Genomic DNA, 243,793 nt, shown 5'->3' on the forward strand with positions numbered 1-243,793 from the left:
AGAATTTTGACACGGATGTTCAACCTTATGATAATGCTACTTTTCAGTTAATATCTGTAAACAGGTTTAAAGCTTTTCACAGCAGAGAAACCATAAAAAACTGGTTTGCTGTGTGTGAATGGGGAAACTGAGGCACACTGTCTCATGGCCTTAATGGCTGGATGCCAAGAGAACTATAACACAAACTGCCTTCAAACTAGTCAGTGATTAACCTTCTTGCAGTAAACTAAGAGGGGAGATGTGATGCTCTGTACTTCAGGGGAACACACAGCACACCCATGTTCATCCTTATAATATGATTGTGTGGTATACAATGCAAAGTTTGACATGTTGGGTGTCTTCGGAAGGCTCATGATGCACTGAGCATTGTTGTTATAGTAAGGTTATAGGTTATAATTTCATGTATGTAGTTATGAGGCTGAACATGTGTCCTCATGGCTTAAAATGAGCCCAGACAAAAACTCTCCAAGACCTGAGAGGCAGTTCACACTTCATCAGGGCATGTATGGGACAAACACAGCCCAGCCTCACAGGAACAAAGGACACTGGCCTAGACAGCAACAAAAGAATCTGTTGGACTCTTGAGGGGGCCACCCCACTTGGTCAGTTCTGAACTGCAATGAGGTAATGCTCACCTGACTCTGAAGTGGGGGGGGGGGAGGGGTAAAGCCAAGAGGGAAGAAAGGACATGATAAAAGGGAGAGAGGTTTGCCATGCTCTTCCTCTCTCTTCCACCTACACCTACAGACACCACACCAAACGACTGAAGCGCTGATCAAAGGGGAGAGCCTGGCTGAAGGGCTACCAGCCAGCCTGTGGTAAGAAGCATCTAAGTTTGTGAGGGCACTGGAAGTGTTAAGATCAGCTTAGAATGCATTTTGCGTTTATTTCATTTGACTAAATTTGACTTGTTACGCTTAGATTTTAAGTGATTATAAGTCAATCTTTATAGTTAATACTTCTGTTTGTTTATTCTTCCTGAAGCAGTGTGTTTGGTTTGAAGCATGTCAGAAACTCTCCTTGGGATAACAAGCCTGGTACATATCAATTTTTTGTTAAACTGATTAACTCATATAAGCTTGACGCATCCAGCGGGCATAACTGGACACTGCAAGATGGAGGTTCCTAGGGTTGTGTCTGGGACCGGAGATATTGGCTAGTGTCATTCAGTTGCAAATAGCTGGGAGCGGCTTACATGCCAGATGCTGTGCGTGAACAGGCGTGGGCGTTCTCGTAGCAGAGCAGGGTAAGGCTGGCTCCCAGAGTCAAGGATTGGAGTGACCTAGAGGATCACAGGTGTACATAACACCAGAGGGAACTTCACAATCGTGTTCCTGCCTGGCCACCACATGACTACGAAAGGCTGATGCCCCTGCTTTGCCTAGAGGAGACCAACTGCCTCCTAGGCTGTCCCAGCCTAACCAGCTGAGTGCCTGGAGGAAGTCCAACAGCCAGCATGCATTGCTGACTAGAGACCACGTCACCTGGTCCCTGGCACTGCAGCCCTGAATCTGATGCTCCAAAGACCACACAAGTCGAAGAGCAAATCTCTCTTTAGTAAGTAACCTGTTCCTGCTTTTCCTGTCTTGTGATTGGTTGGGGAGGGATGCCTGCCCCCAGCAGCAGCATTTTTCTCTAGCCCATTGTAAGGGGTGAATGAGTGTGTGTATACAGTTATATTAAGTAGGTGCCATTCATAATTTCCCAACTCAAATTCTAACCTAATCCTACCTTAAATCACTTTGTCAACCCGGGTTGTAAAAATGTGTGAGCGTAAACCATTCTGCCATAAAAGAGGAATTAAAGTTGCTGAACAGTTACTGCTATATCAAAGGGAAGGGATATTAGCCATAGGAGGAGCCCACTGTATAAGCCACTTACTAAACAGTGATTTTGAAGGAGTCCAGATACTGTTTCAAAGGACTGAGAAGTTGGAAATGGCTGGTTAAAATGCTGGGATTAATATGTGTAAGAACTGCCCGTGTGTTACGTTTTGAATATTGGCTCTGCTCATTTGATCAACTAGTGGTTCCTTTCCCTATCATTGTTAATTCACTGATTTACTGAGAGAATTCCACCTGTAGCCTTGATCTGATAACTGTATTGTCTATATTGTATCATTTAATAAGGCAGTATTGGTAATCAGTCTTTTAGTGAGAATTGTAACTAATTTTAAGTTTGGCTTGGTTTTTAGTTTGTACAAAAGCATACAGAGCTGGTTTCCTTTTTAAACCTACAACTTGGGTCAAGGGCAAAGGTAATTCAGTAGAGTATTTCAGAGCTATTTGGCTATGTCTCCAAACCGATACTCATCTCTTTCACACCCCCCTTTCTGTATGGATGCAGCTGAAACTTTTGCATGCAGATAATAAAGTTAAACTTGTCCCAGCTGACTGGATCGATTCTCTCATTTGCTATCCCACGCCATGGTCTGCCGCTTTTTGCAGTTCTTGGAGGGCCGATAGCTGCTTCTTTGCTGCAGGTGCTCTTATGGTATTTGGATGTGACATAAAAACCAAGGTCCTGGTCACTTGTGCACGTTACAGAACTCTTTTCGCCCAGCCTGTTCTGGGTAATTTCCATTTAGATCCTGACTTCCTACATTTTCCCTGCAGTTTACCAAGGACGTGGTAGTCTTTTTTACTTCCTGTCTTAAATTTTTGGATAAAATTGCTGTGCAATTAAACAATTGCCATATAGGTATCCCGGAGGTGACTGCATTTCTGTGGTGGACAAAGGGATCCAGATAGATAGCTAGGGCTTGACACATCCTACCCCTATGTGGCAATATAAGAAGGGTACAAGGTGTAAGAAGGTCTTTCCCAGTTGCATGCTTATTGGAGAGAGTTATTGGAGATGCTAATTGGAGAGAGTCCAGCGAAGGGCAACAAAAATGATTAGGGGTCTGGAACACATGAGTTATGAGGAGAGGCTGAGGGAGCTGGGATTGTTTAGCCTGCAGAAGAGAAGAATGAGGGGGGATTTGATAGCTGCTTTCAACTACCTGAAAGGGGGTTCCAAAGAGGATGGCTCTAGACTGTTCTCAATGGTAGCAGATGACAGAACGAGGAGTAATGGTCTCAAGCTGCAGTGGGGGAGGTTTAGATTGGATATTAGGAAAAACTTTTTCACTAAGAGGGTGGTGAAACACTGGAATGCGTTACCTAGGGAGGTGGTAGAATCTCCTTCCTTAGAGGTTTTTAAGGTCAGGCTTGACAAAGCCCTGGCTGGGATGATTTAACTGGGAATTGGTCCTGCTTCGAGCAGGGGGTTGGACTAGATGACCTTCTGGGGTCCCTTCCAACCCTTATATTCTATGATTCTATGATTCTATGATTATACAAGGAGAAGCTACAGTCTTAATCCTTGTGGTTCCAGCACAGAAAATCTGCTATCTACTACCTCCAGCAGAGTTAGACATCCCCACAGGATCATTGTTACCCAAGAACCTCTTAAGCCAACCAACAAGGGAGCGCAGAGAGGTAAAGGCATCTCCTGATTCTGGTATTTACTTTCTGGTTCAAAGAATGGCATGAACTCTCAAATGAATGCTGGTATCACACTGGTAAGCAATAGCAATTATGAAAGGTAGGTATGGGTTCTATGGAAGGGGTTATGAAGCCATACCAGAAAATTACATTAAGCATAAGGTAAAAGCAGGTCAGCAAAATGTGACATGCCTTAGACCAGTTCGTCCTGACAGGAGGTAAGAAATGTCTCTCTTTTGGATGGGATGTAAATTAAGCATCTTAAGCTAAGACAATGGATGGCTATTTACATACAGAGTCAAATGTGACTGAAGGGATGTGTAATCAATGGGAAAGGAGCACATAGGAAATAACAAGCCACGAGGAGTTATCCTATCTGTGAGTAAAGTCAATTAACTTTGGGGGTATTTCTAGAAGCCAAGGAACATACACTAGCATCCTGAATGTAGGAAGCAAACAGATAACACGTTGGCATTCATCAAAGGCAGGGTCTCAGCCAGCCTTGGTTGAAAATGCTGAAGAAGACTTTATCTCACTCAAACAGGAGGTTAATGTTGTTAGTTAAGTTTATTCTCTAGAAAGCATGTTATTGTGACATTATCTGATAAAATATGACCATGTACATCATTGTTGCTACCACTGTTATATAATTGCAACAAATCTTGTACAAAGTATGTCAAGTAAGGTGTCTATGAAAAGGTTATGATTTGCTGAATATGATTATGCTATTTGTATGCATGTATCATTTTTGTATTTGAAGTTATGAGTATTAGCTCTATACCTGTATTTCAAATATGTTTGCTCCTGTGGTAACGCCCACAAGGTATTTAGCCTGCAGATCTTGAAGGGATTATTCAAGTTAAATGGCTCATCAAGGAATACTTAACTTACAATGCACCATGGGAGATGCCTATCTAAACTTAATGGACTTTCCTGTGATGGTCTCTGCTATGAGAAGAAATGAGGGGGGGATTTGATAGCTGCTTTCAACTACCTGAAAGGGGGTTCCAAAGAGGATGGATCTTGATTGTTCTCAGTGGTAGCCGATGACAGAACAAGGAGTAATGGTCTCAAGGTTCAGTGGGGGAGGTTTAGGTTGGATATTAGGAAAAACTTTTTCATTAGGAGGGTGGTGAAGCACTGGAACGGGTTACCTAGGGAGGTGGTGGAATCTCCTTCCTTAGAAGATTTTAAGGTCAGGCCTGACGAAACCCTGGCTGAGATGATTTAGTTGGTGATTGATCCTGCTTTGAGCAGGGGGTTGGACTAGATGACCTCCTGAGGACCCTTCCAACCCGGATATTCTATGATTCTGTGACTAAGCGAAATCATGCATGGACATGTGACTTGCCCATGTGACTCCAAACACCATCTTGTTCTTACTGTGGAAAATTACAGAAAACAATGGGTTTCCCTTCACTTGGCAGAAGCTATAAAAGGTCCTGGAAACATCTCCATTTTGCCTCTTTTCTGCTCAAACCTTGGTGCTATGAACTTATACTAAAAGGAGCATTCTAACCAAGAGACTGAGCAATCAGAGTCTTAACAAGCCAGAAGTTTATTCCATCACTGCTACAAGCCTGATCCAAACACTTTTGCAATTATTGTATGTATTTGATTCCTTTAGCCAATTTTAACTCTCACCTTTCCTTCTTTCCATTTATAAATAAAACTTTAGATTTTAGATACCAAAGGATTGGCAACAGCATGATTATTAGGTAAGATCTGAGTTGTATATTGACCTGGGTATGTGGCTGGTCCTCTGGAATCAGAAGAACCCTTTTGTTTGATGAAATTGGTTTTAAATAACCACTCATCGTTAAGTCTAGTGTCTGGATGTTGAATCCAGGATTGGAATGGCTAAGGAGACTGCTTTTCTGACTTCTTGTTAGCCAGTGTGGTGAAACAGAAGTTTCCTTTTCTTGATGGTTTGGTATATCTTATAGGAGAATAACCACCAGCTTTGGGGTGTGTCTGCTCTATTTCTCAGCAATTTGTCCTGAATTTGGTATTCTCAGTTGTGACCCACAGAGGCACTGTGACAGTTATGATTTAGTTTTATATGTAACCATTTGTTTTCAATATTCTTATTCACTATATCCTGAATCTCTAGTCCAGAAGTGGCCAGACTTACTGATCTTCTGAGCTGCTGTGACATTCTGTACCTCATGGGAACACCCTACACCCCATGTTCATCCCTATAATATGATTGTGTGGTATCTAATGCAAGATTTGTCATGTCGGGTGTCTTTGGAAGGCTCATGATGTACTGAGCATTATTGTTATGGTAATGTTATAGTAATAATTGTTATAGTAATGCTATAGGTTGCATGTATATAGTTATGAGACTGAAAATGTGACCTCACGGCTTAAAACAAGCAGAGGCAAAAACTCCAAGAGCAGAGGGGCAGTTCACACCTCATCAGGGCATGTATGGGACAAACCCAGCCCAGCCTCACAGGAAAAAAGGACACTGGCCTAGGCAACAACAAAGGATCTGCTGGACTCTCGAGTGACTCACCCCCCTTCCTTTGGTCAGTTTGGGACTGTGATGAGGTAATGCTCACCTGACTCTGAAGGGGGAGGGGTCAAAGTCAGAGGGAAGAAAGAACATGATAAAAGGGAGAGACATTTGCCATACTCTTCCTCTCTCTTCCACCTATATCTACAGACTCCACACCAAGCGACAGAAGCGCTAATCAAAAGGGAGAGCCTGGCTGAAGAGCAACCAGCCAGCCTGTAGTGAGAAGCATTTAAGTTGTTAGTGCATTAAAAGTGTTAAGATCAGCTTAGAATGAGTTTTGCTTTTATTTCATTTGACCAAATCTAACTTGTTATGTTTTGACTTATAATCACTTAAAATTTATCTTTGTAGTTAATAAATCTGTTTGTTTATGCTACCTGAAGCAGGGCATTTGGTTTGAAGCGTGTCAGAGACGCCCCTTGGGATAACAAGCCTGGTACATATAAATTTCTTTATTAAGCTGACAAACCCATATAAGTTTGCAGCATCCAGCAGGCATAACTGAACACTGCAAGATGGAGGTTTCTAGGGTTGTGTCTGGGAATGGAGATCTTGGCTAGTGTCATTCGGTTGCACAATCCAAGGAGCAGCTTACATGCCAGAGGCTGTGCGTGAACAGCCCAGGAGTGGGGGTTCTCACAGCAGAGCAGGGTAAGGCTGACTACCAGAGTCAAAGATTGGAGTGACCTAGTAGATCACTGATCCAGCTACCACCAGAGGAACGTCCCAGCTGCACTGAATGATCTTCAGAAGTTTGAGAATCATAGCATCATAGAATTATAGAAGATTAGGATTGGAAGGGACCTCAGGAGGTCATCTAGTCCAAGCCCCTGCTCAAAGCAGGACCAACACCAACTAAATCATCCCAGCCAGGGCTTTGTCAAGCCGGGCCTTAAAAACCTCTAAGGATGGAGAGTCCACCGCCTCCCTAGGTAACCCATTCCAGTGCTTCACTACCCTCCGAGTGAAATAGTGTTTCCTACTATCCAACCTAGACCTCCCACATTGCAACTTGAGACTATTGCTCCTTATTCTGTCATCTGCCATCACTGAGAACGGCCGAGCTCCATCCTGTTTGGTACCCCCCTTCAGGTAGTTGAAGGCTGCTATCAAATGCCCCCTCACTCTTCTCTTCTGCAGACTAAACAATCCCAGTTCCCTCAGCTTCTCCTTATAAGTCATGTGCCCCAGCCCCTTGATAATTTTCGTTGCCCTCCACAGGACTCTCTCCAATTGTCCACATCCTTTCTGTAGTGGTGGGCCCAAAACTGGACACAATACTCCAGATGTGGCCTCACCAGTGCCGAATAGAGCGGAATAATCACTTCCCTCGATCTGTTGGTAATGCTTCTACTAATGCAGCTCAATATGCCATTAGCCTTCTTGGCAACAAGGGCACACTGCTGACTCATATCCACCTTCTCATCCATTGTAATCCCCAGGTCCTTTTCTGCAGAACTGCTGCTTAGCCAGTCAGTCCCCAGCCCGTAGCAGTGCATGGGATTCTTCCGTTCTAAGTGCAGGACTCTGCACTTGTCCTTGTTGAACCTCATCAGATTTCTTTTGGCCCAATCCTCCAATTTTTCTAGGTTACTCTGAACCCTATCTCTACCCTCCAGCATATCTACCTGACCCCCCAGCTTAGTGTCATCTGTAAACCTGCTGAGGGTGCAATCAATCCCATCATCCAGATCATTAATAAAGATGTTGAATGAAACCGGCCTCAGGACCAAATCCTGGGGCACTCTGATTGATACCGGCTGCCAACTAGACATTGAGCAGTTGATCACTACCTGTTAAGCCCGAGGATCTATCCACCTTTCTATCCACCTTATAGTCCATTCATCCAATCCATACTTTTTTAAGCTGCTGGCAAGAATACTGTGGAAGACTGTATCAAAAGCTTTGCTAAAGTCAAGATATATCACATCCACTGCTTTCCCCATATCCACAGAGCCAGTTATCTTATCATAGAAAGCAATCAGGTTGATCAGGCATGACTTGCCCTTGGTGAATCTATGTTGACTGTTCCTGATCACCTTCCTCTCCTCCAAGTGTTTCAAAATGGTTTCCTTGAGGACCTGCTCCATGATTTTTTCAGGGACTGAGGTGAGTCTGACTGGTGTGTAGTTCCCCGGGTTCTTCTTCTTCCCTTTTTAAAAGATGGGCACTATATTTGCCTTTTTCCAATCATCTGGGACCTCCCCCGATCGCCATGAGTTTTCAAAGATAATAGCCAATGGCTCTGCAATCACATCAGCCAATTCCCTCAGCACCCTTGGATGCATTAGATCTGGACCCATGGACTTATGCATGTCCAGCTTTTCCAAATAGTCCTTAACCTGCTCTTTCACCACTACTCACCTCCTCCTCATACTGTACTGCCCAGTGCAGCAGTGTGAGAGCCGCAAGACATGCACAACATGCCGTTTGGGATGGCACCTGCCGGGGTACAGGGCTAAAGCCCCAAGACCCTCCTCCCTGCATGGCAGAAGCCCCTAGTTCCACCACCCCACTTCAGGGGAGAAGCCCTGAGCTCCCCACAGCCCAGTCTGGTAGGCGAGGAATGGGGGGAGTGTGTGGGAGGCTCAGTGAGCCACAGTTTGGCCACACCTGCTCTAGTCTTTAATCAGAAATTTATTCTTGTTTTCACTATAAATATATCTCAGCTGTGGGTCTAGCAAAGTGCTGGTCCTGAGTTGAATCTTACAACCTGGTGTGGTCTGTTCCTTTGGCAATGGCAGGCCTGGTAATTCTGTACATCTTTATTGGGTAAGGGGCTGGACACTACAGGAAACGCTCTCAGGACTCAGGGTTGGTGTGTGTCTGTTGCTACCCACACAAGGAGAGCAAGGCCTGTGGATGTTGCTGGTGCTGCCAGAGGCTGGGGGTTTAGGGAGCTGATCCACATCAGAGAGACAAGACTCTGTCAGGCTAAGGACAGGTGGTGGTTGGAGGTGCCTCAAAACCCTGGGTACTGTCTGGATGAATGTCACAGGCATGGCTGCAATCCTGGCCCCACCATCTTCAGCACCAGTAAGTGGGAGCACACACTGCTGCCTTTGAGAGGCCATTAGAGTTCCCTCTCCAAATCTGGTGTAACTCTATTAACTTCCCTGGAGTCATGGAGGTGTGAGAGGAGAACTGGGATCTTGCTCTAAGACAGATAAGGGTTATCCTTCTGAGTGATTAGTGCTCATGCAGTGCAGAGGGGCAGCCTGCAGCGTGTATATAAAACAGGAAGACACTTTTCGGTTTCCCCAAGAAGCTGCTGTGAAATATAAAGACAATTGGGAAAGCACTGCTCCAGTTAGGAGAAACAAACATACAGCGCTTTCACTGCAACAGAGAGCTAACGCTCATCAAATTACATGCGTCCTTCAGTGGGTAAATCCAGGATCAAGTCAGAATCAGGCCCCTCTCCGCTCCTAAAATCTTCCACAACAGCTTGGGCAAACTTGCTGTCATGGGCCCTATATGTGGACGGCTGGTGGCAGGAGGCAGGCTGTTTCCAGTGGAGCTCCTTAGCCTCTGGAATTCATTCTCCCACTGTTCTGACAGGGCTTTGATCTGGTGTTTCTCAAGGCACAAAGGAAGGTCTGTCTTTATTGAGTTGTGCCTGAATGGGTGACTGTGCTGTATGGTAGGTGTTTATAGGTCTATTTTCAACAGGTCTCCACTTTGTGGCCAGAGGTCCTTCTGAGCAGCCAATTTTGAGGGCTTGGTAAACTGGGATTTTCAAGCGGTCCTGGATGGATGGGTTTCCAAGCAAATCCCATTGCACCAGTTTTCAGTAGGGGTCTGCATCAGTGCAGCTTCCTTGGTGGATAAAGTCTCATGGTAGACAAGGCTGAGGATAGGAGTAAAGAAGTAGGGTGCGTCTGAGCTGTATTACTGAATGAAGGGAAGCCAGTGGCTTGTGCATCCATCTCTCTCCCATCCATAGAAATAACATGTATACATTGAAAAAGAGGCATCTGTGTGGGCTTTCTTTGGATGTGCATGGGAGAGACTCTACAGTAGGGTCTTACCACAAGCTTTGGGAGGAAATCATGAAAAGAACCTTCCAGCTACAGAGAATAATGCCGCATTTGCAGAAATAAGACATTCTGTTTAAACCCAGAGCAGGAGAGGATCTACCTGTCACTGACAAAGTCAACAGATAGTTTCTGGCCAGGCATGATGATACGGAGAGGTCAGTTTGTCTGTGTCATACAAGAAATTAACAGACCTAAGAGTTACAATTAAGCAAGATCCCCAGTTATCTACATTGCAGGAAACCTATTAGTTGGGCAAAAGATGAATGACTGAGTGTGCCACAAATGACAGAGCTCTGGCCACTCTGGGAGGAAATAACAGTTATGAACAATCTAACTTTGAAAAGTGGAGGACTTGTGGTACCACAACCCCTGGGACTGGAAATGTCAAAGGTCACTTATTTGGGACACATGGAAGAGAAATGTGAGTGCCAGGGCAGGAATTTGCTGTTTGGATCCTGAATCTGAATGTGCAAATTGAGGGAGAGATTAGAAAAATGTGCAATTTGCTTATAACATCACACATCAAAGTCTAAGGAGCCCGTGATCTCTGCTGCCATGCCATCTCACCCATGGCAAAAGGTGGCAACAGGTCTCTTCACACTGGGTAATGAAAGCTGGGTGCTTAGAGTCATTATTTGGAGCTGGAGAGCCTGAAAGAACACACAAATTTCCATAGTGATGGTGGAACTCCGGTTATTTTGGCCCACTATGCAATACCTGAGGTGCTGGCCTCAGACAAGGGTCTAGCCGTATTCACAAGAATTCCAGCAGTTTGTCTATATCTTGTTCTAGCTGGATGGAAATGGGAAAGTTGTTGTTTCTATTCACCAAGTTCAAAAAAAGCGTTTCCATGTTTTGCCAAAGTTTCTGCAATATTCTTTGCCAAAATCATTTTTGAAAAAATTTCAGTTACAACCCCCCTGTTTTCACTAGATCTTGGTATCATTTTTGTCAAAAAACTACTGCTGAAAATTCTACATAAAAAGTGGAAAGTGTTGATAAGGGCAACATTTTTTCATTAAAATGTTCATTTTTGAAAAGCAAGGGTATTTTTGGATGAAAATACTTTCATGCAAAATAGCAAGAGTGGCTTTACTAGCTATGGTTTTCCTCATGGTACATCTACCAGTGCTAGTGCCCTGCTATCCAGTCAAGTGGGCAATCAGAGAACACAGCATAGAGTGGAAATCACCACTAGTAAAAACCAAGACTAGTAAAGGAGAGCCATACCTGGTTATGCTGGATCACAGAAATTCCCCACTGTTGAGATGGGATCCCCTGCTCAACTATCAATCAGCCTTTGTTTCCATTTGATTTTGGATGCCATAACTCTCCAGCAATGGCCAAAAGTCATCAGTCTTGCTACAGATCAGGAAAAGCTTAAGGATAAACAGATCGATCAGTCCAGAGCTTACAACCGAAACTTTACTTCTCCAGAATGTTCATATCAGTGGCAGCCTGGTACTGTCACACTTAACAACACCCCCTCGCCCCCGAGCAAATGCGTGATGGAGAACTGGGAAAGTGCAATTGAAGGTACTTCCTTAAATGCCAAGAAATCAATCCAGATGGTTTTGATTATGACTCAAAGAGGTCTTTTCACAGACCACAAGATAGCTTGATTCACACGAAGGGCACCTGTCATTACACCTAAAGCCTTGTTGACAGAACACAAAGAGAAGCCAAAAGAAATGAGCAATCATTAAATTACCCATTCTGAGAGCTAGTGTCACCTAAGAGATTGAGTGCGTTGCTGCAAAATGACTATGTTCTACAGTTTGAAGTTCAATAGCAATGTTCTGGAATATTTGATTGGCACTAAATAGTGATTTATATTGGTGGTGGGGGAGTTAAACTATATACTAGGTATTTTGTAAATTTCAAGCCTGTTTATAGTAAACTTGGTGAGTTCCCTTGTTCTTCTCTAAGAAGGGGAGTAATATTGTCACCAGATGGCACTAGAACAAGTTCTGTTTAAGGCCCCAGCTGAGCAAAGAACTTAAACGTATGCTTAACTTTAAGCATGATCTTATGTGTTTTGCTAAATAAATATACAGGCAGTTAGATCCTGAAGAACTACTGTGTTATTTACTAATGGCGTAGTTCCTTTTGGAAGCTGAACATACACAAGTAAAGTTAGTTTAACTCTTTGGAGACAGTCGAGCACTTCTGCTTCCTCAATAGCCAACTTTCTCAAAATGCAAAAGTCGGCAAAGTCTGTCCCTCGATGGTGATTTGTGATGGGTCATGTGCAAGGTCTGAAGCAGGCTGATGGAGCACTTTAGTCTTCTCAATATTGAGTGAGAGTCCTAGGCTTCATTAAGCTTGTGCAAAAAAAAAAAATCCAGTGTGGACCGAAGGTCATTTTCAGTGTGTATAAGGATGACACAATCATCAGCATACTGAAGATCAGTAATGGACGCCCTGAGGGCTTTAGACTTTGAGTGGAGACGTCAAAGATTAAAAAGCCGCCCATCGATTCTGTGTTGAATGTCAACTCCATTGTGGAGGTGCTCTTTAATGAAGACCAAACTGCCTGCTAAATAGATGGAGAGCAGGGTTGGGGCAATAACACATCCTTGCTTAACCCCAGTTTTGATGATGAAAGGGTCTGTCTCCAGGCCATTACCAAGAACGGTGGCAATCATCGGATCATGGAGAAGCCTTAGGACCTAAATAAATTTTGGAGGGCTGCCAAATCTAGCCAGCACCTTCCACAGGGCTTCACAATTGACAGAGTCAAAAGCCTTTGTCAAATCGATGAAGGCCATGTACAGGTCTTGATTTTGCTCCTGTGACTTTTCCTGGATTTGACAGTCAACAAAAATCATGTCAGTTGTCCTGTGGGACGGTCTAAAACCACACTGAGATTCTGGCAATATTTCCTTAGCAAGGGAAAGTAATCAGTTTAAGAGGATACGGGCAAGAATTTTCCCTGCTGTAGATAGGAAGGTAATGCCTCCATAATTTCCACACTCTGATTTATCTCCTTTCTTAAAGGATATACCCACACAAGCAAAAACAACACTCATCACATTGTGGAAAACAGGACAGCTCCCGCTGAAGTTAGGATTGGGTCCATAAACTCTATGTTTAATATTCTGGGCCTGGATGACAAATACACAAGCCTCTAACCAACAAGAAAGTGTAAATCCCCAACGTACAGGCCACAAGTCAGGAGGAGCCGAGTCCAGCATAGTCTGCGTTGTCGTCACTACACCTTCTTCTGATATCTCAGCAGGAAATCCTGGCCCCACTGAAGGCAATGGCAAAACTCTTAATGACTTCAATGGGCATTTCACTGCACTGTGTGCACACAAATTCAAGCCGAGTTAACACTAAAGAGTCAGGTCAACACAGCTAGGTCGCTCAGGGGTGTGGCATAGTTACAACCCTGAGTCACATAGTTAAACTGACCTACCCCTGGGTGTAGACAGCAGTAGGTTAATGGAAGAATTCTTCCATTGACTCTGCTCCCACCTCTCGGGGAAGTGCATTCTCCACAGCAATATGAGAACTCCTCCCATCACTGTACTGAGTGTCTACGCAGTGCAGTGTTCCTAGTGCAGATGTAACCTTAGACTCACCAAACCCTGGTCTACACTGAGGGAGGCGGGGGGAAAAATCGATCTAAGTGACCCAACTTCAGCTACGTAAATAACGTAGCTGAAGTCGACGTACTTAGATCGACTTACCATGGTGTCTCCACCGCGGTGAGTCGACTGCTGCCGCTCCCCCGTTGTCTCTGTCTGTGCCTCTTGCGGCGCTGGAGTACAGGAGTCGACAGGAGAGTGTTCGGGGAGTCCATTGATCACGTCTAGTCTAGACGTGATCAATCGACCCCCACTGGATCGATCGCTGCCCGACAATCCGGCGGGTAGTGTAGACATACCCTTAGGAGCCATTAGTGGCCTATAACTTCAGTCTCCTCACACACCTCACCTGAATTTGAAGATGACTGACAAATGAAATCCCCCAACTGTGTGTTGCACTTGATCTTTGCCTGTCATCCATCTGACTTTTCCACAGGTGTTTTCTACAGTCACAAGGCATGTGGCTTCAATAGGGCACTCGCGTTTGGGGGCCGAGCCACTCTCTGCTCTCCAAATATGCTCCATCCCTAGTTTTATACAGCTGATATCTTCAGGAAAGGTGCCATTCAGAGCCAGCCATTGTGCTCTACAGGTAACCTGAAATATAAGTGAGTTGTCACCTTACAGGAACATGGCACTTTTGCAGAGATTTCCGTCTTGTAATCTCCAAAAGCTGCACAAACCTGAATGAGTTAACCCCACTGCAATCTATGGGAGCATCATTATCCCCATGTCACAGATGCACGAAGGCACATGGAAATTTAAATCCAAATTGCTCCCCTTGCAGAGTGTCTGTGCATGTTGCAGCCTTGTTTATTGGTTTCAGACCTGCTGAATACCCAGATGCATAAATCAGTATCCACATGGGAAGAGAGTTTACAATATCCCACAAGGGAGTCCTCTCCTCATGCCACTAACATGGACAGTGAGGGGCAATTTTTCACAGATGGCCTCTAAGTCTGAAGCTACATCAACCTGTTTGCACATGTGCATGGCATCTGGGCGTACAAATCCAGTAATTAAACATCCAGCTACCTGTGAGGGCTGGTATGTAGGTGGCCAGGCCTATTGGTTAGCATATGGCGGGGGCAGGGAGCAGGTCTTCACACCAGCTGGAGTTCAGAACCAGGAAGTCAGGAGCTGAGGTCTGGAACACAGAGTCAGATACCAGGAATCGGGAGGCCAGGTAAATCTGGATAAGCAGTCTAAAGCAGGGCAGAGCCCAGTTGGGCAAACAACTTCCTGTTCTGCCTTCTGACTTATATGGAGAGAGCGGGCCCACCAATCGGGGCTCAACAATGGAGCCTTCTCTTTGAGCTGGGTTTCAAGGAGTCCCAATTCTAGCACATACCAGTAAGCTACTGGGTGGAAGGTTGCAGCACGATGATACCCAGGCACCCAGTGGATCCAAGTTTGAGACCCGCAGGTCATGTTGCTCTTCCTCCTCGCATGCTCAACTACTATTTGGCCAAGCAAATGCTAACTAGTGTGTGGTGGCACACAACTTATGAACTGGGAATGCATTCAGAGCCAGCCTTTGTTCTTAATTATAACGAGAATGACTTCTATGGCCCCTTTCCTCTAAGGGCCCTAGGCCATATTGTGAGCAACCCTGTGAGGATGGCCAGAATATTACAGATGGATAAATTGAGGCACTAGGTGTTGATACAATTCACCTATTGCCACACAGCAGGTCAGCGGCAGACAGGGGATCAAACCTATAAGCTGGGACCTCCAGACCACTGCTCCAATCAGTACAGAGCAATTTATTTTCTTTTAAATGAGGACTAAAGAGAAGGAATTCAGAGAACAGCAACGAGCAGGGCGGTGAAGGAAAGAAAGATTAACAGAATTAAGAATGTAAAGAAATCCTCCCTCTTACCAAAGTGCATTGGGGTTCTCAGGGAACGCAGTGAGTGCCTGGCGCGCCCGCAGAGCTTGCCACCAAGTGCATGGAGTACTCAGCATCCTACCAGCCCCATCAGCACTGGCACACTGCAGCACGGCCAGCCCCAGCCTGCCATGGGTTGGGCCTGCTAGGGGGATTGGCACAAGAGGAGGGGGAGGGTGGTGCTCTGGGATGGGGGAGATGCGCCTGGCATAGGGGCCACATGGAAGAACATGAAGGTGGGAGCAGAGGAAGGAATCGTGCACTGAACCAGAAAGAATTTAGTCTGCGTGTATCAGAGCCTGAGTCCAGGTGGGTTCCAGGAGGAGCAGCAGTTACTCCAGGGGTTGCAAGAGGAGTCGGCAGCCCTTTCTGCTGGTGAACCACGTGTGGCAGTAACACACTTGCCGTTATTCCTGATCCCCCATTTTCAAAAGACCATGCCTTTGTTTCCCTTGACAGCACTCATCAGCACTTAGCTTTGACTTTCTCCTTTCTCTGTGCCAATCCCATACCCACTCCCTGCCCCCACCTCCACCCAACTGTGAGCTCCCTTGTCTTTGTTTGTGAGCTGGCTGCCTGTTTTGCTGTCCTCAGCTTATTGCATCTGTTTTGATTTGCCATCTTTGCATTCAGCTTTTATCGTGCGTTTCTAAGCGCCAGCTCCGGGTGGCCGTCTTCGACTCCTTTCACTCAAGCCCATGCACCAGCTGCATATTAATTGTCCTCCTTTCTCCTGTCACTCGCTCTCTCCCTGGTTTGCTGCATGACATTTTCGGTTTGCAAACTTTTGCAAACACGTTGCAAACCAAACAGCCATTCTGTGTGCAGAGGTCTAAAAATGACTCTTACGCTGATTCACAGTCATCTAGGGCCAGACTCATTGCTGGAGGAATGGGGGGTTACACCAACAGAGAGTTTGGCCCATATAATAGCTCAGCTTCTTAGACTACTTATCCCATCTGCTGCCAATGTAGGATTATTCCCTATGGTATACTGACGGATCTCTTTGTCCAGTTTAGTTCAAGTGACCCTGTCCAATTTCGTTGCAATGTCCCAAGCAACAGGGCTTCCACTACTTCTCTCGGGTGATTCCTCCACAGCCGAGTGGCAATCCATGGCAGGATGTTTTCTCTACCTCCATGTCAGGGTCTCACCCCCTTACACCAACCAGAACAATTTATCTCCTTCATGAAAAATGATGACGTTAAGAAAAGAAAGTTAAAATATATGTAAAATGCCTCCTTCCTTTTGGTCTCACTTCTCTTCTCCAGGATTGAAGTGCTAGCTCAAAGTACGGCTCTTGGCTGCCCAGCAAAGCGCCCTTTTGTCGTATCAAAACTCAGCACTTCACCCTCTGGTGTTGGACGGGTCTGGGGTGAATCAGTCCAGTGCCAGAGGTTTAATTCATAATGTTGACCCAGGGTTGGTCTGAGAGGCTCAGTTAAACAAAACAAAAACATCTTCCCTAACTTGCACTGGAGTACTGCCTCGTCATATGCTGGGCACCGATCACCAGCCACCCGCTCTGGCCCCAGCTACACTGGGAACCAAGGCCCCTCTCCCCACATGGAAATCTTGTGTTTATTTCTCTGAGAACGACAGATCCTTATGTTGGGAAAGCCTTTCCCCCTTGCTGCACCCAGCCTTCTGCAACCTGCTTCTCAGCCCTCCTCTCCCCTCTCTTTCTGGAAGAGGGTTTTAAAGGTCACAGACTGCCCTTGGACTCAGACATCCATAATTAAGCTGAGGTAACCGCTTTCAGATCATGGGAGCAAGGGCTTAACCACACTGAGACCAACAGACCTGGCTTCAGCCCCCTTTTAGAACTCTCAGGGCTGACTGCATCACCCCGGCACTGAAATATTGCCGGTCCTTCACGAATAAAGAGAATGTCTTCCCATGCCTCTGCACTGCCCTCTTGCCTGTAGACCGTAGCCCTGTCTCTTTCCTCATCAGCTAGCACAGGCTCCCTACCAGCCACAGGGCCTGGGCCCAGCTTTCTAGTCCCCAAACTGTCCCAGCCTGCCCTCTGCAGCCAATTCCCAGGCTCCTTCCGCTGGCCAGCTGCCCCTGCTCACATACAGTTCCTGGCTCCCCCATGAGCCTGATCCTCTGGAAGTACTTCCCTTTCCTGAGCTGCAGGGAGCCCACTGCTGGCTGGATGTCGCACTGGGCATTAATACAGTGCCGGGTAATGAGTCAGCTTGGAAGGATTCGATTTTGGTCAGTCAACATCGATTTCACCGTACATACAAAGCAATGAAAAAATAGTTCCATTGATAAGAATCAAAACGTACAGCTAAAGTAAGGAAAATGCTTCTTGAGAACCTATCAGGGGTTGATTTAAGGATAGTTACATTGTATGTTTTGACATGATGCTGACAAGGTGTGTGTTAAAGATTATAAAGCTTTTGCTTTTCAAAGCTCAACACCTGTCATTAGATAATTGTCTGACCCCTTCCCAATGATTCCCTGCAACCGTAGCAATTTAAAAATCGATAACAATGAATAAGAATGCTTAAAACTAGCCATTGATATTATCTGTCAGATGTATATAAAAAAAATAAAACTCAAATGTCGCCCAGCCCAGTAATGAGCATATGAATATTCCACAAAACGGCCCTTTCCCCTGTGGGACATGGTGCTCCCTCATGGATGCCGCAGGAATAGGGCAGGAAACAGGCTATGGAGAGACATGAAGACAGAGTTTGGGGTTCTCCAAGTCAGACTCTGAATCCGCTATCACTCATCATGTTGCATAAGAGCACACTGCTGAACCCAAGAGCCCTTACTTCCTTGAAAATAGGACAGCTGGGTCCAATGCTGTGCCTAATCTTTCTGCTGCTGTCTCCTAGACTGGAAGCTCTCTCAGGCAGGAATCCATAGATTATAAAGCAAGACGGGACGGCTGTGATAATCTATCTAGTCTGACCTGCAGAATCTGACCAACTATAGGTCTTCCCCGAATTAATTCCTATTTGAACTAGAGAAGATCTTTTAGAAAAACATCTTATCTTGGTTTTAAAAGTTGTAGTGATGAAGAATTCACCACAGCCCATGATAAGATGCTCCAATGATTAATTACTCTCACAGTTAAAAAATTGCATCTTGTTTCCAGTCAGAATTTGCCTAGCTTCAACTTCCAGCCATTGGATCTTGTCAGACTGATGTCTGCTAGACTGAAGAGCCATGGCTGGTGTTAAAGAAATAAGAAATGAATAATAGTAATAGAGACCCTGGCCTACAATACTTAAACCCCCACATGTGAAAAATGCAGCCAGGGTCTGTGCAGGGCTGTGATGGTGGATATGAGCCGTCCTCTTCCCCTTGGTGGGTGCGGAAGGAACCAATGTGTTCCCCTGCAGATGCATTCTGGAGGCTATTGCCTGGCCCGTGACTATAGTTTTTCTATGCATTTTTCTGTTAGTTTGCCCCTGGTTTGCAGTGTGTCGTGTTGCTGACACTAGCAATGTTATTGCAGACACACTTCAGGGTTGCCAGCTCTGGCGATTCTCCCTGCAGTGACTGGATTTCAGCCCTGCTGGAGTGAGTTTCCCCATAAGTGTCAGAAGTGTTGAAAATTGCAGTTCTGTCTGGGGGGAACCCCACCCCACTCACACACACTGGCTGCCTTCCTCCCTGCCCTCCTCCTGGGGACGAGCAGCCAAGCCAAGCTTTTGTAGGAGGCAGACAGCATTTCCCCCTGCCAGGAGCAGAGGGGGGGAGGTTGGGTTTAGCGGGAAAAGAAGGAGCAGAAAGAGCAGCTCTCCTCATGTGAGCAATGGGTTAGTCTGCTCCGTCCTCCTCCCCCAACCCCCTGCCACACCTGGAAAGGAGGAGGGGGCTTCCTCCCAAGCGTTTAGCCCCTGTTAACGAGGCTAGAAGGTGTGGCCAGTTTCCAGGGGCCTGTCCTAGCCAGTGGTTTAGGCCCAATCCCTTATCCCCTGATTGGGGCTGGAGTGGCAGGAGCTGATTAGGGCTTCCTCTGTCACCCCTGCCACAGGGAGCCTTCACTTCTCCCAAGACACGGCCCGCTTAGGCAATGTAGTTTCAGCTCCCGAGTTTATCACAGGTAACTTGTATATAGCAAGACTGCCTCAATACTGCTGTAATAATGCATTCAACAGCCAGTCAATCACATCAGTGATGACTATGATGCTGCACACATCAGCAGATGCTTTAGCAGGAGAGCTAGACACTACGGTACCCAGACCCCACCAACCATGCAATAATAAAGAGGCTTAGACAACAGCAGAGCAAGAGTCTCAGCCTGATCCCAAATCACACTCCCTTTTCTTCCAACTGATAGTGCCTTTTTCACCTGTGCTTGGGGAGCCAGCCCCTTCCAATGCACCAGGGTTGCTTGCTCTCCTGTCAGTCCCTTTCCAGGAGCCATCTTTGTCACCTCGCTTTCCATCCGCACACTATCCATCCCCTCTTCCAGCCTCTGGCTCTCCTTATGCACATGAGAATTTAGATACAACGCTGAGAGGCGCGATGTAGAAATCCAAGATGGGGAGACGAGAGAGAGACATAACACTGATTTGCTAAATCACATTATTTTTGCTGGACTCTCACCCCTCCTTCCCCTCCCACTTAGTATCTTCACATCCTGAGAGCTGACTCACCCACAGTTAAAAAAAATCGTAAGTCAGCCTCCCCCCGCAAAAAAATCACAAGTTTAAAGTGTTGGGTTCTTTGAGCCATTAGGAGTCAGGTTTTCAAGCTCTGTCTGCAAGCACAAGGACTAGCGGCTTGTTTTTTCTTTCAAATGAAAGCTGAGATTCTCACATAATCACAGGACTCCAGCTGCTGAGGCTTAAAGAAAAATACCACATATTGTGATAATTGTGCTGTAATCCCAAGAACTGGCAGCACTGTGGGGAGCTAAATTGGGCTAACGCTGGGTGCCTTTGAAGATTCACCTGTTAATGTACATCTCTGATGAAAGCTTTCTAGACACAAGAAGGGTGATCAAACAGAACACCATTGAAGTCCATGGCAAAATTCCCATGGACTTCAATGGGGCCAGGATTTCTCCCCAGAAGTTCACAGAAGAAGCTTGCTCTCAAAAAAGGCCTACATTTTTGACAAGGACAAGTTGCCAAGGGAAGCATTCTCCAACTCCCAATGTTTTCACAAGAAGACTGGCTGCCTCTTTGGAAGATATGCTTTATCCAAATACAAGTTACTTGGCTCGATATGGGAGTAACTGGCCTGTGTTATACAGGAGGTCAGACGAGATGATCTCATGTTCCCTTCTGGCCCTATAATCTATTAATCAAAACTATGCTAAATCCACTGACTGAACCAACAAAGACCTTGTTATGGATTTGGCAAAAAGAAGTCTGAACTTACCTTCATGTCAGGGCCAGTGCAGGGGCAGCTTGTCCCAGGGGTTAGCAACAGGTACAGGCTGAGGGTCCTGAAGCCAATTACTAGGGTGGGCTGGAACACCAGGAGATCAGAATCAAGAGAAACAGGAGGGCAGGGATCAAAAGTCAGGGAGAGTCAGGAGGCCAGGACCAGAAGGCAGGAAGAGGTAAAAACCAGACCAACAGTTATGGCAGGCCAAAGCTTAGTTGTACAGACATCTTCCAATTTCCTCCTCTGGCTTAAATAGGCCCAATCAGAAGCCTTGGAGCCCTTCCAATTAGAGCATAGGGGCAGGGTTTATGCCCCAACTGGGCTTCATGAACACTGATCCCAGCTGCTGTCTGTGAGCTGGCAGGTGGAAGATTAGAGTGTGAGGACTCCCCTGATTCCTTCCTCCATGGACCCAGGTTTGAAGCCTGCTGGTCCTTACACAATCAACTGACACCACTGCTCTAGATCAGCAATGCTGAAGAAAGCGTTTATGAATAACAGGACTGTATGTAATAAGCTATGTAGCACACATGTAATATCTCTGGACTTTACTAAATGACAAATGATTGATTAGCGTTTTGAGATACCCGAGTTACATTCAAATCAACCTGTTGGTCAAAATATTGTTTAGATTGATGATGGATGTGAGGGAAAGATTTTTAAAATTACTGTGTTAAAATCATATTAATTTGTAAAAAGGAAGGTGAAGCTAAACCATCAAATGTATCAATTATCTTATCATGGAATAGAAATTTCCTTACCCTTTTGTTATTCAGTTTAACATGCAGAAGTCTTTGATTCCCAAGTACCTGTCCCTTTTATCTTGAACGCAACAGAATTAAAAACCTGGTTTACAATTCATCCAGCACTGTAATGTTGGGGTGGGGTTTTCAAATCTTTACGCTTTACCCATCTGGGCAGTCCCTGGCCAGAATCCAAAGGTGCAAAAACATTTCTTTGTATAGAAATTCCATTTGGAGACATATTGTGTGAGTGTGGAGGGGGGAGAGGAGGCTGATTGTGTTTTAGAACCTTTGCTAGGGGGCAGTTATATCAAAATATAAAGAGCTGGATAGAGGTGAGCACATGTAGATACTTAATATAAAGAGCTCCACCTGCTGGTACATAAGCATATAACAGTGTTCCTAAGTTTGTAGGACTAATAAAGTTGTTGTTATTGCTCTGCACATGGTTTGCACGTCTCTTAACGTTAGTCACTATCCCAGTCCTTGTGATCCTGGAGCTGAAGGACTGGGGAGAAGGGGTCGGACCCTGGCTTGGTCACTGCTCCTCAGCAGTCAGCAGAACAGGGCAGCATCCCATGGGGCAGAGAAGAGACAAGACATGGTGGCAATGGTTGCAAAGGGATCATTGCTGGCTGAGACAGAGATTCCCAGCCTACCCTGCCTCCCTGTAAAGAGTATGTCTAAAACCTGGCCCAGATCAAGTCGTTATGGAATGGATTGCTGACTTCACCACAGGGGGAAGCAAATGCCTTTGAAAGTGGATCACAGGGGCTGCTCTAGTTTGGGCCTTCCCTGAGCTGTGGTAGTCACTGAACCCAACTCTCACCCAGCATAGCCAGGACTCAGCACTGCCCCCTAATGTGCACACTGGCTTAAAGCCACAATCCAGCCCTTTCTTTCTCTTTTTTTTTTTCTAGTTGTTTTTGTTTTCTTTCTATGGAGCATTTTCTCAGTCATCCATGTCTCTACACATCATATATCATCCATGTGTGTCCGGGGGCGTGGGGTGGGGGAATAGCAGGCCTGTAATGGATGGAACTATCCTATTCACTACCAGCTGACAGCTTGTGAGAACAACAGCTTGAATTACTGGAAGAACTTTTCCCACTGAGTTAATCTGCAATAGATGTAGGTGACCTTCTAAAGAAAGCTATTAATCAAACGAGTGGTGGCCATTCTCCGCGGTAGGCTGAGCCCTTGGGGGGGAGGGGAATACTAATTTCATGACAAGATAAATCATAATTTGACAATAATCATCTGCCCTAATCACTCCACTTCTTCCGTTTAATTATTTGTATACACAGCCCTTCCTGAATGGAAAACACAAAGGACAATATGAAATGGGGAGTCTGTATTATCAATAGGGAAATACTAAAGCCCCTTTTCCACGCTCTTAAATCATTCTTCACAGCACAGAGTGCATCATGTAATGCAGCCGGGACATGGGCCTGAAAGGAGGTTGGAACGACTGTGGCTGATTTGGCGCTGCATGAAATGGCCTTTCCACAAGAAGCTGCCATGTCTCGGGGGCTGATAATGGGAATCAGAGCCCTCCTCCTCAGGACACTGGGATGAATCCCTCTCCGCTGCCACCAGGTCTGGCATGATGGGGAGTCTGTCCCATCTGACAGCAGGTTAAGCAGGGGCATGTCAGGCAGGATCTTAGACCCTCCCGAGTCCCAGGCTCCTGTTGTTGAAATTCTACAACGACTTTGAATGGAAAGCAAGGGTAATTTCCCTGCCTCTGGTGGAGCCAGCCCCACTTTGGGTACTGCTAAGCAGCCCAGTCGGAGAGTTGATCCATAGGGAGCCGAAGAACAAATTGTGCAGTGGAACTGGCCATAAGCCACCAACATCCCCACCCGAAACACACACCCTTGTCACTAGTTTGGGACAGGGCAATGGGATAATCCCTGCTCTCTGGTGAGCACAGAGTTAACCTTGCCCACTGTGACCCCCGCCCTTGCACAGGGCTGCAGAGAAGGAAGAACACTGTTGGGACCCAGGCATTATACCGTTGGGCTCAGCCTATTTCGTTACACGCATACTCCCGTGAGGGAAGGGCCTTGCTGCCCACGCCACTTCTTTCTGCTGAGTCCTTTCACCATCTTGCACCAGGTCTTTCAGAGAAGCCGTGTAAGTGAGGGCGTGGCTCCACCAGGTCTGTGCTCCAACGCCTCCATCCTGTCCATCCCTTGCATTCTATACCAGTTGGATGCTGTCCTATGGTCAATAGGCTCCATTTGGTTTCCAGAAACAACGTGCCAAAAATGGAAGCAAACTGCCTCTTAGCTGTGAATCCGAGGGCATGGCTGTGATATGGCCTCCACACCTGCACCAGGGAGAGCGAGAGCCCCCCTGGATGAGCTGCCCAGCTCTTGGGTCCGGATGCTAAAGGTTATATTTGAAAAATAATTAATCGCATGATTATATTTGAAATATTTCAAATAAAATATATTTAAAATGTAGAAAACATTTAAAAATATTTAATATTTAAATATTGATTTAACTTACAACACAGAATACAAAGTGTACCGTGCTCACTTTATATTTATTTTTATTACAAATATTTGCACTGTAAAAAACAAAACAATATTTTTCAATTCATCTAATACAAGTACATTAATGCAATCTCTTTATCATGAATGTTGAACTTACAAATGTAGAATTATGTACAAAAAAACCCCTGCATTCAAACATAAAACAATGTAAAACTTTAGAGCCTACAAGTCCACTCAGACCTACTTCTTGTTCAGCTAATCGCTCAGACAAACAAGTTTGTTTACATTTGCAGGAGATAATGCTGCTTGCTTCTTGTTTACAATGTCACCTGAAAGTGAGAACAGGCGTTCGCATGGCACTGTTGTAGCCAGCGTCGCAAGATATGTATGTGCCAGATGCACTAAAGATTCATATATCTCTTCATGCTTCAACCACCATTCGAGAGGACAGACGGCCATGCTGATAACAGGTTCTCCTCGACAACCATCCAAAGCAGTGTGGACTGATGCATGTTCATTTTCATCATATAAGTAAGTCAGATGCCACCAGCAGAAGGTTGATTTTCTTTTTTAGTGGTTCGGGTTCTGTAGTTTCCTCATTGGAGTGTTGCTCTTTTAAGACTTCTGAAAGCACACTCTACACTTCGTCCCTCTCAGATTTTGGAAGGCACTTCAGATTCTTAAACCTTGGGTCGAGTGATGTAGCTATCTTTAGAAAGCTCACATTGGTACCTTCTTTCCATTTTGTCAAATCTGCAGTGAAAGTGTTCTTAAAATGTACAATACGTGCTGGGTCATCATCCAAGACTGCTATCACATGAAATATATGGCAGAATGAGGGTAAAACAGAGTAGGAGACATTGTTTTTTCAATGAGCATCATCAGCATGGAAGCATGTCCTCTAGAACGGTGGGCAAAGCATGAAAGGGCATACGAATGTTTAGCATATCTGGTACGTAAAGACCTTGCAATGCCGGCTACAAAAGTGCCATGTGAACGTCTGTTCTCACTTTAGGTGACATTGTAAACAAGAAGTGGGCAGCATTATCTCCCGTAAACATAAACAAACCTGTTTGTCTGAGCAATTGGCTGAACAAGAAGTAGGACTGAGTGGACTTGTAGGCTCTAAAGTTTTAAATAGTTTTGTTTTTGAGTGCAGGTATGTAACAAAAAAAATCTACATCTTTAAGTTGCACTTTTATGATAAAGAGATTGCACTTCAGTACTTTTATGAGGTGAATTGAAAAATACTATTTCTTTTGTTTGCCATTTTTACAGTGCAAATATTTGTAATAAAAAACAACAATACAAAGTGAGCATTGTCTACTTTGTATACTGTGTTGTAATTGAAATCAATATAATTGAAAACGTAGAAAAACATCCAAAAATATTTAATACATTTCAAATGGTATTCTATTGTTTAACAGTGCAATTAAAACTCTGATTAATCACAATTAATTTTTTTAATCTCGATTAATTTTTTGAGTTAATCGTGTGAGTTAATTGCAATTAATTGACAGCCCTATGAAAACCTAAACATATAAAGCTCTTAAGTCAGCATTTCTCAAACTGGGGGTTCCTGACCCAAAAGGGGATTGCAAGGCTATTGTAGGCGGTATTGCCACCCTTACTTCTGCACTGCCTTCAGAGCTGGACCGCTGGAGAGCAGTGGCTGCTGGCTGGGCACACAACCCTAAAGGCAGTGCCACCACCAGCAGTAGCACAGAAGTAAGGGTGGCAATATCATACCATGCCTTCAACCCTAAAGGCACTGCCTTCAGAACTGGGCACCTGGCCGGCACCTGGCCAGCAGCTGCCATTCTCCAGCCGCCCAACTCTGAAGGAAGTGCAGAAATAAGGTTGGCAATACTGTAGTCCCCCTACAATAGCCTTGCAACACCCTTTTGGGTCTTGACCCCGAGTTTGAGTATAGGGTAAAAGTACACAAAAGTACATATTTCACGGGGGAGACCAGATTTCACAGTCTGTGACAGATTTTTCACGGCTGTGAATTTGGTAGGGCCCTACACATAGCAGACAGGGTATTGGATGACTTCGGAGAACTAATGAACAGACTCCTCGGTCGCCTCCCCACCTGCTTGGAGCACAGGCACTTAGGGTTTATCACAGACGAAGGAGGGACTTTATGAAATCGAAATGAGAACATTCCTGAGTTTAGGATCCCAGATGAGTTTTTCCTTAGAAGGCATACATCGCGTGGCCACATACTAAGGGCCTAATCTGGACCACCTCCTTCATGCTGACCAGCACCTGGCTCCGGGAGTCATCCCAGTCACTGCTGGGCGGGAGTTTTTTGACAAAACTCTTTTTGTTGTTTGGAAAATTCTAATTCTTCAAAACCAAACCAGTTTGGGAAAGCGGGCAACTACATTTCCAACTGAATCTGGTTTGGGTTTCAGACAGAATATGTCAGTATTCAGATTTGTGCCAAAAAGAGTCAACATTTTCTTCAGGACCCTGCCCCCTTTAATTCACCTTTTGCCATGGTTCTCCCACAGTGTAAGACACCAACAACTAAAGTATCTGCATTCGTTTCTTAACAACTCTGCCTATCAGTCAGCAGCACAGACCTGTTGCATTCTGGCCCCTATAAACGTCAGCATATCCGTTTGATTTCTTGAAGCGACTTTGTGACTTCTGGCCCATGAATCGCAGTAGCCAAACCTGGGACTCTGCTTTGGGGGTGTGCCGGGATGGGTGTGTGACTGTTGTTCATGCTTTTAATATCAAGGGTACTTTATCAAATAGTTTCTAAAGGCTTAATAAATGATTGATCAAGGCTATAAACATGTTTCACACATGAGCAGTATGTGTGATAGAGAATTATAAGCATAACCCGCTGGTCAGCTCTACAGAGGATATGAGACTGTTACAGCCTTCTCGTTTACAGCCTAGCTCTTCAGTTCACGCTGTCAGGTCCTTTTAGGCCCTGGTTCAATCCTGCTGGTAGCCATCACATGCACATCAGCAGAAGGTGTTACAGATGGTTAAAAGGACCCTGATCAGCTGTCAGACTCTATAGCAATTGACTCACCATTTATGTCTATTAAGCATTCATTAGCCCTTTATAAACTATTAGTGTATCCTACATATAAAGTGTGACTGAGCTGGTGAGTAAATTCAGTTTTCTGAAGTTTCCTGGTGTAACACATCCCCACCCTGGGACCTAGCCTCAGGCCCAGAGCTCCCACAAGCTAGGCAGAAGCTACAGCCCAAGGAATATTTATTACAGTTAGCGTTGGGGGCCAAAGCCCAAAGTTTGGGTCCTGACATTTGGATGCTCATATCTTCAGAGAACAGCAGCAACTATTTGGTCTTGTCATATTTGGGGTCAAAGGAAATATCTCCTGCAAGTGTTTTCTTTCCTACCTTCCCACTGGTCCAAAGCCTATTCTCCATGTTGGGATGCCATGGCATCAAAGTTGTGTCTAAGGGCATCCCTGAGCTCGCCACCTTTCATGAGGAGGCTTGCACGACTTCAAATGGGAGTGGGAAAACTCCTCTCAGCTCAACGCAGCACCCTTCCCCGTGAGAGGAGAGATCAGGCACCAACCTGGACTTCCACTGCTGCGGGATGACAATGGATGACAGCTCCTGGCTGGTGACTTGCAATCTCATGTATCTCAGAGAGGAAGGGCTTGTCCAGTGCCCTGTCACCGGTCCCACAGAGACCTGCTCCTGGGCTGTAGCTCAGGTCCCAGCACTCCCACTATCCAAACTTCATATTCTCCTCCCCATTCTGACTCACTCCTTACAATGTTGGCCCCAGGCAGCTTGGCACTTCCCAGGCTTCTGCCCGTGTTAATGAGGTTCTACCTCTACCACTGGTGATGCTATTCCCCATGCCTCCTCTTGCCCTTGTCCACTTGGTTCTCCCCTCTTCTCTTCCGCCTTTGCTCTCCTTCCTCTCTGCTCCTTCTCTGCTTTCCTCTCCCTCCGCGTTTGCTGAAGGAACAACTCCTCATTATGATGGTTACATCAGAGAGAAACTAGCCAATCATCCTCCTTCCCCAGTCCGCTCCTCACTGATGGAATTGTGACATTAGTGCTGAGTAATCTTTTCAGCAGCAACTTCCTCTGCCCTGCTCCCCTTTCCTGTATCCTCCCCACTTCTCCATCATCCCCGTTTTCTCCCAAGTTCATTTGCTTGCTGCAACCCTATTGGTTAAAATTCCCTTGAATTTTAAATATTATTAAAAAACAAGGGTTGATCCATTTTTGATGGCTGGCACTGAGAAAGGAGGGGAGGAAAGATCAGAGAAGAATGGAATGGGGAAGATAGGGAAAGGATTGAGAACTAAGGGGCACCACACCCTGAAAGGCAACATATTTAAAACTGAACAAAGGAAATAGTTTTGTTTACTCACTACCCAATTAACCTGCAGAACTCACCCCCACGAGAGATCACTGATGGGAAAAACTTACCAGCCACAAAAAGGGTTAGACATTTACCCAGATAACAAGAATGTCCACAATTACATTATTCTTACCAAACATGTTTAAAGGATACAAACCCACATGCTCAGGGCATAGGTCAACCACTAAATGCCTGGCGTTAGGAACGAATTTCCCATATAAGCATACGACTGTATATTCTCCATCACGGGGGATTGTATACCTTCCTGTGAATAATCTGCACTCTCCACTATCAGATACCGGATAGTATTCATACAAGCTGTTTTGGCTTTGGCAAGCCAGCTTTTGGATAGTGCCACAGTAAAAAGACATTACCAGAATGACACATTTCATAATCAGGGGAGCTGTATCAGTTTAGGACAGTGGTGCCCAAACTTTTCCTGTCATGCCCCCATCCAGTAATGGATGTCTGCACCCCCATCCATTACTGCACAGTTGGCTCATCCACCAAGCTTGGGCTGAAGGTGCAGCTGGGGGCAGAACTGGGGATGGGAGAGCAGCTGGGGCTAGAGGCAGAGCTGGTCTGGTGGTGGAGAGGGAATGAGAGAGAGCTGGGCTGTGGCTGGGGCCAGGAGTGGAACCACAGCCAGGAGTCAGGGCCGGGAGTGGAGCCAGGGCCAGAGCTGCAGATGTGGCTGGGGGCAGGGCAGGGCTGGGGCAGGGCCAGAGTGGAGCTGTGGGCAGAGTAGGGCTGGGTGGTGCTCCTTCCCCACCCCCTGTGGGGGCTGGCCTGTGCCCCGCCACACCCTCCCAAAAGTTTCTCCACACCCCTCTAGGGGCGCACGCCCCACACTATGGGGACCACTGATTTAGGAGGACTATATGGGCTAAAGTTATCATCCAACATTAGGTTTGGAGTTTGGTTTGCAGAGCCCTCAGCTTGCTTAGCACCATGGCAAACACATCGCTGAAATCCTTTTAACCTTTAGTAAAGATAAAAAGAAGGAAAAACAGCTCAGGCATTTTCAGTGTAAATTATTAGTTAAAGGCTTTCCTTTTAACAACATCCCCGGTTCCCTTTCCCTTTAGCTGGAGATGGGGGATGGAACAATTTTTATAGTGGGGGTGCTGAAAGCCATTGAACCAAACAGTAAATCCTGTATGTGATGGGTTTGGGCCCTTTGAGGTGTCACCTGATGTGCTGGGATGCCACTGAGTCAGCCTATTCTGCCAGCCTGAGTCCACTTTCCCTGGCCTTGATGGGCTAGGCTCACAAGCCTCTTCCAGCCAAGCGCACAGGCAGGGCCACAGCCAGCTGCACAGAGAGACAGAGATCCGCTCTGGAAAGATTCAGCCTTAGGGGCTCACCCCAACACTCTGGTGCCCACTCCCTTTAAGGGGTACAAACTGAAAGGTTTTATGAAATTTGCCCCTTCTCTCAACGTGGAGGGAGATATACACAACTTCTCTCCCCCCACATTCGAAATTACATAAACTGGGTTATATTATAAACAAGCAATAAGTTTATTAACTACAAAAGGTGAACTTTAAGTGAATATAAGAGATAGACGGAACAAAGCAGATTACTGACCAAATAAAGGAAAATACGCAAGCTAAGCGCAGTATACTTAAGAAACAGGTTACAAATGTAAATTCTCACCCTAAATGTTATTTTAGGCAGGTTGCAAATTTTCTGTGGTTCAGAGTTCCAGTTATATTCCTTTTCAGTCTGGACTCCCCCTTTGCCTTCCCTTCAAGTGGCTTTAGCAGTCTCTCTTCTTGGGCAGACTGGCCATGGAGAGGAGGAGTCCCGTTTGCCTTCCTCCCCACCCTTAAATAGGATTTACATAAGGCGGGAATCCTTTGTTTCCCAAACTTGACCCCCCGCTTCCGTTCCAGTGGAAAGTTACAAGAAGTCCCCGGTGATTGTTTAGTATCAGGTGACAAGACTACCTGACTCTGTAGTATCACAGCGTCCATGAGTCAGTGGTATACAGCGTTCACAGGAAGGCCAAGCCTTTTCACAGTCCATTGTCCTCGATCCGCCCTGTCCGGCTTTTCCATTGTTGTACCTGAAGTGTTAGCAGTGGGCGTCACCCAAAGCAGCATAGCTGAAATACAGATACATAGTCAATATTCCTAACTTCAGATACAGAAATGATGCAGGCATACAAATTGGATAATCACATTCAGTAAATTATAACCTTTCCAATTATATCTTACAAGACCCATCTTGCATAAAGTACATCTGTTATGTCATATTCATATCATAAGCATATTTTAAAAAACAATATGGAGTGAAAAGTCACACTGTATATAATGGAAACCACTTCAAGGCAGGGGGTGCTGCAGCACCCCCCGCACCCTTAGTTCCAGCACCTATGTCTGGAGAAAGTTTTTAAAAGGAAGCCCCCCTCCCTCTTGCCTGAGAGTCTTGTAGATGGTATTGAAGCTAGTAACTACTGTCTTTATGGAGAAAGGAGAAGTTAGTTGAGACTGGCTAGAGCTGTGGTTGTTGTTACAGTCTGATTCCATTTCATCCCAGGCGGTGGTTGGGATTCAGCTGGAGCCAGTAGAGGTGACAATGTCCTTTGGGTCTCTCTCTCTGGCCCGGTCTGGTCAGGACATCCCAGGATCAGGATGATGAAGGGCTGGGGTCCCAGGAGATGCTGATTGTGAAGCTTGCTCCAGTAGCTTATTTTTCTCTCCAAAGTCTCTTTCTTTTAGGGACCCAAAAGGAACTCTGGGTGGAAAAGCCCCTCCCCTCCATTATTTTGTCTGCCATTTAGCCCTAATTTCCAACACACCAGTTTTGGTTCACTGATTTCAGGTCCCACACTGCTTGTTTACCAGGCCTGCTGTTTCCATGGTCCTTGAGTTACATCAGGAGGCCTTTTTGTTTGGACCAGTTCAGTCTGTATCACCTGTGCACCTTTTCTCATCAATGTTTGTCATTATAAGGTACTGGCACCTCTTTTGAGCTTTCACTCACTTTATACAGCTGAGTTCACAGTTGGGGTAAATCTGGAGGTCCGATTAGCACTACAGAGCCTGTAACTTCTCTGGGGCTTCCTAGCAGACAGAGGACTGCTGAAAGTTCATGCTCTCCTACATGAATTAGGGGTGCAGAGCTTGTAACTTCCATGAGAGCCTCTCGCATGTTACTCTAAACAATGGCTTGTGGTGGTGGGGCGGGACTGCAGTTAACCAACGGCTATGTAGATTTTCCTCCAGGGTAGCAGGATAAGTGGTCCACACTGGAAGGGTTGTCCTGGATCTCTCTCTAGAGTGTATGTTCCAATCCAGCCACAAGGTATGGGCTCCATGTAGGAATCACTGAGAGAAGTTCTCTGGCCTGTATTATGCAGGAAGTCAAATGAGAAGGTCCTAATGGTGCTTTCTGAGCTGAACATCTGTGAAGCTGTGGGGCAGGGTTACAGGTGGTGGTGGAATGTCAATAATGTCCTGACTTTTCAGCATTTATTATTGTTTTATTCTACCATTCTACAGATGTTGTGTTTTTAGGGGAAATATAATTCTTTCCTCAAGACAGATCTCTGTCTGGGAGCAGAGTCACAATGCACCTTACAACCTGAATGTGGCTAAAACACCTTGCCAACTGTGACACTGTGCCTACACACCCTTCCTCACGGGAGCTCTGGGCACTCACCCAAGCAGTCTCGTTGATGTACATGGGAGCAGTGAGCACTCTCACATAATTCAGGCTTTCCCAGACAGAGCTCTAAGTAAGAGGTGGGGAACAGGATTCTAGCCCTGCCAATAGCCCTGGTGGAAGCACAGCTGAGATACGGAGCAGAGTTCCTGTCCCTGCCATTTAAGAAGAATGCAGACACACTAAACAAAAGGCGAAAGACCAGCAGAGATGACACAGCAGTCAGCAAATGCAGCCTACGAGGAGGGACTGAGAGCGCAATGTATATAGTCCAGAAGAGAGAATATGCGGTGGGACATGATCACGAGCTAGAAATACCTCCCAGGTAACAACATAAATGAAGGGAGTGAATTAATTGCGGTCTCAGAACTTGGCAGGACAAGGGGCAGTGAGCTGAATCTAGGGAAGGGGAAGTTTAGGCAAGGGGAGAAGTTCCAAACAGGGAGATCCACTGGCTTCCTGAGGAGCATGGCTGAGCACCCTGCCAGATGGTGGCAGGGGGTGGGACGTAGCCAATAGCTGCCGACAGCCAGGCCCTTGTGAGCCTGGTGAAGCCGATGGGGTTACACAGATGCATCGGAGAGCAGAAGGTGCCCTGTAGAGAGTAATGCAGGGGTTAGATCAGATGGCCAAAGACGACTGTTCTGCATATGCTGTATGGGCTAGATTGGTGCAGGCCATTGCGCAAGACAAGAGCCTAGCTGGGGGGAGCCTTCCACCTTCTTAGGCGACATGCACAGGGCCAGAGATCATTGCAGCTGAGCTCCCTGCCTGCCCACAAGTGCGCCGCTGGCCTGGAAAGAGGCTAACGCGCAGGTGGACTACACCTGCAGGATACATCCTCTGCAGCAGCCCACAGAGCTGGGAAGCACAGTAAGCTGCCCCAAGGGGAGGGGCAGCATGGGAGCGCAGGAAGGGACTGTGCCTCCCGTGGCAGGATCTCCTGCAGCCCCCTCCCCCTCAGGGCTGGGGTTAAATGTCCCGTGTGGCTGCTATCACCTGCAGCGCGAGTGACACCTTGAAAAAGAACCGCAGATGTGGCCTGAGCTCTTTTCCTAGCAAAGAGGAGCTAGGCCAGCAGTGAGACAGTATGGCCGAATGGGTGGGGCACTCGCTGGAGATCAGGGATCTGTTCCTTACCCCACCCTGTGGCCTGGGCCAAGTCTCAGTCTCCTCTAGTTACAGTGTAAGCTCCTTGACAGGGACGGTCTCTCGCTGTGAGTTTGCACAGGGCTGGTAGGAGTGTCTGAAATACAAATAGTGACACTGTATTCATTGTAAGCCAAGGAGGGTGTGTTATGTACAGTGCATGTATACACATGTGCACAGAGACTGACCTACCAGGGGTACAATGCAAAAATCTGTCTGTGGAGAAGGTTTCTGGTGAAAAGCTGAGGGATGTGACTTATACACTAGCAGAATTCTTTGGACACATTATCATGCATTTGGGAGTGGGTCTCTGGCAGGGCTGGGGCAGAATGAGAAAAGCGAAGAGACATCCGTGGATATATTCACATCCCCATTAACTGACAGGAACTGGGACACAGAGAGGTGAACTGAATTGCTCCAAATTACACAGTTAGCCAGCAGCAGGACCCACAATTCCTGACTCCTAGTCTTGTGCTCTTCCCACTAGACCACCCATGGCTCCAGCCTAGTTATTCTAGACCTACATCAATCTGCAGGTGTTCAGTTAGCCACCAGGTTTCATGGGTGCAACAGAAAGTGAAATTTACAGAGAAAAATTCCCTGTAAAATATTGTGCGTGAGGCCCACATGTTCAACCAGCTCATGTTCTTGTGCTGGGGCACTGTCATGAAGATCGCACTTCAGTCATTGCGTTGCTGCCTTCACACAAGTTAGCTGGAAAGGAAGAAGATCATTTTGTGTTTGTGACAGCTGCCATGTTGGATAAGTCACTGGGACTTGAACCAGGGACGTCCAGAACTAAAAGCAAAAGCTAAAGAGCCAGACTTTGTAAGCAAAGGGGCTGTAACAGAGTGATGTCCTCCGTAGATCAGGCACAGACGGAAACAGCACACACTGACCAGTGGGTTTCATATACATTCCTCCATAACCAGGGAGCCACTCAAAAGAAAGCTTTGCCGTACAGGATGTTAGAGTGATCAGGCCTGGGCAATAACATTCATGCTTGGTATAGTCTGGAAAATACCCTAGCTTCCCTGTCAAATTTGCTAATGGATAGATTGCAATGGGATGGCGTGATCTTTGTTTCTCTTTCACATCTATTCCCGGAGCTGAGTGAGGTCCTACAGCTGGCTAATTGAGCACCTGGGCAAGATTCTTCCCTCTTCATTAAGGCTCTGGTGTTTGCTGGGTAAGGGGACTTAACATTGGTGATGGTGCTTATAGAGATTCATAGATTTCAAGGCTGGAAGGGAGCATTATGATCAGCTAGTCTGACCCACCGTGTGACACAGTCCAGAGACCAGCCTCACAATAATTCCAAGAGTCGATCTTCTAGAAAAACATCCAATCTCGATCTAAAAATGGTCAGGATCTACCCATGACCCTCGGTAAATTTTTCCAATGGTTAATTACTCTCCCTGTTAAAAACGTACACTTTATTCCCACTCTGAATTTGTCTAGCTTCAACTTCCAGCCATTGGACTGTGTTGGATCTTTCTCTGTTAGATTGAAAAGCACATTATTAAAATATTTGTTCCCCAGGTTTGTCTTGGTTGTTTATAAGTAAGGCAGCAGAGAAGCTGGGTTTGTAACCATGGTGCAGCTCTTAGTCTAGGGGATGGCCAATTTCAGCAAAGCTTGAGGTCAAGTAAAAAGAATGAAACAGGTGCTATTTTCAGGCCCATTGACCCTGACAGTGCACCTATATTAACAGCAATTTATACTAATCAGTAGGAAAATCAGCCCCCAAGCCCAGACTGTGTGAGATTCGATGTGAGACTCTGGTGGATGCCAGGGAATCCACTTTGATCTCCAGCCCTTATATCACATTGCAAATGATTTTTCCCTTACCCCTTGCAATCTTATTTGTAAGGCAGCATGAGCACCCTCTGGTGGCCAATTTAACATCTAGACCTTCCTGTTATATTTTTAACCAAGGCCTCCAGGAATACCCGATACAGTCACTCCTCTCAGTGGCTTGGCATTTACTTTACAAATGCCTCTCCGATTTGTGGAGAACTCTGCAGGTACATACTCCCATCACCATGAAAACAGAGCCTGCTGGTACAGAAGGGGACTGACTAGGCACAGGAGACTATGGATTAAATCCATACCAAAGGCGTGCTTTTATTGAGGTCTCCCTGGATAGTGCATGACCCCGTCACCCCCACCTGAGGCAATACCCCACAGGGATCAGGCCTGGAAGGTGGACCGTTCCTTGGGTTCTTCCTCAGCCACTGTGCCAGGGGGGTTGCCTCCAACACAGATTGGGCAGGAGTCTGACCCCAGCCACCCCAGAGGATCCTGAGCCTGCCACGGTAGGCGTGGAAATGCTTGCATTTGCTCCCAGGCTCCCTGTAGGTCCACCAGAGCTACAGCTTTCCCCAGCCAACTCAGCCTCCACCATGCCTGTGGAACAAGGGTTTCCCCAGCATGGAGCAGGGCAAACGCATTTCTCCCCCACAGCTACAGGGCTTGGAAAGATATACTATCCTCGTAAGTCCTCTACATCCACAGCTCCTTGACCTCACCAAGGGAGCTCTACAAACCCCACTGCACTATCCTTCTGGCAGTGGGTGCCTCTTCTTTCCCCTGCATTGGAAACTGGGTACCCTCTGCACCTTGCTTTTGGTTAATGCTCCAGCCCTGTGTTATGATGGGAGTACTGCGCCCACTTACAATGTGGATAGGGTAATTACAAGTGGGTCTGCGTGTTCTGAGGGGGCATGGACCGGGGGTCCTTTCACCATGCTCATACCACCTTCTCTCCATCCAAACTCACTCGGTGCAGCTATGAACCTCTCTAAGCTTGTTTCCCTAGCTCTGTGATCAGTATCTCTGTGGAATGCAATACCTATGACCAGGAAAAGCATTCTGGGTACTTCTATGCAAACAAGCACATCAATGCCCTTCGTATGGGCAACCAGCATTTGATACTGACGGGTTCGTTGTATCAAACATTTGCTATATGCAAACCCAGGGTTAGGACACTATACCAACAACAGGAAACTTACATCAGAAAGAGAGATGCTATTTTGTGTCCTGAACCTGCAACTTTTACTGGAATAGGCCTACCTCTCCCCCAAATAAGGGGTGTCCAGTGGTATGCAGATGGACACTGCCAAAGTGTCTGTATAACACAATACTACAAATTATATTACAGTAGCTCCCAGCTGGGCTCAGTCCAGATATTTATGGAGACATAGTCCTGCCCTGGAGAGCTTATGGTCCAGACAACAGATGCTGGGTGGGAAGGGGTATGACACACAGGCAAGGTGATCAGAGCGATGAGTGGTATGTGGCTGGAGTATGCAAAAAGGCTCAGAGATCTGGGCCATAAATGTCAAATGCACTGGGACTGATTCTGATCTCCTTTGATGCTGGTAAAAAGAAAAGGAGTACTTGTGGCACCTTAGAGACTAACCACAAGTACTCCTTTTCTTTTTGCGAATACAGACTAACACGGCTGTTCCTCTGAAACCTGTCTTTGATGCTGGTGTGACTCAGGAGTAACCCTACTGAGGTCAGTGGAATCACACTGGTGGAAAGGTGTGAGGAGCTCAGAAAACAGCCCTCCAGCGTTCGGAGGCCTTTGATCTCTTTTCCCTCCGTCTCATCCTTTTCCATCCCACGGCAGGGTAGCTCTTCCTCCTCGCGGCTGGTGTTTCTGGCCAGCTGAAGTGCTTCTCATTTTTGTCTGCATTAGCAGGTTGATCTCAATGAGTTTTATAGCTGGATACGTCACATCACAGCCATTAAAGCATTACGCAGATGGCCCAATAATTCCGTGTGGTTTAACGCAGAGGAGAGGGCAGCTCATGCCGAGACAGAGACACTTCCAGCCGTTGCATTAGGTGACAGAGATGAGCAGGGCAGGTTTCACTCTGTGTCATTAATACCAGCACGGTGCCACTTGCCTTTTAATCCACATAGTGACAGTCTGCCTGCGTGCAAAGTGCAACATCCTTAGAGTTTGATCATAGATTCAGCGATCCCAAGGCCAGAAGGAACCATTATGGTTATGTAGTCTGATATTCTGCATAAACACAGGCCAGAGAACTACCCCCCAATGTTATTCCACTCATGATTTGGTCCCTTGTGGACAGAGATCCTACAGACCAAAGGCAGGAATCTCTCCCCCCACCTGCACTCCCCTCTCTCAGCTGCTCCATGGATCCTGGTTGCACACTTTGCACTTGTTCTTAAAGCTAGAATTTCTACCTATCCTGGGATAAGAGACACAGAGCCAGCTCCTCGGCATCACTCCATGAAAGACACTGATGTCCCCCAGTGAAGGATCTTGCAGAGGCGAGAGGAGAATTCTGTCCTGCCCCACTGGTGGTGCACACTGGCATGTGTGTTCATTTGGACCATTTACCATCAGTCTCAGTGACGGCGAGCAGAAAAGTCTCGCACAGGACTAACAACCTTGCCACCTTCCTTCCCTGATTCAGCCCAATAGAAAGACGTCAAAGGAAGTTTAAGCTAATAAAATAACAGAGCTTTGGCACATTAGGCTACTTGAGATCACTGGGCTGGATTCAGCTGGAGACAAGAAATATGCCCAGGCTTACGGGAAGCTGTAACTAATGCAAGGGCCTGGAAAAGGGACCAAACTGGGAGATGATTTGCTGTTAAAAAAAAAAATCTTCTCTCTCTGCCCCCCCGCACACTTCCCAGAGACACTTGCATCCCCTTCTGGAGTGGGAGCAGCAAAGTGTGTTTCTGAGCCCCAGCCTCCAGACAGCCTGGCACCAAACAGCCGCCTCAGCCAGCGCCGCTCAGCAATCATTAGCCCCGGTGATTTAAAGGGCCGGAACGTGCCTGGCATGGGGATGCCAGGGCCCACCTGCAGTGCAGCAAGGCAGATGGACCGACAGGGCTGCGAGAGGATAATTGTAGTGGGGAGGACACAAGCAGCAGCCAGTGACCCCGGAACTCTCGCCACCTATTTATGACTCAAGAATTATTCCTTCCCCAAGTTCTGGGATAATTAGTAAACGGAGCTGAAACCTTCTGGTCCCCATCGATCTTATCTTTAAAACCTGCACACAACAATTCCTCAATCAATATTTCATTTAATTGCTGCCAGCAGGCTGACAGCTGGGGGTTTGACTTCCCAGACCTGGTGGTCACATGGCGAGCAGCCAAGGCCTCTCGCTAAAGCCAAACCCAGTTATCCTCAAACAATCTCTCTCCACTGGACCCCCTCTCCTCCCCACTGGAGCCCCAACAGAAAGGGCTCTGGGATGGGTAGGATTGAAACCCCCCCGTTCCACACTGATATCTTTTTATGCCGTTAATATAGGGCAACTGTGGGTATGTCTGGGAGATCCCAATCCCTTTCCTGCACAATGAGCATAGATGCAATAGCTACCACAACAACTCCATGCCCACCAGTAAGAACTACCAGGCTGTCACTCTGCTGCCTGCCATGCCCACCCAGAACTTCACATCCGCAGGGAGAGAACCCACAACCTTGAGCCTGGATGTGAGCTGAAGCAGCATACGGCCTATACAGAGGTTCTCAAACTTCATTGCACCGCAACCTTCTTCTGAAAACACAAATTACTACATAACACCAGGAGGGGGAGCGAAGCCCGAGCCCTGCTGCCCCAGGCTGGGAGGCCAAAGCCCAAGCCCAAGAGCTTCAGCCCCAGGTGGAGGGCCTGTAACCTGAGCCATGCCACCCAGGGCTGAAGCCCTCAGCCCCAGGCAGTAGGGCTCGGGCTTCGGTCCTGGGCCCCGGCAGTGAGGCTCAAGCTTCAGCCCTGGACCCCAGCAAGTCTAATGCCAGCCCTGGTGACCCCATTAAAATGAGGTTGTGACCCACTTTGGGTCTCGACCCACAGTTTGAGAACCGCTGGCCTATATGACACAAGTACAGTCCACAGAAACCTGTTGTGCCAGCAGAGTGACCAAGGATGAAGGTGGCAGGTCGTGAAGTTCCCAAATCTGGCTCAATCCTATGAAGCCATGAATCTCTGAGGCAGCGCCACGGGCAGCCCCAGGTAGTGCACCCCTTTGCACGTCGATGCAAAATTTGTGAGCACGGTGTGCTGGGGTGTTTTTGTCCATCCTGATGACATGGCCAAAGAGCCTGCAATGCTGCTTTTGGATATGACGAGCGACCGAAGGGAGGCCAGATCTCTGCGAGATTGTGACATTTTGCACAAAATCAAACCACTTTACTCTCAGGATTTGATGCCGACAGTGCATATGGAACGCCTCTAGCCACTCCAAGGCTGCCTGGAGAAGGGTCAGGGTTTCTCACTCAGAGCCATACAGGTAGTTGTAGTCCATTGGGGGAGTGGCTCCTCCCCCTCCAGGTCTGTGGGCGGCCAATCCACCCCACTACGTCTCTGGGGGTCACCTGACGTGGGGAATCAGCAAGGTGATGGGAGATGTGAGCTCGGGCCTGTGATCAGGGCTGAACAACAAACACAGTTACGGAGCCCTAGCCCCTGGTCTGGGCCAGGCAGCAAAGAGTCTCAGGCTCAGGCCGGCACTCAGGCTGAGCAGCAGTGGGGCCTCTTAGCTCTGGCAGAGAGCCGACAAGCACAAGCTTCTTGCTTAAGAGAGGGGGAGACTGCCACCCACAGATTGGGGTGGCAGGGGGTGGAGGGGAATGCAGGCCCACCCACTCCACTGTGTCCCAGCCCAGGGCCCTAGCAGTGGCAGAGCGGTCTGCCACTGGGTCAGCGGGGATCCCGTCCACAACATGCTAGCTTGCTTGCGGTCAGCGTTGCAGCCAGACAGGGGTTGGCTACTCCGGGCCACTTCCCAACTCCCCCTCAGGGTGTACCTGGCTCTGTAGAGGGTCATCCTGGTTGTCGGGGAAGAAGGCCTCTGTCAGCGCTTGCAGCTCTTCCATGCTCAGGTCTGTAAATGACCCTGGCGGTCCTGGCCAGTCCTCTGGGTCTGCAGCAGCCTCCCAGCTTGGGAGCACACAGGAGGCATCTGGCTCCTCCGGCAGCTGCCTCCCCACTGAGTTCTCTGTCCCACTTTTTGTACTTCCAGTCCCGCCCACTAACTTCCGGTGGGAGGGTTGAGCGTAGGTGTGGCTCCACCCACCAGGGTTCAATGAGAGGCTCCCCCCCCTCCGGGTCTGTGGGCAGCCAATCCGCCCCACTACAGTAGTACACAAGTTTGATTGAGCCTGAACTTTGTCTCAACACAAAAAAGTTTTTGCATCCACAAGCAAGACATGCACTTCATGCAGGAGACAGCACGACCTATTTGCCAAAGAACATCTGGTTTGCTGCGATTTAACTGTCTTTAGCGTTGGTAGATGAACTCATCATTGCCTGATCCCATCTGCAGCGAGGGTTCTGGTGGCCCAGCTCCAATGTTCTGGACCTTGGTCTTCTGCCATGAGATATTCAACCCCGTAGTGCAGGTGGCATTTTGGAGACCTTGGAGGGCAGGGCTGAAATTCTCTGACTTCTCCACAAGTAAAGCAGCATCACTGGCATAGCCTTGGTTGGTGAACACCTTCTTGACCAAACCTGAATCCAGTGTGTGGAGTGACAAGTCATAATATTCAGCTGATAGCTCTACAGAATAGTTCTGGGGTGAGGTGGTATCTCTGCTGCACACCTAAGGTTGTGTGGAAACGCAGTGAAAGCCATCAACCAATGCACACTCTTGCACCAGCACAAGCATGAAGATCGAGCACCAGATTTAGCAAAACATGACATGCAGTGGAATAATTTGGATTATATCTTGTAGAAGGCCACACTGTATGTCCTCATGAGGCAGTTCGTTACAATGGGGCAGTGGTTCTCAGACTGATCTGACTATCTCCAGTGGCTTGGCGAAGAGGTCTTGCCGCTGGTCTGCAGAGTGCTCGCTGCTCATGTGGGACTGGTGGTTCTCTGTTTTCCAGCTGTTCATGAAGGTTCTTTCACTGCTAGGAAGCCAGAAGGCATCCAGAGGAGGCTGAAAACAAGGAAGAACCAGCCCAGCTGCCTCTTCCAGGGGCCACTGCTCCACAAGAGGAGGGAAAACAGGAGCAGCCCTCAAGAAACAGTCACCCCGAGGACTTCAGCTGCTAGCAGAAGAGGAATGGTTGGGGGTGAGGGGTGTGAAGAAGAGAACCACCTGGCTGGGCAGCATGTACAGGGGAGCAAAGTGATGGAGGGGGAGATGGAAAGTGGAAGGAGTGAGTGTGATTAACTTGTCTGAAAGGTTTTAAAGACAGCTACAAACACCTGTGTTGGGCTTTCCAGGTGCACAGCTGCCACAGGCATCATGATGGCAAATGGGAGGGGAGTTGCCCAAGAGACAGTCTCTCTGACAAAGCATGGTCCATACTATGAAAACCCCTGGAATGGGATATTGCCATTAGCAATGGGTGAAGGTCCACAGGTTTGGTTCAGATGTTTACCTGAGGCTCATCCAAGCTTATGTGGGCCCCCAACCTCTAGACAGAAGGCTGGGAATTGCACGAGATGAGGCTTCTGTGTCACTTTGGGGATCATTGAGACCCTTAAGGGGTTCTTTCACCACCTGTCTTGTAACTTTGGGGGCCTTAATGCTAGGCTGCTATGGCTCACAGCTCTGACACTAGTTGCCAGCCTATGAGTGTAAAGGTCTCACCCTGGCTTCCACCAGCCGAATAACTCCCTGCAAGGTGACCCCAATGGCGCTTCTGCTCCCAAATTCATCTCCCCAAGTTCTTAGCTACCAGACAGTTGGATTTTCCCTTCTGGCTTGTCTCCCCTGGAGGAGCAAAACACACCCCCAGTTATCAGTTCCCTTTGTCCACACAACAGAGACCTGCTTGGGGTAAAAATAAATAAAATGTATGTAATAGAAAAATCACAGATTGTGATTGTGAGGAAAAACAACACAGACAAGTTCCACAAGAACTAAACATGAAGACACAATCTCAGGCTCTACACATCTGTAGTAGCTAAATTCCCTTTTCTCCTACAATTTACTTATTACCTACTCTGAACAGTTTCTCAGCATGGTGTCTGTGCTAGAGGAGATCCAGTGTTCCATGGACAGTGCCCGCTTTGATGCTGGCCCTTTTTCTGGGTAGTCATCATTTCAAACCTTTGTCCCTTTTAATGGTTTTTTTCCCCCTTCTCTCTCAGACTGTGCATATTCATGGTTACACAAAGTGAGGGTGTGACAGGACTCCACTCACCATGCTGGCACCTCCGGCTGGCCAGCTTGGGGATTAGCTCCTCAGGTCAATACATCCTTCTCAATGGTGCCTCACTCACCACTGTGTCTGCTCTCTGACCTGCCTCAGTCCTGGGACCGCAGCGCCCTCTTCACAACACAGCCCTCAGCCATGTCACCATCTATGCTCCCCCTTTCTGGGGTTTAGTACTGCAGTCCAACTGCCCACCCACTCCCCCACTGGCAAGTCAGGGGGACCCAGGTCCTCCCACCACTCTGGGTCCCGACCCAAGGACCCTGTAGAAGGCAGCCATGTGCTGTGTCCCCTCCAACTTCCGAGTACATTTCCGTTGGCCACTTCCCCACGACCCCAGCATCTTCTTCACCCTCTCCTCAGACTGCCAGACCTAGCAGCAAGCTAGGAGCTCCCTCTCACCCCACCAGTCCCTGCCAGCAACTGCTCTGTCCATGGTGCTAGCCTCCATCCACCTGCTAGGAACCCAGCCCTCCCTCCTTGAGCTCCAGGCAGAGACTGACCCTGCTCTGCCCGGTGGCTCTTCTTATCTGAGCCTGCTGGGCCTCAGTTGGCTGTTTCTCACAGGTGCTCTCCTATTGGCCACTTCCCGCACAGCCTCCCTAGGGCACTATTAACATCATACATGCCCGTGGGGGGTGGATGCCCCATCACAGGGGGAAAACACCTTCCTCCCTTGTATTCCAAGGCTGGGGTTTTCCTTTCAGTTTCAATGTCTTTCGATTAACTTTAATGACCCATCATTGTCACTCCCTGGGTTGCACAATGCTAGGTGCTTCCAGTTAGTTTCATGTAAACAACTAGCCAGGGAGGTGACCTTCCCTGCCCAATTATTTCACCCTCTGTTGTGAGGGGATGCTGCAGTTGCATCCTGGTTACAATTACAATGTTCTACACACAGACATATGCCTACATTCATAACTATAGCCTGTACCCAGATCTCCATGCTACACTATTCTGCCATGTACACATTTTTGTCTTGCTTACATCAATTTTTAACTCACTCTACGCCACCACTTGCATCCCTGAAGAAATTTGGCCCAGCATAAGAGTCAGATTCTGCTCTCCGTGTAAATCCGCAAGGTCATTTGAGTTATTCCTGATTTACACCTGAATAAAAGAGATCAGAAACTGCCACTCCAGTCTATAAAGCACTCTCCGAGCCCTTGGGGATGGAAATTAGCATTGACTATAAATACCAGGTAATGCTTTAGCTGCTGGGCTCAATCAGCTGCCAGGCTGTGAAGAATATGAGCTGTCAGGGCTCGTAGTGGAGGAGAAACGCCCAGGCAGCCCTGAAGAAGGAAGAATAGGGAGAGCAGAAATAGGATGACAGCTCCATAACAAGAACGGGTGGAAGCTCTTCAATTGATCTGTGAACTAGGCCCAGGGAGGCTCCCCTCAGATGTTGACAGGGTGGGGGCACACGTGTTATCAGCCTGCAGAAGGTGTTTGCACTGGACTCTGCTCCTGTTCAGAGCCTGGTACGTGAAGGATTGTTATGTGCCTCTGCTCATGCTGACAGGGGCTGCTGTGGCCTGCCGCGAGGTTTGTAAGCCATGTGGGGATGGACTGGAGCAAAGCCTGGAGTCCCAGGAAGCAGAGAGGTGTGTGTGGGGGGAGTGTAGTACAATGTAACAGACCCCCCCGCTATGGAGCTGGCACCAGAGCGCTGAGGGTGGTAGGCAGAACAATATACAGACAGGACCACCAACCACAACCCCCCACTCCTAGGGTTACCAAGTTCCCAAATAGAGGACGCTGCTGGCGAGGGGGTATTTGGGAAGGTGCAGGAGCAAGTATTTGGGGTGGTGTTGGTGGGGTGTGTGTGTGCTGGGAGGGGGCATTTGGGAGTGCTGGAGGACGTACCTGCAGCCTCACACTCAAGGTAGTGGGCCATGTTGCTCCCTGTCACAGTGGCAGAACAGCTGGCACAGGCCTGGGACTCAGGGCCAGCCTGTCAGTTAGCACCTTTGCACGGGCCTCTCCCCCTCCCCAGGGCAGAGAGCTGGGATCTGGCCCTGTCACGCATCCTGGCCGGACTCTGAGGCCCCGCAGTGGGGCAAGCGGCCTAGCCAAGAGTTGCTTGGTGGCTTCACTTACCTGGCGGGCTAGGCTAGGGTAGGCAGGATCCGGCAGCTGTGGCTGCAGCAGAGGGACCCATCAGGGTGCAGACACAGCTCTTTCTGAGCTGCAATGTCTGCGCTACAGAAATCCTGGACATTTTCTCTTATTTGAAAAATCCGCCCGGACAGAGGATCAGAAAAGAGGTCGTGTTCTGGAAAACCCAGATGTATGGTAACCCCACCCCCACCTCCCCACCACTCCAAAATGTCTGTCCTATTTCATACCACGGCCTCCTCCACCCCCACCATCTCCAGCCAAGAATGGTGGCTCTGGCACACACCTTCCCACCCCGCATAGTCTCAGCCTCTGACACTGGTGGCCGGGAGAAAAGGCTCCTCTGGGTGGGTGGCCAGCTGCCTATCCGTCTGTATGCGCTGGCTGCATGGCTGGCTGCCGCAGGGACTGCCAGGAGGGTGTGCGGGGGATGAAGCAGCCAGACAATGCCTTCCGAGAATACTTGTCCTTCAAGAGCTAAGTGCTTCCAGGAAAATCAGAACCAGTTCTTACCTAAAGCAGAGAAACAAACCGCCTGCCCTTAGAACCGCCTGATTATAGCCTCAGCCACCACAGGCCAGCCATTCAGAGCCTCGGCGCAGCGGGTGACGGCTCAGACCAGACTAGCTGGCAGACAGCGGCAAGTATGGGTCTGTGTTAGTTACTCTTGAACAATTCATTGTAAGGACTCCAGTGACGGGGACATTAGCACTGCCCTGTGCAATGGGGCAGTGCAGACACTGCTTGCCCATTGCCTGCCCACATGGAGGAAGTGGGAAAGGAGCCCAAAGCCCAGGGAGCCCCTGTAGGAGGCAAGGAGGGTTCTTACTCCCTTGGGACTTGGGCAATGCAACAGCACAGAGCAGCCTTGAATGTCATCTGCTCCAGCTACTCGCTGGGGTTGGCTGCGGTGCCAACCATACGAGGCTTGGCACAGGAGGTGCAGGGCAGCAAAGGTGGCTTCACAACCCCCACTTCACCAAGCGTAAGTTAGGGCAACCTCAGGGGAGCTCTAACTTACATTTGGCTACCGGTGGCCACACCCTGTTCTCCCTGGCCATGACCCTTATCCCTAATCTCTCCATGCTGAGGGCTACAAGGGAAGACAGCATGGAGCCATCACACCAGGTTTACGTCATCCAGGGAGCCCCCTGCACGCTTTGGAGTGAGGGGAATTCCTTGGGGTGGCCATATCTGCCAGCCTCACAGCTTCTTTACTCCATCAGGCTTGTGTAAAGAGCCACAGGACGGTGGTTACTCAGCCTTTCCATGGGGACCACCTGCCCTGCCTAATATAGGCTTGATTCTTTGCAGAGACTGACGTAGTTCCATTGTCCCCTGCAGTGAGCTGAGAATCCAGCCCCGAGAGCATACAGTTGCAAACCACTACCTTTGCACAGGTTTCAGAGGAACAGCCGTGTTAGTCTGTATTCGCAAAAAGAAAAGGAGTACTTGTGGCACCTTAGAGACTAACCAATTTATTTGAGCATGAGCTTTCGTGAGCCACAGCTCACTTCATCAGATGTTTACCGTGGAAACTGCAGCAGACTTTATATACACACAGAAATCATGAAACAATACCTCCTCCCACCCCACTGTCCTGCTGGTAATAGCTTATCTAAAGTGATCAACAGGTGGGCCATTTCCAGCACAAATCCAGGTTTTCTCACCCTCCACCCCCCCACACAAATTCACTCTCACCAGCAGGAGAGTGAATTTGTGTGGGGGGGTGGAGGGTGAGAAAACCTGGATTTGTGCTGGAAATGGCCCACCTGTTGATCACTTTAGATAAGCTATTACCAGCAGGACAGTGGGGTGGGAGGAGGTATTGTTTCATGATTTCTGTGTGTATATAAAGTCTGCTGCAGTTTCCACGGTAAACATCTGATGAAGTGAGCTGTGGCTCACGAAAGCTCATGCTCAAATAAATTGGTTAGTCTCTAAGGTGCCACAAGTACTCCTTTTCTTTTTACCTTTGCACAGTTTACTCATTTAATTTGGGAAGATGAATTCATACACTAAAGTGCTGACAGACTGACTGTCTGGACACAGAAATAGGTAGATGGCCCCATTTACATTTAAAGCATGTCAAGGTGGAGGAGAAGAGAAGAGATTACAAGAACAACACAGTTTCTCTCTGCCACTTGCCAAAAACCATCAAAGTGCTGTTGACTGCGTGCTTCCTGGATGGAAGGTAACTTTAGAGAGACTTATTAAGCCCCGGTTCAAATGCTCTGTCAGCGATGTATGGCTTTTATGTTGCCCACAGAAGCACAGTTTGCAATTTGAATGTGTATGTCCTGCAGCTTTAGCACCTGAGGCTAGGATCTTGTCAGGCAGCACACGCTAAGCAGTGGAGGCTTGGGCAGTATTTGGATGAAAAGAATTCTGAAGCAGCATCATAGGCTGCTGGAAATGGGGTCAAGGATCCACTGCAGCCCTGCCATTGCAACATCGTACCTTGTCCTGCTGGAATGAAGCACCCTTCTTCGCAGGAACTCAGTCTTATTCAGTAAAAAGAAAAGGAGTACTTGTGGCACCTTAGAGACTAACCAATTTATCTGAGCATAAGCTTTCGTGAGCCACGAAAGCTTATGCTTAAATAAATTGGTTAGTCTCTAAGGTGCCACAAGTACTCCTTTTCTTTTTGCAAATACAGACTAACACGGCTGTTACTCTGAAACCAGTCTTATTCAGTGGGATCCACCCTGCCGGGCAGGTAGAATTTTAAAACTCCCAGCCTGTCGGTGGTACTCTTCATGTTTCATGGGCTAACGTTTCCCTGAGGTGCATGGCAAGGGAGAATCAGGCACAGATTGTTACCGTGGTTTATAGCTGGTAATGTTACCATTGCATGTTAGGCCCTGTCCACACTGCAAGTGCATCCATGGTTTGGCAGCCAGTTTGGGACTCATCTAAGCAGGTCACAACAAGCCTGGCTGAGCGACATCCACACAGATCTAGCAGCTCTGGCTAGATCTCCTTTGTTCCAGCTGTGCCACAGCAGGAAGTGAGGGCATGGAAGAAATGCCCTTACCCCAGCTCTGTTGCCCTTCACACAGGGAAGCCTCATGGCTACAGCAGGGTGAAAAATGGAAAAAGGTGTGTAATCAATATTTTTTCGTTCAAAATTCAGCATTTTTCAAATCAGCTGCACAGCCAGGCAGGATACACCAGCTCCACAGCCAAGCTTCACCTACAGGGCCAGACCCTTGATCCCCGCTCTGCCTGCTTCATATTGCCTCAGCAGCAAGAAAGGTACCCCAAAGGGGCAGCCAAGGGCTCCCGCCAGTGCAGAGGAATCTTTGGGTGGCAGAGTCCATCACAGTCAGCTGTGCATAGGGGACACTCAGAGAGAACTGAGATCAATACCTATAGGACCACTCTAGATGGTGTACCTTGGAGAAGTTCTTAGGCTTGTGCTTGGGGCTGCTCCAGCTCTTGGTGGCCCCAGGATCAGAGAAGTGGAATCTCTTTCCCCATCGCTTCCTCAACAGAACCAAGAATTGAGCCCATGGTTTGTCATAAAGCTTCTGCACTGCATCCGAGAACCTGACTGTGTGTAGAGCTGGCCTTGTCAGTGACTCAGTGGCTGGAAACTCACACTCTAAATAGAGTTAAGTGCTTTGAGATCTGATGAAAAGGGAGCTAGATATTATTCATACAAGCAATATCTTCAGAGCAGGAGACAACAAGGCAGGTGGTGATTTCATTTACAAACACATAAATCTGGAGCAGCTTCATTGACTTCAGTGGAGATTCTAGATTTATACTGAGGCAAATGATCCAAAAAGTAAGGTCCCCATGCCAAAATTTTACAAAAGATAGGCTATTCAGATTCAGCTAGTCAGGTTACTCACACAGAACAGTGTTTCCAAAACCCAGTTAAAACCAGTACAAGTCCTACTGCAGTTTGCTCTGATTTGGGGATTATTTCCAATTTATCTGCCTGGGAGGTAAGGGGGAAAAAGCCAGAAGAGATTCCTTTCTGCAAAATTCAGTAAAATGCCAAAGAAGGGTATTGGCCCCAAACCAGGCGATGAGCAAATGACTGTTCAGTGTGAATGTCTTTGCAAAGGAAACAATGAACAACTATATTAGAACAGGTTTCAGAGGAACAGCCGTGTTAGTCTGTATTCGCAAAAAGAAAAGGAGTACTTGTGGCACCTTAGAGACTAACGAATTTATTTGAGCATGAGCTTTCGTGAGCTACAGCTCACTTCATCAGATGTTTACCGTGGAGAGTAGCAGCTGTGTTAGTCTGTATTCACAAAAAGAAAAGGAGTACTTGTGGCACCTTAGAGACTAACAAATTTATTTGAGCATAAGCTTTCATGAGCTACAGCTCACTTCATCGGATGCATTCAGTGGAAAATACAGTGGGGAGATTTATATACATAGAGAACATGAAACAATGGGTGTTATCACTACAAAAGGTCCCCCCCCCCCCGGCTCTCCTGCTGGTAATAGCTCATCTTAAGTGATCACTCTCGTTACAGTGTGTATGGTAACACCCATTGTTTCATGTTCTCTATGTATATAAATCTCCCCACTGTATTTTCCACTGAATGCATCCGATGAAGTGAGCTGTAGCTCATGAAAGCTTATGCTCAAATAAATTTGTTAGTCTCTAAGGTGCCACAAGTACTCCTTATATTAGAACACAGAGCTCAGGTCAGAAACAAAGGCAGTGCCGAAGAGCTGAGCATTTCCCACTTCTAGTCATTACAGTACTGCTATATTCCACAGGGTGTCAGACTTTGACATGCAACTGTGCAGTGGAGACAGGAAAATCAAGTCTCTCACATTCATTTCTTGCTCCAGATTTTCTAGATGAGCTGCTGGTGACATCAAAAATTCCAGGAAATATCAGATTGTACACTCAGACTTTAAGGCTAGATGGGACTATCATGATCATCTAGTCCAGTGGTTCTCACCTATTTACCATTGTGGGCAGCAGCCAATACTACCTCCATGGCCCTGAGGATGTTGACTGGGCCGCAGGTTGAGAAGCACTGGTCTAGTCTGAACTCCTGCACATCGCAGGCCACAGAACCTTACCCATTCTCTCCTGTAATAAGCCCATAACCATAGCTGAGTTACTGAAGTCCTCAGAACTTGCTTTATAGATTTCAAGTTACAGAGAATCCACCATTTACTTTAGTTCAAACCAGGAAGTGACCCGTACCCAACGCCACAGAGGAAGCCAAACCCCCTCCCACAGGGTCTCTACCAACCTGACCTGGGGAAAAATTCCTTCCTGATCCCAAATATGGTGATCAGATGTGGACAAGACCTGCCAACCAGACACTTGGGAAAGAATTCGCTGTAGGAGCTCAGAGCCCTCCCCTCCTCCTGTTTATCTCCAGCCATTGGAGAGATTTGCTAATAGCAGTCACGGATGGGCCATTTGCCATTATAGGCAGTCTCATCATACCTCCCCTCCATTAACTTATCAAGCTCAGACTTGAAACCAGTTAGGTTTTTTGCCCCCACGGTTCTCTTTGGAAGGCTGTTCCAGATTAATGGATTTTAAGGCTAGAAGGGACCTTGATGATAGATTGAGAACAACTGGACTAGACTATTTACCATTGTGGGCCGCATATACAGCTCCCTATGTGTTGTGTGGCTGCAGCCACACAATATATATACTACCTGTATGGTCCTGAGCCGCAGCTGTGTGCTGATTGGGCTGCAGGTTAATAACCACTGACCTGGTGCATACAATGATCCCTGCTGCATTTAACACAATCACTCTGACCAAACTAGAGCATACTGATGAGTAACGGAAAGAAAACCCCTCCTCTTGGTAATTTGTTTCAACGGTTAATCACCCCCCTGTATTAAATAGTTGCACTCTCTGCAAATTACATAATTTCACTGTTGCCGACTTTCATGCTGGTTGGTGTTTTCCTTAAAGCCTTAGCTCCTGGAGTCCTGCAATTATGTGACATTCTCAGTTTGCATTTAAAAAAACAAAGCAAGTTTCTAACACTCATGTTTCTGGAGAAAAGCCTGAATACGTGACCCCTAAAGGCTCAAAATCCAGAAGGCAAATAGAAAGATGCTACACACTGTTATTTTGTAAAATTTAGTGATTTTTAAATCATTCTCATGAAATTTGGGGGGCTAGCTTCGGATTTCTGAACACTTGGGTTTGGCAGTACTGTAATTTGCATATAATGCCATGCCTGGAGCTACACTACATTATAAAACATGTTTCATTGTACCCATCTTATTGAGTGGGGCAGATCACTCTGTGTCAATGGCTTCTCCTCAGCATTATTTATCATTCCACCAGCCTTTGTCACCTGCAAACTTCAGCAGCACAGACTTTATATTTTCTTCTAGATCACTGATAAAAAATGTTGACTAGCGTTGGGCGATCACAGCAGGACCCCCCCACAAACACACAACACACCCCAGCTGAGAAGTCCCATTCTACCTCCATTGACAATTACATTTTGAGATCCTTGAGGATGCCTGTCCAAATTCCATCTTCCCTGCTGTGAATGCCCAGCTACATCATGTCACCATTCCTGTAACTTAGAGACACTTAAGCTGCGGCATTTTTGAGCGCCTACAAAGGAACTTAATGCCTGACTCAAAGCCAAATCAAGCCAATGGGCAGAACTTATGCTGATTTCATTGGGCTTTGGATCAGCTCCACAAAGAGGGTCCTTTTAAACTCCTTCCTTCCATCGCCTACTCCCTCACTCGGAGTCATTCCCTAACCTTCACTCAGTCTCTGCCCCTTCCTTATAAAATAAATAAATGAAAATATAACTAGCAGAGTGAACCAATCACCACCATGATCACTGACTTGTAAGTTCTACCTCCATATTTGTATAGCGCCTAGCACAAAGGGTGTGGTTGTGGTGCACACTCACCCTCACACTAGGATGCAGTATTTTAGGGATTTTTCTACCTTAGCACACCCTGTTGTCTGGCATTTTAGACTTATCTCAGCCAGCGGTTTCTGTGTCCTGGCCCTCTGGCCAGTTCACCTTTGAAACCTAGTCCTTTTCCATGGTAAGATAAGGACAAGGCTCAGGGTATATCTACATTGCAATTAGACACTCACGGCTGGCCTGTGCCAGCTGACTTGGGCTCACAGGAATCAGGGTCAGGGACTCTTTAATTGCAGTATAGATGTTCAGGCTCAGGCTGCAGCCAAGTTCGAGGACCCTCCCACCTCCCAGGATCCTAGAGCCGCTTAGCCCAAGCCCCAGTCAGCTGGCAGGGCCAGCCGCAGGTTTTTAATTGCAAGTAGACATACTCCCAGAGTCCACAGGCCTTTGCGTCAAGTCCTCAGCTCCCTTCTGAGACTTTGTCAGAATTTGCCTTTCTCAGTCCTGAGGCTTCAACTGTCTCCTCCTGCTGAGGGCTGGTTGGGTAACACAGGCGCACCCCCTGCTTTGGGTTCCAGCCAGGGGCCCCGCGGTAGGCGTGACTACTCCTTCCAATCCCTCACCACCTCTCTGGGTTGTTCCTACATTTCCTTGTTCATCAGCGTCTCTCCCTGGACTGCCGAGTCCATGGCACCTGCTCTGTGGTTTGGCCATCTCATGTCAGTCCTTCTCAGCCAGCTACTGAGGAGCTTCTGCAAGTCCACTCCCAGCCTTGTTGGCAGCGGGGTTGTGCTGCATGGTGCTCCCCCACCTCTCCTTAGCACTGGAGCTCCTCCAGAGCTGGGCTCTCCTTCTGACCTGCTGCAGGCCCTGAAACAGTGTCTTCTCCAGCTGGCCTCTTTTCCACAATCATCCCTTCACCTTTAGGCTTGAAGAATGTAGCAAACCACCCTTCTGCAGCTGCTGTAGATCCTCACCGTGGGAGATCAGGCAGCACATATGAGAAAAGGCTTAGAAAACCTGGCTGATGAGGAAAGGTTAAAAAAACTGGGCCTGTTCAGTCTTGAGCAAAGAAGACAGAGGGGGGTCCTGATAACAGTCTTCAAATGTGTTCAGGGCTGCTCTAAAGAGGACGGTGATCAATGGCTCTCCATGTCCACTGAAGGTAGGGCAAGCAGTAACGGGCTTAATCTGCAGCAAGGCATATTTAGGTCAGATAGTAGGAAAAGTTTTCTAAGGGGAGTGAAGCTCTGGAACAGGCTTCCAAGGGAGGCTGTGGAAACCCCGTCATTGGAGGTTTTTAAGAACAGGTTGGACAAACATCTATCCAGAATGGTTTAGTGTTATCTGGTCCCGCCTCAGTGCAGGGGGCGGGGCTTGATGGCCTCTCGAGGTGCCTTCCAACCCTACATTTCCATGATTCTGTGCTGGTCCCCTTCCCCAGTTCATCCCCATTTGGTTGGGTGAGTGGGGAGTTTTGCCCCACCCAATCTGCAAGGCTCCAGGTTCTATGCCCTTAAAGGAACAGTAATAGGTTTCTCTCCCAAACACTACTTACCCCCAGGACTACTTCTTCTCTACCCACATCTCCTATTTCCCAGACTCTTGCCGACATCAGACCTCCAACTCTTAAAGGGCCATGACAATGGGACAGGGCTGAGCTGACCTCTCGGCCTTACTACCCTTGAAGATTAGCCCACCCTCATCACAGGGCCACAGGCCAGACAGGACCTTTGGGCACATGAACGTATACATAGTTAATACTAGTATTCAGTGTTATAGGAGATACAGTCATGTTGTTGGGCTGAAGTTAACAATAAAAGGTCTCCTGTGAGCTGTGTAGCTGCTCACGACATTTCAATAAGCTCTCCAGGGCAGAGAATGTCTTTGTACAGTGCCTAACTCTCCCTCTGTGGAGATAGAGGTGGTTAGGGACTATTTAGAAAAGCTGGACGTGCACAAGTCCATGGGGCCGGACGAGTTGCATCCGAGAGTGCTGAAGGAATTGGCGGCTGTGATTGCAGAGCCATTGGCCATTATCTTTGAAAACTCGTGGCGAACGGGGGAAGTCCCGGATGACTGGAAAAAGGCTAATGTAGTGCCAATCTTTAAAAAAGGGAAGAAGGAGGATCCTGGGAACTACAGGCCAGTCAGCCTCACCTCAGTCCCTGGAAAAATCATGGAGCAGGTCCTCAAAGAATCAATCCTGAAGCACTTGCATGAGAGGAAAGTGATCAGGAACAGCCAGCATGGATTCACCAAGGGAAGGTCATGCCTGACTAATCTAATCGCCTTTTATGATGAGATTACTGGTTCTGTGGATGAAGGGAAAGCAGTGGATGTATTGTTTCTTGACTTTAGCAAAGCTTTTGACACGGTCTCCCACAGTATTCTTGTCAGCAAGTTAAGGAAGTATGGGCTGGAAGAATGCACTATAAGGTGGGTAGAAAGCTGGCTAGATTGTCGGGCTCAACGGGTAGTTATCAATGGCTCCATGTCTAGTTGGCAGCCGGTATCAAGTGGAGTGCCCCAAGGGTCGGTCCTGGGGCCGGTTTTGTTCAATATCTTCATAAATGATCTGGAGGATGGTGTGGATTGCACTCTCAGCAAATTTGCGGATGATACTAAACTGGGAGGAGTGGTAGATACGCTGGAGGGGAGGGATAGGATACAGAAGGACCTAGACAAATTGGAGGATTGGGCCAAAAGAAATCTGATGAGGTTCAATAAGGATAAGTGCAGGGTCCTGCACTTAGGACGGAAGAACCCAATGCACAGCTACAGACTAGGGACCGAATGGCTAGGCAGCAGTTCTGCGGAAAAGGATCTAGGGGTGACAGTGGACGAGAAGCTGGATATGAGTCAGCAGTGTGCCCTTGTTGCCAAGAAGGCCAATGGCATTTTGGGATGTATAAGTAGGGGCATAGCGAGCAGATCGAGGGACGTGATCGTTCCCCTCTATTCGACATTGGTGAGGCCTCATCTGGAGTACTGTGTCCAGTTTTGGGCCCCACACTTCAAGAAGGATGTTGATAAATTGGAGAGAGTCCAGCGAAGGGCAACAAAAATGATTAGGGGACTGGAACACATGAGTTATGAGGAGAGGCTGAGGGAGCTGGGATTGTTTAGCCTGCAGAAGAGAAGAATGAGGGGGGATTTGATAGCTGCTTTCAACTACCTGAAAGGGGGTTCCAAAGAGGATGGCTCTAGACTGTTCTCAATGGTAGCAGATGACAGAACGAGGAGTAATGGTCTCAAGCTGCAGTGGGGGAGGTTTAGATTGGATATTAGGAAAAACTTTTTCACTAAGAGGGTGGTGAAACACTGGAATGCGTTACGTAGGGAGGTGGTAGAATCTCCTTCCTTAGAGGTTTTTAAGGTCAGGCTTGACAAAGCCCTGGCTGGGATGATTTAACTGGGAATTGGTCCTGCTTCGAGCAGGGGGTTGGACTAGATGACCTTCTGGGGTCCCTTCCAACCCTTATATTCTATGATTCTATGATTCTAACACAATGGGGGCCCTGGTCTGTGACTGGGGCTGCTAATACCGTAATACACACAATAAATAAATAATAAGCATCAGGTGGGAATACACTTCCGGGACAGGTAAATAGCTACCCGAATGTTTGAAAGATTGCTACGGATTTGCTAGTTAATTCTCCCGTGTACTATTAATAAGCCTGCTCTCAGGACGCACACACCAGCCCTCCTCACCTGCTGCCAACCTGCTATTGCAATCAGCCTGAGAAAGCACGACACAGTGCTGGCCCCTTTGAGGGCCTGTCTCAGAACAAAGTGACATCAGAAGAGTACCCGACCACCCGTGTTCTGTTGCCCTCCCTTAAGCAACGAGGGGGATGGACTGTGGACATCCCCTCCTCCACCTGGCCCCCCTGACTAACCTAATTCACTCTTCTGTGATTTACTGTTGCTTGCACAGGGAGGGAGGAACTCAGCTATCTGCTCCTCTTTTTCCCCTCTCCAATGATTCATAGATTTCAAGGCCAGAAAGGACCATTGTGACCATCTAGTCTGACCCCCTGCATAGCACAGGCCAGGGAACTGCTCCCCAAATAATCTCTAGAGAATTGCTTTTACAAAAACATCCAATCTTGATTTTAAAATTGCCAGTGATGGAGAATCTGCCTTGACTGTTGGTAAATTGTCCAATGGTTAATTATCCTTCCAGTTAACAATGTATGCCTATTTCCAGCCTGAACATGTCAAGCTTCAGCTTCCAGCCACTGGATCATGTTAGACCTTTCTCTGCTTGATTGACGAGCCCATTATTAAATATTTGTTCCCCACGTAAGCACTTACCTAAGTACAAGTCACCTCTTAACCACATCTTCGTTAAGATAAATAGATTGAGCTACCGGAGTCTGACACTGTAAGGCAGGTTTTCTAATCCGCTAATCATTCTCATGGCTCTTCTCTGAACCCTCTCCAATCTATCAACATCCTTTTAGAACTGTGGGCACCAGAACTGGACATGGGATTCCAGCAGCGGTCACAGCAGTTCCAAATACAGAGGTACAATAACTTCTCTACTGTGATGTAAGAGTCCTCTGTTTATGGATCTAAGCATCACATTATCCCTTTTCATAGAATCATAGAATTGTGGGACTGGAAAGGACCTCGAGAGGTCTTCTAGTCCAGTCCCCTGCACAGTGGCCACAGTGTCACATTGGGAGCACACATTCAGCTGGTTATCCACGCCCACCTACATTTTTTCAGAATCACTCCTTCCCAGGATAGAGTCCCCTGTTCTGTAAGGATGACCTACATTCTTTGTCCCTAGATGTATACGTTGACATTTAGCCATATTACAATACATATTGTTTGCTTGTGTCCAGTTTACAAAGCAATCCAGATTGCTCTGAACCAGTGGCCTGTCCTCTTCATTATTTTCCACTCCCTCAATTTTTGTGTCACCTGCAAACTTTATCAGGTCATTAATAAAAATGTTAAAAAGCATAAGGCCAAGAACTGATCTCTGTGGGACCACACTAGAAACACATCCACTCAATGATGATTCACTGTTTACAGTTCCATTTTGAGATCTATCAGTTAGCCAGCTTTTAATCTATTTAATGTGTGCCCTGTTAATTTTATATCATTCTAGTGTTTTAATCAAAGTGTCATGCAATATCAAGTCAAATGCCTTACAGGAGTCTATTACAACTACGCTATTGTCTTCACCAATCAAAACTTGTAATCTCATTAAAAAAAACAAGTTAATTGGACAAGATCTATTTTCCATGAACGCATGTTGATTTGCATTAATTATATTAGCCTACTTTAATACTTTATTAATCTAGTCCCATATCAGCTGATCCATTATTTTTCCCAGCATCAATGTCAGACTGATCGGTCTATAATTACCCTTTTTAAAAATTGGCACAATATTAGCTTTCTTCTAGTCTTTTGGAGCTTCCCCAGAGCCCCAAGACATATTAAAAATCAACATTAATGGTCCAATGAGTACCACGGGCAGCTCTTTTAAAACTCTTGGATGCAAGTTATCTGGACTATAATAATGAATAATGAATGCCTACGCCTAAGGGTTGGATTTCCAAAGGAACCTGGAGGAGCTGAGCACTCACATCCTATGGAGGTGGGTACCCAAGTCCCACAGATGTTTTTGAAAATCGCAGCCAAAGACAAGAGGTCCAATTGAGTACCATAACACAAAGCCAGGAAGCTCTACTGTGTTGCAGTGCTCCCCATGCCATAACTCAATGGGAGGTCAAGTGCACCTCCGTGGGATGTGGTTCCTCCTTGGAATGGCCTTTGCTCCACAGAGCACACCTACTGCTCCTTGGGAGTACTGAGCCGGCTGGGAAAGGAAATTACTTCAGATCTGACATACTGTAATGAGAGGGAGATATTTAAATTCAAATCCTTGTTTAAATCCCTCCTGAAGATCAGCCTCCTCCATGGTGCCTGTAAGACTCAAGCTAAGTCCCCATCTTATCTATTCCATTTATTTATTTTCTGCCTGAGCCACTTATATATACAAAGGGAGGGCATTTGGTGCAGGGCGGGAGGGGTGCAAGAGCAGTGGAGTTTAAGCTGCAAACTGGCAGGGGAGAGGAGGACAGGGTTGAACTGGAGACTGAGGATGGAGATGGGGACTGGAGACTGTCCATGGGATTAACAAGCCATACCCCTTTCCTTCCCCCCAGTCGCTTTGTGACTCCCCTTCTCCAATTGCCTGTCTTTGTTCTTTAGACAGTATGGCCTTCAGAGCAGAGACTGTGTCTTCCTCTGTGTTTGGAAAGTGCCCACTGTGGGTGCTATTGCAATCTAAATAATAAACATTAATATATTACATGGCATTACATTCTCTCCCTCTCTTGATGTAAATCAACAGATTGGGTAAAAAGAAAAGGAGTACTTGTGGCACCTTAGAGACTAACCAATTTATTTGAGCATAAGCTTTCGTGAGCTACAGCTCACTTCATTGGATGCCGTACTCCTTTTCTTTTTGCGAATACAGACTAATACGGCTGCTACTCTGAAACCTGTCAATAGATTGGGTGTATTTCTGGGAAGACCAACTGTGCTTCTAAGGATCCTGAATGTTCATGTACATCTATGTTAAGGAAATGGGACATGGGGAATTTATGTGTAAGTTCAAACAAAGGCCATGTCATAATGGAAACAGAGAGAGATGAGTGCTGGCAGTGAATGACAGGGACAGACTGGCTCTATAGGTAGGGTGACCAGATGTCCTGATTTTATAGGGACTATCCCGATATTTGGGGCTTTGTTGTATATAGGTGCCTATTACCCCTCGCCACCTGTCCCGATTTTTCACACTTGCTATCTGGTCCCCCTATCTATATGGGACAGATGTCCCTACAGACAAACATGACCACCAGAGCTAGGGCTGGCATGGAGAAAGGGAGAATCAATCACTCTCTCTTTTCAGCATCTGCCCTGTAATATGTAGAGTCTGCAGGACCTTCTCAAATCCCTTTGAAATAGTACAAGCAGGCATTCAGCTATTAATCCCATGACTCCCCTGAGATCATGACATAGGACCCGATCTGGCAAAGCATGTAAGCATGAGAGACGTCCTTTTGGTTTTAATGGCACTATGTTGGGTAGGGGCAGAATGAAATTGGTGTGCCCCTGTAGTTCCTTCCCTGGGGACTGCCCCTCTCTGAGTAGGGAATCCTGTATCTGAAAGACGCATACAGGGAAATGCTCCCCTGCTGCCAGTCCAGTGACATCGGAACAGGAAAGAGCTCTGAGGTCTGAACTCTGCATTCAGCAGAACATAGCCACGGTTTTCACTGGGAGGACCTGACTGGGAACAACCTCCCTATGACATAATGGGTGTAACAGGACCCCAGTGTGTGTTGTGGGGGTGGGGGTGGGTTCCCTTGCTAGCCACTAGAAAGCTGGCATGTAGCCCCTGAGACAGGAATAAGGAGATTGGAACCTCTGAGAAAAGTTGAACAGATCTCTGCCCAGAACTGAGGGTGCTACCAGATGGAGGGATTGGCCTCCCCCCCCCTCCCGTTGGACTTTCTGTTACCCCAGAAGGGCGGGGGACAACGGTGTGACCTAGCCGGAGAATCGCATTGTAAGAAGAGCTGGACCACTGGGCAACTGGAGCACTGTCAGCAGGGGGGGTGACACCGGAAGGAACTACAATGCCACGACAAGCCAGAACAACAACAATTCTCTCTCTCATCCTTCCCTGGTGACAAGAGACAGGCTTAGGGCTAGGTTGGTTTTCTTAAGCCGTTAAGAGTTCTTAAGCCATTAAGTTGGTGTCTCTTATTGTGAGACAGCTTGCATTTAGCTCTGTGAGGTTAGCAGCTGTTGACATTTCATCTAGCAGGGAGTTCCACATACTCCCAGCATGGTTAGGAATATCCCCATTTTGCAGCAATCAATCTATACTTCAGCCCCCATAGTGATGTGTCTCCTATTCTCAGCCTGTCACCTTAAATTCTCAACCCCCTGCCAGGAAGGTATCTCACATCCAGGAGAAGCCTGGGAGGACAAACCACCTTTGCAACACCTCCAGTGACCTCAGATGCCATGGTATGACATGAGGAGAGAGAAGTTCTGAGGTGACCAAGACTTTCAGGGCTCCTGGAATTGTCCAGTCTAGTTTTAACTTTGGCCCAAGTGATGGAGCTTCCTCTGATTCCTTGGGACCCCAGGAGATGGAAGATCTCATTGCTGTCTTGCTATTCAGGCTAAACTTCCCCGTGCCCAGTTGGAGTTTTATGCCTTCACTCCTCATTATCCCCATCCTTAGCAATGCCACTTCCTCTGTAGGCTTTGATGTCCCGGGGCGAGGGTTCCTTGTGGCATTCCAGGATCTGTGCACCTTAAACTATTGGGAGGTTTGCAGCTTTTGCAAGACTAGTTTAATCTCATGAGCCTCCATTCCAGAGATTTCGCCTGGGCTTTGGTTTCCCCAAGGGAGAATCCAGTTTTTAAAGATGCTGGGTAAAGGGATGTCTGTGCTATGCATTAGGCACAGAAGAACCCACCTTTCTCCCAAAAGACAGACTGAACTGGTCCTGTATACACTGTAAAGATTGTATTGATTTTCTCCTGGGGACATATATCTTTGCCTGCTCTCTGCTCCTTTTGTCACAACTTCTCCTAAGCAGCCTGTGAACCCAGGAATGTTCACTTTCCAGCTGAATACTTGACCTAGTGGTGACCAAGTGGGGTTGAAATGAGGCAAATCGAGTTCCCCAAGTGCTATTCAGTCCTATCCAATCCCCTGGCTGGCATTTGAGACCAGAGTTTCCAGAGTGGAGTGTGATGGGGCATGTACCCCACACAGCCCCTGCCTGGGTTAATGAGGACCCGAGAAGTGTTATCTGGTGCCAACTGGAGGGGGAGGAGAAGCCAGGCTCAATTAGAGATGAAGCCTATCTAGGGAAGGGCTGGGTGGTGATTCTAAAGGCAGGAAGCTTAAAGCAGAAAGGGGGGCTGCAGAGACAGTCTGCAGTTGCTCTCTGGGATTGTGGAGGAGAAAGCCCAGGGAGAGAATTGGCTCCTTTCCTGACTAGGGAAGTCTGGCAAGAAGCCTGGGAAGGAATAAAGGAGCCACTGGAAGTGGAGCAGCTCATGTTGTCCCCCTGTTAAAAGGGCAGACTTTGGACTACCAGGGAGAGAGACGTGGGAGGTGCTCAGAGGAGGAACAGAGCAGCAGAGAAGGAGAAGTGGTCAAGCCCCAGGAGGGCAGAAGTTGTTTGGAGTTCATATACTGCAAGTTTGGGATTTCGTTAATGGATCCCGGGGAGAGTCCTGAAGGTTCTGGCCCCTGAGATGGGGGGATAAAGAGAGTGGAAAGTCCCCAGAGAACTTTGAGGAACAGAGGGCGAAGAGTGGAGGCCGAAGACCTTGTGTGAGAACATCTGGACTCATAGAATCATAGAATAACAGAGTTGGAAGGGACCTCTGGAGGCCATCTAGTCCAACCCCCTGCCCAGAGCAGGACCAATCCCAACTAAATATTCCCAGCCAGGGCTTTGTCAAGCAAACTTGCTGAGGGTGCAGTCCACGCCATCCTCAAGATCATTAATGAAGATATTGAACAAAACCAGCCCCAGGACCGACCCTTGGGGCACTCCGCTAGATACTGGCTGCCAACTAGACATGGAGGCATTGATCACTACCCGTTGAGACCGACAATCTAGCCAACTTTCTACCCACCTTGTAGTGCATCCATCCAGCCCATACTTCTTTAACTTGCTGACAAGAATACTGTGGGAGACCGTGTCAAAAGCTTTGCTAAAGTCGAGGAATAACACGTCCACTGCTTTCCCTTCATCCACAGAACCAGTTATCTCATCATAGAAGGCAATTAGATTAGTCAGGCATGACTTTCCCTTGGTGAATCCATGCTGACTGTTCCTGATCACTTTCCTCTCGTCTAAGTGCTTCAGAATTGATTCCTTGAGGACATGCTCCATGATTTTTCCGGGGACTAAGGTGAGGCTGACCGGCCTGTAGTTCCCAGGATCATCCTTCTTCCCTTTTTTAAAGATGGGCACTACATTAGCCTTTTTCCAATCTTCCGGGACTTCCCCCGATCGCCATGAGTTTTCAAAGATAATGGCCAATGGCTCTGCAATCACATCCGCCAATTCCTTTAGCACTCTCGGATGCAATGCATCTGGCCCCATGGACTTGTGCACGTCCAGTTTTTCTAAATAGTCCTGAACCACTTCTTCCTTCACAGAGGGCTGGCCACCTCCTCCCCATGCTGAGCTGCCCAGTGCAGTAGTCTGGGAGCTGACCTTGTTCGTGAAGACAGAGGCAAAAAAGCATTGAGTACGTTAGCTTTTTCCACATCCTCTGTCACTAGGTTTCCTCCCTCATTTAGTAAGGGGCCCATACTTTCCTTGGCTTTCTTCTTATTGCCAACATACTGTTTGTGGTTGGTCTGTCTGTTACCCTAGAAGGGGGTGGACTAAATTGTGATCTGGCCAGAGGGTCGAGTTACAGGAGGAGAGCCCACTGCAATACCAGAATGACCACTGGCGGGGAGCACCTGATGGGAAGAGAGCCACCACACCACACCTGGCCACAAGGGGGTGCTCTGGCAGTGAGTCACCTTCTTCACAGGGGAAGCCCATATTTAGACACCTCAATAGGACACACCTCAATGGGAGGATGGTGACTTTAGAGATGCTGACCTCTTCCCCATACACACACTTCCCCAGTGCCCATTGAATTCACTGGGATCTGCTGCGTGCTGAGCACTTTCTAAAATCAAGCTGCTTATCGAGGTGTCTAAATATGGATGTAGGAGCCAAACTTTAACATCTCCCCTCCATTTGAAATTCTTTTCCTTTACCAAGCAAAGCACCTTTGGCTATTTTAATCTTTCTTTAATCTCTACTCAGCTAGGCAAAACATTTCTGGGTAATACAGTAAAACCTGTTTCAGAGGAACAGCCGTGTTAGTCTGTATTCGCAAAAAGAAAAGGAGTACTTGTGGCACCTTAGAGACTAATCAATTTATTTGAGCATGAGCTTTCGTGAGCTACAGCTCACTTCATCAGATGTATACCGTGGAAACTGCAGCAGACTTTATATACACACAGAGAATATGAAACAATACCTCCTCCCACCCCACTGTCCTGCTGGTAAGAGCTTATCTAAAGTGATCAACAGGTGGGCCATTTCCAGCACAAAGCCAGGTTTTCTCACCCTCCACCCCCCCCCACAAATTCACTCTCCTGCTGGTGCTAGCCCATCCAAAGTGACAACTCTTTACATAATCAAGTCGGGCTATTTCCTGCATAGATCCAGGTTTTCTCACATCCCCCCCACCCCCATACACACACAAACTCACTCTCCTGCTGGTAATAGCTCATCTAAACTGACCACTCTCCAAGTTTAAATCCAAGTTAAACCAGAACATCTGGGGGGGGGGTAGGAAAAAACAAGAGGAAACAGGCTACCTTGCATAATGACTTAGCCACTCCCAGTCTCTATTTAAGCCTAAATTAATAGTATCCAATTTGCAAATGAATTCCAATTCAGCAGTTTCTCGCTGGAGTCTGGATTTTAAGTTTTTTTGTTTTAAGATAGCGACCTTCATGTCTGTGATTGCGTGACCAGAGAGATTGAAGTGTTCTCCGACTGGTTTATGAATGTTATAATTCTTGACATCTGATTTGTGTCCATTTATTCTTTTACGTAGAGACTGTCCAGTTTGACCAATGTACATGGCAGAGGGGCATTGCTGGCACATGATGGCATATATCACATTGGTGGATGTGCAGGTGAACGAGCCTCTGATAGTGTGGCTGATGTTATTAGGCCCTGTGATGGTGTCCCCTGAATAGATATGTGGGCACAATTGGCAACGGGCTTTGTTGCAAGGATAAGTTCCTGGGTTAGTGGTTCTGTTGTGTGGTATGTGGTTGTTGGTGAGTATTTGCTTCAGGTTGCGGGGCTGTCTGTAGGCAAGGACTGGCCTGTCTCCCAAGACTTGTGAGAGTGTTGGGTCATCCTTTAGGATAGGTTGTAGATCCTTAATAATGCGTTGGAGGGGTTTTAGTTGGGGGCTGAAGGTGACTGCTAGTGGCGTTCTGTTATTTTCTTTGTTAGGCCTGTCCTGTAGTAGGTAACTTCTGGGAACTCTTCTGGCTCTATCAATCTGTTTCTTTACTTCTGCAGGTGGGTATTGTAGTTGTAAGAAAGCTTGACAGAGATCTTGTAGGTGTTTGTCTCTGTCTGAGGGGTTGGAGCAAATGCGGTTGTATCGCAGAGCTTGGCTGTAGACGATGGATCGTGTGGTGTGGTCAGGGTGAAAGCTGGAGGCATGCAGGTAGGAATAGCGGTCAGTAGGTTTCCGGTATAGGGTGGTGTTTATGTGGCCATTGTTTATTAGCACTGTAGTGTCCAGGAAGTGGATCTCTTGTGTGGACTGGACCAGGCTGAGGTTGGTGGTGGGATGGAAATTGTTGAAATCATGGTGGAATTCCTCAAGGGCTTCTTTTCCATGGGTCCAGATGATGAAGATGTCATCAATATAGCGCAAGTAGAGTAGGGGCTTTAGGGGACGAGAGCTGAGGAAGCGTTGTTCTAAATCAGCCATAAAAATGTTGGCATACTGTGGGGCCATGCGGGTACCCATAGCAGTGCCGCTGATCTGAAGGTATACATTGTCCCCAAATGTGAAATAGTTATGGGTAAGGACAAAGTCACAAAGTTCAGCCACCAGGTTAGCCGTGACATTATCGGGGATAGTGTTCTTGACGGCTTGTAGTCCATCTTTGTGTGGAATGTTGGTGTAGAGGGCTTCTACATCCATAGTAGCCAGGATGGTGTTATCAGGAAGATCACCGATGGATTGAAGTTTCCTCAGGAAGTCAGTGGTGTCTCGAAGGTAGCTGGGAGTGCTGGTAGCGTAGGGCCTGAGGAGGGAGTCTACATAGCCAGACAATCCTGCTGTCAGGGTGCCAATGCCTGAGATGATGGGGCGCCCAGGATTTCCAGGTTTATGGATCTTGGGTAGTAGATAGAATATCCCAGGTCGGGGTTCCAGGGGTGTGTCTGTGCGGATTTGATCTTGTGCTTTTTCAGGAAGTTTCTTGAGCAAATGCTGTAGTTGCTTTTGGTAACTCTCAGTGGGATCACAGGGTAATGGCTTGTAGAAACTCGTGTTGGAGAGCTGCCGAGCAGCCTCTTGTTCATATTCCGACCTATTCATGATGACAACAGCACCTCCTTTGTCAGCCTTTTTGATTATGATGTCAGAGTTGTTTCTGAGGCTGTGGATGGCATTGCGTTCCGCATGGCTGAGGTTATGGGGCAAGTGATGCTGCTTTTCCACAATTTCAGCCCGTGCACGTCGGCGGAAGCACTCTAGGTAGAAGTCTATGTAGAAACCTGTCGCAAGCGACCACTTGCAGAGGCCATAGAACACCACCACTCTCTGGTGTGTAAACCTTTGATGAGAGATCATCTTTTACAAGCAACCATTTTTGCTAACTGACATCAGCAGTCACTCTTGGCAGGTTTTACTGTAGTTTATTCACTGAAAAATGCAGTTTCATGTCAACGGGAACCATTTGCAAATTCGACAAAAAGTTTAGGCTGAATAAAAATGGGGTGGCGGGGAGGAGGGCAGATTCCCCAAATATTGAAATGTTTTGCTTAGACTTTTTTTTCAAAATGTTGTTTTGTTATGGAATTTAATTTAACTACTAGGAAAAAAGGGCTAACAGTCACCCAAATCCAAACCAAAACGTTTTGGGTCCAACAAGCTGTTTAATTTGACCTCAAATAATTTTTTTCATTTTGGTAAGGAAAACCAAAACTTGTCATTTCAGGACAAGCTGACAGGACAATGATTTTTGATTTTTCAGCTTGGTCACTGACCTGAAAAATCCATTATTCCCCCCTGTTCTGTTTATGAGTCAGTCGCTTGTTCCCTTTGGTCCTCCTGCTCTGTAACTTCCCATTAATTTGTTGACATCTTTTTGAAGATGAGGTGCCCCAGAACTCCAGTCTGACTGGAACATACTGGTGGAATCTGTATCACATCTCTCTCTAATGGGTGACTACAAGAGGATAACAGCCTACCACTGCTGCCAGATAAGGGAATTACATTTTTAGCTTGAGGGGTCTGAGCTGTGGTGCTGAAGGTTCAAAACCTTGCTGATACCCCAGGCAATAGGCTGTAACATCACCTCACCCAACATGATGCCTTGGTATGTGTAACAACACCCTAGAGGCATTATCTATAGGAACCTCTGCATGTAAAGTATGAGCCGGCATGGCTGTGTTATAGAACCAGACCCTATTCCTTGCATTCCTCCCCTGCCAGCCATTTCACAGTGAAGGTTCATCTCTAATTTGCCTTCCACCCCCGCCTCCCCAGCCACTAGAACTCTCCCCTGGAGTAGCTGTGTTTCCAATTAGGTTTCCCCAGATGTCCCCCAGAAGCTGAAGCTCCAGAAAGCCAAGGAAAAGAGGGACTCTGTTAGTCTTTTTCTTCTTACTGGATCATTTTCCTTTGTGTCCCAGAAAAACCCAAACTGGCCCCAGCAGTCTGGAAATTCAAGGGACAGTTCTGCTTTTGCTGAGTTCACAGTAGAAATAATCAGCATGAAAGAAAACTGGTAGCATGCTGATTTTCTATAGCCCCTGTAACCCAAGTATCTCAAAGCGCTTGGCAAAGAGAAATGAATTAGACCCAGGAGGCTGGGGACATTAGCCCCATTTTACAGATGGGGAAACTGAGACAAACTGCAGCACAGGGTGTGGCAGCAAGGCACTGTGTCTCTCAGTCCCTGTGCTTTGCTCCCCAGTCCACATGTCCCCCAAACAGCCAGCCCTGCCTCCCCTGAAAGCAGCTGCCAAGCAACATCAATGTTTCCTTTAGTTCCTTCAGTGACAGGGTGGGGAAGATGTCTTTCCCCAGGCCTTAGGGGAAGAATAGTAGGACAATCCTCCTTCAGAGTACCCCCCTCTCTCCCTCTCAGTTGAGCCTAACCCTTCAAGAACTCTTCTCTCTAGATTCACCTAATTTCTCTCTGTCTCCCAGCAACCCCCCCTCCCCCTCCCCCCCACTCTCAGTGTCCAGAAAACAAGATCTCTGCACCAAGGAGTGGTTTTCCACCCAGTGTCTCGCAGCTTCCTGGCCCATTTTCCATGCTGGCCCTTTCAGGAGTTGGCATCCTTCCCCCGGGGCCGTTGAGTGGTTTCATCCATTCTCGCTGATGCTGTGGGATCGCACGCTGGCACTACAGACTCCCCGGGGTTCTGTCTCCTAGCAACGGCTCCTGCCCAGAAGGTAGATGCTGAGAATATGTCTTGTCTATCAGCTATCACGCTGCGCGCCGGGGATACAGGGTAACCGCTGCCTGGAGTGCGAGAGGAAATCACGTCCCTGCCTGCTGTATACATGTGCTGGACCAACACTGCCCCTCTTCTCCCTCTCAGAAAGGAGGCACGGGCAGGGTGCAGAATGCTAAGTGCTTCATTGCTGGGAGGATCGTGTGGCACTATTGTCCGGTTCCATTCTCCTCGGCTTGCGCCAATGAAATATGACATGAGATAGTCCCTGCCTGCCCAGCTGACACTATCCAGACTTCCTGGGAAGTCTATACATTCCAGCTCACAGGATCATGCCAGGTCTGCCATCCCTGCGTGCTTGTCCGCTGGCTCTCTTCCATGCCAGCTGCCCATGTGCTAAAATTGACAAGATGCTTGTACCGCCCTTGCCTCCATCGGACCCCTGAGGGAGTAAGGGGAGATGTGTGCTTGTACATTTTAGTGCCCACATCAATGGAGCAGGCAAGGCAGAGGGAGGATGGGCCAGAGAACTTGCATGCATGCTCGACTGCAAATCAACCCCAGAGCCATGATTTGCTGGTGGGGTCACCCAGATTAGGAGCTGGGGTTTCACTGGGGTCTCCCCTTCTGTCTTGGGTGCTGAGGAGATGGGATCTTAGCAAGATCACATTGTGGAAAGATGGCTAAGGAAGCGGGCTCCGCTTCTGGTCTCGCTGGGGGAAATTCATCCTGTGCAGAGAACCAGCACTGGGCCTGGTGAAACCCCCCAAATACGGCTAAGTGGGGCTTTGGGGAAGCCCAGGCCTTGCACTAATCCTTTGCATAGTCCCCCTTAGCCCTCAGAGCCCCAATGTGAGAGGGGGGTGGAGAAGATGGAATTGTATCAAGGCACCGGTCTTCATTTTGGAGGCGCCGCAGAGTCAGGTGTGTTGTGGGCTCCTCTTGGGTAGGGAGAGGCTAAGCAGCTGTAGCCCTTGGCTGGGTGGGGGGCTGGAGCATTGGGGTTCCAGGGCCCTAGACCTCATTTTGAGCAGGGAGGGGTTTTGTCAGACTCGCATCCCCCCCTTTGAGCTCCTGCTGCCGTTTGGAGATGAGAAGAAGTGATGTGCAGAGCGGGTTTGATGATAGGCCTCTCCCCATGACAGGGCCAGAGCCCTGTTACGCAGAGCGCTAGCCCCTCCTCCAACCCCTTCTTCTTTCTCCCTCAGCACCTGAATCCCTCAGAAACTTTGCTCCTTTCCTGCCTGCCCATCTCTGTTCTCCACCATGCTGTGTGCTCCAGAGAGCCAGCGTGATTGAAGCCCGTGTTCCATGTCGTCTGACTGAAGCAGGTGCCAGCCTGGAGCAAGGACCAGCATAGGGAGGGAATGGGTCTCAGGGTGGCACTGTTCCTCCCTTGCTCCCTGACTCCCTCATGGATGAGAGGGGGCAGCAATTTGATGCTAACCAACTCCAGCAGCAAATCTGCACCCTCCCTGGGCAGGCTGACCTCTGTTGGCTGGCACACTGGGGTTCAGTCCATCTACTGCTCCCCCCAGGAAGAGGAGCCCAGAGCAATCTTCCCCAGTATGTTCAAACCTATGTCTTACTCCACCTTATGTCCCTGTAAGGGCCTGGACCAAGCCACCCTCTAGCCCTGAGACTGGAGGATGGAGAGGAAAGAGAGCAAGCTACAGAAAGGAGAGGAACAGAGTGACAGAGAGAGACACTCCCAGCCCTCTTGCATTCAGGGCAGACGGTAGCTTTCTCATAGTGATCATTATCCCATTCCAGGTGCCCCTTCTCCTCTTCCTTCTTGGACGTGCACTGTCGCCAAACCCAGCCCCCCAAGACTCAGGAATCAGGCCTCCAAAATCAAGAGAGGCTTAAAAATCACAAGATTTGGAAAAAAAATTATAATGAATTTGTGTTCTGTTTGACACCCCTTCGGTGTCTTAGCCTGTAGGTGTCATCTTATCCAGTTTTCCTCCAGAATCATCAGGGCTAGAAATTCCCCATTGCCCTCCAACAGAAGCTGAGATTCTCACTTATTCCTAAGACTCCAGGAACTGGGGCTTTAAGAGAAAACACCCAATATCACCAGAGATGGTAGCATGGGATTGCGCCAGCCTCTGCAGTGCCATTTCATTTGAATCCCTCCCCTCAGCTTTGCCATCTGTTTAGTTTGCTGATACTGTTGCCGCGGGGCCTGCCTCGTCCCTTCCCCCAAGCACCCCACCCCACTCCATGGAACTCAACTGCTGGCAGTGGAGGGAGCCCATTTCACCCCGGTAGAAGCAAGAGGAGAATCAGGCCCCAAGTTTCTTTGCCTTGTAGCAGAGACAAGGGGGCTCCCTGCTCTGAGGAGAGCTCAGGTAACTAGGGGAGTGTCTGCATGGTGACAGGCAGAGCCTTCCATCTACCATGCTGTGTCTCGGGGGGAGAGGTTAATGTCCCCAAAGCAGGCTGGCTTGCTCTGCAGGGCACATGGCACAGCTGAGCCTTGCTCTCTGGCTGTTGTACCCGTGCACATTCAGGGTCTGGGCACCAGAGGGGGCCCGAGAACCTTGCTGGCTCAGTGAGTGGAAACCAGAAACGCCTGGGATGCAGCTGGAGGAGCCGGAGCAGAGTCCTGAAGGGCACCGGGAAGGACTGGGCCACCCGGGCTCTGGAGCAGTGAGGGGTCTAGGGGAAAACACCCTCCCTGCTTAATCAGTGCTGGGCGGGGCTCCTGCAGCATGGGCTCCATGCCAGCCACAACTTACCAGCACCAAGGGGAACTGGGGCAGAGGGAAGGTGCCACGCAGGACCAGGCGAGAGATACCGTAAGAGATGGACAGTGGGTCGAATGCACTGTTAGCTTTCTTGACAGGCTGTTGCCCAGGGCTGTGAATGTGCAGCCTCTCCCAAAGGAGATGGGTAGGAATCCCCAAGGAGGCACCGCTGAGCCCTACTAAATGTGTGCTGGGGGCCAGCTAGACTCACTGGCCCAGAGACCCAACTGATGGTTGTGGGCTAACGAGATCCATCAGTGACATCCCAGCGGGTGAGAAGAGGAATTGCCCATCCCCACATCCAAGAAACGGGGAGATGGGAGCACTGCAGTTGGCTGGATCACTCGGGATCAGCCTCAACTAGGAAAGATGGACCTACTGGGACATATCAAGCATGATGCCCTGCACCAGGAGGAGCTCAGAACACAGGTGAGGATGTCACAGAGACTGGGCAGGGTCGGCTCTCGGATTTTTGCCACCCCAAGCAAAACAATTTTGGGCCCCCCCCCCGCTTTTTTCTTTGTGCCCCTCCTTCCCAACTCCGCCCCTTCCCAACCCCTTCCCCAAATCCCTGGCCCCACCTCCTCCCCCAGGCGTGCAGCATTCCCCAGCCATTGCTTCCTGCGGCTGCCCCCCCGCAACCCCCCCCGCCCTCACTCACCTCCGTTCCTCCTGCTCCCCTGAACACGTCGCTGCTCCGCTTCTCCCCCCTCCCTCTCAGCCAAGGGAGAGGCAGCGCGTTTAGGGGAGCAGGCAAAGCAGAGGTGAGCGGGGGCGGGGAGCACAGGAAGTAATGGGGGGGTAGAGGAACCGCTCCCTGCCTCAGCTCACCCCCGCTTCACCACCGCCACCTCCCCCGAGCGCACCGCCACTCGGCTTCTCCTCCCTCCCTCCCAGGCTTGCCGCGCCAAACAGCTGTTTCGCGCGCAGCAAGCCTGGGAGGGAGGTGGGAGGAGCGGAGCGGCGGCAGTGTGCTCAGGGGAGCAGGCAGAAGTAAACTGAGGCGGCGGGGGCACATTTCTAGGGGTGGCATGGCTGGTGCCAGAATGCCACCCTAGAAATGTGCCACCCCAAGCACCTGCTTGTTTTGCTGGTGCCTAGAGCCGGCTCTGGCAGGGGATTCCAGAAGGATACAGCACCAGCAACGAGAGCAGAAATGTGAGGAGCCGCTGCGAGAACCTTGCGAAGGGCAGGGAGGAAAGAGCAGAGTCCGTTTCTAACTGCAACCTGGGAGTGTGCACTTGATCCCCTGACTAAGGGCAAATAGAGGCCACCATGCAGGGTTAGTGCTGCGAGAGTTGAGGTAGGTAGATAGAGTCAGGCACATCTGCATATGCCAGAGGCACTCTGAGCTTCTCCAGTGTTCTGGGGTTAGAGCAGGCCCCCTTGTGTGGTCATTTACAGCTGTGCAAAGCAAGGGCACAGTACGTCCAAGTACTGCCGTCATGGTTGGAGCTGTGTGAATAACTAACGGATCTGGGAGTTGGCTGCGGGTTTTGAAATTCAAACAAAAACAAAAAAGTCAGCAAACCAAAAAGTAAAAAAAACAAAACCAAGCTTCACTTCAAGTTGAACAAAAGATTTAGCTTGTCCCAGCTGTTTAAAAACATTTTATTTGAATAAAACTGTAGGAAGTTTTGAAACGGAAGGCAATTTTCTGAATTTAAAAAAAATGAAATGTTTCCAAAAAACATCAATACAAAATGAAAAGGAGGACTTGTGGCACCTTAGAGACTAACCAATTTATTTGAGCATAAGCTTTCGTGAGCTACAGCTCACTTCATCGGATGCATACTGTGGAAAGTGTAGAAGATCTTTTATACATGAAAAGATGAAAAAGCATGAAAAAGCATGAAAAAATACCTCCCCCCACCCCACTCTCCTGCTGGCAATAGCTTATCTAAAGTGATCACTCTCCTTACAATGTGTATGATAATCAAGTTGGGCCATTTCCAGCACAAATCCAGGTTTTCTCACCCCCCCCCCCCCCCCCGCCACACACACACAAACCCACTCTCCTGCTGGTAATAGCTTATGTAAAGTGACCACTCTCCTTACAATGTGTATGATAATCAAGGTGGGCCATTTCCAGCACAAATCCAAGGTGCCACAAGTACTCCTTTTCTTTTTGCGAATACAGACTAACACGGCTGTTACTCTGAAACCTATCAATACAAAATGTTTTAATTTTGTTGGAATTTTTACGTGTGGGGTTGTAGTGAGGCGGTGTGGTTCCCTGCCACCCCGGAGAGAGACAAGCCCCTCTGAGCCCTCAAAGCCCTGGCTGGGATGATTTAATTGGGGATTGGTCCTGCTTTTGAGCAGGGTGTTGGACTAGATGACCTCCTGAGGTCCCTTCCAACCCTGATATTCTATGATTCTATGATTCTATGAATGAGGATATAGCTACATTAAAAATAAAACCCTGGGGCTGGGTCGGGTGAGTGTTGCTGGAGCCAAGGAGAAACTTCCATATGGAGAGCTTATCCTTTGGTTGTGGTGATGTTTCCCGCCTTCTCTCCCCGCTAAATAACACGATCACCTCTGACTAAAAAATGCCCAAGGTCACCTTCAGCACGGATGCTGACTTTCTTTTTTCTGGGTGGGTGCATTCTGCCCCAAAGCCCCACCCTCATGCCGCCTCTTCCTGCCTCCCTCTGCCTGCCACCAAGCGACTGATTTGGCCTGCCAAACAGCTGATGGATGGGTGTCTGGTAGTTGCTGAGCATCCACTATTTGGAGCACCCACCGAGTTGGTGCCTATGACTTTCACTACACCTGTAGTCCTGCTGCCCTCTATAAAGGTGACCAGCAAAAGAAATCCAAAGAGTGTCTCTGTTTGCTTTATTATTATGCAGAAAGGAAGCCAGAAACAATTTTTTTTCCTGATTTTCTTCAAATAGAAATGCAGATCTAATCTACCCTGCTACTCTAGGAAAACTCTATGGACAACTAATAGGAAGGGATTGTTTTTAGGCTTCATCAGCACAGAGTTTTGTGTTAGATGTAGTTAGACAGGTATAATTATAGTGGTAAAACTCCCCAGGGGTGGTGAGTTATATGGGCCTATGGTGGCCAGGCTCCAGGAATATTCAGGGCCCGGGGGCCCAGCTCCACTAGTGTTCAGAGCCGGGTCTCTCCCCCGGCCCGGAGCATCCCTGTCTCAAGCGGGTGGCTGCCCTGCCGCTCTGCGCTGAGCTCCCTCGTCGCCGCCCACTGCTGCTGCCTACAACACAAGAGCGGTGCCACTGGCAGGCTGAGGCAGCTGCTGCACCTGAGGAGGGGAGAAGGCACACACATGATTGGCAGCCCCAGCTCCCCCGGCCTTTCCCTCCCCCGGAGTCTGGACCTCACCTAAGCAGCTGCTGGGGCTTGGGTGAGTGTCCAACCATGTGATCTGTGCCCACCTACCTGCCCGCAGCCACTACTCCTGCCCCATTCTGGGCAAGGGGGAGCCCCATACCCCATGAGGCTATGGTGAGGGCCAGCAGGCTGCAGCAGGGAACGAGGTCCCATGTGATGGCAGCCCACTGACCCCCCCGGCACCCACCACAGTGGAGGCAAGGGGGCTTCCTGGACCTGAGAGGGGCCTGGCCCCTAGGAGCATATACACCATGCTGGGTGAGTGTGCTGCCGGGGGAGTGGGCTGGGAGGACTGTGGAGTCCTCCTCTCTGGCTCCAGCCCCGGGGAAGCCTGCCTGCACCCCAAACTCCTCATCCCCAGCCCTGCCCCATCCCAGACCCCCAGCCAGAGCCCTCACACCTCTGCACCCCAACTCTTTGCCCCACCCTGAGCCCCCTGCTGTACAATGAACCCCTCATCCCCGGACCTACCACGCAGCCCTCACTCCCCGCATCCCAACCCTCTGCCCTAGCCCTGAGCCCCTCCCAAACCCCTCATCCCCAATCCCACCCCAGAGCCCGCACCCCCAGCCAGAGCCCTCATCCCCCCTCAAACCTCCACATTGTGCAATATAGGGAAACTCTTAAAGGCTTACTGTCTCCAGACCATTTTTACATTATTTAAAAAATATATATATCTGCTTACAAGGCAGGTGGGGTGGGGGCAGGACTTGGACCCGTTCTGGGCACCACCAAAAATTATATAAACCTGCCACCCCTGAAACTCCCCATGAAGACACTCTGGTTAGGGTTGCCAACTTTCTAATTGCTGGTAACTGGACCCCTGAGACCTTAACCCTGCCCAGCCCCTTCCCCCAGGCTCCACCCCTTCTCCACCTCTTCCCTTGAGGCCTCACCCCTTCTCTGCTTCTTCCTCAAGGCCCCACCCCGGTTCCTCGCTTCCTCACCCTGCCCCTGTCACTCACTGGATCGTCTCCACCTCCCTTCCCCTCCCTAGCTGGGCTCCCTCCATTCCAGGGCTGGGACAGGAGCTGCTGCAGCCTGACAAGGAGCCTGCCTGCAGGCAAGATGCAGTCCCAGCTGAGCAGGGGCTGGCATGGGTTAATGACCCAGTGCCTCCCCTGTCCCCGTGGTAACCGGACTGTTGGGGTCAGGTCAGGTGTACTGCCAGGTCCCCCTTTTGACTGGTCTTTCTAGTAAAAAACCAGGCACCTGGCAAGCCTAAATGGCACCTGGACTCAGATCAAGGCCTGGACTGTCCGGGTAAAATCTAGATGGGTGGCAACCCTAACTCTAATATAAGACTGGCTTTTCTTCCATTTACCTTTAACCGCTTCCCAAGTGACATATGCTAAACAGAAGAAAAGCCAGTTTATATCAGAACATTTACATGGAGAGTTATAGCAGTGTAACTATCAGTTTACATTCATACCTTAGCTTATACTGAAAAAACACTTGTGTAGGCAAGGCCTTAGTCAGACTGTTTAAAAAAATCTTTGGTGTTGTGGTAATACCTATTGAATTCAGAGGCCTGACAAACAGTTGGGAGGAAAGATTTCTTTGCTACATTCTCAATCATCAGCATAGGCAATCCACCTCCCTGAGAGGCGGTAGCGAGGCTGATGGAAGAATTTCTTCCATTGACCTAGCACTGTCTACACCGGAGTTAGGTGGGTATGGATACACTGCTCAGGGAGCAGTGTAGCTGGATTGACCTAACTTCAGGCCTTAGAGTTTACTTTGACCTGCTAACTCATGTTAGAACTGCACTCTGCCTTGCCTTCACTGGGGTTTTACCTCCTGTTACTTACCACACATTAGCTAGCACAAGTGAACACACCTTTTTCCCTTGTGATGACAAGGCCATAGTGAAATTTGTTCCACATGATAAATGTTCTCTACCTAAAGCACAAACTTTTGTCACCTGGATCAAGTGTTTGGGGAGTGTGCACACTTGCCATACAAACATGTTAACTACCCCGAGTTAATTGGCAATTAGTTAATTTGACATTTAAAAGCAACCCTAGTTTTGACATACCTTCTAAGGCACTCCATTAACTTCAGCGTGCACCGGGTCAGCCACCACAAGAGTAAATTGCTGGAGGAAGGAGAAATTCCAAGGAGTGGTCTGAGAATCTGTCTCTCTTTCCACCAAGGTCAGTGTGGTGGGAAAGTTCCTCTGAAGACGTTTTTCTTCTGGAAAACCAGTGGGCTAAATCCTGCTTTCCTTCACAGTGAAATCAATGGAACTACTTGCCTATGTCAGGAGCTCCAGAGTTGGCCCAGTGTTATTTTAAAACTGCCGATTGCAGTGTTGCACCAAACAGCCACCAAGGAGTCCCAGATGTTAACACCTCATTAAGGTGAATGAGGCAACAGCTGTAGGAGTTGACACCCATGCTGCTGCTGGAGACAGCTTTCTGCAGATCAGGCGAGCAGCCCATGGCTTACCCTGTGAAGACTTCTCTCTTCTCTGTAGTGATATGGAAGATGACAGTTTTCCACAGAGCTCCGTGGAAGTGAAAGTTCCTGAATTTGGAGGACCTGCACGTTTCTTCCTGTGTTTCCTGCCCCAGGCCACTGCCTGGCAAACTGCTCACTGTTCTGTTCTCTTGTTTCTGCAATATAAAATAGGGTGCAGGAGCCTTTAGCCGAACATGCTGTGCCTTTTAAAATCTGGTTGCAGTGCTGAGCTTTGGGTGCCACAAGCTTTTTCATATTACCAGGGCTGTATCTCTAACCAGACCAAAAGAGTAAAGTTACTCCTTGTGCAGGGAAAATCCTAACAAGAATTCCAGCAACGAGGATGGGATCTAAAACAAGATAGAATCAAGGTCAAGTCTTCACAAGAGAGCTGTGTGTGTGTGTCTCATTTGGAACAAGCTGCACCAATATAAGAAATTTAAAGGTGCAGTACATAGAAAACAAGACCATAACAGCTACATACCCTATATGAAACATTCTTTATAGACAGGTTTCAGAGGAACAGCCGTGTTAGTCTGTATTCGCAAAAAGAAAAGGAGTACTTGTGTGAGCTGTAGCTCACGAAAGCTCATGCTCAAATAAATTGGTTAGTCTCTAAGGTGCCACAAGTACTCCTTTTCTTTATAGACAGACATTCTGTGCTGGCTGCACTTTACAAGTGGCCTTAAAGTGTACCCAATGTAGTTCACCCCTGAGTTACAAAGGCGTGGGTGAGTGTGCTCAGCCCCTTGTATCTACAGGAAATAGCCAAGACCATCTTGCCAAGAGAAGATAAGTGCTCTAGCAGCATGTGAGGATCCAACAAGATCCTTAGTTGAGAACCAGCATATCAAATGGGGACATAAACCCTTAAATCAGGCATGTGATGTATAGGGGCAGATCATCAGCTGCTGTCAACTGGAGCTGGTTGAAAACTTTTTGACAGAACAGCTTTCCCTCCAAAAATGCAGCTTAATGGAAAAGTTTTGAAGGAACATGTCAATTTTAACCAAATTTTTGTGTTGGAAAAGTTGTAGTGTTCCTTTTGGATACAGATTGTTTTGACTCTTCTATCGGAAATACATTTAACATATTTCCATTAGTTAATATTAAGTTGTATAATATTCTATTTAATATTTGAATGTCCTATTGAAGTCAAAACAAAAATCAAAAAAGGACACAGTTTCGGAACAACACATTTCAGTGGTCCCAAATCAAAAGGTTTTTGGAATTTTCATTTCATGGGAAATTTTGAAATTTTAGCTTTTTGTTCTGGTTCTGAACAACATTTTTTCTTTTAAAAGGTGAGAATTTCCTGGGGAATGGAAATTCTGGTCCCTGTCCAGTCTTGGGCTTGAGCACAGTCAGTTTTTGGGTCAGAGCCTCAACTCGTGTAATCTGTCATTGCTTCCGCACCCTGTAGGCATCTTCTCCGTTTTCCCTAAGCTGAGTCCCAATGAGCTATTCCTTACCCTTGTCCGACTCTTGGAGAGGCACTCAGCAAGATGCTCCGTCAGTCAGAGACACCTGGCACATCTAGTCCCCTAAAAATACACACATGTGATGAAAGATATGGGGACATTCAGATTAAGCACTATCCACTGAAAACAGCTGGCTGCTCTGAGCAATACAACTTTCCTCTTGATGGAATATTAGCTCTCGAGTCTCGCCTTGCTTACTGTCACATTGTGCCGTATTCTAGAGTGTATAGACACAAAGTCAGCTAATGCCACACTGTAATACAGTACATTATGGAGTCACATAATTCAGTAGGTTTTGAGTAACACTGTAATACAAGATGCATGAAGTCCTATCCTAAGGTATTTCTTTTGGAGTCACACTGCATTAGCCATTTAACCATCCCAATGTAGTGTACTGTGCAGCGTGGATTGTGTCTTTTCTTTAGAGGGCTTGGAGTGAGAGGCAGGTTGTGGATGTACTGTACATTCCACAATAGATAATAGTATTCCTCATGCTGCCTGATATTTAATTCATAGCCACCATTTCACAGGAGAAAAAAAAAATCAAATTAGTCCATATCCCTATCAGGGGAATGGATTATGTTGCTGTAGGTTCAGATAGCAGACAAGCCCTTGCAGTCATGTTGAAAATAAGGATGTTTTTGCAATACTTAGTTAATACTAGAGATTTGATTTACACTTGCCTTTGAAAGAAGAACACACAAGGTGAGCACTGAGTGTCATGGGGCACTTGGGTGTGAGAGGAGCCAGATTAACCCTTGCTACAATTGTGGGAGTTCTGGAGAGCATCCTGCTGGCCTAAGTTACAGAGAGGCAAAGCACAAGCTAGCGAGTGTTTTGCTACTGCGATGGTAAAATTTGTGCTTAGGAGATGAAAGATCCCATATTCAAATCCTAGTTGAGCTCTTCTGGTGGCTATGGTAGTTTGTCTTAAATAAAACCTCCTGGCTACTTTACGAGTGTATTGAAGAAGAAAGAAGGTACAACCCATGGCTGGTTCACTGCAATGCCTCTGAACATGAATGCAGCACTAAGCCCCCATCACTCATTCACACATTTTGCACTTTGAAATCAGCTCTTCAGCTGGTTTCACTCAACTTAGCTCCATGGACTACAGTGAAGCTGGGCTGCTTTACACCAGCTCAGGATCTGGGCTACTGTATCAAAAGGGTCTTAAAACACTTAACAAACATGAATCTCAGTCTTACTCACTCCCCCGAGGCACTAAAGTACTATCACCTGCATTTTACTGATGGTGACACTGAGGCACAGAGTGGTTAAGTGACTTGCCGAAGGTCTCACAGTGATTCTGTGGCAGAGCTGGGCTCTAAGCCTAGCTCTGCCACAGCTAACCATTAGACAACATTTATTCTAGGGTCCAGGATCTTTATCATGTGATGAAGATTGGCCGGGACGGGACAGGACACACAGAGGTGTGCAAAGGGGATTGTGCTGACTGGAGCTGCTGCTCTGCACAACAGACTGCATGCAGGGTATAGGAAATCACTTCTGCCCGACAGACAATTTGCCGGCCAGCAGCAGATGTTAACTTTGTGTCAGTAGAGATGTCAACATTCCAGTAAACTTGAAAAGCACAACAACATTTTACCATTAAAGCCTCACGCTGCTTTTTCTCCACCCCGTTTCCCATCACTGCTTCCCACCCCAAGTGATAGCTGTGTGTACAGAGAAGCTGTCTCGGAGATACTCAGATGCTGCGCCCGCTGTGGTGACCAGATGTCCTATTCTGGGTAGGCTTGTCCTACTTTCTAGCAGGATGGTCTATTTTTGCCTTTTCTAAAGTCTGGTGACTGCATGTCCTTCTTCCTGATGTTGCCTTCCTACTTGTCCTAGCAGCTGACATCTCTGGCAGGCAGCTTTCCCCAGCACCATCCCAGCAGAGAGCACATACAGCTGTTTACATCTGGTCTGTTTATTTATTTTTTTGTGGTGGTGGTGGGGGGGGGGGGGGGAAGATGTCCAGTGGATGGGAGCTCTCCTGCATCTGGAGGCTACTGATTCTGTGTCATTCAATGATATTCACTTGTACACAGTGGTGAGAGTCATATATGCCAATAACAAAACTACTACTGGCCACCGAGTGGAAATGCCATTGGACAGCATGTGAGGTTCAGGGTCCCCATAGCTACACAGACTCCAGTGACTAGGGAATTTGCCCATTGTGTACATTTTATTTTAAGAACGTGTCAAGTGCCCAGCCTTTGGGTGAAAGATTAATATAAACAGAAAAGGGAAGAAGGAGGAATAGACCACATTAGACTAGCCAAAGCCTTGGCTGGCTGCTCTGAGCCTAGTAGCAGAGACGATGACAAACCCTAGTTCTGATCAAACCACTGGAAGGAGTGAGATCCAGAGTCAAGAGCCCTCCTCGGAGCATGCCTTGCATCTACAGCCTTGCCTCCCACCTGGGCCATGATTATATATCTAGGGCCTGCCAGCAGGTGCCTCCGCTGATCTCAGCCCTCCCTGGGATGCATGTGGTGAAGCACGACCTGCCCCTACAAATAGTTCATTTCCCTGCTTGTACAAAAAGAGAGCTGAAAGTAAACAGCAACTTATCACAAAAGAAAAGTCTGCAGCTGGTGGCTGCAGGTTGGAAGGGCACTGTGCTCCACATAGGGGAAACTCTAGAGAGCCAGAAACCCCCCAGTCAAGCCAGGTGTCAAGCAGACACAGTTCACCTGTGGAAAATGACTGAGAGTGTCACAAGGTTAATTTAGGACAGCAGGTCCTTATAGGAGCTGGGCTATTGTGAGGGAGCAGGCTGATTGGAGGGAGGGAGGAGAATGAAGACTATAAACAGAAGGGAGGTGAATATGGAGATAGCAGGATATGGTTTATTTTAAGGCCTGTTTGGCCATCTTGGGGAGGGCAGGGTGGGGAGGGCAAACCGTTCTTCTGCACTGGATAGCTAGTACAGTTCAGATCCAATTAGCTACAAAAGCCTCTCTAATTATTCACACTGAATCGCTCCATTAGCAACTAAGGCTCTGCAGTCTTCTTCTTTTGTCTGCATCCCGGCTGAAAATGCCCCAGTGTCCCCGCATACAGAACAGCTAGTATGGACGATGCTTGAGTGGCGTAAACAGAGCCTGGATCTAGTGAGGGTATGCCTCGGAAAGCCTAATGTAAGTAGACAGGCTACATGATTTAATGAGGAGGAAAGGCTTGCTTATTTAACTTTAGGGGTTCTTTTGTAATGTCTGCCATGGCAGACAGGGGAAATACAGCCATGCATAATCCACTGTATTAGCAGAAAACTGGTTAGTCTCCAAGATTAGAGACCCTAGTGATGAGCCATTACAGTGTGTGGCGGGGGAGGGAGAACTTGTGGGATCAGAGAGAAACAAAGGGTGACCACCCAGTGGAACTTCTCTAGCTAAAAAGGGCCTTGTTCGGGGCACGGAGATGGTCTGACTCAGAGCTGTTAGAAGTGGAAGCGTTCCATTGGCTCAGCCCGGGCAGGATCGGTCCCGCTGGCATATTTCCTAGTGCTTTGTCTAGCCTGGTTTTCAATATTTCAGGTGAAGGTGTTCTGCCACCTCCCTTGGGAGACTGTTCTACCAACAGAGACTCACTTGATGGACAATTGCTCTGATTATTAGTAAGCCAGTGTTTTCCCATTGCTCTGCTGCATCCCACCCTCCCTAGTTAGCTCCCTTTGAATAACCCTAAACTATTCCTCTCCTTCCAGGCGGCTGCTGACACCCTTGAAATAGCCACCTGTGGCCGTCACTACCCTTTCTTGTCCAACCACCAGCTGTAGTTCTTTTAAGCCACCCTCCCTCCATCCCCCTAGTCATTCTTGTTGTTCTTTTCTAATCCCCTTCCATTCTTTCTGGTGTGTTTCCGCTCCTTTTGTTTGTCCTGTGGCATGTCAAACTGATCTAGACAAGTCTCAAAGGAAGATCTCCAAGCTTGCTGATGGCCAGGCAAGAGCTGCAGGAAATTACAAGGAGCAAAGCAAACACATTGTGAGCGATTTGGGTCTTTGAGCTGGCTGGGTCAATAAACTGAAAGTGCCATTTCATGTCGGCTAATAGGTGTGCAGAAAACAAATCAAACAGGGAAGTTTGTGTTGAATAGAGCAGAGTCATGGAGGAGACGGAGTAAGAAAAGATCTTAGGATGACAGGGAGAAAGTCCTTTGAAGTCTTATTAGCCCACTATAGGGGAGTTGGATTAAATTCCCAGACAAAAAACAGTTAAGTTACTGATCTGTATTCTCAGCTCCTCCTTAGGGGTATGTAAGCAGTTCCTCTTACCATAATAGCACCTCCTCCTAGGAGGGTGCAATGTTGCAGGGGCCTTCCCCTCTAGCTCCCCCTGGTGGATACTTCCTTGGCTCATCAAAGGCCTGGTTCTGTCCGAGTCTTCTGGTCTCCAGCCAGGTCACTGGAAAGTTCAGTCCCCTTTTGGGGTGACCAAAGGTCCAAATAAATCTCTAATAACTCCTTTGAAGTTCTCTGCTCCTTGACCCCTATTCCCAGCCCCTGCAGAGCTTCTCCTACCCTGTTTTCTCCCAGTAGGTTTTCCCCACTGCCTCCCTCCAAGGGGACTCTGGTAGCTTCTCTCAGGGAACTTCCAGCTCCTTACAAGCCCCCGCCCCACCCCTGACAGTAGGGTGACCAGATAGCAAGTGTAAAAAATCAGGACAGGGGTAGGTGGTAATAGGTGCCTATAAAAGAAAGAGCCCCCAAAATCGGAACTGTCTGTATAAAATGGGGACATCTGGTCATCCTACCCGACAAGAAACTGACCTACTCCTTTGGGTTTCTTCAGCTGGACTTCCCCAGGCCCCTCCCAGACAGGGAACCTTCCCTCACTCTCCTTTCTTGGGTCTGCTTCCTTTGACTGAGTTCACAGCTCTGTTTAAGCAGTCATCTCTCTGATTTCCCCCATAGCAGGGCTCACTCATTATAATCCAGTTACCCACACACTCAGCTGGGGGATAGCTGTCTGCTCAGAGGCAAGGCTGAGCCAAGCTCCAGGCAGCCTGTGACAGGGTAAAATAACATTGGAGGGATGTTGTAATGATCCCAAACCAACAACTGCCAAACCAGGAAATTCAGAGTTCAGGTTACTCTGGAAAAAAAAAATCCAAATATGTTAAGGCAGGTAATTCATGTAAGGCATCCTAAAAACCTTAACTCTGCCCTATAGTGATGTCATGCAGTAATCATAAGAGTCGGATTAGTTTAAACTAATTTTTAAAGATATATGAAAAACAAAATCCAATGTTTTCCCTATCATGGTCCCCAATGGGGTTAAAGAAGGAGAGGAAGGAGGTGGATGTGTGCAGCATATGTGGGCTCACACCCATAACACTGGCTCTGAGCCCACAAGGAAAGGGGGCCCATATTTTTCCTGATTCACTTTCCTTATCCCTCAAGAAACCCCGCCCTGTTTGTCTGCGATGGTTGAACAAGAGTCTCTAGAGCGTGCGTAGCTATAGCCAAGGCTCTATAGCTGTGGACAAGTGCATATCTTTGTGGATAGGTACAGAGGGGGATGTGTAGCTCCCAGTGACCGGTCGGTTGATTGTACTTTTAAGGAATGGGATTGGTGAAATTATCTAAGCAGAAGGACAATTTAACAAAGGGTTAGTGAAGGAAATAAATGTACTGTGAAATATTTGCCTCTGCCCTTGATCTTGGGGTGAAGGGGAAAGGAGTGGAACTAAAGACAAGGACAAAACTTGCTAAATTCACTGAGTAGCCTCTCATAAAAAAAATTGAAGAGGTTAAGGTGGCTGGGTAAAGCCCCAGGAAATAGGCTCCCTCTCTTAGTTAAAAATAGAGCTATACAAAAAGAGTCCACAAATATCTACTCCTATGTTTAAACAAGTTCATGTCAGCTGTGTTGTCCCTTAAGTTTTTCCATTCTGTGCACATTCACACTGAGGACTTTATTAGTACAAATGCTCACACAAAGTACATTTTACACTCTCTTACTCGAGAACTGATGGAAAGCAAGTTGCAGATTCACCTTTTGCCAGCATTTGCAAAAAAATTACACTCAGAAATGAAACCAGATGTAGCTTCTGTGACCAATCAGAACAAAGCTCCAACAGCAAGCCAGAGAGTAAAAGAAACTCAGGAAAGATTGTGAAAGAGTTTGCAATAATGAGAAAGTTGCAACCTGTTTGCAGATGGACCACAAACAGGTGAGATTCACCAAGCAACTGATTTGTTCTGAATTCATTCAGTTCAGGCTGAAAAGGAAGGTTCGAATATATGCTGCATCTCTGCCAAGGAAAGTATCAAGTTAGCAAGGCAAAGAAGCAGCTGACATATACTGCAAGCCTTTTGGTGTCCTTCCACCACAGCTCAGAGGTTTGTGTGCCAAGTTCAAACTGGACAATTCCCTCCATACAAACTAGCACCACGGAGGGGAGGAAGGGCTCATTTGTTCCAATGCTGCTTCTTTTCTGGCTGGTTAGAAAGTGACCTATTGAATTTTAAACAGCAAAGTCAACGAGCCACGAAAGAACCCTCTTTTATACTTGTTTGCAGAATCATTGATCACATGAACTGAGAAAGATGCCAAGCTTGGCCTGATTAATTGCTCTATGTTGTCTGGTTTAGTGTGCTGGACTTTACTCTGGCAGACCGCTAGCCAAAGCGGTGCCAATTCCTCCAAAGAAGGAGCTTTATGAGCGGTCTCCAAGCTCAGAGCTCTTGCCCACTTACTTCACAGCTGGAGATCAGAAAGGTGTTTCTCGTAATGACCCTGGCAGAGAGGTGCTGGTGATGGATTGAGCCAAATGGCTGTAGAGACCTACCGTATGGAAATAAAAGCAGGGACTTGAGGGTCTTGGGGGTGGGGAGAGTAGGAACAGAGAGGATCTTATATTTGCATTTAAAGTGAATGGAGTGCTGCTGAAATGTGTGAGGGTTTAAGTTCTCTATTTACCCATAAAATGGTTACAGCGGCAGTGCAAGCTCCCCCTGTACCGTCTCTGCTCAATGTGTCTCCACCTGATCGCCTCAGCTGGTCCTCAGCAGAGCCCCTGATGTAGGAGGTGAATTGGAAGCATGGCAGAAAGGTGGTCAGAGCGCACTCCATTCTGTTCATTCTCTGCTTCCCAGGCTCATAAGCTGCCATGGGAATCAGAGTGTAAATTAGAGCAGCCCTGAGACTGTTTTCCCCACTTACTCTGTCTCCTGCCCCAAGTGCCGGCACAGAGAATCATAGAATCATAGAATATCAGGGTTGGAAGGGACCCCAGAAGGTCATCTAGTCCAACCACCTGCTCAAAGCAGGACCAATTCCCAGTTAAATCATCCCAGCCAGGGCTTTGTCAAGCCTGACCGTAAAAACCTCTAAGGAAGGAGATTCTACCACCTCCCTAGGTAACGCATTCCAGTGTTTCACCACCCTCTTAGTGAAAAAGTTTTTCCTAATATCCAACCTAAACCTCCCCCACTGCAACTTGAGACCATTACTCCTCGTTCTGTCATCTGCTACCATTGAGAACAGTCTAGAGCCATCCTCTTTGGAACCCCCTTTCAGGTAGTTGAAAGCAGCTATCAAATCCCCCCTCATTCTTCTCTTCTGCAGGCTAAACAATCCCAGCTCCCTCAGCCTCTCCTCATAACTCATGTGTTCCAGTCCCCTAATCATTTTTGTTGCCCTTCGCTGGACTCTCTCCAATTTATCCACATCCTTCTTGAAGTGTGGGGCCCAAAACTGGACACAGTACTCCAGATGAGGCCTCACCAATGTCGAATAGAGGGGAACGATCACGTCCCTCGATCTGCTCGCTATGCCCCTACTTATACATCCCAAAATGCCATTGGCCTTCTTGGCAACAAGGGCACACTGCTGACTCATATCCAGCTTCTCGTCCACTGTCACCCCTAGGTCCTTTTCCGCAGAACTGCTGCCTAGCCATTTGGTCCCTAGTCTGTAGCTGTGCATTGGGTTCTTCCGTCCTAAGTGCAGGACCCTGCACTTATCCTTATTGAACCTCATCAGATTTCTTTTGGCCCAATCCTCCAATTTGTCTAGGTCTTTCTGTATCCTATCCCTCCCCTCCAGCGTATCTACCACTCCTCCCAGTTTAGTATCATCCGCAAATTTGCTGAGAGTGCAATCCACACCATCCTCCAGATCATTTATGAAGATATTGAACAAAACCGGCCCCAGGACCGACCCTTGGGGTACTCCACTTGATACTGGCTGCCAACTAGATATGGAGCCATTGATCACTACCCGTTGAGCCCGACAATCTAGCCAGCTTTCTACCCACCTTGTAGTGCATTCATCCAGCCCATACTTCCTTAACTTGCTGACAAGAATACTGTGGGAGACCGTGTCAAAAGCTTTGCTAAAGTCAAGAAACAATACATCCACTGCTTTCCCTTCATCCACAGAACCAGTAATCTCATCATAAAAGGCGATTAGATTAGTCAGGCATGACCTTCCCTTGGTGAATCCATGCTGGCTGTTCCTGATCACTTTCCTCTCATGCAAGTGCTTCAGGATTGATTCTTTGAGGACTTGCTCCATGATTTTTCCAGGGACTGAAGTGAGGCTGACTGGCCTGTAGTTCCCAGGATCCTCCTTCTTCCCTTTTTTAAAGATTGGCACTACATTAGCCTTTTTCCAGTCATCCGGGACTTCCCCGGTTCGCCACGAGTTTTCAAAGATAATGGCCAATGGCTCTGCAATCACAGCCGCCAATTCCTTCAGCACTCTCGGATGCAACTCGTCCGGCCCCATGGACTTGTGCACGTCCAGCTTTTCTAAATAGTCCCTAACCACCTCTATCTCCACAGAGGGCTGGCCATCTCTTCCCCATTTTGTGATGCCCAGCGTAGCAGTCTGGGAGCTGACCTGTGTCTGGGATCAGGCCCTGTGTCAGTTTTTTCTCCTTGAACCACTTTGTTCTATTTTAAACCAATTATCCTCTTAAACGAAGGACTAATTGTCTCCAATCTAGGGTAGGTTTAACAGAGCTCCTGCGGTAAGTTTTCGCTGTCAGTGTTGTAGCTATCTCCAGCTCAGATACACTGCGACAGCATGTACAGCAGACATGCTAGCGGGGTTCTACAGAGCACATAGAGGAGTGAACGTAGTTCTGTCCACACTGACACTGTAGAGCTTGGGCACACAAATGGGCTGAGGGTGATAGTGGCTGAAGTCACTGCCCCCTGAGGGCTCTTTGACGACCTACCAGAAATGAAATGCCTGGTCTCAGATCATGTCCTAGTGGTTATGTCCACATCACAATTGGAACTGGTTGGCCCTCTTGTTGTCTCAGCAGAGAGGACAAGGAGTGGAAGGGCCATGGAGACAGAGCTCCCCTCTTACGTCCATAGGCAGTCCCCTCCCTCCAGCACTGCTGAGCCACCTTGGTTGGTCATGGGAGGAGATGCTTCGATGGTTACTGCCCATGCCATACCTGTTACAAGGATAATTAGGGGAGAACTTAAGTGTGGGATGGTCAATCCAGCACCTTTCAGTACCTTGACATGGTTTAAACAAAACTAAATGAAAAGTATCTCTGTGTGATGCAGTGTTCACCCACACTTGCCCTGAAAGGGTTAATGTAGGCTAAGAATGGAACCAATTAACCAGACAGGGCACAGCTGAGGGGAATCAGGTGGTTTAAGTAATCCCCTGAGCAAATGAGGGAGCTTAGATGAAGAGGCACCAGCTGAGCTGGGTTTATAAAGGCAGGAAGCAGTCACTCCCTGGGAGAAGGGAGGGGTGTTTAGGGCTATAGAGGTTGGTAGCCTACTGTTACTTTATGGGAAGAGGGTGTTGTGGGGCTGGCAAACCAAGAGGTAGGGAGGGAAAGCTAGAAGGTATGGAAGAGGCCAAGGGAAAAGGTAGCAAGGCTCAGGAGGGAACAGACCTTGGCTGCTGACTAATGTGTCCCTGAGCTGGAACCTGGAGTACAGGGTGGGCCAGTGTTCTCCTACCAGCTACTGGGGATGTAGGGCCATAGAGAAAACTGCCTGAGAGTGGTGGTGAGGAAAGACTGATACCCTGCAAGGGGGAAAACCCAACTAGTGACCTGTCTGGAAGGCCAAGTCACGAAGGAGAAACTGGAGTTGCAGAGACAGAAAGAAAGTGACAACAGGATGTGCAGCAGGCAGCAAAAGGGGGCCCCAGACCTGGAAGGAGCTAATCCCCTGAGTGGCCAGGAGGCAGCACCCCCAGCAGTGAGTGTACCCTGTAACAGGGCAGCCTGCCCATGTAAGGGCCAGGAGACCTGTGGCTAGCCAGCCCTGTCATGCTACACCTGTGCTGAGTGTTAGACTCAAGGAGAGGAAAGCCCAGCAGCTGGGGCTGGCTGGGAAGGAGGGTGCTCAGGCTGCTCTGATGGGAGGCAAGATGCTGGGCTCAAGCTAGGAACTGGCTGAGGCCTGTCCGATGCCCTGCACAGGAGGATAGACCTGATCTGGATGGTTGGGTTACCTGGATCCCAGAAGCCAGTGGTGAGGCAATGAGACAGGCCATTGTCACTGGGAGCCAGCCTGGGAGGAGGGGGCCGCAGGCTGAGCCCAGCAGGGCTGAAGACCTTTGTTTTGATGTGCCCTTTGGACATGGGAGGTAACTGACCTGCTCTTCAAGGCACAGGTGAAGCCTTAGTTGGGGTTCTGTGTCCCATTCCAGGTGCCACACTTTGGAAGATATGTGGGCAGATATGAGAGAGTTCAGAGGAGAGCAACAAAAATGATCAAAGGGTTAGAAAACCTGGTTTATGAGGAAAGGTTAAAGAAACCGGGCACGTTAGGTGTTGACCAACTTAGACTGAGGGGGTACCTGATAAGTCTTCAGATATGTTAAGGGCTCCTCTATAGAGAATGGTGCTCAGTTGTTCCTCATGTCCATGAAGGTAGGATGAGAAGTAATGGACTTAATCTTCAGCAAGGCAGATTTAGGTTAGATATTAGGAACAATTTTCTAACTGTCAGGGGTGGTCTAGGTGTCCTTGGTCCTGCCTCAGTGCGAGGGCAGGACTTGATGGCCTCTCAAAGTCCCTTCCACCCTGTGTTTCTGTGACTGTTAGTGCAGAAGGGGTTGGATGGCCACTATACAGCAGCTTGGCTGGAGGTCTCAGTGACATTTGCAGTGGGCAGAGGCCGAAGAATTCCGTGGCAGTGCTGCAGCACAGGGCCTCATCACAGATGGGTGCTCCACGATGGTGGGTCTTGTACAACACCCCTCTCCCTCACAGGGGGACTGGCAGGCACAGTCAATGTCTGGGCAGCTCTTTGCTGAGCCCCACCTTAGTGCAGAGTACGATTATTCTCCCTTGTATCCCCTGACCCTCCTCTCTGATCCTCTGAGATTTTAAAATAATCAGGACATGGCGAAACTAACATTAACGTGTGGCTGCTGGAAAGCTAAGCAGCTGCTCCAGCTTTGGGCCAGTGGGCTGGTTGGGCAGGCAGGCTGATGAGGTGTTGCTCAGCTACAGTGTGAAGAACCCAGTCTTTGACTTGCTAGGGGCCTGCCTGTTACAAAGGAGGTACATTTCCATTTTATTTGTCAAGTGAATCCCAAAGCTGGTGGAAGATGCCAGCCCCAGAGCCTGGAACCCTCTGCTTACTCCACACAGACAGCAGCAGCTAATCCAGCGCTGCCACCTACCTTAACCCTGATCTGGAAGGTCTACGTGGAGCGCTATCTACAAGTGCCTCTGCTGAGGCTCCCTGCAGCTGCCAATTGTGTTTGTGTGACGTGGATACCTGTCCACTAGGTGTTGGAGACCTCTCCCCCCATAACACTGTTCATGGCACATTGTTATTTTTGATGTGAACACACAGTTAGTCCACACAGGGATTTTTAGAGCATATCAAGAATTTGTTCTCAATCCCCCTCTAAAGAAATACACAGGAACTGATCTGCTGAAAACCTCCTCTTAAAGTAAGAGGAGAGAACCGTGCAAGCACATAAAAATGTTGTGAGGAACGAGGACTGAAAAGGTTGTTTTCTATAGCTATGATCAGGGTGCCATGACCAGGATAGGATGAAACTAATTGGTACATTACCCCTTGACCTCCCCCAGCCATGGCATTATCTTAACATGACAATGATTGGGCTGTGCAACTCTACATTAGAGAAAAGTACACACCTTGGGTCAAATTCACAGCTGCCATAAACAGGCCTAATGGCATTGGCTTCATGAGTGTTAGCTCACTTATACCAAGGGGGAAGCCAACCAGCTCTCTCAAGGTAAAATAGCCTTTCAGAATTTAGCATGATCTGAAACAAAGCTTTGCAACAAGTCTATTTGTTTCTTGCATATAACAACAAATAATGCTGTACTGTTTAGAAAGCACTGTCCCAACTACCACCCAAGCCAGGGAGTGTGTGCCATCACTCTATAATAAATCAATTATGAACCCCCAGCCAAAGTATAGTAAATGGTCTTATAAATCTGAAGACAGAAAAAAAGGGGACTCCTATGTGTGGAAAAGGTTCTCTCTCAGGACTAGGGCATGTTTTGGCCTTCCTGTGCAGATACTCATCATATAAGCTATTCTCTCCAAAAAGCTGATACTTCCACTCATCTTTATCTGGAAACCTGGGATGGAATTTATTCTGTTTCAGTTTACAGGCAGCTGCAGGGAGTTTTCAGTCTGGCTCTCCGCTGGAGTCGGTTAATCCCCATAGCCTCTAGGTCCTTCTGTTGTTGCACAGCAAGTTTACACCCAGCTGCTGGTAACTTAGTAATAAGCAGATCTGGATTTAGGTGTGTACAAAGCGGTTTCCCTTTCTTGAGTGCCCAGGGCATGCTATCAGGTACCAAGTTAAAGCGATGGGGCACCATTTCAATATCTGACTTTAAATCTTATCCATCAGATTAACTTGGGTCAGGCTATTATATGCCGATGCTAACTCTGTCTAACCACTTCACATTCAGTGTCTGAAAGATACAGACAGCTCTCTCCATCTGCCCATAGGATTGCAAGCTGTAGGTGGCCGAGTACACAGCAGGGTTGTCCAATGAAGTAGCAAGACCCAGTTCAGAGACTTAAAGCAATAAGGAACATCTTCCATAATATAATTTCAACAGGACTACATTTCTCCAAGTGAGCCTCCCTCCTGCAGCTCATACCCTCACATCTGAAAGCCAGGGAGTTTAACAGAGGGCTTCTCTACCCAGAACCTAGAAAAAGGAAGACTCTGTCCCTGCCCCCCTCTCTGGGCGATTGACAGCCCATGTGGCCAATCAACACTCATTTCTGGTTTATAAAGCACTTTGCGCCATCACAGCACACCTGCTTTACAATGAGGGATTGGAGAAGTTCACTCTGTGGTTTATCCCATGGCAGGTGAAAAGGGAACCTGATCCTAAGTCTATAAGTACCTATATAGGGAGAAGATTTGTGGTAGTAGAGGGCTGTAGCGGACAAAGGCAGAACAACATTAAATGGCTGAAAGATAATGCCAGATAAATCCCGACTAGAAATAAAATGCACAGTTTTAACACTGAGGGTAATTATTGAACAATTGATTTATTCGTTGTCACTTGAAACCTTTAAATCAAGCTTGGCTGTCTTCCTAATAGGCGTATGTCCCAGGTCAGGGCACCTGCCCCTGTATTTCCTCTCAGGGGTCCAGACAGGGCTCTCACTCTCAGACTTCTGGCCCCCCAGCCATCACCTCTCGTGGGTGGAGAATCACGTCTTACTCCCTTCTGGCTGGGGTATTTCCAGGCTGCACAACTCCCTGCCTTCACTGTATTTCTCAGCACAGACAGGATGCCAAAGGACACCTGCTTGCTTTCTCTTCAGAGACCATTAACAGGTGTGATTGGTACAATTATAAGGTACCCACAGCACTTCCTACACAAGCCCACTTTATTCCTAAGGTAAAAAAGTATTACAGAGAAACCACATTCAAATACCAGAACCTATGAGCATGCTAACAAGCTTATCAGAATTAACCCCAACCCCAAAAGGAATTCTGGCAACCTTCAGACCCCACCCATGGGGCATCCCTTGTGGTTACCAGTTCATCGCAGTGTGCTATAGCTCAGGTATGGGCATGAGGCCAGAATTACTGTGTTATGCAGGAGCTCAGACTTGATGGTAATAATGCTCGTTGCTGGCCTTAAAATCTACACAAGTCAAGTCGGTCTGTCCAGCTGAAGTCTCCAAATGTAGGCTTTAGTCCTCTCCTCCTCAAGCCCAGCGCAAAGCTGGGACTAGAACCCAGGCATCCAATAGTAAGTCACTGTATTGTAACTTGGGAACCCCAGTGCTGGTAGAGGTTGGGCTAGTGTATGAGTTAGTAACATAGAGAAAACTGCTGGACTTCTGCCAGTAAAAGTGCATCAAACTTACTAACTACATGCACTGAGACTTACTTCCAAGAAGACAGTGCAACTCCTAGGGCCCTGTCTAACCACTAGACACTTCCCTCTTTGCACATAACGTGACCTATTAGATAAATATTTGTTGCACTGTTGGACACATTAATTATAAATGGAGATGGAGATTTTTAAAGCTGCCTAAAGGGTTTGGACACCCAATTTCCATTAATTTTAATGAGAACTGGGCATCCAAACCCCCTATGTGGCTTTGAGCATCTCAGCCACAAAGCTTTGTTTGATTCCCCTCTCAGCTATTTAAATGTGAGATTTTCAAACACATTACGGATCCTGCAGATGCTTGGAGGTGCACGAATGCCATTGGTCTCTGCTGAGGATGGTTTGGCTGGTAGTTTCTAAGGTATTTATAATAAATGCATTTAATCCATCCCATCATTCCCACCCTCCCCCAGTCCCTTGTGGTTTAGTGCCATGCTGATGCCTGGATGAACCTTAAACCTTTATGGCTTCTGACACAGCAGCTTTGGTGCTAGAGACTGACAGCTGCACAGAGCAGGGCTGAAATGAGCAATTGAATTATCCCTTCAATTAAAAATGCTCGGTTGTTTGGAAGATACAGTGAATATTCACTTAGGTGGCCGACATGAAAGAGGGTGTGTTTGCATGTATATGTTAGAAAAGGGGGCCAGTGGAATGCTAGGTCTGTAGCTGCCTGGAACCGCAGCTTCTTAAGCTTTGCATTATTTCAAAAGCTCAAATTCTTTCACATGATACCCTTGCACGCGCTGAACCGCTGAGTGGCCGTGGAGATAATCAGCATTTAGACAGACGTCAGCAATGGCTAGGAAATGGAAATGGAGTTAAAAAAAGGCCAGCAAGGACTGGAGAGCTACTTAAACTGTATCTGGGTCCTATACAAATCTGCAGCTGAGAAACGCTAGATTATCCTGCTGAAAATACTCCCCTTCAAATTCTGAATGTAAAGAAATTGATGTGTCCACATTAGACTGACCAGCTAAATGTGAAACCCACTCTGGAACTGTGGCCATGGCCATAAAGATGAGACCAAATGAGGGCATATTCAGTGCTGTCCATGATCATAGCACTGGGCATGACACCATCTGTAATCAATGCCAGTCATTCCAGCAGCAACGCTAAATACCATCCGCAGTTGGCATTGAGTGGTCTCCCACTAGCAAAATGTCCTTGGAGTTTCCAAAAAGCATAGATGATGATTTTAGAACAAACAAAATGTATTGCAAACAATTTGGCGTAATTCTATATAGACCTCATTCTGACTGATAAAAATGAAGTGATACCAGTGCCAAAAGAATACAGTCCCAAATATACATGCATGGTGCTTAAAAGGGGCAACATCCCAAAGCTGGAAACAATTATGAAAAAAATTAACTGTGAGGAAAAACAATGTAAACTATAATTGAGACTTGTTTAAGAAAACTTTATTGGATGCCCCAAACCTCTCAGAATTCTTCAATCATAAAAGGAGGCATTTTCAGTTAAAAAAAATTCTTAGGGGAAGTAAAAAAAACAATAATAAAACTATATAACAAATGGAAAGAGGGGAAGTTGATAGCAATGACTATAAATTAGCAGAGACTTAATAAGGCAGCTAACGGTATCCATGACAAATCAATGGCCAGTAGGCTTAAGGACAATAAGAAGGATATTTTTATATATATGAAGAAGAAAAAAATGCTACAAATGGTAGTTACTGGAAAAGTATGATAAAATTGTCAATCATGATGTAGAAAAGGGAGACGTATTCAATAAACATTTCTGTTCAGTATCTGAAAAGAAACAGGATGATGTATTCAGATCTTAGAGTAATAATGAAGTACCGGTACCTTCTAATCCAACAGTAACTAGGAGGGATTTTAAATGGCAATTGCTGAAGTTAAACATGTTTAAATTTGCAGGACTAGATAACTGGCACCGAAAAGTTTTAAAAGAATTGGCTGAGGAGCTGTCTGGGTGATTGATGATGATATATAAGAAATGAACAAATTCTGGGGAAGTTCCAGAGAACTGGAGAAAAGCCAATATTTACAAAGGGTAAATGGGAGGACCCGGGAAGCCATAGGCAGGTTAACTTGATCCTGAACAAAATCATAAAAAGTGTGAGGTGAGATGAGATGCATTTACTAAATAACTAACGTTGGCAGCATAATCAATGCCAGTCACCATGGTTTTATGGAAAATTGGTCTTGTCAAACAAAGTTGATACCTTTTGTGATGAGTTGGGCTCACAAATGTAATTTTGTTGATGTTATCTGCTTAGATTTATATAATTGTTTGCAGTGTTGTTGTAGCTATGTTGGTCCCAGGATATTAGAGAGACAAGGGGGTGAAGTAATATCTTTTATTGGACCAACTTCAGAAGTTGGAATTTATTTGATTTTGCATTGCACAACAGTCTGATTAAAAATAGCATTATACCAAATCAATGCAGCACAGAGTCAATGGATTAAAAACTGGCCAGGTGATAGATTTTTTTTAAAAAGTAATTGTAAATGGAGAGTCATCATCCAACAGAGGTATATCTTTTTGTGTCCCAAAGGAATCGGTTCTTGGCCCAACGCTATTCAATATCTTTAGCAAAGCCCTAGAAGAAAATCTAAAATCATTGCTGGTAGAGTTTGCAGATAACTCTTTATAAAGCTGCTGAGCAAGTTCTGCTGATTCCTTGTGTCAGGTGCAACTTTCTAACTCCACGTGATCTAAGAGAGGTGAGCATGCCCCTCCGATCAGAGAGAATTAGGGGCAGAAACATGGAGATCCTAAGAAGCAGCAGTTGTGGTGTGAAAGCTTAGGCTGAGGTTTAGCTGCTGCTGATTTATCAATACAACTAAACTCCAGGAAGCGGGTAAGTTTGATATTATACAGTGGGTCTAGGCTGACATTTTCAAAGCCAACTAGGGTGCTTAGCCAGTCCCATTAATATCAATGAGTGCTGTGTGGCTCCAACTCCTATTACTTCTGTGGTTTTCAACCTCTTCCATATCATAACCTCACATTACAACAGAAAACCCCTTTCCCTCTCCAGTCTAGCCATAAAGAAAGGAAAGGTAGCTATGACCCCTGAGACCTGTTTGCAACCCCAAGAGATTCAGATGCCATGCCCCCGCTGGCTTTGAAAATCTCAGCCAAAGCCTCTGTTTAGGGCAAGGTGAGAACGCCCCCAGCTCATGGTACAATACAGAAACATTCTGAAGACCCCAGCTCTGGGCTCCATCTAGATGCCCAGCCTCTGCCCACACAACTATTGCACCCGATTTCCAAAAAATACAGGCACCCGCAAAAGGGTTGAGAATCCCTAGCCACAAAGCGCACAGAAACCTGGTGCGTGAAGTTGGACTTAGGCACCCACTTAGGTGGCTTTGAACCTTCTGGCCAGTGTTCACATCCATTGTGTTCCTTCAGAAACCTCCTCACAGTTGGGTGTTTCACCTGTTACTGGAGCCTGATATGCAGAACTGCTGCCATTTGAACTCTTGCTGGCCATATAGCCAGTCTAGATTCCTGTAGTGTTCAATAGTGGAGTGTAACAGAAATAGAAGGCAGACAACCCTGGAAGGTTTGTGACCACCTGAGAACAACTGCTCTACCTGCAAAGAGCTGTCCTAGACCATCAGCAGTGGTGTGTGTTGATCCAGGATTGAGATGGAGGGATTTGTGGATCAGAGTTTGTGAAAGGAGATCCACAAAAACTGGAAGCTGGAGTGGAGGATCTGACATTGGGTCTAGCTCAGAGGATCAGTGCTGCAGAGCCCAAGCCAGAGCAATCAGTCATCCATGAGCCTTGTCTCACTGTGACCACCTGATGACTTCTAGAAGTAGGGGAGTCTGTGGAAATGCATTTATGAATCCTTGACTCGAGTCCATGACCCTGTGATGTGGTGTATGTACCCATGAACCCAAGAGGTAACGCAGGAGATAATGCAGGCACCAGAAGGTTGCTGATTACTGCTTGCTAAAGAGGATATCCCCTCAGAAGGGAGAGCGCTGGCTGGAGGAAGCTTCTTCCTGGAAGAAGACACTCGGATGTGAGCAGATAGATGGGCCTTTGGGCTGTTTAGAACTCTTTCCATGTGCCCAAGGAGACAAGTTTCTGGCCAGTATAATACACCCAGCTACGGCTGGATTGAAGCAAGTTGGCCCTGTATTCTTACTACTGTTTGAGTTGGCACTAAGCCATCAATTACAAGTTTCTTCTTGCTTAGACTTAACCTGAAAGGAACTTGACTTAGCCTCTGTAGGGAGATGGGGGACCAGTGGGGGCAGTGGCCATCCAGCTCAGAACCCCTGGGGATCCCAAATCTGTGATGTTGAGGAGACAGACCAGCATGGTCTGCAGAAAATGCAAGTTCCAAGGCCTCCATCTCCATTCCCTGAACCAAAAAGCACCCTGATCCAACACAACTATTGGCAAAGCAGGGGCCAGTGCAGAGGCAGCTGTCTCCATGCCAAGGCTGAGGTATCACCAATGTTCTTCATCTCTGGGGAAAAAAGCATCCAGCTGAAGAACTGGGCACTGTTGGCTGACAGAGCGTCAACCCTGCCTCAAAGGACAAGAGATGGAGCTAGCTCTGTTGCAATTTTTGAGCCTGGAGAGAGAAGACAGCACAAGCTGAATTACACCATGATAATGAGAAACATAAGAATGGCCACACTGGCCAATGGTCCATCTAGCCCCATATCCTGTCTTCCAACAGTGGTCAATGCCAGGGGCTTCAGGGGGAATGAACAGAACAGGACAATTATTGAGTGATCCCCTGTCATCCAGTCCCAGCATCTGGCAGGTAGAGGCTTAGCCATCTTGGCTAATAGCCATTGATAGACCTATCCTCCATGAACTTATCTAATTCTTTTTTAAACCTAGCTATACTTTTGGCCTTCACAACATCCCCTGGCAATGAGTTACACAGGTTGACTGTGCATAATGGGTGATACCTTTGCCCAGGTACAAAAGGTATGTAGCATGTGGCTCACATACACATTGCTGTGGATGAAACACAGCATTTGAAGCTAATCTTGCTGTCTTCAGTCTTTCTACCTGCTTTGGCTCATCATCCCAGGATGATGCACCCAGCCAAAGCAGGGTCAGGAAGCTGCAATATGATATACTAAGACAACAAAGCGACTGCACTGTCACGACAAGTCTGGTATAAAACCATTCATCATAAAGATGGCTTGAAAAAATCCAAAATCAGTTTTGCGAAAAAATTCTAAATTTATTTTCATTCTGAAGAATTCAAAATGGAAATGGTTTTTGCTTTTCAAAATATATTGTGATTTCCCTATCCCGCCCCCCACAAAAATTGTATCCTAAACATCATTGAAATGGTTTTTGATAATTTTGCTATTGAAAAATATTGATAACCACTATAACATTTTTGATATACAAATTTCCAGAAAAATTCTTGGCAGGGAGGCCAGGATTCTTGTTGTGAGAAATGAAAATTTTCATTTTTATGGGGAAAAATGGTTTTAAAAAAAAGGCAATTTGGGGGAAAAATGAAAAACTGTGACCAGCTCAAATGAATATCTGTATTTTTATTAAGAGCAAAGTAAGCTAACTACTAACATACATTACAGGCAACAAGGTATCAGTGACGGATGAAGAGAAAAGATACCAAAAGATCCTTCCGATGACAGTGCTTGAAAGTGAAGCTGTCTGGCCCCCGGCTCCTTTCAATCTAGCAGTCAGAATCTTTGTGTGCTTGAGGGTATGTGCACAGCCCCATTGCTGTGTGGATGCTTGCAAGCTCACGCCTGTGATATGGATGTACAATCTATTGGCAGCTGCGGCACCTAAGAAATTATTCAGTTTGAGAGATGATTACCATTCAAATCCTGTTTACTGTTACGTTCACAGATTCCAAACAGAACTGCACCACAACAAATAAACTCTCCAAGACTAAACTGTCTGTACAGTCAAGCAGAATTTGTAAAAACTGTTTGTAATAGTGATATTTGGTAACACCAAAAAAAATCACAGCATGTCCAGGGTACATGAACCTAGCTAGTATGGCTCTACCTATAATCGAAGAAAAGGTATAACGATTGTTAATAATTTGCCACAAATTACTAGGACAAATATGCAGCTCTCTACCATGGGTGGGAAGACATTTCTTCCTGACTCCAGCTGTTGATCAGTTCATTCCCTGAAGCATCAAGACGGATAGCCCTTGTTGTTATGCATCCCAGCTAGCCTATGTATTCCGCTTAGAAACCAGAACCTCACTGTGTCATGCTGCAAAATATCCCTCCATAGGACTGGCTGTAAAGCAATTGGATTCTGGTATTTGCCTTCAGTCCCTAGCAGAGCAACACACTGATGAATATTGATCATGGCTTCTTAAAGCATCTTAACCTGATAACTGGCTGATTACAAATTCATTAACATTGAGCAGAGGTGAGCAGGTCTGATATTCACCATAGTGTAACTTGAATCTGCCTTTTAGATGAGAAAACCTTGGGGAAGTTAAGACTTCCACACCTGAATTTGTCAGACTAATACTGGTCTTGCCCATTGCCATGATCTTTATTTAATATCTCTCTACAGCCCAGTAACCTTCATTCACACCTGCATTTGTTGGATAACTCATGAGTATAGCTGCAGGGTGACTCATTACATGGTTCATTACAGATACGAACCCTGGCAAACAACTCTGTGTGTTGTGCTATAGAACAACTCCTTGGGGGAAAATATACAGCCGTGTTCTGCAATGATGCTGCAGGACACTACTGCTTGTAATGGTCTCACTGCAGTGTCTGGAGGTATTACTGTAGACTGCTGCAGTATTTGTAGTAAGGGGCATTAGAGATCTTTCCCAGGTGTCCGGCTGGTGGATCTTGCCCACATGCTCAGGGTCCAACTGATTGCCACATCTGGGGTTGGGAAGGAATTTTTCCCTGGGCAAGGTTGGCAGAGACCCTGGGTTTTATTTTGCCTTCCTCTGCAGCATGAGTCACGGGTCACTTGCAGGTTTAAATTAGTGTAAATGGTGGCTTCTCTGTAACTCAAAGTCTTTATATCATGATTTGAGGACTTTAGTAACTCTGCCAGGGGTTCTGGGTCTATTACAGGAGTGGGTGGGTGAGGTTCTGTGGCCTGCAATGTGCAGGTCAGACTAGATGATCATGATGGTCCCTTCTGGCCTTAAAGTCTATGAGATCTAGTGCCATCCCTCAAGCTGCTCACAATACCTTGAATAGCCAAGAAAAGACTTTTGTATGGGCATGCTTCCTATAGGGCAAGCCTTCCAACAGGAATTTAGTGAAAGGTTCTTTTATGCCCTGAGGCCTGGCATGAAAGCTACAATGAATCGTGCAGTCATCCTCTACACCAGACATATATCACTGAGTAGGAGAGACAGAAGTCAGGAGCTTTGCCCCCAAGATAAAGGCTTCTGTCAGGATAGCTGATGGAGAAACTGCTTTGGCTGTGAGTAACAGAGCAGGGTTTTGGTCCTCCGTGGGCCTCCAGCTACTAGAATGTGCACATGCTCATTACAAAAGGGTAAAAAAGGCGCGCTGGTACTCAAGCACGTACCTTGCTATTTCCTAGTCGTTGGGAGTGTGATCTAGGGTATAATTTTGTGTTTCTCACTAGTGCTCATGCTGCTTTCCCTGGTGAAAGTGGTGACCTTTTGCCCTCTGGGCAAACCCTGAGCACCTTGCGAATTAGCCCCTCATTCTTCTGAGCTTTGTCCTTTTCCCAGTGGAACCAGCTTTGCACCAAGACCCGAGGTGCTCCTTCCGGAAGCCACCCTTATGTGTCTGGCTAGGGTTGCCACATTTGCTTGGACTTATTCCTGGAGGTTTCATCACATGACACAATCTTTAATTAAATATTCATCTTTAATTTCTGGAGACTCCAGGACAATCCTGGAGGGTTGGCAACCCTAGAAGAGATGTGAGATGCCATCAGAACAGGAGAACAGGAAACAGGGTCTAAGAACCCATTAAAACCAAAAGCCTAGGCTTTGGAGGCCTGCTCACGCTGATAGGGAGAAACGTTGGAACATTGTTTCCCAAGCCATGAGGGGGGCTTCCAAGAAAAAGCTCCCCAGCAAGCCTGGCAGGGGGAAGGCCCTGTTTGCGGGGGACAGCAGCGATGGGAAAGGAAGGAGCAAAGCAGGGTGGTGGTGGTACGCAACCCCTGGAAAGCTCCAGTAGGGGGAGGGGTGGAGACCCAGGTGGCAATAGGGGACCGGGTAGGCCCTGTGAATGCATTCATCAGCCTTGCAAATTTTACCAAGGTTGTTGTTTGCTTATTTATTTATTTTTTACATTTCTTAAAGAAGGCCCGTCTGTTTGGCAGGATTTTACCAGCTCCAGTTTGAAGGTATTTGATTGGCTGGCCGATAGCAAATCTGTCCCTCTGGGCTTTCAGAAACCGTTGAATATTCTTAGCAGTTTGCTCACACTCCACTGTAGTGAGTGTCTTCTAGCCGATTGCTTAGCTGCAATCTATTCCTCTAGGTTTATGTAGCAAGGTCTTTCCCTCCACCCTTTCATTGACTGCAATCACTCTCTGCCTTCCCTTTTAGTCTTATCTCTCCCCCCTCCCCTTTCTGTCCCCTTTCCCTCCCATCCTTCCTGCTCGATCTCTAGCAATCTCTTGACACCTGAAGGAAAGCCTGGGAGGTGTGACCCACTGCAAGGGGGGAAAAAAACCAATAAAAGGAAAGTCTAGGAAGGTATGGGGGATGGGGCAACTCCTTATGTGTAGCTGCTGATTATTTTGCATGGATTGGTGAGGAGAAAAGAGAGCTGCGTTGGGGGGGAACTAAAAAAGGCTTATTGCTCCGGTAAGTGCAAGGACAATATACACTATTATCATTGTTGATCATTTACTTGATTCATCCCCATGGCATCCTATGTCCTATTTTGCTTGGTTAGGCATGGCAGTATCATTATTATTATTATTTATTTGATGTATCAGCTTTGTGCTTCAATGCTAGGGATTGAATTGTCTCAGTTGGGGAGTGGGGTGTGTGTGTCCGTCCAGATGCCCATTCTCTGAATCTGCTTTTTCAACTCTCAGCTGGATGTCTGGACTGGGAATTTGGGGTGTAGTGCTCGGACACGTTACTCACCAAAAACAATTGATGGCTGTTATTGACTTCCAAATCCTCTACCCATTAAGAGGAACACATTAATTCTCCTGGTTATTTAAAATATCTGGAACATGAAAATGGGACTCTTTAATTACCTCCCTCATTTATAGGGCAAGTTTCCTTTACCAAGACTCTGACATATTCTGTACTATGGTTTATAACAAAGCTACATTTAAAGATCAGTTCAGCAGTGGTTATAGCATCCAAATTACACAGTTGTCATGGAGATGGTACAGAGAAGCTGAAGTGATAGGACTGCATCTGGACTATGGAAGGGCTTTACTGATCAGTGGGATTTTTTCTTACCTTCTGTCTTTTTGTCTTTGCTAGGTTACAGTTCTCTTCTAATCTTGAATGAGGCAGGACAGTATTGCAGAATTTAAAGGTCTAGCATCTGGGAAGATTGTGTATTTAGCCCACTCTGCACTATATTATTATCTTAATTGTTATATTGGCATTTGTGTCTTGCTGGGGTTTTATTTTTGTTTGTTTTTTGGTGGGGCTTTTTGTATTTTTTGGGGGGAGGACAAGAAGGAGAAGACAGGATAGTTTGCTGATCCTCAGCTAGGTGTGAAAGTACTTTCTGATGAGGTACCTATAATGACTACACTGTAATGGCATATTTTACATTTTGGGGACAAAGGGGAAATACTTTTTGACTTTAGCCATATTTGATTCCCCATCTCAGTTTTGAGAATGCAGAGATATCACCACCTGCCCATTTATAAACCAGACGGTATGAAATTTTTTTGCAACCAGTAAAGGGAATGTGTTGGCAACTGAAAAAAAAATACATAATTTATGAGGAAGAAATTCTCCTGCCTAAGACTAGCTGGAATACAAAGAGTATTTCTATGGGAAAGGCATGTTGTATGTTACAGATATGTATTTCTCTAATGGTTTGGATTAAATCATACTATTGTGCTTTTCATTATTTTGTGCGTTAGGCCAGTTTTAGTCAATATTTAATCTGATCTCATTGTGTGCTCACACAATAAACGTGTAATTTGGAGTCAGGGTGACTTACATCTACAAAATGCTTGGGAATCCATGTGGCATTGTCTCTCTAAATACAATTTCACCCCTTTTTTTGTTTGCTGTAGCCTATTGTGGTGATGTAAATAAAGTAAAATACATTGGTGGAAACAAGCCCTTCAGAATGGCAATGTTTCTGTAATTATAATATCACCAAACATAGGGGAGGATTAATTGCTAGGATAAACAGAGATTTGTGCCTGTTGGATGATGGGGCATGGTGTTCCGGGCCTGCATTCCAGTAGCTGGTATTACAGCCTACATTCTCCACATCTGAGTGGATGACACTTTTAGCAAGAAAATGTAGCATATTATCATTAGACATTTTATAAAAAAGAAACCTGCATGTGTCTATCAATTTATACATTAGTGGGTACTTCAAAGTGTGCAGCTCAGCTAGGATTTTTGTGAACAAGATTTTTCCTATACAAGTCCAGAGCGAACAAGGGGAAAGGCTGAAAGTGGGAGCCTGAGCCCGGAGGGTATGTCTTGGGGTCAGCTGAGCCACAAACTAAATGGCTCTCTGTTCAGCTGGTTCCCCCCAAAAAGTTAAGTACAGGTATAAATGGAGATCTCTTGTATTTTCCCCCTCAAGATCATTTTGAAGTGCAAAGTCCAGGGCCATGAGGTTCCGTAATGACAAGGGAGTTCATTCTTGCTGTCTCCATTCTTTGGATGCTTTCTCCCCATATTAACCCTCTGCCCCAGCGATAACACTATCATCCCATGGGGAAACTGAGGCACAGATTGGTGAAGTGACTTCCCCAAGGTCACACCACAATTAGTGATATTGTTGGGCAGAGAACCTAGGAGTCCGGTGTGCAAGTTTGCTGCTCTATCCGCGAGGCCATAAACATTGCAGAAGGCACTTAACAAGTACTAAAGTGGCCCTACTGCAAGATGCAGCCTGTAGAACCATTACTGTGTTAAAAAAACCTATGGTATTTTTACTAAGAGTCCTAGTCACTGAGGTAAAGATGGTGTTTCTCTATTAAGGCTAAGATTTGGGCTACCAGTGGGAGGGATGGGGAGTAACTGACCTTACCCTATCCCCTTGGGTAGCCCAAGTAAAGATCAGCCTTTCCCCGGGGCTCTTTGGGCAGCCCAGGTATGGACCTGCCAGAACTACAGTGCACACGTGCAGGGGAGCACACTGGCTGTTACTGAGATGCATTCCCCTGTCCAGGAGCAGCTCAGCTGGAAGTGGACGGTAAAGGGAACGATGATGACTGCCCTCCCCATGCTGGCCACTTGGGAGGCGTAGGCTGTCCCCTTTGAAGGGGTGTTGCCTCCCTCCTGCACAAGTGGGGAGCTCCCCAGGGAACAGCGTGGTTTTGCATCAGCCCTCCCTTTAGGCCCTGGCTGCATGTGACAACCTCGCCCTGAGCCATCACTGAAATCTCTTTGTACAGAGCAGGGAGCCGACCAGAGTGAGGCATCTGGGCAGAGCCATCTTCCCCATCTCCTGTCCAGTAGGAAGCCAGATCAGATAACTTGACCATTGCGCTGGGGCCAGCATTGTGTCAGACTCAGAGACATTGCTGTGGGGAGCGAGGCCTGCAGAGTCCCGTCCCCTCCGAGCCCGGGGGCTTTCCTGCCTAATTATCCCTATCTCACATGCGCACATGCTTTGGAAAGCAGCTCCTCGCTCCTCCTGAGGAGATTTCAGAAGGTCACGGCGCTAGTTCAATACAAGAGGCTGGCTGCACAAACGCTGCATTCTCCAAAACAACATTATGGGCCTCATGGCATCAGGACCTGCCTGGCTGGGCAAGGGCAGACTGGGGGGAGTGGGCCCAAATCTGGCCCAAGAGCCTCTCCACTCCCCTTGTGCAGTGTGTCCAGGGAGTACAGCCACTACTAGCTTTGCATTGGCACTAGCTTACCTTAAGAGAGCTGGGTGGTTAATTTGTGTGTCCGTCCCCCCATGCACATGCTAGCCAGAAGAGCTGACTGAGTTCCTGCTGCCCCTGTTTGCAGGACGGGGACACTGACACTGCCAGACTCCCATTTGTGTAGGTTGAGGAGAACCCCTCCTGGGGTTCCCACTGCCAGAGGGTCCAGATGCACCCCCACAACAAAGGTACCATCTAGCCCATTAAGCTCCATGCAAACAGTAAGGGACAAACCCTCCCGCATGTGACAGTAACATGCCTGGTGGGCTGGGGGCTGAATGTGGGCACTCGTGGGGCCAGATCCCTAGCTGGTGCAAGTGGGTGCAGCTCTGTCCAAGTCAATGAGGCTTGGCTGATTCACACCATCTGAGGATGCTGCATAGAGAAGGAAGGCTCAATAGTTAGGGAGATCCAAGTTCAAATCCCTGCTCTGCTACAGACTTGCTGTGTGACCTTGGCTAAGTCACTTAGAACCTCAGGTCCCCACCTGTACAATGAGGATAACAGCCCAGGCCTGCTTCCCAGGGGTCTCGGGAGGAGATATGCATTACAGATAGTGGGGTGCTTGGACTCCACAGTGATGGGGGCTAGATAAGCACAACAGATAAACAGGATCTGGTCCATGGAACCTATTCCTCATCCTTCTGTTGGGGGAGTGAACTTTGTGCACCCCTCTTCCCACGGGTAGACAGGGCGCTGGCCAAAGAAACCCTAGATCCCAAAGGATCTGCTGGAGGCCAGGGCAATCCCCATGGGATCTCTGTCTCTGTGCTGCCTTCCTTGGCCCATTGGCAATACGGGTCCTGGAGCAGTCATGCTGTGAGCGACTCAGTACCGCAACTCAGCTCCCCTGAGGGCCATATCCGACATTGGCCAGAACTTTTCCTAGTCTCCAGTGTGCATGTTCCCAGAGCAGGTGGGCCTACAGAGGGATGGCAGAAAGAGGGTTGTATAAAACATCATTGCCTCCTGAGCCAGCAGGTTGGAGCCATTCCAGGGCTCATTTGTCATGTGTCTCTCTCCCTGTTGCCAACTCCTGTGCTTTTAGCGCAAGTCTCATGATGTTTGGTGTTTTAAAGCCCCAGCTTTGGGACTCCTGTGATTGTAAGAGTCTTGGCTGCCATTTAAAAAAGTAAAGTCAGTTTCTAGCCCTCATGGTTGCAAAGAAAAGATGGAAGATATGAGACTCAACCCCAGAAGTCAAGAAAATAGACGCCCAAATTCATCATCTTTAGTATCTCCTGATTTTTAAACCAGTGTTGTGTCTCAGGAGTTTCGAATGCTTGGGGCTGACCATACAGCATGTTACAGAAGGTGAATTTTCCTTTTGACAAAGTGCAGACAAACAAAATACTATGACCCTCCATTCTCCCAGAAAGTGAAAATCGAGAGAGGAGGAGACCAGAGCCTCTGATCACACAGCAGGAGGCTCTGTGTGCTTTTCAAAGGGAACAGATGACAGCCAGGTGTCCCTGAGAATAAGACCATTGTCCATCAGAAGGAAGGATGGCTGAGTTGTTAAAGCACAGGCCTTGAAGTCAAGAGTTATAGGCTCAGTTCTTGGATCTGCCACTGACTTCCTGTGTGACCTTGGCCAACTCACTAAGGCCCACAGAGGTGTTCAGGATCCTAACTTCCATGGAAATCGCTGAGAGTTAGGACCCCAGATCCTTTTGTGGAGGATCTGGGCTTCAGTCTTCCTGTGTCTCAGTTCCCCAACTGTAAAATGGAAACAGTACTTCCTACCTACCTGTGGTGCTTCAGTTACTGTGGTTTGCAGAGCACTCTGCAGTCCTCATGGACAGGGCACTGCAGAAAAGCAAAAGACCTTTTAGTTCTGCCAACAGTTTAGCTGTGAGCGTGCACAGTGAAGCCACGGGACTCCCAAGTGCCCCACATTAACATCCTTCCCCGTTGCTGGACCACCAGCTGGTGAGGGAGCCTGTATCACAATGGGACAGGACAGGCTGCTTTTCTCCTCTTCATAGAATCATAGAATCATAGAATATAAGGGTTGGAAGGGACCCCAGAAGGTCATCTAGTCCAACCCCCTGCTCGAAGCAGGACCAATTCCCAGTTAAATCATCCCAGCCAGGGCTTTGTCAAGCCTGACCTTAAAAACCTCTAAGGAAGGAGATTCTACCACCTCCCTAGGTAACGCATTCCAGTGTTTCACCACCCTCTTAGTGAAAAAGTTTTTCCTAATATCCAATCTAAACCTCCCCCACTGCAGCTTGAGACCATTACTCCTCGTTCTGTCATCTGCTACCATTGAGAACAGTCTAGAGCCATCCTCTTTGGAACCCCCTTTCAGGTAGTTGAAAGCAGCTATCAAATCCCCCCTCATTCTTCTCTTCTGCAGGCTAAACAATCCCAGCTCCCTCAGCCTCTCCTCATAACTCATGTGTTCCAGTCCCCTAATCATTTTTGTTGCCCTTCGCTGGACTCTCTCCAATTTATCAACATCCTTCTTGAAGTGTGGGGCCCAAAACTGGACACAGTACTCCAGATGAGGCCTCACCAATGTCGAATAGAGGGGAATGATCACGTCCCTCGATCTGCTCGCTATGCCCCTACTTATACATCCCAAAATGCCATTGGCCTTCTTGGCAACTAGGGCACACTGCTGACTCATATCCAGCTTCTCGTCCACTGTCACCCCTAGGTCCTTTTCCGCAGAACTGCTGCCTAGCCATTCGGTCCCTAGTCTGTAGCTGTGCATTGGGTTCTTCCGTCCTAAGTGCAGGACCCTGCACTTATCCTTATTGAACCTCATCAGATTTCTTTTGGCCCAATCCTCCAATTTGTCTAGGTCCTTCTGTATCCTATCCCTCCCCTCCAGCGTATCTACCACTCCTCCCAGTTTAGTATCATCCGCAAATTTGCTGAGAGTGCAATCCACACCATCCTCCAGATCATTTATGAAGATATTGAACAAAACCGGCCCCAGGACCGACCCTTGGGGCACTCCACTTGATACCGGCTGCCAACTAGACATGGAGCCATTGATAACTACCCGTTGAGCCCGACAATCTAGCCAGCTTTCTACCCACCTTATAGTGCATTCATCCAGCCCATACTTCCTTAACTTGCTGACAAGAATACTGTGGGAGACCGTGTCAAAAGCTTTGCTAAAGTCAAGAAACAATACATCCACTGCTTTCCCTTCATCCACAGAACCAGTAATTTCATCATAGAAGGCGATTAGATTAGTCAGGCATGACCTTCCCTTGGTGAATCCATGCTGGCTGTTCCTGATCACTTTCCTCTCATGCAAGTGCTTCAGGATTGATTCTTTGAGGACCTGCTCCATGATTTTTCCAGGGACTGAAGAAGCAGAGCCCCTCAATACTTCCTTGCCTGTTTACAGGACTTGGCTCCTGCCGTATGGATAGCTCATGGATGAGGGTTTTGTAACACCAGAGGTAAGCCAGCCAGTCATGGTGGGGTCTGTATATGTACTGTAGCTGTGTTGGTTAAAATGCCTTAAAAATCTTCAGATTTATTTATTATCCCCCAAAGCCACTGTTCTTGTGGCCATCCGTCCCGCGTGTCTCTGTTGCATGCTCGCGTGCAGCACTAGTCACTTATTTAGAAGTCTGTAAGTATTTACAGGGGGACAAATATTTAATAATGGGCTCTTTAATCTGGCAAAGAAAGGTCTAGCACAATCCAGTGGCTGGAAGATGACACTAGAGAAGTTCAGACTGGGAATAAGGTGTACGTTTTTTAACAGTGAGCGTAATTAACCATTGGAACAAATTACCAAGGGTCATGGTGGATTGTCCATCACGGACAATTTTTAAATCAAGTCTGGATGTTTGTCTCAAAGCTCTGCTCTAGGGATTATTCTGGGGTAAGTCTCTGGCCTGTGCTACACAGGTGGTCAGACTAGATGGTCACAATGGTCCCTTCTGGCCTTGGAATCTACAAATTTGGATTTGTGGCCAAATTCCGGGCCTGGGGCAGCACTGAGGGGCACATTAGTGGTGATCAGCACCTCCGGGTGTGTCATCTTCACTCCTTCTGCCTGCTCATCCTCCCCTGCCCCACATTCTCCCTACCAGGGTTTCAGGTGAGTAACGTTCGGGGAAGGGATGAAGCTTAAACAAGGGTGTCCATGCGGTTCCTCCTCTGGGGCAACTGCAGCCATTGGTGCAGGCTGGCACATTGCAAAGAGTTTGCTCTTCAGAAGAATCTTAATGAGTCCAGGTAGAAGCAAGTCTTGATTGGGGGGAGGGGTAGCCATATCGGGGAAGTACTGCTCCCCTCCTGCCAGACTACCCCTCAATGCGTTTGCCTCTTCCAAGCACCACCTCATCAATGGCTCCTCTCCTCCCACCCTTCTGCTCCTGGCTTGCCCTTCCCACCCACCCATTCCTTATCCGTACTGTGCACCTGAGGCTCCGTCACACTCAGGCCCCATTTGGCTGCTTCAGCAGCATGAAAGGTCCTTAAAGTGCATTTAAAGAGCCCCTAGGAATCCCCCCTGCTGCCACGAACTGGGATGTGGGCAGTCAGGCCTAGTGGTTGGAGCAGGACTCACAGGCCAGGAACAGCACCGAAGGTCAGAGCCTGAGTCTGAGACCAGGAGTCAGAGCCCAGGGTCACAGCTGAAGCCAGGAAGCAGTAGAGGGAGGGGGTGGAAGCAGAGTGGAGCTGCACAGGAACAAGGCAGGCCCAGGAGAGCTTGCAGCTGCAGTCATGTTGTGGCTCAGCTGGGCTCGTAGGCTGCCGCAGAGTGGGCAGGCGCAACTGCGAGTTCTCATTCCTGACACCTGCTGGGCCCTCCTTCGCTAATTACAGCTAGCTTAAGGCTCTCTGGTACCTCAGCTCCCAGCTAGTGGCGGACGGGGTGGATTGGGGTTGTGGCTACAGCACACCCACTATGGTAATTTTTGGCTTCTCAGAGACCATAGGGGACCATGGGAAGCAGAGCATAAGTTAGAGCAGCCCCAAAGGTGCTCTAGCTTACACTGGGGGCCAGGCATTCAAATCCAGGAGCTTAAAGCCTCCCAGTGGTGGGGATGGAGTAACTGAGACTCAGGCCCTTTGTCTTCTGCCCCTTATTTCTTTCTGCCTCCCCTCTTCCCCAGAATGTCTGCTCTTCTCTCTCCCCACTGCTTCTCTCACCACTCAACTCTTCCCTGTGGGTCTCTTCCTTGGAGTCTCCTCCTCTGCTCCACCAGGGCCAGGGCAGCACAGTCTTCCCCACAGCGAGTCATGGTGTGGATGCCCAATGGCTTCCCTGCAAAAAGGAGGTCACTGTCCCCCCTGCTCTGCTGGTGACATTCTCCATCTGCCACTGAAAACAATTCAGCAGAGCCTGGACAGGCTGGAGCCCTACAGTAACCGTGGTTGCAGGCCACAAGTGGTGTATGGGCTGTTTAATGCTCCCTGGTGTGCCCTTCGGTAAGGTACTGCTATGAATGGTACTGCTATGAACTCCAAAAGGGAGCTCTGAGCACATGTGCAATGCAGAGTCATACGCACTGCTGAGCGGCCAGAAGGTGCTTACCCCAAATTATTTCCATGGCACAACACACACAAAATGTGATTTGAATAGGACCCCTGCACGTGTCCGCGTGAGAGTTGACTGCACACACCTTTGCTCCTCCATCCCATAAGGCTGGCTGCTGCTGTCACATAGCCAGGGGGAAGCTGGGACCACTGTAGGAGACTGCAACAAAGACAGGCTGCAAAGCCAAGGGATGGAGCTCAGGCTGCTGAGCAACCTTGCCAGGAGTTCCAAGGGCTGATGAAATGGGGCGGAGTAGCAAGGAAGAAGTTCTGGGAACAATACCAGCTTGTAGCAGGGCGTTAGCAGTACTGCCACCTGTAATGATTTTTTTTTGGCCAAGTCTCATGATATTTGAATTTTTTCATCAAGCCCCAGCTCCTGGAGTCATGGGCTTATTTGAGAATCTCAATATCCACTTAAAAGAAAAAAAGGAAGTTTCTAGCCCTCATGACTGCAGACAATACCTGTGTAAATGTGGCATGAGCGTGCCTGAAAGGTTCAGAAGCCGGACAGCAAATAAAATGATCCCCAGATCTATTATTTTGCAACTCTTGTGATTTTTAAGCCATCTCGTAACGTTGGTGGCCCTGCCTTGTGATTGGTGAATGTTTGGGGCTGGCAGCACCCTGTTGGGTTATAGCAACTTGCGCAGCAAAGCCACCAGCTCTCCTGGATCACTCTTGTCATCAGGTCAGCTGGGCCTATTTGCTCCAGCCCAGGAATACAAAAGGTCTAATGCCCCTGATTCAGCCTGGCACTGGCGCTAGGCTGTCCCTATGGTCAAGATAGAGGCGCGGTATATCTAGGTTTCTAGAATCCCCTAGGCACTCCTCCAAGCACCCTATGCCCATCCCTCAAGGCTCCTTTGCCAAGGCCTCCTGCAGGAGGGCAGGGGACTAGAGCGAGAGACCCCTGCTCCACAGCTCCAGGGAAATTCCCTGCTGAGCCATGCCCTTGTTTCGAGGTGTCCCTGTGCTAGTATTGACCACACACTAGGGCACTGGGCAAGCACAAATCGGGCCCTGAGTGTGTCTGTGAAGCAGAGGGAACTAGCAGCAGGGAGGGAAGGGCCTGCAGCCAAACTAGGGAGAACTCTTGAATTGAGGTTTGTGTTTGTCAGCTCAATTAACTATAAAGCCCCCCCAATCCCCTCAGCAGGGAATTAGTTTGCACCAGCCCCAACCTGTGTGGTTGTTAGGAGCCGGGAGGGAACATGTTTCAGTGTAACAGTTCCTGGTGCCCTGAAGAGCAGCCACTTATGCCCATGGGGCTCCTCTGATTATCAGTTTTATGGTACTGCCGCTGAACTCAGTCAGGGTCCAGCTACTACTGGGGGAATGGCAGTGGGGAGGGATGGTGGTGAGATGGTGGCTAGGGTTGCTGCTTTTTATTTGCACAAAAACGAACAACCTGACCCTGCCCTGCCCTGAGGCCCCACCCCAGCTCACTCCAATCCCCACCCTTGCTCACTTGTTCATGGCTGGGGCAGAGGGGTGGGGTGCAAGAGGGGGTGAGGGCTCCAGGGTGGGGCCAGAAATGAGGGGTTCAGAGTTCAGGAGGGGGCTCCGGGCTGGGGGAGGGGGTTGCGGTGTGGGTAAGGGCTCTGGGCTGGGGGTGTGGGCTCTGGGCTGGGGCTCAGGATGAGGGGTTTAGGGTGTAGGAGGGGGCTCCGAGGTGTGGCCGAAGGGTTTGGAGTGCAGGAGGGGGTGCGGGAGGAGGTTGTGGGCTCAATTTTGGGTACAGCCCCCTGTCTTGGAGACTAGAGACTGAGTGCCAGAGATTACAAGGCCTCACTGGCTCCAGTTAGCAGAGAAAAGCCCAGCTCTCTACTCCATGAGGAAAGGGTTTGGAGGGCAGAGCCTTCAGGACAGCCTGCCCTGCTGCCCCCCGCACCTACCCCAGGTCATTATGCAGCCTGAAGCCCGCTCTATAATCCACCTGAGGACAAGTTACCCTCTAGTGCCCCCTAGAGGGCATGGCAATATGGAGCACTTTTTCGCCCACCGCCCCTTGCCTATCTGTAGACAGCTCTCTGTTCCTACTGCGCAGTTCTCCGGGGGATGTGGGGAGAGGGGCAGGGAGTCCCATTACTTTGTGCATGTACTGTGAGCTGCACTAGCCAATCTGTGTTGTCCGTTCATGGACTGCTCAATGCGAGCTCAGGGAGCCTGGGGTGGCCCGGTGGAAGGGATGCTGGTGGTTGGCGGGCCAGGAGGGGTTACACAATGCCAGGGATTCGGCTATTTGTATTCTTTGGGCCAGTGGAGCTGCAGGAGCAGGCGCTTTAGTTAATTAGATTACGAGGTCTCACAGGCTTCTGAGTCATAAAAAAAATGAAATGATTTTTGTAATTGAGGATGGGGTTTCTGCCAAGAGATGCTTTCATGAGCATTTAGGTTTTCCGTCTTAGCTTAGCATGAGTAGGTATGGACCGCTATCACGGTCACTGTGTGCTGAAGGCTGGTAGGTTGCAGGAGAGGCTATGACCCCATTCTGCTGCGATCTCTATCCATTGCTTTCACAGTAATGGGAATCCTTTGCCCCTTAGACCCCCTTTCATAGAAAAGCCTCCACGTGCCTTCCAAATGTTAATGCTCCATTCCTCACCATTGCCCCAGGAGGTGCCCATCTCCAGTGTACAGATGGGGAAATTGAGGCACAAATCAGTTAAAAGACAGAATCTGGCCCCTCTAAACTGTTCCATCACACATAGGGGCTGTTAATGCACCACAACTAGTTTGCAAGGTCCCCGAAGTGCAGCACTCTGATGCCCCCTCCTAATCCCCAGGATAAGGGATGGGCTGAGGGAAGGGGGTAGATGAATAGTAATGTGTGGATTCTGGCCTGCTTCACAGCCCATAGGCTGATGTTGATGGACTGCCATAAATTAGAGGAGCCAGCGACTCTTCTGACTTACATTTGGGGCTATTTTGGAGCAGCCCAGATTCTGAAGGATCAAGTGGTCGTGTAAAGCCACTTTCCTCCCTCCCCAGCTTGGTCGGGCTGGAGGCGCTGCACAGAATGCCAGCCTGCCTGTCTTGGTGGAGGGCAGAGTCAGCTGTTGGCAGCGGTGGGATTAGACGCTGGCAGTTTCCAGCTCCCAGGACAGTGCTTGGTTGCCTAGAGATGCCCTAGCAGTGGAATGACATTGCATTGGGACACTCTCCAGAACTAAAGTTTATTGCTTATAATAACATGCTTGTAAGGGCTCTCCAGTTGGGCATCCAAAAGTCAATGATCTTAATGGGCCCGTCTGGTGTTAAAATCTAGGTTCTATGAAAATCAGAGGCCACTTTGCAAAACATTGAGAAAGGATGGAGGGACTTACCCTTTTCCTCCTAGAGAGTCTCCCATGGCCACATCCCCAGCTGAAGCCTCCCAAAGCCTTTCTCCCCTTTACTTCTTCTGCTCGTGCTCCCCTGACCCTGCCATCAGCAATCACCCCCCATTAACTTTGAAAGATTCTTCAGAATCTCTTTGACAGTGCCGGACTTTGGCATGATTTCTACTAATGTCAGGAACAAAGGTGGGCTTGAGCCCGGTTAAGTAACATTTAATATGGTGCATTTGTCACTGGGGTCTGGGCAACTTTCAGAATAGCAGCATGTGGCTGGGTCAGATTGGCCTGGAGCTTGATTTCAATGCCATGTGCTCATGATCATGCTATTGCAGTTCCTGTCGGCTCCGGCTTTAATGTTAGTTAGAGCTGTCAGCTTTCATTGGGAGTCAGAGAATGACCTCATCTCTTCTAGCTCCTGCAGGGAGCTCCATTAAATAAACATGTCTTGATCTTTTTTCAGTTTTTTAAAAAAAGTTAATTTAGCACTGGTGAAAGATACCAGGCTGAGAATGCTGAAGGACAAGGCCTCTCATTCATCCACAGAACACGTCTAGCACAGGAGCACCAGAGGGATCCAGTCTTGGTGCAGAACAGACCACCCGGGTGGTACAAGATGTGCGTTTACTCTCCATGTCCATTCAGTCCTTGGTCAGTCTCTGACGTATCTGCCAATAAGGAGGCTGATTAGAGCCCTCTAGAAAGCCCTCTGAGACCATTGTCTTATTTCATGCTGGCTCTCCAACAGCTCTCAGGTGGTGGTGCCCATCCTGTACTGGATTCAAACCAGCCTTAGAGGTGATAGGCTAATGAGTCTATCAGAAATCCCCTAAATAACCCAGCCATTAAGTTTAAAGGTGGTCACAGGTTCATTGACGGTATATTTATAACTAGGTTAGGAAGGGTTAATAAATGATTAATAAATGTTTTAATCAAGAGTTAATCAATTATCACACAGTCCAGTAGGTCAACAGATTGTTGATAACTATGGCTTATAACCGTCTATCGAGCTTTCTGCTGATGTGCTTATAACCACCTGTCTGTGACATGCTGATAGCATCTATGCTTTAGTAAACCTTTATAAATTGGTTATAAATGTGCCTTTAATATAAAGGGTGACCTTTAAGATTATACTTTTTTTTTTTTGGCTCCAATCTTGTGGTCTCAAGGGATTTAACTCTTTGTCTTCATCTTGATGGCTGCACTGCCTCTTAGCTTGTCCAGTGCTGAGTACTCGTCCAGCAGGGAGTGTGGTTTTTCCAGAGTGTGCAAAAACTCTGTCTGGGGCACTGCTGCCAGGGACAGCTGTGAGCACAGTCCACAGCGAAGTCAGTCACACTCTATTCTGGGGCGTAGTATACAGCTGTCATGCCACCTATGAAGGGCATGCTCGGGTGGCACTTGTAGGAAGTGTCCCAACAACTAGGTCATTCTCTAACCACTGGAAAGGAAAAAGGAAAGAGGACAACCCCATGAGGTACAAGCTGAGATCTAGTGATACAGCAGAAGCTGGAGAGCAGTGACCCAAAACTGACAGACAGCAGATGTGTTGAGAGCTGACACAGCCAAAACCTATGTTCCCCAAGGTATTGGGGCCTCGAGTCATGAAACCTCGAGTTATCAGTGAAGTCACCATCTTTGCCCAACCATAGAACCTGTTAGCCAAAAGAACGTAGAAGCAGGAAGTTGATAAAGGAAGAGGCAAGAAGGAGCCCATGAGGAGCCAAGCTGAGATAGGTGGGTACCTACTGCATGAGCCATTGGCCAACTGGGGCAGTTACTTGGTGGAGCTGCTGCATGCATGATGAACACAAAAAGATGTGGTGGTTGAAGCATGGTGGTGCTGGTATTCCATGGCAAAGACTAGTACAAGACATCCCCACTGCAAACACTGGTGTTAAAGCATCAAACTGCCATAATGGGGGATCTTCAGACAAAAAGTAGTTAATGCTGTTTTTATGTATTGAAAAGCTAAATGCTGAACTGTTGGTTGGCACAGCTACATATTTTGTATGCAGGGCTGGCCTTCCCCTAGCATTGAAAGATTGGGACATAGTAACTCCAAGGAAAGCAGGCCTCCCTTTGATCAGGACCAACATTCCACTAGCTTCATAAAGTTGCACGTTATTGTTAATTATTATTATTTGTCTGGTAGTAGCGACCAAAGACCCCATCAAGACTCCACTATGCTGGGTTTTGTACAAACACACAGGAAGATACTGTCCTGCCTACAACAGCTTACCCTCTAAGGCCCTGATCCTGCAAACACAGAACAATACATAGATCTTTTCATCAGTAGACCTCAAAGCACGTTACAGAGGAGGCCAGTGACTTTATTCCCATTTTACAATGAGGTAAACTGAGGCACAAAGAGGCAAAGTGACTTGCCCAAGATCACTCAGCAGGCCCATGGCACAACTAGGAATAGAATCCAGGGCTTGAGTCCCAGTTCAGTGGGCTAACCACTAGGCTACACTTAAGATGAAATAACTTTACTCCCTTAAATAGTCCCATTTGCCTCAATGTTATGTATATGCTTAAGTAAGGGACCAAGAAAGGAGCTTCAACTTGAGCTGGTCAAAACTCTTACATTTTTTCCTTTTAACTTTCAAAGGGAGTTTCATTCCATTGTATCAGAATGGATCCTCTTTTAAAAATAGCTCTGGTACTTCTGTAATTGAAAGATTGATTTTTTTCAAAAATTGTACTTTTCAAAAGCATTTTTTAAAATGTTGCCAGCAAAATTTTTCTTTTTAGAGCAGTTTTTATTGTGAACATTCCCACCATGTGACTAAGCCAACAAATCAAACTTGGCAATAAGGAAACAAAAATGGGAAATCCAAAACAGTGAGCAAAAAAACAAAAACTGAAAACAAACAAAAAGATCCCCCATCCAGCCTTTGAAAAATGGCCAGATTTCATCAAAACAAAACAAAAATTTTGAAGGAGAAATGTTGAGCTGCTCCGGTACAGACTAAGGTCTAGTCTACATGTGACAGTTGTACGGGTGTAACTCTGTCAGCTAGAGGTGTAATATTTCTAGATTAGGAGTGTGATAACTTTATACTGATGCAACTCCTGGGGTGGCTGTAGTTCTAACAGGATAAAGGTGCATTATGTGGGTATAGCTTATTCCCCTCCAGTTCTGAGTAAGACCAGCGCGCCCCATATCATAAACAACGGGCTACCACAAGGCTCTGTACTTGTGCCAACTCTTTTTAATATTTACATAAGTGACATGCCTCCAACTAAATTACAAAAATTTGGATTTGCAGATGATCTTGCCATGACAATCCAAGCACAAACCTCCATGACATTGAGAAAGCATTAACCGAGGACCTCCAAAATATGGAACAATATTTCCGGAAATGGAGGCTCAAATGAAATCCTGGAAAAACAATAGTAAGCGCATTTCATCTTGGTAATAAGAGTGCCAAAACCACACTGAAAGTAGCTTTCTGTGCTAAAAATGTACAACACGATTACACTCCAACATATCACGAAGCAAAACTCAACCGCTCTCTCTACTTACCTGATCATCTTGTGAAGGTAGCTGCAAAGATAAAAAGGAGAGCCAACAAAATCCAGAAACTAGCAGGTACAAGCTGGGGTGCATTAGCATCAGTGTTGAGAACATCTGCAACAGCATTTGTATATTCAGTAGCTGAATATTGTGCACCAATATGGAGCAGATGCAGCCACACATGACTTGTGGATACCCAGCTAAATACAGTGATGCGGTGCCTCCTGGGAACCCTTAAGTAGACTCCAACACCATGGCTACCTGTCCTGTCTAACATCACTCCCCCACTAATACTCTGAACTGCTGCAACATTTCGCGAAGCTCAATGAGCCTGTGAAAACAGATGCCTTCCTATTCACCGAGACCTTGATAACAGCCCACCCCCACCCCCCAGCAATGTCTTAAGTCCCGCAAGCCTTTCTGGGAACATTCGTTTAGCCTCATGCAATCAGGCTATGATCGGAAGGAGGCTTGGAAAGCAGATTGAGCTAAACAAGACTTAAAAAATAAGCACCTGGTGTCAGATCCCACACAGAAGGTTCCTGGGTTTGACCTTTCATGGTCATCTTGGTCAACTCTGAACCGAATTCGAACCAACCATGGTAGATACAGACATCTAATGCACAAATGGAAAACCAAGGACTCCCTGGTGTGTGAGTGTGGTTCCCCATGACAGACCATCGAGCATAACACTACCCTACTGCCCAATTTATAAATATGAAGGAGGCATTACTACAATAAATTCTGCTACTTCTGATGTAGCCATTTGGCTCGATCAAATTCAGGTGAAATTGTAGTTTATGCTCTACACCAGCCATACGAAAGAAGAAGAAGGTGCTTGATCATAAATGTCTCCTGCAGAGTGACATCACTGACTATTCCCCCTCCTTTCCCCATGGGAGTCTGGTAAAGGAGGGTGCTCTGACTAGCTGACTCACACTGTCAACCCTCCCCCCCCCAAACCAGGTCTGGTGGCTGCCTTCAGATGAAAGGCTCCCCAGTCTGCAATGCTTGCAGGCAATGACAGCAGCGCTCTCTGGCACTGGTTGCCCACTGAAATGTGGCTGCATTCTTCAGGCCTTCATCAGGCAGGTCAGGAGAAGCTCAAGGACATGCCCCATGCCAGAGGGAGCCTGTTCTTGGGGAGGAGAGATGCTAAGCCTCAGGCGAGTGAAAGCTGCCCTGGTTCCATCTGGGTTGTATCAATCCTCACCCTCCTACCAGGGAGCAAGAGGGACCTGCCTGCCACCACCCATCTTGCAGCGCTGGGTCTGGATTATGGGCTGTCCAGTGCACCCAGAGTCCCAGCCTCTCAACAGAAGCCAAACAGTTTGAAGCACAGCCAGGTGCATACAGCCAAAGACCACTCCCAGATGTCCTTGGGAGACATCTATGTCCTATCTATGTCGCTGGCATTCGCAAGCCCACTTACTCAAACCCCTGCAAACAGCCATTGCAAGAGAGTCCAGGATTATGTGTCAGTGAGGCAGCTCATCCAGGAAAGGCTCCTGCAGCCATTCTGACAGGCTCTGTTACAATCTGTTGACAGAGTTGCATGTCTGGGGACAATCTGTGAGCAGAGAGAGGGGCTGCTGTTTATAAATCTTACGTTAGCCAACCAGGGAGTAGAATCAGAACCATGGCACGTCGGTGACCAATCCTACAGCACAAGTGCCACATTGCCAGTGATCCAGGTTCAAATTTAGCATGCGAGATGTACATACAAGGGGCTCATTTTGTATCTCTAACACCCTGAAGCGTACCAGGACTTCAGTGAAAAGTTCTTCCTGGAGAAGGTGAGGATTGAGGTTTATGGGAAATACAGGAAGAATAATTAGATAAAAGGCTGGCACACTGGGGATTCCTTGTACTTAAAAGATTTTCTCTGGAAGATGATCTTGTGCGAAAGCACAAGACAGGGAGTCAGGAGACCAGCTATGGGATCCTCCCTCCCGTGCTGGCCCCTAGACACCGAGTAAGAAGACTGGCATGTGTAAAGTGGCCTGATCACCCTGTAACTGAGCTGGGAGGATTCCATGGTGCAGGTACCATGGAAGACAGCTCTAAGGTTGCCTTCTGAAAGCCCCCCCCAAGCCCAGGTGGCAGGGGCAGGGCTGGCGCTGGGGCCAGGAAGGGTGCGTTTGGGCCGGGGCCTCAGCACACAACACTGCGGAGATTGTGGCCCATCAGGCAGTCTGGGGAGGCTGTTGTAACTTTGAGAGGCCCCCAGTTATTCCAGCAGCCTCATCTCCAGCCCTCAGAGGAGCTCAGGACCAGGAGAGTGCCGAGGTGGTTTAAAGCCACCTTCATCCCCCTTCCACCTGGGCTGTGAGTTCTGGAAAAGTACAGAATCTCAGCCCTGGATCCATCACTCTCGCTCTGTCTGACCTTGGGAAACTCACATTACATCTGTGGCTCTGTTTCCCCATCTGCACAAGGTAGATGATCCCTCTTCCCTAGGTCACGAAAAGCAGGCTTACTGCTTAATTCATTAATGCAAAGGGCTGGAGAAAGGCTCAGCACACAATGTGTTGTGTAGTTGCGAACTCAGGGTAAGGGAAAGAATATTTGCAGAGTAATTGGCTCAGTTTATTTTTACCATTTGAGTAACTGCAAAAATAGTGCAGGCATAAAAGCAGTTAAGGATTTTAAAACCTAGTTTTATTGTGTTTGTTTATAACTAGGAAAAGTGGTATTGTTTCCCAAGTTGAAAATTTTCACGCCATTTGGTTCCAAATGCACGTTAATGGCTCTGCAGGTTCTAATAAAAATTAAAAATAAGGAACTGCAGTATCTGGCCTCAAGAAAAAGCAACTGTCATGCATAGTAATTTCTGATTACCCAAAAGGTGTGTGTATGGGGAGGAGGAGAGTGGGATTTAGCATGTGATTGGTGTATTTTAGGCTGTGGGGGACTGTTTTATCTATGGACTCAGATTTACACTGGAAACTAAGGATGCAGGCCATGCTGTTTAAACTGACAATGAGTGATGGGTTAAACCACAAGGGACAGGTATAGCCAGCAACAATTGCTAGGATCCAAAGAGATATATGTTCCTGTACCAGGGAAAAAAAAAAAAAAAAAAAGAGTAATTTTTCAATGCCTGGAGGCATGAGAGCTGAGGAAGGCAGTAGGGGACAGAACTATGGCCAGAATATCTGAGGTTCTCATACAGCTCCCATTGCCATGAGCACCTCACAATCTTTAATGGATCTGTCTTCACTCCCGCAGGGTAGGGCAGTGCTGTTATCCCCACTGTACACATGGGGAAATGAGGCCCAGAGACTAAGTCCAAGGGCAAACAGGGTACAGAACTTGGGTTTCCTGAATTTTTAGCTGTGACCTTAAGCCCAGCACCAGCCTCCCTCTGTGAGCTCACTGAACTAGATTGAGGCCCCTTGTTCTCCCTGCTCTCATTTCACCTCTTTCTGCACAGACTGTGGCTATAGCCTCCAATGTGGCACCAGCTCCTTAGAGCCAGAGAGCCACCTGCATGCGGTGTGGGGTCCCAGCTGTAGGAAAGGATGGAGACTGGGCAGTGGACAGACTGGAGGCAGGAGTGGATGAGGGCATTGGTAGCACAGTTCCAGTGGAGCCATGCTGCAGGGTCTCAGACGTACAGGGCATCTGGGAGTATGTCTGTGGCCTCACACAGGTCTCCTGGGATTGCCAGATTTTGAGGCAGGCCCCACATATTTTTCTGTGGGGTAGGCAAACCCTAGCCCCGCAGTGAGAGAACATGGAGGACTTTCTGTGAGATGGAGATACCAGTCCTGCCCCATGTCCCCAGAGCCTAGCTAAACTGCAGGGCTGGTCTCTACACCTGGGACCTGATCCAAAGCTCATCAGAGTCAATGGAAAAGCTCCCTGCGGGCTTTTGAACAGGCCTCTGCTGAGCAGGAGGGTCAGAATTTGGCCCATCTATTTTTGGAGCCATCAGTAAACTTCAGCGGTCAAGAGGGGTGGACGCATCCAGTCATCAGGCATGTCAGGCCTAGAACGATCCCATTCATATCTGGGGCTGAATACCAATCACTCCTGATCTATTTCCCCTGAAAACCCCTGAGTCAGGACAGAGGAGGTAGTTAGGGAGGGGGCATTGCTGAGTCAGCTTTTACCATGAGCATGGGCAAAGAGGCACAGCCCTCTAATTGTTAGGGAAGGTTCTCTGGTTTAAATTACTGCCTAATTTTGAAGAGTGCTATAAAAATGTCATCCCTGCAAGACAGCTACCGTGGCCCTCACGCTGCTCTTCCAAAACACATGCACAAAGAGAGGGAGGAATTGTACAGAATGTTAAAGGGACAAGGTGGGTGAGGTAATAACTTTTATTGGACCTACTTCTGTTGGCGAGATAGACAAGCTTTCGGACCACACAGAGCTCTTCTTCAGGGCTGAAAGAGTAAGCTTGAAATCTTGTCTCTCTCACCAATAGAAAAGTTGGTCCAATACAAGCTATTACCTCACCCACCTTGTCTCTCTGATATTCTGCGACCAGCAAGGCTACAGCTACACTGCAAACAGAATTTTAAGGAACTTGTCATTGTTAGCTGGGACGTAGCAGAAGGACAGAGGGCCAAGGCAGAGTTATAGCAAAACTGAGGTTTATTTGGAAGACAAAGACTCAGATCTTCAGCTGTTCTCATTCCACTCCCCTCCTAGACACTGACTCTCTAGCACGTGCACACACTCCATAAGTTCCATTAACAGTATATCCAACGCACACTTTGTAAATTCAATCGCAGATCAAGTTATGACAACGTCTTTAAAATAAACTCAGGGTCCTTACGACAGGCCACATGTTAAAGTAACAGCATTCATGTCAGACATTTAAATTGCGCCTGTCTCTCCTGATCACAGAGGTGACAAGAACTATGGGCGAGATCCCACAGACACTTATTCACAGCAGTCCTTACACAGGCAGTTGTCCCATTGGATTCAATGATTCGCATGAGCAAGTATTACTCGCAGGAGTAAGCATTTGCAGTATCTGGGTTGTGTGTGCGCGCACATGCATAAAAAATCACTTTGCTCACAACTCCAGTGCAGCCACCTCGGTGGTGGATCACAGCAGCTGTTAAACAACACACTGTAATGCTACACAGTAGGTTGGGACAGGGAATGAAGAACACTCTAGCTAGCTGAAATGACACACAGGGATCCAGGGTGGCAGAATGTAATGTTCCAGACTGGAATTTGTCCAGCACACTGAGGTCAATAGAACTACGCTTGTGGAAAATGCCAAGGAATTGTTAATGATCACAATTGCTCCCAACCTCAGTTGTCTGAAAGACGGATTTAAATCAGTTTTTTATCCAATAATTAAAAAAAAATTAAAACAAAAATGAAACTTAAAACAATTTTTTATTTCTGTCTCTAGAAAAAAAGGAAGGGTAGAGTTTTGGCTGGGGGTTTGAAAAATCTAGGTTAGGAGAAGCTGCTGTAACAGCGTACGTGCGTGTGTGTACGCAGAGTGCTTTGTGTTTGGGGGAAGGGGAAGAGATGTGGAGAAGAAATTGCCTGTTATGACTTGGGAATTCTGCTGATTAATTTTGCCAAGATGCAGGCTGGTCCCTCAAATTACCTTTTCTTCACACGCACAAAAAAAGACTTGAAAGGTAACTTTCAGAAATAACATATTAAGAAGTATCTTGCAGCAGCTTTACCAGTAACAAGATGGAGTGGCTTTGTTAGGCAGTGGTATATCTGCATTTTGTGGAGTTCAGCAAATGAGGCAGAGGGAAGGGAAATGTACCTTGAAGATTAAAAACACCGGTGGAAATGACCCAATGGGTAAGCTTCAAACAATCAAATACCCAGGCGTGTGCTGTGTGAGGCTGGCTGAGCTAACACAGGGACTGAGACAAAACATTTTCCCCAAACACTGCAGAATTTACATACAGTGCCTGGAAAGGGCTGTCAGCGAGCTGGCAAGTGGGGCTCACCCCTTCACATTCATTCCAGCGCCCTCTCATCCTCCAAAACACTCATCACTGGCATTTGTAGGGTGAGCAAAACCCACACCCTTGCAGAATCAGAGGAGGAGGAGGGTAAGGTCTAAAAGTAGAAATGAGTGGGGCAGGGGGCACAGAGAATTTAGAAAGAGAGGAGAAAGGGAGAGAGAGAATATGCTGGAGGTAAAAATAGATTCTGGAGAAAAGCCAAACTAGGAAAGAAAAATGTTCTGAAGAAAGAGAATTTTAGAGTAAAAATGAACAGAAACATTTTAAAAGGAGGGAAATCATAGCCAGGGAGTAAAGCCTGGGCCCTGAATGATAGCAAAGCAACGCTGCATCAGCATGTAGGTGTGTGTGATGCACCTAGTGCACTGGCAAGCTGTATCAGGAGACATGGGAAGGAGAATATAGGGAATGAGGGGGGGACAAAGTACATGGGAAGTCAGTTATTTTGTTTTTGTTCTGGAAATTTTGCTGCAGGCAGCATTTTGGGCCAGTTTCCTGCTTCCTTCTCCCCCGACCCCCGTGTCTTCCCGCCCCCCCTTGGCTCCACAGTGTTAGCAACTCTTGCAGTGTCTTGCAACATTTGGTAGTTTTCTTAAAGTCTCAGTTCCTGGAGTCCTGTGATTACATGAGAATCTCAGATTTCATTTCAACACAGTGTGTTTCGGTCCTTGCAGTCAGACATAATCCGAATACACATACGAAATGAGGAGGTCTAAATTTGCTGTTACAGCTCAAGAAAGATCTTGGAGTCATTGTGGACAGTTCTCTGAAAACATCCACTCACTGGGAAGCGGCAGTAAAAAACAGATTGTTAGGAGCCATTAGGAAAGGGATAGATAATAAGATAGAAAATATCATAACGCCTCTATATAAATCCATGGTGCACCCACACCTTGAATATTGCTTGCAGTTCTGGTCACCCCATCTCAAAACTATATGTTAGAATTGGAAAAAGTACAGAGAAGTTGTCAAGGTTCCTTCCCCACTCTGAACTCTAGAGTACAGATGTGGGGACCTGCATGAAAACCTCCTAAGCTTACTTTCACCAGCTTAGGTTAAAACTTCCCTAAGGTACAAATTAATTTTACCCTTTGCCCTTGGAATTTCTACTGCCACCACCAAACTTTAACTGGGTTTACTGGGAAACATAGTTTGGACACGTCTTTCCCCCCAAAATCCTCCCAACCCTTGCACCCCACTTCTTGAGGAAGGTTTGGTAAAAATCCTCACCAATTTGCATAGGTGACCACAGACCCAAACCCTTGGATCTTAGAACAATGAAAAAGCATTCAGTTTTCTTACAAGAAGACTTTTAATAGAAGTAAAGGAATCACCTCTGTAAAATCGGGATGGTAGATACCTTACAGGGTAATTAGATTCAAAACATAGAGAATCCCTCTAGGCAAAACCTTAAGTTACAAAAAAGACACACAGACAGGGATAGTCATTCTATTCAGCACAGCTCTTTTCCCAGCCATTTAAAGAAATCATAATCTAACACATACCTAGCTAGATTACTTACTAAAAGTTCTAAGACTCCATTCCTGTTCTGTCCCCGGCAAAAGCAGCATACAGACAGACACAGACCCTTTGTTTTTCTCCCTCCTCCCAGCTTTTGAAAGTATCTTGTCTCCTCATTGGTCATTTTGGTCAGGTGCCAGCGAGGTTACCTTTAGATTCTTAACCCTTTACAGGTGAGAGGAGTTTTCCGCTGGCCAGGAGGGATTTTAAAGGGGTTTACCCTTCCCTTTATAGTTATGACAGAAGTGAAACAGAATTGCTTAGAGGTATGGAACAGCTTCCGTATGAGGAGAGATTAAAAAGACTGGGACTGTTCAGTTTAGAAAAGAGATGACTGTGGGGGCAGGGATATAATAGGGGTCTATAGAATCATGAATGGTGTGGAAAAGGTGAATAGGGAAATGTTATTTACCCCTTCACATTGCAGAAGAACCAGGGATCACACAATGAAATTAATAGGCAGTAGGTTTTGTGACAAAGTTCCTGCTCTATCTTGGTGGGTCTTGAGCTTATTGGAGGATTTGCTCGCCTTGGAGCTTCACGGCAGCCCTCAGCTTGGCTGTTTTTCTGAATTCACAGTCCAGGTTGACTCCTACTGTGTCTGACCAGGAGTTGGGAGGATTTGGGGGGAACCCGGGCCCACCCTCCACTCCGGGTTCCAGCCCAGGGCCCTGTGGAATGCAGCTGTCTAGAGTGCCTCCCTGGGCTACTTCCCCATGGCCTCCTCCCAACACCTTCTTTATCCTCACCATAGGACCTTCCTCCTGGTGTCTGATAATGCTTGTACACCTCAGTCCACGTTCTCACTCTCAGCTCCTATTACCTCATGCTCCCAGCTCCTTACAAATGCACCACAAACTGAAGTGAGCTCCTTTTTAAACCCAGGTGCCCTGATTAGCCTGCCTTAATTGATTCTAGCAGCTTCTTGATCGGCTGCAGGTGTTCTAATCAACGTGTCTTAATTGTCTCTAGAAGGTTCCTGATTGTTCTGAAACCTTCCCTGTTACCGTACCCAGGGAAAAGGGACCTACTTAGCCTGCTCTCCTGCTGCTGCCCTCTGGCCTGGGCTTTCCTTGCTTTTTGTCCCTGCTTTCGGCTCCCCTCCCCCTTCTCCTCCCTTTCTTTTGTTTTGTTTTTTTTTTCTTTCCTGCTGTTGCTAGAGTGCTGGCCGGCTGCCGGCTGGCTGTTAGCCCCCCCGCGCCTGCCGCTTCAGCTGAAACTCCCCCCCTGAGGAGGGGGCCTGCTGGCCCGCTCCCCAGAAACGGGGAGTGGAAGGACCCAGCCCCCAGACCCAGCTGCTTGCTGTTTGTCTGCGGACCCGTTTTTGGTCAAGAGGATTCTTATCACTTACTCCGGCATTTCTGGAATGCTGTTGCTGAAAAAAAGAAAGCCCGGAACAGACAGAGAAAAAGCCGTCCACCAGAGGAACACCGCCCGGGGAATCTACAAATTGCCGTGGAGGGGGCCTAAGACTGAGTAACTTTTGAACTATGCTCTCATGTGGGGGGAGGCGTTGACTGTGTCTTAATTGTGTTTGTAGGACACGGGGGATGTGGCACGGAGCTGCCCCCGATCCATCTGTGTCCTCCCAACCCCCACACTATGACCTTCCTCACTGCCCCCCCCCCACCATCTTTGCTGGCTATCTAACATCTGCCTCTGGACTCAGCTGCTCGCCCTGATTCCACCGTGTGGACCAGAAGCACCAGCCAACCATACTGGACAAGCGTACGGTGGTCTATGTGCCCCCCCCCACACCGACTTGTCCACCTCACAGCTTGTCCCTTTCTATCTGACTCGAACTCCTGTTAACCACCTGCCACCGCCCCCGCTGGGGCATCGGCAATGGAGGGCACCGGGGTGACCTCCACCGCTGCCATGCCCATCACCTCCCCAGACTCTAGGGAAGCCCCCCCAGCCAGCGGGAAAGGCCAGGGCAAGAAGAAGGGGAAAGGCTCTGCTAAAACCACCGGGCCCTCCATGGCAAGGGCCACCCACACTTCTGCGGCCCCGCCACCGACCACGGCGTCCTCCCCCACTGCCCCCTCCACCAGCTCTGTGGATGTCCCTCCCTCAGCCCCCAGGATGTATGCCCGGGCGGCAGCAGCCCCCCCACCTGCCACCTCGTCATCTCTCCCGCCCACCGTCTCCGCCACCATCAATAGCGTCCGGGGCCCCTTTCTCACCATGAGAAGGAAGCACGGTGTCCGATGCCTCCTGGTGCCTGCCTCGCCCCACATGGAGACCTACGTGCAGGCATTGGCGAGGGTGGTGGGGCCCTCGGCCATTGTGGCAGCCTCCAAAATGTACGGGAAGGTCGTCTTCTTAACATTGGAGGCCGCTGCCCAGGAAGCAGTGGAGAGGGGCCTGGCGGTGGGGGAGTGTTTGTCCCCCTAGAGCCGCTAGAGGACCTGGGCATCCGCCTGGTCCTGACCTCTGTCCCTCCTTTTCTCCCCAATGCTGCCCTGCTACCCGCCCTTTCCATCCTGGGGAAACCTGTTTCTGTTATCAGCCCTCTCCCGTTGGGCTGCAAGGACACCACCCCCCGTCACATTTTTTCCTTCTGCCGGCAAGTGCAACTTTTACTGCCGTCGACGGCATGTGATGGAGTGGCACTCGAAGGGTCCTTCCTAGTCCCCCACCAGGTGGCCCGTTACCAGGTGTACTTTTCCACAGGGGAAGCCCGGCGCTACCTCTGCCGGGCGTCGGGGCATGTCCGGAAGGACTGCCCCTTAGTCCAGCAAGGAGGGGCATCTGGAATCCCCGAGACTCGGCAGGACACCAGCCCCGTCATTGCCGACGCCCCTGGCCGCCCGGTACCCAAACCTGCCCCCCCTCATCTTTGGACCACCGCTACTCCCGCTCAGGCCCAAGGGGCACCTCCCCTACAACGCCCAGATGAGCGGGAGAGCCCCGCCCTTGCTGCTGACAATCTAGCGGGGCCTATGGAGAAGGGTGTGGCAGAGATACCACCAGGCATGGGAGAGAGCCTGCCCCAGGGAGAATCCTCCCTCCCTTATGCTGCCCCACCGTTCCCCCCTCAAGTCCCTGAGCCATCGCCTTTACCCCCTGACACGACCCCTGCTAACCAGCCCCTAGATGATGCCATGGAGGGCTGGGCCATAGTCCAGGGGAAGTGAGGCAAGCGGAAGGCTCGAGCTCCGCCTCATCTACCCGAGGCGAAGGCCCCCCGGAAGACCAGGAAGGGGGGCACCAATGCTGAACCTTCCGCTTTGCCCATGAGTGCGTCCCATCCACCGGTGTCAGCCGGGAAAGACGCGGCAGCACCGGAGGGTAGTGTTTCCCCTCCACGGGAGACCCCCCCCGAGACCCTCGAGGAAGCCCCTTCTGTCCTGACACTACCCAAAGCCCCCGTGAACCCCGAGGCAACCATCGTGGCGGGTTCCGGCGAGGAGAACCCCAGGGCGGTGGAAAGTGTTGTCCTCTCCTCCATGTTCAAGGAGACCGAGGCCTTAGATCTGACCCCGGTTGCCCAGGGGGAGGACAACCTTTTGCCAGGAAATCTCGATCTGGGCGACCTCACTCCACCCCTCTTTTCCCCATGCTCCCTCCCCTTAACTGCTGCTTCTGCTCCCACCTCCGAGGAGCCCCGGGACTCCTCCACCGACCCAGCCGCTGATGGAACCCTGCTGATGACCACCGAGCCTGCTCAGGTGACAGCCGGCGCCACGCAGCCGGGACACGAGTCGCCAGGGGCACCCCCCGTTGGTGCAGAGCAATGGACTTCCTTCCCGGGCGGGGGCCCTACAGAAGATAATCCACCTCCTGATGCTGTGGCCGCTAAATCCACCACAGAGTGCGCGCCCAGTGTCACTGAGAGCTCCCTCCCCAATCCCTTAACCCTTGAGCCTAATTGGGAGGCGCCATCATCCAGCTGCTTGCCTTCTGAAACCCAGAACCTCACCCCTGCCCCTGCCCCTATCCAATTTACCTCCTGCAATGTCATTGCCGCCCCCGGGGCTGTCTCCTTCCCTTTCCCAACTGATGACCCCCAGGGAGCGGCCTTTGTGTTCTCCTGCCCCGACCCATTAGGAGCTGCTATTTTCCCTCCACCGCCCCCTATCGCCCCAGAGCTTGAGGCGGGCCTAGAAGCTCCAGCCCATCAGGCACCCTGTCAGGGGTCCGTACCCTGCTTGTCCGTTTTAGTGGACCACAGGGCTGCACCAAGGGCCCCACTGGGGAACAACCAGGAAACCTTAACCCCACCCCCCCATGAGCTGCGAGAAGAGCTGCGGAAGTTTTTAGAGGATGTCCGTGGCTCCCGCAACAAGGTACAACTTGCTCTCCAGCGATGGGGGGACTTTTCTCAAATCCTCTGCGCCACAAGGGCCCTCATGGGGGAAGGTAAAGGGATGGGGAAGCAGGATGCCGCAGTCTACTGGCGGGTCCGTGTCTTCCGTGAACAATTACTCACCTACGGAATGGGTCACGGACTGCTGTGTGGCCCGCTGGGAGATGCGAGCGTCCCTGCCAGTGACCCTCCCCTCCCCATGACACCTCTCACCTTCACAACGTTGAACACCCGGGGTTGTAGGATGGCTCTCTGCAGGTCCCAGGTACTCTTCTTCCTTCAGGAGGGAGGGTACTCTGTGGTTTTCCTGCAGGAGACCCACACGGACCTGACCGCCGAAGGCAGTTGACGGCTGGAGTGGGGGGACAGGATCTACTTTAGCCATGCCACGGTTTGACAGGCTGGAGTGGCGACCCTTTTCTCCCCCGACCTACGGCCCGAGGTGCTAGGGGTCGCCGAGGCCGTGCCGGGTCGCCTGCTTCATCTCCGGGTCCGTATGGAGGGGCTCGTGGTTAACCTCATTAACATTTATGCCCCGACATCGGGCCCGGAGCGGCTGCAATTCTGCCAGTGGGCGTCCGCCTTCCTCGGCACCTTAGATTCTCACAAGTGCCTGGTCCTGGGAGGGGATTTTAATACCACCCTTGAGGAACAGGACCGCTCGGGAACCGAGCAGAGCCCGGCCGCTGCGGACACCCTCCGGGAGATAGTCGAACATCACTCCCTAGTGGATATCTGGCGCGACCACCACCCGGATGATACTTCCACGTTCACCTTTGTCCGGGTAGAAGCCCATCGGTTGAGCCACTCCCGGTTGGACCGCATTTATTTATCATGCTTCCATCTCTCACGAACCCACTCCTCCAGCATTCGGCTGGCCCCATTTTCTGACCATCATCTAGCTGCCGTGACAGCCTCCCTCTGTGCGGAGAGGCCGGGGCCGGCCTACTGGCATTTTAACAACAGCCTGTTGGAGGATGAGGGCTTCGTGACGTCCTTCCAGGAATTCTGGCTGGCCTGGCGAGGGCAGCGGCGAGCCTTTCCCTTGGCGCGGCAATGGTGGGACCAGGGGAAGGTGAGCGCCAGGTTTTTTTGCCGCGACTACACCCAGGGCACCAGCCGATGGAGAAATGCGGCGATAGAGCAGTTGGAACGGGAGGTCTTAGAGCTGGAGAGGCGTCTGGCCGCCAGCCCCGAGGACCCACTCCTCTGCGGAGGGTGCCGGGAGAAGCGAGAGGAGCTCCGGGCCCTTGAGGACCATCGGGCCCGGGGCGCCTTTGTTCGATCCTGCATCCGCCTCCTTTGGGAGATGGATCACGGCTCCCGCTTCTTCTATGCCCTGGAGAAAATGAGGGGGGCCAAGAAGCATGTCACCTGCCTCCTGGCAGAAGACAGCACCCCCCTCACAGAACCGGTGGAGATGTGCAGGAGGGCCCGAGCCTTCTACGCAAGTCTTTTCTCCCCGGATCCGACCGACCCTGGCGCTTGCAGAGTGCTCTGGGAGGAGCTCCCTACGGTCAGAGCGAGTGACCGAGACTGGCTAGAGATGCCTCTCACTCTGGCCGAGTTCTCAGAAGCCCTCCGTCGTACGCCCACTAATAAGTCTCCAGGCATGGACGGGCTGACCGTGGAGTTCTACCGCATGTTTTGGGATGTCCTCGGCCCAGACCTAGTCACCGTCTGGGCCGAGACTCTGCAGAGCGGGGTCCTCCCTCTTTCGTGCAGGCAAGCTGTGCTCGCCTTACTGCCAAAGAAGGGGGACCTCCGCGATTTACGAAATTGGCGTCCCGTCTTGCTTCTCAGCACGGACTACAAAATCGTAGCAAAAGCAATCTCGCTGCGGCTAGGGTCGCTGCTGGCGGACGTGATCCACCCAGACCAGACCTACACCGTCCCGGACCGCAGTATCTTTGATAACCTATTTCTGGTTCGGGACCTTCTGGAACTTGGGCGTAGAGACGGTCTGTTGTTTGCCCTCCTGTCCCTAGATCAGGAGAAGGCTTTTGATAGGGTGGACCATGGGTACCTCCTGAGCACTCTGCGGGCGTTTGGCTTCGGACCCCAGTTTGTGGGTTTTCTCCGGGTGCTGTATGCTTCTGCAGAGTGTCTGGTTAAGCTCAACTGGACCCTGACTGAACCGGTCAACTTCGGGCGAGGAGTACGGCAGGGGTGCCCCCTCTCGGACCAGCTGTACGCTCTGGCGATCGATCCCTTCCTCTGTCTCCTCCGCAGGAGGTTGACAGGGTTGGTGCTGCGGGAGCCGGAGCTGCGGCTGGTCCCGTCGGCGTACGCCGATGACGTGCTTCTCGTGGTCCACGACCCGGGCAACTTGGCGCGGGTGGAGGCTTGCCAGGACATCTATTCGGCAGCCTCCTCTGCCCGGATCAGCTGGGTCAAGAGCTCTGGCTTGGCGGTAGGAGACTGGCGGCAGGCGAGCTCCCTCCCACGCGCGCTTCAGACCGTCCAGTGGAGCACGGGTCCGCTGCTCTACCTCGGCGTTTACCTTTCTGCCACGCATCCCTCTCTGCCGGAGAACTGGGAAAACTTAGAGGGTGGGGTGATAGAGCGGCTCTGGAAATGGATGGGACTACTCCAATGTCTCTCCTTCCGAGGGAGAGCGCTGGTGCTTAATCAACTAGTCCTGTCCATGCTCTGGTACCAGCTCAAAACCCTGGTCCCGGCCCCGGGTTTCCTGACCAACCTCCGGACATCGATTCTGGGGTTCTTTTGGTCAGGAATGCACTGGGCCCCTGTAGGGGTTCTTCATCTACCCCTGAAGGAAGGAGGACAGGGCCTGAGGTGTCTGCACACTCAGGTCTGCGTCTTCTGCCTCTAGGCCCTACAGAGGCTCCTTTATGGTGCAGGCAGTTCGGCGTGGAGCATACTGGCGCATGCCATCGTGTGCCTCATCCAAGGGCTCTGATATGACCGGCAGCTCTTTTATCTCTGTCCGGGAGGTCTTCCGCGAGACCCCTCCGGGCTGCCGGTCTTCTACCAGGACCTCCTCGGGACTTGGAAACTGTTTTTAACGACCAGGTCCGTGGCGGCCACCGAGGGGGCAGATCTCCTTGCGGAGCCCCTGCTACACAACCCCCAGCTCTGTGTGCAGGTGGCGGAGACCCGCTCGGTGCGCCAGAGCTTGATCCTGGCAGAAGTCACGAGAGTCGGAGACCTCCTGGACTACGACCGGGCTTGGCGCATGGGGCTCTCCAGACCTTATACCCCCCGGTGCGTACTTCAGGAGGTGAAGGCCGCTTTGCTGTCCGCTGCTAGAGCTTACTTGATCGGGTCCTGCTCGAGGGCACACCCCACCCACCCTCTACCCCAGGCCCACCGGACCTTTTAATTGGACCCCTGCCCCATAGACCAAATCGACCCCCTCACCACTTTATGGCGAGCCGGCTGCATGAAGTGTAGCTGGTATGCTTCCAAACTGCACCAAGGAAACATCTATACACGCTCGTGCTCCACACCCTTCACGCCCTCACCCTAGTGTCCCGCCCCGACACAAAGTGGCGAGACCTTCTGCCACCTTTGGAGGGTGAGCAGCCCCGGTGGGCCAGCCTATATTCCACCTTGGTTCCGAGGCCCGTTGGGGACATCAGTTGGCGGCTCCTTCACAGAGCTGTGAGCACGGGCACGTACTTGGCGCGATTCAACCCCATCCCAGATACTTGTCCCTTTTGCGGTGTGAGGGAAACCCTGGCGCACGTATATTTGGAGTGCGCCAGGCTGCAGCCCCTATTCCGGCTCTTCACAAATCTTTTATTATGTTTTTGGTTGCATTTTCCCCCTCACCTTTTTATTTATGCACTCCCCATCCGTGGCCTCACAAAGTCGCGGGATCTCCTAGTTAACCTCCTCCTGGCCCTGGCTAAAACGGCCATCTATAAAACCAGAGAGAGGAGGTTGGCCGATGGAGTTTCCTGTGACTGTGGGGCTGTTTTCCGATCCTCGGTCCGTTCACGTATCCGGGCGGAGTTTCTCTGGGCGGCGTCCACTGACTCCCTTGATGCTTTTGAGGAGCGGTAGGCGCTGTCCGAGGCTCTCTGCTTGGTGTCCCCGTCCAGCTCCCTTTGTTTTGACCCTTTGATTGGGGGAGAGAGTAAGGGACCCCAGCCCCAGCCATTGCTGCTGCGGACACCACCACCTTAGAGGGGTCCTTTCACACGTGGGTGCATGTGCCCCCCCCACCCGGGTTGTCCACCCCACAGCCTGCCCCTTTTGTTGGGTGCTTTCAGAGGAGGGAATTGTTGGTGACACTCGGGCGTGGCGCCAGGTAACTCGAGGGGGTGGCAGACCTTGAGAGTTGATGAAGCCTCCTTGCTCTGGACCACCAGGTAACTCGGAAGGGTGGAAGACCACGAGAGTCGAGGAAGCCCCCCGCTCTGGGCCCAGGCAAGCTTGAACACTTCCCTCCCCTGAAGCTAATGAGAAAACAATTGTGATTGGTTGCTGTGTTACACATTGCATATGCTGTTGTTTTGTTTTGTACGTGCGTTATGCAAATAAAAAAACACCTTTTTTGCTTCAAAAAAAAAATTACTCTCCTATAGCCATCTGGCCTGACCCTGTCACAGTTTAAAACAAGCATAAGGAAGTGCTTCTTCACATAATGCAGAGGCAACCTGTGGTACTTGTTGCTATGGGATGTTGTGAAGGCCAAGAGCATAACTGGGCTCAAAAAGGAATTAGATAAGTTCCTGGAGGGTAGCTCCATCAATGGCTGTGAGGCAAGCTGGTCAGGGAGGCAACCCCATGCTCTGGGTGTCCCTAAGTCTCTGACTGCCAGAAGTTGGGACTGGATGACAGTGGATAGATCACTGAAAAATTGCCCTGTTCTGTTCATTCACTCTGAAGCATCTGGCACTGGCCATTGTCAGAGACTGGATACGGGGCTAGCGGGACCACTGGTCTGACCCAGTGTGATCGTTCTTATGTGGTATCTTGTGGGGTTAAAGGAGGGGAGGTTGCTACTGCTTGAGCAATGGCATGGATCTCGGTATACTAATAGCAACTGCAATCTTTTCTTTTATCACAGACTCCTCAGAAAGAGACATTAGGCCAGGCAAAGCAGCCACCATTCCCCAAGGGCCTGATCCAAAGCACACTGAGATCAACAGACTGACTCCCATTGGCTTTGATGGACTTTGGCTCAGGCCCTACATGCAGTTTCTGCCACTGCTCTGGGGTTGGAGGGTCAAGGAATAGGGCTGGAGTAGATCCCTTAGTCATGCATTGGGGACACTGCCAGGAGACCCAGCGGGCCTGATCCTGCTCTGGGTTGCACCTTGTATACTCACTGGCACCTATTCAAAGTGCGTGAGACATGCTGTCACGCCAGCCCCTTTGCAGCAGTGTCTGTGCCTCCGCCAGAGCAAGGTGGGGGACCAGACTCAGAATGTCCAAGCCAAACTGCTCTCTCCCTCTGTCCCCACTTGCTTGCCCCAGCTGCCTCTTTCAGGCCAATGCTTTGAACTTTCACATTGGAGCTGGGTGAGTTTGTTTTCTCCTCCTCTCCAGTGCCCCGTGAGCTGCATCACAATGTGACCTTCTCCTCTGCCTTTTCTTTCTGCCTCTCAATCTCATCTGTTTGAGTCTTGATACAAAACAAGAAATAAACAGTCCCCTTTCAAAGAGCAGCAAGCCCAGCAACATTCCCTTCATCGCTGAAGGATAGCCCCAGGAGCACTGAGGCAAAAGAGGCATGTACCTCAGATATCCCAGCCTGCCTTTAGCATAGTCTAAAGGCTTCCCCCTCCCCATGTTTCTCCTGCCTTCATGAAGAAGAATACAAATAATCTACAGTAGCTTTTCCAAGTTTCTCTGTGCGGTAGCAGCCAGGCAGTGGGAACCCTTCCAGATCTGAATACAGGGAGGAAAATTAAAAATAAATAATTTCCACTGGCCATTCAGCTTCAACAAGAGCTGGTAGGTTTCCAAACCAAGCTCATAAAAGAACTGCTGTGTTGTGTCCAGCCATAACTAAAATCAGGCAAACTTGCCTCATTTGTAACCATTCCCTTTGTAATCAACTCTCTTCCAAAACTCGCAGCAGCCCCAGTCTTTGTCTCCACCACAAACACAAGGAAGAAATAAGCAGACAGAACCTGGAATGACCACAGGGAAGTTTACAGGACTCCGAGGCAGTGCTCTGAGAACAAACAAAGGGCACGTTCATTCTGAAGCCATCGATCATTAATCCTCCCCCTCCATGGGAACCTCAGAAGGGAGCAATTCAGTGGCATAGAAGCCGCACCATCTAAAGGAAGATCTACCAGTTGGGTATGTGTTTGGGTGAAATATTCTACCACTGGAGGTTCTGGACAACAGCCATGACTAGGATGAGCAGAAGCAGACATAGCTGAGCTAACTTGGGTCCCAGAGAAGTAAAGGTCTGGGTAATTACTCCCAGCATTAGCCACCGATGATGCTTCACTGCTCTGGTACCCAAGTTTAAGGCCTCACAGGTCTAGAACCCAGGTTTCCAGAGTTACCAGGCAGCTAGCCTCTCCATCATGCAGCAGCAGTAATCATGTTGTGCTCCACTTCCCATGACCTGCTGTGGACATGGACTTGGGGAAGTTCCACCTCAAGAGTTTGACAGACAGCAGCTATATGGCTCCTGATTGGCTCCCTGCCCTATATAAACTCAAGGACATTCCAGGAAGTGTCCAGGCAATGGTGTGGATTGCCTGTAGTTGCCATGACTTCTCCTGCAAGTTGCAGCCCCTCTTCTGGCTCCTCCAGAACCTTCTCCTTAAGTTCTACCTGCACTTTTCCCCACCCGTCCTGATTTATGTGCACTCCCTTTCTGTGGCCCCATGAAGTCACAGGGCTCCCTCATCAACCTCCTCCTGGCCCTGGCCAAGGTGGCTGTCCACCATACCAGGAGAAGGAAATTGGATGAGGGGTGCTCTGTGACTGCAGGGCCTATTTCCGATCAAGTCACGTCCCCAGGCTGAGTTCCTGGGAGCCATGTCCACTGGCTCCCTGGACACCTTCGAGGAGCAGTGGACGCTGTCTGGGGTTCTCTGTTCGGTGTCCCCCTCTCGCTCCCTGTTTATATCCCTGTGACTTTTACTCCTGTCCCTGGGTTTTTCAATTGTTGTCCCCTGGATTTATTTGATCACTGGTCTTCCCCTTAGGCTAGGGGAAGGGGGCAGGGCTTGAGATGTGGGCATGCTCTTCCCCGGCAATTCAATAGGTGCTCCTGCTCCTGGCTTGATTTGGACTTTGCCTCCTGAAACCTGACTTGGACTCTGGCCCTTGGCATCTACCCTGGCCTGGAACCTATGAACTCCTCTGCTCCTCCCTGTGTCAGGTTTGTCCTTGCTCTGAGCCTTGGCCCTGACTGCCCTGGTTGGGATCCTGACACCAAGCTAGGTAGGTTAAAGTTAGCTTGTGGCTGGCTATGTAGGGTGCAGTCACATCCTGTGATTGCAGTGTAGATTTACCCTTGGAAAAGAGATAATCCCTGCCCTGCTGGGTTTACAATCGAGACTTCAAAAGACAAAGGGTAGGAAATGGAGCTACAAAGTGAATGAGTATGGTGAGGAGCCTGTAGTGCTGTGCTACTTACCTGAACTGTTGAGGTTGGCTTTCTTGTGGCAAATAAGCTATCCAAGGTTTGCCACCACATGCTGTCAGCACATGTGTATTAATAAGGATAATAATAATTAAGGCTACAATTATGTCACAGAGGTCACGGAAGTCACTGAATCCGTGACTTCCATTGACCTCCGTGACATTTTCTGCCCTGGGGCTGGAGCTCCCAGCCAGTCCCCACCTCCCACAAAGCTCCCAGCCCCTGCCCTGGTGGGGGGACCCTGCTGCTGCCCTGCTGTGGCAGGCAGCGAGGACTCCCTGCAGCTCTCCAACCATGGTGCGTGACGGGGGAACTCCCCACAGCTGGCCTGCCATGGTGGGCAGCCAGGGGACCCTGCAGCTGTCTAGCCTCAGCCAGCAGCTGGGGGATCCTGCAGCTCCCAGCTGCCCTGGGGGCTGGCGGACCCTGCAGCTGCCCAGCAGCAGCAGGCAGCAGGGACTCCCTGGGGGACCCTGCAGCTGCCTAGCTGTGGCCAGCAGCTGGGAGACCCTGCAGCTCCCAGCTGCCCTGGAGGTGAGGGGACCCCGCAGCAGCCCAACCGCACAGGCAGGGGGACCCCAGAGCTCCCATGCACCGCAGCAATGGGGGACATGGGAGCCCCAGCAGCAGTGGGTGCTGAATCCGCCTACCCCTTTAGTCAGGGACATGATTAGTGAAAGTCAGGGACAGGTCACGGGCTTCTGTGAATTTTTGTTTATTGCCTGTGACCTGTCCCTGACTTTTACTAAAAATATCTGTGACAAAAACTTAGCCTTAATAATAATAATCGAGCAGGTGTCTTTCTAGCGAGGACCTACAGGGACTGGTTCTTAACATTGCTATTTAACATTTTTATCAATGACCTGGAAGAAAGCATAAAATCATCCCTGAGAAAAGTTTGCAAATAGCCCCAAAATGAGGGGAGGGGTAAATAATGAAGAGGACAGGTCACTGTTGGAGGGATCTGGGTTGCTTGGTAAACTGGGCGCAAGCAAACAATGTTTTAACATGGCTAAAAGTAAATGTATACCTTTGGGAACAAATACCATAGACCACACTTATAGGATGGGGGACTATTCAGGGAAGCTGTGACTCAAACAGATTTGGGGGTCAGGGTGGATAATCAGCTGAACACAAGCTTGCTTTGACCAAAAGGGCTAATATGATCCTGGGATGCATAAACAGGGGAATCTCAAGTTGGAGTAGAGAGGCCATTTTACTTCTGTATGTGGTGCTGTCTGGACCCAGCTGGGAGGGCACTGAAAGCACAGGGGAGACAGGCTCCCTGCTTCAGTTTCAGTGCCTCTCATCGGTCCTGGTCTGGCTCATGGCAGTAATTTCAGGGAAAGTTCTGTTCAGTCCCCTGCTTCCCCAGGCAGGAACATGCTCAATGCAGACAGAATCTTCATGAATTTAGCTACAAAGCTGTAACAAATCTCAACTGAGGATGTGCAAATTGCAATTCTCACTCTCTTCCCCCCCTCCCCACAAGGCTTATAACTGGGCTAAATGTGGGTGAATTTTCCCAGCCCTGATACAGAGGCCACCTCTCTACCAAATTTCAATCCCCACTCCAAAGCGCAGAGGTGCTAGAGCTTCTCGTAGAAAAGGTCACCAGAATTCTTTAACATGGGCATAACAATGTATGTTTTCCTAGCCTCATTCTTGGAAACAGCCAAACAATTTTGGCTGAACTTTCCAAAAATAATGCAGCCTGAGGCAGACAACCAACATGGAAAATTTCAGCCCAAATGGTTGAACTTTGGCAAAGTTACATGCAAATGAAAACAGGGTCTTATAATAGAAAGTGTTGGACAACCTTAATAGGTGGTGCTACCAGCCCTGTCTGTAATAATAATGTATAGTTATATAACAATATCATTGCCAGTAGGGCCTAGCAGTATTACAGCTTACACTGACATCGAAACAGAAGATTTAAGGGTCAGGAAGGAAGGCTGAACAACCAGGAAATGATTACTCACTACGCACAAGGTTCCATGGTATGCATTCATACCTGGAGGAAGATTGAATATGCAGTCCCTGGGAGACTACAGGAGACTTACCCCTAGACTCCTAGTGAGTCTCTAACAAAGCCAGGAATAAAATCCCAGTCCCATCACCCCTGGAGCATCCCCTAGAAGAAGCAAGCCTGTATACTGTCAGCCCTTGAGACATCCCTGATGCATATTTCTTACTATTTTGTGTGCAGATCCATATTCTTCATATGCATGGAAGGAGGCTTCCATGCATGTTTGAGGCCTCTTGGCAAGCCGAGTGCACATTGACCCATGACAAATCCAGCAGGTCGCTAGCCAGAAGATTTGTGGTCACCATCACCAATGCTTGAGGCATATGCAGGGTTTGGGTAGCCGAAGCTTCTCAGAAGCTCCAGACATGTAGCTTGTTTATAAGAGCCAATAGCCCGTGCTCCTGACAGTGCCCGATCACCTGCCCATCTGCATCTTGGGAGGGGAAGAATGAGATTGACACAGAGATCAGCAGTAGCAGCCAACAGCAGCAGGAGAACCAGATGTCCTTCCCCTGTTGGTACCAGCAGGAGGGAGGCCTTTGTATAGTTTGGAGGACTGGAGGAGCCTGAGTTCTCATGGTGATGTTGCACATGCTCCTCTTCTGAACAGCTGCTGCTGTGGTAGGCCCTAGGGCTGGGTTCAGGGGGTGACAGGACAGCAGGGAGCACTGTGCTTCAGCCCCTGCAGGGCAGACAAGCACTGCAGCTGTGCACAAGGGCTGAAGCATCGCCCTGAACGTTGCTGCTACCTTGTAGAAGGGGGGGACCCAATTCTGCCATCCCTGAACTTTAATACGATCTGAAGAGTGGGTTTCTTCAAGGGGGCTGTGGACTTTGCAGCACCTGCAGAGGATGACTCATCTCAGTCCTGCCTCTCTTCCCTGTCACAGTGACTGTGGCATGAAGCCAATAAAGGGAATTAGTCCATTTTTCAGGCGAGTGAGTCAACGAGGCACCTGGCCTCTAAATGCAGGCTTTTTGCGTCTCTGCCGAGGGCTCTTTTGCACCATTCTATGCCATCAAACATTGCAAAAGAAAGTGCCCTGGCCCAATAGATCTGAGGGGTCCACAACTGTGGAGAGATGGGTTCTTTTCCTGATTCTACTACTTGGCCAAATCACTCAGCCGCCTCCTCTGTATAATGGAGATAACAGTACTGACCTGGGTGAAGTGCTTTGAGATCTAGGGATGACAAGAGTGAGCTGAGCTCCTGCCTGTTGGTTTTTGTGTTCTCAGGTGTAATTTCTCTTATGCTAGTGCATTAAGGAAGCAGAGTCTTTGAACAGAGGGTGACTCATAAAATATGTATTTTATTACACTCATTATTATTATTATTTTATTAGTGGTATTCATGTGAATGGTGACTATCCTGAATAGTAGATATTACAATGTATATACCACAGCACTTTAGGTGTAGGCAGCAACAAGTAGAAACACCCATATCAACAAGAGAATACCAGGTCCCCAACCTGCAGTGCTTACATTCTCAAGACTCAAACAAGCAGCAGACAGTGGAAGGGTCTGTGGAATTCAGCTCACATTAGTCTCATGGAACAGATGGATTTGTAGGAATGATTTGAAAAGCCTACTTTACCAGGGTAACTGACCAGCTCAGTGTGTGTTACATGTCCCCATGGAGCTGGCTTCTGCCACCAACTGAGGGGTGGCTCATTTAGCTACAGGGCTACACTTCTAATGCCAAAGGTTCTGGGTTTGTTGACCCCTGATGACCAATGGTGGGAGTCACTACAAAGAGAAAGTCAGAAGACTCTTGTCAGCTACTAAGGGCCTCCCTGTGCAGATCTAACATACCTGGGGTGTATCTAAGTACAATGGCGATGAGTGCTGAGAGCACCACGAGAAAGGCAGAGAGAGAAGGTTAACTTGCTGTTACTATTATTGTTCCAATTAGATGGAGTCTTCGTGCATCTTAGGAACCCACTGAATATCTGAACTAATCAGCTGTGGGAACTGTTCTGAGATGATGTAAAACATCAGCTGATCCTTTCACATTGATAGATTCCAAGATGAGAAGGGGGAATCTCCAGGAAGAGATGAGAGGCTATTTTGCCTCGGTATTTGGCACTGGTGCAACCAATGCTGGAATCTTGTGTCAAGTTCTCGTGTCCACAATTCAAGAAGGCTGCTGATGAATTGGAGAGGGTTCAGAGAAGAGCCATGAGAATGATTAAAGGATCAGAATTGTTCTAGCCATGTTGGTCCTGAGATATTACAGAGACAAGGAGCGCAATGTAATACCTTTTATTGGACCAACTTCAGAAGATATTACCTCAGCCACTGTGTCTCTAAAGAATTAGAAAACATGCCTTATAGTGATAGACCGAAGGATCTCAAGCTATTTAGCTTAATAAAGAGGAGGTTAAGGAGTGACTTGATCAGTCTGTAACTACCTACGTTGGGAACAAATATTTTATAATGTGTTTTCCAACAGCAGACAAAGGTCTAACGTGATCCAAAGGCTGGCAGTTGAAGCTAGACAAGTTCAGAGTTGAAGTTAGGCATAAACTTTTAACGGTGAGAGGAATTATCCACTGGAACAACTTACCAAGGGTCATGGTGGATTCTCCATCACGGACGATTGATTTAAAATCAAGATTGGATGTTTTTCTAAAAGATCTGCCGTAGGAATTTTGGGTAAGTTCTACGGCCTGTGTTATACAGGGGGTCAGGCTATCTGATCCCAATGGTCCCTTCTGGCCTTGGAATCAATGAAATAAAAAAGAAAACACAGTAAGGGCCAAATCTCTCCTTTGCCTTGATGCCTACAAAACTCTTGACCATGGTTAGGCAGGAGTCTCAGCACACCAGCAGCCTAACAGGCTGACCAGTATTGTCTCACTGTTTCCTTGTACTCCCCCATCGTCTCTCTGTATCCATCTGGTGTCTCTTGTCTTATACTTGGATTGTAAGCTCTTTGGTGCAGGGACTGTTGTTTTGTTCTGTTTGGACAGTACTTAGTACAGTGGGATCTTGGTCCAGCACTGGCGCTCTCCAGTGCTACAATAATAAACCATTTTTCTGACGGTTTCCACTGATGAATTTGGAATTGCACAAGGTCTAAGGACAGGTGTAAGGTGTGTACTCAGTATTTATTCAGTCCTTGTTCAGAAAAAGCTCTTTGGACTCAATGGGAGGTTTCCCTAAGGACTAAGGATTAGATAAGGGCCCCAGGAAAAAAGCAACTCTCTGAGCCTATCTAGCCTACAAATCAGGCTCAAAACCAGAATCTACTTCTGACTGGAGGAGGCAGGTAGAAAATAATTCAACAGCACTCTAGTGACAACTTCAGCAGACTGCCACTCATCCCTGCTGGTTTCTGTAGGTCCCAGGGTTTTTCCTGGTTTCTGTTGGCTTCTAGTGGTATCTAGCAGATGAAATTAGTAGATCAGTTGTTCTGGGAACAAGTATTTCCAGGAAATGTTGGACAAATAGCCCCATTACTCTGCTCCAAGTCCTAGTTGGTCAGCCGGAAGCAGTGGAAAAAATCTAACATGGATTTCCACTAGGAGGCAGGGGCAGCGGCTCTCAAACTGTTCTCCACTTCTCACTTAAGTGCACCTTTTCAAACTGTGACTTACTTTTATTTGGTCCCTTGTTGCAGCCTGTAGTTGTCATGCATTGGTTAGGACAGTTTGGGCTACATTTACAAACCCAGATGCCTCCAAGTACACTACATATGTGACTGTGGGGAAATCCACAGGCACTAGATGCAGATGCAGACTGGGTAAAACTGAATGTGCAAAAATTAGTAGTGCCTGCACAGTGACCCACTTAGCTTGTATGCCTGCCAGTGGTGTGTGCGCAATGCCCTGCTGGTGTCATTGTGCGACTTAGGCACCTGTGTTTGGAAACATGGCACTTTGTGACCTCATCCCATTGCTGGAGTGACATAGGCTGCTTTATTTCGCCCAGGCACAGAAGGGATTCTGAATGCAGCATTAGAAATGCTGAACATAGCCAAGTCCCACAAGCATTGGGAGAGCTTATCCACATTTTCTGTTGATTTCTAATGGCCATCAATATTGCTAATGAGGGGCTTTGAATTTCCAAAGGGACACAAATGAATCAATCAAATAGTGAGAGAGACTGCCTGTAGTGAGGGGAAAGCTATATAGGGATGCACTATGGGTGTATATCAATAAAATGGCCTTGCCCCAAGTCCTGGACTGAGTGATAGGGCACCTTTTTCACAACTCTCCATAGGTCCAGTGAATTCTTATTTACAAGGATTGGGGAGGGTACTCCATCGTGGCCTTTAAGAATAAGATTCGTGGCTAACAGTTTGAGCATGTGTGCAGTAGTGGTGTTTAGTTGGCCTGAGGAATCATAGAATATCAGGGTTGGAAGGGACCCCAGAAGGTCATCTAGTCCAACCCCCTGCTCGAAGCAGGACCAATTCCCAGTTAAATCATCCCAGCCAGGGCTTTGTCAAGCTTGACCTTAAAAAAGGACTGGTGCTTCAGTTTATATGTCATAGCTTTCAATGAGAGAGACAAGCTAAATCCTATAATAGAATCATAAATATTATACTGTGGAGGGTCACACTTGAAAAAACCACACCTCGTTAGATACTAAACAGTACCACAGGCTAGTTGGGTCTGTTACGATTTCAGTCCATGGAGATCAGAAGAATGCCATTCAGCTATGCTGACTAGGGCTAGGTGAATTTTTTCAGAGAATAGTAAATTTGTCAAAGTGCATTTTTCAGGGCACCAATACCATTTGTGAATTCAAATTCAGCTAATTGATTCAGCTGGGAAAAAAACCCTAACTTGGAAATGTCAGAATGGTTCATTTTGACATTTGGTTTCAAAACAATGTTTTCGAGATGAAATGTTGATTTGAAACATTTTCTAAATGAAATGTCAATTCAATTGACTTTTGAAATATTTGGGTTGCTCTGAATGAAATTTTTTCAGTTTTTTGTTTGGTTCAGAAACACTCTCTCCCCACCAACCCCACCCCCAAAATCCAGTTTTGGTTCAAAACTGACTGCTTTGAGGGGGGCGGGTAGATTTGTTTGGTCTGGCCACTGAACCAAAAAAATCAATGTTGACCAACCAGTGTTCCCATTCAGAGGTACAGTATATCCATGGGAGGAGGGAGTTAACTACAGTAATATATATCCTAGAATAATACACAGGGGGATAGATTAGATGATCAACAGAAAGAGAAATGAACTAGATTATTGGCCTGAACATGCTTTAACCCAAGTACTGGTTAACTAGAATTCATTAAAGCTGGTTCAAACTACTGCCAGTATTACCCATTTCCACCTAGCTATTTGATCATTTACTCAGCACCTCTTCCTGGGGCTGGAGGGTGGGTGGCAATTCAGAGTGATGCGAAAGAAAACAAAACAAATGCTAGGGAGGAAAGGAAAAGAATCAGATCTCTCTAGTTAATGTGATCCTGCAAATATTAAAAATTGCCCTAGTGTGTTAGAGCAGTATTCAGTCATGGTGTGAACCTAACTCCAGTAAAACAGCAAAAAGCAAGCATTTATATTAAACGTGGTTATAATGATCTTGCTCATGGCAGATGAGTGGGGAGCGTGGCTGTTTTGTGCCGGTGTATAATGCAAAGGTAGACTTACTGCTGTAATGGTGAGTAGGACGTAGATAGGCCCTGACTATCATGTGCCGTAGCATGAGGAGTTCTGTTATGCTACGTCCCATGGAACCCTTTCCCACCTCAGGAGACATCACTCCAATGGTGTCCTAGCTTGCTCCTTCTGTCCTACAAATTCAGTGATGTCAGCACCAAACACACACAAATACAGAACCTGTGGCCAGCTTTCAAAAGGAAGCCAATCCCTCAACACGTTGATCTCAGTAAAAAGAAAATCTTCAGTCTCTTGAGGTCTGGGTGTTGATGTGACTGGCTTGGGTAAGGAAGGGGAGATTGCTGTGTGGGTGTTGAAAGCTAGTCCCTCCTCTAGGTGGTATATCACAAAATCATAATGGGATCTGGCCTCTGCTTTTCTTCTCAGCAGGGTTCTTTGCCTGGCACTCTCCAAGCCCATTCTGCTTTCAGGAGAGTTCCTTGCTTAAAACAAGATGCTGTCACCGAGCTCAGTCTAAGAGAAATGTGACCTTCTTCTCTCCTTGGTCATTTTCAAGGACCCCTAGGAATTGCTGATTACTCTGCTTCAATCTCTTCTCCATTATGGGATGTTATTTTTGCAGACACGTAGGCTAGCTGAAGCTCTGTGCTAGCCATGCCTGATCATTTCAGCCATCTCATTCTCTTGACCCAATTCCAGGTTGTTCTGTCTGCTCCACTCTGCAGCCTTCTAAGTCCATGAAAGCGTGTGGGGAGAGCATAGATTCTGGTCCCTACCTACGGACGCAGTCCTGCACAGTGCTTGAGTATGCGTAACCCACACAGCCTGCCTTCTGGGGCAGGCAGGGCCCACTCCCTAATGAAAGTATTGGAGATGGGCTAAAGAGGCAGTGTTGGGATCTGGACCCAGATCGGGTTTGGGCTGTGCTGTGAGTTTTGAGGCTAACTCAAGACTGGGGCTTGGGTTCAGATTCAATGGTGCCAAAATCTCATGAGCTGTTTATGTGCCATTGTGACCCTGAATGGCAGAACCCTTGCAAGAGCAGCCATTCTCATGAGCTTTCCACTGCATCTAAACTGGAATCAGAAAACAAGGCCCCTTCTGGGTTTGGGTCTGGCCTGGAACCAAAAGCACAGTACTGGGTTCAGCTATGATGGTTCAGATCTAACATTCCCTGGCTTCCAAAGGGGGCCCAATTCCAGGTCCTGACATAAGCCTATATTTCCTTGCTGTTGCTTGGAAGTGTTGGGCATGGAAGGCAGCATCCAATGGCCACCCCCACTGGTCTCTCTGACACACTGTGCAGCGAAATGGGGGGAGGGATAACTCAGTGGTTTGACCATTGGCCAGCTAAACCCAGGGTTGTGAGTTCAATCCTTGAGGGGGGTATTTAGGGATCTGGGGCAAAAATTGGGGATTGGCTCTGCTTTGAGCAGGGGGTTGGACTAGATGACCTCCTGCGATCCCTTCCAACCCTGATATTCTATGAAATGTCCATTGTGCAGCACAGCCAGACATTCCTGCTTTTCAAGCGTTCCTTGCTCTCCAGGGGGAAGGAGAAGAGGGGATCATCTCTATTTATTGCCTTTCCATTCTCTCCATCACTTTTCCAGTTTCAGACTAAAGATTCTCGCAGTTCCACCTCTTTCATTGGGTCAGAACTTGTAACACAGGCAGCAGAGCTAGCTGAATGTATTGTGTTCTCAAGAGCCAATATGCATTTGTGCTGAGGGAGTAGCCAATTTCAATCACAATAATTATTAATAGTTGCACTTATGTGGCATCCAAACATTTCAAAGCCTTTTACAAACATTAATTAATCCTCACAGCCCCCTGATAGTACAACATTATCCCTATTTGACACATACGGGAACTGAAGCAGAGAAATGGAATGATTTGCTCAAGTGAGTAAGTTAGCAGCAGAAATAGGAATAGACCCCAGGAGTCCCAGCTGCCTGGGTCCTGCACTAACCAATGTCACATCCTCCTCCTTTGGGTGAAGAAATCATTTTTCTTTCTAAATTATTTCAGATGCCTCTACACTTCTGCCTGAACCCCAACAATACTGAAACCTTAGCAATATTTAAGTTCAGTGTGTAGGTCACTGCTTTCAGCTGCATGCCAAGGCTGGATATAAACTGAAACTATTTTATATGCAAATACAGTTTTGTAATCAGCAACAACTTACTTTATTTGCAAGACTGGCATCAATATCTGTTAAAAAAAAACTAAGGTGCATTTTTATAGTGCTGTAGATAGATAGGTAGATAGATAGATAATTTGTCCACTGTGCTATGTTGACCTTCTTTTGTCCTGCCTGGGTAGCGATTCTTAGGATATTCATAAAGGACACATTTGTGATGGTCTTAAGTGGCAGCTAGATGACATGTTTCAGCAATATTTATGTGTAGGGGAAAGAAGTGTTACTCTGGCAGTGAAGGAACTATTTTTAAATAGAGAGAGTCAGCAGGACTAATTTTGCAAGTCTGCACATCTCTGCTGTACTACAAGGTGTTATAAAAATTGCAACTAGCCCACTTCTTATTCCCACGCCCCGGATTGAATCAGCCTTTTAACTGGGAGGTAACATATCAACAGACACATCTGGGAGGAAGTACCCCATACCTCCGAGGCTGCAATGACATTAACCTGTCATGCTGCAGTGTTTCCAAATAGCCCTGTGCCCCCCCATGAGTCTGCTAACCGAATGCAATATTTCCCCCACACCAGTGGGTGCCCAGACCCACCTTGGTGCTTCCCCTAATATTCTGACATCTTCTGGAGCTTCACTCTACTCACCACTGGGACATCTATCCTCAGGTACCAACAGCTGTGCAGAGTCATCTCTCTACTGATGTGCTTCCCACCATGAAAACTCTCCTACCCAACCTTCTCTCTCACCAGTGGGTGTGCCAGCCAGCTGCAGCACTCCCTTATGGGCATGCTAACTGGCAGCAGAACCCCATGCACCAGCAATCTCTGGCTTCCAATTGCAACCTTCCCATGAAAAGCAGCCTTCTGGGCAGGCAATGAATCCACTGCCAACCATAATCACGGTTGTTGTTAGGTGTTATCATAGAATCATAGAACTGGAAGGAACCTCGAGGGGTCATCTAATGCAGTCCCCTGCACTCAAGGCAGGACTAAGTATTATCTAGACCATCCCTAACAGGTGTTTGTCCAGCCTGCTCTTAAAAATCCCCAATGATGAAGATTCCACAATCTCCCTAGGCAATTTATTCCAGCGCTTAACCACCCTGACAGTTCAGAAGTTTTTCCTAATGCCCAACCTAAACCTCCATTGTTGCAATTTAAGCCCATGGCTTCTTGTCCTATTCTCAGAGGCTAAGAGACCTCATCCTGGCCCCAGACCCCATTGCTGTGCAAATGCAGATCAAAAAATGGTCTCTGCACCATGGATCTTATATTCCAAGTATAAGACAGGAGACAACAAATGGAAACAGACAGGTGGGGGAGCACAAGGAAACACTCAGACAGTCTGGGTCAGCATGACACTCAGTGGGTTCAGTCCACCACCAGCCTAACCGTTGTCAAGGTTGTTGTAGGCCTCATGGCAAAGGAGAGTTTTAAGCTGAGGGGGGAAACATGGCAGCAGCATTTCTGGTGCTACCAGGCCATTCCCTGAATGACTGCAGCCTTAGCTCCAGGCCTGGGTATGACGCTAGAGCATGGAGCAGCCCTCATTGTCAATACCCACTGCCGTGGGTGGAGATTAGTTCGGCACCTTCCAAACACCAGCCTCTTTTCTGTCTGTGTGGTGTGACAGGGGCTGAGGTGATATGGTTGGGGCTGCCAGAGTTTTGGACAGAGCGATACACCCATGTCAATAGCCACTGAGTCCTGCTCAGTGCTGTGACAGCCTGTGAGATCTTGTTTGTGAGCCATTAGCCAGATGGCCCTGCCAAAGGCTTCAAAGGAGCAATATCTGCCCCACTCTGACCTATAACGGACACCTCCCACAGTCCAGTAGGCACCAGAGCAGGTTTTCAGCAGGGCTGAATCTGGGAACCTCTGGATTTAAAAGTATGAAGCTCTAATGCCTGTGAAAGCACTGTTAACTAAAAGGCTGTAGAAGACTCATAAATCTTTATATATGGTCCAAACACTAGAGGAGGACAGAGCCACAGCATGAGCATGGGAACAAGTGCATTTGAACTGGGCATACTGACTATTGATACGACTGTGCAGACTCATAGGCGCGGGCTCTGCACTTTTCTGGGAGGGTTATGTCGGAAAACAGGCCACGCATGTGCCTTCTTGTGTCTCCTGCTGCTCAGTGAGGAGGGGCTGATATTTTGGGACTGTGGCTGTGTTCGGATCATATGATTGCTTTCCTCTGTTGCATAGGCCATACACACAAAGAATTTTGACATATGCCACCTCTCCTGGCTTCTATTTTAAGGCAAGGGCATGAGTTTTCAAAGTTTTCAGCCCACTCCAGCCATCACCTCCGAGAAGTGGCACCCACGCAGCTGCGGCCCAGGAGTCTGAATTGTGGTGGAATACGTGTTTGTCTCATTCCTCTGCACTTCGAAACTGTCATTAGACAGTAATATCGTTAACTGTGACAATTTCAGACGCTCACGAGTTTCTGTTTCTTCTCCTTTGTAGATAATACTGAGCCTGAGTTAACCAAGGGCAAGCCCTGTGAGAACAAGCTGAACATGAATGAAAACATTCTCTGTCCATTATCTTCTGCGGAGTATAATGAGCCACATACCTCGGGCTTGCAGCTAGCCATGTTAGCCTGTAATAATGGGAGTGAACAGCCAGCAGAGCCCACAAATCCCTCCAATGAAAAACCCAGCCGCCTCCTGAATAGCGCTGAGCCACCCAGAGCAAAGGAACGCAGAAGCCCAGCCAATGACAGCACCGGCCATGGGGCCGAACATCTGGAAACGGCACCAGACCTATGGAAGCAGAGTGAAATGCAGAGAAACAGGCTACAGCAAGTGCAATCAGAGAGTGACAGCAGCAGTGCCAACGGTTTGGTGCTGACGAATGGCTTGCATACAGAGTTTGAGCTGAGGAAGGAGAGGGACTTTGATGGCAAGGAGGTAACGGAGAAGCAGGGTAGCGCGGCATCAAGGAGAAGTGATGCTGACTTGGAGAAGAGGGACTTGCCAAGCAAGGAACTGTATAGCGAGCTGCTCAGTGGTGTGCATTTGGAGACCTTCCTGGACTCTCCAGAGGTGCTAAGTGCAGAGGATGCAGAGGAACAGCTAAGGTAACTGGGATTCTCTCTCAATTTGTTTCACTGCTCGGATTAATGTGCATCATATTTCCCCCCCCTTAAATCTAGGTGGGGAACCAACAGGTCTAAAGCTCTCTCATGGTTGGCTTTGGCCCCAAATGTAACCCTCCTTTACTGTCTTCTGTTGTATCATATCCTTTTGTAAAGCTCTTGTCAAACAGTCACCATTATAGGGTCAACAATTGCCAATAACAAGAGTGTTCCTGGGAGCTGCTCTGCGCTCCATCTCCCAGCGGCTCGGGGCTTGATCCAAAACTCCTTGAAGTCAATGGAAAGATTCCCATAGATTTCAATGGGCTTTGAATCAGGCTCTTCGAAGCTGAGCACATCTAGCACCTTGCAGGATCGAGCCCGTATTTCCTGTTCTAAGGGGAAAACCACTGTGCAGTAAGTGCTGGCAAGGGCTGACTTGATCAGCAAACACTTACATTCTGTAGATGGGGTGTTTCGTAAATAAGAGTTTTGCTTCTTCTCTTCCTGGAACAAGTTAACGCCAGGGCTCAGCATTCCTGTGCAACCCTACAATAACAAACCAGCACTTACGTGCGACCCTGCAAGAGCAAACTAGCATGCACTTTTGTTACTGGGAAAAAAACAGTTGGCTAAGGAAGCAGCTTTCCCTTTTCACTTTCCCAAAGGTGATTGCTGTACATAGCAGTATGATGCAGATTATTTTCTGAGTGACACAAATTCCTTCCCATCGTTCCTAAGTCTCCAGAAAAGGTTTTTAGCACTACTGTGCCTTTCCCTTGTTGGAGAGAGGGAGTTTACAGATCTCCCTAAACACACACCACAAAACAAACAGTGATAGCTGCTACAGGGTCAGAGGGGAATAACCTGGGAGAGAGCAGAAATGAGAGAGCAGGAGATCCGTGGCCACAGTGGGTTATAAAACTCTAGGAATACACATGCCTGCTTTCCACCCCCAGTGGCCCAATGTATGTAACGATTGCTAGTACTGTGGTTTTCTGTCCCGTTCTCCCCCACCCCCATGCTTGGAAGTTTACGAGTATGTTGCTGCCTCAGTCCCAATGGACTTGGGGTCAGATTTTTAAAACTGTTTAAGCACCTAATTCCCAATGAAGTCAATGGGAGTTAGGTGCCTAAATACCTTTAAAAATCTGGCCCTTGACCAGGGTACTGGAACGAGGGGTGCTGGGGATGTGGCGCAGCCCCTGCCCTGGACCCTTAGTTCATGCCACAGCGGCTCTTGCTTTATGTAAGCGGGGGAATAGTCCCGCTATTGTGGGGAACTTTCCTGGCTTCTGCACTACCCCAGTGAACTGGGCTAGCGAAAGGATCTGAGTCCTCGCTCCCACTTCCTTTACCCAGTGGCCTCCCTGCCCTTGAGGACTCCCCTTCCACTCCTCTGTCTGGCAGAGTCCTCGTAACCCCAACAAGGCTGGGCCCAGGATTCCTGGGGGGGCTCGACCCCCAACCTTGCTGTGGTCACCTAGGACAGGGACTAGGGTGTCCCCACTCCAGGGTACTCTCTCTGCACTGGGCACTTCTCTGACCCACTGACCACTATATACAATTTAAAGCAAATGCAAGTTATTTAATCAACAATGAATTTTAAAAAGAAGGAAAAATGGGAAAGGTTAAAGGAAACACATCAACCCGCTCTGTGGCAGGGAACATCACAAACAGTGTCTCTGGAATGTCAGGGCAGTTCACAGTCTGTTCCTTGTAAGTCCCAGGCCTCCTTCTCAGGCCCTGGCTGTGCTGCAGGGATGCTGTGGGTTGGACACTTGCTCTGGTGGTGGCCACACGCTCTCGGGCTCTAAGTGGTAGGACCTTTCTTCCTAGTGTCGCCCCCGCCCTGTCGGGGTTATGATCCAAGCCTGGCCTGCAGAGCCTCGTGGCTGAGGCATCTCCCTGTGCTGGGCCCGCTGCCCAGGTTCCCCCTCGCTCTCCCCAGCTGCTCACTGCACCCAGCTCCAGACTGCTCCAGCCCCCGCCAGCTCCACCAATCTGTCTCAGCCCTGCTGCTGATGCTCTGCCTCCAGCTCCCCGGGCTGCTTCTTTGGCCCCTCTGCCTCTGGTTGCTGCAGCTCTGCTCCCAGGACAGGTCTGCTCTGCAGGCTGCTTCTGTGACTCTGCTCCCAGCACTGACCTGCTTCCTGGGCTGCTTTTCTGGCCCCTCTGGCTCTGGTTACTGCAGCTCTGCTCCCAGGACAGGGTCTGCTCTCTCTGGGCTGTGCCTCTGGCTTTGGGGCTGCAGCTCTGCTCCCAGGACAGGGTCTGCTCTCTCTAGGCTGCTTTTCTGGTCCCTCTGGATCTGGCACACCTCTGCTCCCCAGCTTAGCTTGGGCCCCTGCTTTCTCCTTAGCTCAGCCCCACTCTGTCCGACCCAGGCAATTCCAGCTCACACGGAGGATGGGACCTCCCTGACCTCCTGACTCCCTGATTAGCCTGGTCACCCTTTTTCTTTCAGGCTGACCTGGAGCATTGGCCTCTCCCCATTGTTCTTGGGGGCTGTCAGTCCCGTGGCTAACAACAGTTCCTCTCTGTGCAGCTCTCCTGCTCTCTGTGAAGGAAGCAGTCACTTCTGGTGCACTGGGCTGTCTCTGCCCCAGGACCCGGTGGAGCCCCCAGTGGGGGGTTAGAGATCTGCAGGGGGCAGGTTCTGGGGCAATACAGAGGGCTCGTTGTGGGACTGGAGATGTAGGCATTGCCCACCCCCAACCCTCATGGAACAACCCATGGAGACTTAATGCAACCTGTAGCTTGATTTGCTATTTCACAGCCCCCTCTGTGCTGGGAATCCTGACTTGATGGGGAAGGGGGGATCTCTGACCATGCAGCTGCTCTTGGAGGGAACCAAGGAGAGCCACATTGGGGTCCAGAAGTGATAAGGATGCACTGGACTTCTGTGCAGATGGCACTGACCTCCTCAGGATCCCCCAGAATCTATCGGGTTTGCTAATGGAATTGCTATCCCTTGCACTCCCCTGTGGAATGAGTTGGGGAGCGCTCTGTGAGGGGATCTGCATGGGATTTTCTGCTTCCCTCCCCTAGGTATTTCCATGGGCACTAGTGGTCCAAGCCCTAGTCAGCACAGAGTCATTGTCCTAGGTGATTCTTGCACTGCAGTACATGTGGGATCACAGCAGCAGAAAGAGGCCAGGAAGCTGCAGGGAGTCCAAAGAAGAGCGATGAGAGTGGTTAGTGAGGTGCCCGGTCTGATGTGAGAGGAGAGAGTACAAAGATCTGGAATGATTCTGGATGGGAATGTGAGAACAGTTTCACAAGGGTGCAGGTACCAAGCAGGGAGGCAGATTATTCAGGATGGTACCAGCGCATAGCGAGGTCGCAGTGACGCAATGAATGTGCGTGAATATTAGGGAAAGTTTCCTAATGTGAGATCAATGATGTTGTGGAGCAGTCTGTTTAGAAAAGAGGTGGCAAACCCATTGCTTGACTAATACAGAACCAGCATGGACAAAAGCAAACAGTGTTTGGCTGATGTTTGTTTGAGTCCCAAGTAGCTACTCATTTCCCTAAGGACAGGTTTCAGAGGAACAGCCGTGTTAGTCTGTATTCGCAAAAAGAAAAGGAGTACTTGTGGCACCTTAGAGACTAACCAATTTATTTGAGCATGAGCTTAAATTGGTTAGTCTCTAAGGTGCCACAAGTACTCCTTTTCATTTCCCTAAGAATGAGTTTTAATTCATGTCAATGTCTTAGGGCATGGTTGTCCTCCTTGATGCCTTCTGCTAGATGGTAGTTTAGCAACAGGGAGGGCGGGCTGGACACTTTGCAAGCAGGAGAGCAGCAAATTGTGCTGCCCACCAGGACTGACAACCTGAGACTGGGAGAAACTTCACATCAGTTCATTGAAACGGCTCTTCCGAGGTCTGGCCAAGAGCTAACGGCGATAGTGGTGACCCTCTGAGAGATTCTGCCCTGACCAAAGCCAGAAGCAGCAGCAACATGGCTTCAGTGAACATACAGGGCATCAATTAACAATCTAATAAAAGAACTGGTGTAAAGTGACACATGCTAATATCAATGGAATCATGAATATATTCCGCAAGCTTCGAACTAATGGAGGAATAAAGCCTTCTTTCAGATCACTTGCAGAACAGCTCTCCCCTGAAGAATTAGGGCACAAGAAAGATGCAACGGTGATCCACCATTGGAGGAGGAATGATTTGAAGGTGCTGGGCACGCTAAAGGTGTGAAGTTGTGAAATGGCAGACCAATGGTTTGGAGAGAATACAGTCGGACTGTGTTCTGTATTCCAAGAACTTGTTTTGCTATTTATGTATTTACTTAGGTTTATTTATAATGTGTCTTAAATTCTAAGCCCAGTACATAGGGAAAAACACACCCCAGAAACAACTGCAAAATGCTTACATAACGTCAGCACTATAACTGACAGCCCTGCTAGGAAACATCTCTTCGTTACCAGGAGAGAGCCAGATTCTTTCCCTCTGTTCCAGCTGCCTTGTTCTGCTCAACAGTCTGTTGTGTCACAGTTATGAAAGCATCATAGTTATGAGAGGTTGAAGCAGCTGGGGTGGGTGCAAATTCATCATTGGTGTAAGCAGGTGCAACACCACTAAAATCCACAGAGATCCATCTGCTTGCACTAGGGCTGAATTTGGCCTGATATGTCATAACCAATGTGTCTTCATTCATTAACTGCAAAGCTGGCCATCCCCCACTATATTCTGGCCTTGAATAGCCTGTGTGACTCATTAGGTGAGACCAAATTCAGAGCTGGGGGGAGTAGGTGAAGTTCTGTGGAAGTCAGTGGAATTGAACCAGTTCTGAATTTGGTCTGTTCTTTTACTTTTTGTAAGTGAATTTATTGTTCTTTGCTGTCCCCCGTTTTGTGCAGTGGATGCCTGTCACAGAGCATCTAAACCCTGTTTAATATATCCTAATTAGTAATTAATAGTTAACTGATCATTCATTTATAATTACCAATTCATTTGCATGTATATAGCATGTTTCATCCAGAGATCTCAAAGGACTTTACAAAGGTGAGTCAGTCCCATTAACCCATTTTGCAGATAGGGAAACTGAGTTGCCCAAGGTCATCTAGTGAGTCAGTTTCAGAGCTGGGAAAAGAGCTCTGGGCTCCATAGACCTGGTTCCATGCCCGACCTCTGTATGTGTTAGCAACATTTTCACATGAAATATTTAGTAACAAACCAGGAAACAGCAACCACTTTGGATGTGTCTGCTGTCATTTGCATACATTAGCATACATTTGCGCACTCTCATTTACATACATTTCTACTCTGATTTATGCAAATTCCCCTACACAACATTCAGCAAAGCCTTCATTTTCCCAAGCCTCACTAAAGTTTTCACTCTGTGTTTTATCCCTAAGCCCAGTTCTCTGCCATCAGCTGCTTGGGACTGGGTGGAGCCTAGATGGTGAAGGAAATTCTCATGGGAGCAAGGTTGGAAGGGTGGAGGGCAGATGGGTCTGCCAGCATGGATCTGACTGCAGGAGCAGAGCCCAAGGCTGGTATGAAGGGTAATAAGATGGTCCAGGGGTTAGGGTCCCTGCTCTACCACAGGCTTCCTGTGTGACCTGGGGCAAGTCACTTGGCACCTCACTCCCAGTGATTTCAGTGCAAGTTAGGAGCCTATGTGCTCTTGAGGATCTGGGCCATAGCCGCCCTGTTGCCTTAGTTCCCCATCTGTAATGTGGGGTTAATGGTCCTTCCTTCCCTGCCAGGGATGGTGTGAGGAGAACTACATCACACATCACAAGGTGCTCAAATAGTGCAGTAACAAGGCCGGATAAGTACCTCGGACCAACAGCACCCTCGTATATCCCCAGTATCACTGTGCTGCTTTCAGCTCCAGCCTGATTCTTTGCAGCTGCTTATAGTAACGACTCTCTCTGCTGCCTGTCGCATTCTTACTGCCGGTAACCTGATACCTTCTTCTTCTTCTTTATCACATGGCTGTGCAGAAGGGCGATCCGGGCCCCACTGAGTTCCATGCTGTACACACACACGCACTGTTGCAGGATGACTGGCCCCTTTAGGACCAGCCCCTGGGCCTGCTCAGTCACCTCCCAACTGGGCTGATGAGAAGCAACTGGCCCATGTAAAGAGGAGAGACTGCACCCGAGGAGAAGTGAGGCAGGGACAGGTGAGAGCAGCCTGAAAGCAGAGGGGTGAGGAAGGTGCTGCAGTTGGGAGGGCTGGGGAGCCCTGCTGCATTATGGGAAGGCTTGTCTAGTGGCCCCTAAGAATGAGGAGAAGAGCCAGTGTGGGCAGTGTAAGCTGGGCCCAGAGCTAGGGATTGGCTCGGGAAGGTAGATCCCAAGGGCAGGGTAGAACTAACAGCGGAGGAGGTTTCGGGGAGTGAGACACTGCAGGGAGTCCTCTCACAGAAGATCTGAGTTGGGGCCACAGGAGAAGACACAAGGGAGAGGAGTGGGCCTAGGAGTCTTGGGTGGATGGCCTGGAGAATGAGGCCCTGGGGCAGAGGGGTTAATTACTCTCTGGTGGGCAGGGTGACCAGATGTCCTGATTTTTATATCGACAGTCCCAATATTTGGGGTTTGTCTTACATAGGTGCCTATTACCTCCCACCCCCTGTCCCAATTTTTCATACTTGCCATCTGGTGGGGGACCTGGAAATGGTGACCTCTGAATGAGATTCAAGAGCTGCTGCATTGTAACTTTGGGGTTTGGGGAAGAACTGATTTCCCCATGAGGGATCTGTGGACTGTGCCAGTGTTGCTGCATAAAGGGTTTGAGAGATGCTAGTCCTTTGCACGGTCAGATGAAGGGGAAACAGAGGTGGGCTGCACCTGTATTGCTGAAATTGGCTTCAGGAGGGTGCCTGTGACAGGGGTTTGCCCTGAAACACTCACACAGTGAAAGACAGTGCCTGCCTCAAAGAGCGTACAGTCTAAATACTGAAGACAGACACAGGGTGGGTGAGGAAACCAATGCAGAGAGAGGCAAAATGACTCACCCAAGATCGTACAACAGGGCCACAGAGCCCAGGTCTCTTCCTGACTCCCAGACCAGTGCTTTATCCACTAGATCACGCTGCCTTCCCCTATGCACAGGCACAGCAGCTCAGACACAGCACACTGACAGTATCTCTCTGCTTCTCCCCTCCCAGCACACCTCCAGTAGGCAGTGCAGGATTTGGTCCTTTAGGGAACCTGTAAGTGAGTTTCCTTTACCACTGAGATCAAATCATTTTTCTTATAAGTCATCTGAGTTATTTGAGTTCATGGAAATATTTTCACTTAATTAGGACTTCAAAACAGCAGGGGGATCTTTAATTTAAAAGAAAATTCAGCAAACTTTTTTCAAAGGGGGTGCCCCATGTCAGAGTCTTAGACAGCTATCATGGCCCCTAAGTTTGAAAATGTTGGCCTCTGCCAGTGCATTTCTTCCACAGAAGATGAATGGCCAGAGAGTGCTCCAATTCCATTCAAAAAAACCTTAACACAACTCTTCAGGAGGCTGCTGCCTTCAGTGCAGAACAAGGCCTAATTTCACTCGTGGTCTTTCCAAACACAGGACTCAGTACTGCCAATATAGCAAATGCGGGTCTATGTTATTATGACTAATTAACCAGCAAGAAAAGAAATGTAAACAACTTTATGCATAAAAATCCAGCTCAGTTCAGTTGCATAAATAACCATTGTTCTGCATGTGTTGCCATAAGCATTAACGATGGAAAGAATGATTGGAAAAGACAGCCTAGGCAATTTGATATATCATTACACCAGTACAGTTACAAAGACTTATGAGTGTAATGCAAGTAAATATATGGATCCTAGCATATGTATAAAGCAAACTCCTTCCATGCTATTTAATATCTTAGTATTGAACTCTTCTCTGTGGGCAGGCCACTCCAACACACAAGACCAAGTTCAATCAGAGTCAGGTCTCACCATGTCTTAAATCTCAGGGCTTGTCTATTTGGCGCAGTAGTGCACAGCAGTGGGGTGTGAATTCTGATGCACACCAATGATTCACCCACTAACTGGCTTGGGTAGACCCTGCTGGTGCACATTAAAAGTGCATGCTAACAACGTACTGTTTGGAATGGGACTATGTTAATGCGCACTAGGGAACTTTTAGTGTGCGCCAACAGTGTCTATGCAGGCCAGTTAGTGCACGGCATGTTGGTGTGCATTAGAATTCACGCCCCACTGATGCGCACTATTGCATCATTTAGACAAGCCCAAAGCTGAGTGTTGGCTGAGTCAGGTCCAGGACGTGTCTATGGGCCCGAGTGTTAGAGAGTCTATTTCTAATCTCTGTGAAAACTCTTTCCTGTTGGTGAGGGATAAAAATCTTTTGACCTTGACTATGATGGTCTCATTTAATCTCTGATGAGAGGTGTCACCTCGCTTTGATTCCCTCTTGGGCACTGGTGTTGACTGGTTGCAGGCTGCCTCCCCAGGAGTCAATGTCCACCTTCCTTCTCTGCACTTGGGTTGCAGACGCTTACGTTCAGGGTGGCTTCCCCTAAGTACAAAAGATGGTCACTGCATGTTCTTTGTGTCACTCAGCCTTAGCGGCATGGATCTTGGTAGCCAACAGTGCAATTTCTGATTGCATTATCTCTTACCATTCACATGGGTTCTCTCTATGAGGAGCTCAAAGGCTGGCAACAACAAAGGTAAAAGGTCTGGAAGGTAGACATGGATAGGCTAAAAGGAGTGAATGTGTTCAGGCTGGATAAAAGAAGATAGTATGGGGGAAGCTGGCACTGCTTTGTAGACAGAGGGCTCCAGCATATCCAACAGGACCATCTGTTCTGAGAACTAAAATTCTTTCTCACCCCCACACAGGTGTGCTGACTTTTTGGGAGGGTGCGGTAAGGAGGCAAGGGCCCAGAGCTTCTCATTAGTCAGTACAAACAGAACACAGAGTAACAAATGGGCTTCAGCTGCAGGAGGGGAAATTTAGGTTAGCTGTGACGGTAATTGTTGCAAACAATTTAGCAAAGGAAGAGGCTGCCAAGGCAGGCTGTGGAATCTCCATTGTGGGTGCTGATTAGAGATATGAGATCAGGCGGATGGCCTCTCCGACGTTCCTCCTGTTTTGCAAGAAGGAAGGGATCACTCTGGTCAGGAACTCATTTCCATGTGATGGAACTCGCCATGCAGGGCAGAATGAGGGGTGATACGAAGTAGTTTGACAAGAGTGAAATTCAGCGAAACTCACAAATCTGTTGATGTTATTGGTGTTTTTCTTAAAGCCCGAGCACCTGGAGTCAGGTGAAAATCTCAGCTTTCATTTTAAAATTAAAGTTTCTAGCCCTTGAGGGTGTGGAGACAAGCTTAAAATGTGAGCCCTGACAGCTCAAAAGCTAGAGGATCAGTTAAAAGAACTCAAGAGTTATTTATTAAATCTCATAACTTTGGAGTGGTCTTATGATATTTCAGTGCTTGGAGTTGGCAATGCCAGGTTTGACCTCGCCTGCTGTCCTTCACTGGCTCCCCTTCTCCAGCGCATCAAGCACATGCTTCCTGTCCTCACCTTTCAGGCCTCACACTAGAGAGCCCTCCCCTACCTTTCCAGTCTAACTGCTTATCACAATGCCAGCCCCACCTTCTGCCTCCCAACAATGCCAGCTTCAATCACCTGCCTGTCTGCTTCCCCCGTAAGCACTGTCACACTTCCTCCTGTGCTGCCCCTTGTGCGTGGGAAGAATTCCCCATTAGAGCCCAGAAAGCTGTCACTGGGTCTGTGTTTGAATCCCTTCGTAAAACCTACATCTGCCAGGATGCCTAACGAATCACTGGCATTGGGTAGGCTGGCAGCTCATATCACTGATCACACACATCTGTTTCTGCTACAACCCTGATCCCTTTCCACTCCTACCTGCCTGTCTATTAGTCACCGGTCACCTCTTGTCTGTGTCTTATTACACTGCAAGCTTTCTGGGTCAGGGAGTGGCACTGAGACATTAGTATGTCAATGCCCAGTGCTTTGCAGCTCTGATCCCTGGCTGGGATCCTGAGGTGTTAGGGCAATACTAGTGATAATAATGAAGCCTTATAAAGCATTGGCCATCCACCTGCCTACCCAGTAATGCTGTGCAGGGAATCAGTCCCCATGCTCACTGAGAACGATAAAGGGTCAGTGAGCGAGTTAGAGGGTGGGGCCCCTCAGTGTGTCACTGCACAGCATCACCTCTTTGAATTTGCTACCGTGAAGAAGGCAGTGGCCGTGCAATAGTGAAAATGGCTGTGGTGAAAAATGCAGCTTTGCAGTCTGAGCCCAACGGAGCAATCAGCTGCAGCAGGATGTGCGTTCGCCCCGCGTTCAGCCGAGATCTTCCAAGACACCTCAAACCTGCCTGATGTTCTGAAAGTGCTGAGCACCCACCCACCCTCTGGCACTGGGAAGGGGTCCCAAGCTGGGCACCTGCCACAACCCTGGGTTTCCTGCCCCCCAGACTTGGGTAACTGCTGCCATTGCAGAATTTCACTCTTGCTCCAAGGACCCAGTGAGCAGAGGCTCGCAGCTCTACATGGCAGATGCTCTTCAAAGGCCACTACAGGAAACCCAGTCACCACAGTCACAGTGGGTCCCCCCACTTTTTCAGGCCTTGTGGTGCCACTGCCCCAGCTCCCCTTACGCCTTCCAGCACTTCTTCTCTTAGGACTCCACAGCAGTGTCGAATAGTGCCGACACTACCCTCGCAGGGCTACCAGGGAGTGGCTTACTACTGCCAGGGGCCTTGTCTCAGGTATTTAAAGTGAAGTCATCAGTCCCTTCCCCCCAGCCTCCAGGAAGCCCCCCATAACCCCCCTTCCAGCATTAGTTGCGAGCCACATGGCCACTTTCAAACATGCCCTTTCTAGCACGAGCCCAGTGTTGGGTTTTGTCAATAGAAACTGAATTTAGAGAGGGTGTCAACACTGGAAATCGTGTGGCTGTTGGGCCACAAAACTGCTGCTGAAAGGGCCACCCTCTCTTCCCTGCCCCCTGCTGCCCCAGGACCACGCTCCCTTTCCTCCTTTTGATCCTCCTCTCCTTAGGAAGCTGAACTGCTGACCTAACACCTCTCCCGTTGTAGCCTTGTTTTGACCCATGTTTACCCTTAGAAGCAGCCTTGGTTTCCCTTTGGAGCATCACAGCAATGGGACACCACCTCCTTCACTCCCAGCCTGTTTGAGGGGTCCGGGGCAGCTGGGCAGCTTTGCCTGGAAGGTTTAAACCAGGAAGCTGAATTGGGAGCTGGGTTAGGGCCCCGATTTGGTTTCTTCAGATGAAGCACTTAGGAGAGTGGGAGGGGAATGCATCCCAAAAACGGAGGGAAAGAAGGGGTGGAGGGATGAGAGAACAGAGGCAGAAGAGGGAAAGTGAGAGGGGAATGACAGAGGCTAGGGTGAAACAACAGCCTTTGGCTTTCTTTGCAGCCAAACCCTTTGATATTTAAAATGAGGCATGCTGGTTTATGTTAAGAGGGGTAAAAGGGAAGTAAGGGGGAAGAGAGTAAAAACATTTGCCCCTTTTTCTTTGAAAAATTAAAAGAAAGGTGACCTGCAAAGGGTTTTTAAGCATTGGGTTTGTATCCTTTTTTTGCTGCTTTATAATGGAGAAGGAGGTCTGGAAGGAGTCTTTTTAAGAATGTATGTGACCCTGTTCACTGTAGAAGTTGTGGGTATAGCAAATCTGGTCATCCCTGGTATTGCAGCAGGACATCTCAGAGGGCTTTGGGATATTTATTGTGGCCTCTCCCTCCTTCCTGGGAAAGGTGAAGGTGTTGAATCTTTAATGAAGACATCCATTCTGCACAATCATAGAATCATAGAATATCAGGGTTGGAAGGGACCTCAGGAGGTCATCTAGTCCAACCCCCTGCTCAAAGCAGGACCAAATCAGTCATTGATGTTAAATCGGGGCCAAACAACTCCAAGGGTGGGATGCTGTAGTGAGCCGCTCAGGGGTGCAGTCCAGAACTCACAACCTGGGGAGAGGGTGCAAAGGCGCTGTTAAGTCAACTTTGTGCTCTCCCACTCCTGGGCTGTTCTGGGGGCTTTGGAGGCCCTGGTGGAACTTAGACAGCTCTAGCGGCCTCTCCAATTTATGACAGCCTCCCCGCAGGCTGCCCTATGGGCTGCAACGCTACTCAGAATCTCTGCAGTGTTGGGTGCTGTGTCCTTTGAAACACCCTCTATGCAGGGGGTTCTCAGGAAGAGGCCTTACGGCTCTCAACCAGAGCTCCTGTACCAGGGCTGCCACTTGGTCTCCTAGGGCCCAGTTACGCTGCCCCGGCCCTTTTGTTCAGCCTAAAGGTACCAGAACGGGGGTGAGGGTCTCACCCAAACAGACTGAAAACCCTTTCCCCATTCTGGTCCTCAGCGTTCACCTGTAATTGTAATTGGTTCTCCAGGCATCATAATCTTCCAGGGTGGATGAGATCTGAATTTCTAATGTCAAAATCAAGCAGGAAAAAACAAAATCCTTGGAAAAACAAATCAGTAACTGGCAGTCTAACCCTTTTGAGGAGTTTGACGCCAGTCAATCCTATTGCATGACATGGCCTCTTTAAGAAATAGGTATTTAAGGGAGCAGCAAACAAGCTGGTGAACGGGACTAGCTGGTAATCATGGAGCTACCTCCTGAAGATGCGAAAAGCCCAGCTGTTAGCTGGCTCAGGGAAGCAGGGCTTTAATCTGGCTACGAGTGGGCTAGGGGGCAGATGACTTGAATTACACAGCTGGCCATTTCTTGGGATACAAATAAAGTTATACTGACTTAAAGCTGGGGTAGTGGAGTAGTGATTCAGCCTCAGGAGGTTCATGTGAGCTGCCCAACCGTTCCTGCTCACAGTTATTCTTAGAAAGAAAAGGAGTACTTGTGGCACCTTAGAGACTAACCAATTTATTTGAGCATAAGCTTTCGTGAGCTACAGCTCACTTCATCGGATGTATACTGTGGAAAGTGTAGAAGATCTTTTTATATACACACAAAGCATGAAAAAATACCTCCTCCTACCCCACTCTCCTGCTGGTAATAGCTTATCTAAAGTGATCACACCCAGCAGGAGAGTGGGGTGGGAGGAGGTATTTTTTCATGCTTTCTGTGTATATAAAAAGATCTTCTACACTTTCCACAGTATACATCCGATGAAGTGAGCTGTAGCTCCCGAAAGCTTATGCTCAAATAAATTGGTTAGTCTCTAAGGTGTCACAAGTACTCCTTTTCTTTTTGCGAATACAGACTAACACGGCTGTTACTCTGAAACCAGCTATTCTTAGAGGCACCTTTTCAGACGAGCACATAGACACATTCAGCCCCCTGACAATTCAGCGCTGCGAATAGATGCTTCCCGAGTGCTCCTTCGAACTTTAGAGCTGGGTGGGAAATTCTTGTCCTGTCTCAGGAAAATGTCTGAGATTTTTTTTTAAAATTTTCACACCCAAATTGGGAGGAAAAGTTGAAAGTTCAAATTTTTTCACAAACCAACAATTAGAAAAAATCTGTTCAGGTCAATTGAAACATTTTCTTTGGGAATTTTGGTAGACGTTGACCTTTTTCCTTTTTGTAAATCGTTTTACTATAATCAGCTTACATTTCACAACAAAAAATAATTTCAAATGGAAAAAACGTAATATTTTGTTTCAAAAACATCAAAATGGGACTTTTCATTCATTTTGAAGAAAAATTTCCAAATAATTGTTGACAGGAGAAATTCACCGAAGAAGACAATCCTTTCCTGCAAACGGTTTTCATTGTGATGAATTAGCATCTTCTGACAAAAATGTTTCATCAGAAAATTCCCACCAATTCTGCAGCATGCACTTTGGTAATCAAGCATCACAAACAGCTGAACCTTTAGCCATGGAAGCCGCTCACACCATCAGATGGGTTGTATCACCTGAGTCGCAGTTTGTGGCTGTTTTTCACAGGGAAACGCTCCTTGTGTGTCAGTGTTCCATTCTGCCATTCCTCGGGAAAACATCCACAAACTGTGATCCTAATGAGCAAGCGTGTCTACATGATGCTTCGCCAATGGTACCATGGGTGAGCAGTTTCTATACACATCGTGAAAGACTGCTGGCCTTTAGAGCGGATGCCTTCCTTAATTTGAGACAATTATTTCTTGACCGATTCTCCATCTCTCATCAATGCCAATGCAAGGGAGAGGGTATTTTCCCTGTATCTTTCTGTGCTTCCCATGCTGTGGTCAGCTGAGGCCATAGACAATTGGGATGCAATTCTATCAGACTTCCAAGCCATAGTCCTCTTCGCACTGTCTTCTCTGGCCAGCAGCATACCCTTGGCAGGGCGGTTCTCCAACATCCTGCTCCTGATCACAGATGCAGATAGCTGCCAGGTGATGCAAAAAAATTAGCAGGCCCTTGTACTGCAGCAGCTTTGCACTGCACTGATGGTGTAGAATGGCCCTACATCCAGCAGAGTCAACAGTGGAGGATCACCCCAATGGAGGGGACCTTCCTGTGGCATGAAACTGGCACCCTGGCTCTACAGCTTCCCCTCCCTGCAGCTGGTGCAGGGGATGTGACTGGGGCAAGGGGTAATGACCAGTGCTTCAGTGTTCCCTGGTGATCCCAGGCTGCCTAAAAGGCCCCTTGAGGCACTTGGTGGCTGTCAGGGTTCCCTCCCCACTCTGAACTCTAGGATACAGATGTGGGGACCCGCATGAAAGACCCCCAAGCTTATTTCTACCAGCTTAGGTTAAAACTTCCCCAAGGCACAAATTCTTTGCCCTTGGAGTGTACGCTGCCACCACCAAGTGGTTTAACAAAGAATCAGGGAAAGGACCACTTGGAGTTCCTATTCCCCCAAAATATCCCCACAGGCCCTTACATCCCCTTTCCTGGAGAGGCTTGAGAATGGTATCCTAACCAATTGGTTACAAAGTAATCACAGACCCAAACCCCTGGGTCTCAGGACAATAGAGCAATCAGTCAGGTTCTTAAAAGAAGGATTTTATTTTAAAAAAAGGTAAAAATGACCTCTGTATTTTCCATCAGGATGGAAAATAACTTTACAGGGTAACAAAAGATTCAAAAACACAGCAGAACTTCCTCTAGGCTTAGATTCAAAGTTACAAAAAACAGGAATAAACCTCCCTCCAGCAAAGGAAAAATTCACAAGCAGAACAAAAGATAATCTAACACACCTTGCCTGGTTTTTACTTACAGTTTTTGTTATATAAGAGACTTTTAGGATGGTTTATAGGAGAAGGAGTTTTCTAACCTGATGCTTCTCTGCTTCCCAAGAGAACACACAAAACAAAGCCTTCCCCCCAGCAAGATTTGAAAGTATCTTCTTTTCACATTGGTCCTTTTGGTCAAGTGCCAACCAGGTTATTTGAGCTTCTTAACCCCTTACAGGTAAGAAGGAATTCTAGGCTACACTTAGCTGTATGGTTATGACAGTAACCATTGGGGAAGAACAGAGGTGATTCAAGCCAGGCAGCAGCCACCTTTAAACAAGTTCAAGGAGTCCAACTGCCATAATAACTAGGCCAGGGCCCACCTTTGGGAGCCACAAGCAGGAGAAGAAAAGGTTTGGGAGGAACACAGCTCTGCAAACCTTGGCCCAGCTGAAGGAGGCAACATAACTGTGGGCAGAATTCCCTCTGCAGCCAGAGCCGGTCTTATTGGTGTGGGGCACGAGCAGAGGAGAGCCTAGCGAGAGGAGCCAGGGCCAGCCGCTAGAAACAAACGCTTTCTCTGGAACTGTACCAGGCGACCCTGCGACACAATGAACATGGGCCCCACACTGCCATTCTCACTGAGGCGCATCTCGGTGTGCAATTATTCGGACATGCTCTCGGCTTCCCCGAGCCTCTGGGCTCAAAGGCAGGGCAGGATCCAGGGACGGAAGTGAAGAGGAGAGGCTGTCCACCATCCCCACTTTGTTGCCTCTCTGTCCAGACCACAGTGCTGTCTGTGGTGGGGCTGGAGGGCAGGTGTGTGGCTGCTCCCCCTGGGATGGGGGGCAGCTGATGGGTATTATGGCATGAGCTCAATCTCATCAGCCTGATGGTCAGAGGTGAGCTCCCACCACTTTAAGCAGTTTCCATGGGTATGCTGTGTGCTCAGCCCCTCAGACCATCGAGCCCCTTGGCTTTCTTGGGAGGGAGCTCTTGAGCATGGCTCAGGGATCAGCCTGTCAGACCCCACTGTGTCCCACTCCCTGTTCCTCTCAGTGATCCCAGCCTGCCACTCCCGACCTTTCCCCCAGGGCCCGCCCTGATTCTGCGGCAGTAGTGGGTATGAAAAGCCCCTTCCATGGAGCCGGAGAGGAAGCAGCAGCCTTGGCAATGAGCTGAGACAGGCCAGGCCAGCCCCCTCAATTTAATAGTGAAGGAATGAAATCAGGCACCAATTTAGGCCTTGATGACTTCTCAGCTTGGATTCACCCAGGCATTAAAGAGCTGGCAGGAAACTTTCAGACTCATGCAGATAAGAATGAATCCCTCTGGAGCGCCAGACAAACAGTCCAGCTTGTTCCCTCTGCACATGGGCCCTGGCCCGCTCCAGCCTTCAACTTGCAGAGCTTCCTCCACATCCCTGGGGAGGACAGGTCCTATGCTACAGGCCAGCGGTTTGTGCATAGCTCTCAGGATGTTCATGGGTGCTAGTACCTCCACATAGCTCCTGCAGTCCACCCACTCCTCCCATGACAGCATGGCTCTCCCTTGCGCTTATGTGCTCCAGCCCCACTCAGGGTGGGTTTCGCTGAGCAGAGGGACAGCCAGCATCAGCTGCCTTTGTCCACGTTCTCTTACCCTTCATGTGCTTAAGGGAGGATGGTTCCACCCAGAGCAGCCCACTCCCACGTCCAGCCCCCTCAACCCATGGAGCCCTGACCCCACAGTGCTTACATGGGGCAGGCTTCTGTGGGATTGAGGAAGGGGGAGCAGGCTGTAGCTATCCACCTCCTCCTGCACACCCCAGACTAGGTAGCCCTCAATCTGGCTCCCTTAGGCATGCAGTATAGAAATGGACAATGGATCCCACACACAAACCCCTACTGGCATACACTACAATGACCAAGCATAGCTCCAGAACCAAACTGGAGAGAGAAGTGATCCAGCCACAGAGGAGAAATATTCCTGGAGTATGAAAACCCTCCACAAATGAAACAGAAAGATGGGAGGGCATCCTTAGGGGCTGTGGCCACTGGCATCAGACATAAGGCAGGATTCCATCAGCCTCAGGTATTTCCCAGGCACCTGGCGCCCAGGGAGCTGATGCCACACAGAATCCAAAAGCTGGCGTTTAAACGGAAGCTGTCATAGGGCTGATTCTCCTCTCGCTCTCAGTGTTGTAAGTCAGGAGGAACTCCAGTGAGGTCAATGGAGCCACCCTGGGGTGAACCCGGGTGGGAGGAGGATCAGACTAGGCGTTATGCATGAAGCCAAAGGCATACAAAATACCAGACCCTGCTAGTTCATGCCCAGTAATCACTGTTTTGTATTTAAGGTGAGTGACCTGGATTCTGCTTTGAATTATACTCCTTAGACTTCAGTGGGAGGTCAGCGAGGCTGAGCCTGTGTGCTGGGGGGCTAAGGGCCTGATCCAAGACCCACTGAATTCGATAGGAGTCCTTCCACTGACTCCAGCTAGGGTGACCAGATGTCCGGATTTTATAGGGACAGACCCTATTTTGGGGTCTTTTTCTTATATAGGCTCCTATTACCCCCCACCCCCTGGCCCGATTTTTCACATTTGCTATCTGGTCACCCTAACTCCAGCAGGCATTGAGCCATTCCCTAAGCAAGAGGTGGCCAGAGAAGGAAAGAAGCCCTTATGTACTACATTGGCTCTAGTAGCCATACAAGAGGTCCTACCTTTGATGGAGGTCCAGATTAGAGCCCTGCAAATCTGCAGATATCCGCAGACCATTTTTGCCGATCACAGATTGGATGTGGATACAAATTTTGTATCTGCACAGCTCTGTTATGTGGGCCTCACCCACACGCTATATATACTACATGTGTGGCCCTGAGGATGTCACATGGGCCGCAGCTGTGTGCTGTTTGGGCCGTGGGTTGAGAAGCACTGCTCCAGAGATTCAGGATAGTCAAGGAGAACCATGCCATGGCCATGCAGTATCTGGCCTAGTTATCAGCCAGTCCAGTCCCCTAACGAATGAACTGAACACGTGTGTTCAAAACAGCACGAGCCCTGGCTGAGTCTGTGAGGGCGTGGGCCAAGTGACACAACCGGCCTTCTCCATCTCCAGTAGCTACGATCCCAACACACCTTCCCATCTCACCTCTGCTGTCTGTAGGGGCCCCCTCTCCTTCTCCAGCTGAGGCTGGTCGCCCCCCTCAGCGCCTGCAGGTTGGTAGGGAGGCTGGGTGATTGCTTGCTCATACCCCGAGCAAACTCTTGGGGGTCTGCCTGGAGTAGCTGCTGCCTCCCTAGTCCTCACAAGATCTGCTTGGGGTCAAGCTGATCCCCAGACACCATCTTGGCAGTTGGGAAGTGCCCCCTCCCACTGCTTCCCAGGGCTCTCCAGATGGCAAAGATAGAGACACATCATCACCCCCATGTGGTAGCTAGGCAGTCACGAGCTAGGGATAATGGAGCACCCGGCCAGCATGCAGTTGCTAGGGAACTCCAGAATTCCTTAGCGATTGCCTCAGGGATTCTGAGGCACCTGAGCCCTGCACTCAGTACTGGCACTGGCCAGCTCTGGAAATGGTCCTCCCTGGTCAAAGCAGCCAGGGGTATGGATTTATCTAACCGCCCCAGAAGACCTTTGGAGTTCAGGAGGCAGCAGTCATGCCAGCAGGAGGCAGAGAACCACCTGAGGCCCCAGAAAAGGTGCTAAAGGGCCTACCTAATCCCCGGGTAGAGTAGGAGGTCGCTCAGGCCCCTGCCAAAGACTGCCAGCAGCAGGTGGGAGGCTGCCATGGTCTGGGGGAGGGAAGCACTGGAAGGGGGATGCTGCTTTGTAAGGCTGGCTGCTTGGGTGTTCTTGTACAAGCTGTCTGGGAACTTGGGCTGGTGTCTCCGAACACAAACAAACCTGCCCTGGCCCTGAATTTGAATGGGGAATGGTCTGTTTGCAAACATTCTGCATGGCCCTATGTATCCTTTTTCTGCAATGGGACATGGTGACACCCACTGTTCATGCCGGCTTTTTCTCTGCCACATCTTGCTACAAACACAGCACTAACATGCTGTCAGTACAGTCTGGGGCTCCCTGCTTTCTCTGTTCATGTATTTATAAAAGGCTCATCCAGTGCCCTGGGAGCTTTATCCATGATCACTAACAGAGCTGTTCAGTAGGCCAGGAGATCACCTCCGCCATCCCCACCCTGAGCTCCCAGCACACACACAACCCACCTCCCAAGTCCCCTTCCCAGCCTACCCTCCTTTCCCCCCCCCCCCCCCAAGAGAAGCCTGGGGAAACAGGTAGGTTTGCAGGCTGTGGGACCATGGAGGAAGTGAGCTCTGGCATCAGGGGTATTGGACCAATCACACCCTGCTGCCAGTCTCTTCCCATTTATACCTAGAGGGACTGTTTGCTCAAGCATTGAGCTGACCTAGCCTGCCAGGGTGCCACATAGACAGTGAGGCACCTTTCAAGTCACTACTTTGTGCCTGCTTTGAGCAGGGGGTTGGACTAGATGACCTCCTGAGGTCCCTTCCAACCCTGATAGTCTATGATTCTGTCTCCTGAGGTCCCTTCCAACTCTGATATTCTATGATTCTAGGACTCAAACCATGCTGGGTGCAAAAGGCCAAAACCAACCCCTTCCTCTTCCCCTAGAAATCCTGGGGTCGACAGTGCCGCTCACAGGGCACAGGCCCTACGTTCTTCCAGGGAGGCACGCTGCTTCCTAGGAGGGTGTTGCATTCTGCGCAGGCTAGGTTTTCCAATCACTTTGATGTCCATACTACGGACACGGGTACGGGTGCGGAGCACATTATGGCCATCCTGCCGATCGGTGACATAGGCCACGAGAACCGTAGTAAGGCCCACATCTGAAAGAAGGCATTTAATCTCCATAGCAAGCATGGCTGATAAGATGCACAGGAGACAATCACAGCCGCCATCCAGCAAGACTGCCAGGTAAAGGGCGTTGGCATAATCGCTGCCATCTCCTCCATTTCCTTCCCATCCTACAAGCTTTATCCCAACCTAGTCTGCATCAAGTCTCAGGCAGCTCACGCTCACCTGAGCCCCAGACTCAGTTCAACATCAGCTGAAACCCTCCATCACATACCAGCTGGGTTAGAAGAGAAGGAGATATAAAGCTGAAAGCTACCACCAGCCACATGTTCTCATTAACCTATGTAAAGGCCCCATCAGGAGGGGTGACAGAGTGAATCCCTAGGCACCCCACAGGAGAGTGCCCTTGGGGTCCATGAACAAATGCCCAGGACCACCCTTTGGATGCTTTCAGACGAAAGAGATAAAACCAGTTCAAAGAAGCCCCTGCTCAAGCCCCCTGCTCAGCCAGGGTCCATAGACTAATCAACCTTTGATAGCATCCCTCCCCCATAGTCAACCCCTGCTAGGAGATGTAACAAAATCACCTTGTGGTCAACGGCATGAAAGGCAGGTGATAGTGATAGATCTAAAAGAATGAATGTGGACCTCCAAACTTCATCCATCCCCAGGGGTGAGACCATCCACACACCCACCCACTCAGCCTCAGTGCCATACAAGGTCTGAAGAACCCCAAAGAATCTCAGGATTTCTGGTTGTTCAGCCACCACATTCTCCATAACCTCCCGCAAAGATGGGATATTCCAGATGGGGTGATAGCTGGAGAAATTGCTCATGGCTAAGGCTACGTTGGTCAAGGAGATAACGGAAGTCACGGATTCCGAGATGTCTGGAGACCTCCCTGACATTTTGTGCTTCAGCCCCAGGGGCCAAGGGACTGGAGCTGGCAGCCAGCAGGGCCCCAGCAGGGTTCTGGCAACAGCCTTGCTGGCGGCAGGGACGGGGAGAGGCTCGGGTGAGTGGCTGGGAGTGTCCTGTTTTCATTTTGGGAAATGCACCCTGCAGCTCCCAGCCACCATGAGAATAGGGGGGCACCCCCTGTAGCTTCCAGCTGCCGCAGGCAGAGGGAGAACCCCACAGCTCCCAGCCACCATGGTGGCAGGGGAAACCATGGAGCTGCAGCAGCAAAAGTCACAGACAGGTCACGGTTTCTGTGAATTTTTGTTTCTTGCCTGTGACCTGTCTGTGACTTTTACTAAAAAAAACCATGACAAAATTTAAGCCTTACTTATGGCATGTGATGGCTTTTGAAGCAGGAGTCTAACCATTCTTTCCTTGTGGGAAACCGACACTCTAGGTGACAAAGCTCTGCTGAAGTCATAGGGACATAGCCCTAAGGCATTGGTAGCAAATGGCACATCCTACAGCACCACCAGAACTCCTTCAAACCTCTGGGGCTTGAATGCAAGCAGAGAGGACTCTGTGTGTGGCCCCCCAGGAGCCATTTCCACTGAGGCAGCACTCTCAGTCAAGCTTTTTTGTACAGCCCTTGATGTGAAAGCCCCTCCCAATGAAAAGTTCTTGTTTTTGTCATTTGGTGCAAACAGCTCCGATTAACCAGATGGCCCAGAACACGTCCCCTGGCAGGGCCATCACAGAGGCAGAGGCAAAAAAGCCTCCACTGATTCCTTCATGGACTCGGCATAAGATTTCAAAACCCGATCATGCTGTCAGATTTGGTGTTGGAATGGCGCTTTGTCCATAAACAGGCCTCAGGGTGAAACACTTGATGACGGTTGGATTCGAGTGCACAGTGTTTGCTCATGGGCAGTTGTACGACACACGGGGGCATAATCAGTCCCAGGTTGATAGTAGTGTGTTAGTAGCTAAACATTGGCCTCAGGGTGGTACAGTGCCCTCTCAGCTTTCAAGCAGGGTTGAGCGGTATGGCCTCGTAGTATGGACACCAGCAGCCTGCAAGCATCACAGCATTTCCTGGGATGCTGAAATGACTACAGTCCATTTTAACCGTGCATTGAAAAGTCCTCACCAGCATGACTACAAGGCTGGAAATCTGCAGATTCGTGGTAAGGGACGGATGATCAAGGTACAAGTATCTATTTATTGAGTACTGGCTGTTCTCTCCAGCTCCATTAACAACACTAAACAATGGCACTGCATTAACAAGACCCCAGTATTGAGAGCCAGCCGACAGTGCTGTTGGGAGAGTAATGGAATTGAACTTGACCAGTGCTGTGTTGACCTGGCGTCCCTTTCCTTCCCCGTTCAAAGGGCAATAATGATATTTACAATACATGGGACTCCCGCTGTAATAGCCCCGTGCACGCATTCCTTTGAGACCCCATGGGCCCGGTCACCAAGTCCCTTTGTTCACACGGTCAGTCAGCATAGAAAGGCTCTGGATCTCATGGAGAAACTCCTGCCCAATGCTGCCCTCTCCTGTTCGCCTTCAGCAGAACCAGGAACCAGCAGAGAAAAGCAGAGACCTCTATTTGTGCAGTGACAGGAGATTTCCTGCCAGAGGTGCTGGAACTAGGGGTGCTGGGGAGGGGAGCAGGCTGCCGCCTCCCCGTCTTGAAGTGGTTTCCATCATACACAGGGTTTACAGTTTGATTCAATGGCTCGCAGCACCCCCACTGTGCAAATTGTTCCAGCCCCCCTGTCATGCTCCTACCCTCTCTCCAGTACACCTGGACAGCAGTGGGTTTATTTAAAGATTCTACCCGGTGGGTACATACTGGGTATATATATATTTTTAAACCCATCTAAAATTGCTGTCTTCGGGCTTTATTTGCTCATTAGCTCAGTGGGCAATAGTATGATGCTGATGGAAAAATGTTAGCCCAGATTCCTTATTATCTGGCTCTGCCTGTAGCTCATTAACATGTTCCCTGCTGGGGAGCAGCACTCGTTTATCACTGCTTATTTATTTAAGGCTTCACAGCGTACACTGGTGCTAAATCGCCTTCTTTTTGAGAAGAAGGGAAATATTAACCCCAGAGCAAACAGTACAGTGCTATGCGGGGAATGGCAGACTGCAGGGCTGCCTGGGCATGTTCAGAGAGATGGGCACAGTAGGGGTGTGGGCACAGAGCCAGCCCTGAGAAGCTTGAGGTTGGGGGCATTCAGATCTGAATCCCTAAATTTCACCCTGACATCTGGATTTGGGGCTATGTTTTTGTGAGAGTCCGCCCCAGCCTTGTAGAACAATGTCCTGGCATTTTCCACTGTGGGTGGCTGTGTGTGTGTATCTGTGCTATATACAATCTGGTTTGCTTGCTCCTGTGTGTGGCAATGCCTTTCCCAAAGCCAACAACCAAGTTATCACACAAGGGTGCTGGGCCATCTTGCAGCATTGGCAATTTCTGCGCAAGAAGATGTTTATAGATGGTATACGTTCATTGTACAGAACAGAGCTGGCAGTCAGGACTCCTGGAAAGTGCTGTGATCTCTCTTTCAGGTTTGGCTCATAATGAGTTTGAAAAATCTGTGTCAGAACCACATTCTCTTGGGTCTCAGGCCCTGAGGTTTGAAAAGGGTATAGTTCAAACAAACCTGGTTTTCCCCGTAGTAGAAAACTCATTCCAAATCCCTACAGGCCATGCAAGGTTCAGGTGTGATGCTCAACAGGGCAGGGATTATATCTTCCTAGATGTCTGTATAGTGCCTTGAGGGCATTACCAGAAATGTAATAACGATATCTGGACTTGCACCCATTCATACAAGTTTTCTGGGTCACCTGAGTCAGCAGGATCTTTGGCTCTCATGCACCCACAGTACTCCCATCTCAGGAAAGCACGCTCCCTCTGGAAAGCTGGGCTGCAATCATTAGAATGTAAGCCAGATCTGGTATGATAATGAGACAGTGCCGAGAAACATAGAGGGGAAAATGCATTCGTTGCCCCCCTGGCTTTTTCACCTGGATCACGGTGCTAAAAGGCAGCCCCAGTCCAGCACAAGTAAGTGTGAATGGCTTTTGCTGGAAGATGAGCTGGGAATCTCATGAGATTCCCTGGGTATTTCAGACAGGCCGGCAATACTGCAGGAACAGTATTTCAGCACTTTCATTTCTGCTCACTTGGTGCAAAAACTGGCACGTTCCCCACTCAGGGGCTTCCAGCACACAACACTTTGCCCATTCGAGTTCCGCTGCACTTCATGGGTTTTGTGTTGAATTTTGCATTTGAATGAACCCAAAGATTCAAAGCCAAAGTTAGTCAGAATTGCCAGGTTTCCCCTGACACTATTAGTGTTTGTCAAAGTCATAAACTAGCCTAAGTTGGCTTGAAAATGAGACCATGATCACGTGAAGGCAGAGATAGGTCTGACCCACAGCATTCTGATCTAGAGCTAGAGTCTGGTGCTCTTCAAAGCTGCGGTTTGAGGCTTTTGAGAGTGTGCTGTTATGGAGATAGCGTCAGTAGGGAAGTTTAAATTTAAGCTTTACCAGAGTCCTGGGAGCCAGGGGTGCAGGTTAGCTTCAGTCCACTGTGGAGCTGGGACCTATCACAAGTTTAGATGCAAACGTCCACGGTTTGGATCTGTGGGTTCGGCTCGGCCCATTATAAAGACTGGGGTCAGCTGTGCAGCTGGACCCAGTATTTCGAAGTTCTGGATTGTGGAGCTCTGGAGTAATGGCTCTGAGCCTATATCTGCTCAAAATCTCTCTCTCTCTCTCTCTCTCTCTGAGTCATTCAGGCCAAAGGGCGAGCACAAGCATGAGAATGGCTCCGTAGCCTGGCGGGTAGAGCACTTGCCCAGGAGGTGGGAGACCCAGGGTCCAGGCCTGCTGCTCCAATGACTCTTCAGGTATTTGTTCACGGTGCAATGGCTTCAGCAGGAGAGACAGAGGGAGCTCCACCTCAGAATATCCGATAGCCTAGTGGTTAGAGCACTCATCACAGAGGTGGCACAGATCCCTTTGCAGGGGGGATTTGAACTTGGGATCTCCCACATCCCAGGTGAGTACCCTGACCCAGGGCTAAAAGCTAGGAGGGAGGTCCTTCTGCCTGCCCCACCCCCACCCTTGCTGTTTTGTGTGAACTTGCCTGAGGGGCCCCATCTGGTGGTGGCCTCTGAGGACACTCACCGGATTGGGCCCTGCATGCGCCTTAGGTGGCTGAGTGCCTGTCTTCCCCATTTAGTGAATTGCTCGGGGGCTGAGGCAAAGGCAGGTGCCCAGGCACCTAGAGGGAGGCAGCGGTTCACGGGCCCAGTGGCAGAAACACAGCCAGCGAGGGAATGTCTACTGCAAAAACGCAGGCACTGAGCGAGTTTAGGTACCTGCAGTGGGAGATGTGTGCATCGCGGTGGTCTCAGAACAGGAACTTAGTCGCCTCACTCCTTCTGTGCCCTCCGACCTGCCCTCAGTCACACAGGGAGTCTGGGACAGAGCAGGGAACTGCGCCTGGCTCCTAGACTAGTCCTCAAGCCACTGCGACATCCTTCTTCTAGTCATGTACACCTTGAACCCGCAAGAGTAACCTGGGTATTTCACATGTCTGCCCTTGTGTTCCAGGTTTGCAGCTGGAGAAGCCAAGCAGAGTTGCACAGAGGATGACAAGGAACAGTTGCAATTGAAAGACATCAGAGATGGATTCAGCTCTACCTTTGAAAAAATTGTGGAGTCCGACCTTATGAAGGGCACGTACTACAGCAGCTTGGACTCCCTGGATGTGCTCTCCCTCACAGATGAGACAGACAGCTGTGTCAGTTTCGAGGCTCCGCTCACACCGCTGATTCAGCAACGGGTCAAGGAAAGCCCAGAACTTTTAGAACAGAAACTGGTTGCCCAGCAGAAAGGAGCCCTGCAACACATGGCAGCAGATAAGCAAGAGCAGGCAGCTGCAAAGCCAGCGGAGGAGGATTTGGGGAGCCCTCTGAGGCACTCGATTACCAGCAGCAGGTCAGAGAATGTGCTCAGCCGGTTATCCATGAAAAATATCCCTAATGGATTCCACGTCGATGGAGCTGAGGAAGACGCCTTGAAGCTTATTAACTCCATCAGGTAAGGCAGACTGTGAGTTCTGAGGCCGGGAGTGTCTTTTTTGTTCTGTGTTTGTACAGCACCTAGCACAGTAGGGGCCCACAGACCTAACTGGAGCTCCTGGACATTACAGATTATTAGCAGTATGCTAGCATTCTCCTTTGTGCTTCCCTGTGTACATGCCACAACAACGTACAATCAGTATTCATCAGGAGGTGACACCTGTCATCCTTATCTCTCTTATAGTAGGACCCTGGCCCAGGATCAGGGCTAGGTATATACAGACTATTTTCCATATGACCACTGTGTCCTTGGCGAGCATGATGGATGCTGCAATCCAAAGGGGAAAGTCACTTACAAGAGGAATAGCCATAACACAAGGAAATGGGGTCAGTCTGAATTATAGATGCTGACGCTGTGTAACGCTGCCGACGTAGGAAGCTAAGTCCTGCAAGCGTAGGGAGCGACATTATTCTTCCATTCACCAGGGGGCAGGGTGGAGGAATCACACCCCAGCGCATGGTTTGGTGAGTTTCTGAGCTTTCACCTTTGGAGACAGAGGGTAAAATGTGCCTATTCAGCTGCTGGACATCCATTGTCTCCAGTGGGAACGCAGCCTGCAGAGCAGCTGCAGAATGGGGCCCTCCAGTATAGGCCTGCAGCTCGCATTGAAGTCAGTGCGACTGTGCACTGTGTACCATTGGCAGGATTTGGCCCTTCAGCCAAATCACGATTTCTTCACTGTGTATTGAGTCAGTCCTTACTCAGGTAAACCTGTGACTGACTTCATGAGGTTTGCCCATGTAATGACTGAGCATCCACTGCATAGGGACATAGTTTGCCCTTACGCTGACATCCCCTGGTTGGCCAAGGAGCACAAGACCAGAGATGGGAGACATAGGTCACCGCTGTGCTACCCAGATTCTGTGTCCTCTAAGTGCCAGTCTGACCCCTGGCACACATTATGGCTCCCACATTAAGGCATTAAGTCATTAAGGCACCCACAGATTATTCAGATGCCCTGAAGCAACCAGGAGGGGAGCGTCACAGGAGCCACTATGGTGGTTCTGTGCCACCCTGGATTCCCTTAGAAAGGGAAGCCTCAAGTGGCCTGATCTGCCAGCTTCAGGGCTGCTTTGCACGGCCAGCGTAGTCAAAAGCAGTTGTAGCGCTCCTTGAAACTGGGGCCTTCGACTTTAAAGCTTCTCAGAAATGAGAACGCAAATGAATACAGGTAAACCCCCCATCTGAGCTGCTGTGTTTCATCAGCGCTTTATGCTTCGTTTCACCTCTTCTTCCATTTGTGCTTCCTACATATGGCTGTTCTGGGAGTTCAGTCCTGGATCAGGACTTTCTGCACTTGCCTCCTCTTGTATGGACTCATTTACAAAGGGGCATTTGTTTGGCTTGTTCGACACCTGCTTTGCCAGCTCTCCTCTTTGTCTGCCAATTGTGTTCCTATTATGGATTTTGGGGGTGATTTTATTATTGCAAAGGGCTATGGGCCATGGGATCAGCCATCTATCTACTCAACACCCAGTCATTTATTTGTGTGGCTTATACAACCTCTGTCTTCGACTGCAGGCACATATACAATTAGTACTTAGAACACATTGCAAGTTGGCATACATAATGCCAACTAAAAGGCTAAAACATTCTCCCACCCACTGAACTTAACCCCACCCTATTACCCCCAGCTGCAGACGCTGGACTTAGAGCGAGAATGGAATAATACTGGCTCTTATTTGAGTCACAAGTGGAAACGAGTCTGAAGGTGTCCTCCCAGCCCCCGTCTGTGTGCATTACAAACCTGCCATATACTGGGCATGGTTCAGCCCCAAACAAGCCTGCCGGGCATGGTCATGGTGCATTGACTGACCTTTATGGGGCCGGGACTGGAGAGGGAGTCTAGAGACTGGCAGAGCTGGGGGAGGCGACAGAAGCGGGACAAGAGTTTCAGAACAGTATTGACATGTATGGGGGTGAGCAAGTCTCTCTAAAATTGTTTAGGTGCCCATTACCCACTTAAGCACCCTGGCTTTGCCCTTAGTCCATTGTCTTCTGCTGCCCTGGTGCCCTAGAGGGAGAGGTGGAGTCATTACAGTTTATAGCCCCTTCTCCCTTTCGATTGCTGGGGCCAGCTCAGCACAACCAGCCCCTCACTTCAGATGCAGTTGCTTCCAGAACAAGGGCTGATCTGTGCAAGCAGACTCACCAGGACAGCTGAGCCAGTGAATGGAATTTGCAAAGCAGCAGAGATTAGCGAGTTAGCTTCAGACTGACGCGCTGAGCGAGTTGTGTCCGGATCAAAGCAGATCACTCGGTGCCATTAAGAGAGTGAATGAAAAAGTAGCAGTGACGAAAATATCCCCAGAAAAGCAAACACCCACCCTGCCGTGTAAGCACTTCAGGTTAGAGCTGAATCCCCGCCGGAGCAGAGAGGCAGAAAATACAACAAGACAAGACTCTCTGGCAAAGCCCTTCACCAGCAAGTGATGCACACGCTGCATGCACAAAACTTCCTTCACTACACAATAAGGCAACATGGGATAGTTGTCGTTGGCTGGTGAGGTGAACATCTCAAAGGGAAATCTGGAGCAGGTTTGGATGTGCCATAAAATAAGTTCAGTTAATTACAAGGGTCCCCACTGAAACAGGCTTTACCAACCCTGTGTAAACAGGCTGGCCCAGAGGGTGGACTGGGGCAAACCAAGAGAAGGCCACAGAGTCCACATTTCCATGGGTCCAGTGATCCTGCCATCGGGGGCAAGTGGTGTAGAATGATATGGCCACTGCTGGGGGTGTATTAGCCACTGGCTGGGGAAGAGGATGGTGCTGAGATGTAGTCCTGCACCTTAACCTTGGTTCGACGGGTGAAACTCACCTTCCCAACCTTCTCCCCACACAACCCCTTCTGTCACACAAAGCCCAGGACCTTGGGCTTTATGCAGATGAATTGCATTTCACCCTCAGAAAATAATTTTGGACTTGAAGGTGATTCATCTCCAGTATTTGGTTTTGGAATGTTCAGGTTAAGGGAGTATTTGTACTGAGACTCAAATACAGAGCCCAGTCATAAAGAGATTATTCCCCAGCAGACGCACGTCTATTACAGCTGGATTACTTCGTGGGATAAACAGCATAGTCGATTACTTGACCCTACTTTGATTCATTATGAAATATATTCAAAAGCCAAATAACTAATGTCAGTCAGGTTTATTGCTCTAAGACAATAACAATATAGTACAGGAGAAAGGTTCAATATGATACCAGTCTCTGGGAAGCCATCTTGTGCTGCAATGTTACATTCACCTTACGCAGAAGGTGCGCTCCCAAAGTTACACATTTCAGATGGTAGTCTTTGTAGGATGAGTTTACAAATTACACATCTATTTATGTGTCACTGAAATCCAACCCACCACTTTGTCCCAGTTCCTTAATTTGTTTTCTGTTCCTTCCTTATCTTTGTTTCGGATAGCAGCATTGCAGGTACTGGTCTGTGAAGGTTCTTACTTAGCTTTTGCTAAGACATAGAATGAATGTATCTTGATTTTGACAAGGTTTGTATCGGCGTATGCCAAATCTTACTTCAGTGAATGCAAGGAATTATGGGATTTTTAGCATAAGGAGCAGGGTTATATAAAAAGCATAGGCCAATTTAGGTTATACAGCTACTATAATATTTATGTTTAATGCTATTTGTGCTTAATTCATACTAATATATGTATGGTGCAGATAATACATATTGGTAATGTGAGATTTATAGATAGATAGATAGATATGCTAGCCCAGCATATATTAATCACCTCCTTCCCAGCTCTTACAGTGGTAAGGGTCTTATGAGTATATAGATACAAGGAAGAGAGCAGGGGCAGCTCAGGACCATCAGCATGGGACTGTTGATTAAAACACCTCCCACGGTGAGGCTTATCATAGATGGTGCACAGTCGGTGGGGATTCATGAATGCAGGCAGCATAAACAATTGCTGTTGTCACAGTCTACAATAGGGAAGAGATTTCTGATAGTAAACAGCTCTAATCTAGCAGAAAAATTCATAATGAGATTCAGTGATTAGAAAGAGAAGACAGACAAATTCAGACCAGAAATAAGGGTTCAATTTTTCATGTAATTAACCATTGGAACAACTTACCTAGTGATGGGTTGGATTCTCCGTCATTTGACGTCTTTAAATCAATATTGAATATCTTTCTAAAAAGATCCACTAAAGCTCAAAGAGATGTCATGGGCGTGATGGAGAAATTATTGGGTGAATTTTTTTGGCCTGTTATTATGCAAGTGGTCAGATTAGATGTTCATAATGGCCAGATGTTCTAAACTTAAAATCTATGTATCTATGAATCATTTCGAAGTGGAGAGGGTGATGAATGAGCAAAGGGTTTGGAGTGAGGTATGCAGACTTCATCTCTAGCCTACTGACTTAAATGCAGCCCAAGCCATTAGTGAAGTCATCTTGTTACGCTGACTGCTGTTATGTGTTTTAGCAGAGCTGACTGGGAATTTTTTGACTAACTATATTTAATCAAAAAATGTCAATTCATCAAGGCCAAAATTTCCCATGGGAACTTGGATGAATATTTTGTTTAGAAAAAATTTGAAAATAAATGTGTGGAAAAATCTCGAAATGTTCCATTTTGACATTTTCAAAAGAAAACATTTCATTTTTTTCTGTTTGAAATGATTTTCATTTAGAACTTTGTTATTTTATGTTAAAAAATAAAGGTCAACATCAAAACAAAATGTCTTGAATTTATGTTTTTGATTGCCCGAAAATTATTTTTTTTCCTCTCTCTTTTTGGATTTTCAGTTCACAAAAAAATTTCAGTTTTTTTTGTTTGGTTGGTTGGTTTTTTGTTTTTTGTGGTGTTTTTTTTTTTTTTCCTTATTTGTCCCAATTCCAGACAATAAAAAAATTCAAAAGCTCAAAAAATGTCATGAGGTGGGAAATCTGTTTTCCAACAACGCTGTGCCTTAATGTGAAATGAGCTGACGGGCCTCAGTCCAGTTCCCAGTGGACAGATGTCCACATCTCGCAGCCCACTGCCTCCGTTAGCACCAACCAGCCCCTTACTGGCCATCTCAGCAGTGAGGCCAAAGGGGGTAGAGGCTGAACTCCCCTCTCACATGCTGAAGCACACTGGTCGGCATTGTTGGGTACACTTGTACTGACTATCGCTCATGCTGGACCTGTTCTCTGGACAGGAGACTTCAATCCCCAGGGCTATCAATCCAGCACCTTTCACCCAGTACTGAATTCACTTTAGAGAGACACCCGAAGTACTTCTCCAAACAGGAGATGAATGAAGGTGAAGGGAATGGTGGCTGGATGGTTGCAAATGGTATCTTAACCATTTCACCCAACCCAAGGCTAAACACTGATTAAGATGCTTAGAAAACACCTGACTTGCATGAAGTACTGCAGCTAGTCTGCGGCTTGAATGACATGGAATAGACCAACGGAGCTATGAGGTTCATTGACTGGTTGGTCCCCAGATGGGGAGCTCAGAGGTTTTCCAACTTTGCAAATGCTGAGACTGATAAAGGAAACATCATACCCAGGTCTGATCAAACAGCCTTTGGATTTCTGACAAAGCTTGCAGCCCACTGAGGCAAGGTGCTTGTGTTTCTTTAAAAACACGTTAATGACAGAGTGGTTTGGGATTTGGTATGAGGCTTGTATTGTCCAAAGCTCTGGGCTTTCCAGAAAATACCACATCTGTTTCTTTAATTGTTTTCTGTTCACCATTCAGCGATGCCAGCTTAAAAGACGCTCTTTCTGACTCGGACTCTGAAATGGGCAGCACCGAACAGCTTGACCATGGCAGCACAGACACGTTAGCAAATGGCTGCAAGGCAGACAGTGACGCTGCCAAGAGACTGGCCAAGCGCCTCTATCACCTTGAAGGATTCAAGCGCTGTGATGTGGCACGCCAGCTTGGGAAAAAGTAAGTGGCTCTTTCCATCATGACTAGGTCACAAGGCAAGTGTTAGAGGATATGGATCTGGGGAGAAGTCTACTGAGAAGATCTGACTTGCAATGCTGAGCTCAAAGCCGGCATGAAAGTGGCCCTACCATATGGGACAAAAGTGAACACTGGCTTCACTGGGGGAAATGGAACAGGGCAAAAGCAGAAGTGACTTCTTAAATGAAAGATCTGCTGTTCCAGGGAACTCTTGGGCTTGCTTCAGAGTCAGGTTCAATTACGAGCATTGGGATCTTTCTGGATGATAAGTGCTGTGTGAAATTGACATGGGCCCAACCCACACACCTAGATCCAAACACTCCTGAACTTTGGGAATGTTTAGAGAGTGGACCAGGATCATGATCTCAATTTCACAGATGATCACAGACGAACAAATTCTTATTCTGACTTTATAATAGGTCCAAACAAGACCCCTGAAATTAACACCCCCAGAATCTGAGGGGTTTGAGATCCAGATCTGGACTTTTTGATTAGGACCCATTTCTGACATAACATACCCTGAAATCTCACGTAAGCCACCACTCAGGGGACTTTTCTTAGAAGAGGTGGTTGTTGGGGAGAAGCCCAATAAAACTCTTATCACTGTTTTTTTTTTGAATGCCTCCAATGAGCTCAGTCATATACAAATCAGGGACTCAGTTGTCTCTCCAAGAAAATGAACAGCAGGTGTCACTGCTAAAGCTACAAAGGGACAATCTCTCCTATCGCTGCACAGTTCAACACCATGTCAGTTTCGATCTCCCTGGGTGATTCCAGTAAAGGTTAGTTCTCAGGCTGTTTCCCCTTGCTGTTCTTTTGAGCCTGGCTGATGTTTTCTTTCCTTGTTCTGTATATTTGTGAGGTTTATGCCTGTTACGTCCAATGGGGGTTGCATACAGGGGAAAGAGGAGGATCCTGGCCCTGAGAGTAAGCACCCCACATTCTCCTTTCCATCTGATATCTGACACCAGCTCAGGGGCAGCTTACGTTAAAAGCGCCACAGTCACTCACAGGCTCCACTACAATTAGAATATTAGGCCTGCAGCCCTAACATGTACAGCGCCTGCTGAAATGAACAGGAGTGCTGGACAGAGAAGGATCAGACCAGTTTGTATCATCTAGTACCTGCAGCCCCTCTTCTGCCTGTCACCCCATGCATGAAAGGGCAAGAACAAACACCAACGTAGCTTAGGCTGCCCCATCTCAGGTGACAACCAGGGGACCTACTGGAGGGCATTCTGGACACCGATTGAGAATGCTGCTTGCATTCCTGCCATGAAATAAGAATACAGAGGCCCCAGCAGAGTGTTTTCACAAAGCCACTCAGACAATAACGGAGCATACACAAAGAGGTGACAACTACTCTACTGCACCATGAGCCATCAGCTGCCCTGGGCTGGGCTGGTGAGACTCCATGGCCACACCCTTCGAACCTGGACTGGATGTGGCAACGTGACCTTCTCCCCTGGCATGTAAGTAGTTTTACTGCACTTTGTTACTTACTCTTAAGAGGGAATCTCTTTGAATTCACAGTAGAGGGGCAAAGTTGAGCTTGGAGAATAACCCAATTGGTTATGTAGAATATTGTGGCTTGAGAATGGATCTTAAACCAGTGCAGTATGTATCCACTTCTAACCCTGTGCCAATACTCAGGGGAGAAATATTTGAAAGAGTCAGAACTCCTGGGTTCTGCTCCTGGCTCTGGAATAAGAATATTAGTGACTACAACAATCTAAGAAGCTGTATTAGTTGCTGCTCCTTCACAAGAGAAGAAATCTTTGGAGGGGGGAGAAAACACCAGGCAGATGTTAGATATTGGCCCTATGGGATTTTCGGCTTGGCCAGGCCCACTAGCCCAGGGAACTCTCACACCCCTTGATTGGGAGTCTTATTGCTTTCCAGACAATGGTTCCCCTGTGCTGTGTAAATTATACTATGAACTCATATAGGGCCAGGCCTGGAGTCTCTATACCCTAGGTATGCCCTGGTTGGTATCGATTTAGGACCTGATCCAGTGCCCATGGAAAGCAATGGAAAGATTCCCATTGATTCCCAATCAGTCTGTAATCTGATCCTTAATCTTCCCTGAGGGAGTCATAATTGTCAGTGAAACCTGTTTGCTAATTAACATGGTTTTTGTTTCCTTGCAGGGGCTGGGTGCCTTCGGCTGCCCCTTTTATGCATGGATGGAGATCCATTGCAATAGATCCTCCTACTCCAGCCAGGCACAGAGGTGGCAAGCGATGCAAACAACCAGAAGGGAGGAATGGGGATGTTTAACTTGTGCGATGCTGCGGAAGCTGGGATCTTCCAAGGGACTGGAGTGAATAGTCTCTGGGTTTAATGAAGAGGGGCTGATGCAGGGCTTTCCCAGTGATGGGTGTCCTGGGCTCTTGAATGTGTGTCCTGCCTTGATTCATCCAAAGCCAGATCTGACGACCCAAAGGACACGCTCCACGACCTGCATCCTCTCCCAGGGAAGGGAAAGGGAGTGGGATATGGCAGGAATGACTCTGCAAGAGTTGTGGTTTTTGTTAGAAATCTCTCTGATCTATTTTGAAGAGCTGTTTCTAATGTATGTAATGTGTGTATTGTGCCTGCAGCACGGGATCCGCAACGTTGTACATTCAAATTAAATACAAATGCCAGTAAAATCAAGTGCCACTTGCTTTATGGTGGGGCTCTGTCACATCTTGTAAGCGAGGCAAGATCAAGCCACAGCAACGTGTGGATGGGAGCAGTGCTTAATTTGTAATGAAAGAGGTGCTGGGGCGCAAGCAATTTTTTACATTGATGCAGTGAGCCCAGAGGTGCCACGGCTCAGCCCTGGGAAGCCCTGGCACACATTACGCACTGGATGGGAGACCTCCACGGAAATCTCAGGCACTGTAGGCAGTGGAGCTGGAGATGCAACTGGGCGGCTCTCTTCCCTCTAACTTAATGCTGAGCCAATTCCCCAGGGTGAGGCTCAGAAATGTTGCTACACTGGCGCGGCCGCCCTTTGTTTGACGTGGAAAGCCAAGGTCCTAACCAGCTGTGGCCGCTAATGTCTCCAAAGCTCTCATTACAAAAAATAAAAGTTAAAGTCCAGTTCAGATTCCAAAGCCATCCAAACAAACAAAAACACAGCAGATCCAGCAAGTTGCCCACATGGATAAACCAACAATTCCGTGACCCTGGCCTCAGATCCTGCCAAGGAACCGTTAGCCCTGCTTGCCTTCAGTTATTAAGTCCATGAGATTCCATCAGGAGTAGAAAGCTCTGCTTTTGGATCCACTTGCAGGATTGGGGCCTTAAGCATAACCCTTGTTCTCCCTTTCCTCTTATCCGTCTTTTGTCTGTAGTTATCTCTGAGGTTTATGTCTAAACTTGTAAGGGCTTTGGGGCAGTGATGTCCTCTATTGCTTGAAATTCCTTGCAAACTTTGGACTTATAAAAATAATACCATCATTCATTATTTGTATTAAGTAGCACTACAAGGCCCCTTTGTGCTAATGCAGATGTTAGCCCAATGTCCTGGACAAATTCCAATGTAGATCATTACATTCTGCCTCCCTAAATTAACCCTGCAATTTTCACTGCAGGCATTCTTCTCTTGCTGACCTCAGCCGTTGTGTTATGTTGTTGAACAGTGTTTCGCTCCAGACGCAGCAGCATTACAATGATGGATGAATGATCCCTGTGTGGCTGGCATATCAGTTTGTAAACTGCTTTGAGATCCTTTGAGATGAAAGGTGCTATACCAGTGTAGGATAATTAGCGTGAAGCATCACATTTTTCATGAGACTGAAAAAGGACGTCATTATATGAATTACTGGTGCTCCAAAGGGCATATGCTGTTAAGCTGAGATAATTACCCATTTCTCGCAAACATCCATCAATTATTCTTTCATTAATTTTTGGTATTAATATCAAATATTAACGGAGGTCTCACTCGGCTACAGCGTCACAGGCAAAGAGCAAACAAGCCACACTGAGAGTTCTGAACGAGGGCTGGGTATCTCTGCAGCCACAGGAAATGCCCTGGTTTTTATACAAAACTCCTTTGCCAGGATTTTCAAAACTGGAGGTGTGAAGTTAGGCCCTTGAGCCCACAGTTAGGTGCCTAAATAAGTTGCCTGATTTTCAGAAGTCTACCAGCAGTTACCACTCAGCTCGGGATCAGGGCTGAAGATCATGGCAACTGACCAGCACTTTTGAAAGATCAGGTCACTTATTTTGGTGCCTGAATACAGGGTGAGATTCTCTGCTGCCCCAAGGTGCGTGGGGAAAGGTAGCTTTCAGCTTCTGACACCTTCCTACCGCCTGATTCGAGGCTGCTCCTTCTTCTTAGCGTATGCATAAAGTGCCTCAGGTGGCACATGACCAGGATTCAGCACCGAATTTGGTCCGCTGGTTGGATCGTTAGCTTACCCAGCCCAGGTGATGTGAACGCTGATCCATGCCCTCCTTTGAGGCTTCAGAATGCTATGCCCCTCCCCTTCCTGTCTGCAACACCTGTCAGCTCCGCCCCAGAACACCCCGTACACTGTGGGTCACCTACAGCAGCCCAATGTGTTGCCTGCATGGTGGAAATCTCCCCTGGCCCTCAGCATTCGTTTATGGCCCCCATACACCACTCACACAGGGAGGAAGGGTCTGTCTACACTGCACTCAGTGGGGTGACTGCAGCACAGGTTGAAATAGCCGAGATCCAATGAGAATAGCAGTGGAGCCATGGGAATGAGGGATGTCCAAGCCCACCTGGGATCCTGGCTATGTACTTGAATGGCTAACCCACGCTGCCACCACTTCATGGCTATTGTTATTGGAGCTAGGCTAGATCAAATCTAGCTGGGCTGTCTCTACACATGCAGCAATCAGATCTCTGAGTGTAGTGTAGACAGAGCGTTAGGAGCCTGATTCTAGGCAGCCCAGGTGTAAAATTAGCCCCCGATGTTCTGCTGAACATCTTATGCCGATGTTCCATAGCCCGTGGCGTGACATGGCTTTTTAGGAAATAGATTGTGGTCCACACGTGCTGGCTACATTGTACATAATGGCTCTGCAGATCATTTTAAAATTCATATGAAATGCAATGACACTAGCAAACAGTGGATGAGTTAATCAGACATAAAAGGCGTTTTCAAAATATGCCTTTTGCTACTGTGTGGCGTTCCTTTTCCTCCTCCGTCCCCGACCGAAATGTCTTTCATAGGCAAGCCCTGGAGATGGAACACTATATTCAACTGCAATTGCCTCTTTGACAATCTTCTAGATGCTTTACAGCACAGGGAGGAACATGCTTTATAGTCAGAAGAAAATGGAGCCTCTAAAAGTGACACAATGGGATCTCCTGATTATTCTCACTCAGTGCCTCCCTTGTCAATTTGGCTTGGTTTTCAAGTTAAAATACGTGGTTTCTGTCAAGCCATGTCCCTCCCAGTCGCACAGCATTAAGCCATGAAGAGAGTTCAGTAGCAGGCTGTCAGGAGCTGTGTCAGGAGCATATCGGTGCCAGGAGCTTTCAGGCACCTGAAAAGTGCATTAATATCTTACGAACACAGTGGCTCACTGCAGTCAGAGTATGGATCATTGATGTCACAGTGCATCTTGGCCTATACAAATCTTTAACAGCAGCTTTGTGGGGGCCGTTTGCACTGTCTCCTTCCATTCTGAAGTGTAGTTCCTATAAAAGGATGAGAGATGATAAAGAGTAAGTGACAGATGGGATTAAATCGGTGGGCCCAGATAATCTTCATCCAAGAATATTAAAGGAATTGGCACATGAAATTGCAAGCCCATTAGCAAGAATTTTTAATGAATCTGTAAACTCAGGGGTTGTACTGTATGACTGGAGAATTGCTAACATATTTCCTATTTTTAAGAAACGGAAAAAAAGTGATCCGGGTAACTACAGGCCTGTTAGTTTGACATCTGTAGTATGCAAGGTCTTGGAAAAAATTTTGAAGGAGAAAGTAATTAAGTTTCAGAGTAACAGCCGTGTTAGTCTGTATTCGCAAAAAGAAAAGGAGTACTTGTGGCACCTTAGAGACTAACCAATTTATTTGAGCATGAGCTTTCGTGAGCTACAGCTCACTTCATCGGATGCTCATGCTCAAATAAATTGGTTAGTCTCTAAGGTGCCACAAGTACTCCTTTTCTTTTTGAAAGTAGTTAAGGACATTGAGGTCAATGGTAAATGGGACAAAATACAACATGGTTTTACAAAAGGTAGATCGTGCCAAACCAACCTGATCTCCTTCTTTGAGAAAGTAACAGAGTTTTTAGACAAAGGAAACACAGTGGATCTAATTTACCTAGATTTCAGTAAGGCATTTGATACTGTGCCACCTGGGGAATTATTAGTTAAATTGGAAAAGATGGGGATCAATATGAAAATTGAAAGATGGCTAAGGAATTGGTTAAAAGGGAGATTACAGCAGATTATACTGAAAGGTGAACTGTCAGGCTGGAGGGAGGTTACCAGTGGAGTTCCTCAGGGATCAGTTTTGGGACCAATCTTATTTACTCTTTTTATTACTGACCTCGGCACAAAAAGTGGGAGTGTGCTAATAAAGTTTGCGGATGATACAAAGCTGGGAGGTATTGCCAATTTAGAGAAGGACCGGGATACCATACAGGAACATCTGGATGACCTTGTAAACTGGAGTAATAGTAATAGGATGAAATTTAATAGTGAGAAGTGTAAGGTCATGCATTTAGGGATTAATAACAAGAATTTTAGTTATAAGCTAGAGACGTATCAATTAGAAGTAACGCAGGAGGAGGAGAAGGACCTTGGAGTATTGGTTGACCACAGGATGACTATGAGCTGCCAATGTGATATGGCCGTGAAAAAAGCTAATGCGGTCTTGGGATGCATCAGGAGAGGTATTTCCAGTAGAGATCATAGAATCATAGAATATCAGGGTTGGAAGGGACCTCAGGAGGTCATCCAGTCCAACCCTCTGTTCAAAGCAGGACCAATCCCCAGCTAAGATAAAGATGGGCCAATAAGGATAGGAGATAAGGAGGTGTTAGTACCTTTATACAAGGCACTGGTAAGACCTCACTTGGAATACTGTGTGCAGTTCTGGTCTCCCATGTTTAAGAAGGATGAATTCATACCGGAACAGGTACAGAGAATGGCCACTAGGATGATCCGAGGAATGGAAAACCTGTCTTATGAAGGGCGACTCAAAAAGCTTGGCTTGTTTAGCCTAACCAAAAGAAGGTTGAGAGGAGATATAATTGCTCTCTATAAATATATATGAGGGATAAATATCAGAGAGGGAGAGGAATTATTTAAGCTCAGTACCAATGTGGACACAAGAACAAATGGATATAAACTGGCCATCGGGAAGTTTAGACTTGAAATTAGACAAAGGTTTCTAACCATCAGAGGAGTGAAGTTCTGGAATAGCCTTCCAAGGGAAGCAGTGGGGGCAAAAGACCTATCTGGCTTCAAGATTAAACTCGATAAGTTTATGGAGGAGATGGTATGATGGGATAACATGATTTTGGCAATTAATTGATCTTTAAATATCCATGGTAAAGAGGCCCAATGGCCTGTGATGGGATGTTAGATGGGGTGGGATCTGAGTTACTACAGAGAATTCTTTCCTGGGTATCTGGCTGGTGAATCTTGCCCATATGCTCAGGGTTCAGCTGATTGCCATATTTGGGTTCGGGAAGGAATTTTCCTCCAGGGCAGATTGGAAGAGGCCCTGGGGGGTTTTCTTCTTCCTCTGTAGCATGGGGCATGGGTCACTTGCTGGAGGATTCTCTGCACGTTGAAGTCTTTAAACCATGAGCTGAGGACTTCAATAGCTCAGACATAGGTGAGAGGTTTATCACAGGAGTGGGTGGGTGAGATTCTGTGGCCTGCTTTTTGCAGGAGGTCAGACTAGATGATCATAATGGTCCCTTCTGACCTTAATATCTATCTATATCTATGAAAGATGCTTTTCCTCTGTCGTTTGGAGCAGAGAGGATTTGTGGCTTGATATCTATTACAACCTGCTCTTTTTGATGGCTCCCAGAGTTTCATTTGGGTTCCTTCCCCTCAAACCCAACTTCAGAAGCTCTTCGGCCTGTCAGCAGCAATGTGTGGCCCAGCACTAGCAGCCAGAGTTAACAAAAGGAGCTCTACCTGTTTAGCTTACCAAAAAGAAGACCAAGTGGTGACTTGATTACAGTGTATAAGAACCTTTACTGGAAGAAAACACTGGGTACTAAAAGATTCCTTAATCTCGTGGAGAAAGGTACAAGGAAGACCAATGGCTGGAAGTTAAAGCCAGACAAATTAAACTGAGAAAGTTATCTAATTTAATAGTAAGAGTGATTAACCACTGGAACACATGACCAACTGAAGTGGTGGATTCTCCATCTCTTGACACCTTCAGAGCCAGACTGGATGCTTTTCTGGAAGAGATGCCTTGCCCTCATGCAGACCAACATTGTCTCATTGTTTCCTTGTATGCCCCCATGGGCCCATCTTTATCCATCTCTTGTTTCCTGTCTTATACTTAGACTGGACACTCTTTGGAGTAAGGACTGTCTTTTTGTTCTGACTGGACAGCGCCAGCACAGTGGGGTTCTGGTCTGTGATGACTAGGGTTCCTAGGCATTATGGTCATACAGATAGTAAATAATACAAATAATGATAGACACAAGAGATTGGGTTCAGTACAGGAGTAACTAGATGAAATTCTCTGGCCTGTGTTTTACAGAAGGTCAATTTTATGGTCCCTTCTGGCCTTCAGATCTATAAATCTATGAACTTACCTTCTCCATAAAGATTAAAACATGGCCTAGAGAATCGTTGCAGGTGAAAATTCCTATGATCTCCAAGTAGTGTTATAGATGGCCAGGGCCAGAGGTGCAGCTGAGATGCCACCTCGGGCGAGAGGACCATTCCAAAACCCATGTTCTCCTTCAGCCCCCTCCTCACTCTTCCCCTCCCCCGGCCTCTCTTCTCACACACTCCATCCCCAAAGGGGGGGGCCTTGTTGTCTTTCCCTGCTCCCTGCCCACCATTTCCTTCCATCCCTGACACGTAATAAGTGTTTCAGTGAGCTGGTCCCCGCTGTGTATTAGGGAGAGTTACTCCATCACTATGACATCATCAAAACAGTTCAACAAGTCTAATCCACTTGCTTTGTCTAAATCATTGTCTATGTCTCCCTCTAGTGGCTGGACCCAGCAAAGACCCTGCTTCTTACTGTACTACCTATAGCTGAATGACTCCTTCCGCTCAAATGGCAAGAACTTGTGCTGGGGGCCCTAGATTCAATGCTCACCATTGACTGTTTTGTCTCTGTGTAGGCAACCAGGGTTCACAACACAGGCAATAAAGGGGCAGATTTTTAAAGGCAACTGGTGGAGTTAGGCCTCAAACTCCATTTTCACAGGCACAAAAGGCTGCTAGGTGCTCAACTCTCATGAAACACCCATTGAGGGTCACTGAATTGCCCTTTGTGCCTGTGAAAATCTCCCCCAAGGATTAAAGGCGGGGGATTTTAGAATCTCTGCAAGTACCTGCTGGAAGTTGGGTTGGCCAGGAGAAGAGACTGTGTGATTCCTGTTATAAAGAGAGTGTTCTTCCCCTATGGGTCAGCTGATTGCTCCCTCTTTAATTACAGCAATGAATTTAGCAAGTTGGTAGCAGAAGAATATCTCAGTTTCTTTGACTTCACTGGGCTCACCCTGGACAAAGCACTCAGGTGAGCCTCTCTGTTTTCATTAAAGACCTACCCCATGACGAATTGATCTAGAAGCCCAGTGTTTCCAATTTGCCATGTAGTATCATTATTTGCCATTTAGTGCAGCCCCGCTTATGAGCTTAAGGTTTGACGACTGACTGTGTGTATAATGACAGCTGGAGGCTGACAGATGTGTTGGTGTAACAGGAATCCCAGCTGTGGTTAAATATTGACTGTGATCTAATGATCGGCACAATATGCTCCCACTGGAAACGGGGTCTGAGCTGCACGAGTCTCAGTTGGCCAGAGCTTGAAGGGGTTTGGGCCTGAGGTTCTAGTTAGGACCCATCTCTCTGTGGAAAACACCAAATTAAAGTAACGCCCAGTTGACTGTGAGGCAAACCCAGCCCCAGCTGTACAACCCCAGCTGGCACCATTCTCCTGTGCAAGAGACAGGGCTGGATTTAGGGAGCTGAGCTGGCACAGAGCCCAGCATGCAGGATATTAGTGGGAACAGGCCATCGCGGGCAGGGCAGGCAAGAATTTGCCCTTCTCCAAGTGAGGTCACACAGAAGCACACAGGCCAGGGGGTTGAGCTAGAGTACACAGAGCAGCTCCCCAGCTGCTCCATAACCTTGCAGAAAGGCTGTTGCCCCTTTGCTCCCCGCACAGCTCAGGTGAGGCCCTGGGCTGTGGATTTCCATTGAGACCTGTAAGCTGAAATGTCCTTTTCTATTTGCAGAACGTTCTTGAAAGCGTTCCCTCTGATGGGAGAGACTCAGGAACGGGAGCGCGTGCTTATCCACTTCTCCCGGAGATACTGCCAGTGCAACCCAGAAGAGAGCACGTCGGAAGGTACCTCCCCGCCTCCTCTCAGACACCTCACCCTCCCTGACAGTGCTGACTATGCGTGTGCACCAGCTGGTCTGCTATACAACCAAGAGCAGAGATCCTAAAGCGCAGCCTAGGGTCTGCTGGTAACCTGGAGGCCACTTGCTGGTAATCTGCAAAGAGCTGGCTAGTGCTGACTCAGACAGTGTGAGCAACTCCTTCCTGAAGGACAAAGCAGGGTCGCACTTCAGGGAGGGGAACATCTATAAATAGTCCATAGCTAATAATTGATTAATGGATGTGACATGCAGGAGTAATCTGTGGTGTAGGTGGTTATAAACACAGCAGAACAAGATGGTTCTAAGCCATGCTTACAAGCAACCTGTGGGCCCCTACAGCAGTCTCTGGTTATTAAAACCTCTATTAGATATTTATTAACCTTTTATAAACGATTTAGAAATGGAACCTTCATATAGAGTCTGACCCAACAGGCTTATCTCACTAAGGGCCACTAAAATCCACAGATACATTATCCTAAGACTTCCCCGTGGCAGACATTGTGGCAGATGCTACAAATCAGTGGCATGATCATGTGGGGGAGAGGAGGTGGTTCACGTGGTTGCAGATGGAAAGGGAGAGGCCCATAGGAGAATCTCTGCATTGGGATGTCATCCACACTAGGGAAAATGTTTGAGAATCCACATCTAGATTACTGGCAATGGTGATTTCCTTACCATGATACAACTTCATGTGCAATGGTCTTGTCAGTATATTTGTTGTCCCATTTTGTAGAGAAAACAGCTAAGCTTTTAATTTGAGCAACCTCCTATGACTGCTGCTCCCATGATCTGTATTCTTTGTTTCAACAAACCCTATAAAAACACAGTTGGGGGAGGGGGATATTGTTTCATTTGAAATATTTATTCAGGCAATTCCCTGTACGAAGATGTGAGAAAACAGAAGGTGTGTGGGTGATGCCTACAAGATCAAAGGGAGTGCACAATGAAATGCCTGGGCGTACTTTGCAAGCCGAAGTCTGGACAGCCCATTATAGCGCAGTCCTGCAAACATGCGTTTGACAGCTTCTCATTTGTGCTGAGCACTAGTGTCTTCTGCTGAGAGGAGCACAGGGGTCAGAAAAAGAGATCTCCTCAAGTGAAGTTACAGGTCGATGGCAGGAATGGAGGTGGAGCAGGCTTTGGGTGGTGGGAGAATAGCCAGCATTTCACCATGTAGGATTCTTGGTTGCAATCCCTGTAAGGGAATGTTTAAACGCAAACTAACCGGCTAGTGGTTTCACTTGTTTGATTGCACAGAAATATTTCTGTTGATAAAAAGATTTTGCAAAGCCGTATTTTTATAAAATCTAAGGGCCAAATCCTTTCAACTTCACATAGTGCTTTCAAATCTGCTTGTGTGAGTCAATGTGAGTAAGACTGGCAGACTCTAAATGCTGGGCCTAAATTGACCATCGTGTCCCTTTAACAATACGATAATAACATTATTAGAAACAGCTCAAGTTCATCTGCAATTCCTGACTAACTTTGGCAATCCAAAGGGAGAACATTCTTACATTAATTGTACGTTTGCTAACTAAAATGCTGGCAAATCCAGTCTCCAATTTGGGATAGCTCCTTGCCAAATTGAGCTTGCAAAAGATGAGCGGTTTTCGGACATTTGTGAGATGGCTGAAAGTGAAACATGGGGTGAACTGTACAGTCAGTGGAATGCAGTCAGCTGCCTAGAAGGGCAAACACCAGCTCAAGACAAGATTACAGTTACATGATGACAAAGCTATGCTGTGCAGTGAGTTATAATCAATTTGTGTAAGGTCATGGTCCTGGCTGAGTCTACCCCTTGTGGATGGTCACCAGCCACCCGTCACCCAACCTTTGGATCCCAGCTGCTTCCAGCCTGCTAGGTCTGTGTAGAGGCCAGGCATGGTCTCTGCTTTCTCCTCTAGGCACACTCCCAGGGTGCAGACTGCATGTCTGAACTCCTTCCTTGGGATGGGAGACTCCAGAGTCCTACTATCGAGACCTCTAGATCAGTGCTGAACCTCCCAAGGCTCTCCAGTTGCTTATGCATGCTCCCATGCAGCGCTTCCCTCCTGCCGCTGCCCCGTGGGATGTCTGGTTTATAATTTTATTCTTCAGGGACATGTGGCTGTGCAAGGAACTTCTTAAACATGCACACTTTACTCTTAGGACTTGTCTACAAAGGGACGGTCAGGAAAATTAATCCGAATTCAGATTAAGCTAAACCAAATTAAGGCCACTTTAATGCTGAATGCAAGTGCTCACACAGGGGTTTAATGCGGTTTAACTAATCCACTTTAAATTCACATCTTTAGTTAGTTTGGATTAATTTCCAGTGTAAACAAGCCCTTAGAGAGCACAGGACATTTACCAATCTAGGCAAATCAACAAACATCTTTAACACAACCCCACTCTTGAATCCTCACCGCTACTGAGTCCTTGGGGTTGGGATCGTGTCCTTGGATGAAGGCAAAGCCCCACTTCCCCAGGGAGGTTCTGTTTGAGTGGTGGAATGGCTCCATTTCCTTACAGAGCATGTCATTTTTCAAAGCAGTCTGTGACACTTTTGTTTGTTTGTTTCTATACTTCCGCTGGAGATTTTCCATGCTCCAAACCCCTAGGAATTGCTGGGGCAGAGTCATCAAAAGTCAATGGTTCTGTTGGTAGCAACCTCATTGTTCTACCAGGGCAGAGTTAGTGAATGTTAATGGACCTTGATAGCCCTGTCACACAGTCTGCAGACATAGCTGCCAGCTTCCTGCTACCGGATGGATGATCACATTCACAATGACTGTTACAAGTACCAGTATTGTTCCTAAAACTGCATGGAATTCATAACTGGACCCCAAACTATCCCATAAGGTATGACTGTTCAATTAATGCCAATTGCTGTTGTAAAGAATTTGGAGTTTAATGTCCCTTCCATGGATGATCATGAGACACATTATTGTACATATTTCAAAACAGCAAATAAGTTGGTGCTGGATCAGAGGTAACCTGGCCCCTAAGAGTTGTGTTCTTGAAGATAAAACAGATTTTCACAGCAAGATTTTCTCTGACAAGTGTCACGTAGACAAGAAATTTGTGTTCTTGGAGGCAACAGCAACAGGTCCCTGGGCCCAGATGGTACCAATCTAGGCATTCAGAAGGGTCTGGAGAAGATGCTGATGACAGAAGTACACAATCTCTTTTGAAGCAGCGACTCTCCAAAGGGGGCCGGAGGGACAGCACCTATCTGTAAAAAGAATACGCAGGGCCAGCGAAGGAATCCCAGAGCAGGTACAAACAGTAACGACAATTACAAACACCGAGAGGGTCATGGTTGATGGGCCAAGCCAGCTTGGCTTCTGCAAAAGAACATTGTGACTGGCTCATATTCTGCTCAAACTCTTTGTTTGTTCTGACAAAATAGGGAGTAAGGAAGAATGGGAGGATATCATTTATTTCAACTTTCAAAAAGCCTGTGACAAAGTCCCTCTGAAGAGGTCACTAATGAAGTGAAGCCACAGGGTTAATGGTCATGTTTGGAAACAATCCAAGGGACAGAAAACAGAGAGCAGGAATAAATGGTCCATTTTCACACTGGAAGAAGTTAGCACTGGGGTCCCACGTGGCTCTATACCAGGACTGGTGTCCCATAATATACTTATTAATGACCTGGAAACAGGGGTGAGCAATGAGGCAGCAAAAATAGCAGCTGGCACCAAATTATTGAGGTTAGTCAAACCTGAAGAGGGACTTCTGAGGGGCCTACCCACGGAAGGTGAATGAGCAGCCATGTGGCCACAGAAATTCAAAGCTGACAAATGCAGAGTCATCCAGACTGGAAGAAAGATTCTGAATCATTCAGACCCACATCCGGGTACTAATTTAACACTCAGGAGAAACTCCTGGACATCGCTGTGACCAGCTTAGCGATGACTTCTGCCCAATATGCAGTGAGGATCCGAAAAGCGATCAAACATTAGGATATATAAAAAATGAGAGAGACAGTGATCCTGGGGGGTATTACAGTGCTGTTATAGAAGGGTTACCTGACCCTAGAGCCAGATAACATTAGCAAGCTGGCCTTTATGCTGTGACCACTGAAATCATTCACTTTAGAGATAAAGTTTCGTGACTGCTTCTTGGAGCAGCTAGTCCTGAAACCTACAAAAGGAGAGGCAATTCTTGATTTTGTCCTAAGTGGAGCACAGGATCTAGTCCAAGAGGTGAATACAGCTGATAATAATAGTGACCATAATATAATTAAATTTAACATCCCTGTGGCAGGAAAAACACCACAGCAGCCCAACATGGTAGCATTTAATTTCAGAAAGGGAGACTACACAAAAATGAGGAAGTTAGTTAAACAGAAATTCAAAGATACAGTGCCAAAAGTGAAATCCCTGCAAGCTACATGGAAACTTTTTAAAGACACCATAATAGAGGCTCAGCTTAAATGTATATCCCAAATTAAAAAACATAGTAATGTAACCCTTCTGCCAGTCAGAGTTGGCAGCAACAAGGGCCGGGTTCAATATCTAGGGGATCCATTCCAATAACATAATGCAAACCGGCTCAAGCCCCCACCCAGTGACCTGGGACAAATATATACCACCCCCACTGGGGGCCTCCAAGAGGCAAGCACATAGTCTGAGTGTAGCAAAAAGCCTTTTAATAACAGAGAGAAACAATGTGGCATTATGTTGGGGAAACACCACCAACAGGATTCATAATACAACCCATGAGCAAAAAACCCACCCCAAGCAAATTGGGGCATGCCCTTTTCCCTTTGGTTCTTGAGTCCAGCAACCCCAAATCACCCAAAGTCCCAAAAGTCCAATGACCCAAAAGTCTCTGTCCCTGGTCAGGGCAGCCGCAGAGTTCAAAAGTTTATCTACAGAGCTTTACCTCCCGACCTGGGTGGAGATGGGGGTGGAGGTAAGAGGCACCTTACATGATCTGAAGCTGACCGCCCCACAGCTCCATAGGCCTTCGCTCCACTCCGCTCCGCCAGCCGCCCCACAAACTGCTTCGCTCAGCTCCTCTCTGCGGCCCACCGGCAGCTCCCGCCATCCCATGAACTGCTCCACCAGCTGGTCCACAAACTGCTCTGTGTCCCACCAGCAGCTCCCGCCGTCCTATGAACTGCTCCACCAGCCTGTCCACAAGGCACTCCAGCCATCCCGTAAACTGCTCCACAATGTATCTTCAGGCTTCTCCACTACTTAACACAACGCTCAGTGATTTCAGCTCTTAGTCAGTTCAGCTCTTTAGTGAATTCAGCTTGTAGTAGGGGAGTCTCAGGGCTGGTACACTATTAGCCCAAAGGGAGCTCAGCAGCCTGTAACTAGATATCTAATGAAATCAAAATTAGCTCTGATATTCCACAGTGGAGAGAGGAGGCAGTGCAATTAGCAAGCAAGGCCCACACCCAGGGGCCTATGCCACTAAGTATTAATACTTGCCCCCAGCCTCTCTCAATTCACAGAGTTTTGGAACCCATGACCCTTACCTAGTGAGTGCTACTTAGTTGATGGTGAGCCCCTCCATCATAACAAAAGGCCAAGTACAGTTCCAAGCACAGTTCCCATAATCAGGGGAATAACGATTTATTCTTCCTACCCCAATAACAGAGACACTGGGGATCCCACAGCAGCCAAAGTGACCATTTGGGCAGCTATGGCCTCATTCTAGGCGGGGTGGGTGTGCCTATGCAAATGAGATCAGCCCCTGAAGTTCTTTTCCACAACTCACCACCAGATGTCAGGGTGGAGCTCATCCTGACACTGCTTACAGTAAGAGAACCAAAAAAGTGCCACTGTGGCTAAAAAACAAAGTAAAAGAAGCAGTGAGAGACAAAAAGGCATCCTTTAAAAAGTGGAAGTTAAATCCTAGTGAGGAAAATAGAAAGGAGCATAAACTTTGGCAAGTGAAGTGTAAAAATATAATTAGGAAGGCCAAAAAGGAATTTGAAGAACAGCTAGCCAAAAACTCCAAAAGTAATAGCAAAAAAATGTACATCAGAAGCAGGAAGCCACTGGATGATCCTGGAAGCCACTGGATGATCAAAATGCTAAAGGAGCACTCAAGGACAATAAGGCCATTGTGGAGCAATGTCTTCATGGCTAAGGATGTGAGGGAGATTCCCAAGCCTGAGCCATTCTTTTTAGGTGACAAATCTGAGGAACTGTCCAAGATTGAGGTGTCATTAGAGGAGGTTTTGGAACAAATTGATAAATTAAACAGTAATAAGTCACCAGGACCAGATGGCATTCACCCAAGAATTCTGAAGGAACTCAAATGTGAAATTGCAGAACTACTAACTGTGGTATGTAAGCTATCATTTAAATCAGATTCTTTACCAGATGACTGGAGGATAGCTAATGTGATGCCAATTTTTAAAAAGGGCTCCAGAGGTGATCCTGGCAATTACAGGCCTGTAAGTCTGACCTTAGTACCAGGCAAACTGGTTGAAACTATAGTAAAGAACAGAATTGTCAGACACATAGATGAACATAATTTGTTGGGGAAGAGTCAACATGGTTTTTGTAAAGGGAAATCATGCCTCACCAATCTACTAGAATTCTTTGAGTGTGGGGGATCCAGTGGATATAGTGTACTTAGATTTTTAGAAAGTCTTTGTCAAGGTCCCTCACCAAAGGCTCTTATGCAAAGTAAGCTGTCATGAGATAAAAAGGAAGGTCCTCTCATGGATTGGTAACTAGTTAAAAGATAGGTTTCAGAGTAGCAGCCGTGTTAGTCTGTATTCGCAAAAAGAAAAGGAGTACTTTTGGCACCTTAGAGACTAACCAATTTATTTGAGCATAAGCTTTCATGAGCTAATGCATCCGATGAAGTGAGCTGTAGCTCACGAAAGCTTATGCTCAAATAAATTGGTTAGTCTCTAAGGTGCCACAAGTACTCCTTTTCTTTTTAGTTAAAAGATAGGAAACAAAGGGTAGGAATAAATGGTCAGTTTTCAGAATGCAGTGAGGTAAATAGTGTCTGTACTAGGACGAGTGCTGTTCAACATATTCATAAATGATCTGGAAAAAGGGATAAACAGTGAGGTGGCAAAATTTGCAGATGATACAAAACTACTCAAGATAGTTAAGTCCCAAGCAGACTATGAAGAGCTACAAAGGGATCTCACAAAACTGGGTGACTGGGCAACAAAATGGCAGATGAAATTCAATGTTGATAAATGCAAAGTAATGCACATTAGAAAACATAATCCCAACTATACATATAAAATGATGTGGTCTAAATTAGCTGTTACCACTCAAGAGGGAGATCTTGGAATAATTGTGGATAGTTCTCTGAAAACATCCACCCAATGCAGCCGCAGTTAAAAAAGCGAACAGAATATTGGGAATCATTAAGAAAGGGATAGATAATAAGACAAAAAATATCATATTGCCTCTATATAAATCTATGGTACGCCCATATCTTGAATACTGCATGCAGATGTGGTTGCTCCATCTGAAAAAAAGATATATTGGAATTGGAAAAGGTTCAGAAAAGGGCAACAAAAATGATTAGGGGTATGGAGCAACTTCTGTATGAGGAGAGATTAATAAGATTGTTACTTGTCAGCTTGGAAAAGAGATGAATAAGGGGGATATGATAGAGGTCTATAAAATTATGTCTGATGTGGAGAAAGCAAATAGGGAAGTGTTATTTGCTCCTTCTCATAACACAAGAACTAGGGGGTCACCAAATGAAATTAATAGGCAGCAGGTTTAAAACAAACAAAAGGAAGTATTTCTTCACCTGGAGTCAACCTGTGGAACTCCTTGCCAGAGGATTTTGTGATGGCCAAAAACATAACAGAGTTAAAAAAAAACTAGATAAGTTCATGGAGAATAGATCCATCCATGGCTATTAACCAGGATGGGCAGGGATGGTGTCCCTAGCCTTGGGTTTTGCCAGAAGCTGGGAATGTCCGACAGGGGATGGATCACTTGATGATACCTGTTCTGTTCATTCCCTCTGCGGCACCTGGCATTGGCCGCTGTCATAAGACAGGATACTGGGCTAGATAGACCTTTGGTCTGACCCAGTATGGCCATTCTTATATTCTTATGTAACAGGCCCACTATATACCCTCCCACTGGACCCAGCAGCACTGCTGAGTTTACTGTTAAATCCGACAGCACAAAAACTTTCACAAAAAGCCACAGTTTGTCTCTCCTTTGCACTGGGGGAGCTGAGACAACAGAGGGGTCAAGGTGCTCTGAGGACAATGGTCTGGAGAGCGCTGAGAGCTGTTTGCATTTGTTGTGTGTTTCAGATGGGATTCATACACTGACCTGTGCCCTGATGCTGCTAAACACAGATCTTCATGGCCATGTAAGTAGAGCTTATCTAGGCCTCCTTCCTTCTTTCCTTCCTTCCCAAGTCTTTACCATTCTGTGGGCCATGCTGCCGGAGCACCTGGAGAAGCAGGGTGGGGCAGAAGAGAGCGCTCTGGCATTTCCAAGGTGGGACTCTCGAGACCAGGCCAGGTGAATGCCCAGTGGTGCCTGAAAGATAGCCCTGGAGACAGAGCCTCTGTTTGTGTCAAGCCCCACTTAAGTTAATGGCAAATCTCCCATTGGCTTCAATGGGGCTAGGATCTGTCCCTTTGTGTATAGTACAGGTCCAGCCCAGATAGTGGCAGTGCACCTTTGTTCCCAGTCTACCCTGCTGGGGAAGGACCCTCTGGAGCCGGGGGGAGAGGTATATCAGCTCCCCTTGACCATTCGCTCCTGGGGGTGACTGAGATTGCCATTGATTGGGGGATGGTTGTTACGATGGAGGCACCTGAGGCTAAATTCACCCCAGCTGGTTCTCTAGTGACGTCAGCAGAGTTCCCTCCGTGCATGAGTCTGATCCCTGCTCGTTTGGACCTGGACTGAGAACCACTCCCAGCTCATGTCACACAGCACCATGCACTGAGCACTATGAGATGCATTGGGTCACCTCCTACGGCAAAGCGTACGGCAGCGGGATAGCGGGGTATAGGGGACCGCTGACTGGAGGCAAGGCTGGTCTGACAACGGCAAGAGGGTATTTAAGGCGATTTCACCGGGTGGCAAAGGATTCCTAGCGCTGCACATGGGGGACATGTTCATCACAGGTTGGTGAGCCTGCTCCTGGCTGCTGGGAGGAGAGATCAGGTCAGAAATGAACATCTTCACAGCCAGGCCATGTATGAGAGGGGAAACCTAACTGACTGTAGGGGAGTAGCATATGAAAACAGAGAGTCCAGGAAATGTACGGAAAAACGACTGGGATCCCAATCCTACCCCATGAAGGGGATGGTCCTGTTACCTCTGACTCCAGCAGGAGCACGATCCTCGGACATAGGGTGTTGTCAGCATTGTTAGTCTGCCCCGTAGCGGCTATCCCCATGGCATTGCTGAGCTGACCCCAAGCCTGTATGTCGCACAGGGGCACAGCATGAGGAAATGCCTATGGACAGTGAGTCTCAAATCAGTCCTCATTCACCTCTCCTAGGAGGAGGCAAGGAGTTCAGCCTCCTAGGCCCTGGATTCCCCTTGACATGCATGGATCTCTGGGCATCCTGTAGGGGCTGTTCACACGCAGGTCTGTGCTCTGCACAACTGTTACAGTTAGAACCACATTGCCAATTGCTCACTTGGCTGTCACTGGCCCTGTCCCCTCCCACCATGGGTCAGGATTCCCCACCTTCCTACATCCATGGGTAGGGGGACCGGATAGCAAGTCTGAGAAATCGGCACACTGGCTGCAGGACAATAGGCGCCGATATAAGACAAAGCCCTGAATATCAGGACTATCTGTATAAAATCAGGACATCTGGTCACCCTACCCATGTGTTTTAATCTGGTGTTCGCTGAGGGGAAGATTGCCCTCATCCCTAGAGTGAGCCCAGAGAGCCTGCACACCCCATATTCACAGCCTGGCAAAGGCCAAGCACAGCTTCACCCCTGTGCAGCCCCATGGATGGCAGCCATGCCAAGGGGCCAGGCAGGGGGCCAGAGAGGTGTGGCCATGAGCCAGCTCCTCCCACATACTAGCCCCCAGTAATAGCAAAGCATGCCAGGAAAGGGATTGTGCCTCCGAAGGCACCCCCAAAGAGAGGCAACTTTGTGCCCACAGTGCGCAGCCTGGCCCTTAGATCTTTAATTAGCTTTCTGCAAGCAAGCCCCCATGTCCTGCTCCCATGTGAGCCCCTCCTCAGTGGGGCGAATCCAGCTGGGAGATGAGCCGCCCCCCTTGCAGAGCTTGTGGGTGCAGTGCGGTGTGTCTCAGCAGACAATGCAGGTGCTGGGGGTGAGGGGTGTGACCAAGGCGTTACCAGGAGCAGGCCGGGCTCGCCTGGAGTGCAGTATTCAGCCTGGTGCTCTGGCCTTCCAGCTGAGTGGTGAGTTCTCACACCCACGTTCTCAGCGTGCGGTGGTGGGGACCAGGCGTTTGTACCAGCGCCGCCCCTAGAATGAACCATCTGGCTGCAAATGCTCATTGACGGCTGCATCACAGCCACCCTCTGCCGCTGGGTCTGGGGGGAGAGGAGTGAGCGCTACCCCCGATGGCATCCATAGGGTCTAACAGGCCACGGACCGAGCAGCCCGCTCTGACGGTCGCTGTTCTGCTGCACCCGCCACTCCCTCCTTCACGCACACGCTGCTTGTGGGATGATTATTAGTTTGAGTTTGTGCGTTTTTAGGGCCAGATCAGATTTGGTTGCAATTCTGACAGAGTCTCCTCTGTGGCCAGCTCCACCCGTGTGCTGAGAGGAGGTTTCTTCCTGCTCCTCAAGCTGGGAGGACAAGGAAATAATGCTCTGCAGACGGAGTGAGGCCAGAGAAGTCTAGACTGAGCTAGCAGCCCAATGGATTTTCAGCTTCAATCGCAGACCAGCATAAGGTTGAGAGAGAGGCTTAAGGCTGTCTTGGCTTCAGGGTGCCATGGGGGGCGTGGATTAAATTTGAGTGGGGCTGTGACCCCGTTTGCCTGGGTAGGACACCCCATTCTTGCAGCCTTTCTGGCACCCAGGGGCCCCAGACATCCCTAGCCCCCAGGGAGAAGTGGAGAAAGGAGCTCCAGACACCCCCAGTCTGCAGGAAGGTGGGAGGACTGGATCCTTTTGGTGCTTCCTCGGGAAGCGGAGATGCAGAAGGAGGATGGGGGCTGGGGCTCCCAGAACTGCCTGGCCCCTGGTGGGGATGGTGCTTTTCAGCCTGACTGCATCACTGTGGAGGAGCTTGCGCCTGGGTGTGGGGCAGGGAGAGCTCAGAGCTGGGTGCAGAATAAGGTCGGGGGGAAGAGCGCAGGGCTGGGTGCTAGGGGACAGCTTGGAGCTGGCTGCAGGGCGGTGTGAGGGGAAAAGCTCAGGACTCAGTGTTGAGCCGCTGGAGTGAGGGGTGTGCAGAGCTGGAGAGAGGGGGAGTGTATGTGGCTGAGGGCAGTGGGGAGTGTGGGGGAGAGAGCACGGGGCTGGGTGTGCAGCAGGGAGAGCTCAGAGCTGGGTGCAGAGTAACATCAGGGGAAGAGTATGGGGCTGGGGGGAGTGTGGGGGAGAGAGCATGGGGATGGGGGCAGGGCAGGGAAGGGAAAGAGGAAGGGAAAGGGCCCCTACCTTAGGAAAATTCTGGTTGCACCCCTTTCTGGGATGGAGGTGCATCCTGCAGCAGAGGGCAGGAGAAGGGCCTGAGGAGCAACTAACATACCACAGGGCTTGAGACTGCCATGAAACAGATAAGCTAGGCAGGAGGATATTTAAGCAGGGGCACAGGACACAGGTCAAAAATAACGGGCAAGATCCTGCTTAGCCCTTGGCCCCTAGCAGCACAAGGGCAGCTGACATGTTGAACGGCCGCCCTCAACCTCCCATCCGCCGGGGCAATTGCAGGTGCCATTTTCTCTGCTCCACGCTCAGCTGTATTCCATGGGGGGCTGCTGTGCCCAACTTTAAGGTACCCCGCTGTCATGAGGACATTGAAATGCATAAGCAACCTGAACGATTTGCTCTGAATCCAATCCAAGCCATCGGCTAGCGCCCCACTTGGCTTAGCAATGACACGGCCAAGCTTCTGGCAGCACAATGACTAGACGCTAGAGAAAGAGAGGGGCTTCGAAGCCCTGATGTCAGAGCTACCTCTAAAGTAAGCTACAGAGAAAAAAGAAATTACAGTGCAACAGAGACACAAGCAGCACAAACAGCGAATGTCTCATTGCCCTCCGTTAGCAAGAGTCCCTAATAGAATGTGTGTAGCGCCCAGCATTACAAGGCCACCATAGATAACATTCTGGGATCTCCCAGGGCTGGCAGGACTGACCCACTGTCAAATGAATCACAGGTTCCCAAGAGTAGTGTATGTGCCGTACAGAATGGATAGCATTACATTAGCCACCGGCTAGATTTCCAGATGCCCATCAGGAAAATAAATATGCACTGAGCATGGTGTTTCATGGTCTTTAATCTGGGTTTGGAACAGGATTCTGCAAGAACAGAACATCTCACAAATCCTTTACATGAACTGAGTACAACTGGTCAACTTTCTTTTTCATCAAAGCATTTTTTTCCCCTCAACCAAAAATGGCTTTCCAGCCAAAACACAAAATTCCCTTTCAGTCAAAATATTCCTGTTTTTTGATGAAAAACCAATCCCTCCAAAATTGTACAGAAAACTGGAATTTTTTCAAAGATCCAAAACACTTGCATTTGCGGTTTTTCACTGGGAAAATGCTCATCGTAAATTTCAAAAGAAACATTTTTTTCTAACTGCCCAGGGACAACAATTGATATTTTGTGATCGGCTTTAGAAATGAGGGTCAATGTGAGTTTCCCGGGCTATGGAGGTTTCTCTTCGCTGTGAAGGTTCTTTTCTATATTTTTTTGCGTGTGTGACATTAATTTCTTCTTCTCCTTCTTCTCCTCCTTTTTTCCTCCTTCTGCTCCTGGATCCTCTCTTTCTGCTCTTTAACCCTTTGCCAGGTGGTAAGTGCAGTGATTGTAGTGCTTTGCTTGAAGTTTTGGCATTTGATTTGGCTTTTTCCTGTGTAAGTCCTTTTGTTTGTGTGGATACCTACGTGATTGTGCATTACAAGAATGTAGTTTAAAAAGTACCTGAATTGCATGTATTTCTGGTGGGGGTTGGGGGAGTGATTCCCTGCTACATCCCAGAGGCCCAGTCCTGCTCCTATTGAATGAAATCAGTGGCAGAACTCCCATAGACTTCAATAGCAAAAGGATTCCTCAAACTAAAATGCTATTAATCATGCATCAGCATCTGGGTTCCTCTCACTGATATTCACAGCACCCACTCTGACACCTCATCACAGCAGAGCCTAAAAACACGCTGAATGTTTCCCACAGTCTACATTCCTTCCCGTGGGTTTCAATGAGTCAAAAATCTTCTTCTGACCAAGGATCACTCAGTACAACAGTCTTTTAGGGGTAGCAACCTTTCTAAAGACATCATTAATAATACATTGAAGATTCATAGACATTCCTCATTTTAAAATAAATGCTAAGGGAGGCAGAATATGTGATTTGATCTGCCTCCTTCTTCGTAACTGTTTGGTTACAGGTGCTGTAACAACAACACCTATTACGTTATTTATTGACATAATGGAGATGTGTTTCAACATATTACTGCACATTGCTGCGAGGTGGGAGATATCGTGAAATCCCACTTGCTAGGAAGGGGTTAACCCCAGCTGGTTGCTGGAGCAGGTGCAGTGCGGTGAGCCTGGAATCGACTAGTGCTGGGTGCACTTGGATCATGTTTTCAAGCTTTTCTCTGTAACCAAAAGGATCTCAAAACATTTTTTTGTAATAACACCTGAGTTTGTCACATAATCACATGACTCCTGTACCTGGGGCTTTAAGAGAAATACCAAATAATGGGAGCCTTGTGGTAAAATGAGAGTTGGCAACACCACAATGTGACTTTGCTGTTGGCTGCTTCAGGTCCTGAGATCTTCTGGAAAGGAGCTAGCTACAGTGTGCAGGAGACCTCTTGGATTCTGTCTGCAATGATCTCACAACCTTCTCATGCATGACTGCTGGTTATTATTACACCTGGGTCAAGACTTTTGGCCAGAACATAACAATAATGAATAAGTATCACCGTGTTGCCTCATCTTGCAGTTTTATCACAACACTCATGATATTTCATGTGGTTTTTTTCTTAAAGCCCCAGCTCCTGAAGTCATGTAATGACAGGGTAATCTCAGCTTTCATGGAAGAAAGTGGTTGCAGAGCAAAGCTTGAAATCGTGATCCCTAAAAGCTCAAAAATTAGCCCTTCCCCCACATTAGTGTTCTAAAATCTCATGATTGTTAAGCCAATCTCATGACTTGGGGGGGGAGGTTTAGATTGGATATTAGGAAAAACTTTTTCACTATGAGGGTGGTGAAACACTGGAATGCGTTACCTAGGGAGGTGGTAGAATCTCCTTCCTTACAGGTTTTTAAGGACAGGCTTGAAAAAGCCCTGGCTGGGATGATTTAACTGGGAATTAGTCCTGCTTCGAGCAGGGGGTTGGACTGGGGTCCCTTCCAACCCTGATATTCTATGATTCTATGATTCTATGACTTGGGGTGCCTGATTCATGACTTTTGAATGTCTGGGGTTGGCAGTTCTGCAGTGTTAAAACAATAGGAAATCGGCACCGGTTTGAGATTGGACCTTGCTCCCCTGCGTCATCCAGGATCTGAGTTTAGGCTTGATGAAGCTGGAACCTGATCTTGCAAGCTTTATGCAGGCCAAGCCCCAAATGAAAGCAACAGAAGTTTTGCCTGCTTGAAGCCTGCAGGATTGGACCCTCTGTCCAAATGGTTTTGTTTCTCCAGCCTATCTTGTAAGCAGTTTGGGGCAGGAACTCTACCTTCTTCAGGTTGGTTTTGTTTGACATTGTGGCATGCCAATGCCACACAGCAACTAATGAATCATAAAATAATGGGGCTGTTTTTTTCAAAATGTTAGGTATGCAAATGCATGCACAAAATTCACAGCTACTTTGCACCAGCAGTGACCACTGTTGTGCATGCAAACTGGGTGATTGAATGTGCCTAATTCACCTAATCAGTCATTTGCATGCACAATAATGTGATTTGGATATGAAACCCATTGAGTATTTGGGCGTCATTTAGTTTTTCCATAGATAGCTAGATGTAAATCTGGAGCAACTCCATCAACCCAGTGGAGTCACACTGATGTCATACTGGTTTAAACAAAGTAGGAGGCGATTCAGGCACTTTGTTTATTGCAGACCTTGTGAGTGAATGCCGACTAGTCCTTGGGCCAAATTCTGACTCCTGCACAAAGCCCATGTAAATGGACCATGCCCAGAAGTTCTCCAAGGAGTGGAATCCCCACACACCCAGGCCACACAACAGCAGAGCCACTTTGTCAGGGCTACCACAGCCTTCGGGGTGAAATAACATCCATGGTCCCTGCATTCCCCATTAGCAAGGGGGTTTGGACAGTGGATCCATATAGCTCTAGATCCACTAGGCACACACCCATCCATCCTTCCCTCCCAACCTTTCAGCCTCTCATGAGGCGGCACAGGGACTGCAGCTGCTGAGAACCCCTCTGTGACTGGAGCCCCAGTCTCATGGCCTTTGAGGCTGTTTGTGGGTCTGTATTTCCCAGGCTGCTCCTGAACTCTTCCTTAGAGAAGCTAATCTTGGTGAAAACCTCACTAGTTTCCTTGGGAAGGGGGGTTTCCCCCTCATCCCCTACAATACAGACAGATGCAGTTACCGTAATTACACGTCCGAGCCTCACTGCCCTCTTTCATCTTTCTCTCCTTGGGTGCACCAGAACGCCATGCACACAACACAGGCTTTTTGCTGCTAGTGCTTTTGCTGAAGGAGGCAGCAGGGTCCAATGCAGAGGTCTGAGTCCTAGTCCCAGCTTGCCCATCACCTTTCCATGGGACCTCCAGCAAGTCACTTCCCAGTTCTGTGCCTCAGTTTCCCCACCTATAAAATGGGGATGGAGACCCTGACCTGCTGTAGTGTCATGCTTTCAGAGCTACTGCTGAAAAGAGCTATAGAGGCCAGATCGTCAGCTGGAGTAAATCAGCATCACTCCACTGCTTTCCCTGAGCATTTTAGGAAAGGCCAAGAGAGCCATTTTATCCCATCCCTTCTAACTCAACATCAGCATTGATCCAAATCTGCCATGTCTGCAGCTGCTCTACGAGTTGCTGTGAAGAAGAAATGACACGTTACAGATGGTGCAATGCCAGCTAGAACAGAGGGCCACTGGGTACCAACCACAGGGCAGACTGTTCAAACCCAGGGCACAAACCCTAAGTTGGCCGTGAGTTCTAAACTTAGATTTCACCATGCAGCTGCACATCAGGCCCTTTAAAAGCCTTACCAAGGAGTCACAGACAGTCATCCCCTTGGGTTCTCTGGTCTGTCTCGCCGCTCTGGTGAGCTTATCTCTGTGATCAATGGCCCCTTACACCAAGAATCACAGCAATATTCAGGTTATTCCTGATCCGAAAGGACCAATCACTGACCCCAGGTCCATTGTGCTTTAGGTCTCATACCAAAGACAAAGCATGTAGCCAGTATTATAGTAAACTAATGAAGATTTATTAACTAGGAAAGGGAAATTAGTTATTTACAAGGTTCAAGCAATCAAACAAACACACAAATGAGTTACAGTCTAAGGTTTTAAAGGTAATAGAGGCTTCTGTCATCAGCAAGCTCCATTTAACCTTTAGGGCTAACCCAGGCTAGGCAGCTGGGGATCTCTTGCTCATGCCTAGAAACACTTAGACTCCCTCCCCCCACACACACACACCCCTGAGTCCAAGCACCAGAGAGATCCTTAGTTCCTTTGGTTTGGGGTTTTTTATCCCCCTCCTGCCATGGACTCTGAGCTGCAATCTCAGCTGATGGGAGAAATCCACTTGCAGGACTCATCTTCATGGGAAGGAGAGTAGAAAACAATCAGAGTCTTTGGTCCTTTTGTTGATGGTTTCTCAGTCCAGATGTAGGGAGTTTCCAATTGTAAGATCCAACCCGAGCCCATCTGGTATTGAGGGGGTCTCCTCTTTCGGGGAAGGGAGCTAATAATTTCTGTAGAAGAGCAACTCTTCACACTAATTAAATTCTCTCTCCCGCCTGGCGATTCAGACAGTCAGAGAAGCTCACAATATAGCCACTCAAACATTACATTACCCTATGGAATGCAGACATTACAAGTGAGATTAATGCAGGCAGCAGCTCACGAGCATTCAATAGAGTCCAAACACTTGCTTATGATTCTGATACCTATTCTACCACTATTAACCCACAGAGTTGGTTGTGAGCCAAACAGATTCCAGCTGTGCATCTTAGTGTCCATTGGAGACATGGGGACCTTGGCATGAGCTGGCATCTGATCTGCCAGCATCACAACCACGTAGTGCCACTTGGTAGCCAATGGTCCCTCTAATTTTTGACAGGCCGTGTGTGCAAAAAATGTCTTCTGTGCAAATTTTTGTGCTTCTGTGCAAATTTTTGTGCGTGCGGTGTTTCGCCGTGTGCACAGGGTTTAGGATCTGTGCGCACACACACGCGCACAGCTTAGAGGGAACAGTGTTGGTGGCTATGATTGGTCTGCAACGGGTTGTATTGTCACTTCCATAGTGACATCCTACTTTACACACTTTCCTGACAGCCATCCCATGCTAGGTTTCATGAGCATACCACTGTCATCCAGTAGTTACTGCCCCAGAGCTCCCTGGCCCCAGGCAGCATCTGTGAGCACTGAGAAATCAATCTGGGTAAACTAAGCCACACCCCACTGTGAAGCCACAGAGAGAAGAGTTTTCAAAGGCCAGGAATGTAATAGGATGCTGTACTTTCCAGATGATGTGTTCGCCAATTTCAGGCATCACTTTAAAGCTCATCAAATGCGATCAGACCTCCCAGAGACAAGCGAGGAGGGCAGTGCTCTTAGAGAGCTGCAGTGTCTTCAGCTCCCTGCTGTGTCAGAGTGCCTCATTTTCCTTCTGAGTCCGGAGCCTTTTGAATCTGGAGGCTGCACTGCACCTTTGCTTTTCCCCTCCTTATCTAAACCTCTGGGCTAACCCTCCTGCTCAGAGCTCTGTCACCTACTGAGCCACCTAATGAGGGCACCTAGCCAGCCTTCCATCAAGAGATAGTACCGGGTCTGTGGGAGAAGCAGAGAGGAGTCACTGATGCTTGACTGCATCAGATGCTGGAGACACGCATCAGGGAGGTAACTCTATATGAATGAGCTCTAAACGAATACTCTATGAGTGAGCTACACAGAGACCTGATCTTTCACTTCTCATCCCGTGTCCAGGAGCATGTAGCATTGGGTAAAAGTTCATTCTCCTAGGGGAACATAGCAGTAATCACTGCCCAGATTTCTCCTTCTGCCATTGGCCAGTGCCTGAGGCTTCATAGAAAGGCAAGTTGACCTTGTGCATGTGGCTAGTCAGCTGCTCAGGGAAATATCTCTTTCAAAGCTCTGCAGGCAACCCTTTATGCAATGAGAACCCTATTCAGCAAGGTACATAAGAAAGTGCTTAACTGTAAGCATGTGAAAGCTCATATTGAATGGAACTACTCCATGCATCACGTTAAGCAGTGTGCGTAAGTACCTCGCTGAATCAGGTTTCGTGGCACAAGAATGTCTCCTTTGGTCTCATTTTGAATGATGTTTTTTTCTAGTGTAGCTGCAGCCGATTGGTGCATCCATGTTCACTATCTGATACCCTTTGGAGTGGTTTCCATGAGAGCATTCAGCCCCTGAAGATGCTGCGGGCAACAACATGTATTTACTTCTTGCGAATGTGGAACAACTTCTGTGAAGTAGTGATGGGTTCCAGCTGCAAGACTCTTCCACAGTTAATGGTCTTTGGGGTCTGGGTGGTTTTCTAAAGCCCATTCTAAACACAGGGGATGTGTGTGACAATCAAACCTGGCTTTGGATGTCAGGCACCTCCACAGCTTTGGGGTTCGGATTCAGGATTCTGGTTGTGACTTATCTCTAAAGGAAACAAACCACAAGTGGTGTCCACATCCACCTGGCTTCGACTCAGGGACCCTAAAGAGGCAGGGATCTCACACTGCCGTGAGCAAGCACTGCTCAGTGGCAGGAGAACCCACTGACACCAGGGATAATGCTGGCCCATTACACTAGAGAGATTTAATGAGCCTGTCCATACTAGTTAATGTTGATGGGAGCCTGGCCTAGGGGACAGAGCAGTGGTATGTGTTCTTCCCTTTGCCTAGCTCAGAGAATGGCTGCTGACCCCAGTGCTGCTCCCTACTGGAGCCGGGCTATGGGGCATTTGTGCGTATAAGCAGGAACAGATGGAAACTCCACTAGCTGATTCAAGGATACTTGGTACCACTCGCAGTGGGCAGAGATATTCGTCCCCTCTCTGGGTGAGGATATTCCACACCTCAGGATCACCAGCACCAGGTCCCTCTCTTGGAGGTCCATTATGCCTCTCCCCCAAGCTCCATCCGCACAATTCTGTTAAGGTGGTGGCTTGCAGCACTGCCATACCCTGGCTAGCAAGTGGGCATGAGTCCCACTGCCCTCTATGGGAGAGAAACAGCACTGCTTGGCTTTGCATTCTAGCTCCTAGGCTGCCCAGAGTTAACTTATTAGCAGGGACATGGCCAAGACTTTATAATATGTGTGTCTATAGTTAGGCTTCTAAATAAGATCCCTAAGTTTCAATATTAGCTCAGACTTCAATAGGGGCTGCTGGGTGGTCGGCTGGCTGGAAAAATTGGGCCCTATTAAGTTCCATGAATATGTACTGAAGGGCCTGAATGTAGGCCCCCACCTTTGCAAAGATGGGCTTGTCCTTTTGGAAGAGTGAGTTGTGTTTCTGCGGCTGCTGGGGAGTTCTGCGTAGCCACGGTGTCGACTGCAAAGCCCTAGGAGGCTGCAGATTTGTTACAGCGCTTTATTGCTCTCCCCCCTGACCTCCCCGGCGTGTTGACTAATCCAAACCCTGCTAGTGATAGTATGCATAATTGGGAATATCAGACAGAGTCATTCAAATGTGGCACCAGCAACCAGAGCCACTCAGAGAGAAACATGTCCTCAATTCAAACACGGCTAATGGGGCAGCAGCGGGCAAAGCTAGCCGTGTTAATCTCAAAGCCTGCCCACATGGTGTTAGCTAGTGATATGGGACAAAGCAACATCAGAGCTGCAAGCAACCAGTGCTGCAGAGCGGTGAAGGCTGTGCACAGCGATAAATCTGCCAGGGAGTCAGCACATCCTAGTCGGCCTCCTCCTTTGCTTTTTGATGGGCTTTCACGCCAATTGAGGGTTCATTTCTAGTGCATGGGGAGCATTTCTAGGGTTGGGGGGAAGGTGCTTGTTTCATTTGTTTTTAGAGTTTCTTTTCCACCCTGTCGACCGCCAGAACCCACCTCACTTTGCACTGATTCACCCTGGTCACTGTAAGCAGGGTCCCACAGATCACACATAATGAGCCATCATTGCTGTCCTTCTGGATGACAGCCCCTGTGCTCTCCTCTTGCACCGTGGTGAATACAGCAGTTCTTCACCCCAGAGCCACCCCTCTCATTCCATCCCAGGATGGGTGCTGGCTTTAACTACTTTGATAGTATAGCAAAGCCTTGTTAGGACTTCTGGTTTTAGGTATTAACTGAAAAACACCCCCAGTACAAAGCAAATGAAAGCAGTGTTTAACCAAGAAATACTGAAAAGACACCAAAACTGGGTACTTGTGTCTAAGGGCTTGTCTACACGGAACAGTAACGTGGACTAGGGGAGTGTGATTTCCAAAGCCCACAAACATGTTGGTCATTAATTGGTCTCTGTTGACCCTGCTGGTGTGTAGTGCACTTTAACATAGGACTGTTTGAAACGGTCTGATGTGAAAGCACCCTTGGGAACATTACAAACAGATCGCTCTTTACAGTACATACTATATATACATCACAGTACTCACTACAGAGTATACCAAGAGAACCCCCCAGATTTTTGGACATCTACCTAAAAATTGCTAAAAATAACCCACCCAGCCCTCCAGTCAAACACTTCACAGCCACTCTATGCTACTTTGTCTCCAGGGAATCAAGCCCAGTGTTATTTGCTACAGTAGGAGCACCTGGGTTTGGGGACTCAGCTGTTGTGTCAGACTCTCAATCTGGATTCAGTAATGTGTGATTGCCAGAGGTAAGCCCATGTTAGAAGGCCGGCTCCAGATTTGGATTGGGAACACTGCCGAATTGGTGTGGGGAGAAGGGTAGATTTGAAAAATGTGGAGCCAGGTTCAGATTGCAAACATCAGATACCACAGTGATGAGCCTGACAGAAGAACCTCTATAGAAGAGAGGAGCCACAACATTCACGGGTGTTCAGCGTTAGGCTGTTGGATCAGGTCCCATTCTAATAGACACAATCAGTTGCTCAAAGCAGTTTGATTAAACTGGGAGCTATCCAGGGGTTTAATGCTCTGTTTCTTTGCATTGCAGAATATTGGAAAGAAGATGTCATGCCAACAATTTATAGCAAACCTGGATGGCTTAAATGATGGGAAGGACTTTGCAAAGGATCTGCTGAAGGTAATGTGATATCAATGTTAGTGTTATTAGGGTGGCACCTAAAGGCACCATCTCCAAGGTGGGCCCATTGTGCTAGGTGCTGTACATTCACATAATGAAAAACAGTCTCTGCCCTGAAAAGCTAATCATTTGAATAGCCCATTGGTAGGAGGGGAACCAAACAGAAAGGCAAAGTGTCTCATACAAAGCAAAGCCAGGAATAGAACCTGGTTAGCTTGATTCCTCGCCTCAAGCCCTTGCTGCTGAGTTAATTCTGGCGGTCCCGACCGTCAGAGTACAAACGTACCTTCCGTTTTCCTTCCAGGGTAGTGTTGAAGCTTTGCAGCAGTCTTGGCTAAACTAAGAAAGCACAAGAAGCTTGTGATAACTTGGCATGTCAGAATAGGTCCGTTTTCCTGGGACCATCTTTTGTTTGTACTCTGTGATTTCTCGCTGTCCTCGTAGTGTACCAAAGTGTAGCTGTCTGCCTCACTAGATACGTAGCCCACAGCGCCACTGCATCTGAACACAGAGCAATGCACCCAAAATAATGTGGGGCTTCAGTTTCCCTTATTACATTCCCTGCCAGTGAGTCCAACCCTGTATTCGGAGCTCCTTGTAGGTTCTGCCCAGGGAAGAGAGCCAGGAATTCCTTAGGTCTCACCCAGCCACTGGCACAGCTCTGCCTTAACACTACTTTGGCCTTTACAAGTGCTAGCTAGTCCTGTCTCCCAGCTCCTCAGTGAGGCTGTTACACATCACTGCCCCGTTTCACAGATGGGGAGCATGGAGCACAGAGAGACTTACCAGGAGTAGAATGCAGATCCCCTGGTTTTCAGGCACTAGCCTGGTGACTACCCCTGCAGTAGGGAATTGCAGAGAAATCTCCCACCCATGGCTAAGCTAGTCGTGATAGCAATGGGAATTCTGGTCTAAAATCCCCTACTGCAGACACTGACGTCCCCTCTGACGTCTCATCTATGGTAGTATCTTTCAAACCTGTAAGTCCCAATAGGTGCAGCTGTACCAGTGGGAACTGCAGTGTAGCCATGGCTCAGATGGGCTCTGTCATCTCACCCTAGAGGTGGGGACTCCCCTCTTAGACCTGGGTCGTTCCAAATGCCCACCCCTCACCTTGGGCGGGGAGCCTTCCAACAGCCTCTGAGAAGGCAGGAGTTCATGCAGGAATCACTCCAGTTCACAGATGTAGCCCAGTGCTTTATGAACAAAAGTCACAGCTTGGGACACAGGGCCCCAAGGCAGGGCTGGCCTTCCCGGCTCTGCTGCTGACAGGTGCAGCAGGGAATTCACAATCACCAGGAGTCTATCCCTGCCTGGAGAATCCTTGACACCTCCCTTCCAAATGCCAGCACGCCCTTTGGGGGAGGCAGGGAGGCATTAAACTCCTTCAGCCCCTATGGGGGCAATGACTCCCCGTAACATGCCCATGATCTGAGCCTGGAGTCCAATGAAAGCTGCTCCCTCTGAGCAATACTGCAGTTACCTCTTGCCGACACCAGCGTCACTACATGACTGCAAGAAAGGCACCTCCACAATGGTCATAGGCGCCGACTCCGTGGGTGCTCCGGCGCTCAAGTACCCACGGGAAAAAATAGTGAGTGCTCAGCATCCGCCAGCCCCACAGCCACTGATCAGCGGTTTGGCGGCTGGCGGGAGGCATTCGGGGGGAGGGGCGAGAGCAGTGAGCCACAGGTGGGAAGGGTGCCAGGTGGGAGGTGCTGGGGCGGGAAGAAGCCGAGGGAGGGTAGGACCTCGGGGGGGGAGGGGACAGAGCAGGGGCGGGAAGAGGTAGAGCGAGGGCGGGGCCTCAGGGGAAGGGGCGGGGCTTCGGGGTGGAGTGGGGGTGGAGCACCCACCCTGACAAGTCAAAGTCAGTGCCTGTGGAAACGGTGCCTGTGCCTCTGCTCCAAACAGCTCTCCTGTAACAGGGCAGAAACCAAGCATCGCTCTGAGAGCGCTCTGCAGCACAGGCCTTATACAGGGCCTTCGCCCGGGAGGCATCCACAAAGGGGACCCATTGCCCGGAGGCGCTGCCAAGAGCTAATGTTGTGCCCTTGTTTCAGACGCTGTATAACTCCATCAAAAATGAGAAGCTGGAGTGGGCCATGTAAGTATCCCTGTTCAGTGCCCTCTGACCCGAAAGGGCTCTTTCAAAGCTCTTGGATCATTAGCTCAAGAAGCTTCAGGAAAGTGCAGTATTAACATACGCAGGGACTGGTAATGCTCCAGAAAGGACGTGTGCTTCTGAACGGGTAAAATTCAACCCCATTTAGGGCCGGCGCAAGACAAAGGCAAAGGCAACAGGTAAGGCATAACATTGGCCCTCTGCATGAGGGAGATTTACCCCTTTAGAGGCACATTGGCCTGCTGGAGTATCTGACGTAGCTGCATGTGGAGGGGTGACCATCACACCAAGAAAACAAGATCTGAGCTCCCCAGTACGATAAACATTCACTGCTCAGTTCAGAAGCTGGGCTTTGACCAGTCTTCCTGTCCCTGTTGGTGGGTGGGTTTATTTATGTATCACACATGTGCTGTCATTGCTGTCCTTCTGGATGACAGCCGCTGTGCTCTCCTCTTGCACCATGGTGAATACAGCAGTTCCTCACCCCAGAGCCACGCCTCTCACTCCATCCATCACTATGCAGAAGGCACCCATGAGCATCCCATGAGGGCCAGTGACATGTCTCAGAGCAATTAATACCATACTTACCCTGGTCAGCAATGTCATCCTTATCATCTCCAATAATAATAATAATAATAATAATAATAATAATAATTTTGCAACACCTTAACTCCAGCCGCAGTCCCTTTACCTGTTTTAAACTCCATCTGTTACAACATTAGGCCCCACTCCTGCAATGAGCTGCAGGCGGTTGGATCCCTGAGGCCCATTGACCTCAGGGAGGCTCCACAGAGGTGCATGGTTCTGCTCATGGGAGGCCCATTACAAATCTCGTCTCTTTTTCCAGACCTCCTGTCTCATCCTCTGCTAAGCACCATCTCATCCCCATCCCATTGCTCTTGGCCTTCTGACCCCTCCCATTCCTGATGGCTCTTGTATTGATGCAGTTGTAGCCTGATTTTTCAGAAGTCCTTAGCTTGTGCAGCTCCAGTGGGCTTTGATGGGTGTTGAGAGCCTGCGGCACCACTGCAAATCAGGCCATTAATGCCAGGCAGTGGAGGACGGTGTGTGCAGCGCTCACTCCCAGTGCAGTTGTCCTCAGGGATTAACTAGCAGAAACAAGCTCAGGGTGACGTCCCATCAAGAGCCACCATGGGGCCATGTGGAAAATGTGCACAGCTGCTGAAACCAGAACTTCTCTACCTTCCACCAGAATTAATTACTGCTGCAACCCCCTGAGCACAATGTCATCCAGCCCATTACAATGCATACAGTCGTTTGATTATGGAAATTTACTGTACAAGCTACGCAAACAGTGTAATTGAAAAAAGGAAGAGAACCATATATTGCTCAGTAAGCCAAGCCTTGGTTGATTTCCCATTAGAAACTCGCACGCCTGTAGGGGATGTGGGTGTCAGGTAAAAAACAGCCAAGATAAAAACAGGGAAGATCCTTTGCGTATAGATATTAGCTGTCCAAGCTGGAGGTGGGGTGGAACAGCTGTGCTAGAAATACGCTCTTCAGGCTGCACTGGCCTCTCCTTGAGACCTCATGTGTCGGTTGATGGGCCTGAATCAAGTGAGCCATGAAGTGGGTCTTGCCCTGACCTCACTCTGGTTGAACATCCTTTTTAAAAAACAAAACAAAACATGTGTGTTTAGGGCTCTTCTTACCCTAGCAGCAACCCCTTTATTTACCCACAGATCTGCTATGTTCTGGGCAGTCCACGCCCCCTCCCCCCCATGCACTTTGTCCTTTGGGAGAGACCTGCTTTCGTCCTGGCCCAGTCAGTCCCTGGTCTCTCTATAGGGCCAGTTGATTACCAACTGTGGTGGTCAGTGATGGATTAGCCACTGGGCCGATGTGGTCCAGCCACTGTGCCCAAGTGGATTAGCCACTGTGCCCAAGGGCCCTGACCAATTGGGGGCCCCCCGGAAAAATGGGCGCCACAATGCCCCAACCCTTCCACCCACCCAGCGGTCCTGCTGGGGAGCAGAGTCTGGGCACAAAATACTGGGTGGGAGGGGAGCAGGGCAAGCCCTCGCTCCCTGACCCCATTTCCCCAGCAGGAGCACCAGGAGGAATGGGCAGGACTACAGACAGCAGGGGTGGGGAGGGGCCCCCACTTGCGCTGGCCCAGGGGCCCCACAACCCCCTAATCCACCTCTGGTGGTGGTGGTGTTTATGATGCGTCCACCTATGTATCAGGAACAGGATTGAGACCCACTAAGTCATTTCACAAAGGGGCCATCAGATGGTCACTACCAGCTGCAGCCAGATGCTCACAAGTAACTTGTGGCCGAGAGGTTCCATTTCCCAACACCAGTTGCACGTGCCTTGCAGTTGCCTGGCTACACTGGAAAATGTTTCTCCGGTTTTATTTTTCCTGAAAAGCAATGGGGTGATGAGTAGAACTGAGTGAATAATGGATTTTTCAGTTCGTTGGCAATTTGAAAAAGTTGGGTGGGGGGAAGTCATTTTGCCGCAGGCAGAAAATATTTATTTAAAAAAATTTGGTGCATTGAAAAGTAATGGGGGAAACTGTTTTGGGTGAAACAAGACATTTTGTTTGGATTTTGACCATTTTTTAATATTTCTGAATTTTTCAAAAATAAAATACAAGTAAATTTTTACACAAAAGTCATTTCAAACCAGAAAAAGAATTTTTTCCTAAATGAACAATTCAGAGAAACCAAGATGAATTCACAAAATGTTGCAGTGCTGTCGAATCGTAGTCTTTCTCCCCAAAAAAAGTTTCATGAGAAAAATTTTGCCCTGCTCTGCTGATGAGACTGTTGGAAGTACATTAGGAAGGTCTTCTTCACACAACACACAGTCAGCCTGTGGAACTCATTTCCAGGGGATGCTGTGATGGCCAAAAGTATATCTGGAATTAAAAAGGAATTAGATAAATTCATGGCTATTAGCCAAGATGGTCAGGGAGGCAACCCCATGCTTGGGTCTTCCTAAACCTCTGACTACCAGTCCTAAACCTGGAACTGGATGGCAGGGGATGGATCACTTGATAATTGCCCTATTCTATTCACTCCCTCTGAAGTATCTGCTCTGGGCCATTGTCGGAAGACAGGACACTGGGCTAGATGGACCTTTGGTCTGACCCAGTATGGCCATTCTTATGTAGCTGGTCCTATCCCACTAAGTGTTCAATGATTATCAATGGAAATTATGCTCTGAACTCTATTGGGTGCTTTTGAAAATCCAATCCTAAATAAATGAGAGAGAGAGAGAGAGCAAAATCCCACCAGGTCAAAGCAACCTGATTGACTTCATTGCAGGCAATGGTCAGCAAAGAAGCCAAAGTATTGCTGTAAATCAGCCACTAGAGGGAGCCCTCTAGCTCCAGTAAGGCTGCTCAAATGCACTGGCATCTGGCAGGAAATTTTATATAAGAGAGTTCAGAGAAAGTGCAGCTAGTTCAGCTGAAGACAGCGAAGCGATTATCGTGTTATTGCAAAACGCTGGATTACCATGCGCACAGCCTCTTTTGCACACAGTGAGTAGGGAGAACAGAGCCCCCTGGCACCAGCCTTTCAAAGGCTGGGACAGTTCAGTTCCTGCCCGATTTAGCTGGTACTTCATAGATCTCTTCCTCCCACCCCTTCATCCCCCATTTCCATGCACTCTTTTCCTTCCTCCCTCTGTATCAGCCTGAGATCCTGGAGGAAGGGGAAGCAGATGCTGCCTGGCTGCAGGGCTCCTTGCTTTATTGCAGACAGGCTGGTTGCAACATGAGAGACCTCTAGCCTCCTTTGCACTAACACAAGTACTGCCTGGAGCAGGGAGCATAAGGTACCATCACACAGTCATAGTGCTGAGCACAGACACTCACATGGGCAACATAGACCCTCTGCGCCAGGCTACCTGCTGCATCCTCAGAGATACTGATGAGTCAGATACTACCCCAGATCATTCCCCACCACTCCGGGCACCTGACCCCCTCTGCCCATGCCCTTAGCTAGATCCCTCTCCACAGTGCCTCACAAGAGTGTTAGTGCAGTACACACTATCACATCCAAGTAGCTCCACCCAGCCCCTGGAAGGAGAGCCATGAAGTCCAGGTGAGAAATGTAGTGGGCACAAGGGCCGTGTCCCCACCCTGACCCAAAGCCCCAGTGCCCCCATGACACCCCTTGGTGCAATGACAATATGGCATTGGCCATTTGCTAGAGGAGCCAGTGGAGGGGGCAGATACTTCACTCGATGGTCACCTGTTCTGTTCATGCCCTCTGAAGGACCTGGCACTGGCCACTGTCGGCAGACAGGACACTGGGAGAGATGGACCTTTGGTCTGACCCAGTGTGGTCGTTCTTAGGTTCTGATGTTCTTATACTTTGATGCCCTGGTGACATCCCTGCGAGCTGAAGTCTCTTTTTGCCCATTATTGCATAGCTTACATCTGAACTCTGATATGGCCCCAGCCTAATTTGTAGTGGGCCCAGTTGTGCCATTTAGGCACTGGCTGTTCTGGGGTGGTCCCAGAGCCCGGGCTCCAGCCCAAGCCCAAACAGCTACACCACAATTCTATAGCCCCACAGCCCGAGCCACGAGTCAGCTGACCCAGGCCAGCTGCAGGTGTTTAATTGCAGTGTAGGACCCCGCAGTCACTTCCCTGGTTAGTCAAGATTTTACCCATGCCTCCCTGCGTGGAGAGCTTTTCCCAGTCCCTGCTTCCATCAAGGTCTCTCCCAGGGGCTCCCTCCTGGAGAGCTTTCCTTCCTCTGAGTGTCCTGTTCGACTCCCTGCAGCCCTTTCTCCAGCTGGGCTCCATCACCATGTGAGCTTGGCTCTCATTCCTCTTGCTCCAGTCACTTTCTGCTCTCTGGTGAGCCTCATTCCATAATCAGGTTGGCTTAGCCCCATGTTCTCCAGCCCACTCTACGCCAGCCTGGAGATCTGTCTAGTCTAGTACCCAGATGCTTCTGCGGAAGGTGTAAGAACCCCACAGTAGCTGACTTGGGCTAATTTGCCTCCCACATTAGATCTTACCCAGGACTCTAATAGCGGGCCTAAGCCCTGAAGCACTAGGCCAAATCTCCCTTCCACATATGCTTTGTTAGCATTAACCATGATGTCTCCTGTTTGACTAAGTAATGTCACAAAGCTGCAATGAGAACAATCATGGGTTGTCAAATGCCTCTCGCCGTTATGCCCTGTTCAATGCCATTCAAGTCAACAGGGCTGCAGCAGTGCTCACAAGAGGAGAATTTGACCCCACATATTACAATACTTGGCACACCATGATTTTCAATATATAACAACCTGGTTCTACCGCTGTATTCTACCGCTACTGTAATGAGTGACTTGCTCGAACCAAGGCCTGGTCCCTCTAGCAGGTAAAACATAGTGTCAAAGACTAATGTTCTTTGTTCAAGGTTTTCTCTGGGTTTCTTTCCAAGTGACGAGGATGAGCTGAGAAAATCACTGTCGGAACTCGTGGACGACAAACTAGGAGCCAGTGCAAAGAAAGTGACGCGGATCGTAGACGGCAGCAATCCTTTCCTGGACATTCCCCAGGCGCTGAATGCAATTACCTATAAGCACGGCGTCCTCACCCGGAAAACCCATGCTGATACAGATGGGAAGAGAAGTATGTGTTAGAAGAGAAGTGCAGCATGTAGCGTGACATGCCAGTAAGGGACACCTAGGGCAGAGAGGACAGCACCAGGACATGCAGTAAGAGTTGGGTCTAGCATCAAGACCAGAGCTGGGTGAATGCCGCAGACAAGTATGCAGAGAGATAAACCTAGCTGGTTTGCATGGCTGGTAGCCAGGACCCCATATACTGACTTCTGGGTGTCCCAGTGCAGAGGGCCAAGTCAAGGCCAATGCACCACTTCAGTCCTGTTTTGAGGATTTCAGTGGTGCATAGGGCTATGCTGTGGTATATTTCCCCTGGTGCAAGGGGGTGAACTCTGCCATCCAGCTCAGTACTTTCCCCACCTAATTTCAGTGCTTTTCACTCCCCTTTTCTGGTTTTGCTTTTTCTTTGGTGTGGTAAAATCGCAATCAAAGGGAGTTGTGATGGTTGTCCCTGCACGAGCCAGGGGCTCTCCCCTGGCAGCACCACATTCAGGGAGGGCATAGTTGCAGCCCCTGCCCTCTTCTGTCTCCCTGCAATGCTAACCAGCTGGGATAGGGGAGTAGGTGGGGCACGCAGACCTGGCTGGTCACAGAAAGGTGCAAATGCTCTGTATGCTCAGGGGTATAGCAATGAGCACATGTCCCCACATCCTGGGGCTTGCAGTGGGGCTGAGTATCTCCATCCCAGCCCACGCTTGGCCCCATAATTAGAGCCCCAATAAAGCCCCAAACACTCCTCTAAAAGGGGTGGGTCAAAATCAGATTGCTGCCACCAGCTGCCCCCAGGCATCAGGAACGGCCGAGCTTTGCAGCTGGCCCCATCCTTATACTGGGCTTAGCCCAAACTCTGGATCCCAGCACCCTGAGCTATAGAGAAGGTCCAGACCCAGATCCGTTCTCTAGCATGAGCCCAGCTGAAACCCCAGACCCAACAGACCTCTCAACCTGGGGAGAGTGTGGATGCAGGGTCTCAACTGTGCGGCTTTGGCCCATCTCCATTCTGCCATTGCACTATACATGCTTGAGCTCCATTAGCAACTGGATGCCAAGTAATGCTGCGGTGAAATGGGAGCGCAGGAGAAATACAGGGAAATGTGTTTGGAATCTGTTAGTTGATTACCGGCAATTAGTAAAACCACTGAGGATTATTTCTGTTAATGGAGATGGATGGCCTAGTCACTGAGACCCATTAAAACCCCAGGAATACCTAAGGTTATGGCCCAAGGTCTCCCCTCTCTGAGCAGCCCTATACTAAGCACCAGGGCACATTTGTCATCTTCACCCATCATCGCAGAGCCCCCCTCCTTTGCCGCCTGCCCAGGATGAACGCCCCCTCTGTAGTGCCAGGCATTGCCATGGAGCTACTCTGTCCAGGCCCCCAACTCCAACCCTACAGAACAAGTAATGTGGCAGGTGCCCTTCGGCGTTACCAGTGAGGAAGAGGAAGCTGTAGTTAACAGGCCCATGTAATGAGCTGCTTTTCTTTGTTTTAGCCCCAAGAGGAAGAAGAGGATGGAAGAAGTTTTATGCTGTGCTTAAAGGGACCATTCTTTATTTGCAGAAGGTAAAAATGGCCAACTCCGTCCCATGCTGATATTTATTCTTTCATGCTGTACGAAATGTTGCTACAAGGGAAGACTCCTAGAAAAGGATGCAAATGCTGGAAAAGGAGGCAGCGATTCTGAGCCCATGCTCACGATGCAGGTGCCGACTTCCAGGGTGTTTTGTGCATAGGAGCAGGAGGCGCCCGTAAGAAGAGCTGGAGGGAATTAACTGTATCTAATCAAATGACTCGGGGTGGAGGACTTGATCGTCTTCCATATCCTCAGGGGAATGCTGTAGTGAAGGCTTCCCAGCCTTAGAAAATGGCAATACAAGGAGCAATGTTCTGAGGTTAAGGAAGGAGAAATGAGGCTAGGCCTTTGCGGGGACGGTCTTCACAAGGGAGGTGGCTGAAGTTCTTTCACTGCCAATATTCCCAGCCAGGTCAGACAGGATATTAGTGGGGCCTGATGCAGTGGGTAGCCCCTCACAGATGAGGTCGGTGGAGGGTCAGAGTAGTCTTTTCCTGCCCTGTCATTATCTGCAGTCGGTCCCTTATTCAGTAAGGTATTCACTCGGGCCTAACTCTGCGCATGCAAATAGTCCTGTTGACCTCAATGGGAAACTCACATGCTTAAAGTGAGGCACAGGCTTCAGTGCTTCACTGAGTTGGGTCCTTAGTAGGGATCGATGCTGGAGTCTCTCTCCCTCTTTCCTGGCAGACTGTACACGTGTATGTATTTCCTAAGGGGGCAACCACACAACTCTGCTCACTGTGTCTCCCCATGGATGAAGTAAAGCACAAAGCCCAGCTCAAGAGAACAGCTGTAGAACCCCACTCCTGGTGCCCTTTGGTATTGTCACCAGTGGCATCCTCCTGTCTGCCTCTCGGGCACTTCCTGTGGGTAGGCAACCACGTGTGTCGCATTAATGTCTCCAACACAACAGAAGTAAACAAATTGTGAATTATATAAGAGAGGCACGAGGGCCCCTCAGGGCAGCATGAAGTTGTGACTCAGCCCCATGCTCACACCCTGACGATCTCTGTGTGGTGCTGGTGGTGATCCTGGAGTATGTGTGACAGGGCTCTCGGAGATCTGGCAGGGGCTGATGGTAATTGATTGGTGCCTGTTGCTCTCAGCCAGTTTGGATTTTTACATCCATGCTGCCATCAGCTGGGACTGCAGCAGATCTCCAGCTTAGCAGAGTCTGGCTAGAGCAGCTCTTGGGGAGGGAGATTGTGGCAACTGCAGGAAGAGGTGATGTTAGCTACCTCCTTCTTAGTGAGTACTCAGCCAGTCCCCCACATGGGACTAAGGGAAGGGTCACCATGCTAGAGAAGATGCTCTCTTTTGGTAGGGATGGAAAAGCTGAGGTCAGGGCCACTTGTAGTTATCCATGATCCCATGGCAGTTCATAAGCGATATTAACCCCAAAGTCCTGGGTAGGCACCAGTAGGGATAAATGAAATCTGCCTATTTACAATTCTTTGCTGCAGTTTTGGTTTGCTATGGCATTCTTATTCACATTCACTCTAAATGGTTGCAGATTGTTGCCGTGTGCTGTTAAGTAGCTGCCACATTTCACCCCAGAGGTAGCTGCATTTCACAGAGTACGAAGTGATCTACATGGATAGTTTATAAACCAGTTATATTTATAAAGAGCATTTGGTGTCCTTTTGAGATGCCACATATTAAGAGCAGCAGCCCCACAGTTACCTGACCCTGCACCACTGTGCTGCTGTACTTGAACAATCTATGCATATTAATATAATGGAGGTATTGCCTAGTGGTTAAAACACAGAACTGAGAGTTAAGAGATTCCCAGTTCTTCTACAAATGCCCAATTGTGACCTTGAAGCAAGTCACTGAACCGTCACATTGGGCATTTCTAGAAGATTTGGGATCTCTTGATGCTCAGTTCTATGCTTTACCCAATAGGCAATGTTGCCAAGGTATTAATAAGTATACATTGCAGCAAGTTGGCTGTAGATAACAATGGGGTAAGATATGTTTGGCTACAAAGCCGTGGGAAATGGCAGTGAAGAGGATATTACCAGCCTCCAGACCATGATGACAATAAGGAACACAGATTCTGCCCTCAGCAACACCAGACTAGCTGTCAGGAGAGGCAGTGGGGAGCTGTGTATGCACAGTCAGGGACACAAGTGGACCTTTAGGGCCGCATCTAGCCAAGCTACACTCAATGCAGGACCCATCAGTGAAGACGGCAACAGGTTTAGAGCATTCTCCACTCTCTTTTGATCTTGGGACATAAGTTAGAGCAGCCTCAGGGTGGCTCTAATTTACACCAGCTGCAATGGAAACCGAAGGGCCTTTCCACTGGTCCTGGATCACTGGCGTTTCAGGTGGTCCAGCCATGCCCCTATCATACCACCAGCACTGGAGGGGAGCCAGAAAGAGGTGGGACAAAGCCAACGTAGCTGACTCTACGTCACCCAGGTATTTTCTTATAAAATGACGAGCCCCAGCTGCTCACTCCACTCTCGCAGTACAAAGAGGCTGGGCCAGGGAGTAGGGATCTGGTCCTGTGTATGAGGTACTAAGAACAGAGAGTCCCATTGGACCCTGGTGTGCAGTTAGTATGGTAATGAGAGACACACCCTCCTTTGTTGTTTTCAGAGTTGTTGTCACCATGTTGGTCACAATGTAGGAGAAAGCGAAGGTAGGTGAGATAATCTCTTTTATTGGACCAGCTTCTGTGGATGGAAGAGACATGCTTTCAAGCTACCCCTGACCTGAAGAACTATATGTAATTTAAAAGCTTGTCTCTTTCACCACCTGAACTTGGTCCAATCAAAGAGATTACCTCTTGCACCTTGTCCTAGATAGATAGATAGATCTAATGGTTCAGTGATAGCACATGTTGTTGACTCCCTCCTGTTAATTGCTGGATTGGCATGTCCGAGCATAGTTTGGAGAAGCAATTTCTTGATCCTTTAGTGGGTCTTGAGGAACAAGCGGAGAGCTCCTGAGCTCTAATTCCTGCCGTGCTGCTGACTCATTGTATGGCCTTTGGCAGGTAATTTCACCGCTGTAAAATGGGGATAATAAACCATAATTACCTCACTCACATGGGTGTTGAGAGGATTAATGGCTGTGTGTGAAGAGCTAAGTGTTATTATGTAGGACTGGTTTTAAGAGCTGCTTGTTTGGAGACCGTCCAGAGGGCCTGATCCTGCAGCCCTTCCTCCTGAGAGTGGATCTGGTGATCTGGCCTAGGCAGGAGAGGGGGTGCTTCCTCAGTAATTGACCGATGCCTGTACAGGTGGGCACTCAGGTTACAGAGGCGCTCCCTTGTGCAGATACAGTACTGAGCATGTTTAAAAGGGCGAGTTTTCAAATTCCTTGTAAAAGGGTGAGAGCAGGCTGGAAGGTAAGTAAAACTCCTCTAAGCCACAGAATCAGCAGGCTGGGCATTACTTCAGGAAACCTAGCCCAGGAGGCACAAATTCTGTTCCCAGCACGGGAGAGCGAGGGCAGAGATGAGCCTCTGGGTATGTCTACACGGTGAAATCAGAGCCACAGCAGCGAGTCTTAGCTCCTCCAACAACTGACTCGGGCTTGTGAGGAGAGATGAGAGAGTCCAGGTTCTGAGAACCGGGCAAGTGGGGAGGGTCCCGCAGGCTCAGCCCGAGCCCAAATGTCTATAGTGCTACTTTTAGCCCCGCAGCATGAGCCCAAGTTAGTTGACCTGGACTCTGAGACTCGCTGCTGGGGGTTGGGGTGGGGGTGGTTGCTGTGTAGACGTACCCTCAGAGCCTTAGTCAGTGGGAAGCCTATCCACACCCCATCAGCAGATTGGATCATGAGAAGCTCTTGTCCCTTTTCTCTCTGAGCTACATCTCCATAGTAACAGCACCTGATTCTGGCCTCACACTGGAGTTATTCCTGACTTTCATCAATGTGTGAGAAAGCGGAATCAGGCTCAGCAGACCTGATTCTCTCTTCCTATCCAGCTCCTCAGATGGGGCAAAGGGGCCAAAAAGCTTCCAAACTAGGGATTCCTGTGTTGGAGTCCCAGCAGATGTGGAGTCGCTGTAGAGAGCGTACCAGGCAAAGAGGAATGGCTGGCTGATTCCCCGATGGTCCCAGCACCGTCCTCAGCTACACCCAGCACAAACTGGGCACGGCGGAGAATGTGAGCCAATGAGTTTGTTGTAGCTGTGTTGTTCCCAGGATATTAGGGGGGCAAGGTGGGTGAGGTAATAGCTTTTATTGGACCAAGTTCTGTTGGTGAGAGAGAGAGACAAGTTTCTGAGCTTACACATAGCTGAAGAAGAATTCTGGGTAAGCCTGAATCTTTCACCAACTGAATTTAGTCCAATTACAGGTATTACCGCACCCACATTGTCTTTCTAAAGCATTTTAATATTTCTGAATAGAATAGGGAAAGTGGATGAGATAAACTACGAGATACCCTGAAGCTCATTCCCACGAAATAAAGGCCCGTAAAATATTTAGGATAAAATGAAATAAACTCCTTATCATTCAATCGTTTGGGGGCATTTCAAACTGGAAACTGACCCCATTCTAACAGAAAAGGTTGCTGAAATTCAGAGATATTCTCACCAACTCTTGGCCTATTTATCATTAAGGAAAAAGCCAGTTTCCAAACAAAAACTAGGTCATTTTGGAAGTGAAAAATACTGGCATTTCAGCTTGTTTTCAGTGTAAGATTGGCTGTATTGCTGGAAATTGTAACTAAAGCACAAGTGCAAAAAGGGAGGTATGAAATTGCAAGAGAAAGGCGCTACCACAGCTACAACAATGCTGATGATGATGCACCAACCAACACGAATGTTTGCGTGAAACTCCTCCAGAGGCTGCAAGGAATGCTTCGATCTGAATATCTGTCAGTTTTCACTGAAATTTAAATAAAAACACTGATTGAAAAAAGAACAGGAGTTCTTGTGGCACCTTAGAGACTAACAAATTTATTAGAGCATAAGCTTTCGTGGGCTACAGCCCACTTCATTGGATGCATAGAATGGAACATATAGTAAGATATATATATATATATATATACAGATAAGTAGGAAATTACCATACAAACTGTGAGGGGCTAATTAGTTAAGATGAGCTATTATCTGCAGGAGAAAAAAACTTTTGTAGTGATAATCAAGATGGTCCATTTAGACAGTTGACAAGAAGGTGAGAGGATATTTAACTTAAGGAAATAAATTCAATATGTGTAATGACCCAGCCACTCCCAGTCTCTATTCAAACCCAACTTAATGGTATCTAGTTGGCATATTAATTCAAGCTCAGCAGTTTCCCGTTGGAGTCTGTTTTTGAAGCTTTTCTGTTGCAAAATTGCCACCCTTAAATCTTTTACTGCTGCTACTAAATTTTTGGATTTACAGGCCTCAATTCAGCAAAGCGATTAAGCACGTGTTTAACCTTAAATCCAAGTTCAAAATGGTATTAGGGGCCTGAACTCATTGACGTCACTGACAGTCTTTCCATTGATTTCAGTGGGCCTTGGATCAGGGTTTAAGTGCTTTGTTGAACTGAGGTGGGATTGCATTTGTGTTTAAGGTCAAACAGAAGCATAGGGGTTTGGTGAATCAGGATTATCGTGTAGTCCAACTCTAGACGGTGTCTGTGTGAACATGGCATTTTACAAACCTTGTCCGATCTATGCTGAGTCTGATTTGCCCTCTATAACTAAACTTGTATTGCACATTACTCCTCTTCGTTGTGTAGAGCCAGCAGAGCTATGGGAGACAGAGCACTCTAGTCTCCCTCATGCATCACTGACAAAATTGTCTATTACTTAGCCAGTCTTACAAAGACATATGACTATGTGTATATTTAGGGTGACATCGAGACCCTATGACTTCAGTGGGATTCCATTATTATCTATTATTATTATTGTTGTGATAGCATCTATGTACCCCAGTCAGGGATCAGGGCCCTGTTGTACTAACTGCTTTACACACGTATAACAAAGAGTGGCCCCAAAGAGCTAATACTTGGCAGGATCTGGCCCTAACTTCCAAATGCAGAACCTACCATCGATGATGATGCACAAGCCAGAAATGACCTAGCTTGACACTCAAACCCCAGGGCCAGCAGTCGGAAAAACTATCTTTTGACTTGTGAAGTAAGCACATTTGATGCTGAAATCAGCAAGGGACAATAAATGTGGAAGCCAATGACATTCGCGTTACAGTCCCTTTTCAGAACAGCGTCGCACTTTCTTTTTAAGATTATCCCTTTGACTTTCCCTCCCCCCCCCCCCCCCCCCACACACACTGTAATTTCATTGTCACTTGTTTCTGCAGGGACTGGAAGCAGATGTGTCAATAACCAAAGAAGTTATTCTTGCCATATTTCCGGCCCTACTGGAAATCTCACTAGAGATCCTGCTCTTGTGAGATTCCCAACCCAGTTTTGCAGACCCAAAGGTTTTAAGTATTGGAGAAGCATCTGAACACTTGGGTAGCTCCCTGGACCTTTTGAAGTTCATGAAAATGTATATATAGTACATTGGCCTTGTGTGTGGTCATGTCTCACTCTGGTTGTCTATCTGGCCGACTGAGCAGTTGGTTCCACATTGCGTTGTGGGAGGTGTAATCTTTCCAGCAGCCTTGCTCATCAGAGACAATGGGGGCCCAAATGACAACTCCCATAAAGCAATGCACTAGAGAAATGCAGTTTAATTTTTTTAAACTGATTTCTATTCTATGCAGGTTCTTATACCATACTTATTACCATAGTATCTGAAAGTTGTAGTATCTAATTTGAAAGGAAGCCTTTCTGGTTAAATTCATTTAAAAATATTCCAATTCAGGTCAAACTGACGCTAAACAAAATATTGCATTTAGATTTTCCTAACAGAAAATTGAAAATTTTCAGCAAAACTTCCCATGGAATTCAGCAAAATTTCCCACAAAAAAATTCAATTTTGGAGACACCGCATTTTACATTGGAAAATCATAGTGACAGTTCCTGATCAGCTGTATCCCTTCCTATAACAAAATACAATGTACTTATGAGCAAACCTGTGCTCTTTTAGCTCAGACCATAGACACTGGCCTTTTTGATGCTGTGGGTCCTGGATTCAATTCCTGTTGTCGACCACAGCTCTGTATGGATATGGCCATGGTTTGTTACATGGTTTTGTTACATGAGATTTCAGCAGCTCTAGGGTGGAAAAAAACTGCAATCATTTTAAACCAGCCCCATGATGTGCTGTGATGTTAGAATTCTTTAGGAAAATCAAATTGCCACACACTAAGTCACCACTGTAGGGAAAAGCCCCTCAATATTGCATCCCATTCAGCAGTATGCAGCCAGGTCCCTGCCTCCTTCTGCCCCAAGGTGATGCAATACTGAGATTTTCTTTGCGGTTCACCTTTAAGGAGTCAGCCACCTTAAGGTAGGAATTTGCTGCCAGACTTTTCTTGGCATGGTTCCTTTTAGCATCTCATCACACGAGGCCTCGTGGTGTATGTGCTCATACATGTAGCAACATTTCAAACCAGATATTTTTGTGCTGACTGCTTCAGAAAAGCTGCTTTCAGGCACTTTTACAGTCAGAAACACAGCTCTGTATTAATGGACCCTGCTCACTCAACATCTGGCATCTGCTCACTGTCTGGCACTGCTGCTACTTCCCAAGCACAAAGATGCTGGTACTCCTGTTAGCCCTGCAAAGCCACTGCAGGTATAGGAGAGCAGCTGGGTTCTGAGCACAGAATGGCAATGATGTCAGTGGTAGAGAGAACACAGAATGATTTTTTCATCCCATGTTGAATAGGGATCTGGGAGCTAGGGAAAAATATATTTTGGCCTCTAATGTGATGTGTTGTGAGAGTCACCTTGAGACACCAGAGATGGGGCCTCTGGGTCACTTGCCAGGATCATATAGATTATATCTCACCTAATCAATTCCCTGCCATTTCAGGGAGCCTCGCACATTGGTGCACCTTGGTCCCTCCTGTTCTCTGCCTGTGGTGCACAATAGTTTAGTCTCCTGAGGGCGGAGATACTGTGCTTTCAATCTGATTGTTAGCTCGGTCTGGGGGTAGTCTTTAGAGCCCTGTGATCTACAGGAGGTCAGACTAGCTGATCTGGACGTCCTGTCTGGCCTTAAACACTACAAGATGGAAACCACCAATGGACCCTTGGCAGCCCCTTTTCCAGCTAAGGCCCTGAGCCTGGCCATGGATACATCTGCCCCCAACTCTCAGCACAGGAGCAGTGCCCCTGGCATCAGGGGCACTTAATGGTAAGCACGTGTGGAAAGCATTTTCAGGCTTGGTGCCCAAAGCCAAGTTTTTAATAATGCCTTTACTGAGCTATGTCCATTTACAGCAACTGTGTGATGGCAAAACCAGGAGGTTGTAGTGCTTTTACTCAAAGGCATTGTTATGGGAAGAGGAGAGAGGCACCTAAAGAAGAGGGCATATGGCCCACCAAGCCAGCTGTATGCAGACCATCCTCCATTTGCATCATCCCCTCCTCCAGTAATTAATCTCAGTGCTTCACTAGACTTCCCCAGTGAGTAGGCCTGGCTCCTCAAAGGCATGTAGCTCCTGCTGAAACCAATGGGAGTTCTTCTTGTGTGGCATCTCCTTGTGGCAGCGGGTCACAACCATGGCAGCCCATTCTGTGCAATCCTCTACCAATTTCCTTGTGGATGAATGGTCCTTTTGATCCGCCCAGGATACCACATTGTCCATCCAAGATCTCCTTTTTCTGCCCCCTGTTCTTCTGCCACCAGTGCCCCTTCAGCACACATTGCCCACCGAACCCCTTAAAATGTGCCCTGCGCACTGAACTTTTCTTTTCATAAGATCTCTGACAAGCATTTGCTGAATTCCAGTAATCTCCAATACTTTTCCCTTGGTGACATGGTCTGTCCACGGTCTATAACACCACAGCTGGAAGGATTGTAGTTTCATTATTATCAATTGTTTGAATGTCCATGTTTCACAGCCGTAGTTTAACAAAGACCGAAAATGAGTTTTTAAGTGTCGGAAATTACCCATCAGCTTTATGTCCCTACTCAGCAGATGTTTATTCTTTGGAAATCAATGGGAGACAGGCATCTAAATGCTTTTGAGGATCTGAGCCTTTGTCCCTTTATGTTGCCTTTTGCCTGTCTGTGTTTCCTGTTTGCTCGTAGGGTAAGTCTACACTGTAATTAAAAACCCGCAGCTGGCCCATGCCAGCTGACTCAGGCTCAGGCTGTGGGGCTGTTTAATTGCGGTTTAGATGTGGGTTCGGACTGGAGCCTGGGCTCCAGGACCCTGTGAGGTGGAAGAGTCCCAAAGTTGGGGCTCCAGGCCGAGCCTGATGTCTACACTGGAATTAAACAGCCCCTTAGCCTGAGGACAGCAAGCCCAAGTCAGCTGGCACAGGCCAGCTACAGGTGTATAACTGCAGTGTAGGCATCCCCTTAGCTTCCCTGTAACCACACCCCGGTGTGTGATTCCATGAGCACTCACAAGCTAAGTGGATTTGATCTGTATTTAGATAGAAGACCTGTAAAGAGCATATCATACTGTAGGTCAGTGGGCCCCAAACTGTGGGGCATGCCCCCCAGGGAGCACGAAAGCATGTTCGGGGGGGGGGCACACAGCAGGGCCCAGGCTAGCCCCGGGGGGCAGGGAGGGAGCGCCACCCAGCCCCACTCTGCCACCCAGCCCTGCTCCAGTCCCAGCTGCAGCTCCACTCCACCCTCAGCCCACCTCTGGCCCCAGCCGCAGCACCGCTCCACTCCCTGCTCCACCTCCAGCCCAACTCTGCTCTCATTCCCGCTCTGCCCCGAGGCCAGCTCCCCCTCTAGCCCCAACTCCTCCCCATCCCCAGTTCCGTCCCGGCTCCACCTTCTGAGCCAACTGTGCAGTAATGGGGGGGCATGGACAGAGTACATTACTGGCAAGGGGGAGGGGTGACAGGAAAAGTTTGGGCACCACTGCTGTAGGTGCTGCTGACTCATGAGGTGGCTCCTTTCTTTCTTATTCAGTGCCCCAGCAAAGTGCTGGGGACTCAGTGCTGCTGGAGGTGTCATCTCTTGTTGAGCCATAAAACCAAGATCCCTTTTCTCTGTCATCCAAGATCTCCTGGCTGTTCTCATAAGAACAGTGGGGTTACCACACTCTGGCCAGGGTAACTACATTCTTCCTCCCAAACACTCCCGGCAGCTTCAGTTGGATACGGTTTACTTCCTCACTTCCTGTCCTAAACAGCTGTACAGTGTTGCCGTGCACAGCTGTGGTCTAAAGGGGCTGTACTGTGAGTGGGACTTAATGCATTAAAAGGGTGAAATTCATCCCTGGGCAGAGGTCAAGCAGCACCGGTTAAGGTCCATATACGCCTTGTTTTGAGGACTGAAGGGGAATTTAAATGCACAGGGGTTAATTTCTCATCTTTGTAAGGCACTGTGTGATCTGAGGACAAAAGTGGTAACAGCAATGCGGACATATTAATTATTTATTATGATTATTTTCATTAGTTTTGAAATCGCCTGCATTTGGGAAAACTCTCTGAGCCCCAAGGGAGTGAAATGACTGTTGCAATTTGCCAGGGCTCCTGTATTGGATTACACAAAGGAACATGCCAACTAAAGTGGCATGAACATCTCGGGGCTAATATTTAGAGAGCTGCAAGACACAGAGGGGAGGGTAAGCAATTCAAACCTGACCTCCAGTCAGCTTTCTTGGGTTGTGTCTGAACGTAGTGCAGGGACTCTCAATGCACATCTGAATGGAGAGATCCCTTCAGCTCCAAATGGTTAATACTGCGCTTCCTCCTATTGCAAGGGAAAGCGTTGGGCCAGATCTTCTCTGTTGATGTAAATCAGTGTAGCTCCAGAAGCCCATGGGCTGAAGCCAATTTACAGCAGCTGAAAATCAGTTCCTTTCACTTTCAAGGGGCTTTATTCATGTGAGTAAAAATTTCAGGATGTAACTCCATATTGTCCGTTCTCTGACAGGCTGTGGGTATGTGGCACCTGACAGTTTCCTGGTGAATGTAATGATGGAAGAAGGTGCCAGAATTTTGTTAATTATTAGCATTATCATCCCGAGCACTTACTGTAGAGGGGAGCCTTTTCCTGGTCTCGGTACTCTGTCATTATGGCACAGGATAGAGAAAAGGGCAGGTTTGTTAAGGAAACCTACAGATGCCGGAGTTGTCATTATCCTATGAATGCTCCTTTGTGACAGGATGAATATAAACCTGACAAAGATCTCTCTGAAGTGGATCTGAAAAACGCCATCCGAGTTCACCATGCCTTAGCCACCAAAGCCTCTGACTACAGCAAAAAATCCAACGTGCTCAAGCTGAAGACAGCCGACTGGAGAGTTTTTCTCTTCCAAGCTCCGTGAGTACCATAGCGCAGTCCAGGTGACTCCCATTTGGTTGATTTTATTCCTTATGTGAACAATACCAAGCTGGGACTCAAGGCTGGTTTCTGGGAACCAGCAGTTTTGGGGGGGTGTAATAAGGGATCAAATTGAATGGTCGTGTTTTAAATCACCTTGCACAGGGGAAAATGATGGTGCAAAGTAGTGGACAATCCTTGATGTGTAGGAGTCAGGTCCTGAGCTCCTTACTCAGCTGTTCCTTAGCCCTGACTTAAGGACCATTCCACTGACTTCAGATGGGGTTTAGCCACCTAAGAACTGAGCAGAAGAAGAGTAAGGAGCTCAGGAAGGATCTAGCCCTAGAGTTGTAGGACATGAGTGCCCCACTCCAGTCATTGGGCTTATCAGTTCCCAGATCTGGTGAGGCCTGTGCTGAGCCCACAGTCACATGCAGGGCTATTGACTAGGCCCCAACTCCTTGTCAGTTCATTATTCTGGTCTTGTTTTCATTTGTGTAGGGGGGCCATTTTCTCCAGCCTCCGCACTTGCTGGTTCCTTTCAGGACCAAAAGGCGAAGGGCCACAATGCTGTATGCCTGATTCTGGTCTCACTTACTTGGTTCTACACTGGGGTAACGCCACCAAATTCCATGGCATTATTCCTGATTTACACTGCTGCAAGGGAGATGAGAATAAAGGCCTGGGAGAATCAGGCTGTTTACAGTGTATTTCCAGTCAGAACAGAAGCCAGAGGTCCCGGCCCAGTTGCGCAGACTCAGGAGCCTGATTCCGATCTCTGTTACACTAGTGCAAATCAGGCGTAACTTCCATTGCAGTTACAGCAGCATAAAACCAGTGCAAGTGAGATCAGAATCAGGCCTTGGGGAACTGCAGCATCGGGATAAGGCTCTGGGATGTGGCGCACTTCTCTGCCCCTCTTGTGCTTTGCCCTCAGCTACCCACGGACAGCACACAGTCGCCGGGATGCATGCCCACCTGGCAGGAGGCAGGGTCTACAGCAGAGCTCATTGTTAGGTTTGCACTTTTGGATGACTTGGCAGGACATTCCATGCTTAAGGCCCAATTCAGTTACAAATGTGTCTTGCTTCCATGACCTCACTTGAAGGGAAATGGAATGTATTTCTCACTGGACTGGCCCGGCCCAGCCGTGGGTGATCAGGTAAGCCAGAGCTCACACTCTCGGCTGTGCTTATTTGTTTCTAACCCCTCAGTAGGTGCTCAAATCCTGTGGCGATTTTGCCTCTCCTAGGCTCTATGTGATTAAAGCCTCTGGCAACTGCTAATAGGAAAATGGAGTCTGTCACCTCTAGGTCATCTGTCTGGATCTAGCCCAGGTTGGTAGCGATCACCAGGGCTGAGACCAACAGATCTTCTTGACTGCTCGGTTGGAGTGAGTCCATAGTGAACAGGATTCCACAGCATTAAAATCCCCACCACAATCCACAATGTTCCACGCCTTTGTTCGCTGTCTCATCAGAAAAGCCAGGAACTGAATGGACCGTAGACTCAATTCCCCTCTCAGCCCAGGAGACAGACTGTGCAGAACCAGGGCAGAGCCCATAGATGGGAAGCTGGCATTGCTGCATGGCCTGGGGATAAAACCGAATGGCGTAGGTCAGTCTTTGTGGACAAACTGGAGGCAGAGAGCTAGAGTTTTAGTGGCTTTCACTGGGACAATTTACAGGGGGAAAGGGAAACGTAACTGACAATCCCGTACACAATAAGGAACCAGTTCCAATTAGCTGGTAATCTGCTCAGTTCCAAACCTGACAAATCCAAGGAACGCAGAAAAACAGGGCTTCAAAGCAAGGCTGCATGAGAATGGGCTGCCTTAGAACCAGCTGTAATGCATGCAGGGCTGAGCGCAGTGATAGAAACAAACTCTCTCTCCCCGTCACAGAAGCAAAGAAGAAATGCTCTCCTGGATACTGAGAATAAACCTAGTGGCTGCCATTTTCTCTGCCCCCGCCTTCCCAGCTGCCATATGTTCCATGAAGAAATTCTGCCGTCCCCTCTTGCCATCTTCAATGACTAAGCTGTGCCAGGTAATGCATGCACGAGGGGGAGGGGCTGGAAAGCAGGTCAGTGCCAAGCATGAGATTCTGGGGGCTGCTGGGTATGCTTTTGGATGTGGCCAGGGTAGATCTGCTGCTTGTTTCAGGTTCATTCCCAGCCTTCATGCAATTAACAGATAAATGTTTTCCTGTGAGTCACACCCACCTATCTGCAGGGCTGAGATTGAGGGCCAGTCACACACCATGGCAAATCACAGGGTCCGATCCTGGCTCCTAATGTGTGCACCTATATGCCACTGCTGGATCAACCTGCATACGCTGAAAGGTGCCTGCCTAAGTCTATAGAGGCTGGAAGGGCAGTGGACATGGTTAGAGTGGGCACGGTCTCATGAAAACCTGGGTATGCCTATGTGCTCAGCCAGTCATGCATCGCACACTTTGTTCCACCCCAGAGCAGGAATAAGATACCCAGAGGGCATGTGTTTTGGTAGCGGAGTATCCTGTTGTTACTAAAGGGTGACCGATTAGCCCACTGGTGCACATGGCCACATTCAAGGAGAACACTCAACCTGCTGGCTTCATGGCTGGTTGTTCTGGCCCCCAAATCCTTCCTTCTCAGAGAGCGTGTCACCCATTGCTCAGTGCATTTCCCAATATCTCACCATTTCCAGGGGCAAAGGGCACAACCCTATTCCCATTGACCTCCATGGCGAAACTCATGTGGATTTCAATGGAGCCAAATTGGGCCCTCAATGCCCAGTAATTGGTAACTTTTTTTGTAAAGTGCAGCCAGGAGTGGTTATCTGGTTATTTTTCAGGCAGCTTTGTTGGCTGTCCTGTGATTGGCAATCCGTGCAGCATACAGAAGTCATCTCTGCCTCTTGTGGGAATGGCATCTGAAAGATAGACCCATTTAATTTTCAAGTCAGTATCTTATAGAGCCAACGTCCGACTACATTATTGTTACTAGCACTTAAAGATGCCCATTGAGAACTAGTTTAATAATCAGATGCCATATTTTGTTCTAAGGTGATCCAGCAGGGTTTTTCCATCTGTAATGTCTAGGATCCATTTCAGAGTCATTCTTGTTGCCCCTATTCATGCTGTTTTCTTCCATCATTTGCTGCCATGGCCTTGATGCTGCATCAGCCTGTCTCCCATGTCCGTGGGCTCAGCTCTAGCCAGTCTTAGCATCCTGTAGCCATTGCTGTCTAGTTCTGTCCTGCTCCCTCTGGCCCTGTGCCCATTGGGCTATTCGGAATCATGCTCTTCAGGTGGTCAGGAATTTTTTCGTTGCAAAGTGCCACCAACACCAGACCTTTCTGCGGGCAATGGGAAAGTTTCTCAGAGATGGAGGCAGCACCCCAGAACAGCCTGGTGGTCAGGGCCCGCACCTGCAATAGGAGAGACCCAGCTTCAAGTCCTCCAGCTGTCTGCTCTGGAGCAGGGACCTGAACCATGTCCCAGCTGGCTCCCTTACCTTTGGGCTATGGTGCCAGTCTCTGCTGTCCTAATGAATATTTATCAGCTATACAAAGTGGAATAGGTGAGAAAAGGAGAGACAGCAAGAGATGGGGCTGACTCTAGCCAGTGGCTAGAACGTAGGAGATGCAGGTTCAAGTCCCTCCTCGGGATCAGGCAGAACAGGCCCTTTAACATGAGTTGCCCAGCTCCCTGAGGAGTGTCTGAACCAGCTGGCCATTCCGGGGCCTCTCTCGTGTCTTTGCATGAAAAATTCCAAAAGGCCTCAGTTTGGTTCCAGTGCAGAACAAAAACAAAATGCCAAAGCTCTCCATTCCTTTGTGAACCTGAACTGGTGTTCCGGCCAGCCCTAGCCGAGAGTGACACAGACCCTTGTTAGCAGCCTGGTCCTGCCTGCAGCCACCACTCCCCCTCCATTGCCATCATCCGCCTTTCTGCTCTGTGAAACCATCCCTGGGGTTCTTGGGTCTTTGCTCCTGGTATGGTGCCAATCAGAGTAACTAAACTCTCGCAGACTTTACCAGTGATCTTCCTCCCTGAACTGAAACCAGCACATTACTTCTGCCTGCAGGATCCTGTTCAGTGCTGCAAGCGCCAGCCCACGAAGGAGCTGAGGCGGCTCCAAACTCCCATCTCATCAGGGATTAGAGCCCCAGGGAGAAAGTGGAGCAGCTGATCTGGGTAAACTGGTTCAGTGGTCTGGCAATGCCGGGAGGCAGTGCTGCTGGAAAATGCTCAGCTACTCCCGGGGCAGGTATCTGCTCTCTGAAATGTGCTTTTATAAGAAGCAGATATCATGTAGCTGGCACTGCTCTACAGAGAATACACACTGTAGCATTGTATAGGGCTCTCCAGTGAGCAGCGAATACAACAAACACACCTCAGCAGCAAGGAGACAGAGCAATAATCTGGCCTCTACAGGAGTGAGCCCCCCGGAGGGGGATATCACCTTTAGCCAATGAGATACCATGTCACAAGGACAGATATCCTGCAGCTCAGAGGGGGCTGCCTAGTTCTGCTGAAGGAGCAAGACACAGGCAGCTCCTCGATGGATGCCAGGAGCCTAAATCCCATTGAGGAGCTGGACCTCAGTTCAGGAAACACAGTCCGTTCTGGATAGGTGTTAAATGACACGGCCCAGTTCACGTTTGCATTACAGAGGTAGAGTAATGATCGATGGGTTTTGATCCTCCTCAGGGGCCCAAATTTTGGCTGCTACTTCTCAGGTGAATTTGGGAATTGAATGCATTAATTTGGCTCCAGGACTGAGCACAAGCCCAACTCCAGCTGGATGTTGCACGTCCTTGAAAAGAAGAATCCCACGTCTGCAATCTGGCATTGCCCTTGTTTTTGCATATTAGTACATCTGAACAGTTGACTTGCTTCTCTCCACAGGAGGAACAGCTGAGGTCCCATGAAAATAAGATGAAGCAGATTGCAGATGAACTAACAGAGCATAAATTACATCCTGTAGAGAAAAGCCTCAAGTCAAAAGAGGCTGAAGAATATAGGCTGAAAGAGCATTACCTAATATTCGAGGTAAGGGAGCTTTCATCTTTCTTGTGATAAATGAGTCCTTGGACAAATCTGATGGGAGTTGATAAGCCTGGTATAGCTACTGTGTGTGTCTGTGTGCGTGTGTCTGTGTGCGTGTGTGTGCAGGGGTCTGTGTGTATTTGTATGGGTGTGCATGTGTGTGTGTGTGTGTGTCTGTGTGGGAGGGTCTGTGTGCATGTGTCTGTGTGCGTGTGTGTGGAGGGGTCTGTGTGTGTCTGTCTGTGTGCATTTGTATGGGTATGCATGTGTGGGGGGCTGTGTATGTGTGCGTCTGTGTCTGTGTGTGCGTGCATGTGTCTGCATGTATCTGGGTGTGTGTCTGTGTGTGCATGCGTGTCTGTGTCTGTGTGTATGTGTGCGCGTGCTCAGCAAGGCCCTTGGAGACAGGCAGGGCAGTATATACTGATGGCAATGTTCTTCTTTTGTGCACTGAAATTTAAAACAAACGATTTTCTTTATTAATTTTCAAAACTGACAAAAAAGAGAGAAATCAAACCCCAGCCTACTGTCCTGGCACCTGAACTGTCCCTCTGTCCTGCAGGAAGGAGATGGGCAGACCCTCTGTCTGGACCAGAGTGGGGGCTAAGGTTGGCTTTAAGAAACCTGTACAGACCCCCAGTCCTGGGTCTAACTGGTCTCACTTACACTAACTGCCAGCAGTTCCAGGGGACCAGTCAATAGTTGGGTATAGAAAAACCATGGTCACGCCCCACTCCACCAGCCAGACACCCTACATTTGACAGGAGGAGTGGCACAAGAGCTGCTACAAGGATTCCAGGCTACCTACAAATTCTGCAATCTTGGAAGAGCACACAGAGAGCCAGAGCTTCCAGCTTTACTGGGTGTGACCCGAGATTACCCAGGAAGTCAGTGTCAGAACCAGGACCAGAATCCAGGTCTCTTAGCCTTGTGTACAATCTATTAGACCCACAATCACAAACAGAATGTCGGTTGCCTCAGTGGAAAAGGACACACTTCCTTGTTGGCAAAAATGGCTTAAACCAGTGGTTCTCAACCTTTCCAGATGACTGTACCCCTTTCAGGAGTCTGATTTGTCTTGTATATCCCCAAATTTCACCTCACTGAAAAACTACTTGCTTACAAAATTAGACTTAAAAATACAAAAGTGTCACAGCTCACTACTACTGAAACATTGTTGGCTTTCTCATTTTACAATGTAATTATAAAATACATCCATTGAAATACAAATATTGTACTTGCTTGTCAGTGTATAGTATATAGAGCAGTATAAACAGGTCATTATCTGCATCTGAAGAAGTGGGGTTTTTTACTCACAAAAGCTTACAAAAACTGTTAGTCTTTAAGGTGCCACTGGACTCCTCATTTTTTTTATGGATACAGACTAACAAGGCTACCCCTCTGATAATTGTTTGTATGAAATTTTAATATGTACTGACTTCGTTAGTGCTTTATTTGTGGTCTATTGTAAAATGAGGCAAATATCTAGATGAGTTGGTGTACTCCCTAGAAGACCTCTTCATATCCCATGGTTGAGAACCACTAACTTAAACCTCTCACCTACGCTGCTGGGTTCTGAAATGCAGGGTTCTCTAAGAAAAAGTATCTGGGCATAGGTCCAGTAAGGAAAACCCTGATGGATGGAGCCACATGTGTCAGTAACTAAAGATGCCCAAAGGGGGATTGGGGTAGAAAATACCGAGCACTTGAGAGTGACATTAGAGTGAAGAATGGCCCATCCTCATCTGAACTTCACCCCTATGCAGAGAGCCAGCGCCGTGTATCAGTTAACTCATCAAACAAGGGAATGTCACCCTGGGAGCATGGCGCTCCAGTCTGGGCAGCTCGCAGAGGTTATGAAGATCCAGCAAAAGCAGTGAAGATGGTGCAGCAGGACCTACACGTTACAAGGAACTGCAAAAACTGACCTAATCTAGCCTTGAAATTAAATATGAAGCACAAAAGGAAAATGGAGCAGTCCCTCCTTTTTATACTAATATGAGAATAAGCCACTATTTAAGGGTAATCATGAACCAGTTAATGGCACACAGCTAAATCTAAAATCATATTAGAGCTAATACTTCCTCCTACAGATTGTAGTTACCATCACAAGTCTTAGAGTCAAACACTGTTATGGTTACTGGATAATTTTACTGCAGTGTTGGTGTATTTACCTATGGGTAGGTGAAGGCTTATTGCACATTGGTCACAGAATAAGCATATTGCTATTAGCAATGATCCCACTCTTTGCTTTGATTCCCACTTTGCTTGTATGCCACAAGGTTGAGTCAATCCATGTCGTTCCCCTGCCTGAAAGCAAATGGGTTCGCCTGGTGCATTGTTGTATGCCGGTGATAGATGATTGCCCCAGCTTGTTCTTGGATACCTTCAGTGTTCTCAGCATATCTTTGCCCCACTCCTTCCCTATTACCCAGCTGTTTGTCCTGTTCTGTTTCCCTCTGCAGAAGAGCCGCTACGAGACGTACATTAACTTGCTGTGCGTGAAGATAAAAGTTGGAACAGATGATCTGGAGAAAATCGAAGCCAGCCTTTTCATGGTGGAGGCTGATGACATCTCCTTGCGGAAGACACATTCAAGCCCTTCCCTGAGCCAGGGACACTTGTCTGTACACAGCAAGGTGGAAAAGGACGTTATAGAGCAGAACACTTAACAGGTAACGCTAGTGCGGGCGAAACCAATCAGTGAGGCTTAGTACTCCTTGACTAGATCGATGAGCACAATTATACCTAGGAAATCATATGAACAAAACCGGTAGACATACAAGACGTGGTTTCTGATCCAGCGGAAGAAATCAAAGAAGCTTTAGTTTACACTTTGCTAATTTTTTTCCAGTGCCCTGACATTTCAGTGTCATTGACTCTCTACTTTCTCTTCACATCTGTTACCCCCTTCAGTGTTTCTTTTACTCCTGTTCCCTGTGTGCATGCAATAAAGGGACACATTCTTTGTACAAGGGCTGGGATGCTCATTCTCAAGCAGCTCTCCCCTACGTCACTGGAGTTCCCAGACTCCTGCAGTTTCTGGCAACATGGAGACACAACCAGTTCTTGGAGTCTAGAATCTGTTCCTTTTTAACAACCAGCAGCAGGTCTGCAGCACCAGCAGCACTTACAATGAAACAGCAGGAAGAAACACAACATCAAGGAGCAAAATTCTCCATATTGCAATAATACAGGTTCGGCGGGATATTTACTGAGAATCAAAAAGTGTTATTACCATGGATGTGCAAAAAGTGATCTGTGCATGGCAATAGTGATATCCCGGGCACTATTGCTTGGTTTTTATACATATAAATATATATAAATAAATATATATAAGTAATCTTTAAAAGGGTTTTGAAACTGGATGTCTAAGTCCAACACTGCGAAGGCAAGATGGCTGGGAAGCATCGTCAGGAAGGCAATTCGAGAATACAGGGGGCTTCATAACATAGCAGAATGTTTTTAAAAATGCAGTCGCCTCTGTTTCTTTTTCGTTTTGCAATGAAGTTCCATATGGCTTTGCTGTGCCACACTGCGCTACTGTTGACGCTTATTAAACTTAAATAGCTGACCCACTGCTTCTTTTGTGTCCATAACTTCAGCAGCTTTGGATGGAGGCCCCATCTGAGCAGCAGTCCTGCAGATACAAGCTTCGCTACGTGACTGGGGCAGGTGGGAAACCTATCTCCTGTCCACTTGTATTGTACTGAACTCCATTTTGCTGAGCATACTGTACTCTTTCAACGGGATATTGTGTTTCTGTTTCATTCTGTTGTCTGTGGTCCAATTATTTGCTGTTGTAATAGAGATGATTCCACTGCATTTCAAAGGCCATGGCACTTTATTTATTTATTTTCATTTCGTTTTCCAGGCATGTTCACAGGAACCAAGTTCCGGTTTTAAAGGATCTTGTAGCTGCTAATTACAGTAATTTACAGTTTCTATTTTTGCAGCTTTTTTTTAAGGAAAAAAAAGAGATTTGTTTGGACTCTTGTCAACTTTTGAGAGTTTATAGACTATTGAGTTTCCATAATGTTTCTTACCACTTAAAAAGCCCCCACCCAATTTTACCTCTTCTTTTACCTCACCTCTTCTTTTGGTCTCTTTGTTTCTTTGTACAGTTTGATAGTTTCTTTGAAAGGATGCACTAAGAATCATGTCAAACAAAGAAATAATAATAAAGCTGAATCTGTTGAGAAAGAGAATTGGTCTGAAATAACATTCTCACTCAGGCTCATAGTGTGTAATGATTTCCAGTGTCTTCCCGGGTACTGAATTCTTGAATTTAGATATAATTACATGGTCACACGCAGAAGTGTCACCGCTCTAGACTTAAACTCCACTTGTTTAGATGAAATTCTGGCCCCATTTAAATCCATGGCAAAAGTCCCATGGCTTCAAAGGAGCCAGATTTTCTGCCTAGGTGTTTCCTCCTGGGGTGAACAATGGGATCATTAGCCTATCTCCTGAATAGGATGCCCCATCAGTGCTAGGGAGGAAGGGTGTCCATTTAATATGATCAACCTATGCTTTCGTCACTTCGCAAGTCCCAGTTCCCTCTGCAGACATGTAGATATCTATAGGGGTCAGCGAGACTTGAACAGCTGCATTTTCTGTGGATTCAGAACTGGCTGCATGTTTGATGGCAGCTCTGTGGCCCATGCCTATCCCTGTGCGAATCAAGTGGCTGCATTATTATTATTTATTATTGGTGCCTAGAGACCCTTACCAAGATTAGGGCCAGGAGTGGCCCGCGTTATTTTGCCAGCCAGGGTGGGAAATGTTTTCAGCGCCCTGCAAAAGCCCAACCAATCAGTGAAGCAAAACCAGCCAACCAATCAGAATGGAGGCGGGGGGGGGGAACCCCAAACCCTGGAAGGAGGCACCCAGGGTGCCTTACCTGCTCACCCAGCCTTAGAACTGGCCTTTTTAGGGCCGCTGCGTGCTAGGCATCATACAATCACATAGGGAAAGACAGCCCTTGCACTGAAGAGCCTGTGTCTAAAAAGACAGGACAGTTTCAGGAAGTGTCATCACCCTCATTTTATGGATGGAGGCACAGAGAGATTTTCTGACCTGTCCAGTGTCACGGAAAATCTGTGGGGATCCAGGAACTGAAGCCAAATCTCCTGAGTCCCAGTGCAATGCCTCTCATGAATGGCACATCCTGTGCATCTCCCAGCAGGAGGCATGTGGCTGCATCCCATGCATGGCCTAGTAAGCATCACACATGGTAGCTAAATCACATGCATTTCCAGGGAGTCATGTGCCATAGCTAAATTTCTGTGCATTGGCCAGGTTTGTGCAAAATCCCTTGCAACAGTGAAGATGCAAGGGTGATGGGTCCATACAATCTGCTCATCTGCCCCTATCTTTTTGTGGGGGAAGTGATGGGGGAAGGTTTGCTGATGAAACCAAAAACCATCACAGAATAAAACAGCCCTGCAGGCTGCCCGCAGTGCCCTGGAATTTCACCGGGCAGGAGCCTAGAGGTGCTCTAGCTGGTGATGGGCAAACATACTCCACCTCAATTCAGCTCCATCCTTGTCCCAGTGACCTATAAGGAGGGAGCCATCATAAGGGTAATGTTGCTATCTAGCTAGCTGAGGGCCCCCGCCCCTCACATCTGGCTCAGATGTCCACTCGTCCCACAAGATGTAGCAAAGTTTATAAGAACTGTGAAGGGAGCTCAGCTGGGTAGGAAGAAGCTGACGGCTTAATGCATCCTCAACCTGGGAGTGATGACAGGTGTGAACAGGTTTTGCAGGCGGGGGGTGTTAATCATCCTACCTGTCTTACCTGTCCATTGGAAAAAAATGTTTCTAGCCCCTATACTTGTGGTGAGAACCTTGAAAGCGTGAACTAAGCATAGACCAATGCAGCACTGCCTTCCTGGCTGCAGACAGCCTGAAACGACAGCTCAGGAGTCCTCCTCATGCGGGTTGTGGTTCCCAGAGGGGTGACAAGCAGGTATCAGGGGGTCATGACTGCCCCACTGCAATTATGTCTCCCTCTAGTGACTGGCCCCAGGGAGGATAAAAACCTGCTTGTTTCTGACAACTACTGGAGTTAATCCTTTAGTTGGAGCATGTGAGGCTGATGCTGCAGGTACTGGGTTCACGCCCCACTGGAGAGTTTATATATATATACACTCACACGTATGCACACAGCCATGGTTTAGTTTCTAGCCCACCTGGAGATGGCCCCAGG

At 48.1% G+C, this 243,793-nt stretch overlaps 1 protein-coding gene across 5 annotated transcripts; it reads left to right on the plus strand.

Moving 5' to 3' along the window:
* The first annotated feature begins 69,354 nt into the window (after positions 1–69,354).
* On the plus strand, positions 69,355–241,788 carry PSD2 (pleckstrin and Sec7 domain containing 2). Of its 5 annotated transcripts, none has more exons than XM_075131390.1 (15): positions 69,355–69,974; positions 147,261–147,876; positions 173,356–173,844; positions 179,593–179,787; positions 189,432–189,512; positions 190,234–190,346; positions 198,639–198,699; positions 211,825–211,915; positions 213,979–214,022; positions 219,434–219,648; positions 221,135–221,205; positions 232,387–232,544; positions 234,448–234,592; positions 237,440–237,583; positions 240,046–241,788. In XM_075131390.1, the coding sequence occupies exons 2-15, from the start codon at positions 147,314–147,316 to the stop codon at positions 240,250–240,252; spliced, it is 2,577 nt and encodes an 858-aa protein (XP_074987491.1). In that variant the 5' UTR covers positions 69,355–69,974; positions 147,261–147,313; the 3' UTR covers positions 240,253–241,788. The 5 variants fall into 5 exon arrangements, with proteins under 5 accessions (XP_074987491.1, XP_074987492.1, XP_074987490.1 ...); XM_075131391.1 differs by lacking the exon at positions 69,355–69,974 and adding an exon at positions 99,637–100,008 and having other exon boundaries at positions 198,639–198,697; positions 211,826–211,915; XM_075131389.1 differs by lacking the exon at positions 69,355–69,974 and adding an exon at positions 99,637–99,897.
* Positions 241,789–243,793: the final 2,005 nt, after the last annotated feature.

This window comes from Caretta caretta, chromosome 8 (genome assembly GCF_965140235.1).
Source record: "Caretta caretta isolate rCarCar2 chromosome 8, rCarCar1.hap1, whole genome shotgun sequence".
Lineage (NCBI taxonomy): Eukaryota > Metazoa > Chordata > Testudines > Cheloniidae > Caretta > Caretta caretta.

What these genes read in the sequence shown, in the direction of transcription:
- PSD2 (XM_075131390.1), top strand. Translation starts at nt 147,314, where the DNA reads ATGAATGAAAACATTCTCTGTCCATTATCTTCTGCGGAGTATAATGAG. An exon ending in ACCCTGGACAAAGCACTCAG is followed by an intron (nt 189,513 to 190,233) that starts GTGAGCCTCTCT and finishes TTCTATTTGCAG; the next exon opens with AACGTTCTTGAAAGCGTTCC. An exon ending in GTTTTTCTCTTCCAAGCTCC is followed by an intron (nt 232,545 to 234,447) that starts GTGAGTACCATA and finishes TCCCCGTCACAG; the next exon opens with AAGCAAAGAAGAAATGCTCT.